This window comes from Panthera leo, chromosome A3 (assembly GCF_018350215.1).
Source record: "Panthera leo isolate Ple1 chromosome A3, P.leo_Ple1_pat1.1, whole genome shotgun sequence".
Lineage (NCBI taxonomy): Eukaryota > Metazoa > Chordata > Mammalia > Carnivora > Felidae > Panthera > Panthera leo.
The window spans coordinates 137,353,176-137,636,841 of NC_056681.1; the positions used below are offsets into that span (position 1 = coordinate 137,353,176).

A 283,666-nucleotide genomic window follows, 5' to 3' on the forward strand; every position below is an offset into this window, starting at 1 on the left:
CATGGATTTTGTTTTTCGAAATCAAGTTCTGAAACTGGCCCTCCGTGTCATTGAATTATGGAGCATAAACTGTATTTGACCGGATCTGGTCTAGGCGGTCTAGCTGTCGTGTCTGGAGAGCACTGGGGATTGAACAGGAGAACTGGCATTTCAGTATTTTGTGTAAAGGAATGTTTTTGTCTTGGGCTCTCTCGCTAGGTCTCCAGGGTCTCACGGTCTGCTGAGTATGATGCACACATTGCGGACACACTGGCTGGCACGGGCCTCCTGCCTCACATCCCGGAGCCTGGGTACCGCACCAAGGGGTGGAGGGACCCCGTGGTTAAGAGTATGTGTGTGGGCACCAAGACGGTCTAGATGCCCCCAGCTTCATTCAGCCCCTGCATGCCTTTGGGGAACTTCCTAATCGCTCCCAGTCTCATGGCTAAAAATCATGCCCGTCTCAGAGAGCAGAGAGGACACAGCCAAATGCATTCCAGGAGTACCAGCTCCCAGAGTCAGGCCTCCTGTGTGCTCAGCGAGTGACTGTGGGCACCTGTGGAAGTCACGGCTTGGGGCCCCATCAGACCATAGAGGAGGGTGAAGCATGGACCTAACCCATCCACCTCTAGTGGGTTCTAATTCAGTCTCTGGTGAGAAGCAGGAAATCTCATCTCTTTCTTCCAGAGGTTTTCTTATTTGAAGAATTCAGGGTTGCCACAGAGGAGAAGCTAACAAAATCCGGAATGGTATTCCCAAGCCTCATGGGTTATTCACGCCACTGTAATGCACACGACCGTGTGCATTCATACCTATCATTGTTTGCTAATAAAAAAGTAAAGCATCGTGTAATAAACTCAGTATAATAAACAGATGCCTGTTTTTGCCAGAAGTTCATCATGAACAGGTGTGTAACTATCGGTCTGATGTTCACCTGCAAAGGACCAGGTGTTGCATGACCTCTTTTTGCACAGAGCTTTGCTGTTAATCTTCTGGAGACATGTAGATATTTTCTTTGAATCAATTATATTATTTAAACCTACGCTAAGAAATATTAAGTGTCATGCATTGTGATATATAACAGCACGATGACTGAAATCTTGGATCTCGGAGGCAGACAGACATCATTTCCAGTTTAGACTCCACCGCTGACCAGCACCAGCTTCATTCACCAGCCTTCAGTTTCACTGTCTGTGAACTTGGAATTTCTACCCCGTGGGACAGAGTTATACACACAGCCCTTCACACGGGCCCTGGCAGACAGGAAGCACACACTAAATGGCGGCTACCAGTGTTACTCCGTCAGAAGTTAAATAATTAAAGTCAATATAAATGGAGAGGCAGCACTGGAAGGAGGTTACACACTCCCAGTACGACTTTCCAGTACATTTGAGGACATGTTTTTAACCAGAAAAAACATGGGGGAGATTTACAGAAAAGAAACAGAATGATAAAAGGCAATATATAACTTCTCACGTAAGTCAAACCGCCGTAGTTAACCAAAACAATTGCTAAACAATAGTGCATTAGGAAACAAAAGCAGGACAGACCCACCGTGGTGGCACTTAGCTACTAATTCAACCAAACGCCCATGTGGGTAAACCGTGCTGTGCTGCCCATGACCTTCCTTAGTGCCTGCCTTTTGCTTTCTGCTTTTCCAGAAGGAAACCTGAAAGAGAAAGTGTTTGCCTTGACTCTTTCACTCCAGTATGTTTTCTCTGGGAGAAAAAACCTCTAATTTCATTAACTTGTGGTCATTCAAACCCGCTTGGATGCACTCGGCGCGCTGTGGCGAGACTCCAAGGTAAAAGCGTGTGCTGTGTCCCGGGGTTCTAAAGGCCCAGCTGTCTTCACTCTAAGTGTCACCCACTAAACCATTCACCCCTTCACTCCACCAACCAACCAGTATTTATTTGCAACAACTGTGGCCAAGCATCGGGGGAAATCACAAGGGACGAGATGGTAAGGGCTCAGGTAAGGCACTGGGCACCGCTCCCCTCTAGAGAAGTGACAACACACTGCTTCCTACCTTTCCTGGGAGAGCCCAACGTGGGCACTTCTGTATCCACACTCCTCCCACTGAATCTCGAAATACTTTAACAAATCATATGCACCTGGTAAAGGAAGGAAGGATGGAGGGAGGAGGGGAGAGAAGGAGGGAGGAAGGGAAGGGAAGGGAAGGGAAGGGAAGGGAAGGGAAGGGAAGGGAAGGGAAGGGAAGGGAAGGGAGGAAAGAAGGAAGAAGGAAGGAGGAAGGAAGAAGGAAGGAAGGAAGGAAGGAGGGAAGGAGGGAGGGAGGGGGAGAGAAGGAGAGAGGGAGGGAGGGAGGGGGAGAGAAGGAGAGAGGGAGGGAGGGAGGGAGGAAGGGAAGGAAGGAAGGAAGGAAGGAAGGAAGGAAGGAAGGAAGAAAGGAAGGAGGAAGGAAGGAAGAAGGAAGGAAGAAGGAAGGAAGGATGGAGGGAGGGGGGAGAGAACGAGGGAGGGAGGGAGGGAAGGGAAGGGAAGGGAGGGAAGGGAAGGGAGGGAAGGGAGGGAAGGGAAGGGAGGGAAGGGAGGGAGGGAGGGAGGGAGGGAGGGAGGGAGGAAAGGAAGGAAGGAGGGAGGAAGGAAGGAGGGAGGGAGGGAGGGAGGGGGAGAGAAGGAGGGAGGGAGGGGGGAGACAGATAGGGAGGGAAGGAGAGAAGGAAGGAAGGAAGGGAGGTAGGAGGAAGAAGGAAGGAAGGTTGAAGGGAGGGGGAGGGAGGGAGGGAGAAAGGACACATTTCCTTTGAATTTCTTTAACATACATGGGGCAACCTCAGGAATATTCTGCTAAACCTGAAATGAAACTAGCCTTTCAAATAGAGTCTTGACTGCTGGGACAAGACAGTAATACACGTGTTTGCCTTCCAGTTCCCCAAAGAAAACTGCTAAATAATCTGTTAAAAATTGCACACATCATACACACGGCGTTGTATTGGTGCTCAACTTTATAGAGTAAACGGCATGTGTAAAATTATAGCAAACAGGAAATTCCTGGTCCTGGCTGTTCCCTCACAGAAAGGAGCCTGCAGAGGCTGGTGAGGACCAGAGGCCATTGGAAAGTCCCTGTTCTGGAGACACTTGGGAGGACAGAGGATGGAGAAGCCCATGAACGTGGGTGCATGGGTAAAGGCAGCACTGTTTTTTGACGAGGCTGATCCAGGGGAGGGGAGACGAGACAGCTTCCAGAACTGCGGCAAGTGTGATGAAGAAAACTAGCCAAATCTTTAGCCAACGTGAACCAGCTAGAGAAAGCTTCAAGGATCAAAAAACTGGTGATATGGGGGGATTGCCGCACAACAAAATGCCAAGTCACAATGCCTCGTGTTCGTTTAATTCCTGTAACTCTGTGGGCAGCTCTTTGTCCCATGTTTCTGTTTTCCCAGACGGCTGGGGATGCGGGATGGGCCGGCCAGTGCTAGCTCATGAAACTAACTGACCATGGAGCGGCCAAGGTCTCTCCCTAAAGCGTTCTGCAGCCACAAACAGGAAGCCGTGTGAAGCAGGAGGGAGGCTCTGCAGTAAAAAAGAGGGATGGTCTGAGCCTTGCCCCGGAGTTTCTGTGTGGCCTCAGGCATCTCACTGACCTAGCTGGGCTTCTGTTTCCTGTCCATCCCTACGAGGAGGTGGCTATAAAGACCCTCACTGCAATTACTTGAGTAGAGAATGTTAGTCCTGGCCTCGCATCTCAGGTATAAGAGATCTCTCTCATGATTTTCTTTAAATCATCTACATTCTGACTTTTACCGCCGCCCCAGTGAGGGAGCCAATGTTTAACCTGTTGTCATCAGATGATCCTCCTTTCGATCTTGTCCCCAGGGTCCTCCGTAGTGCCCAGGCATCCCAGCCAGCCCCGGTTACCATCGAGATAGATGCTTGTGTCCCAAGCAGTGTGGACTCCCGGGTTGGTCTCTGACTCTGTGCCGTGCTTTAGTACAGGGAATTGGACAAGTCAAAGAGTTCTATTCCCAGGGTCTTCCCTTTTCAGTTGCCCCAAGCAGTAGTGCCCATTGAGGCTGCCACCATCCCAGGTGACAGCACCGAAAGGCCTGGAGAGAAAGGTCTCTCTCCAAGTCCCAATCTAAGTCCACCACTATCCCTGTCCGGCCTGGACAAAGAGCCTCTCTCCCTCCAGGACCCACATATGCCCTTGTGGAGGGTAAGTTTAGATTGTCACAAATAACAGGCGATAAAGTGTTTTGTGGACAGAGTGCACTGGGGCCCCAGGGCGGACATGAGCAGAGGCAGGTGGTCACAGGTGGCCACTTCCTTCAGAGAGGAACAGGGACAGTACTCAGGAAGGACAAAGGCAAGCTGTGTGTCAACAAATGAGTCCCCCGCACCTAAACTCCTCAAGCACAGACCAGTTCGTTAATTCCAGAAATACACCAAGAAAGGAGACAAGTCACATGTCAGGGAATAACCCTGACATCACAGTCCAACGGAAACCACCCACGAGGTGCACGGTCCAGCCACCAATACCCACAAAGTGAATGTACTGTTCCTCCCATCTTTGCTAAGAAACTAACTGTGCCCTGTTTCATGAAAGGATCAGGAGCTTGAAAGGGATTCTTTTAAACAGCCTATAACGGAGGGCAAAAACTGGGAAGGCATTAAAAAATTCAGCTATACAATCACTATTTTGCTGTGAGGTTTCCCCGATGAAGACAAGTCCAAGGATGTATAAAATTATATAAATGTAGTATCTTCTGCAGTTTCGAATGTGACCATCGGCAAGAAACATCAATGTGCTAAACCGTTTCCTAGCACATACACACACATGTTGCTGTGCTTGTAGAAGTTGTGTTGCTGTTGCTGTGTGACAAAGCCCTCTGAAAACTTAGTGGCCTCAAACAATGATGGTTTTACCTTCCTCAGTCCTGTGGGTTGGCTGCATCCCCAGCAACAGGCTCTTCTCTTTCATTCGGCATCAGCAACGGCCCGGCGACCGCCCCGGGTCTAGGATGTCTGAAATGGCCCAGCCGTCCACCTGGAGCCTGGGCAGGCCCGGCCAAAAGAGGACACCCTCCCTCTCTTCCCACAGAATCCCACAGCCCTCCTCTCTGTGGGGCCTTCCTACAGCTCTTAAATGGCGACTCGGGGCTTCCAACAGCTCAGAAGCAGAAACTGCCCAGACTCCTTCGGGCTCCCGTCCTGACACCTGTGCAGAGGTGCACAGGTGCCACACCTAGGGCATCTTCTGTTTGCTAAAGCAAGACCCTGCTTCAATATGGAAGAGCAGTACAGAGGGATGTGGAGGCCAGGGTCACCAGGGACATCTCTGGAGACCAGCTACCAGGAGTACAACGGGAAATGACATGATTTTCCTGATCAGCCCTCAAGGGCAACATTACTAAAGAACTGAATTATCAGCACCTATTAAAGAAAAACCCTACCAGGCCACCAAGGAAAGACACAGAAACATGGCTCCCACTTCTGGTCGCATTCTACTTAGCACAGAAGCCGCATCTCGTGAGAGAAAATAAGCTGTATTTTAAGGAACTATCCCATCCTGATAAGAGTGCAGCTCTGATAAACGCACAAGGCTCACTCGGGACAGAGGAAGGAACATCCTATCTAGCACCTCAGGAGTGTTCTTGGTTTTTAATGAGAATGCACTCAGCAAGCCTTCGGTGGTGTTAAACGTACCTCACCTTGTTACCTACTAAGTAAAAAGGCACCGTGTGGGATTTAGCAGCGTTTTTCTCAGCGAACCAGGGATGCTGGCGCCACACCAACCACACCGTTGGCTGCAATTGTGCTGTCCTTCTCACCGGCTATTTCCCACGCCCCCTTCCACCCTGCTCCACCCCGCCGAGGGCCAGGTACTGAAGCCAACGCATAAAACATAGTAGCGAAATCTGTATGTGAACAGTGTGTCTTAATCGCTGGAATAATTTTGCCAAACAGCGATATTCAAAAATCCTACCGGGAAATTAAGGAAGTTTTGGAGCACAAAGCTCTACACTATGGACAGACACCCTTTTCTCTCTCCTTGATACACACAGCTTCACGTCTTAAATGGGCTCTTCTGTCAGATGCTGAGAGCACTGTGGGGTCTCCTGGTCACGGTGGGGAGAAGAAGGGAGCGCAGCCTGGAAGCACCTGTCTCTCCCTCCTGTGTCCACGGCACACCTCCTCCAAGCGCCGTCCCACTCGGTCCATCCCCGGACCTACAGCCCCAGTGCCCATCCTTGCACGCCTGCTAATCATGCCACACACACACGCACCTCCACCCAAAGCTCGCTGTCCTGCGACCCATGCAGGTCTCTCCAGATGTGCCATCCAGCTGTGTGACACGGCCACGGCCACCTCTCAGGTCACCTGGAGGCCAGCATCTCCCGCCAGACTCATGTTCTTCCCAGCTTTCCTCCTTCCCTGTCTTTCCAACCTCACCCCATGGCAACAGCGTCTGTCCACACCCGCTAGGAACTCACTGATGGGAAAGCCGGTTCTATTCTTTGCTAAATGAGTCATTTGTGGGAAGGTGCAGCGTTTACCTCTTAGAGTCTGAGAAGTGGAAATAACACGCAAGATCCCAGCACAGGGCTTGGCTCAGGGTAAGGACACAAGAAAGATTAGCCATTACGTAAACTTGCCAGTTAGTCCTTATTCTAAAATTGTTTTAATGTTTATTCATTTTGGAGAGACAGAGAGAGACCGAGCACAAGGGGGCAAGGAGCAGAGAGAGAGGAAGACACAGAATCCAAAGCAGGCTCCGGGCCCCAAGCTGTCAGCACAGAACCTGACGCGGGGCTTGAACTCACCAACCACGAGATCATGACCTGAGCCGAAATCAGATGCTCAACTGACTGAGCCACTTAGGCACTGCAACTAGTCGTTATTCTAAATACCCCATTCTCGAGTCTACCTTACCATTAAATGTCTACTAAGCTAAACAGCATTGAAAGGAAAATGTGGAAAATTTTCAAAATTAAATTAAAAAGCAACCATAAGAAGACAACTTTCACACACACACACACACACACACACACCGTATATATGTGTATATATATAAATGCTCAATAATATATATGTTAGCCAGTTAAAGGAACCAGATGGACAATTTACAGAGGATATTTTTAACTATATGCAGAAATGACAGTGTGAGGGGGCTATGTCCTCTCCAACATTTTCCAAAACAGGAAAAGCTGTCAACAAAATGAGAAGGGGAAATAAAGAAAATACAATATTATTGTGGAAATGGTCAGTTTATGGTTCCTTGGCTTTTCATGTAAGTTTGGAGAAATTACCAGCATGTTGGCGAAAATGTGTAACAGCAGGGAACAAACCTGAGCCATGCTGCTTGTGTACTTCTGACAACATAATATTTCAGGGGGCAAAGGGGACATTTCAGCCACTTTGGGGAAAATGCAATTACCGTGACAGTCTTCAGTCCCCCTCTGCAATCACCGTGCTCGTGTCTTTCAGCCATGACCATGAGCGGGCGCGGGGTGGGAGGGGGGGGGGCACCTGGTCGTGCCCCTAAAGGACAACACATTTCCTTGCAAAACTTAAAGAAATACTAGCAGCTTTAAGTCTAAATCATCGGATCAGTTACCAAAGAATTTACATTTTTAAAATAACAAGTTGGGAACTCTGCAGATCAACTGACCCACAGCCTCGAAATGTCTGTCATGAGAGACAAGGAGCTGAGGCGCTGTTCTAGATTAACAGAGAGCAGAGACATGAGGGCTGGTGCAGGGCATGTACTCGATGGGATCATTTGGGGATCAGCCTGAAGGACATTATTGGATCGACTGGGGAAATACATTAAACAGTTGCATTACAGCAGTGCTAAGTCTCCCAAGTATAATGGAATAATATTCTCCCCAAAAGACGTTCAAATGCTAACCCTCAGAACCTGTGAATGTGCTGGATTGCACAGCCAGGGGGAACGAAGGCTACAGATGCCATCTCAACTGACGTGAACGTGGGCTGCTTTCCTGGACCAGCCAAGTGGAGCCAGTGTAGTCCCGGGAGACTCGGTGCCAGAGTGATGTGCTTCGGGAAGGACTCCATCAGCCATTGATGGCTTTGAAGATGGCAGGGCCCACGAGCCGAGGGGTGCAGGCTCGCTCCAGAAGCTAGAAAAGCAAAGACGTGGATTCCCTCCTGGAGCCTCTAGGCAGAGCGCAGCTCAAATGACAGCGTGATTTGAGTCCAGTGAGACCCATTTCAGACTTCTGATATCCAGATCTGCAAGGTAATACGTTTGTGTTGCTTTAAACCACCTACCATGTGGCTAGTTGTTACACAGCAGCAGAAGAAACCAATACAGCAGGCATAAGAATTCGGCTGAAATTATGGAGAAGAATGTTCTTGTCTTGGGAAGTATATACGGAAGTATCTAGGACTAAGATGTCACGCTGTCTACAACCATCTCACAAGTATCTCAGCAAAAACAAAAAAGGAGGGGCGTGGGGGGTCAGACACTAATATGATGATACGAGCAATCTCCTCCTCAATCTCCTGATCAATCTCCATGAAGAATGTGCGTGTTCATTATACCAACAACTTTCCCAAGAGGGTTTACGATTTTTTCGGAATTCAAGTTCTCGGAATGAAAAGAGAAGAAAGAAAAGGGAAGGTTGTGAGATCGTGTCAAAGTTCAGAGTCAGAGTTGGACGAAGGGGTCTAATCCATTAGCAAAGTCTACCATCGGCAACTCCCACTGTGTATTGGGACATCCCAGATAGTCCACGGCAGGGAGGTGAGGAGACAACCCCAGGTCCCCTCCAACCGCCCCTGCTCCCCAGCAGAAATCAGCAGTTTTATTGTCCGGAGTGTGTGGGTGGGGGGGGCCAGGTCAACTGAAGGTAGATACACCATTCAGACAACAGGGGTCAAGTGAAAGCTTGCTTCTGCACGTCTGGTCAGTCTCCACTTCCCCACGGGGCCCCTGGAACCCCGGCAGCTGACTCACACGCTCTGGGTGGGAGACTGGCCGAGTCTGCTCTGGGGAGTCTCGGCAGCCGCGAGGGAAGACGTCACTGCACTGCTGGTGGGGTCCCCCCCAAACTGGCCGTGGAGACCACCCTGCAGGAAAGACCACCCAGGAGCCCACAGCTTTCAGTCATGGTCTTAGTGCAGCACTCTGCGGTATGAGTCATCGTCTGACATTTGAGAAGTATTTTAATATGAAAGACACAGTCCAAAATAATACACTTTGTTTTGCAAACATTCAAAACATCCCCTAGGATTTTATTAACAGTGTCAGAGAACGGGAAAGGGTAGCACATCCATACAACAAACTATTAAAGAAATTTTAAAAAGGGGGGGAAGGATATGTGGAGAACAAAATATTTGGAGAACAAAAATGTTTTGAAAACAAAAACAACTTTTGGAAACTGATATTATGAGAGCAGAAAATTTTTAAATTCAGTGACATAGTTGCGAGACGGAGTGAAGAAAACTTTACAACAGAGGAGTCCCCGGGGCTTCCCGGTTTCCTGTTTCCATGGTGACCAGTCACCTTCTTGGCCTATTTCAACGTGACCACAGTCTAAACGCTCTGCCCCGGGGGCTGACCAGGGTCACTGGCTGGGGAATCCGTGTTCCAGAAACGCTGTCCCAGCTTCAGCCAGTGCAAGATGCATGAGGCCACATAGGGGCCAAGCTCAAGGGGACAGAAGAAGTGTGAAACCAGACCCAGAGTCTGGCAGGAGGAGAAAGCTGATACCAAAGGAGGGGCTCTGGGGAGGCAGGTGCAAAGCCGAGGTGGGTGGCACCAGCTGACCCTGGGGCAGAGTGGGGACAGCTTACTCGGTGTCTCTCCCATGTCTTTGTCTGTCTCTGACCTGATCCATTCCATTTTGGTTTTTAGGTATAACCACCAAAAGTCAACCTGATTCAGCCACGTTCATCCCAACACCATAGGACATTTTTAAAATAAATTCTCTGAAAGCAGAGAATCGTAAATGTTTTGATGAACAAACATGTCTTCATTCCAGCTTCACTGCAAGAAAAGTTGGCTCTCTGGGACCCTTCGTACGGGACCCAGTTTCCCTTTCCACTGATACCTGCTCAAAAATACACACGCTGCTTCAGTTCACAGCGAGCGTTTCTACTGGGCCCTTGGAAGTCTAGTCGCTGCAGCCAGAAGTGAAGTGGCCAGCCACGATCCTCGCCTGCGGGATGCATTCCACCGTCCATCCACTCGTGGTAACTAACATTGCATTTCATAGGGACCTATCACTAATAAGCGTCGTATTCCCATTCCATAATTATTTTCCAATTAAAAACCATTTTTTAATTCATCAAATTTGCAAGGAATCACAACGTTCACATCAAGTACATGCCCGTAGCAATTTTCCTAATTGCAGAAGTCATCACAGCCTCAAAGCTAAAATTTCCATTACTTTACAACCAATGTTTAAATTTCATTTATTTGCTGACGTTTCCTACACAGTCTCTGGTCATAGGCACCGATGCCCAAGAGGGGCTCTGCTAGCAGGCGACGTTTTGAAAATCCCTCTCTGACCGTCAGCCTGCCCGTGAACCACAAGGGCTGAACAAGGGGTCATTGGCGTTCCACTCCAATTCTGGTGCCCAGCCTTTCTCCTGCTTCCCCTTCCCCAAGTTTTCCAAGTGTTCCCAAGTTTCTCTGATGTTAGGGCACAGAATGCTCGAGTGTGAGAAGTAATGTCTCACAGGAGTCTGATTTGCTATAGAAAAGCCTCCCACATGGAAGAGACAGAGAGAGCAGGTGCCCACGCGGGGCGGCCCCCGTGCTCACCCCTGTCCCGGGTTGCCAGAGCACAAACAGAAGTACGGGGCATCTCTTGGGGGACGGGCTAAAAATTACTCACTGTCGGTCGGTCTGACATTTAAACTTAACTGGGTGCCTACGTTTCACCCAGACCAAAATCCTGGCCGTTAAAATCAGTGCGGGCACACCAGCTTCCGGCCACGAGAGGGTAACAGCGTCCAGACCTACACTTGGCCGTAGACAGCCAGAACCCTGGGCAAAAGTGAAGGTGCGGTTCCTGACATTGGATGAACGCAGGACGGCGTTCCCTGCGGGGGAGCAATCCACGGGAAGGGCACCCCGGGAAGGCCCAGCAGCCAGGCGGGAGGACAGGCGAAGAGATCGCAAGCCAAGCCAAGCCAATCCGAGTGGTGGGGCCGAGGGTCCGGGCCGAGCTGTGGCCAGCCCTGATTCCTGCTGTCACGGTACTTGCCGGGGCCCCTCGACCCAGCTCCCTGACAGCTCCTCCTACTGTCAGTGCCGGCCCACAGAGTCCCCACCGCTGCACGCCTAGGGAGCCTGGTGGCCTCTCAGCCGGCCACCTATGGCCTCGGTGCCTGGCGTGGCCTCGGGGCCCTCCCGGGGGATGTGATCTTAGGTGAGCTACCAAATCACATTCCTCCCGTGACACCCGCTCCTAAGTCTGCTCAGCCCGCCCTCCCACAAGGGGGTTCTCGAACACGGAGTTTCCTCCCGGGTCCCGCCCAGCCTCCTTGCGTCTAGTGCGTCCTCCGTGCCGTATGCATCACAATCCTAGACGGGTGAGGTCCCCCTGCTTCTCGCAAGCTTTGACACATCACTGTGTTCGCGTCCCCCCGGGGAGAATCAGTCACTCAGCTCAGCCGGTTATGCTGTGTGCTGAGACACGCAGTCGGGCCTGGCAGGCCAGATGCTCAGGACATCGCTGCTCGCTAGAGAAGGGAGAACACGAATGTGGCGGGCAGCCAGCCGCCACGGCTCTGCATTCTTGAAACCCCTCACCCCTGTCCCTGATTTTGCACCTTGCACTGGGTTCTGGATTTTACTTCCTAAATAGCTCTTGAATTGGTCACCTCTTCTCCTCCAGCACCAACTCTTACCTGTGCTATTAGAACAGTCTCTCCTCCTCTCTTTGTATTCTCTTCAGGCTGCAGCTAGAGGATCTTTCTAGAACACAAAATGGGCTTATCCTCTCCTGCTTCTCATCACCCTCTGGGTAGAGACCAAACTCAAACCTACACAGCATGGCCCCTCTCTGACCTCAGCATCACCCCGTCCCCACCACACGTGGCCTTCTTTCACCCCTCATCCCCGTGCGCCACCCCCGCCCGGGCTCCACACCCTTCCTTCCCTCTGGGATGACCTTCACGGCTGACTCTCCTTCATCCTTCAGATCCCGAGCCCAAGCCAAGCCTCGCGGACCTCTCCTCCCAGGTAAATCTGCTCTTACACACTCCGGTAGCCCCACGAAGCTCTCCCCACGCCATTCGCACTCCTGCATTTCTTTGTTTAATGGCTTGATGAATGTCTGTCTAGAGTATGAACTTGAATAAGGGCAGGAGTCCCTTTATTTTTGCAGCGACTGTCACAGTGAAAGTTTCATGGGTATTTGGGGAAGAAACAGAAGAGACAGTGAGAAGAGAAGGCAGAAGCGAGTGGTGGAGAGAGAGCAGGATGAAAGGAAGGAGGGGAGCAAGGAAGGGGAAGAAGGGGGAAGGACAGACTTCCCAGAAAGACTCACACACGAGCCCGACAGTCACTTCTCGCACCTCTTAGGTGAGGACGGTGCACGTGGGAGGGCGAATGGGAAACTGAGGAACAGGCCGCCCGACTCTTCCGGGGAAGAAGCTGTCAGAGGAGAACACTGGAAATGACCCAGGCCATACAGTCACAATGTGGTGCAGATGTGTCACCTTCCGGGGCCACCGGTGTTTAGTTGGGAGCTGGCAGGAGCAAAAGTCAGCAGGGAACAAGGACATCCTGGCAGGAGTCAGGAGCCGGCACCTGCTCATCTCCACCAAGAGTCTCTTACGGGTCAGGCACGCTCCTGAGTACTCAGGTGAGTACTTGGGATCCGTGAGTTTTTAAAAAGCAGAGCAGAGTTTTTCTGTGGTGAGTTCACATTCCAGTAGAAGTGGGCCTAGCGCTTTCTCCTCGAACAGATGGGAATTAGTCACTTTCGCAGGTCACTGGACAGACTGGGCTTACGGGTGGCCAGCAGACCCCAGTCTCAGGGTTGGGACTGTGTCCTCCTTCCACAAACAGGCTTGAGCATCTGACTTCAGCTCAGGCCATGATCTCACAGCCCATGAGTTCGAGCCCCACATCAGGCTCTGTGCTGACAGCTCAGAGCCTGGAGCCTGCTTTGGATTCTGTGTCTCTGTGTCTCTCTCTCCCTCTCTCTCTCTCCCCCCTCCCTCTCTCCCTCTCCCCCTCCCCCTCCCTCTCTCCCTCTCCCTCTCTCAAAAATAAAAATTAAAACAAAATTTAAAGAATGCTGAATGACAAAATGGTATTAGCAAATAAGTCATCAAACCACAGCTACACGAGCAAAACTGAGGAGGTGAAAACAGTTTTACGTGTGGGGTCTACTCTTCCAAGGGAAGCCCGCTCACCCTGCTGGGCTAACCTGCCCCCATTCTAGTAAGTTCTCAGAGAGCCCAGCCAAGCCTTGTCATCCCTATGTCCATAGCACCTGATGCACTGCCTGGTCCCAGGTGTTGGACCCAGAGAGTAAAGAAACTGGATAATCGCAAACACACCCGTGCTATTGATTCTGGAAAGCTGACTCTTTCCTGTCCACACTCATGATTATGGAAGCCCTGGAGATAATCTGACTTTGCTTCGTTAAAAACACCAGTACTGAAGAAGAAACTAGTGGGTGCTACAAATGGAGAAGCATTACCAGAATTGATTTATGGAGGAATGTTCGTAGTGGCAGATACTGCCAGAGTGCCTGCGTTCAGAGGTTCATGGTCATTTCCATTACAAGCGGAGGTCCCTAAGTGCCTAAGATGGTAAGAGTTATGTAAAGGAAAAAAGTCCTATCTTCTTCTCAGAATCATGCCATTTGGGTCTAGAGGAAGAGAGAACCTGTTCAGGAATGCATAAATATGAAACTACGTGTATGCATCACGCCGACATAAACAAATTGCAGAACAGAATTGCTACGGTAAGATAATGCGTCTTCTGGAAGGAGCCAAGATGGCGGAACAGCATGGATGATTTCTGTGTGTCTCGCGTCCACGGAATACAGCCAGACCAACACTGAACCACCCTGATTGGAGGATGAACACTACCATCTGCACAACCTGAACCACAGAATTCAGCAGGTACGCAGCACAGACGAGTGAACTTGGGGAGCGGGAAGCCGCGGGAAGAGAGGTGCTTTTACCGGCGTAGAGAGGACGGAGACTGGGGGGAGGGGGCGGGGAGAATACAAAAAGCACCCCTCCCCCTCCCCAAAAGGAGAGAAAGTGGAAAATGGGAACCGGCCGCAGGGACTAAAGGAGAAAGGAGAGGGTTTAAATCCCATTAAGACCGTAAACGAGGGGAGCGCAAGGCTGCACCTCCGCAGCTCCCTACCTGGCGGTGCTCCGGTGGGAAGGGCGAATCCCCAGGAACAGAGTGGGGTCCGGGAGGCGCTCGGGCCACACGGGGCAAGGCGGTTCCGCTGCCGGAAGGACATTTGGCGGAGACTGTTGAAGCCACCTGGTCCCGGCAGACCCCGGAAGGCGGCCACGTTCGCTGGTGCTGGAACCAGGTCGTTGAGGGTGAGGCCTGGGGCCAGACGTGTGTTGCGATTTTCCACCAACCCTGAGACGCTGATGCTACGCTGTCTCGCGAACTTTTTCTGGGGCGGGCTGGCCTCGGGCCGCAGTCTCGGGGCACCGGCAGCAGCAGCAGGCAACAGCAGCAGGGTCCAGCGGGCGTTCCTGGCTGCAGCCGACATTCGGCCGTTGCTCATTCGGCCAGCGCTCAGGGAGACCCTCCCGCGGAGGGGCGGAGCGGGTCGAGGCCGCAGTCCTTTGGGAGTAAGGGGCCGGGGAAAACAGCCGCGTCTGAGGCAAAACTCGGGAGAGAGGTACGGCCTGGGGCCTGGTCACGCAGAGTGGAAAAGCGGGGAGCGGACGAGAGCTGAAGACGGAGGACCGGTGCGCCATTGCTGATCCGGGAGAACAGACCGGGTAGCTGCGTGACGCCATTTTGACCGCTCCCGCGCAGGCGCAGACGCACCTTCCACCGCTGTAACACTCCACCCCAGGAGGCCAGCAGCGCCATCTAGTGGAGAGCGGAGCCGTTACACTGAGCCACGGCCAACTGGGCCAACCTCGCTCTTCAAGAACACAAGTCTCCCCGCCGGCTTACTTTATGGACTATCAGGCGCTACATAGACTGACTTCTAGAGAAAACGAAGTGATTTCAGTCCTACTTCAATCTGTTAGCGGGTCCATCTATTCAATTTTCTTTCTTTTTCTCTTTTACACTTCTTTCCTTTTTCTTGAATGAAGAAAAAAATTCATTTTTATTTTCAATTTTTATTAAAAATATTTTTCTTTCATTTTGTACTGTATTTTTTGCTTTTATGTAAATTTTTTCAAATTCTATTTTACTTCCATCGTTTTATTTTATTCTACTACAGTGTATTCACCTTTTCAAATTTTCAAATGATTTCCTTTTTTTTCTTTTTCTTTTTTCTTTTTCATTTCTTTTTCTTGAATCCAGAAAGAGAAAAACTTGGTTTTTACTTTCAATTTCTACTAACAATATTTTTATTTAATTTTTACTACATTTTTTGCTTTTATGTAAATTTTTTAAAATTCCATTTTACTTCCATCATTTTATTTTAGTCTACTTCAGTGTATTCATTTTTCCAAATACTCGAAGGATTTCCTTTTTTTTTCTTTTTTTTCTTTCTTTTTCTTTCTTTCTCTTTTTCATTTCTTTTCTTTTTCTTGAATGCAGAAAGAGAAAAACTTCATTTTTACTTTCACTTAATATTAAAAATATTTTTATTTAATTTTTTACTGTATTTTTTGCTTTTATGTAAATTTTTATCAAATTCTATTTAACTTCCATCATTTTATTTTAGTCTACTACAGTGTATTCACTTTTTCAAATTTTCAAATGATTTCCTTTTTTTCTTTATCTTTTTTCCCTTTTTGGTTTCTTTTCTTCTTGAATACAGAAAAAGAAACAATTCATGTTTATTTTTAATTTTTATTAAAAATATTTTTCTTTAATTTTTTTCCACTATATTCTTTACTTTTGTGTATATTTTTTCAAATTCTATTTTACCCCCATCACCTCATTTTAGTCTACATCAGTGTATTCATTTTTTCAAATTCTCAAAGGATTTCCTTTTTTTTTCTCCCCCCCTTTTTTTCCTCTAATCTGTCAAACCACTTTCAACACCCAGACCAAAACACACCTAGGATCTAGCATCATCTATTCGATTTGTGTGTGTGTGTTTAATTTTTAATTTTAATATATTTTTAATTTTAATTTTTTAATTTCAATTTTTCTACCTCATTAATTCATTTTCTCCCTTCAAAATTACAAAACAAAGGAATTCACCCCAAAAGAAAAAGCACGAAGAAACGACAGCCAGGGATTTAACCAACACAGATACAAGCAAGATGTCTGAACCAGAATTTAGAATCACAACAATAAGAATACTAGCTGGAGTCGAAAATAGATTAGAATCCCTTTCTGCAGAGATAAAAGAAGTAAAAAATAGCCAGAATGAAATTAAAAATGCTATAACTGAGCTGCAATCATGGATGGATGCCGCGGTGGCAAGGATGGATGAGGCAGAAGAGAGAATCAGCAATATAGAGGACAAACTTATAGAGAATAATGAAGCAGGAAAAAAGAGGGAGATTAAGGAAAAAGAGCACGATTTAAGAGTTAGACAAATCAGTGACTCATTAAAAAGGAAAAACATCAGAATCATAGGGGTCCCAGAAGAGGAGGAGAGAGAAATAAGGGTAGAAGGGCTATGTGAGCAAATCACAGTAGAAAACTTTACTAACCTGGGGAAAGACTCAGACATCAAAATTCAGGAAGCACAGAGGACTCCCATTAGAATCAAAAAAAAAAAAAAAAAGGCATATCATACTCAAATTCAGAAAATACTCAGGCAAGGAGAGAATCATGAAAGCAGCAAGGGGAAAAAAAAGTCCCTAAACTACAAGGGAAGACAGATCAGTTTTCCAGCAGACCTATCCACAGAAACTTGGCAGGCCAGAAAGGAGTGGCAGAATATATTCAGTGTGCTGAATCAGAAGAATATGCAGCCAAGAATTCTTTATCCAGCAAGGCTGTCATTCAAAATGGAAGGAGAGATAAAGTTTCCCAGACAAACAAAAATTAAAGGAATTTGTGGCCACTAAAGCAGCCCTGCAAGAAATTTTAAGGGGGACTCTATAAAGGGAGAAAAGATGAAAATATATATATATAAATAAATAAATACCAAAAGCAACAAAAGATTAGAAAGGACCAGAGAACACCACCAGAAACTCCAACTCTACAAGCATCATAATGGCAATAAATTCGTATCTTTCAGTACTCACTCTAAACGTCAATGGACTCAATGCTCCTAACAAAAGACAGGGTAACAGAATGGATAGAAAACAAGATCCATCTCTATGCTGTTTACAAGAGACCCACTTTAGACCTAAAGACACCTTCAGATTGAAAATAAGGGGATGGAGAACCATCTATCATGCTAATGGTCAACAAAAGAAAGCCGGAGTAGCCATACTTATATCAGACAATCTAGACTTTAAAATAAAGACTGTATCAAGAGATGCAGAAGGCCATTATATCATAATCAAGGGGTCTATGGACCAAGAAGACCTAATAATTGTAAACATTTATGCACCAAATGTGAGAGCACCCAAATATATAAATTAATCATAAACATAAACTCATCAATAAGAATACCATAATAGGTGGAGACTTCAACACCCCACTGACAGCAATGAACAGATCATCAAATCAAAAAATCAACAAGGAAACAATGGCTTTGAATGACACACTGGACCAGATAGACTTAACAGATATATACAGAACATTTCATCCTAAAGTAGCGGAATATACATGCTTCTCCAGTGCACATGGAACATTCTCCAGAATAGATCACATACTGGGACACAAACCAGCCCTAAGTAAGTACAAAAAGATCAAGATCATACCATGCATATTTTCAGACCACAACACTATGAAACTCAAAATCAACCACAAGAAAAAATTTGGAAACGAACAAATACTTGGAGACTAAAGAACATCCTACTAAAGAATGAATGGGCTAACCAAGAGGTTAAAGAGGAAATTAAAAAGTATATGGAAGTCAATGAAAATGATAACACCACAACCCAAAACCTCTGGGACGCAGCAAAGGCGGTCATAAGAGGAAAGTATGTAGCAATCCAGGCCTTCCTAAAGAAGGAAGAAAGATTTCAGATACACAACCTAGCCTTATGGCTTAAGGAGCTGAAAAAAGAACAGCAAATAAAACCCAAAACCAACAGAAGACAGGAAATAATAAAGATTAGAGCAGAAATTAATGCTATCGAAACCAAAAAATCAGTAGAACAGATCAATGAAACCAGAAGCTGGTTCTTTGAAAGAATTAACAAAATTAATAAACCACTAGCCAGTTTGATCAAAAAGAAACAGGGAAGGACCCAAATAAATAAAATCAAGAATGAAAGAGGAGAGATCACAACCAACACAGCAGAGATAAAAACAATAATAAAAGAATATTATGAGCAATTATATGCCAATAAAATGGGCAATCTGGAAGAAATGGACAAATTCCTAGAAACATACACTACGAACACTGAAATAGGATGAAATAAAAAATTTGAACAGACCCATAACCAGTAAGGAAATCGAATTAGTAATCAAAAATCTGCAAAAAAACAAGAGTCCAGGGCCAGATGGCTTTCCAGGGGAATTCTACCAAACATTTAAGGAAGAGTTAACACCTATTCTCTTGAAGCTGTTCCAAAAAATAGAAATGGAAAGAAAACTTCCAAACTCTTTCTATGAAGCCAGCATTACCTTGATTCCAAAGCCAGACAGAGACCCCACTAAAAAGGAGAACTACAGACCAATTTCCCTGATGAACATGGATGCAAAAATCCTCAACAAGATATTAGTCAACCGGCTCTAACAATACATTAAAAACATTATTCACCAGGACCAAGTGGGATTTACACCTGGGATGCAGGGCTGGTTCAATATCCGCAAAACAATTAACTTGATTCATCACATCAATAAAAGAAAGGACAAGAACCATATGATCCTTTCAATAGATACAGAGAAAGCATTTGACAAAATACAGCATCCTTTCTTGATAAAAACCCTCAAGAAAGTAGGGATAGAAAGAGCATACCTCCAGCTCATAAAAGCCATATATGAACGACCCAACACTAATATCATCCTCAATGGGGAAAAACTGAGAGCTTTCCCCCTAAGGTCAGGAACAACACAGGGATGTCCACTCTCACCACTGTTATTCAACCTAGTATTGGAAGCCTTAGCCTCTGCAGTCAGACAGCACAAAGAAATAAACAGCATCCAAATCGGCCAGGAGGAGGTCAAACTTTCACTCTTCACAGATGACATGATACTCTATATGGAAAACCCAAAAGATTCCACCAAAAAACTGCCAGAATTGATTCCTGAATTCAGCAAAGTTGCAGGGTATAAAATCAACGCACAGAAATCAGTTGCATTCCTATACACCAACAATGAAGCGACAGAAAGAGAAATCAAGGAATCAATCCCATTTACAGTTGCACAAAAAATGAAATACCTCGGAATAAATGTAACCAAAGAGGTGAAAAATCTATATGCTGAAAACTGTAGAAAGCATATGAAAGAACTTGAAGAAGACACAAAAAAAAATGGGAAAAGATTCCATGCTCCTGGATAGGAAGAACAAATATTGTTAATGTCTGTACTACCCAAAGCAGTCTACATATTCAATGCAATCCCTATCAAAGTAACACCAGCATTCTTCACAGAGCTAGAACAAATAATCCTAAAATTTGTATGGAACCAGAAAAGACCCCGAATAGCCAAAGCGATCTTGAAAAAGAAAACCAAAGCAGGAGGCATCACAATCCCAGACTTCAAGCTATACTACAAAGCTGTAATCATCAAGACAGTATGTTACTGGCACAAGAACAGACACTCAGATCAATGGAACAGAATAGAGAACCCAGAAATGGACCCACTAACATATGGCCAACCAATCTTTGACAAAGTAGGAAAGAATATCCAGTGGAATAAAGACAGTCTCTTCAGCAAGTGGTGCTGGGAAAACTGGACAGCGACATGCAGAAGAATGAACCTGGACCACTTTCTTACACCATCCACAAAAAGAAACTCAAAATGGATGAAAGACCTAAACGTAAGACAGGAAGCCATCAAAATCCTCAAGGAGAGAGCAGGAAAAAACCTCTTTGACCTTGGCCACAGCAACTTCTTACTCAACACGTCTCTGGAGGCAAGGGAAACAAAAACAAAAATGAACTACGGGACCTCATCAAAATAAAAAGCTTCTGCACAGTGAAGGAAACAATCAGCAAAACTAAAAGGCAACTGACACAATGGGAGAAGATGTTTGCAATGGGAGAAGATGTTTGAAACGACATATCAGATAAAGGGTTAGTATCCAAAATCTATGAAGAACTTATCAAACTCAACACCCAAAAAACAAATAATCCAGTGAAGAAATGGGCAAAAGACATGAATAGACACTTCTCCAAGGAAGACATCCAGATGGTCAACCGACACATGAAAAAATGCTCCACATCACTCATCATCAGGGAAACACAAATGAAAATCACAGTGAGATACCACCTCACACCTGTCAGACTGGCTAACGTTAACGACTCAGGCAACAACAGATGTTGGCCAGGATGTGGAGAAAGAGGATCTCTTTTGCATTGTTGATGGGAACGCAAGCTGGTGCAGCCACTCTGGAAAACAGTATGGAGGTTCCTCAAAAAACTAAAAATAGAACTACCCTATGACCCAGCAATTGCACTACTAGGCATTTATCCACGGGATACAGGTGTGCTGTTTCAAAGGGACACACACCCCCATGATCATAGCAGCCGTATCAACAGTAGCCAAAGTATGGAAAGAGCCCAAATGTCCATCGATGGACGAACGGATAAAGAAGATGTGGTCTATATATACAATGGAGTATTACTGGGCAGTCAAAAAGAATGAAATCTTGCCATTTGCAACTGCGTGGATGGAACCAGAGGGTATAATGATAAGTGAAATTAGTCAGTTAGAGAAAGACAAAAATCATATGGCTTCACTCATATAAGGACCTTAAGAGACAAAACAGATGATCATAAGGGAAGGGAAACAAAAATAATATAAAAACAGGGAGGGGGACAAAACAGAAGAGACTCATAAATATGGAGAACAAATTGAGGGTTACTGGAGGGGTTGTGGGAGGGGCAATGGGCTCAATGGGTCAGGGGCACTAAGGAATCTACTCCTGAAATCATTGATGCACTATATGCTAACTAATTTGGATGTAAATTTTAAAAATTTTAAATTTAAATTAAAAAAAAGATAATTTGTCTTCTTTAAAAGTTCTTTAATTGCCTCGGTAATTATGCTCATCTGACAATAAGGCACTAATGTAGTATCACATTTTTTAAATGTTTATTTATTTTTGAGGGACAGAGAGCACGAGTGGGGAGGGTCAGGGAGACGGGGGGACGGAGGATGCGAAGCACGTTCCATGTTGACAGCAGAGAGTCCAATGCGGGGCTCGAACTCACGAACCGTGAGATCATGACCTGAGCCAAAGTCAGACACTTAACTGACGGACCGCCCCCAGGAGCCCCGAGAATCACATGTTTGTTTCCCATGGACAAAATATGAAGGAAGTGGCTGAGACTGAGGGAAGTGGGTGGAGTATCGGGTGCCACATACACATCTCTGCGCGTCGACCTCCAGTCTCTGCCCACAGACCTATTTTCTTTTCACACCATTAGAAACAAGAAATAAAAGTTAATAACATGCTCTTCACCTGATTTTTCAGACTGGCGTTTTTTTTTCCTTAATCATAAATGCTTGACTATTAAGTGGCTCATTTCACGGGCACATCTTCTCCCCGCCTTTCCAGTAACTGTAATGATTGAATATGAAATAATTCCGTGTGTTAAATTGCTTCTCCTTTCCTCAACATCATGCTGTCCGGGAAGCTCCCGCCCTTCGGCTTCCGGCCAAGACCCCCGATGACAGTGCACGATTTGGTCCCGACAGAGGCGAAAACGTTGTCACTGAAGGTGCCAGGTTTCAATTTGACTAAAGCAGAGACGTTAAAGGAAACTGCCCTGCACACGTCCGTCTGCAGAGAGCACAGAGCCACCCTGCTCACCAGGCTACATTTGCACACGATTAACTTTCCGAGCCCCGGTTTATCATCTGGAGGGGTAATAAATTGAGCCCCTTGGTTTTTGGCATGCCTTGTCATGTGTATTTGCTGTTGTGTCTTTTTCAAGTGTCGTTGCCTTTGAGTGCACATAAATTCAGTCTTTCTGGAGGTCAGACCCTCATTAATTCACTTGACCGGGCTGGGAAACTGCTCTTTAGAAAGAGTAGGGGCGGGGGGAGAAAATAAAAACATTCTCCCCCAGGCTCGCCAGCAAGAAATCAGTGATATTAAATACCAGGAAAACCAGACCAAAGAAAAACATGATTCAGCACTGACCGTACAACCAACACCCAGGTCCTACCACAATTCCAATGTGATTGGCAAAAAGGAAGTTAAAACACCTTTTAAATGGAAGTTTTACTTTTAGCGGCAATTAGAAATGCTAATAAAATCATAAGCTTGGCATCCACCGTCCCAATGGATCTTTAGACTCGGACAGACTCCAGGTCATGAAAGTAAATTATGATGCTGAATTTCAAAGTGCTTGAGTAACGTGATGTATTCTCTAGGAAGACCCCAAAGAAATAAATATTCCAAGCTTCTGGCCAAGGTCGCCCTATTGATTCAGCAGGAAAGGGCATTCTAAAAGGCAAGTCATTTTTAAAAATTAACACTATACAGATGCACCTTAATGCTTTTTTCAGAAATGTCTGAAACATCGGATGGAATGTCAGTTTAAAGAGTTAAGAAAAAACTCCGCTCACAAAGGAGAAAGCGATATTTAGAAAGCACGGCATACCTCACTGCCCCATGATCCTGCCTCAGAGGAAAGCCAGCAAGAAGAGCAGACAGAAGGAACCAAGCTTTCTTTAGGGATTACAGGATCGCTCTGCGTCAATGGGCACTGAATTCCCACAGCGTTCTTAACACTGGAAAGACAGGGAAGGCCAGAGGTCACGGGGTCTGCGGGGGAGGTCATGACCTTTGGAAGCATCAGCTCCATTTGTAAATAGCCATGGTTTTGAGGGAGAAGAATAGAAACTCATTGATAAGTTGGAAAACGTAACTGGGCCCATGCACCATGAGCAGGGGGGGTCCGGACGGCCCAGAGGGGCAGGTCACAGCGCGACGGGGCTGGGTCACCACACCCCGAGTGGACTGTCCACCTGCAGGGCCGCTGGGGAAGGGACACAGGGACTTTCCAAGTTCTGTGAAAGGCTCACATTAACACACCGTTCAAGGTGCTGCTTCTTCAAGGCAGACAGGCTCAAAGGTGGAATCCGTCCCCCAGACTTGCCTCCCGCTTCGGGATTTAGGTTTCTACCTCAAAGAGCGAATCTCTGGTGCAAGAGACGCCCTGGTTTTCTGTCTTCATCTCATGGTTCACTTGCCCCACTCGATCTTGCTTGCTCCAGGCCTGGGGGGTGCGATGCGATGCGATGCGATGCGGGAGGAGCTGGCTTCTGCTCATCCCCTGCAAAGGGCATTTCCTTCACGTCGAAGTGGTGGGAGAAGTCGCCAAAGCCATCGCCTCAAATGTCTCTTGGGACTCTGCTGGCTTCTGTGCACACGGCCCTTTCAGACCCTGTCCTGGAACCACAAGACGTCACCCTGCCTGGATTTGAAAACTTTAGGCTAAAAGAGACATCCGTGTGTGTTTACTCTAACGAGCTACTCAACAGTAACTATAATTTCACTTACATTGACTTAGCACCTAAACACACACCAGGAACTGTGCTCCACTCTCCCTCCACTCTGGTGAGCAAAACCCTTCCCTCACATCATCGTGTGGTCCATCACCACTCTTGCCCGTCTGTTGGCTACCCCCACGCCACTCTGGCTGCCCACCTGTCCCCACGCCTGTGTCTCATGCCCACGTCTCCACCTCCGCATCCACCTCTGTGACACATGCCGCCTCGGTTGAAACTCCCATTCTGATGATAAAGGAAGTTTTCAGTGTTTCCTGTTTGTGGGCCCTGCTCCTGGGCTCTCAGGGACCCTACACTCCAACGTTTACCAAGGTCCGAATGACTCAGTAAAACCTCAAAGCACGGGCTTTATTTCTGCCCCGGAACACATTGTGCAGCTGCATCATTAAAGAGAAATCACCAAAAAGGAGCATTCTGAACACAAAAGATGAGGAAAAGGAAGAAACTTGCCTGGTTCCCATGAGGTGAAAGCCACACAGCCCTGCAGGTGTTAGAAGCTTAAGATAAGGTGTGCAGCTTTCTGAAATGCCCCTTATCTATTGACTCGTAGCTTTTTACGTAAAACCTGGGCATAACCCTACACCCCAAGTCCCTTTGCGGGAGCACTCTCCTCTTGGCGAGGACCCGGATCCCGGACAGCTGCCCTCCCTGGGGCTGGAATAAAACTGCCCCCCTTTCTCTGGGAAGTTCTGAAAGGTTTGTTCGTTGTGGGGCACTGATACGGATCAGCGCCCGTTCATACGCGTGGACAGACGTGCCTCACAAAGCGAGCTCCATCCGCGACTCCATCGAAACGTGGCCGTGAGTGATGTCACCGGGAGACTGTCTAGAAACAAGGAAGATGTCGCGTCTCCCCTTTTCTGCGTCTAACACCACACAAGGCCCTTGCTGTCGGCACTACTCTGATCAACTAGCCCTGTGATATTACACTCACTCTTTTCTGATACTGTTCAAAAATGATAAAGGCTTCTAGATTAAACTAAGCTTTCCTATTTTACAAAAAATGCATAGAGGTGCCTGGGTGGCTCAGTTGGCTGAGCATTCAACTCTTTTGGCTCAGGTCATGATCTCACGGGTTGTGACATAAAGCCCCACATCAGGCTCTGCACTGACAGTGCCTGCTTGGGATTCTAAATAAGTAAATAAATAAAATTTAAAACTTAAAATTTTTTTGAGAAGGATAAAACCCAAGATGCTTGTGTAAGTTTTCTCCTTTACTGAGTGAGGATCGTCATGCTGAAATGTGTCCTGTTTGTGACTCCATTCTACAGAGTTTAATTTCGCTTCACAGAGACATCCAGTGCGAGGGAGGGATCAGGTCCCACATCACCTCTTTAATAGGACCCATCGTTGTTTTAACCAGGGGAGGAAGGCATCCTCTGGGGACAGTGGACAGTCCTCTGTTCCCACCGTGGGCCCTTCTCACCTCGCCAGGATCCACACCTCTGGGAGTCATAGACCGGATGGCTGCACTTCCTGCTGTGCCGGGCAGGGACCGCATAGGTGGAGGGTGACAGCCGTCACCTAGGGGAGCCACCACCTCGCTGTCGGCCCAGAAGCCGCACCCGAGATATCTTACATTCTTTCTCCCTACTAAGCCTTGGAAATCCGGAGGGGTTTGGCGCTGGCCTGTGGCGCCTCGGGACTCACCATATTTCATGCACTCAGAGGGCAACGCAAGTCTGAACTCAGGTGTCAGTTCGTGACACCCGCTAGGAGTGTTTTCCCGGGGAAGCGTGACATTTTAAATAAAATCCACCCATCGCTTCTAAGCCGGGCCAGATCCTTTTTCTTGAACGAAATCCTTTTTTCTGAACCTGTAATGCTGTTCTCCTTGGACTGGATGCCAGATCTCAGTAGCACAGAGGAATGGTCCGTGTCTCCTTCGTCACCCGTCCGAGGCCCAGAGCCCAGCCCGTACTCGAGCAGTGCTGGGCACACGCACACACCTCACACACACATCAGCCGGCAGATCCCCAGCAGGCCCCCACCCCCGAGCAGCTCACTCGGATGAATCCCTGTGTGCAGGGGAGAGCCGACTGCACGAGAAGGGGCACCCCTCTCTCTTCCCTGTGCTTTTCTCTGCTTTCACGCAATGTCACTGGGTGATTGGAGACGGCTCTCCTGATCTTCCGTCTTCGAGGATTTAACTCGTGGCTGTGTCTCTTTACAGGGCGGTGAGGGATGCGTCTGCTTCTCTGCAGGTGGTGCAGGTGGCTTTGTCTCCTCCTGGGCCTTGTAGTCAGGACAGCGTCCCCATCTCCCGGCCCTGGGCTCACTTGTCCTCCTTCTCCCGTCCGAAACTGTTGTGTGAGTCCACTGTGCTGAAATCCGCGTTGAAATGACAACACTACATCCCAAATTTCAACAGCAATGGACATGATCAAAGGGGCTAAAACTCTGTGAAGATTAACCGAACTTCAGCTGCTGTGGCTGGAGCTCGGAGAAGGCAGCCCGCGGATGTTCTGAGGGACGGCGGGTCTCAAGGCCACCCAGCCGGGAGGAATCTGCAAAGTCTTAACCTCAGTGCCAACGGCGGGGGCTTTGCCTACTTGTCTCTGAAAGGAGCCGGCAGAGAGAAACTACAACATAGAGGGTCCCGGTCAGTCCTCTGATCAGCCCAACACCCTGTGGCCATCCGCGCACCAAGCTGTAAGTCTGATCCATGGGAGACAGTAGGCGCTTTCTTTTTTAATTAGACGATTCCAACCTAGAGAGGAGGAGGGATTCCCTGCAAATGATACCATACAAGTAGCTGCTTTGAGCTGTGTTTAAGCTTGGTATTATATCATTATTAATATCTGGAAGGACTCAAGTAAGAATTTCTGCTATCCCCAACTCACCGACGTAATAAGATAACAATTTCACTTCTGTCCCCGGCCAAGAGTGCGCAGCGGGATTCAGCACACGAGGCCTTTTACGCCGCAGACTTCTCTCACTGATAGTGGGAACTGAGCGGGGCAGGGGGTCTAAAATTTTGTCTCGACCCTTCACTGAGGTCAGCGACTCCTGCCAGGAAAGCAGATCTCGAGAATCCAGAGTCCAAGGGCTGTCAAGGCCAAAGATGATTATATGATCCACACGTTTGTACTTTGCTTATTCACTGTGATAAAATAGCCCATGGTTTCAGGCGGCAGCTCTTAGAGAACACCTTGTGAGCATTTCTCAGAGGGATCAAGTCTGTCGTTCAATGGCATGCTGCCTCATTGCATGGAATATTCGTTTAACAGATCTGTACAAGCCCCACATCCAAGGGGCCGTGTACCCTATAACCGTACCACCTGTAACAGATCTCTGCTCAGAGGCGCCCCCTTCTGGACACTGGACACACTTTACGAGCGTCTGGATTGCCACGGGAACACGTTTCTACCGTGCCTCACTTGTGTCCTTCCTTAGCATTGTATTATCGTAGCATTATCGAACACGCCAAATGTGGCAAGGTAAGGAGGGCGCGAGGAGGCCATGTGTGTGACAAGAAGTAATGTGACGCCAGGGCTGGGCTCCAGGTGGTCGTGCCGTGGACACGCCCTCCCTCACGCCGGACAACCCTCCGCACAGGCGATCCGGGCCATGTGCCAATCTTAGCGTCCTTCCAGCCCTATTTGGAAGAAAGGGAGACAGCCTCCCCTAGCAGACAGCGTCCAGAACAAGCCAGTTCCAGGCACACATCAAGACACAGCAGAACCTGCGTGCAGCAGAGGGAGGGGCCAATAGGAGGACCCCAGAAGGCCTACTCCCAGCATGAAAAATATTGCTCAACCAGAGATGCTCTCTGTGGACGGTGAGAAATGATGGCACGTCATAGAACTTGGGCAATTTAAGCTACATCTGTGATGTTTGATGATTTGCCTTTTTTTGAATGTTTATTTATTTTTGAGAGAGACAGAGACAGAGCGTGAGCGGGGGAGGGACAGAGAGAGAGGGAGACACAGAATCCAAAGCAGGCTCCGGGCTCCGAGCCGTCAGCACAGAGCCCGATGTGGGGCTGGAACTCACAAGCTGTGAGATCATGACCTGAGCCGAAGTCGGATGCTTAACCACGTGACCACCCAGGTGCCCCTGATTTGCCTTTTTTAAAATAAAAACATCCTCCTGATATAGTATGCATAGCTTATCTGCAGTTGAAGAGCCCAAGCTTATAGAATATTCTCAGGATTTCTGGGTAGAGGCTTTTATTAAAGGGCAGATCAATACCAGGCACTCTCAAGCACTTATGCTGGTGTTTGGGGCCCCAAATTATCTCCACCTGGTTCACTTGCACAACCAGCTTTCTCGAACATACAGTCTTTTGGCTCCTGAATGTTCTACAGGCAAGGGCGGCGGGTTGGGGTAGGGGCTCGGCCGCAGGGTGACCCGTGCCGTTTCCGCCCCGGGGGGACGAGGAGGCTCCAGTTGGGCAGGCTGGAGCCTTGCAGGCGGTGAGGGTGGTGTGACTGCGGTGGCTCTCGGGTTTGTGCAGGAAGACAGGGAGTTAGAGCCCGGGCCACAACACCAGCTGCCATGCCAGGGGGGCTCTGACCTCCTCCTAACTGAGGCTCCTTGAATAAAGTCTACGCGCTGTCATCACCGCGCTCCGTCACCCGGGCGAAGGGCTGGCCCGGCGGCAAGGTCTGCGGACCACCGGGGCGCCCCGTCCTTCCCCCACCGGGGTCACGCACCCCACAGCACTCACCTGCGTGTCTCCTCCAGCCTCCCTTTTGTTTTGTTTTTTTAATGGTTATTTATTTTTGAGAGAGAGCAAGCACGAGCGGGGAAGAAGCAGAGGGGGGAGGTGGGGACAGAGGATCCGAACGAGGCTCCAGGCTCCACTCTGACACACAGAGCCCCACGCGGGGCTCGAACTCATGAACCGTGAGATCATGACCTGAGCCCCCCAGGCGCCCCTCTCCTCAAGGGTTCCTGAGCGCCTCTCAGACGGCAAGAGCATGTCACAAAAGGCCCTCCGGTCCTGGGAACCTTGTAACCGCCGAGATAGACCCCCACCACATCCACCTCCCACTGGGCCCGGAGGGCAGGCGGGCCCACGTCGTGTCTCCGCGCAGTGAGGTCCCCAGGGCCGCGGGCGACCACGCGGCACCGATGTGCCTTCCCCGGGCGGCAGGAAGTCGTGAGCCGGGCTGGCCTTGCAGGCATCTCCCGGAGCCGCAGCACGAAGGCAGCAACCCTCCTCTGGCCGGAGTGGAGTCCGGACTGTCTACACCCAGCCGCCCCCTGTAACACCGCCCAGCTGGTCCCCACCCTGGCTTCAGTTTGCAGTGCGGGATTTTAGGCAAGGGTCCTCCCAGAGGGTCTCCCACCAGCCCAAGGCTTGAAAGGTGGTGCGTTTCTAAGGCAGGTTCTCTCTCGCCCCGTGTTTGACGCCCTCTAAGCGGTCCAGCTGGTGGCAGAAATCTGCTACTTTCCACACGACACGGCCATTTCCTCTCTGACTCCACCCTCGGTGCCTGCCAATGTCTCTGTAAGTTCACACCACGCTCTGCCCCCCACGGGATGCCCGGCTTTCTGTACCCCCGATCTCAGTCAATGACAAATTTTCCTGGGCTCAAAAACAGATCCCACACCCACTTTCTTACTTTCAGCAGGAAAAAGAGACGCTCACTTACTATGTGTTATTTCATCCATGTGCAATTTCAATTCCAAAAGTCTATAGAAATTACCAGAAAATTGTAGATTGCAGACTCCAATTGTTCATTTTTCCAAATATGGCATCTCTTTGTACCTTAGGAAAAAAAACCTTCTTCAGACTTTTTTTGCAATTGTATGCAGTTGCCTACAATGCAAATGCACTCCGGAAAACAGGTTATGAGAGCTTCATAATGAGGGAGAAATTCAAGATTTTTTCAAATTTATTAAAGTATACCTCTATGTTCCCACATCTTTATTACTTATATATTTTTCCAAAATAACTGAATCACCACAGAACCTTTTCCAGGTAATCGTCCTCCTTCCGTACGATCGTCACTCATTTAAGGCCATTTAATGAAGAAATATTCTCTCCTTCTGAGATACTCTCCACAATCGGGTTTTTAAAAAATTAACACTCAACATGCTTCAAAAATAACAAGATTCCACAGGCAAAGTCCCGCTGTGAGATGCGGACATGAGTGTAACCTGGCTGAAACAAACACGAGGGCCATCTGTGTCTGTCTCTACCTATGGAACTGAGCGCAGTGGATTTTACTGTCCATGAACTTGCTACAGTGTTGCAGAGTTTACATTCCACCAAATGGGAGCGATTAATCTAAGGCTATCTGGTTGGCTGGCTTGACTATAAAAGAAGCAATTTCTCCTGATTTCTTGCCATTCCTTTATTTATTCCAGGATCATCTTTCATTTAGCCTAGAAACGAAATCTGAAGAGCTCCAGAAATGGAATCAGACACCAACGTGCGGTCACGCGTCCACAGGGACGGATGGCCCTTTCTGTCCTGACGACGTTGGCAGGTAATGAGAAGGGTGGGAAGGGAAGGGAACGTGGGAGTGGACACACCTTAACGGGCACCGGCTTTGGGCAGGGTGCCACTCGGGGTCACTCGAGGAGGGAAAGTCCCGGCCGCAAAGGGCTCACACCTTGGTAGCCTTCTAACCCTGCCTGTAACGAGGCAGGTTACAAATGCGGGAGACAGACACCCTCGGCGACAGACCCTGGGAAAGGCTCCCTGAAGTACCGACAACATTCTCCAGAAAACAGACACCAGCACAGAGGAGGTGAGATCGGTCAGCCTTAAGAGGTGCATGGGTTTTGATCAGCCAAAGAAGGCGGAGAGGATCTTGCCCACAGAGAGAACAGCGTGAGCAACGTTGGGAGCTAGGAAAACACAAGGCATATCCGGGGATCAGCGAGACGTCAGCAATTCACCCCGAGCCTTGGAGAAACCAGTCACATCACACACTCATCCTGAGACGAGACTTGGGTCGGCCCCATTCCTGGCCCATTAATTCCAGGAAGCTCCGCGTCCCGCGTCCTTGTCCTCGTCTCATTAGGAGGACGCGACAGAGGCAGAGTGGTGAGAAAAGCATGGCTCTGGCTCTGGCTGGTGGGGTCACGAGTCCAGCCTCGCCGTCCTTCCTCCCGCGGCTCAACAGTCAGGGTCAACGTCTCCGGCCGTAGTTTCTCGCGGCCCCTGGATGAATTCAGACTCACCGTTTCCCGAACACAGTCGCTCTGACACCGTTTGCTGAACACAGACACTCTAAAAATAGTGAGAGGAGTTATTGCCATGGCCTGGGATCTGCATCCGGGGAGACGGAAATGATGCCTTATTAACTACAATTGTAGTTATTACCCAGTTCAAAGAATGCTCATCTTTGGTGATTATTGTAAGTAAGAAAAGTCAAGTCCAAATAAAGACTTGGAAAGTATTTGTGAGTTAAAGGCCAGAAATAAGGAATGTGGGTGAAGAACACGATTATCCAAAAGATCAGAGTTCAATAGACGAAGGTTTCTCACCGTTGTCAAAATTCTCTTGATACACACGGCTACGAAGGACGGGATGGAGGAAAGGTTAAGAATAATCTGCAATCGAGCCCACTTCCAAAATCACCACGTAGCTTGACATTAGAGCTTTGTGTGAAGTTGCAAAAGAAGATTTTTTCTGATGTTTTTATTTATTTTTGAAAGAGAGAGAGAGTGAGTGGAGGAGGGGCAGAGAGAGAGGGAGACAGAAGATCCGAAGCAGGTTCCGTGCTGACAGCAGAGAGCCCGACGTGGGGCTCAAACTCATGAGCCGAGAGATCGTGACCTGAGCCAAAGTCAGACCCAAAGCTCAACCAACCGAGCCACCCAGGTGCCCTCCAAAAGATTTTTAACAATACACATTAATAATTTCCAGATTATTTATGGATTTCTTGTGTATATGCTTGCACATAAGTCCTTCAAAAATAAAGAATTGAAACCACGTGCCCAGAGCTGCTTAGAAAACCCAGGATAAAGCATCCCACACAGCTTTCCTCAGTTTATCAATTCACAGAATTACCAAGGAGAGAAAAACAGACTTCACTCTGACAGAACGTCTAAAATCCTGCAGGAAAGTCTCATACGCAAACACTCTTGCGTTAGAAAACCTGAGGCATGTGACAGCTAAGGGGGTGGGGACAGTGAATGTTATAAACACTGAGAGTCTGCATGTCAAAAATAATTCCTTACCTAAGGAAAGGTCAATCTTCACCCCTAAAAAAAACAATTCTTCGATTCTCTGCGTCTTCTACCAGACTAAATGATCCCCCTGACAAGGGGTCGCCTCCCAGGGTTCCCACCCCCAGGAACTTCTCCGGGTTCTCCCCGCACCTACGAGGTAGAGCCGATTCTCACACAGGGGACACCTGCAGGCACCACGGCCAGTAAGAGTACCGGAGACTTTGCTGACCATCTTCCGCAAGTCACAGCCTGTGCTTGTAAGTATCACCCGTTTAATCCTCATGAAGCCCTGGGACATGGACTCTTCAATTGTCCCAATTTCAAGATGAGGAAACTGGGGCTATAAGGCTACTTCTGTGGCCCAGAAAGCCACCTCTTTGTAACGCTGACATGGAAAGTGGCCCGTCACCTACCAGCCCCGGTGGGTTTTAAATCCCTGACACTCACGGCAAAGTGAGGTGGCTACAGGCACTGACCGGGTGGCCCAGAGCCACACACACCCGCGAGGAGGGGACCGGGACACGGCCCGGGTCTCAGGCAGGGACCTGTGGCCCAGAGGCCCTGTACACTCCCCTCCAGGTCTCAGGGACATCTTAACGGAGACACGAGAGCAGAAACGGATGAGGACAGCCAGCACTCACGGGACCCCTGGGGGGTGCCAGGCCCGGCTCTAAGCTCGCGAACAGCAGCTGGCTTAGTCACGACAACCTGACGGTGGTGCCCAAAGCCGGGGAAGGGCCAAGCCTGGGCCTTCGTTCTCCCCCAGGGGTCCAGCCATGGCCTCGGGATGAGACAAATTGCAGGAAGGATGCAGGACAGTTCCTTTCTCCTCCATCAGGGCAGGTGACCCCAGGCCACAAGGGATGATGGGACAGACACCCCGGAGCACATACTGTATCCCTGAAGCGTCAGATTGCCCTGCCAGGAAGCAGGCAGACTTACCCCCCGCAAATCCTTGTCTTTCGTGGTTGTCTTTACGAAGCAGAACTTGCGAACAGACTCCCAGAACCCTCCCCTCACCTGCAGGCCCATCCCAAACATCCGTGACTCCCGCTCACATGTCCCTCAAAGCTCCCGGGCCTTCTCACGGGTTCAGTCACCTCCCCAGACTCACTCGTGCTAAGCGAGCACCTCAGAGCGTGACCTCGCGTGGGAATGGGCTCCTTGCGGATGCTCTTGGCCAAGGACAGGTCTCGCCAGCGCAGGACGGGTCCTCACCCAACACGACCAACACGACCGCGTCCTCAGGAAAGGGGGGATTTGGACACACGGGGAACAGCACACCAGCCCGAAGGCGGAGACCTACTAGAAACGCCCACGATGGCCAGGCGGCCATGAGAAGCAGGGGAGGGGGAGCAGGCTGTCCCTCGCAGCCTCAGAAGGAACCGGCCGGGGCCGCCCCGATCTCGGGCCGCCGGCCTCCTGACTGTGGTCTGAGCCACGTCAGTCACGGCCGCCCCCAGGGAAGTCACTCGGCCGCCCTGTCGGCCCCAAGCTCGCCCCGCTCCCACTGGGCCTGGCTGGGCGCACGGCCCGAGCACCGGCGGGACCCCCTGGGTCCCTTCCACCCGCCGTCACCCCTGCACCGCTTGAGCCCACCCTGTCCTGTCCCACGGCCTCGTCTCCTCCAGACCCTCAGCCTCCAGAGCAGCACCACCCCCCGGTCTTGCCTGCCCTCCGGGCCAAGCGCCAGCGCACCGCCAGAAGGATCCCACCTGCCCCGAACACAGAGAAGGCTTCGCCGCCCCCTGCTGCTGTCCAGGTGTGGCCCACAGCCCTTCCCGGGGACTGGTCTGCCGGCCGGGCCGCGGGGTGCCCGAGAGCAGGGCTCAGGTCTGTCCTCTGCGCCACTCACTTGTCCCCCACAAAGCACCTGGACTCCAGCAAACATTTTCTTTTCTTTTTTTTTTAAAGCTTATCTATTTTTGAGTGAGAGAGAGAGAGTGGGGAAGGGGCAGAGAGAGAGAGAGGTGAGGGGGAGGGGCAGAGAGAGAGAGAGAGAGGCGGGGGGGAGGGGCAGAGAGAGAGAGAGAGGCCGGGGAGGGGCAGAGAGAGAGAGAGAGGCGGGGGGGACGGGCAGAGAGAGAGAGAGAGGCGGGGGGGAGGGCAGAGAGAGAGAGAGAGGCGGGGGGAGGGGCAGAGAGAGAGAGAGAGGCGGGGGGAGGGGCAGAGAGAGAGAGAGAGGCGGGGGGAGGGGCAGAGAGAGAGAGAGGCGGGGGGAGGGGCAGAGAGAGAGAGAGAGGCGGGGGGGACGGGCAGAGAGAGAGAGAGAGGCGGGGGGAGGGGCAGAGAGAGAGAGAGAGGCGGGGGGAGGGGCAGAGAGAGAGAGAGAGGCGGGGGGAGGGGCAGAGAGAGAGAGAGGCGGGGGGAGGGGCAGAGAGAGAGAGAGAGGCGGGGGGAGGGGCAGAGAGAGAGACAGAGGTGGGGGGAGGGGCAGAGAGAGAGAGAGAGGCAGGGGAGGGGCAGAGAGAGAGAGACGTGGGGGGAAGGGCAGAAAGAGAGAGAGGCGGGGGGGGCAGAGAGAGAGAGAGAGGCGGGGGGAGGGGCAGAGAGAGAGAGAGAGGCGGGGGGAGGGGCAGAGAGAGAGAGAGAGGCGGGGGGAGGGGCAGAGAGAGAGAGAGAGGCAGGGGAGGGGCAGAGAGAGAGAGAGAGAGGTGGGGGGAGGGGCAGAGAGAGAGAGAGAGGCAGGGGAGGGGCAGAGAGAGAGAGACGTGGGGGGAAGGGCAGAAAGAGAGAGAGAGAGGCGGGGGGAGGGGCAGAGAGAGAGAGAGAGGCAGGGGAGGGGCAGAGAGAGAGAGACGTGGGGGGAAGGGCAGAAAGAGAGAGAGAGAGGGGGGGGGAGGGGCAGAGAGAGAGAGAGAGGTGGGGGGAAGGGCAGAAAGAGAGAGAGAGAGGTGGGGGGAGGGGCAGAGAGAGAGAGAGAGGCAGGGGAGGGGCAGAGAGAGAGAGAGGCAGGGGGAGGGGCAGAGAGAGAGAGAGGCGGGGGGAGGGGCAGAGAGAGAGAGAGAGGGGGGGGAGGGGCAGAGAGAGAGAGAGAGGTGGGGGAGGGGCAGAGAGAGAGAGAGGTGGGGGGAGGGGCAGAGAGAGAGAGAGAGGCAGGGGAGGGGGCAGAGAGAGAGAGACGTGGGGGGAAGGGCAGAAAGAGAGAGAGAGAGGCGGGGGGAGGGGCAGAGAGAGAGAGAGAGGCGGGGGGAGGGGCAGAGAGAGAGAGAGGCAGGGGAAGGGGCAGAGAGAGAGAGAGAGGCGAGGGGAGGGGCAGAGAGAGAGAGAGAGAGGCGGAGGGAAGGGCAGAGAGAGAGAGGACAAGAGGATCCCAAGCAGGGTCCACACTGTCAGCACAGAACCTGATCTGGGGCTCAAACTCACCAACCGTGAGATGATGCCCTGAGTAGAAATCGAGAGTCTGGCACTCAACCAGCTGAGCCACCCAGGCGCTCCCCCTCCCCCCCCAACAAACATTTTCTTAAGTGACTTCTCTTGGGCCTGTGTGTCTCCTTTCCCACACAGAGTTCTGAATTTGCACACTGGTCCCAGTCTCAAAGAACCCGTGATGTGGCTCGAGAGGCGGATCTGGCCCGGGCTCGGCCGATCACACACACTTGCTGGGTGTCCGCAACTGGGACCGAGAATTGCAGCCTCCGGGCGTCTGTAACGGTTTAATGCAAGACCGTAGCCCAGAGCTGCCCGCTGCTCCAGAACCGAGGGGAGAAAAGAGAGGCAGGTACGCAGCAGCTTCTAGAAGTCGAGAGGAAGGAAGATGCGGTCCGTGTTCCCTAGTCTGTAGCTGCCACGCACACGGTAGCCACTAACTTAGACTTGAATTAGTGGCATTTAAATTAAAATTAAATAAAATGGCCGCTCTGGGGTCTTCGCCACATCTCCCGTCTCCGGAACTGGGGAAAGGAAGCGGGGAGGTGGGGACCTACAAGCCTCCGAAGGCATTAGGGCAGGACAGAGGGAGAGCCCCCACCTCCTCCATGAATTAACAGGGCCCGTCATCGCCAAAAGGGAGGGAACAATGAGATCCGTAGGGTCCTTGCGTCTGTGGTTAAATAGCAGGTTTGGGGGCGCCCGGGGGGCTCAGTCGGTGCAGCATCCGACTTTAGCTCACGTCATGATCTCACCGTGCCTGGGTTCAAGCCCCGTGTCTCCCTCTCTCTCTGCCCCTCCCCCCTCATGCTCGCTCTCGCTCTCTCTCTCTCTTAAAAATAAACATTAAAAACATTTTTTCAATAGTGGGTTTGAAATTGTCAGTAAAGAGAGTGGGAGGGAAGCTCGGGCAGGGGGGCTGCGGGATTAGCAGTGACCCCGAGTCCCCGCCACGTGGCTGGGCCCTGCTCCGTGGTTCCCACCACCTCCGCTCAGCCGCCCCGGGGAGGGGGACCCCAGCAGCACAGCCTTGGAAGCCTTGTCTGCAGGTGCACTTGCCGCCCCCACCAGAGACGGGGAGACGCGCACAGGGGTGTGGGGTGAGGCTGGCCCCTCGGAGCCGTTGTCCAAACGAGAATTCCGTGGCACCATCTCAGAGCCCCAGCCCGGGCCCTGGTGGAAGCCTTCCCGCCTCCGACTCCGTTTGGCCTTTGCACCGTGTTCACGGAGAGGATGAAAACCACGGATACGTGACATTGTTAGCAAACCGTGGGCATGGGTCAGGTACTTACCAGTACGTGCTCGCCGGAGGATGAAGAAAGGAGTCTGTAACCTGGAGGCCCCCGATCCGGAGGGAGGCCCCTTAAAGCCCCTTTAAGCCCTGCCTTCGTAGAACCGGACCAGGACGCGCAGAAGAGGGAGCACAGGTGTCGGGGCCCCAGCACACTCCACCCACACCGGCTCGCAGCCTGAAACCACTCGATCCTCTGGAGCCACATTCTCCCGGGCTGGAAACAGGGATCCGAGACGCTCACGAAAAGAGCTACCAGAGGAAAGTGTCGACCGCGTCTCACAAAGAGCGACGCAGAATTCACCTTTACTCCTCATTCTTCTCACCTTTGTGCTCATCAGCCTTTGCGCTCATCATCTAGGCTGTCGGTATCCCAGCCTGCAGAATACGCCGCCTCTAAAGACAGGGATGCTTTCCGGCTCCGGTCTGGTCCCCGAAGCCTGGCCCAAGCCTCGCCCTGCGAGGCGATGTCGCCAGTGTGATTCTGCAAATAAACGGGTGAACCCGTGAAGAGCGCACTCGGTGCCCAACTGGAATTAGTGCCTTTTTAAGATGAAAAGCCCTGTGTCTGATCACCGACGTAAAGCAGGCTGGACTGAATGAAGTGCGCGTCCCCTGATGAAGCTGTGTCCCACCCGGGCTTGCTTTCCAAAGATTCCCGGGTGCAGGGCTCAGGGGCCAGGACCCACACGTAAGCGTCGCCATAATTGGGAGATTGGGGAGATCAAGTTCCAGCTCCATTCTGAGCTTTTGGAGCAACTAGAAAAACAAATGCAACGTATCTGTGAGTGAGTTGAGGCATGTTTTATGTGCTGAGTGCTGGCGTGTAATTGATAGAAACACAGCTCATCGTGTTGAAGCAACTGAGAAAAACACATTGAAAAGAAGTAAAACAATATAAAATATAGCTGGAGCTCGTGAATGATACGCCATTTATTTTCCTTGCACACCATATTGGATCGCAGAGAAGAGTGATGTCATTATTTTATTATTTATCACTACTGGGACTGAGCCATATGAGGCTTGGCTGAGGTATCTGGATTTCAGACCATGCGTTTTCCGCTTTTATCATTAATCATTCCTCCAGCCAAACACCGGAGCGATGGAAATGCGGAGATCCCAAGCCCCCAGCCGTTATGAGTGTGCGAGACTTACGTGCACGTCTCCATGCGCTCCGTTGGGCCGAAGATGCAGGGCTGGTGCTGGGAAGTGTCTCAGGGGTCACCTGGGCCCCTCGCTTCCCAGGCTAAGGGTCGAGGCCTGGGGAGAGGCAGCATCACACCGGAGAGCACCTTCATTCCTAGATGCATGGTTTGGGTGAGTAATGTAAGTGCCCCAACCTATTTTCTTTTTTTAATTTTTTGTAATATTTATTTACTTTTGAGAAAGGCAGAGAGACAGAGTGCAAGCAGGGGAGGGGCAGAGAGAGAGGGAGACACAGAATCCAAAGCAGGCTCCGGGCTCCGAGCCGTCAGCACAGAGCCCGACGCGGGGCTCGAACTCACGGACCGTGAGATCGTGACCCGAGCCGAAGTCAGACGCTTAACCGACTCAGCCACCCCGGCACCCCCAACCTATTTTCTTGTTTGCAAAATCCCCTCCTTGCCCTCCTCCTGCTCCTCCTCATCATGGTCCCCCTCCCAAGAGGGGAACGTTTGTGTCGAATGTTCTAGAAGCAACATGACTCCGTAGAGGTGGGCTCAGGCACTCAGCTCTGGGTCACTGGGGCATCCCTCCATGGACGCCCTAAGACGGCACAAATCACTCGCCTCCGAGGGGCATGACTTCCCGTGGCCCTTCAGCCACCGCACTGCCCAACACGACTGGGCCACCGGCCACACGTCACCGTTGAGTCGTTGAAATGTGGCTACTCCAAATTGAGATGTGCTGTAAATGTAAGACATTTACTGCATTTGAAGGGTGAATACAAAAAGAGTCAATTATCTCCTTCATACTTTCCTAGTAATTACAGGGAAATGGCAACATTTCAGTATAAGAGGTCCAATAAAATATATTACTAAAACTAATGGTACCTGTTTCATTTTTTCTTTTTTTTATTTTTTATTTTGTTTTTTTTTTCAATATATGAAATTTATTGTCAAATTGGTTTCCATACAACACCCAGTGCTCACCCAAAAAGGTGCCCTCCTCAATGCCCATCGCTCACCCTCTCCTCCCTCCCACCCCCCATCAACCCTCCGTTTGTTCTCAGTGTTTCATTTTCTTTTAATGTGGCTACTAGAAAATACGAAATTGCACACGTGGCTCCCATCGGTGGCCCACATTCACTTCCTCTCGGAAGCTGTCCTAACACCCCCGCTTGGCCCAGCCTGGCCGTCACGTGGGATTTCCTCTTCGTTCAGCAGCACCCGCAGTGAGACAGCAGCCCAGCTAAGACGAGGGGGCTTGTCCGAGGCAGCCAAGCCCTTGGCCCCAGTCTGCCTGCTCCTGGAATCTTCACGCAGCAGTAGGAACTCAGTCTACACCCATTCTTGCCTTGAAACCTTCACTGTCATATTTTCAGGCTTTCCCCATGGCATCATTTAAAACAGACACTCCAGAGATACTATAATCCCAGGGCCAATGGCATAGTTGAATGTTCTGGGTTAATTGTGTCCCCAGGTCCTAACCGCCAGTGCCCATGCATATGAACTTACTTGGAAACTGGGTCTTTGCAGAAGCAATTAGCAAGGATCAGGTCCTACTGGACTAGGGTGACCCTAAATCCAGTGGCTGGAGCTCTTATAAGAAGAGGAAATGCCTGCTAAAGACAGACACAGGAGCACGCCGTGGGCAACAGAGGCAGACGGACAGCGCAGTCCTGCGGGCAGGGACGGCAAGGATAGATGGCCGCCACCAGCTGCTGGAAGAGGCAAGGAAGGGTCGTACCCAGAGTCTCAGAGGGGAGCCGGCTCCTGCTGCCATGTCATTTGTGGTACTTGGTGACAGCAGCCCTGGGAAATTAATATGCTGTCAGGGAGGGACCTTGCTGCAAAGGCCGCGTACTCTCCATGATGAAAAGACTTTATTTTGCAGGTTCATAACTAAATAGCTGTCTTTTTGGAAAAAATGCGTATTTTTTTAATTGTTTTTAATGTTTTATTTTTGAAACAGAGAGAGAGAGAGAGACAGAGAGAGAGAGACAGAGCATGAGCAGGGGGAGGGGCGGAGAGAGAGAGAGACACAGAATCGGAAGCGGGCTCCAGGCTCCAAGCCGTCAGCACAGAGCCCGACGCGGGGCTCGAACCCACAGACCGCGAGATCGTGACCTGAGCCGAAGTCGGATGCCTAACCAACTGAGCCACCTAGGTGCCCCTGGAAAAAATACATATTTTATTAGTAATCATAAGACATAGCATCTAAAACAAAGCATGAAGAGTACATAATGCACAGTTCCATTTGTCAAAACACAGTTTGGTGACAGAGAGTTGACCAATAGTTACCTGGAACTAGGCGTGCAGGAAGAAACAGGCCACCGAGGGGCACGAGGGAACTTTTGGGGGTGATGGAAATGTTTTGAATTTTGAATCAGTGGCGGGTTCATGGGTCTATACGTTCTTCAAAACTCTTCAAAATGCACAGTTCAAATGACGCAGGTCCTTGTATCTTTCAATTAAGTTGATAAAAAACTAAGCAGGGCATCGTAATAAACGGAGATGTTATTTGATAAATGCTAGCAGAGTCATTTCCATCCTGACTTGGCGTTAGCAAGGTCTCTGCTACCCTGCACCACCTCTACTGTTTTAGCTTCTCAAACAAGCTTCTGGGCTGCAAAGTCAGGACTGAACTTCTGGTTGTAGGTGTCCGTGGCATAGATTTTATTATTTTTCATTGAAGGAAAGATTTTTGGTTTTTTTGTTTTTTTTTTTAATTTTTTTTTTTTAACATTCATTTATTTTTGAGACAGGGAGAGACAGAGCATGAACAGGGGAGGGTCAGAGAGAGGGAGACACAGAATCTGAAATAGGCTCCAGGCTCTGAGCGGTCAGCACAGAGCCCGACGCGGGGCTCGAACTCACGGACCGCTAGATCGTGACCTGAGCCGAAGTCGGCCCCTTAACCGACTGAGCCACCCAGGCGCCCCTGAAGGAAAGATTTTTGTACTGCTGACACAGTGAAAGGAAGTGAAAGTCGAATGTTAACAGAAAACAAACACGCTTTTAAAAATCACATTCAGGTCAGAGTTTTTATACTAACATTTTTAGCACACGTATAGCCGTAATTTTTTTCACCTTTTAAATATTTCACACAATGCCTCGTGTGGTCCCATTGGGTCTCTTAGCCTTTCCTTTACACTTTCTGAGCGTATTTTTTCACAAGTGATTTTCATCCATTTGAAAGAACAGGTGGAAATAAGACTGCAAACAAACGGTCAAACGTAGGAGTCTTTAAAATCTTGTCTAGGTGGGTCACATCTGCTTGACACGCTATGAAAAACGATTAATCACAAACTCCTCACCTAAAGAAACTGCTAATGCTCAGGCTAATCACAATGTTCTCGTCATATCAATAGAGTAAGCAAATGATGCAAATAGTATTTTAAATATCAGTGAATCTTGATGACATTTTAGCTACACGAGAGTTTTTTTAATGTGAGACACACACGCCCCAGTTTTCTTCCAGCCTTAAGCGATGGCATCATCCACCATTAACATACAATCAAAAAAAATTTTCTGCATCCTTTCCACCAAAAAGCGACCACATAGACAAAAGAGCTATCCCGTGCCACGGCACTTTGTGTTTACAAAGGCGCTCTGACGGCTTTCAGTCAAAGGCGGGGAGCTGGGACCTGGCTGGACATCGATACAAGTTCCATGCACACTCAGGAACTCCAGTGAGCACAGAGTTAGAAATACTTTAAAGGTATTCTTGGAAAAAACCAGAAAATATCTGGATGAAAAGGGGTGAATATGACCACCACAATGACCCACAACGATGTTCATTTACATGCCTTGCCCTGTTTTTCTTCCACACCACACAATTTCATCACATACCTGCTTAACCAGTTAGAGATTCGGAGGCGGGGGGACTAATTATTACTTGGCCATTGGTAGAGCGATTGTCGGCCCCGTAAGTCATCAGAAGCGTAGATAATGCGCTCCAACACTGATAGGATTTTACCTATTTTCGTGTTCACCCGCGCCCAATACTAAATAAAATGTACGTGCCAGCATGATACCACTGTAGGCAGATTTTTCAGAGACTTCAGACAAAGTTGAGTTCTTTCAAATAAAATTATTTGTTAGGTATATCCTATTGGATCCTTAAATGCATTGATTTTTTCGGTGATCAATGGAGCCTCTTATTAACAGACAGGTTCCCCCCTTTACTCTGTGAACCACACGGAGTTTTATTCAAGTCAGTGAGAGCATTGGCCCACAGTGGTACCTCTTCTGGCATTTATTTCACAGGACTTGTGAGAATGGCTGTAGCTGCCCACCCATCATCTCAAAAGATTTCTAAGGAAGGGGCGTCTGGGGGGCTCTGTCGGTTAAGTGTCACCCTTGATTTCGGCTCAGGTCATGATCTCGGGGTTCGTGAAATTGAGCCCTGCGTCGGGCTCTGCACGGACAGCACGGAGCCTGCTTCGGATTCTCTCTCTCCCTCTCTCTCTCTGCCCCTCCCCCACTCATCCTCTTTCTCTCCCAAATAAATAAATAACATTGTAAAAAATCTTAAAAGAGAAATTCTAAGGACAGAACGCCCACACCGAGCTGCAGTTCTTTCGCATCTAAACTAAAAGAAAATCTCGGGCTGAACAGAGCTTATCTTTACCTTCAAGGTCAACAGCAGGACGGTCCTCAGTCAGGCTGACAGCCTGGTTCCTGGGCATCCCCAGGACTGCACCGGGCGCTGGGCTGTCCCGACTCTCAGACTCTGCGTCGCTTTGCTTGGGGACGCCTCTCATGTCTTTGGAAATAAAAGACAAGCAAGATTCCAGCTGAAGTGGCGACAAAGAGATCATTGTTCCAGGGTTTGGCAGAGAGTAAAGGAGGCTCGGTGTCGTCGCGGCCAACTGCTATCACATGCAGCGTTTTCTTTCCAGCCTTAGCTCACGACGCGGCCCAGAAATAAAGGTGAACCATCGCTTGTCAGACACGGGTCGGAATGAAATGTAATTAGGAAGAAATATGTGTCCTGACTGTCTAGAAAGACCGAGCTCCCTGAAAATCCAGGCAGCGCGAGCCCGGGGAGACTACTTGTGGGAGCAGCGCGCCAGCCCCTCGCCCTCCTCATGACCCGAGGTCACCGGCGACCAGGGCCCGTCCGTCACAGGTAGGCCGTTAGCCTGCGTCTTGTCCTGTAGGAAAGCGGATGCAGCGACGTGCCCTCGAGCGAACGCAGCTCTGTTGTTTTACACGCTCAAAACACGTGCGATTTCAAGGACTTCGAAATGCACGGTTTTGTTTATCAAGTACGCACGCCTGGGTTGTCCCACGTACAAATCACTCGTTTCTGAGGATGGTGAACAAGCAAGACAACAGTCAAACAAGTGCACCGAGGCTCACAGACTCCAGCTGGGTGATGGGGGCCACACAGCAGGTATGCAGGGGCCCGCATCCCTGTCTCCTGACTCCAAGTCATGCTCCACACTCTCCCGCTGTGTGTCTGACCCAAGCACAGGTTGTCTGGGCCCCTTCACCACGATCCTGTGGGTCAGCCGCGGGGAAGGACGCCCGACTTCAGAAAGGCCAGCCGGAGAGGCTCTACCCTACCTGAACCAGGAACAAAGGGCTGGTGGATATCGACCAGCAACGGTTGATTTTTTTTAAATTTTTTTAAATGTTTATTTATTCTTGAGAGAGAGAGAGAGACAGAGACAGAGCTCGAGGGATGGAGGAGGAGAGAGAGAGGGGGAGACACAGGATCGGAAGCAGGCTCCAGGCCCTGAGCTGTCAGCACAGAGCCCACCACAGGGCTCAAACTCACAAACTGAGGGATCATGACCTGAGCTGAAGTCGAATGCTTAACCAACTAAGCCACCTAGGTGCCCCTGGAATTGATATTCTTGGATCATCTGCTACATTCTGTTGAATGTGGCCTCTGCCCGTGGGACTCCCGCCTTCTGAACATCAGCACACAAGCAAAATGGCGGCACTCTGGACTCATCTCAGCAGACTAGGTTTGGTTTGTGGTTGAGCTCAAGTGCTCTGCTTCAGCATCAGACATGAGCAGCACAACAGAGCCCCTCACTGAATGTTAGAGATACAGAAAACAGTCGAAGAGAGGCGAGGTGAGGCGAGGCGAGGCGAGGCGAGGCGAGGCAGGGCCCGGCAAGGCAAGGCAAGGCAAGGCAAGGCTGGCAGGGCAGGGCAAGGCAAGGCAGAAATAGAAATAGACACAAATGAGTTACTTCAAATCTCTACTGGCATTCCTCGGGGTGTCAATTATTTCCAACTCCTTTCATTACGAGAACTGGAAATGTACCCAGAGCAGCCCATGGCCTGGATTGACATGCAGACTTCTAACTTTGTCTTTGTGATCTGACATTTCTAAAGGTCTAGAATGGAGAACGGTTTGTATTTTGTGGTGATGTTTTAGAAGATGAACAACAACACAAAGCTGGTTGGCCATGGCCAAGGAAACCCCGTTGGCTTCGTGCTTGCTGCAGCGACGGTGTCTGTGGAAATTCCATCTGGGGCTACGGTAACTCCGTATCGGACCTATCGGGACCCCCGTAAGCCCGGGCGGCCGTGATTCCAAATTCCATGTAGGAGATCACCGGGAGCTGTTTGGGTAAGTTATTTCCTGTAGAAAATAGTTACTTATTTCCTAGTTATTTCCTCTAGAGCCACCCACAATTACTGTGGAAAAGGTTAAACTGGAACAGAGGGGTTTCCTAGCCCTGTCCAACCTCGGTGCAGATCTACACAGCAAGCGGTTGTGAGAAATTTCCCCAGAGACGCCAGCCAACCAGAGGCCGGCTCTCGTCCTGCCCCTCAGTGTATTGTTATGTATTGACAACCCACACCACTGGTTGTCGAATGGCAGATTAAACATCAGAATTAACTGAGATGCTAAACCAGATAGAATAAAAACAGAATCACAATGAGAATTAACGCACACTCTCGTGAGGAGTGGGGTGCGTAGGTCCAGGCCAAACACAAATACATAGAAAGTCAGCGGCTGAGGGTGTGTGGAGGTGGGGCCCGGCAGGGTGGTCCTCAGGGCTGCAGCCTGTCACCGTTCTGCCCTGTGTCCCCAAGCACGGTGGCACACGTGAGTGCCATGAAGGCTTGTGCGGGGCACTGGAGTGACACTCCAGAGCGGGAAGCATCTAGGTCATGGAGTGGCCGCCCCCCTTGCTCTCAGAGAGCATGAGGCTAACGGTCCTGGACCAGGGTGCCACGCCAGAGGCCCTTCCCTAGCTGTGTCCGGCTTCCTAATTCGTGCTGCCAGTGAGTTAGCACTTCATCAGCAACAACTATGCAGCGGGCTGAGGAATGTTTTGGAATATAAACGATTCCTAGGACCACTGAATTGTGCAGATGTGGGTCTAGATTCATCATGAGCAAAGCATAATACGGATTCTAGACATGGCGTTCATGAAGTACGATCGTGATTCTTTACAACCAAAACTGGGGGCGGGGGGGCCTGTCATTAGCATCCGACTTCGGCTCAGGTCATGCTCTCGAGGTTTGTGGGTTCGAGCCCCACGTGGAGCTCGCCACTCTCAGCACGGAGCCTGCTTGAGATTCTCTCTCTCCCTCTCTCTCTGCCCCTCCCCCACATGAGCTCTCTTTCTCTCTCTCTCTCTCTCTCTCTCTCAAAAATAAATAAACATTTAAAAAAATAAATTTTAAAAAACTAGGTAGATACTGAACACAAGTGTTATGGAATACATTTTTATAAAAGTATTTAATTAAATTTTGCAAAAAGTACATTTCGACTATCAACTTTATTAAAATAATTTTATTAGTTTTTTTATATTCACTAATTATTGTTTCCATTTTGCCTTGTAAGAATTCTGAATATTTTACCAAGAAAGCGCTCTCAAAAAACATCATGAAAAACCCACCTAATTTAACTTTTATTTACCTAGCTTTATAATGTATTGGTAAAATGCTTACATTTTATATTTTGCAACTGTATTTTCCTTCCTTTTTTTTAATGTTTTTAAACATTTATTTTTATTTTTGAGGGACAGAGAGACGGAGCATGAGCATGGGAGGAGCAGAGAGAGAGGAAGACACAGAAGCTGAAGCAGGCTCCCGGCTCTGAGCTGTCAGCCCAGAGCCCAACGCGGGGCTCGATCCCACAAACTGTAAGATCATGACCTGAGCCAAAATCAAGAGTCCGAAGCTCTACCAACTGAGCCACCCAGGCGCCCTTTCATTTCTAATCTTTTAGGTCAGGGGTGGTGGATTTTTTTCTATAAAAGGCCTGTGTTATGTCATTAAGAATGATTGGAGGTGGTATTTTCCTACAAATAGAAAACCTGAAAATGGAGCCTAAAGGCAGAGAAGAAATAGTAACAGAAAACATTCGCAGAGGCAGCCTGTCAAAATTTTAATAACAATAAAGATGAGCACACTTTTGTCAAATACGACCCACGTAAAATTTATGAAGGGGGCATCACAAGTTTATTTTGTGAAAATTTAAGTATGACAGCAAATACGAGCAAGAAAATTATTCTAAATCAAATCCACAACTTGAGCAATTTGCTATTTTTGCCAATTTCAGTCATAAAAAAATGTAACTTCCCATATATTTTGATTTTGTTTCTATGAACAAATATTGATTATGAACAAGTACGAAGGATTTTTGTTAGAACTGTTTACAGCTTGTTTGTAATTTTTAAATGCGAAACAAAAAAAACATAGTGTGTGGGTCTCCATTAGTCACAGGCTCCGCGAATGTCGGGACGGGCCCAGATGAAAGCACAGGAGGGGCTGCTTTCTGGGCAAACAGGAGAAAAGCCTACACACTGAGAGATACGCATCAGGTGTCTCCCTGAAAGACTGTTTTTGGTCACGGAAATCCCAAATGAGAAGGTGCAGATCCCCATCCCCAAGTTGCCTCCGGCCCCCGTTCCTCAGGCCGACGGGCGATGATGCCCACGGCGTCTCCAGAATCTACTGTTCCTCCCTCACTTCCCAGCACAAGTCACCCAAAACGTCCACTCTGGTGCACCAGCCACCCTCACCTGCTGCCCGGCCATGGAGACCCAGGCTCGCCTGGTATGGCCCCACCGGCCCGCCACGCCCGTCTCGACACTCGGTTCACGTCTGCCTCCTTGATGAAGCTTTTCCCTGACTACACATGACTGTGTCTCTTCTGTCACCTTGGACGGTACGTGTTCTCTGCACCCCAGGAGGAAGGTGCTCTGAAGTTATGTTGCCAATGAGCGATGCGTCACTCCCCAACAGGTTTGTGGTTCTGGTAAGACCCGGAATTTGCTGAGGCACCACCACACTGGGTCCTGTCAGGAATTTGCCGTCCGCTCTCAAGGTGGTAGCAGTCATCCAATGCTATGTATCAACTGTATCTCAATAAAGCTGGAAACATTTTTTCCAAAAAAAAAGAATTCGTAAACAAAAACAAAAGGGATGTAAAAGGAATTATCATGGGAAAGTTTTTACAAAGATAATGAGGGCTCAGCGACGGGGGGGTTAACAAGGGAGGTAGCCAATATTGGTATTTACAAAGCTGGTCTCTCCCACTTCTCATCTCCTTATATTTTCTACCAGCCTCTATTAAAGCTTTAACAGTAGCATAAAAAGTATATAAGTGATTTTGGCTTTAAGGTTTTTCAAAAGAAATGAAAACATGCCAAAAATCAGTGTTTCTTGGGAAGCTCAAAGTTTTTGTTGGACAGATTTTTTTTTTAATAGAAATAAAAGAAGAAGTTATGGTATCTCTGTTGGTGGGAATGCAGACTGGTGCAGTCACTCTGGAAAAGTGTGGAAAGTCCTCAAAAAATTAGAAATTGAACTACCCCGGGGCACCTGGGTGGCTCAGTTGGTTAAGCGTCTGACTTCAGCTCAGGTCATGATCTCACGGCTCATGAGTTCGAGCCCCACATGGGGCTCTGTGCTGACAGCTCAGAGCCTGGAGCCTGCTTCAGATTCTGTCTCCCTCTCTCTGCCCCTTCCCCACTCGCTGTCTGTTTCTCTCTCAAATATAAATAAAACAAATGTTTAAATAAAAATAGAACTACCCTATGACCCAGCCATCGTACTATGAATTTATCCAAAGGATACAGGAGTGCTGATTCGAAAAGGCACATGCACCCCAATGTTTACAGCAATTCTGTCAACAATAGCCAAAGTGTGGAAAGAGCCCAAATGTCCATCAACTGATGAATGGTTAAAGAAGATGTGGTTTATATATACAGTGGAGTACTACTTGGTAATGAAAAAGAATGAAATCTTGCCATTTGCAACAATGTGAATGGAACTGGAGGGTATTATGCTAAGTGAAATAAGTCAATCAGAGAAAGATAGATATCATACGATTTCACTCATATGTGAAATTTGAGAAATTTAACAGACCATAGGGGAAGAAAAGGAAAAATAAATTACAAACAGAGAGGGAGGCAAACCGTAAGAGACTCTTGTACACAGAGAACAAACTGAGGGTTGATGGGCCGGTGGGGGAGAGGGGAAAGTGGGTGATGGGCATTGAGGGGGGCACTTGTTGGGATGAGCACTGGGGGTTGTATGTAAGTGATGAATCATGGGAATCTACTCCCGAAGCCAAGAGCACACTGTATGCACCGTATGTTAGCTAACGTGGCAATAAATTGTTAAAAACAAAAGAAGTTAAGACATCTAAGAGCTACAATTTGCCAGCCATCTCACCGGCACCTGCACCCTTAGGAGACAGGTGTTCCCTCACCTTTCTCCCATGGCTATCTGGAATTTCCCCATTATGCAGAATGCCAGAAATAGGTCAAAATAGGTCACTATGAAAATAAGAAAAAAATTTAAACTCGCCAATTCTCAAATGTTTTAAATGTGAATATCCTACGTGTGTTTCCTTCTTCCCCCAAGGAAAGGAGTCAGCTCAGTTAGCATATCAACATGCTTTCCCACCGAACAGTGTGATGCGGAAACTTTATTCGAACTGATGTGTGTTGGTGTTACCGGCGTGCAATACCACAGACACACCACATCTAATGTTACTTTTAAACCTCTCCGAGTGGGCCATCCTAAACCTCCACGTTCACATTCAAATCTCCATTCTAAGTGCTTTATTCCTGCATTTAAAGTGAGCAACAGAAGCTAAGGAGCAAACAGAGCCTCAGATTAGACTATGAGGTGCAGTTGAAGTTGGGCTTTCACTGAATTTTTCATTGTTTAGCTGAGTCACCAAGCACAGATGCTGCTTGAAGCACCCCAAAATCCTGGTGACGGATGGGATTCTCAGGCAAGATGCCTTGTACCCACCTGCTTCTAGATGGATTTCTACATCACTAATATTTCATTAAAAGACAGGGTGCACCTTTGGGGATGCCTGGGTGGCTCAGTCAGTTAAGCATCTGATGTTGGTACAGGTCATGATCTTACGGTCTGTGAGTTCAAGCCCCGCATCGGGCTCTGTGCTGACAGCTCAGAGCCTGGAACCTCCTTCAGATTCTGTGTCTCCCTCTCTCTCTGCCCTTCCCCCACTTGTTCTCTCTCTCTCTCTCTCTCTCTCTCTCTCTCTCTCTCTCTCTCTCTCACACACACACACACACACACACACACACACACAATTAAATAAACATTTTTTTATTAAAAAAAAAAAGACAAGGTGCACCTTTGGACAACCCCAGAGGCGCCTTAGGAAATGACCAGGGAACCAAGTAAACGGGTCTGCCTATTTCAGAATGAACAAGGAGGTATCACTTCTCTGTCCTACATGGACTCATCCAAGATCCACAAAGCAAGCCCAGAAGGCTTGCAGCTGGGACCCGCCTGCACAATTTGTGCTTCAAACTCATGCATTTTCTGCAAATGAGAGCCCCCAACATTCATCCACGGTCTTCCGCATTCTTGATTTGTATGTCCATAGGACACGTTCTGTTATCTTGTTTCCAGGCCACGATAGATTGAAGGTAGTCAGTACGGTGGGGAAAATGAAGTGTATAGACAAGTTCAGTGGGGTAGTAAGAAGAAGAGCTTGCTGACAACAGAGCCAGAAAGAGAAGGACAAAAACAACACGACACCATCACTCGGGACACCATCACTCGGGACACCATCACTCGGGACACCATCACTCGGGACACCATCATGCGGGACACAGGGCTCTTCAGTCCGCACACCATCACACAGCAATCTGTCTTCATAATGCTCATCCTGAGACAATCACGTTGAGTGAGTATGCAAGATGGCCTTGCACACAGATTTACCCTCCCAGGGTGTGCACACAGGAGTGTGAGCATTCTGCAGCCAGAGTTCAGTGAACAACCACACCTGTACCCCAGTCCTTGCAAGGACCAGCTGCCAAAGTTACTAAAATCCTGTTCTGGGCTGGATGGGTGTCTGCTCCTTGAATGGTGCCCCTGGGTCAAGTGGAGGCATATACAACACCCTTCCATACCCCCTTCCTACACCTTCAGAAAAAAAAAAAAAAAAAAAAAAAAAAAAAACTTGTCCACTTGCCCCAGGAAGAATAAGAACCCCATAGTCTACAATCACTCACCATTGATGGGCAAAATCTCTCACCCCACTTCCCAGGTATTTCTCTACCAAAATTATTTACTCTCCCCAAAATCACCTTTCCAAAGGGGCAAAAAGGCAAGAAAATGTTCCATCTCTAATACAGAGAAATTCTGACAAGAGACAAATCCCCTGGAAAGCACAAAACTGAAGGCAAAACCCAGGACATCCATTTCAGGCCAGGATGGGGTCACAGGGGCTGGACACACTCTCTGCTTAAACAACTGGAAAACCAGACAAAATATATGATTTTAAGACACTGGACAGCCAGCATAACTGTGGTCCCCCAAGAAGGGAAATAAACAAGGGGGCCATGATTTCTTGGCTTTCTGCCTGAAGGCGGTTTCCAGGCCACAGAACAGACAAGTCAGGAGAACCCAACCAGACCCGGTGGTCTTGAGAATGGGGGAGGGGGGAATCCGGGAGGTGGAGGCTGCCCAAAGAGCAAGCTCCAAGATACGCAGAGTCCTCTGGTGAAAAACTGATCTGCATATCCAGGAGACAGAACCACCCAAGAAAAGACCCACCGTGAAGAAACAGACAACTCCCAAAGCCCACCTAAGCTGGAAACAGTTGACATCCCTGCCAGCCATGTGGGATGACTTCGTAACACTTGGGATGTCAGATAGACTCTTCCTAATCCTTCCTTCCCCGAGATCTGGAAGGCCAAGCCAAATGTACCCCTGGTATTCCGGGGATCTTCAGCAGGAAGCCACCCTTAGAACCCCCCCACTCTGGACCCAGCCCGCTGAACAAAGGATGTGAGGTGGACCCAGAAGTCTGTCCTGTGGGCTATGGGGTGATGTGACTCGAGTCCAGCCCAGCCGGGGAACCCCAAACCACACAGAAACTGGCCGAGTTATCAGACCTTCTCCCTTTGCATTAGGTCAAGTGACAGTTTCTGCGAATTAATCTGGCACCTTCTGAGCTTTCTTGTTCACATACAAAACGTGAAGCAGTAGCTGTTAATGTGCTGGGTCCAGATGAACATGCAGAGATTTAAGTCATGCCGGTTTCATATCAGTGACACCAAATACTGAAGATAGAAAATCAATTTAACTAATTCCAGGGATGATTCAGTTTTTCATCCAGTTCATGGAACAAAGCAAATGGTTTTGGAATCCCGTTCTGTTGAGGATGAAAGCACCTGACGTTACTGGGAATGTCATTGCGAATTCAGTGAAAAAGCTGAACGGAAAACAAAATTATGGGGTTGTGGGGATCACGTGAGTCCACACTGAAGTGGAACACTGTGTGGTGGTTCAGTGATATCCTTACCACACTGAGGACTGATGGAGTAGAAACGTACTTGGAATGGTCATGTGCTGCATATGCAATATTCTACCCACCGGAACAAAGCTGTCATTGTCAAAGCTGGTATTTTTATATATCAAAGAGCACGCCAACTACAATGCTTTTGTGATAATGTTGTCCAACAAAAAATACCTCCCGCATGCCAAGAGGCCCTTCTCTCTCTGCCTCCTGTCATCAGCCATTGTGGAAACGTTTGCGCTTTGAGGAACCACTCTGTAAATCAAACTAAGGGTTCCCCAGTGTATTAAATATTTCTTAAAGTCTTCTAAACTTTCGTTGTATTTTGTTCAAAATCTGTTGTGAGGTTTGATGAGATTATACAACCCAAAGGACCAAAAGCTACTCTTGAAGTCTGGGCAGCCTGCAATTATTGGGGGAAAGCTTGAAAACAGGAGCTCATTGAAATTTACCCTTACAAAAACAAGGAAAATGTCCAACATTTTGAATGACGAGAGACCAACTGGAGACCACAATTTAATTCTGAAATCCTATAAGTTTGCTTGAAAATATCTCAACCTTTAGGAAGAATTGTTTGATAAGAGAAATATTTTTAACTGTACGAACTTATATGTTGTACCACAGTAAGGTAAAATTCAGAAGCTTCGTGATTTCGCAGTATGTAAGTTTAACAAAACATTTCAGGAATCGTCGACAGAAACAACTTCTTTGATGCGTTTATAAAAATATTTGCCAATGAAAGACGCCCTAAATGGAAGCAACAGAGACGATAACCACAAAAACTATTTTCCTGAAACCTTTACAATTTCAATAGGTTTTAAACGGTATGGAGGTTTTTGACAAGAAGGCAGAGCAGCATGGATGTTCTCTGCTTCTCTCGTCCCTGAAATGCAGCTAGATCGGTGTCAAACCATTTTGCACACCTGGGAAATTGACCTGAGGATTAACTCAACAGTCTGCATAACTTGAGCCACAGAATTGGGCAGGTACGTGGCATGGAGAGGTGAGCTGGAGGCGAGAGAAGCCATGGAGGGTAGGGAGTGGTATTTGTGGAGAGAGGACAGAGATGGGGGGGGGTAGTGCAGGAAAGGCACTCCCTCCGAAAGTAGCAGGAGAGAAAGAGAAAGAGTAGAAGCACCCACAGTTGCCTGAAAAGAAAGGGAGAAGGGAGAAAGGAGAGGGTTTCAACATCATTAAGACTCCATAAACAGGGCAGAGTAGCATTAGAAATTCCACAGCCCAATACCCGGCGGTGCTCAGGTGGGAAGGGCGAATCCCCGGGTGCTGGCAGCGAGGTCCGAGGGATCCGTGGGCCACATGGGGAGAACTGGCTCCCCTGCTACCCTGCTAGGAGGGCATTTGGTAGACACGGGATAGCCTCCCAACAGGCAAAGTTCCCAGCAGACCCCAGAGAACACGATTGCTGGTATTGGAACAAAAACGCCAGGGTGTGGTGAAACCTGACACGGGTTGTGTGTTGTGACTTACCACAATCCCTGAAACACTGCTGCCACGAGATCACATGAACTTATTCTAGGGCAAGCTGACAATCAGTCACAACTTCCGAGCCTCTGCAACAGTGTGATTACAGGAACGTTCCGGAAGCAAGCGGCATCCGGCCATTGCTCGGTGAGATCCTCCCCCAGAGGGTCATAGTGGGTCCAAGCCACAGGGCTCTCGGAAGTGAGGGGTTTGGAAACACAGCCCCATCTGGGAAAAAATTCAGAAGGGAGGTGCTACCTGCCAGGACATGGATAAAGGGGGACCCTCTTACGTTGTTCTTGGGAATGCACGCTGGCACAGCCACTCTGGAAAACAGCACGGAGATTCATCAAAAAGTTAAAAATAGAACTACCCTACAATCCAGCAATTGCACTACTAGGTATTTATCCAAAGGATACACATGTGCTGTTTCAAAGGTGCATGTCCCCCTTTTTGCCCCACAATGTTTATAGCAGCGCTATCGACAATGGCCAAAGTATGGAAAGAGCCCAAATGTCCATCGATGGACGAACGGATAAAGAAGATGTGGTCTATAGACACAATGGAGTATTACTCGGCAACCAAAAAGAATGAAATCTTGTCATTTGCACAGTTGGAGAAAGATAAATATCATATGATTTCACTCATATGAGGAATTTAAGGTATAAAACAAATGAACAGAAGGAAAGGGAAGCAAAAATAATACAAAAACAGGGAGGGGGACAAAACAGAAGAGACTCTTAGAGAACAAACTGAGGGTTGCTGGAGGGGTTTTGAGTGGGGGGATGAGCTAAATGGGCAAGGGGCGTTGAGGAGGACACTTGTCCGGATGAGCACTGGGTGTTACACATGGGGGAGGGGGATGAACCACTGGAATCTACTCCTGAAATCATCATGGCATTATATGCTAACTAACTTGGATGCAAATTAAAAAAAAATGCTTTGGATGAGTAGAAGGTTTAATTTTGCATAGAGTCCAGTTTATCAACAACAACCAAAAAAAACAGTATTGAGAATTTTCCATATTTCGCAAAATTTGCTCTGAGCTCAGCAGGTTCCTCAGCACCTCTGAGAATTTTCTCGGTTAAAATCTGAAAGTGAATAGAAAAGAGTCAAGTGAAGGTGTCAGAATTTCTAAGTTACTAACCACAAAGTATTACTTTGGAGACGACTGCTGGAAATTTTATGAAAAATTAAAATTAAGTAGACTATATTAAAACATGCATTTTTGGGAAAACACCAAGGACATGGTATTAGATACAGATAATTTTAGGATGCAATTAACACATATGAATATGTACCAAGAATAGTTATTTTGCTTTAAGTTCAGATAATCAGTATCAAAAATCTCCATTTGTTTTATTTTAATGCACATAGATATCCGTTTATTTTATTTTAAAAAGTTGTTTTAAAAACAGCTTTTCTAGGGGCACCTGGGTGCTCAGTCGGTTGAGGATCCAACTTCAGCTCGGGTCATGATCTCACGGTCCGTGAGTTCGAGCCCTGCATCGGGGTCTGTGCTGACAATCAGAGCCAGAACCTGCTTCGGATTCTGTGTCTCCCTCTCTCTCTCTGCCCCTAACCCACTCGCATTCTGCCTCTGTGTCTCTCAAAACTAAATAAAAACATTAAAAAAAAAACAAACAGCTTTTCTAATAGAACTATTTTCAGATGTACCAATATGATAAAATTAATTTGGAGTCAATAAATCTCTTTTCCTCTCTCTCTCCCTCTGTCTGTGTATGTGCCTGCGTGTTTCTCTCTTTCTTTGTGTGTGTATCTGTGTATCTATCTCTCTTTGTGTGCATCCCTGTGAGTATGTGTCTTTCTACACATGTGTGTCTCTCCTTCTCCCTCCTCCCTATCCTCCTTCCTCTCTCTCTCTCCCTTCCTCTTTACTCACACATACATATACTACATTATATTGAGTACTTTTTGCTATTAAAAATATCCCAGCTCAGATAATAGATGATATGATCATCCCAATCATCGGCTCAACGGACAATGCTTCCGCTTTTCCTCCCCTCCTTCCCTTCAAGTGGAGGGAGACAAGTGCTTCCTCCCACATCCGCCCAAGGTCAAATGAAGGAGGGTGCCATACCTACCGATCACAAAAATTGAGGGCTTGCAAGACAGACAACCTGACGTGCCATTCCCCAGCTGGGAGCCCATGTGGGCAGCTGGCTCGCTGATGTGCGTCTCTGTACTGACACGAACCAAGGGAGAACAGAATTAAGAAAATACAGCAGGTGCAGAAGTGGGGGAACCTGCAGTCCTGGTACTCGCATGTCAAGAATGCATGGGAGAAGCACTTCCGAGATGGCGGAGTGAGGGCCATCCAAAGACCACCCCTCTATACAAGCAAGGAAAACACTACCAAACAGTGTCCAAATTGACTTTTCCGGAACTGATGAAATTAACCAAAATGTCGCAGCTATCAGGGAGCATGGAGTCAAGACAGAGAACTGAATCTCAGTGAGAACAGCAAACCTACTTCAGTCTCCCTCTTCCCAGCTTAACAACAGCCATGAAAACGAACAGCCTCCTAACCGCAGAAGCTGTGAAAAGTTGCAGGTTAGCGGCCACTGGAGAAGGCAGAATGGTTTTAAGCCTCACCAGAGGTTCACACCCAGGTATCTGCTGTCTGGCAGCAATGTGAAAATCTCCATTCTCAGGGCTTCTCTCTCTCTCTCTTTTTTTTAATGTTTATTTATTTTTGAGAGAGAGAGACAGAACGTGAGCAGGGGAGGGGCAGAGAGAGAGGGAGACACAGAATCCGAAGCAGGCTCCAGGCTCCGAGCTGTCAGTGCAGAATGGGGCTCGAACGCACAGACTGTGAGATCATGATCTGAGCCAAAGGCGGACACTTAACCGACTGAGCCACCCAGGCGCCCCTGGGGCTCCTCTTTTCTTCGACCTGGTGGCTCAGAGCTCTCTCTGTACAAACAGCCCTGTCTCCCTGGGACGCTTCCGAAAAACAATCAGTGGCAACTGTTTAATATCACAGCTGCTTGAAGGGGCACATTGGTTAGGGCTGACCAAACAATTCTAACTTTTTAAGTGTTAGTTTAAAGGAAAAGCTAGGGAATCAGATATCAACAGGGGGCTCTGCGAAGTTCTGATCTATTCCTGAGAATCTACAAGGCCATAGAGCTGTGTGCGTACCCAGGAAAGACCTGAGAAGGCCCTAAGGTCCCACCTTTGGCCGACCCTAAGACATGCAACCTAAGAGGTGCACATCCCATGCTGGATACCGAAGGGTCCCCAACACACACACAGAGCTCTCCAGGAAAGGTTGGAGACTTTCTGGGGCAAGGTGTTTAAGAAACTCTGTCCAATCAGCAGCTGAACACTAAACTCAACAAATTCCGAGTCAGATCAACTCACAGATCTGCAGCCACACACCTCATAATCAAACTACCCGAAGCCAAAGGCAAAGACAGAATCTTAAAAACAGTATTTTTAAAAAAGCGACTCCTCATATACAAGCGACCCACAGTACAACCGATACCTGTACTGCTAAGACCTACAGAGAGAAGCCCAGAGAGAATCACCACTGGGACAGCAGTCACCAGAACAGCCATTACTGGGACAAAAAGAACCCCAGCCCCTCAACAGTGATCCTTGGGACGATGTGTGCCCTTCCCACAACTTTGTCAGGGGAAGCCAGTCACAATCCCAGCCTTGAATAACTTGCCTGGGCTAGCTACCTCCACGGTGGCTAAAATTGTTTCCTTGGCTATTACCTTTTTCTGTAAAGAAGAAATAACCTCTCGTTGTTCCTTTTTCTTCTGGTTTCCACTACCAAGTTCAAGAAGGCTCAGCAGAAGTTTGCAAACTCTCCTCTTCTGCTTATGTTCTCACTTTTCCTTGTTGCCCCATTAGGTTCTGACTCCTGTCACACCAGCAGGATTTCTTTGCACCCTTTTTTTCCCAACCCAGAGATTTGTTTTCTGGCATTCTTCCACAATTTTGGCCTTGAGGGAATTCCCACAGTGAATGGTACAAAATTGGTAAATGTTAATGTTGTCAAAGCATTTATTATTCATACAAGCGTTGTGCCTTCTCAGTTCTCTATGGTATAAAATTCCACCAGAACTATTCGCTCCCGAGTCTACATGTAACCAGATTCAACTTCACCTGCCAGTCCTCTAGAAGCCCCCGTTCTAGAAGGGGCTCTGTACCTGCCCTTATACACCCGACTCTGTAAACTACCCACGCAGTTTAGACCTGGCCCCTGCCCAAAATACTGTAGAATCTGCATTCATGTGATTGTGCTAGAAGTACTCTCTCTTGCCTTCTCAGTCCTGAGTCCTTAGGGGACAGTTGTCCAATCGCACGGATTACTGAATCCCCACCGGCACCTTTAATGGGTTTCCTGTCTCAAGGTTCATGACCCTAGGCTCCCTTTAAGAAAATAATTCCGGGGTGCCTGGGTGGCTCAGTCGGGTGAGCGTCCGACTTCGGCTCAGGTCATGATCTTGCAGTCTGTGGGTTCGAGCCCCGCGTCGGGCTCTGTGCTGACAGCGCAGAGCCTGGAGCCTGCTTCTGATTCTCTGCTCCCCCTCTCTCTCCGCCCCACCCCTTCTGTACTCTGTCTCTCTCTGTCTTTCAAAAATGAATAAACATTTAAAAAAAAAAGAAAGAAAGAAAGAAAGAAAGAAAGAAAGAAAGAAAGAAAGAAAGAAAATAATTCCATTGCACCCTCTTAAACTTCATCTCTCCCTCTCTGTGTTAGATTTCTTTAGGCTCCCACAATTCTTCCTGACATGATAGCAACGAATACTCCTTTTCCTGGTTTTGTCTTTTCTCCCCCCAGGCTTGTCTTTTAAGAGCAGTTTTAGAACCCTCTAGCCTGGCCTCCTGTATCACAGTATCCCTCAAGGTCCGAAAGCATCACACCTTCTCGAAGCTATCTTCTAAGATTACAAACTTTGTCCAAAAAAACCCTCTCATCTTCCAGGTGAAGGAACCTCCCATCCTTACTTTCTCTTCTCTGCCTCTTTTTTAATCTCAAGACCCATCCTTGAACTTGGTACATATCACTGCCCCTTTTCCTAGTAAGTGTATTTTATCCTTTTGCTCTCTCTTACAGTTTCTTTTATCCCCCCTTGAGTCTCCATCACTGACTCCAATGCATATTTCATTAAAACCTATTAAAGCAACCTGAGATTCCCAGCAGCAAACCTACAACTGTGGCCACATCTATATCACTCTCCCACTCCCTCCAGCCAAGTATCCAAATAGCCCTCCCTCCACGTGCTCTTGCCTTCTGTCCCTATGGCTTTCTTAAAATTGGCCCGTCGCACTCTTTCTATGGAATCATCCTAATAATGGCCTGCAACATTTTGAGCATCAATCATATGAAAGAAAGCGGAAGAAAGAAAAGGGGGAAAGGGAGAGGGGGAGGGGGAGGGGAGGGGAGGAGAGGAGAGGAGAAGGAGAGAAGAGAGAGAGAAAGAGAAAGGAAAGAAGAAAAGCAAAGGAACAAGAAGGGAAAGGAAATTAAAAACTTCCCTGGACCCGCCCCCCCCATCTCCCTGCTGCCATTAATAGGATTGCTTCTCCCAAAGTTCCATTTCTTCTTCTCTCACAGGCCCTCTGTCCTCTCCTTCTGAGACTCCAATTTCACTTATATTAAACCTTTTCACGAGATCATGCAGATCTCTTAGAGTCGTTTATGTGTTTTCTATTATTTTCTCTCTGCGTGCCTCAGTGTATTTTCTCTGGATCGGTTTATCAGTTTCCTAATCCTGTTTTCTGCTGTATTTGATAAGTTATCTCCATTCCTGTGTCACGTGGTCTGTTCCAAAATTTCCTTTCGATCCCTTTTTGTAGATTCCACCTCTTTGGTAAAAGTCTCTGTTCTTTTCCTTCTATGTCCCTGAACATGCCGATTATTGTCATTTTAAAGTTCTTCTCTGCCGACACCAGCAGAGTAGTGTGAGATCACTACATCCCCTGTGCTTTTCCTGTTAATTCTCTTGATTCTCAGTGATATAATCCCGTGTCTCTTCACACCTGATCATCTTTTCTTGAATGCAGGGCATTGGGCATTTAGGACCACGTTATTTCCCCAGGGAGGACTTCCCCTTTCTGCTAGACTTTTAGTGGGGGTGGTATTTTAATCCAATTAGGGACTGAGCTAAATCAGGACTGGACTGCAGCGCTCCTATGACTCAACTAACCTCTTTCTCCTACTGGAATAGAAATTCTGTCAGCGTGGGGCTTTGACGGGTCTTGCTCGTCATTTTTCTCTTATGAAACATACAGAACTATTCCACAAGGCATCACAGAGGCTCTTACCAATTAGAACTTTGATGCTCCATATTTTCAAAAAGTGGACATACAGGAAAAATGAACTGCGCATCATTATAAACATAATCACAAGAAACAGGAGTCCATAGATTTCACCAACCTTGTCTAATTAATTTAGTGATCAAACTGATTCTTGAAGATGCAATTACATGTACATAGCTTCCTGGTGGGCGATAACATGGAGGGATAATTCATCAAATCATTACGAAAGAGTCTAATTTTTATCAACATAGCTTTCTGTTTTACTCCATTTCTAGCCACTCCATAGGTAAACCCAATCAAATGTATTTGGCAAACAGATCAAGCAACTTAAAGGAGGAGGGTCACACATTCCAGATATAATCATAACGGGAAATTGGCAATTCGTAGCTTCATTCTGGAGGAAGTCTTTTTGATGGTGGCAGGGGCTCAGCGTGGTAATAAGATCCCCCACGTTTTAAACTGTCCCTCCACGAAAAGAAACACCAATAGAAGAGAAATGATTCAAAGGAAAAAACGTGCAAAATATTCCTAATGCCGAAGCATCAACCCCAAGAGCCGACATGGGTTATGACTCACCAACCGCGGGTCCCATGTGGAGTCTCAACCACTCTGAGGAGATCCGCCAGTGAAATGGTGGTAGTGGGTCTTTTAGGTCGATACATTTTGCAGAGACAGTCGTTAAATTGAAGAAAACAACAGACAAGATGCTTGGGTGGAAGGCGGGGGTGGGGGGTGGGGTGGAAATGTGTGTTAATGTTTCTGTTGGTATTTCTGCAGCTCTGAAGAAAGCTAGTTGCCTGTAGGTTTGGTTGGTCAGTGTTTCTTAGGCAGACTAGAAAAGGAATACAGAAAACAGAGCCCAAATCTGCCCTACTTTCTCTGAACAAACACAGAAACAGATAGTATTACCTAATTAGCAGAGAAGCAAATGGGTTTTAATACATTTTAAATTTGCAGAAACATCCCTGAAAGTCTTCGTATGTTTCCAAGCGCGAGAGACCCTAAGCCCCCTAGGTGTGCTCCGGGGACAGATTTCAACCTGTGGTTTTGAGAATCGACACAGCGACCCCGAGAAACTCCAACAAAGAAAATTACTCTACAGGGGGAAAAAAAAAGTTCGTATTCAACTTTTTATAAAAGACTAGTTTGATTTAGAACGTATGAAAATGGAATTACAAACGATGAGAATTCTTTGAAAATTCTGAAAATGGGCCCGTACAGTACATAAAGTCTGGCTGTTTTCAAAGGGCAGTATGAGTTTTGAACAATCTGATGATGTTCAATCATCAGGTGAACAATTTGATGATGTTCAATGATGTTCAATCATCTGATGAAACAAGTCAAATGATGTTTGAAGTTAAATAAAAATAAACTTGAGGGGCGCCTGGGTGGCTCGGTCGGTTAAGCGTCCGACTTCCGCTCAGGTCACGATCCCGCGATCCGTGAGTTCGAGCCCCGCGTCGGGCTCTGTGCCAACGGCTCAGAGCCTGGAGCCTGTTTCGGATTCTGTGTCTCCCTCTCTCTCTGCCCCTCCCCTGTTCATGCTCTGTCGCTCTCTGTCTCAAAAATAAATAAACGTTAAAAAATAAATAAATAAAAAAACTTGAATGCAGACCAATTTCCGAAACATTTTGAAGCATTGGTAAAAATATAATAAGATGAAACTATTGAGTCTATTGTCGATGGTCGTCATAGTTTAACCATAGTTGTAACAGTAAATACCTTTCAGGTTTGAACGTGACAGTGTTCCGTGCCCGCCAAATGACACTGAAGTCTCTCCTGTGAAAATTTCGCCTTGTAAATAGCACATTATTTCTTTTTTTTTTTTTTCACCCAGATGTAAAGGCAAACAGCCTACAGCTTCTTCAACTAGGACTAGAATGCAAACGGAAGAGAGATAAGTGCTCTTTGCTAACATTAAAATCTTTGCTGAAGAAAACTCAAATCTTTGCACTTAGTTGTATGACTATCGCTTTTGTCTTTGTGAAAATACGTAAGTAAACTAGGAAAATCCTTTTCCCAGCTAACCTTGGACATGTTTTCCTTTTGAACTGATCATTCAGAGGGTAAAATATTTTCATACTTAGAACTTCATATAGCAGAGGTTCTAGATCCCTCTTGGGGAGAACAACACCTTCCAATAATGAACCAGTATCTTCCAAAACACATTCCAAGGAAAACAAACAAGGGGCTATGCGCACGGGTGATTCCAAATTCCTCCGATTTTCCAAATGATCTTTGTGAGGCTTAATTACGAAGAACTACATGTCATTCTTTCAAATGTTTACTAAAAAGAAATGCCACCAAGAAAAGGACTTAGAACACTATGGGATCCTTTGGAAAACCCTCATCTTTAGCTTTTGAGAAGACACCGTGCATGGGTTTGTTTCCCCCAGACATGGTGTTCTCACTGTTAAAATGTCCATATGCAAGATGGAAACACTATGATTGAAGGAATATTGATGTCAGGTAGATAGAAAAGTGATTTTTTTTTAATTTATTGGTTTCTACTCCCAGGCCATCTGAAAGACATAAAAAAAAAAAAAAAAAAAGATTATGGGGCACCTGGGTGGCTCAGTCAGTTAAGTGTCCAACTTCAGCTCAGGTCACAATCTGATGGTTCGTGGGTTTGAGCCCCCTGTTGGGCTCTGTGCTGACAACTCAGAGCCTGGAGCCTGCTTCGAATTCTGTGTCTCCCTCTCTCTCTGCTCCTCCCCTCCTCTCACTCTGTCTCTCTCACTCTCTCAAAAATAAAGATTAAAAAAAATAAAATGAAAAACAGATTAAAAGAGAACTTCCCAAAACTGTTATCATTTTACTGCATGTTCTGGGTGCTTTTCTAGATGGCAGCCTGTGGCATGTTGAGAATCTACAGTATTGCATGAAAATATCCCAGAGACACTCTTGCACTGTTGGTGGGAATGCAAACTGGTGCAGCTGCTCTGGAAAACAGTGTGCAGGTTCTTCAAAAAATTAAAAATAGACCTACCCTATGACCCAGCAGTAGCACTGCTAGGAATTTACCCAAGGGATACAGGAGTGCCGATGCAGAGGGGCACTTGCACCCCAATGTTTATAGCAGCACTTTCAACCATAGCCAAAGTATGGAAAGAGCCTAAATGTCCATCAACTGATGAATGGATAAAGAAATTGTGGTTTATATACACAATGGAGTACTATGTGGCAATGAGAAAGAATGAAATATGGCCCTTTGTAGCAACGTGGATGGAACTGGACAGTGTTATGCTAAGTGAAATGAGCCATACAGACAAAGACAGATACCATATGGTTTCACTCTTATGTGGATCCTGAGAAACTTAACAGAAACCCATGGGGGGAGAGAAGGGAAAAAAAAAAAAGAGGTTCTAGTGGGAGAGAGCCAAATGATAAGAAACTCTTAAAAAATGAGAACAAACTGAGGGCTGATGGGGGGTGGGAGGGGGGTGGTGGGTGATGGGTATCGAAGAGGGCATCTTTTGGGATGAGCACTGGGTGTCGTATGGAAACCAATCTGACAATAAATTTCATATATTAAAAAAAAGAAAAGAAAAGAAAATATCCCAGAGCATCCAGACAGCAGTTTGCTCCCAGGCAGGTACGGCTACAGAAACAGCCTTGAAAATTTATTTTGAAATTATTTCACTGGTCATCTCATATCTCATTAGTCCAGCTGTTGATGTAAAGCAGCCCTCTCCTGAAAGGCAAATCAAAACTGCAATGAGATATCACCTCACTGAGGCCTGTCAGAATGACCGGAATCAACAACACAAGAAACAACAGACGCTGGCGAGGGTGTGGAGGAACAGGAACGCTCATGCACTGTTGGTGGGAATGCAGACTGGTGCAGCCCCTGTGGAAAACAGTATGGAGGCTCCTCAAAAAGTTAAAAGTGAGCTACCTATGATCCAACAATGGCACTACTGGGTATTTCCCAAAGAATGCAAGAACACTAATTTGAAGGGATACACATACCCTGATGTTCATAGCAGCATGATTTACAACAGCCAAGATATGGAAACAGTCTAAGTGTCCATTGACTGATGGATGGATAAAGAAGAAGTTACTCAACCATACGAAGGAGATCTTGGGGCAGCTGGGGGGCTCAGTTGGTTGAGCATCCGACTCTTGATTTCAACTCAAGTCATGATCTCACAATCGTGAGATCAAGCCTCGCATCAGGCTCTGCCTGGACATGGGGTCTGCTTGAGATTCTCTTTCTCTCTCCCTCTGCCCCTCTCCCACACTCACACTCTCTCTCTCTAAAGTAAAAAAAAAAAAAAAAAAGGGGGGGGGCGCACCTGGGTGGCTCAGTTGGTTAGGCGACCGACTTTGGCTCAGGTCATGATCTCACAGTTTGTGAGTTCGAACCCCACATCGGGCTCTGTGCTGACAGCTCGGAGTCTGGAGCCTGCTTCAGATTCTGTGTCTTCTCCTCTCTCTACCCCTCCTCTGCTCACACTCTGTGTCTCTCTGTCTCTCAATAATAAATATTTTTTTAAAAATAAAATTAAATAAAGTAAAAAATAAATACACAAATAAATACATAAAATGAAATTTTGCCATCTGCAACAACATGGGTAAATCTAGAGGGTATAATGCTAAGTGAAATAAGCCAGTCAGAAAAAGACACATATCACATGATTTCACTCATAAGTGGAATTTAAGAAACAAAATAAATGAACAAAAAGGGGGAAGAAAGAAACAAACCAAGACACAGACTCTGAACTCTAGAGAACACACCCATGGTCACCGGTGGGGCAGGGGGTTGGGGAAACAAGTGACGGGGAGGAAGAGAACGCATCTCAGGATGAGCACTGAGTAAGGCACGGAAGTGTTGAATCACTATTTCGTACCCCTGAAACTAATACAGCACTGTATGTTGACTGCACTGGAATTAAAATTAAAAATAAAATAAATAAAATACTATAAAATAAAATAACCCTTCATCCATCATCTCCCATTCCAGCCTCGGCCCCACGTCTTCACATGTACTAAGACACCATGGTATTGTTTGGGTCTGCATTCTCGTTCGATTTTAATACTGAACAACTCTCCGAAGGACCCCCCTGGGGGAGGTCCTCCCCTAAAACTAGGCCCAAAATATGAACATCATTGGATGAAGCAGTATCCACGTATCCGCGAAAATAAAACGAATCCATATTATGCCAGGATAGTACTAGGAATTTCAGAGAGCCTCGTTTCATGTGCTTCACACACTTACTCAATAAGGTTGAGTATTACAGTGGATTTAGAACTAAATTTGGGGGGGGAAGAAAGGAAAGAAGCACGTGAGTCTGAGCCCTGCCCCTGCCACCGAAACGTACAGTCACACGGGACCCTGGCGGCCTCCGACCCCCATGGTGACCCACGACGTCTGCTGTGCCCTCCACCACCTCTGGGGGTGCCCGCAGCTCCAACATTCTCAGTTCACCGAAAACAGCTCATGCTTGGAAATGACACGTAAATGTTCAAGAGCATACGGTCAACGCAGGTGGCACCTAGACCAGACCGGCGGTTCTCAACCACTGCACCCTCTTCACGCGACGACACACACCAGGACAGCGGACAGAGACCCCAGGCAAAAAGGAGCAGAGAATGCTGTTGTAACGTTCTTTCTCAAGCACCAAAACGGGGACGACGCATGGAGCGACATCAACACCCACGGCTCTCCACCAGAAACTCATTAGCCAAAAAAAGCTAAAGATGAGACGGAGATGGTTTCCATTTGACCCCAATTCCCTCCTTAAGGAGTCGTAAATGCTACAGTCAAGTCCAACAACAAACCAAAAAATCCATAATGATGGCGACACAATGGCTTTCCTTTCTCCTTCCACACGTCAGCACTCTGTGACTAACCAGCGGTGCAGCACAGGTTTGATTTCTACCTGGACCCTGACAGTCTGAAAATCCTTGCTTCCATGTTGGTTCTGGCAGGTAAGAAGCTCAAATACAATAATGATCTTAGCAGAGAACCTGAGCGGAATGATCTGCTTGTCTTCTCTCACTTAATAACAAACAGAGGGGCGCCTGGATGGCTTGTTCGGTTGAGCGTCCAACTTCGGCTCGGGTCATGATCTCACAGTTCGTGGGTTTGAGCCCCGCATCAGGCTCTGTGCTGATGGCTCAGAGCCTGGAGCTGTTTTGGATTCTGTGTCTCCCTCTCTCTCTGCCCCTCCCCCACTCACACTCTGTCTCCCTCTGTCTCAAAAATAAACGTTAAGGAAATAAAATAACAAACAGAAAAACAACCAAAATGAAATAACAGTAATAACATATTTTAGTGTGTCCAGCATTGTTCTAAGTACCTTAGAATAAGTATTATTGCTTTAGGGGCACCTGGGTGGCTCAGTCAATTGGGCGTCTAACTCTTGATTTTGGCTCAGGTCATGATCTCACAGTTCGTGGGATCGAGCCCCACATCAGGCTCCGAGCTAATAGCGTGGAGCCTGCTTGGGCTTCTCTCTCTCCCCTTCTCCCTGCCCCTCCCCTGCTTGCGTGCACTCTCTCCCCCTCTCTGCCCCTACCCCCCCCAAAATAAATAAACCTTAAAAATAAGTGTTATTGCTTTAAAATATCCCAAAAACTTATGAATTCGGTATTATAATTAGCCTCAATTTATGGAGGAGTAAACTGAGGCACAGACATAGTTCACACACTTAATGAGTGGAGAGGCCAAACTTGTATTATCTGACTTGAGAACCCATTCTCTTAATCACCAAAAATTTACCATTCCATGGGTTCTACTATCAATTTCTGCCATATAAAGCATTTGTGTGTGTGTGATGTATATGTTTGTGCGTGTATATATATGTGCAATTATTATACGATACCCTAATTCACTGTTAAACAGAAAAAAATTAACCATAGATAACTGTGTAAATAAATATGTGTCATTTTCAGGGCAACTGAGTCACCCGGAACACTAGATATGGACCGATGCTCTAAGAAATGAAGGTGTGAGCCAGGTGGTGATACACATTACGTCTCACTAATCACTTCCCTCCCCTCCCAGTTTTACTAAAATTCAGGGAACAGGGGAAGGAACTCCAGATGAATTTAGTCTTCATCGTTTTTTTAAACTTTGACCACCAAAATATGAAATGCACAATTTTAATATTGTACTAGCATACCTCTTTAGCATACCGTGAAATAAATGTCTAATTTTCTTTTCATTTGCCATACGATCCTTTCTAGCTTCTGACTGTTATTCTTTACAACATGGCTGATAAGTTGTTTTCATGGCATTTGTTCAGTTTTTCCTCCGTGCGTCATCTATTTTTGCCCCAACGATGGCTGTTCAGGTACGATGCTTCTCGTTTGTCGGGTATCTGTTCTTGGGATGATTGTGTCAAGGATGACTGTTCAGATGGTTCTCGTGTGTCGGGTGTCTGTTCTTGGGATGGCTGCCCCCAGGATGGCTGTTCGAGCAATTCTTGTTCTTCAGGCTTTTCTTCTGATTGTCCTGATGATGATTCTTCTCGTGATCGCTGTCCCGTTGGTGGTTGTTTTTGGTCTTCTATTTTCACTGGGGTTTCTCGTAGTACAGGTGTGTTTTTTCCCTCTAGAAGGTCATATGGTTCTTTTTCTCCAGTAAACAAAAATAAAACAAAATCACCAATAAACGTAGTAGCCATCTAAATCAAGTGAAATAAATCATAAAATAACAAACATAGCTACTATATCATCAATTTCATATCGATAGTGATAATATTAATAAAAATAATTCTCACATGGGCTATTACACGTCCAAGGTGCTTTACGTACATTATCACTTTTATTCTCACTTGGAAATAGAATCTTAAATAAGCATAAAATAGGTAGGATGTGCTAGAATCGGAGGTCAAGAGAAGCCAGTATAAATGATGTGCTAATATTAATTAACTAGATGTAATCCACCAGTTGTTTAAAAATTGATAAACCACGGAAAGACTCTTGTGTTTTCACTAACATAAAAAAGGCACTTTTAGTAAAATCAGAAAGGACGAATCAGAGTGCAGGAGAATCCAAAACCACTGTCTTTCTCCAGAAGAGGCACCAACACATGAAAACAACCTATGGAAGCAGGAAGATTATGAGGTACTTGGGAATCTGTCACTTGCCAAACCACATTCGTCGGTGATGGTACCATCTGTTCCTACGGCGAAACGTGCCATTGGGCAAAGGGAATCAACGCTGCTCCTGCACACTGCAAACACCACTGCTGTACCTGCGGAATGGCGTCTTCAGCGAGAGGCCTCCCGGAACCTCCGAGAAGGCAGGTGTGTCAGCGGACGTGCTTACCTGTTGCCTTCCCCCAAAACCTGTTCTTTCTCTCCTTCACGGAAGCAAGACCCAGGCCCCAGCCCAGAACCTCCAACTTCACCCTTGCCCCTCATATCCAACCTGTGGCCAAGTTTGGTCAATATGGTCAAATTCACAAATCTTCCTGCAAAGTCCCTTCCCTACGGCCCAGTCCCGTCGGGGCCCCTGTCACCTCCCAGGACGCTGTCCGTTCCCTGCGGCCCAGTTCCGTCCAGGCCTCCATCACCTCCCGGGACGCTGTCCCTTCTCTGCGGTCCAGCCCCCCATCACCTCCCGGGACGCTGTCCCTTCTCTGCGGCCCAGTCCCGTCCAGGCCCCCGTCACCTCCCGGGATGCTGTCCCTTCCCTGTGGCCCAGTCCCGTCCAGGCCTCTGTCACCTCCCGGGATGCTGTCCCTTCTCTGCGGCCCAGTCCTGTCCGGGCCCCCGTCACCTCCCGGGACGCTGTCCCTTCCCTGCGGCCCAGTACCGTCCGGGCCTCCATCACCTCCTGGGACACTGTCCCTTCCCTGCGGCCCAGTCCCGTCCGGGCCTCCGTCACCTCCCGGGACACTGTCCCTTCTCTGCGGCCCAGTCCCGTCCGGGCCCCCGTCACCTCCCGGGACGCTGTCCCTTCCCTGCGGCCCAGGTCCATCCAGGCCTCCGTCACCTCCCGGGACGCTGTCCCTTCTCTGCGGTCCAGGCCCCCGTCACCTCCTGGGACACTGTCCCTTCCCTGCGGCCCAGTCCCGTCCGGGCCCCCGTCACCTCCCGGGATGCTGTCCCTTCCCTGCGGCCCAATTCCATCCAGGCCTCCGTCACCTCCCGGGACGCTGTCCCTTCTCTGCGGCCCAGTCCCGTCCGGGCCCCCATCACCTCCCGGGACGCTGTCCCTTCCCTGTGGCCCAGTCCCGTCCGGGCCTCTGTCACCTCCCGGGATGCTGTCCCTTCTCTGCGGCCCAGTCCTGTCCGGGCCCCCGTCACCTCCCGGGACGCTGTCCTTTCCCTGCGGCCCAGTACCGTCCGGGCCTCCATCACCTCCCGGGATGCTGTCCCTTCCCTGCGGCCCAGTCCCGTCCGGGCCTCCGTCACCTCCCGGGACACTGTCCCTTCTCTGTGGCCCAGTCCCGTCCGGGCCCCCGTCACCTCCCGGGACGCTGTCCCTTCCCTGCGGCCCAGTTCCATCCAGGCCTCCATCACCTCCCGGGACGCTGTCCCTTCTCTGCGGTCCGGGCCCCTGTCACCTCCCGGGACGCTGTCCCTTCCCTGCGGCCCAGTCCCGTCCGGGCCCCCGTCACCTCCCGGGACGCTGTCCCTTCCCTGCGGCCCAGGTCCATCCAGGCCTCCGTCACCTCCCGGGACGCTGTCCCTTCTCTGCGGTCCAGGCCCCCGTCACCTCCCGGGACGCTGTCCCTTCCCTGCGGCCCAGTTCCATCCAGGCCTCCGTCACCTCCCGGGACGCTGTCCCTTCTCTGCGGTCCAGGCCCCCGTCACCTCCCGGGACGCTGTCCCTTCCCTGCGGCCCAGTCCTGTCCGGGCCCCCGTCACCTCCCGGAATGCTGTCCCTTCCCTGCGGCCCAGTCCCGTCCGGGCCCCCGTCACCTCCCGGGATGCTGTCCCTTCCCTGCGGCCCAGTTCCATCCAGGCCTCGTCACCTCCCGGGACGCTGTCCCTTCCCTGCGGCCCAGTCCCCTCCAGGCCTCCGTCACCTCCCGGGACGCTGTCCCTTCCCTGCGGCCCAGTCCCGTCCGGGCCTCCACCACAGAATATTGTGAATGAAGGTAACACTGTCACCTTGCCCTTCTCCCCTGATGGCCACATCATTATCTTAAACATCAATGCGATGATGTCACCCACCTGCTCTGGCACACGAAGCCCCAGACCCTCAGAATGACACATCAGGCTGTGGCGGTGATGCCAGGGGCCGCCAGGCCGGCTCCCCTCCCCCATCCCTGGGGCGGAGCCACCAAAGACCCCTCCAGACCGCAGCCTCCACGCGGGGCCAGACGCCCATTCTGACCAAAGGGCCGTGAGACGAGATGCCCGCCGCTCTGGGCTGAGGAGGCGACGGCCTGAGGCAGCCTCCTCCCCGCCTCCTCCCCGCGCAAACCCCACCGTCACCTGTGGGGGACGGTGACGCGCCCAAACCGAGGCCCCCGCGTCACCGCTGGGGGGAGACACCCAGGGGAGCCTCCAGGCCTCGCTACACTTCGCGCGATCCAGAGAGAATCTCTGTGTAAAGTCCCCGACACTCCGCCCTCACGGGTCCCAGCCTACCCGGTAGGACCTAAAACCGACCTGAAATGGACACGCGCCTCCCGCCCCCACCGGTGCCGCGCACGCGCCTGTGGGGACCGCAGACCCCCGCACCTGCCGCGTGCGGCCACCGCTGCGCCCGTGGCACCTGCGGGCCCTTCTCCGCGGCGCCCGCTTGGCGGCTCCCCACGGACCGTCCACACCCCACCCGAGCCGCCCTCTCTCCTTCACGGCACCACCTGGAAGTCCCTGCAGCCCCTCCCCGGCCCAGACAGGCCCGTGTTCTCCTTCAGGGGCCTCCCACGGCACCCACACAACCTCCGCTTATGCATCCGCCCCCAAGCCCGGTATCAGTGAGCTTCTCGGGCACAGCAAGTCCGAGCCTCACTCGCATGCACCCTCGGCGCCCAGCAAGTACCCAGCGCAGAACCGGCAGCTCCTCTGGGAGCCCTGCCCCGCAGCCCCCACCCCCCCACCCCCGACCTCAACAGTAATACTGGACGAGTCGCCTTCCCCTTTCTGGGTTTCAGTTCTTCCCTTCTTGAAAAATTGGGGTAAAAGTCTGAATCTTAAAAATGTAGGATTATGGAGACCAGCGAATGGAAGCAGACAGGGAGCTGTTAAAATCGACGGATACGTGATACGATAGTCACCGTGATCACACGCACGTTTAAACAGCAAAGGCGGGGTGGGGGACTAAGACGCACACGACTGTGTGTCGAAGGAAAGGCAGAGGCGGCGAGGGCCGGCGCCGGGCCGGCCGCGCTTTGCAAACCCCGGGAGCCATGCAGGCTCAGAAGCTCGGCGTCCTCCCGCGGGCGCCCTCCTGCGGGTGGGTGCGATCCCCGCTCACAGTCCGCCGCCCCCACTGGTCGCCAAGAGGCTGCCTCCCCCTCTTTGTTCTCCGGCACCCAGCTCAACCCCACAGGCCGAAGGTACTCAGAAAATGTTCGATAAATGAAAGAGGGCAATAAAGAACGAATGCACCAGCCATCCCCTAGCCCTGCACACAAGGCAATCCTAAAAGCAGAGAAAATTAGAACGTGCAAGGTTAAAAATAGAACGAAGATATCAAAGCATGTTTACGGGTAATGTATTACCATAAAATGTAATATAAAATTACATTAAATATTAATGTAACATAAAATACTATATGCATTATGTTAATATATAATAAAACGTGATTTCAAAACGCCCTGAGCTCTCCTTGCCTCTCAAGTGCAATCGCCGGTGGGATATTGCTAGTGTCACATACGCGTGCTGTATTTTCCTTCAGGACTGAACCCCCGATCCAAGAGACCTCTAATAACGGCTACAAATGGGTCACTCAGGGGCACGTATTCACTTATTGGTCTGAAGTCTCCTGTCTGAAACCCGTACTTCGTGTTACAAGTTTCAGGAGCTTTATTTTTTCTCTTCCCTACTTTTTTTTTTTTTTTTCTTACCAACTATCACGAGGGTACGCAGTGAAATATTAAAGCAATTCCACGAACTGTGAGCCGACAGACAGCGCCACCCTATGGTGACGTCCAAACCTCCACTTGTCAAGTCACCTCGAAACCGAGCCATGTAAAATGCAGCTTAGAGGGGTCCCTGCTTAGTCAGGAAGGAGTAAGTCGTTTGTTCACAGCCACGTAATCCAAGCGGAAGGCTGCCTGTAAACAGATGGCCGTGGACGGCCAGGTCAGGCCGGGGCAACGCATAAAGCGACCTGCTTCGGACATTTTCAAAAGGGAAAACTCACAAATGGACAAAGTGAGCCCAGAGCAGCCATCCGCACGGGTCATACACACCCCGTAAGCGATCATCGATAATTCACTCTCTTACCAGGAAACGGAACCACTTTTTTATTCTCACTGAGGGTCCTGAGAGATGATAAAAAGAGAGAAACATCCAGATATTAATCAACGGACCAACGGGTTTACATATTACGAGATTTAGATGTAAGAGCTAAAAGAATTGCTGGAATATTCCCATGGTGACTGGCTTTGAGAGAATTTAGAGCCAATTTCAGTAAAAGGATAATCGTGCGTTATTAGGCAGGAAGTCATGCCAACATTACATAAATTGTAGTTTCTGAGATTGCAGGGCAACTGGCAAAATTGTGATCTTATTTTTCTTCCTCTGAGGAAAAAAGGCCTTTAGTGACGGCGTTCTTTTCTCTTCAACTGTTTCCTCATATGGTTTCATCGAGGGCAGTCGGGGGCATAGGTGGTGTTTCCCTGGCTCCACACGAGATTTAGGAGGTAACAGAGTCTCTCCCGTTACACCAAGTAAACCGTAAAATGCAGGCGTTGGGTGCACCCTCCGAACAACCAGAAAATGTAAACCAGCTCGACTTACACAGCAGCTGTTTTTCAAAAACCCCAGGAGTAAATAGCAATAAAAATAGAACACTCGGTCTAAAATGAAAAACGCTAAAAGTAGACACGTATGACTTATGTCAACGCTTGCAAGGTATAACATGCTAATCCACGCGGTACGACGTCAATGAAGGCAATCCAGCTTCTGCGGATCTGCCCCATTTAACATCTTATCTGGCAATTTTGCGTTGGCTTCGGGGATTGGGAGGTTTGTGCCGTCTCTGCCGATTCACGCACGTAGCATGAAAATATCTGTTCCATTATAGATGCGTGCTTCTAAGTGTAGCTCTGTGTCAAGGTTTCCACTGGCGTGAGTAACACAGAAATACCTTTGCTAATAAGCGCTTCAGTCAGCTTGAACTCCGGGGCCAGACAGCTAGACTGAAGGCCTGACATCTTGGCGAGCAGGATGAAAAAGATATACAAGAGCAGCTGGGGTTGCTGACAGCCACTGGAGGAAGAAATTCGAGAAGCTGTTACAAGATTTGATTGGAGAGATTAAACTGCCAACAGCAGCAGCTGGGGAGTCTGAAAATCGGGGCAGAGGAGAGTGAACGAGAACCAGGACTTTCAGGAGAAGGCTGGTTGCGACGACATCGCAGGCGGTCAGAGACCACCGGGAACCAGACGCGCCACGACAGCTGGATGAGTTCACAAAGACCCCCACCTTCGTCCACAAAGAACTCCATCACTCGTCTGCTTTACTGCATAATGTGACTTGAGTGTGCCGTGCGTAGAGTCGTCAGCGCTTGCCTTGAAGACTCCTGTCCGCTTGCACTTAGCCTAGTGACTGCCGGAATACACGGCAGCTGCTGGTTGTGAATTAAGATGTCAGGCTCAAATTGGTGAAAATAAATCCAGCGTTTGGGTTTAAGGTATAATTCACTCGCGACAAGTTAGAAGCCCAGAGTCAGGTAGCATTTAACTTTCATATTCTGTAACGATTACCTAGCCGTCTGATTTCTCTGTGGGCTGGAATGTTTTCGAATAAAGTAGCAAAGGCATTTTCCAAGTCCTTAGAGGGAATTACAAGTTAAATCAAAAAATAGTTTGAATTCACGGCGTCTCCGATAGTGGCTTGAAGGACGCGTCTCCCCCTGGCGACCCGGAATAACAAACAGGTTAGCCTAATGAGCCCGCCTGCAGCCAATATAGACATTTTTACTCTTAAAATAATTTTAATTTTCAGTATTCAAATGTGCTTATGATAGAAAATTGGGAAAGCAGAGCAAAGCCCCCCAAAATGGAAATAAATTGAAGTCACAGACCCGCCACCCTCTGTTAGAAGTTGTAATCCACGCCAAGGGTGGCAATGGGGAATAAGAAATTGTCTGATTTTGTAGCCTTGGGATAAACTTCCAGAGGCGGATTTTGCTGGCTCAGAGGTACAGAAGCTTCAAAGTGCCCCGCAGAAGAGATTACCCAAGTCATACCCTCCTGAGGACACAGTCTCCCCCGCAGTGTCCCCAGGTGGTGGCGGCTGTCTCTCCCGCATGCTTGGAGGAGGGGACGGGTCCTCCTCGCTCCTCACTGCCATTTCTAGACCTTCAGCCCTTCCTCCTCCCTCTTCATAGCCCATGTCATCAGACTCTTCCTCCCACCCATGTTCCTTGGAGTGGCCATGGCCCTCCCTTCCTGACCCCCCCGGCCCGCAGCCCTTCTCTCCCCCTAACAGAGCCCCCGTCACTGTCCTTGGGGATCTCAGCGGCCACTCGAGACACACCTTCCAGTGTTGGCCTCTCAGCTCTATAGCCCCATCCCATCCAGCGACCCTGTTTTCTATCCTTCTCCTGAGACCACACCTTGGGCCTCGTCTTTCCCACGCAGGGTAACGACCCGTGTCAACTTCACTCTCCAATCCTGACAGAGCTCCAATCCTCTCTTCACCCAGCTTCACCTGGTGTTAACATCTTACACAACCAACGTACGTTTATAAAAACTAAAATCAACAGTAAGACAACGCTGCTTCACTACAGACTTGATTTGGAATTCACCAGTGTTTCCATTCATATCCCTTTGCTGTCCCGGGATCCAGTTCTCAATAGCACCTTGCAGTCAGTCCCCACGTCTCCTAGTCTCCTCCAAACTGTCACAGCTTCTCGGTCCTTCCTTATTTTCCATGACCGTGACACTTTTCTTGAAGAGCACCGGTTGGGTATTCTGTAGAATGTCCCTCAGTTTGGTGTAGCTGATGTTTTATCAGGAATAGACTGGAGTCATGGCTTTGGAGGAACACTACTATTCTACTACACTGCTAGAGAGAAGCAGAGCCCTTCTCACCGCCTCATAGCAAGACATCTAGTACATTATTTATCACTGGTGGTATTAACCTTGACCCCTCAGGCCGGTGCTGCCTGCCAGATGTCTCCACTCTAAAATTTTCCCATGTTTTCTTTCAAAGATTGAAAACCAAGGACTTCGTCCTTACCTTTTATTTCACAGCTAAAAAAGAAGACCCGGGTGGTGACGGGAGTGGAACCTCCTCAGAAGAGAAATTGCAGGGGAAATGGGGAGACTGGATCTTTCGGGTCCCTTCCTAGACTAAATTCCAGCCATGTTGTAAGCTACTTATTCTTTTCTTCCTACCGATGAATACGTGTCACCATCTCGTTTGAAAGAAACCACGACACATATGCCACAGGCCTTATTCCTGTGAAATTTGCCAAGAAATTCAAGCAAAGTATACGGTGCAGGCAGGGGAGATGCGTTCCTGGACCGCGCAGGGATATTAAGGGTTTCATCCCGAGCATCCGCTTGGTGCACAGAGACCGGAAGATGCCACCCGAAGGACCAGTCGAAATCAGGTGTGCGGAGACGGCTGGCAACCAAGTCAAGATCCCGATGACGGTGAGTCGCAGCAGGAAGGGGCCCCTCGGCCAGGCCGGGAGACGCAGGTGCCTCCACACAACACATGCATGCAGAGCTACAGAGCTCGGGGAAGCTCCCAGGGATGAGAGCGCACAATGAAGAATTGCCCTACGTCTGTTTACAGTTTAGAGTTTTCGATACACCTTCACGTCACTTTTCTCATTGAATATCACAACAGGGCCGCGTGCCCTCGATTCCGTAGATGAGCAAAATAACGTTCAAAGAGTCTGAGTTACTCGCTCGGATGCCGCGGGTACCAGGGGCAGGGCGGGCGCCCGACCCCAGCGTGCTCCGTCCGGCACGCCTCCCCCTGCGCCCATGGCCGACGAAGCGATTAAGGTTCATCTGAATGCTCACTTCCTCTGGTTAACACTTTGCTTCTCCTTATCAATTCCCAAATATTTTAAAAATAATTTTTAGGTCGTTACATATTAATGTTCTCTTATCAGTTTCAATCTATGCCATGACCGCTTCTCCAAGATCATCTTGGAGAAGCGATGTCAACAAACAGAAGGAAGGACACCCTGTTTTCGTGGCCCTCAGGAAGACAGGGAAATGGCCCCTCTCCCTGCACCCCTGTGTATAAGGCACAGTCTCCCATCGCTAATGGAGAAAGGCGCCATACAAATTCAACTTGTTTTATGAACACCAAGACATCTCTATGAACTTGGAAGATCATTTAATCCGCTAAGGTTACGTATCCTACAAAACCGGAGAGGGGCTTCCTATTCAGGCATGCCTCGTGTCACTGTTGCAACTTTCCTTTATTGCACTTTGCAGACGCTGGGGTGTTGTTCGTTTGTCTGTTTTCAAATTGAGGGTTTGTGGCTACTCTGAGTCAAGCATGTCTGGTGACATCACTGTTCCAACAGCACTGGCTCACTCCATGTCTCCGCATCACATCTGGGTAATTCTTTCAATATTTCAGACTTTTTCGTTACTGTCACATGTGTGATGGTGATCTGTGGTTATGACTCACTGAAAGCTCAGAGGATAGCATTTTTAGCAATAAAGTATTTCTTGAAGTATCTACACTGGTTTTTTTTTTAGACATAACGCCACGGCACGCTTAAGAGGCCCCAGTGTGGTGTAGACGTAACTTTTACACACAGTAGGAAACCAAAACCTTCATCTGACTTGCTGTATTGCAGAATTCACTTTAGTGGAGTATTTGCTTTATTGCAGTGGTCTGGACCCAAACCACAGTATCTCCTAAGAATGACTGTCGACCAAATACCAGACAGGAATCGAGTTCTGCTAGCCCAAGAAGGAGGGGTCTTAGATTCTCAGAATCAACTTAGGTTTAGCAGTAAGGAAAGCATCTAAGGAAAAAAAGTATAGTGAACACTTTTCTCTAGGATTACTTGGACCTAGTCCTGTCTGAAGGCAAAGACTGGGTTCAAAACTCAAGCAACCCCCGGTGAATGAACGTCAGTCCCGCCGCACAGCCCAAGGGACCACTGAGCTCTCGTCCCCCATGGCAGCTGTCCCCACGGCCACCCTCCCGGGCCCTCCAGGCAGCCTCAGCACAGGCAGCACCATGGAGGGACGGGGCGGCTTCTCTGCACACGCTCGTCAGCCGAGAAGAGCCGTCAGAAGGAGCCGAACCACACTCCGATTTCACAGTTCAGCCCGACTCAAACCCAACCGAAAGGGAGCACCTCCTCTTAACCAATTCCACCCGCCTCTTTCTGGGGCCCCTGGGGCCAATCTGAGTTGACACAGCAGGTCCGGAGTTACCTCCGAATGCCTGGTGCTCAGTCCCCTGTGCACCATGTTGTGGAACTAAGCGTCATTTCATACTTGCGTAAAAGATCACAGGACATCACTAAATGAATGTGCCAAAAAATGAAACCTCTCAAGCAACAGCACTCATAACGTACAGAATGGAAAGACATGGCACTCGTGGAGTTGCTGCCTACCAAACATCTCAGACCGCACAGAAGCACGTAGACGCGCCGACAGGTAAACGGGGAAGCCCAAATCAGGGGCCAAACACCAAGCCAACCGCTTGCTTCTCTCTCAGTCTTCCTTATCCTTGGTCAAATAAGATGTGTATTCAGTGGAATCATTTTCTGCTTGGTTAGCATCCTCCCCTACAGACCAGGGCTGGCCTCACAGGCCTGCTCGGCCTTACCGTCAGAGCCCCGTCACTTCCTTCCCACCCCCTTCCCAAGAGTCAGCTCGTTCTAAGATGGCCTCCAAGCACAAAGGAAGCTGGGCGCCACTGAACTTCACACTATGGGGTAGATAACTGGCAACAGCTCCTGGAGCAGAGGGCTTCTCCGCTGGCCACCCACAGGAAGAGAGAAAAGCGGGGAAGGACCCACTGAGGGGTGGGGAGATGGGAAGGGCTGTGAGGGCTGCGCGGTGTCGCTCTGATCAAAGTCATAAAACAGCAGCCTGGTTCAGGCAAGTCAGTCCCCTGGCTTTACCCAAGGATAGTGAAATGAAACTTTAAAAATAAGTCATCGTGATTCATTTTTCCAGGGCAGGGTAGGGTACCATCACAAGTCAAAGGAGGCTGTGAAATTAGGCCACGTTTAAGAAAAGCCCAGAAAGTCACAGTGTACTTTTGAACCAAAAATGTGTCGATCCAAAAGGCAAGCCGGTCCCAGGGTACGTGCTCTCTGCGGTTTGGGAGGCCCTTCCCGCCTGCTGGTCCCACCGTCCCCACCAACCGCCAGTGGCTCTTTGAATGACAATCCATAAGTTACGACTGTATCTTAAATGATTCCTAAGTTTCCAGACTGACTAAAATCATAGGAAGAAAAAAAAAAGACACGCAAGGAAGCCTCCGGAGAGCGTGAGAGTCTGGCCTGGCCACGCGTCGCCCGGTGGCTGCCGAACTTCGGCACACGGGGGAGCGCCCGGCAAGGGGCCCCGTCTCACCGAGGCTGCGAGAGCAGGTGTCTGAGCCAGGCACCCGGGCGCTGAGCGGTGCTGTGCTCATTCCCTGACTGCCCCTGGAGCTGTGAGCACTTTGAAGCAAAGTAACAAGGCTGAAAAACCACAGTGGAAAGACACCGGTCTTTTTTTTCGGATTCTTTTGTTCCTTCACTTTGAATATCCCTCTACTTCCCAATTCTCAAAACAAGCAAAGATAACAGCAACAGAACACAGCCCAAAATGACTCCCAGTGAGATAAAACAAATGAGATTATTATCGCCTTGAATTAAACTCAGGGACTTCAGACGGCCTCATTCCCCCAGAAAAACGAAACGTGCAAACTCTGACAAAATGCAGGCAGGCACTGCGCTGTTCTGGGAGCAAGGGTTAGAACCAGCCAGAAGTCCAAGACTTCGTGCACCTGCTTGCACGGGAGTCGATAGGACGGACGGCCACTAACAGCCACAAGCACTCAGTGGGGAAGGTGACATTTTTTCAGTGAGGTATGAAATGGGCTCATTGCCTTCTCCCAAATAAGTCACAATTTCTGGTGGCCTCAGATTGGCTGATTAACTCCAACAGCCCTGTGTAACGTACTCGGGTGAAAAACCGCCCAGAGACCTTAAAGCTGTTGTTGAACCACACATCTATTGAGTGGAGCCCAAAGGTAACCTCGTCACTTGGAAACAAACTGGAGGGGTCATAAAATCACTCAAAGCCACCTCATCAGGTGACCCGGGGCTGGCATCAGGGGTAAACCCACCGCAGACCAGAGCCAGTCCCCTGGGGGAGCTGGCCCACCCAGCACGGTGCCTCATCGGCTATGGGTGGGGGGGAGGGGGGAGGTAGAGGGAGGAGAAATGGGTTTGCTTGAATTTCTGCTGTTTCTTCTGTCACCTGTGTCACCGAGGACAAGACAGCTAGTCATTCTGTTCTCTGTGAAATGAGGATTGTCACCTGGCAAGGGGATTGAAATGAAAATAAAAAGGAAAAGGAAATGTCTATGAAGGTATTTTGGAATCTGTGCATAATTTTAAAGCGCCGTTAAAGCAGATGGTTCAATATACATTTCATATACTTAAGGCTCAATAAACGCCTGCAGCACTTAATAGGGTTTTTTTTTTAAAGTACTCAAGACCTTGACCGCAGGGGAAGGGCACAGGAGGGGCTGGCAGCGGGAGACAGGTTAGGTGTTGCTCACTGAGACTTCTCCCTGTCATGAACTGTCACCTGAAGAGCATCCTTCAAATAAACAGCAAATAACAAGGGTGCCTGGGCGGCTCAGGCAGTTGAGTGTCCGATTTCGGTCCGATTTCGATCTCACGATTCATGGGTTCAAGCCCGGCGTCGGACTCCGTGCTGACAGCTCAGAGCCTGGAGCCTGCTTCAGATTCTGTGTCTCCCTCTCTCTCTGCTCCCCCACTCATCCTCTTTCTCCCTCCCTCTCTCTCTCTCTCTCTCAAAAATAAACATTAAAAAAATTTTTTAATTCAAATAACAAAAAGAGACACAGTGGCTCAGACCCATATTCCACACCCGAAGGGACGCTTGGGCCTGACTTACGAGGGGCGCCCCGGGGGTTCCCTTCTGGTCACCAGGTGGCGATCTGGGGCCCTCGTGGATGCTACACCTTCCAGTTTTAGCATCTGGGAGATAACCATTTTCTCTTCCAAACAAAACAAAACAAAATTCCCCCATTATCTTGTTGGCACTTATCATACTCAATATGATTTTTCTCTTAAGTTATCAAAAACCATAGAAACTCAAATGGTAGCCATTCCTGAACATTCAGGGGAGTTTCTGTTTTCCCGACATCCAATAGGAATTGTTGTTGAGAGATTTCAATCGTGGAAATACAAACAATTATAATGAAAATGTATTAATCTTTATTTTTTAGGTTTATTTGTTTATTTTGAGAGAGAGGGCCCACACACAAGCAGGGGAGCGGCAGAGAGAGAGGGAGAGAGAGAATCCAAATCAGGCTCCACACTGTCAGCACGGAGCCCCACGTGGGGCTGGAACCCACGAACCGTGAGGTCATGATCTGAGCCGAAATCAGGAGTCAGTTGCCTAACTGACCGAGCCCCCCAGGCGGCCCTATAATGAAAATTTTAAATTGAACTCCCAAACAGAATAAGGTAGAATGGGTTCCAAGCCAGCCTGTGTCCCTCACTGATTTTGCTCCCAGCCTACAGACGGGAAGTCGTATAGAAAGTCAGCTGACACGAAGAACCTCACTACCGTCATGGAGCCTGAAAACCACCGACGCTCCTACGGTCCAGCCTTGCTGGTCCCCAGACACCGCCCCCTCTGTTCCATAGTGGCTCTACCGAACACGAGCCCGGTGCTCTCCACCTCCACACCTTGAACCTTCAAGGCTCTCGTGAGAGCTAGTTTATGTTAAAAATGGGTAATGCTAAGAGAAGTCAGCCAGTGAGATGGGATGGTGACAGCCGGCCCACCGGACCAGGGAGTTTGGGCTTCCCTACTCCCTACGAGCCAGCAGAGCTCCCTCCGGCCTCCCCTGCAGTCGACATCCCTCTGTCTCCCTGCAGGGGGAGCGATGCTTGGGTCCTTCCACGTGGGTCCACGGAAGGAACAGGGGAAACAGACAATGCTAGGTAATCCCTACTGCGAGGTACCCTCAGAAGGCGTTCCTGTCTCAGGAACTGGGATCGCCACACTTTAAAGGAACAAAGGGCTGCAGGTGGTTTGTTTTGGGGACTAAATTACACCCAGAGAGCACAGTAGTTACTGATAAAGATCCGAGGCACAATTCGTGGCTGTGGAATGAACTGCCCACAGATCCGAGACCTTCAGATCCCAGAAGGCACACCGTCGGAGTCCTGCTACATCACAATTCAGAAACGGGAAATGACACGTGACCTTTTGGAAAGGACTATTACCCACTCTATGCCTCGGTTTCCTCATCCGGAAAATACCCAGTTTACATGACGAAAAGACAAGTAGTTAATACGTCCGTAGGATTTTTACACTTTGCAAAGCATTTCCCAAGCATTATGTCATTTCATACAGTAATATATCATTTCCCACTCTCCATGGCTAGCATGTTACATCAGGAAGTCATATACATCAAACTACTTTCAAAAACACAAATCTAAAAAATTATGATTATAAATAAACAGCTATGAAAAAAATTAGGAAACAATTTAAAATTTGGTGATGTTATTGGGTTTTGGGGGGGGCAGAAGGAAATGGTGGGCAAGAAGTAAGACCTATCGAATATCTTCTGCATATTTTAAGTATATTTCAAGAGACAAATTTGACTAGCCGTTTACAACAGGATCATACAAGTACCCGCACCCATGGCCGAATTTCTACAGAATACACACATTGCGATTTCTTCCACATCTACGTGACATACCTTTTTCCTTTGTGCTGTGTCTTAAGGAAAACCTTTTCTTAAAAGACATTCGTGAATTGTCTTCCTGAAATAGAAACAAACCATCAGTGTTAGCTGAAACTTTTCTCTCTGAGCTATAAACAGAGGTCCTCAGGAGCAGAACACTCAGCTACAACCAAACCCTGGGAACTGAAGTTTGCAACAAAGGTTAGTCCCCTGGAGATATCAGCGCACTCGACAATGATTTGCCAAAACATGGCAGCCCGTGCTGGAAGGCCAGCTACCTTTCCACGAAATGGCAGGTGCACCTTTACTCTGGCCTTGCCTGCAAGTCCAGACGGAGACAAATGAAGCCCACGGATCACCACAGATGAGAAAATCTCCCCCCGTCTGACCTCAGGGTCCAGCCCCAGTCTGTTGGATTCTTCACTAAACAGTAGTTCAGGGACCAAGCTGGACACCGGGACCCACAGACCCAGCTCATACACGGATTCCTGTGGGTCACTAAGGTTTTCACCACCAATCACGTCCTCCCCAACACGTCCCATATCAAAAATGAGCCAGCTGTTCTCTGGAATGTGAAGAACTGGAAAGAGAGTCTCTCCTATCCCAACAACAAGACAAAGTGAGATAATGTATGAAATTACAATTTTCTAGAAGTCGTCAGAGAGTTGGGATCACGGGGAAACCAACTAGCCCAGAACTGAAGGACAGACAGATTCCGCCAAGGAGAGACGGGGCCTGAGTGCTGGCTTCCCTGGGGCAGAGCGTGGGAGGAAGACAGGGGTAAGAAGGTTTCAGGCTTGGATCAGAGTGGGTGCGGCAGGCCTGAGGGCACACAGCCAAGGCTCCCTGGACACTTGACTGGTTCCACAGCAAGGGCAGGGAAAACAAGAGGGGCCTGGAGGCACTCGCAGTAACAGAAAAAAAGGAAGCTCTTAAACAGAACACGTCAAAGCAACGTGTCAAAGGGAGCTGGGAGCCGGGCTGAAGGAATTACGGTCCAAAACAGGAACAATGAGAACGACAAATAATGCCACACTGGATTACAGCCCGAAGCAGAAAATAAATAGACAGGAATCCATCACAGTATGAATAAATGCTTGGATAAATAAATAACCAAATCGGAGATAAGAAGCAAATTTTCCTTGTGGGAGAACTCCGAAGAACAGATTCATAGACTAAGCTTTGCCTCCTGGAGGTGGTGGTGAATTCACTTTACTTCCTTTGGAGGTGAGACTTAGCAATTCACTTCCAACACCACAGAGTAGGAAAGGGATGAATGGTAAGTTGACAGAGGAGAATCTGACAAACACTAGGTCACTAAGGAATGAAGGTTGCCATTATTGGGGGCATCACACGAATGTCCCCAGTATGATACCAGGAGGCCACTTCACCTCTATGGCATTCTTTCTAAAACCCCAGCCTGATCGTGAGAAGGCACCACCAGGGGACACATTATGGGGCCTGCCTTAGCCTGATATCAAACCAAACAAAGCCTTCTCGAGAAAACTGCAGACTAATAACCTCGAAAACAGACACAAGGATCTTTCACACATATGACACATCCAATCTAACTATACATAAATAAAGATCTAAAATACATAAAGAAAACAATGTATCAGGAACAGGCGGGAGGCCAACATGGCGCAGCTGCTTAGGGAAAGTGTGTCGGTCTTTATTTAGCAAAGTTAAATATGCTCTTACCCTAAGACCCGGCAATCTCACTCCCGGGGATTTACCCAACCTGTGCGTCAACGTCCAGAGCAGCTCTTTTTAAAACTGCAAAAATCTGGGAACAACCCAATGTCCTTGATCTGGTGAATGGACGAACGCACAACGCTGCATCTGTAGGATGGAATACCACTGAACGAAGAGGGACCGCTGGTTGGTACCTGCAAGACAGGTGAGCCCCGCAGAGGCCGCTTTCAGGCAGCAGACTTGAGCCGTGGAGACCTGAGTAAAGTAGAAGGGCCCACGGTGACGGCCAGGCCGAAAGCCAACACGCTCAGCACGCGACCCAGTTCGAAACAGCCATAGGTCCCAGCCGACCAATGGGCTACATACAACCAGGCCCGGGTACTAGGAAAGGAGAATTCCATACGTCCCCAAGCCTCCTCACTTTCCCCCCTTCACCAGAGCCCCCGCTCCCGACCACCGCCTCCTGGCAGACAGCCTCCCCTTTGCAGTCCCAATGCTGCTCCCTGATAGCACGTTTCAACAAACTTCTATCTCCCTTGTTCTGCCTCAGGTGAGTCCCCTCACAGCCCAGACCGCCGGCCACCGCCCGATCGGTTCACCCCACAAATCCCACACACATCACCGTAAGTGGAAAACACACTCCCAAGAGAACAAACCGCACACTTCTGTTCTGTGACTCTGTGCAAAAGGCAGGACCTCAGGACAGAAAACCCACGGGTGGTGGCCAAGTCATGTGGGAGGGGAGAAAGGACAGGTGGTCGACGACGAGGGACCGAGGGACAAGCGGGAGTGGGGGTGCTGATGTCCCCCACACTGGACTACGTTGCCAGTTACATGACTGCGTGTGTCCCCAACTCCTAGAACACCCCACTGGAAAGGCGAGGGTCACTGTACATAAATTACACCTCAGTCTCTACAAAGGAGAGAAAATGAGCCCAACAAAGGAAGAACGGTATGACGTAGAGACTCGGGTGATTCTTCCCGCCGATCGGAATCATAAAACCAAAGAAATCACTATGTCATTAAAAGCAGCTCTGAGTCCTTGGAAGAGCCAGGGCAGGACAGACGGAAGACGACTCTCTGTCCACGGGGGGGCGGCGGTCCCCTGCGTCTGCCGCTTCTGGCTGCAGAAAATCACAGCTTTTCTGCCCGGGTTGGCAGAAGTTGGCCACTCGGAGCGGCCGAACACCTGGAAATTTAAGGACGCAATTCTGGAAGCGGGGAAGTTGAGGAAGGATGGAGATCCTTCGTCTGGGTGGAAAGCCTGCCGCGCTCTCTTGCTCGCCGCTAACTGTGTCCGTTTGTCAAAACCCCCGGATCGCCGTGGGTGTAAACTATACCTCAACAACACCGCTAAAAACAGATTCACTCTCGGAGGAAACGAACCTCAGGACAATACCTCTGGTGCTGGTGAGCCGAGCCTGCGAGAAGGGGTCCGCACAGCCACCTTTACAACGGCAGAAGGAGCAGAGGACACGGGAATCCGGGGGCTCAGAGCACGCCCCCCGTGACCTGAGATCTAGAATGCCCAAAACAGCGCTTGACGTCATATGACGTCACAAGGCCACGTGTGCAAGTTCACGTGCTCTGCCCGCGGGAAAGTGTGTCCCCCCTGGGAGTCCACTGGTGCAATTCCAGCAAGTTTCCCTCTGCCTCTTGCCCACGAGCTGGTCGGGAGCGAGCAAACAGACAACAGGAGGAACTTCTATTGCCACAGAGAGAGAAGGCAGGGAAAACCATACAAAGTTCACAGGAGACCCCAGAAAGCACAGCGGGAGCCGCTTTGCGAACAGACAGAAGCCTGGGGGCTCGCTCCTCTCTGGAAACACCAAACGACACAGCAAAGGGATTTGCCGTGTGCAAAATGAAGGCTGGTTCATCAGGAGACAGGATTTTCAAAATGAAGAAATTGTGGCTTAACTACAGAGGCATCGCATAGAGGGAAAATCGCTTTTGCAAAACTCAGCATGGCTTAAAAATGAGAGATAAGTGAGATATTTCTAGATTTGCATTTGATCACTGTTCTCACTAAAACTGTTCAGTGCAGCCCGCAGCATCCCTGAAAGCGTGTGGTAAGCAATTCGTAAGTCCTCATACCGTCTCTAAGATTCAACACAAAAACTTATTTGCAAAAACCTAGTCACTTCCTTTAAAAATATCATAAATACATAAAATACAGAAACACATAAAACATTTCACAGAAGCACGGGGCTAGAAACACAAACCCAAAAGGACACATTCACTCTTCGCCACTCGTCAGGGTCTCTAGGAGCACACGCGTCACACCGCTCCGCGGCCCCTGCGTTACTCTGACCCGGTGCGTGCCTTTTCTGGCTTAACCCACCTGTAACTTCCACTCTCTCCTGCCCAAAATGCCTTCTGGAGACTAAGCAGAAAGAATAAAGGATACATCGCTAATCATCAGCTCTGCCTGTGACTTTGTGGGGTTGGAGTAGGGACATCTCACGTAGGCGAGGTGACTTGCCTTGATTGTCATCCATAGTATTGACAAGGAAAAAAATGTTAACTCGACACATGTCAGTGATTGCTTTGATCCCCACTTCAGTTCCTATTTCCAAGTTTTGAATAACAATCCAGTCTTCTTCAAATAGTCCCAGAAAGAAAACGTCACGAATAATTCAATAAAATTCCCTAAGAGACCAGAAGTGGGGGTAAATAACACCATGAAAATCTCACCAGAAAGGGCTCTTCAGCTGCAATTTCAGCCCAGGTAGAAAAGCACTCTGAAATTAGGCTGTTTTTTAAATGTCCGTCGTAACAATGAATCGCCCTCGCACATCGTGTGCATTCCTCCTCTTCTCTGGGATGAAGGAAAGGAGAGTTTTTAAACCAAATACTTACATTTGATACCAAAATTATTTCCTGGGAACACGGCAGGATTTTGGTAAATAGTGATGATAAGGTATTAACGATGGCCTCTTGGAAAAATCGAGTGCGAGCAAGATAAGAAAAAACGCAAGGCCGCAGGACACACAAATCAATGTACAGAAGTCCACTGCATTTCTACACGCTAACAATGAAGCAGCAGAATGAGAAATTAAGAAAACAATCCCACTTACAACGGCACCAAAAAAATAATAAAACACCTAGGAATAAACCTAACTAAAGAGGTGAAAGGCCTGTACCCTGACAACTATAAAACACTGATGAGAGGTGTTGACGATGACACAGATGGAAAGATATTCCACACTCAGGGGTTAGAAGAACAAATATTATTAGAATGTCTATACTACCCAAAGCAATCTATAGATTTAATGTATGGCACTGGAACAAAAATAGACACATAGATGCGCAGAACAGATCGTATATGTGAGTTAGATAGAGAGCTCAGAAACAATCCCACAATTATATAGTTAATTAAATTTCAACGATAGGACACAGGACTATACAATGGGAAAAAGACAGTCTCTTCAACAAATGGTGCTGGGAAAGCTGCACGGCAACATGCAAAAGAATGAAACTGGACCACTTTCTTTCACCTACATGAAAATACACTCAAAATGGGTTAAAGACCAAAATGTGAGTCCTGAAACCATAAAAATCCTAGAAGAGAGCACAGGTAGTAATCTCTCTGCCCTCGGCCGCAGCAGCTTTTTTCTAGGTATGTCTCCTGAGGCAAGGGAAACTAAAGCAAAAATAAACTCCTGGGACTACATCAAAATAAAATCTTTTGCAAAGTGAAGGAAACAATCAACAAAACTAAATGACAACCTACTGAATGGGAGAAGATATTTGCAGATGGCATATCTGATAAAGGGTTAGTATCCAAAATATATAAAAAAAAACTGATACAACTCAACACTCAAAAAACAAATAATCCAATTAAAAATGGGCAGAAGACACGAACAGACATTCCTCCAAAGAAGACTTATAAATGGCCAACAGACACATGAAAAGATGTTCAACATCACTGATCGTCGGGGAAATACAAATCAAAACCACACTGAGATGCCACCTCACACCTGTCAGAATGGCTGAAGTCAGCAACACAAGAAACAACAAATATTGTGAAGATGTGGGGGAAAAAGGAACCTTCGTGCACTGTTGGTGGGAATGCAAACTGGAGTAGCCACTCTGGAAAACAGTATGGCGGCTCCTCAAAAAGTTAAAAATAGAACTACCCTACGACCCAGCAATTGTACTACTGGACATTTATCCCCAAAATACAAAAACACATTCAAAGGGATACCTGCACCTCTATGTGTACTGCAGCATTATCTACAATAGCCAAATTATGGAAACAGCCCGAGTGTCCATTGATTGATGAATAAAGAAGTGGTATAATATATACAGTGGAATATTATTCAACCATAAAAAAGAACGAAATCTTGAAACAACATGGATGGAGGTAGAGAATATATCGCTAAGTGAAATAGGCCAGTCAGAGAAAGACAGATACCGTATGATTTCACTCACATGCGGAATTTAAGAAGCAAAACAAATGAACAAAGGGGGAAAAGAGAGACAAACCAAAAAACAGACTCTTAAGTATGGAGAACAGACAGATGGTTACCAGAGGGGAGGTGGGGGGGAGGGGGAACGGGTGAAATTTTTAAAAACATTATTCACTGGGGAAATGGCAGGATTTCAGTAAATGTTAATGATAACAAAATCACTACGATCTCTTAGAAGAATCAAGAACAGGCAAGATAAGAAAATGTTTCCACAAAATGCACCTGCTCCTGCTGAGTCCCTCCCTCGCAGATTCGCTGTCATCCTCAAGGTGGAGTTTTTAAAACCAGAAGCCAGGAAACAAAATAGGGGATAACACACGCAAGAGACTAGACGGGGATCCTCAGTAAGTCAGGCGTGATGGAGGAAAAGGGGGCAGATGGCTCCTCTCGAAAGATGGGTAGAGATTTCAGCTGAAGAGACAGAAAATAAATGTCGATCCTCATTTCAAGGGTCTATTTCCCGAAAATGTGAAATGTTAGCCAACCACCAGTTACCTTTTGAGCACCTACTATGTGCCCTGGGTTCCGCCAGTCACTGCCGAGGGCTAGGGGGAAGGCAGGGTGTGCTCTTCACGGTCCTCCTGAGGGACTAATGAACAAATAGGAAGTGCGTGCCCAGTGAGACAGCAAATAATGAAGGTATAATGTTAATAACCACATATACTAACCTTGTTCATACGGAGTAAGCCATACAGGATTTCAAAAACTACCAAAGGTTGGAGGGGTCAAAGGTGGTTTCACAAAAGTGGTCAGACTTGGGTAAGGACGATAACGGTTTTGGAAAGAGCAGTGACATAGTTAAACCAGAAGACATGGGCAGAGGCAAACAGAGTCAGGGGAACTGTGTGAAGCCAGGAGTTGACCCACGTCGACCAGCACTGAGGCAGCAGAGCCAGAGGGAAGACTCGGGGAACAGGGCATCGGAAAGGAGCACTGGCCAAGTGGTGCCCCTTCAAGGAAGAACAGAGGTGCCATTGACGGAGACACGAAGGAACTGAGCGGCATTCAGGACGTGTCTTATTTGAGGGGACATCTACGTGGAAATGAAGAGGCTCGCGAAAAATCACAACATTCTATGTGATCTGAGGGCCTAGAAGAATTGAGGTCATCCAAGGTTCCATTAAGGACAAGGGACCAAAATGGCATTTGGAAACAGCAGGGGGACGGGGTGGGGGAGGTCAGCACAACTGAAATGATCTCGGCCATCAGGGTAAACTCCCTGCGAGGGGAGCAGCAGAGAGAAGGGCCACAGCGACAGAACATGAGGTCTCTCTCGAGGGTGGGCCAAGACGGAGAAGCCAACAGGCTGCTAAGGACGGGAGAGTGTCAGGCCATGCAATGGAACGGAGGCTTTTGATGACCGAGGGGTTGATGGGCAGGGTCAAAATCAAAATCGAAGGATAGAGCAGGTGAGAAAGGATCGTCGAATCCACCCATCGCAGATGGGCAGCTATGGGGGACTGGGGTGGTGGCCGTGCCTCAAGGGGCCGCCAAGGAACCAGAGGGAGAAAGCGGAAGGATTTCGTGTGGACCGTTGGTGTGGCACGCCCAACACGGAAGCAGCCGCAGCAGACTTCACACGGAGCGATCCACATCGGTCTGTGCCCGACGGCCAGGACGACCTCTCAAAGCAGACACCTCTGCTGACTGGAGAGCAGGACAGACACGCACGCACGAGGGAGAGATCAATGACACAGGCAAGGCAGACAGAAATTGTAGTGCGGCGGCCCTCGCAAGTGGAGGGATTGGGGAGAAGGATGGGGGATGGGTTCATTTAGGAAAGAAGGGGACGTCTCTTCCTGTGAGGCTTGAAGCAGCGGTCTGACCTACAGGCGACGTGGAGATACTGACCAAGAGGCGGTCCTAGACGTGTCTCCAGGCCCCAACGGCCACCCCTACCTTGCTCGCATCCAGAGGAGCCACACCTGACCCCCATCCCAGAATTCCGAAAATTACCAGAAGCCGCTGAGGGGTCCCCTTCTAGAAACACACGGGTTGCCTGAGATAGATGCTGCTGCCATGACAGCAGTCCGCTTGGAAAGGAGGAGAAAACTCAGTCCTCGGACGTACGGATGAAGCTCTCGACTAGATCCCTGTCACCCAGAAGACGCAAGTGGGCCCCCTGATCCTTCGAGGGCTTGAGGAAGAGCAAGCAAAACTGTGTGGACCACAAAGCAAGCTTCGTCTCCACAGCCTGCAGCCTTCCTGCAGGACGCAGGAGAGCAGCCATTCGTGTCGGATGACAAAGTCTCGTCCCACTGTGTCTGAACTTGGCAAAGAGCCTTGTGCAACTCAACGGGCTCTGAATGCAGAGCCCGACCTCCCGGGATATCTGGAATCGGCTTTAGACACGCGTACTGCAAGGGGGGAAATCAGCACGAATCACAGCATTGACAGAAGCAGAGATGTTTCCACTTACTCCCCAGTAACATGAAAGGACTGGGAAAGAATCTTTGCCAGGGGTGCTTTCTGCTCGGACGTTAGGATCCCAGAGACCCGGCATGTTCCAGGGACGGACCGCCCGGGCACGGAGCCAGCTGCTGGCCTGACGCAGCCCTACCGGTCAGGTGCAGGTGCTTGGGCTTCAGGACACACGTTGGGTCGGTGGCAACACAGAATGTTGAGGGAATTTCACACGGGCTTCTGATTCAGAGGGTGGAACCGAAGGACCTTTAGGAGCGTTTCACTCTGCCCCAAATAGACACATGGTTTGTTCAAACTCATGTGCATTCCGTGCCCGCGATATTTACCAATCTGTGAAACTTACGGCATTTCGACGTGAGGTACAACTTTCCTTTTTTGATTTATCGCAAGTTCCAAAAAGAGGCCTGCCTTTCCCCCACTCATTCTGTTTACAAGCAGAAAATGTGAATTTTATCTGTAGAACTTTTTTTTTGCATTGCCACAGATTCTCCTCCCTCAGTACCAGTGTAGACAAGCCACGATGATGAACAAATCCAGAGCTCGCCTTGACCTGACCGACTCAGCATCGCACGGCCTCACGGACGGCGTCTCCGTGTGACCTCAAGAGCAGCCCTCGGCTCTGAGTTACAGGCACCTACTATTTCTCATCCCAGCTCTCTCTAGGGGAAAAGCTGCCGGGTTCACAGGACACGTGTGGAATCAAGAGACAAGGCCCCCGAACAACGTCACTGTCGATTCAAAGTGCCCGTGGGCTTTCCGGCTCCTTTCCTCTTCCTGCTTCTGATTTTCTTTTCTCCAACATACTCATGGGAGGAGATATTTTTTCCTCCAAAAGACGGCTGTCAATTTTGGGTAACTAAGTAACACATTCACCTAAAAGTACCTTCCTGGGGTGCGGTAGAGGCAGTCAGTTAAGGTTTCTCATTAAGCTTTCGCAGAAACGAGAATTTTAAATGCTCTTTCTGTGTCTGAACATTATATCTATGTCACGTCTGTGTTTCACAAGCCTAACCTCCAGGTTGCTTGGTACCATCCCACACACTGTAAGTTGACCACTTAAGTTCTCATAATGAGACATAATTTATACACGTTAAAAGTTAGAGACGGCATCTCTATAACTCATGTGGAAAACCAAGTAAATATGAACAAAAAGCTTTCCTTTTGCGACTGCAGTGGCTTGTGCACATTTTGATAAAAAGCCGTCCTCCCGAGGCCAGCAGGAGAGAGGGGAGAAACTGGCCGCGATGCCCTCACTCCAGGTCTGGGCTCACAGCCGAGGGGACCACCTCGCTTAACGCAGGAAAACCCTCTCCCCGGCCCATTTCTTCTACGTAAGCATTACAAGTTGGGCACAAAGTTCTGTTAAATTCCTTGCTCTCACCCCACAGGAGGTACCTCTGCTGATTAAGAGTTTGTCCCAAGCAAAGTCCTGGTGCTGTTCTCGTCTATGTCCCAGGAGATGTCCCAGGAGATGTCTCCAAGTAAAAGGTCTGTCCATCTGCTGAAAATCAATTTTCTGTAACAGCTCGCATTGCCAGCGACTGGTGGATGAGAAAACACGCTAATAAGCGAACAGCCGAGAACCGGCTGCTGAGAAACAGGACACATACCTGAGCATCTCCTTGAACTTGACCTCCCTTCCCTGCATGGTGACAAGGGTGACGGACACATACCCTGGGACCCACCGAGAGCCAGAGGGAGCTGGGGACACAGTCAGACCCATGCCTGGGGCGGTCCTGCCAGAGACAGCAGCTGGGGGAAGTCGCCCTGTCCCTACCTTCCTGGGAGGGGGGGCCCACCGCTCACACGGGGCTGGGAGAGGCGCAAGGACAGGCAGGCCCCGAGGGGATCAGGAGGGTCCTCAGCCCAGGAGCCGAGCGTGGACGTTTCCGAGATGAAAGGCATCATGGAAGATACTGGCCTGCACCTGCTGGTGTCCTTTCCCAGCCTCGCGGAGGTGTGACGGACAAGTAACAATTGTGGACATTTAGGTAGGACAACGCCATGGTTTTTCAGGAGTACCACTGTGCAATGGTGACCACGGTCAAGTTACTGAGCACATCACCTCGCAGAGACACCTGCTTTGAGCGTGTGGCGAGAACACGTAAGATCTCCTCTCGGGTGAACGAGACCGCGTCGCTGGCCACAGTCTCTGAGCTACGCGTTAGATCCCTGGGGCTTTACGCCTCTTCTAACCCGCTCGTCCTCCTCCACTTTCTCCTTCTCTAGACAGGAAGGAAGCCATTTCAACTTCTCCTCCAGGTCCCTAACCACAGTGTCTAAAATTGTCATCAATTCAACAAGAGCGTCTCAGTGAAGAATACATGAAAACACATCTTCAATACCTTCTGTCTTATTAATGAAGAGCGTTATATACATAGAGTTGAACATAAAGCATCTTCTCTATCTCAAAGGAAAAATTCCCCTTTGTGCTCGAATCCAAATGATTCTCCTACGTATAGAGGAACCCAAGCCTTATTTTTGTAGAACTAAGTCATTCTCTAAAAATGTCATTACTTAATATTTAATTCGCCATATCCCACTTAGCATTATCGATGACTCACACTTAGCTTTCGAGACTCTAGCGCTGATCAATATGAACCTTGTCTCTCAGAGAAGCAATAAAGGACTTCGCTGTAGTGACAAAACGGTATGAAGATAATAAAGAGAAAAAAAACGGTAAAGATACTGGGCAAGCAATGAATTTCAAAAATCAATTAAAGAATCAATGCTGGCTTTCATTTTGTCACAAAAACCTGAGTCAGAGACAATGTGAGATCAAAAATGCCCTGGTTTTATTGGCATTTCTGGCAACGTTAATTAAATGAAAACCCTCTACGGACTGACTGATAACGCACACAACGAGAACAAAGCGCTGTCGCGGGTTTGCGAATCCACTGGCTGTGGCAAGATCCTCACCCGGCGATTCCAGCAGGAGCTGCAAGCGACGGAAAATGCGTCACGCCCTGTGCCTGGCATTTTTAAGTATGTTAAGTCATTTAAATATGATTTGTGTCAGTTGATATAAACCATCACTATAATTACTTTTCAAACGGGCTCCCTGTTTGTCACTCATTTGATAGCTAGAAACGTGTCAACTACTCACTTTTCTTATCTGACCTTGTCTGGCATGAAGGCCACTGTTTCCCAAACTCGGGAACCACGTAGGGCAGCGAGCTTGTAAGGGGAAGTGGCCAAGTTCCCTGGACACTTGATCCTCAATGAATGTTCGAAGCACAACATGAGATGGGGTGGAGTCATAATGACAAGAAAACCGGAAAACAAAATAGAACATGCATCTTTTCCTTTTCTTTTTAAGAAAATAAGCACACATTTATCGATGATACATAACTCCTATTCTGTAACTATGGGATGAAAATCACCCACTCTTTATTTTGTTTTTCCATTTTCTTATGACTCCACCCAAATTCGTACCATGTTCTGAAACTTCCAATTTTTCAACAACATGAACACTGAAGACGGGAAGTGACAAGAGGGCCAAGTCTCTCCCTGTCTGTCTCTCAGGCCAAATTCTAGTCCTACAATGCCCAGGCTCATTGAGTTAAGAATTTTTTGAACATGGGCGCCTGGGTGGCTCTGTTGGTTAAGTGGCCAACTTCAGCTCAGGTCATGATCTCACGGTTTGTGAGTTCGAGCCTCACGTCGGGCTCTGTGCTGATAGCTCAGAGCCTGGAGCCGGTTTCAGACTCTGTGTCTCCCTCTCTCTCTGCCCCTCCCCTGCTCACGCTCTGTCTGTCTCTCAATAATAAATAGATGTTAAAAAAAAAATGGTTCAATAGCCAGCATACAGCACACCTGGGTAGCTCAGTTGGTTGAGCGTCCAACTCTTGGTCTCTGCTGAGGTCATGATCTCACAGTTTGTGAGTTCGAGCCCCACATCGGGTTTCGCACCAACAGTGGGGAGCCTGCTTGGGATGCTTTCTCTCTGCCCCTCCCCCACTCTCTCTCTCTCTCAAAATAAACAGCTAAACAAATAAATAAAATAGCCAGCATAGTTGCCGAAAACAGAAAACACTAAGAAATGACCAGATTGGGCGATTCCAACGCATCTTGGGAGAGGTGACTGGTGAACGGGTCGAAGACGCGGCATTGGAAAAAAACGACAACAGGCCAGCAACGTAAGCTCAGAAGTATGAGAAGTGACACCACATGCTCCGGGAGAAGCAGGGGCCAGCCCCCAGCCACAGGGCAAGAGTGGGGCTCAGGCTGGAAAACGCACTGGCACCCCACAAAGTCGCTCACACCTGCACAGCCAGGCATCACCTGACCACCCACCACTTCCTTCACCAGTGCCCTGTTTCTTCCACTGCCAGCATCATCCTCACCACGAACCTGCCGGAACACGTTAGCACCTCGTTGTGCGGAAGACACGAGCCTTGCCACTTAGAGACGTGCTCTAATCCCAGCCAAGGGCAAGGACCCTACAGGTTATTTGTCTCCAGACAAAATGATTCTGAGCGCTTCATCCCCAGATCGGAGCCGGGATAGCAGATTCTCAGTGGACCCTCATCGACAGGATGTTTCCGTTTATAGGCGTTAAGATTTTATCAGAAGAGGTGACACTCAGATATACATATTTTATATACAGTTTAATATATAATAACAGATATCAAAGTTTGCATATATCTCAAGGAAAAGAGTTAGTAACTAACAGACACAAGTTCTATTCAGATGTTGTTTGATATCATTTTTTTTCTTGCTTTTCCAAAGGGCTACAACATAAATGCTCCACAGGCAGACAGAGCCTGCTGTTTTCCCATCACATTTAACACAGAATGCTCAACAATTTCGCGGTGTGGACCATGCATTTGAAAGGACTCTGCCCCTCATCTCGTCGTACACAACATTGTCATAAAACACACACAATGGGGACGCCTGGGTGGTTCAGTCTGCTAAGCGCCTGACTCTTGATCTCAGCTCAGGTCATGATCTCACGGTCATGAGTTCAAGCCCCACATTAGGCTCTGTGCTGACAGCCTGGAGCCCGCTTGGGATTCTCTGTCTTCCTCTCTCTCTCTGCCCCTCCCCCACTCGTGCTCTTTCTCTCTCAAAATAAATAAATAAACTTTAAACACACACACACACACACACACACACACACACACACACACACACACAGAGAACATATCTCTAAAGGGCCATAGACCATTTTATAAACTGATGAGTGCATATGCCAAAAAGTAGCAAATTTAAGGCACTTTTTTTTACTGATAGCATAGCACACTTATCAATCACTTTATGCTTGATATTTGAAGCCTTTGAGAAAAAAATGTCACAATTATCATTTCATCCCCTTACACACTCTGCACCTGGAACTTGTCACTATGGCAACCTGTCCTGATGCCTCTAAATCAGAAGCGATCTGTGTGTTCATATTATCTCCTAAAATGCAAAACCGAAACAAAACCACCAAATGCACCGCCAGAGCATTCCAAATGTTCTTTGGTACATTTCAGAGAGTTATTACCTGTCTGACAGAGGATGGCATAATTCAACATCTGGATTCATGGCTTCAATTTTAGTTTGCATTTTTTAATGTATCACTGGGTAAATTATTCCTTCTGTTTTCTTAAGCCTCTCAAGTTTTCACCACCATAACGAAATAGACCTAATGAGAAGTCAAATGGAAAACTTATTCCGGTAAAAGAGAAATACAATTTTTTTTTGATCGTGGCATGCGACCAAAGGGTCAAAACAGATGCTACCCAAGGCACAACCTGTACCATTGCTCTGGGGGAGCCCCGATTAAGCACAACTCGCATGCTGTTTGGTTGGCTGGCTGGTTGGGGTTTTTCTTAACGCGAACGGAATCTCTGATCAAAAATATTTAAATCCAGGGGGCGCCCGGGTGGCTCAGTCGGTTAGGTGTCTAACTCTTTTTTTTTTATCTTTTTTTTAACATTTATTTACTTTTGAGAGACAGAGTGAGACAGAGCGTGAGTGGGGGAGGGGGAGAAAGAGGTGGGGGGCGGACACAGAATCCGAAGCAGGCTCCAGGCTCTGAGCCGTCAGCACAGAGCCCGACGCGGGGCTCGAACTCACAGACCACGAGATCACGACCTGAGCCAAAGTCGGACGCTTAACCGACTGAGCCACCCAGGCGCCCCAAGTGTCCAACTCCTGATTTTGGCTCACGTCATGATCTCACGGTTCATGAGATCAAGCCCTGAGACAGGCTCTGTGCTGTCAGGGAGGAGTCTGCTCGGGATTCTCTCTCCGTCTCTCCTCTCTCTCTCTCTCTCTCTCGTTCTCTCTCTCTCTGCCTCTCCCCTGCTTGTGCTTGCTTTCTCTCTCAAAATAAATAAACTTTTTAAAAATGTTTAAATCTATTTCTAATAAATAAAATCAACATTCTCAAGTACACTGAGAAAAAAACTTTAAAACACTGAAAGTGTCCTAACTATTGATTCATGGTATTAATTAAAATAATTTTTTATCATCAGCAAAGTCATGATCTCTTTAATACACTATGTAAAAAAGTTCATGGAAAATCACCCTTAAGAATACACACAAAAGTGAAAACAGATGCTAACCGGAGGAATTCGATGTTTTTTCTAGTTTTTATCTGTGTGTGTTAATAATTCTATAATAAATATGAACGTTTTATAATTTGATAAAGTATTCTTAATCTTAAAACATGGGGTATCGTAGAAGAAAATTCAGTTTCAAAATATAATTAACGCCAACTGTGAATAAGGCACTGTGTGTGTCTGGCACTAAGAAAAATGAAAATATAAATCAAATGAAACTCCTGCTTCTAAGGACTTCAGGCTCTGGTGGGGATCCTGGTTAGAAAGGAGGAGAGCAGTAGCCATAACTCACTCCATGCCCACCGGAGAAGGTACTCCAGGCATAGTTCTAATTGTATATGGGCTGCGCAGCTTGGAACAGAAGGAAACTGAGGCTAAGGGAAAGAGACCGCACTCCAGACATAGTTTATGCATGAGACACGGTTGACACATGTCCAGGGTTTGCCCTTGCCTGCCATCCCATTCGCTAGAACATTCAGACTCAAAGAGCAAGGAACACAGAGACCAAACAAACGATATACCTTCCAAACAACCGCCTGACACGACAACCTAAAGGACGTTATCTGAGCTCACAGGGATGTCACCAGGGACACCCGTTACCGTTTTCCCAGCAAAGTGTGGACAGGCTGGTTGCTGAGATAACGGAATTGGGGACGGAACTGGAGATAACGAAATTGATTCCGCTGATTTTAACAAGAGAGTTGCGATCGGGAGCAGGAAAGTGTCTAATTTCCAACTGAAAAACAGTTTCTTTAAAACAATACAAACATCGGGGGTGCCTGGGTGCCTCAGCAGGTTAGATGTCTGACTCTTAATCTCTGTTCAGGTCATGGTCTCACAATTCGTGAGTTTAAGCCCCGCATCAGGCTCTGTGCTGACAGCGTGGAGCCTGCTTGAGATTCTCTCTGCCTCCGCCCCTCCCCCAGCTCACACTGTTTATAAATAAGTAAATAAATAAATAAACAAATAAATAAATAAAACATCGTCTTAAAAAAAATAAAAATAGGGGCGCCTGGGTGGCGCAGTCGGTTAAGCGTCCGACTTCAGCCAGGTCACGATCTCGCGGTCCGTGAGTTTGAGCCCCGCGTCAGGCTCTGGGCTGATGGCTCGGAGCCTGGAGCCTGTTTCCGATTCTGTGTCTCCCTCTCTCTCTGCCCCTCCCCCGTTCATGCTCTGTCTCTCTCTGTCCCAAAAATAAAAAATTAAAAAAAACGTTGAAAAAAAAAAAAAAAAATTTAAAAAAAATAAAAATAAATAAAACATCGTTTTAAAACATAGCTATGTTACACTTTTCAAGAACTTTCAAATCCATGGTCTCAATGGATTCTTTTGAGGTGACTAAACCTATAAACAGGTAAAATGACTGTTGATTGAATTAATGAAGTGCAGAGAGGTAAACTTTCTGAACAAGGGGCACCTCGAAAGTTTATGGAAGAGCTCGGACGAGAACGCAGCGCTTTCCCACGGCTGTGTGCACATTTGCACGCTAGGGATGCATTCGTAGACGGGACTGTAGCTCGCGTGGGCCTCTCCCCACGTGCTGTCAGGATTCTCTTACAATTCAGTTATCTCTGAGAACATAAATAAAACTCATAACATCGAGCATATTTCATATATACTGTCTCTAATCCTGGAGGTCGATTTTGCTATAAATAAACCATCATATAAACTTCCAAGGAGGAAACCGAGGCTCTGGGATTCCACAGGGTTTTCCCAAGGCTCACATACGGGTGAGTGATGGACGGAGCGTTCAACCGTAGGTGGATCTCATGTCAAATCCCAAGTGGTTTTCACATGCCGGTTTTGATCGGGTAATTCCCAAATGTGAGTATTTATGGCCCAGGTTCTCTAAGGAGTGATGAGGAGTCTAAGTGAACCAAGGTATAAGTAAATACAATCTTGCGTACTCAGACAAAAACCATTACGGTCACTCAGTCATTTATAAGTAACAGTGAGACCTTGATTGTGCGAAGGCCGGAGCCACGGCAGGGAGGGCAGGACGTTAGACATGGATGTGTCCCTGCCTGCCGCGTGGGGCCAGCTGTCCAGGCAGGCGGCTCTAAATCTCATGGCTACGGGGAGCCCGTCCTCCTGTGCCCTCACGTGTTGACACATTTGTCCTTGGCCTCGTGGCCAGGTCATGGCCTGAAGGTGCAGGTTTTAGAGCTCCCCAGAAAGCCCAGGTGAGGGTCAGCAGGTGCCTGCTCGCGGCTGACTTACGAGGGTATCGAGGGTGTTCCCTAATGCATGATTCTTTTTTCCCCTTCCACGAAGGAGTCTTCACTCTCCAGTCTCCCATCTGCCATCAGGGCGGCTCTGTCCCACTCTCTGAAATACCTTAATGACCTCTCGTTTCCTGAGTTTGCTCTCTGTCTGTGGAAACAGAGCTACGGTGTAGGACAGCGGCATAGAAGTTCTATTCCTTAAAAAGCACCCGGCAACATTTGGGAATCTACTGATTATCTTGTTAGGTCTGTCCTCGGAATACAAAACACAAAAAGTACTGAATTTGTGGATACAAACCTTTCTTCCATTATCTTCATAAGACCCTTCATCTTCTTTTTCCTATTATTAAAAAAATATAGTAATCAACTTCGGGGCACCTGGGTGGCTCAGTCAGCTAAGTGTCTGACTTCACTCAGGTCATGATCCCACGGTCTGTGGGTTTGAGCTCCACGTCGGGCTCTGTGCTGACAGCTCGGAGCCTGGAGCCCGCTTCGGATTCTGTGTCTCCCTCTCTCTCTGCCCCTCCCCTGCTCACGCTCTGTCTCTCTCTCTCTCTCTCAAAAATAAAAAAACTTTAAAAAAATTTTAAAAAAAAGAAAGACACTTTGATTCACTCTAAGAAATTAAATCTACTGACTGATGTCAAGTTACTAATGCACACGAAACACTCCCAGAGGCCAAAGGAGATCTACATAACGAGTCAATAAGGTGTGGTTAACCAAGGTCAGTGGCTGGTCCACACAGGCGTTCAAGTTCTAGCACAAACTCAGTGTCGCCGCGATGCCTGTGTCCTCTTTCTATTAACATATGGCATTCGGTTATTCCATAACTGAAACATTAGCACCGCTCTCCACTACTGCCCCAGTGCAAGCAGGTGATCCGCGTGACCCTTCACCTAACGCTCGGGGACAGACATTGTGCCCACTCTCAGACAGTCTTACACTCTTGTCACCAAAGCAATGAAATATTCTCTTTCCTCCTCATTCAGTCTTCCTGATTCATCTAGACACAGACTACACACTTTCACTGAAAACCGCCTCCAAATCAAAAATATTTAAGAACGTAAGGAAGAAAAAGTGAATTGCTTGAAAGAGTGTTCCCTTTGGCTGTCTGTTTTAGATCATAAATTCCACTGATGTTGAAAACCCCAGACTTCCTTTTCCACGAATGCCCTTTCCAGGCAAGAGCCAGGAGACAACTCCCAGTAGCTGCAGCCCCCTCCCAGTGGCCCCCAGGGTCACTTCCCCCTGTCCTTAAACGTGGGAGCCAGGAGGCCGCCGGGCACATTTAAGAGTGGAAAGGGATGGCTCACCAGGCCGTTGCATCCTCAAGTTTATTTACAGTTCTGGAAGCTTCGGCAGCAGAACAGACTCAGACTTGACACCCCAGACTTATTATGCAACCTCCTGCCTGGGGCCAAAAACTTTAAAACAAGAAACCAGCTTGAAAAAAAAAAAAAATCTAGAGATAGAATTTTGACAACAAATTCCCAAAAATATATTTCTTACCTACATGAATTGTGTATTTAAAGTAAATTTTGCCTTACATGTTCTCACCACGAAAGAAAAAGAGAGAGAGAGAGAGAAAGAAAGAAAGAAAGAGAAGGAGGGAGGAAGGGAGGAAGGAAGGAAATGGTAACTCTCTGTGGTGGTGGGTGTGTTAATTAGCTTTACCTGCCATATATTCTTCAATTAAAAAATTAAGATAAAAGGAAATTTTGTTTGCCCGACACACGTTTCCTGTAGACGAGTCACATAATCTCACAGACGAGTCACCACGGGAACGTGCTTCCCGCATCGATGGTACCCCTCCAGCAGCTGGTGGAGGAAAGAGCAGACACGGAAGCCACGCAGCCAGAATTTTCCTGGGCAAGCTCATGCTGCCACCTATGGAGTGTAAGCTGCCCGCGCCCCTGCTTCCCCAACAAGACGAGCTATTTACGCAACACCAACGACTCACAAAGCACAATGTCCGTGTTGTCCACCGACACCTACACACCCACACACCTGCTGCTATCCACCTCCTGATTCCGCCCTCTAAATATGTATCTTGAAATTTGTTGGGAAAACAGTTTTTCAGTCTGCGACCCGAAGCACAGTAAAGGTAACCAGGGCGAGCAGAAAAGCCATTAAAATTACTCACGTAATTTCTGGCCCCCAAGAGACCTGATCGAAGGTACAGCCCGGCTGGAAAACATGCTATGTGTCTAACTCCACGCCGATTTGTATCCTGGAACCAACTGGGCTCTACGGTTCTTTCTGCACCAAACGTGAGCTCTGCCCAGCACGTTAAAAGGAGAAGGGGGTCCGTGGACCCAGGCCATTCCATGCAAAATAAAAATAGAATCAGCTCACCTCGATGCTTTCGAAATCAGAGGGGTTATCGTGTATCTCGTCGTCTTCCGTGACTATCTCAGCCGGCGTCTGGAGGGAAAACAGAGCCCATGTCAAGTTCAGTGGCGGTCAGCCTCCGTCAAGCCCCGTGAAAGGAGCAAAGGGCAGTGAAACAGAGCAACTCTGTGAACCACTTCTGTGGACAGAGCTGAAAATGCGGCCGGTTTTTCCACAGTGGTTACTTCAAACCCCACTCTGTGTCTGCCCTGTATTTTTTACCTGTTGCTCCAATCTCTGAGGAGAAACACCTGAAACCCTCTTGTGTGAAAAGGAGCGGAACGCGGGCACCTGGGCGGCTCAATCGGTTGAGTGTCCGACTTCAGCTCAGGTCGTGATCTCGTGGTTCGTGGGTTCGAGCCCTGCGTTGGGCTCTGTGCTGACAGCTCGGAACCTGGAGCCTGCTTCGGATTCTGGGTCTCCCTCCCTCTCTGCCCCTCCCTCTCTGCCCCTCCCCTGCTTGCTCGCTCTCTCTCTCGCAACTAAATAAATATTAAAATAATAATAAAAGGAGTGGATTACCCTCCTGATGCCACTGGTCAGCAGGTAGTAAATGCCTGTGTGAGCCTCTGTGTGCCCTTGGGGACCACAACCGCCGCCCTCGTTCCCTGTGTTCAAGACACCGCCACAACTCCTCACCCAGCGGTATGTGCTCACACCCTTGTGTATTACTTCCCAGTTTTTGTGACTTGTTTGCAAGAGGCAGTGAGCTGTCTTTAACTGGCACCCTGGAACCTCTCGACTCGGGGAAAACCATGTGGTTCTGTGGCACAGAAAGAAAGGGCCCCCCAGGGGCTACTTCCGTTATATGCCTATACCAGTCGGAGTAGGCGGGTGAGACTGTAGCGACCATCACGCCAAGTGCACGCGCCTCATGTCCACTGCGGGCTGGCCAGGGGGTCTGCTGCTCATCACGGTCACCCAGGATGCCCGACCGACGGGGACACCTACTCCTCACGTTTCCATGATTACAGAGGAAGACGGGCGGTGTGGAGTTTACACATTACGTCTCTGCCAGGAAGTGTGGCTCGTTAAGTCCGCTCACCCGTCTGCAGTGAAGGCAGGTCGCAAAGCCACACCTGAGTTAAATAAGGTGGGTGGAGAAGTAGCCTCTCACCAGGTGACCACAGCTGGTGGTCATGATGAGCCCTAAGGACCCACCAGCCCCCGCCAGCGGATCCTCGAAGGAGCAAGACCGGAGTCCGTGGCTGTGTAGACGTGTGGGCGGCTGCCCCACGGCCGTTGCCGCTAGCCCGACCTCCGTTATCCAAACGTTCTGAAAACTCAAACACTGTATGAGGGCTCTCTTCCTACAGTCCACATGGGAAAGTAATCACAATGAATAAGATTCTGCGGGGACTGCTCCAATCACACGAAAAATAAACATGAAAAGCACATTCTTTCAAAGCATCAGTGATGTCAACCATTGCTTCATTTACTCAGCAGTACACACGGAATGCCTGGGTCCCACGATGCTGAGATACAATAGGGACAGCGAATGCAAACCAGTGTGGCCCCCGAGAAGCTTCGTCATGGGGGGAAGCAAATGTTAATCGAGTCACACAATTAAGTACAAAACCACAACAGTGATACACTCTGTAAGAGAGACACATGGAGTTAAATAGGACACGACGCGGGTTAACATACATGGGAGACCGCCGAATGCTCCCTCGGTACAACCTGAACTATGAGAGATGAGACACGTTCATATATGAAGGCAAAGGAAGACTATCCCAGGCAAAGGGAACCGTGCTGTGATCACAGTAGTGCAGCCAGGGGACGGCAGTAGTTGAGGCCAGCCGGACGGTGGTGTAGACGGACAGAGTGGGTCGCTTCCGGACATGTTATTAGGAGGTAAAGCTTGCAGCCATTGAGATGGTCTGGATATGGAAGAGTGGGAAAAGGTGGCTCTTGGAAATATCTCTGAGTTTCTTTCTGTCCACTGGATGAACAGGTGTCATATGTCCATGGCCTCCGTGGTTTGGGGACGTGTGGAAGAACACGTATGTTCGGCATCTCAGAACATCTAATGCATGATGTCAACTCATAGTGTGTGTGTGTCTGGATGTGTGTGTGTGTACAGACACATGTTTGTATGTGTGGATGTATATTTGTGTGTGTATGTATGTCTGGATGTGTGTATGTGGAGATGTGTGTGCATGTGTGTATGTGGAGGCGTGGAGGTATATTGGCGTGTGTGTGTCTGGACGTGTGTGTAAATGCGGAGGTATGTGTGTACATGTACGTGTATGTGTGTGCATGTGTGTGTGTGCACATATCTGAGTGTCTGAGTGTGTGTCATATGTAGGTGTGTGTGCGCACATGTGTGTGCGTGTGTCTGGGTGTGCAAGTGAGTAGATGTGTGTGTCTCTGGATGTGTGTGCGTCTGTAGATGTGAGTGTGTGTCTGCAGCCCAGGAGAGAGCTGGCGTCCCGGTGGTGGAGAGCTCTGTCTGGGGAAAAGTCTGGAGGGAGAAGAAGAGCTGCCCGACCTGACCCATGCTGACCTTTGACCTTAAGCGCCAGGCTGAGAACACAGAGTCTGCAAAGAAGACTAAGGCGCCTCGCAGGCTCATCAGAGGAGCGTGCGACTCTTGACCTCGGGGTCGTGAGCTCGAGCCCCACACTGGGCAAAGAGATTGCTTAAAAATAAAGTCTTACAAAAAAGAGGGAGGCCACGGGAGGGAGCGTTCTGCTCAGGCCCGGCTGGCTTCCGGCCCGCGAACCGTCCAGCCAGGAGGACCCACGAGAGCGGAGAGGGGGATTCGATAACTGACGCCACGAGAGTCTCGAGGGGCTCTGAGGAGACAGGAGCGAGCCCAGGAGAAAGCGGGAGGACAGCCACGTCCACCGCGAAGACCACAGATTCGCGTGGACCCCGGGGCCACCTGCCCCCAGCCACCCCTCATCTCGTCCCCTTTGCTAAAAGGAGAGCCCAGTCCCGGGCAGCAACCCTACCATCCAGAAGAGCCTGGGCCCTCCCCAGACTCCAGAACCAGATTAGTCCCCACCACCCAAGCCCCCTCGCCTGCCCCCAGCTGCTGACGGGGACTTGGCAGACAGACACAGGCGGCGCGTTTCCAGAGGGGAAGGGCACAGGGAAGGAAACGGCCTCTCCATCCTTCTGCTCCACGTGTCTCAGTGCGTGTCCACGCGTCTCAGCGCGGCGCCCAGGCTGGAGGCGAACGTCCGGAGTCTGTGGGGAAACAAAGCCGAGGCCAACACTCAACGTGCAGAGGGAGGCTGGGCACAGCGGTGCCCAGAACCAGCCCGCCAGTGACACCACTGGGCCTCTGAGCCGCCAGCTTCGGCCGGCCCGTCACACGGGAGGCCTCCAGGCTTCTGTCACATGGGCCCGTCACACGGGAGGCCTCCAGGCTAAGTCACGTGGGCCCATAAGTGCTCCTCGGGTTTAAGCCACTTCTCTGCAGGTTCGCTGCTCTTTACAGCTAGAAGCCTCCAACAGAGCACTAACGACGCTTTTCAACTCATTCGTTAACGCGCGCACCCGAACGCCCTTCGTGAGCATAGTCCGAGTTCCTCCCCACACCTAGAGGTGCCAACGCCTTAAAGCTCCACTGTTTTTTCTAACTAAACAATCTGCAGATTCCACAGACAGACTGGCCTCCTCCTCGTGACTCCAAATTGTTTTGGTTTTACCTTCTTTAGTGTCTCGTTCTTAGCGCTTTCTGGGGAGTGGAATGAATTAAAGTTCGGCGGCCTTGCTCTGCTTGCACGGGAATCTGAGCCAGGACACGCTCCTCTTGTACTGAGCCTGGGGACTCTGAAGGAACCGCATCTCAGCAGCCGTGGGACCCGGCCCCAGGCCTCTGTGATCTCAGGAGGCCCGCCCTTCCGAGCACCGACCGGACGTGCCTAGCACCTGCCGGGGTCTCTGCACCAGAGGAGAGTTGGTCAGAAACGCTGAATTATCCCCCCTTCGACCCCGCAAACAATCATATAAACAGAGCCTGCAACTCTAGGCACTTTTCCGTCTTTTTTAAGTGTTTATAAAAAGAAACGTCACCTTAAATCTGGCAGAAGACATCGCTTTTGTGAAACACATGTACCTTTAATCAGAACTGCAACATCGTTAAATCATCAGTGTCTTAATATCTGGATGCCATTTTTGCACAGATTGTAAGAGCCAAAAACTGCAGCGAGGACCCCGCCCAGGGGACCTGCCAAACCACTTCCTGCTTCCCCGCTCCACAAGACCACCTTCCTCCCTCCCCAGGGCAGGAAAAAGTCCTCGGATACCGCACACTGGCAGGGCCTGTGCCATGTCTCCTGGGGACCCTAGAAGGAAAGCCATTCCTGGGGAAGGAGATTGGAGTTAACTAAAAGCTTACACAGGATCTTAAGTTTAGGGCCTCTCTGAAGCACCGGATGTGGGTCCCCCGGGGTGGGATGGGAAGGGCGGTGCTTCCCAAACCTACTGACCACAGGGACCTTGTTTTCAAAGACGCAGAGCTCAGCTGGGGACCCGGTCTGCCTAGTGAAGCCGCTTCACTCCAACCTGCGGTGCCCCTCACCCACTGTGCCATCGCTTGGGATTTTCTCGTATCTCTTCAATGGGACTTATAAGCACCTGCTGGGTGTGAGGAAATGGGCGGTGAGAAGGCCCCCCCACCTCAAGCAGCCCCTCCAGGCCCTCCCCTCTGGCCCCACCGGTCCACACACCACACAGGCACTACTGACGTGGCCCCCACTCCCCCATCTTTATGCCCATCGATGCCGCCAGAGCTGGGAGTCCCCTGTCCCCTTGTCCCTCAAAGGCACAGAAGTTGCTTTAATATCATCTCCTGACAGCTAGGGAGCCCCGGTCCACGGAGGCATCGGCCCTCCCTGGTGTGGAGAGGCAAGTTAGAAAGCAACACATATGGGGGCGCCTGGCTGGCTCAGTCGGCCGAGCATCTGACTCTTGGTATCAGCTCAGGTCAGGATCTCACAGCCCTGGGACTGAGACCCACCTCGGGCTCCGCGCTAGGCGTGGAGCCTGCCTGAGAGCCTCTCTCTGCCCCTCCCCTGGTTGCACGCGTGTGCTCTCTCTCTCTCTCTCTCTCAAAATGAGTAAACATTTAAAAGAGAAAGAGAGCAGTACAACAGCCATCCTCTCTGACCGCCCTGGGCTCCCCCGCCGTGGCGCCAGCCTCCTCTCTCCGAGCGCCTCCCTCACCCCCGCCACTCCCCTCCACGGACAAGCACCTGCGGTCTGCCTGTCTCTCCTCCCCCTACACACACCCCTCTGGGGAACCCAAGTCACCACACGGCCACGGATACAGCGGAAATCAAATACGGTACCAGCAACGGGAACTCAGCAGTGCGTGTATCGATCACGGTGATGCACATAGTATTCGTGACACCAGGGGTTCGCTTGTGTTCAAAACTTGCATCAGACGCTGAGTCCACAGCCCAGAACAGTAACTTACCGAGGAAAATAATCAACGTTGGAAGGGGGTGGGGGGGTGCTAATTCTGGTATGAAAGGGACTGCCTAAAATGTCTTAATTTATTTACTACAGAAATTCCTTAAAGGTGCAGTAGAAATACTTAGCCTGCTAGTCGGGATTTTATGAGAAAACGAAATCTTTTGGTCACTGTTTGTCACGTCGAAGAAAGGAATAAAGAACATTACTCGCGATTTAGAAACTACAACGGGACACGTGGGGAACGTGCTCAATGGGGTGGAAACAGTAGCTGACTGGAGAGGGCACAGAACATTCCAGAGGAAGTGCTAGAGACTTGACGCGGCCTGTAAAGTTTGTGAACCTGTCACCGGAAAGAAAAATATCAGAGGTTAATAATAAAGGGAGACAATTAAGAGTGACTGATTTTCAAAAGAGGAGCCAGGAGGTCACTGTCGCCCCGGCCGGGTCCTCTGTGACCGTAAGCACAGGGCTGGGGCCGCGTCCGTTCCAGAAGGACAAAGATGGCCCTCGGATGCGGACACGGACCTTCTGCGGAAGATACGCTGTTTTCTCAAAGACTGAGGATGAGAAATGTGCTTACGTGCTCTCAGGCAGATACTGCGGACAAAGCTGTGCATTTTAGAGCCCACCCGGCCCGCCCGCCCTGGGCGGGAGCAGGGCTTGGGGCCACAGACCCGTGCAGACGTGACGTGCACTCCCAGGGGGCGTGGGGCCGAGCTGGGCGGGAAGCAGGGGGGACCAGGCCGCCGCGCGTTTGCTCCTGTGCAGGCCGAGGCTCACTCCCCACACCTTCCCCACTTCCCTCCCCCCCCCCGGGCCTTCCTCACTCTCTGTGTCACGCCTCCGTGAGCCCCAAGGAAGGAAGCAGAGAGAGGGGCCCAGCGTGCATCAGGCCCTGTACCAGGCACTCACACGTCCCCCCCCCCCCCCCCGCCGCCTCCACGTGGATAAGGAGTCGGGGGTCTGAGGTCAGAAAGCTAGAAAGTCGATGACCTGTGATTCCCAATCACACGACCCCGTACGCCTCTCGTTCCATCACCCTGTCATCCCCCAGTGGTTATCAAGGGCCCCCTCCCCACGAGAAACTGTGCCCGTGAGCACAGCAGGCCGTCCCCTGCCTCATCCAGTAACAACAAAGCTAACTCTGCGGTCACAAACTGTGACAAGCGCTCAGAAGGGTCCCCATAGCAGAAGAACCCTCCAGGGAGAGGCGCGGGCAGGAAAACACATGATGTAGGATAAACAGTAGCTGACTGGAGAGGGCACAGAACATTCCAGAGGCCAGGCGAGCCGGGGGGAGGGGAGGAGGAGGAGACCGCAGTCGGCAGGGGCTGACGGAGCTGAATCGAAGGCGGGGGGCACGGTCTCGTGATGCAGCTACGCACCTGGTCCCCCGGCACCTCCACCTGCAGACTGCTGTCTTCTTTGACTTCTGGCGCCTCCTGGGTATCCGTGCTTGGAGTCTGGGCTCTAAACACGTCACCTTCTGGAGGAAAAAAAACACACGTGGGGTTCTTGGGCCAATGGCCACCGCACAGCTTCTGTCCCAAACCGACGTCACAGCTTGGCGTCCTCTGAGCCTGCCGTGCCGTGGTCACGTGGGGCGGCCCGCCCGGGGGCCCCGGGTCCACACCCCTGTCTCCACGAAGCTCCTAGACCCTGAAGTCACGGTCATCGCTGTGTCCTACCCACCACGGGACTCAGTCCCGCGGATGAAACACGGTGATCGCTCGACCAGCGCGTGTCCAGTTAGCTCAGTGAGAAATAAACACAAAGCAACCCCCGGGCAGCAGAATCATATTCTGAGCACATGTACCTTTGTTACCTCAAAATTACGTCAAGAACTTATTTGGAAGTAATGAGCGAAAGGAGTCTGGGTTTGGAGGAAATGAGTTCTAACAAACGAGGTGTTAAAATTGTGCCCTGCGAGGTAGTCAGCTAAGCCGACAGACAAGAATCAGCCCATCGGCATTACGATGGGGTGGATTACTGCTTACAAAGTCCCGAGGTTGTCGAAAACTTTATCCTCACCCCAGCAAAAGTGACAGCAAAAAGAAAAGGAGGCAGCCGCTTCCTTCACCTAGAGGGTGTAACCGTGGCCGTGATGGGCTCAGTGACCCAACACGGGATGGGCCACAGCTCATTCCACTTCTTCCTGTCCTTCCCCCCTCCCCTTCCTGGCCCTCACCCCCAGGAGGACCGTCCCCCAGTCCTGGGCTGTGGGGGGCCCTGCTCCCAGAGAAGGGATGAGGAGAAGGCAGAGGGTGGCATCCACGGGGACCTCACGTGTTCCAGGCCCTCTTCTGTCCGCTGGACAACTGGCACTCATGCAAGCCCCCCACAAAACTACCGTGCCCATTGGTAGATCAGGAATTTGCCCAGGGCCCCAGACTTGGGAGGGCCACGGCCGGAACCTGGGCCCCAGCACAGCACACGGCTTCCCGGAGGGAAGGTCTGATACAAGCCATGTGGGACAGGCTTTGCCAAGAAAGACATTTTACGTGTGCTGATTAAATTCTCTATTACTGTTGATATGTTATAGCATCCCGGAGCATAACCTCCAGTGCTCTGCGGTATAATCTACAGTACTCTAGTATAACCTACAGTACTATAGGCTCAGTAGGCTCTGGTGTTAGGCCCAACCTGGGCATGGTCGGGTTGTATCAGAACACGGCGCGGGCCGTGCCCACCGGCCAGGAACAGTGGCTAGAGAGGGACGTCTGAGCGCCCCACGTGCAGACCCGAGCCTGGCACACAGCAGGACGACGCCTTCAGCTGGGATGGGAAGGTCCGAAGGGGGAGGGCGGGGAGCAGGAGAGAGGCGGCAGGAAGACCTTGGAGTCTGTAGCCTGGAAACAAGCAGAGGGTTCCCGGGAAGCCAAGATACAATCAGAGCAGAGAATGGAGGAAACCGAAGGGAGCACCAAGGGAGGGAGGGGCTCTAAGAAAAATGACTTCCAAAAGTTGTCAAATGCTGCCGAGAAGCAAAGGGGAGCCCTCCTTTCCAGGATCCTATCCTCTGCGTAACCAGCCACCGTCAAAACACCTGTGACACATGCTGATGGAACACGGGGCTGGCTCCCAGCCAGGGCTCAGCCCCTCCCAGCCGGGACTCAGGCCCCTCCCAGCCAGTCAAGCCCCGCCCAGCCAGTCAGGCCCCTCCCAGCCAAGGCTCAAGCCCCTCCCAGCTAGTCAGGCCCCTCCCAGCCAAGGCTCAGGCCCCTCCCAGCCAGTCAAGCCCCTCCCAGCCAGTCAGGCCCCTCCCAGCCAAGGCTCAGGCCCCTCCCAGACAAGGCTCAGGCCCCCTCCCAGCCAGTCAAGCCCCTCCCAGCCAGTCAGGCCCCTCCCAGCCAAGGCTCAGGCCCACCCCCAGACAAGGCTCAGGCCCCTCCCAGCCAGTCAAGCCCCTCCCAGCCAGTCAGGCCCCTCCCAGCCAAGGCTCAGGCCCCTCCCAGACAAGGCTCAGGCCCCCTCCCAGCCAGTCAAGCCCCTCCCAGCCAGTCAGGCCCCTCCCAGCCAAGGCTCAGGCCCACCCCCAGACAAGGCTCAGGCCCCTCCCAGCCAGTCAAGCCCCTCCCAGCCAGTCAGGCCCCTCCAAACCAGGAGTCAGGCCCCTCCCAGCCAGGTCTCCGCAGAGTAGAAGCAGGAGCTGAGCAATTATTTCATTTTAAAATCAGCTCCAAAGTTTAATCTTTTAAATGTCCCGCCGACTCAAAAGATAAGCCTAAACCATTCAGACGGATTTTAGTTTCACGTCTCCCTCCAAAGGCTAACTTGTCTGTGGGTTGTTTACCGCCTGCCTGGTCCTCAGGGAGAGCACGTCCCACCCTGACGTACACAGAGGCACAGAATTACCGTACTGATCTGGCAGGGCCTCCTGGTCCGAGAGCCCCACTGCCTTCCTCGGGATTTTGTTTTTCTCCTCTCACCACCACGGTCCCTCGAGGTGAATGTCTCATTAATAAACCAGATAGTCACCCATCGAGTGTTAAAACCAGATAGTCACAAGTCATATCTTTGCGGTGAAACTGGCCCCGAAAGCATTTTTTTAATGCCGGCAGCCAAACGAAATTCACGTTACCTGAACCGCTTTGGAATGAGGGTTCCACCAGCGTCGTCTTCTTCCCCGCTCTGGCGTAAAAAACAGAATCCCGTTCCTTACGGGGAATGCTGTCATACTTATGCGTTTCTTTTCCTTTGGAATCCTCCTAAGGTACAAATCAAGAATCAAAGTGTGGTGGGAACAGCAGAGCACCGAGTCTTACCAGTCACCGTGAGAACCGTCAGAGCAAGCACACGGCTCCTTGACTGCCTCGCTCAGCAACCCGGAAGAGGCGTCCCTTCTGGCACCATCTGGACGGCTCCGCCTCGGGCACTTCTCTTCGTCTCTCTCACCAGGAAAGGGAGGCGCTGTCCTACTAACCCAAGGTGCCCACGTACCTGACAAAATGAGGGAAAGCTCTGGAAGGGAACGGGAGAGTCTGAGCGGGTCCGTGTGGTTCTCGACACGCCTAACAGCCTAATAAAAATCACTGTTTCAACAACTACGAAACTATTCCCACTGGAGCTTCTGGGCAAGGCGGAGCATCTTGGATAAAAATAAACAAATAAACATGTGGCAGGTTCATTTTGGGTTAAGATAAAGGGAAACTCGGACGTCTTTAAAGATCTACAGACAGTAGTGACCAAGCACGGGGGGATCGCAGCGTACGATGAACTAACCCCACACACCATCCCGGCTCCGTCCCACGAACCATCTTCACGACACAAACCATCCCGAGGTTTTCCTTAGCCCTACCTTTGCCGAGGTATTCGGAGCGAATGCAGGCAGGACTGTGCAGAGGTTCCTCCCGAGCTCCCTAAGGCACCTGAGAAAACGTCAAACTAAAACACCTACCTTGCACCATTGGTACATTCACGGCGCAAACCGCCCGTGTTTTCTTCCCGCAGAAATTCAAGTGTGAAAATCACCCCACGACCGAATACAAGACCCAAGCAAACTCTTTCTACCTGTTCCAAGGGGCTTTCCTAAAACTCGAAGTCCTGCTCCAGTAAGTAAGTATAGGAAGCGAGGTCTCGGTAGAACCGGTCTTTGAGACAGAGCACGGTCCCAGGTGCGGGTCTGCTGGAAGCAGCTGGGGGTGCGATTCTGCAAACCTGCTTCACTCTCCGAGCATCACCGACACCTCCTTCTTGTGATCATTTGCCATATCGTCAGCCTCTCAGACAAAGACACCAGGTACTTAGTGTGTCACCCCTGAAGTCAGACTCAAGGGACAGGACACAGAATCGTCCCGGCCTCCTCACGGGGACACAAAGCAGCACTCGGCACAGAGCAAAACGCACGGCGAAGGCCAAGAAGAGCCGCGGCCCGGCCACCGGCCCCGTCACCCCAGGCTCCGGCCACGAGATGAAAATTAGCTGGTCGACGGCGCCCTGGAAGGTCACCTGAGACACACAGAACTTCAGGCCAGCACCACAGCAGGTGAAGAGAGGGCACGATGTCAATAAGTCGATTTTACTGTTTACTCTCATACCTAAGTACCTGAAGGAAACTCGAGTTTTTAAGAGCACCTTATCTCCACAGCGTCCAGTGAAACCTAGAGCCGCCCTGGTTTGGCTTCTTGCCAAGTCTTAGCCCAAACCCTGGCTTGTCCCCTGTCCGCGAGGACACCCTGCCGCACTCACCCGCACGCCCAGTCTCCTTCCTCCCCCTCGCCCGGCGCTGGACGCAATCTTCCTTCGTCTCTGGGTGGCTTGTTCAGGGTGTTTTTCGTTCACCGGTCACCACCCGAAGGCTGGAGGGCACAGGACCGGGGACGTTTGCTTGTCTGACCATGAATTCCCGAGCCGGCACATAGCGGGCACGCGGTAAATGCCCGGCGAGTGAGCGAGGTGCGAGCGTGATCTGATCTCCTTCTGCCTTTCAAACGGGCGGGAGTTCTTGCAACCTCAGGGTGCTGTTCACGTGCCTCAGCTTGGAGCTGGGACCCTCAAGCCCAAGCCCACCCGCCTTCCTGGCCCCGCACACCCACCCCTCCCTGCCCCCTTGCCCTTCCAGCTCCCCTCCCCCCTCGCTTCAAATCCCAGCACAAGCCAACCTCGAGGGCCCTGTGCCGTGTCCCCTGTAATGCTGCACGTGGTCGCCAGAGCACGGCCGAGCCCTCTGCATCCCCGGTGCCCGGCAAACACAGTCCGTGCTCGGTGAAGGGATCCCGACAGCTGCTCTGCATCTCTGCTGGTTTCATGAACCGAGTAGAGGATGCGGGACAAGCAGGGGCACAGGAAGGGAGCAAAGACAGGGCAGGGCCCGACCAGGCTCACATTACACACACACACACACACACACGCACACACACACACACACACACACACGCACACACACACACACACACACACACACACACACTGGCCTGCACCGCCGGCCCAGCCTGCCTTCCCGTGCCCACGGGGGGCCCCCCACGCGCCCCCAACCTGCCACGCTCCCCGAGAGCCGCCACGCCCTCCGGTGCGGCCTGCAGCCTCGCCTACGGGTCCTGCTCCGACGTGGCCACGTTCCAGGCAGAGGACCCCTGGTCCGCGCCCCACCCGGCGGCCTACACGGCCCCACGGCCACGCGCCTGCAGCTTCTGGCGCCCCTCGGGCCAGAGCTCCCCCAGGACCCGGCGGGGCTGCCGTCAGCTTGACACGCGCCTCCGGCCACAGTGGACACTCTGCGTGTCGCCTGTCAGAGCAACGCGCATTTACAGCAGTTCTGGGAATGGACGGGTTGAGCAGGAAAACAGGGAACCCGCTGCTCCCGCCCCCGTGGGGAGACTTTCAGACGTCACCCTCTGCTCCCCACTCCTCCCTGCCCCGAGTCCGGAGTGGAAATCAGGGCAGGCACCTTACAGAGGCGACAGGTGCTGCTTTTTCAATTTCATGTTTCTTTTTCCTACTACAGACATTTCCAGAAAACACGCCAGAGGCATCCTGTGCTTGCTTCTCTGTAGTGCTCTGGGAACTGTCACTTTTCTGCGGAGCCCATCTCATTCACTCTATGCTTTCCTGCTGCTGTCACAGTCTTGCTCAGGCACAGGGAAGAGCCTCCCAAGGTACCGTGGCTGAATTAGCTCGTCTGCTTGGGGAACAGGGACCACCTGATTGAGTCAGGTTCAGAGTCAAGCCACTCTGGGGGGCAAAGCCAGCGCTGAGTGCTGAGGGAGTGTCCCGTTTCCAGGCAGGTGAGGTTTCGCATCGGTGAGCCAGCCCCGACTCCAAGCATTATTAAAGTGAAAGATTGCTAACATTTGGACCTGACTGTCGCACCTTCCGGCCACTAGAGGCACGCACAGACGCAGCCGTGGATGCTGTGTGATACTGCTATGGTCTTGATGTTATTAGCCTGCAAATGGCATTTCCAAAGCCCTTACTCCGCACTGCACTTTACAGTTTAGACGGTCACTAAAGTGTGTGTGTCCCGTTGTATGCGTCTCTATGACTGTTTCACACACACACACACACACACACACACACACACGGCTTTAACTTGTCAATGTTTTTCTCTCCGTTTCTGTTCACAGACAACGTTTTTTGTGTTCTGTGCCCAAAAGAGAAGTAGGTAACATGAATGGTCTGGTTGTGGATGTGATATAATAACAATGCTTATTAATTAGCCACTGATATCTTACGGAGGCTTGTACATTCAAATACTCATTTTAATATAGGAATGCAGCTTTAAACATTTATTAAATTAGCCTCGCTTCTTTGGAAAGCAATGGATACAAAATCACAGTAAATGCAGCTGCTGTCAAACTGAATCTGCTATAACAAAATTAGAATATGTCTGTTCAGTGGTGCCTGAGTGACTCAGTCGGGTACATGTCTGACTCAGTTTTGGCTCAGGTCATGATCTCACGGTTTGTGGGTTCAAGACCCTCGTCGGGGCCTGTGCTGACAGTGCAGACAGAGTCTGCTTGGGATTCTCTCTCTCCCTCCCTCCCTCTCTCTACCTCTCTTTCTCTCAAAGTAAATAAATAAACATTAAAAAAAAAACAAAGAGTAGATTCATTCGTTATTTTCAGAGGACTGAAACAGTCACAGCTCAACTTAACTGAGCCCTGGGCCACCCTGACCTCTCCCGCTCTCTCATCCACAACCACCCAGACATGCCAGTGCCCCTGCCCGGTATTTTTCTTCTCGTTTCATGGGACCAAATGCCATGAGGCACGTGGTTATCTTACGTGTTGCTAAGAAACGAAGCAAGCTACCAACTAAACTATGTCACACTGCTCCCCTGTAACCCGGGGGTCTGTTTTCTGCTTACTGGAAAATCCCTTGGAGAACTTTCAGACAGAGATGTTTATCACATCCCGTACCTGTGCATAAAGCAAGAGGACAATGTAACAGACATAAATTGCTCGAATCTTCTTGAGATTTTACATCCAGAGTCGGGCTCTCCTGAGCCATTTCTTTCTTTCTTTTTTTTTAACGTTTATTTATTTTTGAGAGAGAGACAGAGAAAGAGCGTGAGCGGGCGAGGGGCAGAGAGAGGGAGACACAGAATCCGAAGCGGGCTCCAGGCTCTGAGCTGTCAGCACAGAGCCCGACGCGGGACTCGAACTCACGAACCACGAGATCATGACCTGAGCTGAAGTCGGACGCTTCACCGACTGAGCCACCCAGGCGCCCCATAAATAGAACAAATATTTACTAAAAGGAAGAGAAAATTCTATGCCTACCTCTAAGGACCCGACAACATAATGAGATGAGGGCATGACTAAAACGAGTAAGGGCTACCCCCCAAACTACTGCTTCAGGCCTCTGCTCAGAAGCTTCCAAAACCACGAAAGTAGGGGATTCTGAGGTTGTAGCATTTACGCCAAGTATCAGCTTCAAACCCAGTGCCCACACCACCCGCGAGCTGCTTAAGGCAACCTGAGGAAAACTCCATGAGGCTGGAATGCTGTGCACACCCACGTGGGCTCTTTGTCCCCCGAAACAGCGGCCCCCTTCTCTGACCCCTCGAGGACCTGCACTGGGTTTGCCGATCTCCACGTGTCGCCTACTCCCTGTCCCGCGAGCCATCACCCTGTGCACGTGACTCATTTACACGCCCCTTCTATGATGAGACAGGCCATGTGTCATGTATCCTAACCAGATGAAATGCACCCTTAGGGCAGAATCACATCTATCGTTTTCGTGCTCTCAATGAATGATTCTCGTTCTTTCCTTCATTCAACAAACACTTAATGCTAAACTCAGCCCGTAGAGAAAGAAAATCGAAAATAAGCTACCGAAACAAAAACAGTCGATTCAGGAAAACCTTGATGCCAAAAGCCAGGCAAGAACAACACGATAAAGAAGTATTCCAGGCTCATCTCCTCTATGAACAGACATGCAAAAAACCCTAACAAAATTTACCAAACCCCTTTCGAAAAGCATTTGTGAGCAGTGAGGCTTTTCAGTGAAGGCAGGTGGGAAAGGAATGATCTCAGCGAGAAGAGTCAGGTCAGTCGTGTTATCGTCGCCAGCAACACCGAGCTCCTTCGGCGCAAGTGAGGACAGGCAAGGTTCTGGGCCCGTCCACGGCTGGACTCTCGCCAGGCAGATGCCACGGGGGCTCGTGGGTGTCGGGAAGCCCAAGCATTTCCAAGAGCGTGGGTAAGATAGTGGTTATGAAATCCAAGCTGCACCAGGAGAAAAGCCACTCCAAGGGCCGGCCACTAGATACCGGAAAACAGAGGTCGATACGTGGGGAGACGGGTCTCAAGGCTGGGAGGTCTCAGTACGGAGGGTCCCTGAGCACAAGGGCTGGGCAGCCAGGAACAGGCAAACAGTAGATGCTCAACAGCTTTACTGAGCAAATCCTAAGGTCAGTAGAGCCACTGAAATGCAGTTTTTATAAGACGGTGGGGATATGTGGTCATTGTATACACAGGTGACAAAGACCCATATGGCCCCCAAGACCTGGCTTCTACCTGCCCATCCAGGCTCTTATCCTGACACCTGCTGGCCACGCTTCTCGTGCTTTATGTGCAACACACACACACACACACACACACACACACACAGTGAGCTGTGCCCCAGCCCTGAGACGCCCCCTCCCAGCTGTCCTCAGGCTCAGGGCAGCCACACCAGGCTTGACGCCCTCCCTCCTGTCTGTCCCACACCACACATCTTCCTCCTCACATTCACTGTGTGTACGTCACAGACATCTCCGTGTACCTCCCGGTTCTACACCCACAGCTCCAACGCCTCATTCCCCACACGCACAGGGGGCAAGCCCAGCACCCAACACTGTGCCCAGGAGTCTGGGTCCCCACCGCGGGGCCTCTCCAGGGAGGCGTCCTTATCAAGGTCAAGGACACCACGGCCATCCACAGCTTCTGCTTCACTGTGTGAAAAGTACTTACTTTTTTCTTTTCTCTTGAGTATTGCTCGATGTCCACGTACTTTCTGAAAGACAAACGATAGTCAGCTAGAAATTGGTAAAGATCAGCCAAAAAGCCTCTTTCCGAGAACGTAGACTACAGCCGTGGCCTTCCGGAAGATGAGGCCACAGGGAGGCCTGTCCAGCGTCCTGACGGCCCGGGCTCACGTCCACAGCTGTTCCCCGGTCTCAGGAGCAGAAACGGCCCCAACGAGGTTTGCTCAGTTTCCTTCCCGAAGACCTTGGAAAATCTCCACTCACCAGTGTGGTAAACCAGCCCACGGGCAGCGTGCTTATGGGCACCTCTGTCCAAAAGCTTTCATACAGTCGCGGGGGGAAACCTAACATTTTCGAGGTTTTCTTTTTATTTTCTGAGAGAGAGCGTGCACGCAAGTGGGGGAGGGGCAGCGAGAGAGGGAGAGAGGCTCCCAAGTGGACTCCCCGATGTGGGGCTCGAACCCACGGACCGTGAGATCATGACCCGAGCCAAAACCAACAGCTGGTCGCTTAACACACTGAGCCGCCTGGGCACCCACATGTTTGAGGTTTTTGACAAACGACAGTCACTCCCACAAACACGATTTCTCGCAGTGACCTGTGGCACATGTGTCACGTCCTCCCTGGGCTGGAGAGGACGCACGGCTCGGAGACGTGAGGGTTTGGTCAGAGCCGCGCTGCTGATCAGGAGAAGAACAGAGACCCCAAGCCCGTCCAGAACCCAGCCCAGCCTCCTTCCACCGCGTGACAGACCCCTTGTCTAACCGCCACCGTGGTGCAGAGGCACACCCCCCGCTCCGGATCCCCGTGCAGGGACGCTGACCTCCACCGCTGGTACGCGCGGGAGGGACACTTCTGGCACCGGCTCCCTGGCTGACGGGCACCCTGGCCCACGGCGTGTACGGGAATGGACTTCAGTCTCCTAGCAGCTCTGCCGATGCTCTTCCTCCCGAGCCCCAACCTCTTCGGCGAGGAGAAAGATATTTAAGCGACCGACCGATGCAGTTCAGGGTTCAGCACGTGAATGACAAAACCCGTTGAGAGACGGGGGCTCGGGTGGGGAGCAGGGGACACAGAGAGAACCACTCGACTCATTTCAACAGCCCCTAAGGTGTTTCGACCCACCACGCAGTTAGGACGGTCACCAAAGAATCAGCATGTCAATAAACTCGGGACATGGCCGAGCTGCCAGGCACGTGGGCAGGACCCTAACCTGCCCACCTGCCGCGGGGTCATCGTCTGTGGACAGGACGAAAGAGGCCACTCTCTGCCTCCGAGTCGAAACCCTAACGGCACAGGAGCGCACACGGGCACAAGGTCGCCACAGACACCGTCCCTGGCGGTGTCTCGGGGGCCCAGGCTCCGGGCGGGGAACGTACGGGGCGGGTGGGGGTGAACCCATCTGCCTGTCCCAGCACGAGACGAGCTCTGACAGCTCCTTCTCCTTCCCCGAGACAATGACCGTAGGAACCATGCTGAGGAAGCAGCCCCAGGGAAGGGCCCTGGCAGGTCCTCAAACAGTTGTGCTGCGGCTGCGTGTGGCTCAAACACACCCCGGGACGAGGCTACAAAATCCCACCACCAGCTGGAAACCGCTCCTCCCAGCCAGACCTGGGAATCGGGAACTTTCCGGGTGCAGAAACGGGCACGGGCGCCAAGTTAAACACTGCCTCTGACGGACTCCCAGGCGGAGGGCTCCATGTGCCCTGGAGGGGGGCACCTGACCCCCGGGCACCAGAGCCCTGCCTTCCAGGACAGGCGACAAAGGCTGTGGCTGGCCTGTCCCCCTGCAGCTCAAGGGCATATCGGTGAGGCGGCCTGTCTGTCATCCCACGCCCCGCCCTCTCTTCTTCCAGGGCCCAAAGGCAACGAACTCAGCCTTAGCCCTAATGCCGGGGCTTTAATTTGGAACAAAAAATTGAGGATCTGGATCAGTACATACCTCTGAACTCCAGTGTTTCAGGTCACGTCCTTCCTGACCCACCACTGAGCCTGGACCCCCCCACTCCCGTATGAACACACACTAGCTCACCAGGAGCTGTAGCCGCTGAGAGCCCCAGACTAACAACCAGGTTCCCGTCCCTGCCAACACAACGTCAGAAAAGTCAGGAAGTGTTCTGGACTGTTGGCGGTCCCACGGCATTTGGAGCAGGGAATACCGAGGCTCGAGCACACATACAACCGAGAAGCAAGGTGGGTGGAGCACTGAAGTCTCTCTAAGGAAGCGGCAAAGGTTACGGCACCCTGAAGATGTAAGTCACACACCTTATCAGGTGACTTCAAGGTCCACGAACCGTGAGAACTGCAGGCAGACAGGGACTCCACGCCCGTCCCCGTGAGCATCAGTGCGGGCCTCTGGGCAAGCAGGTCCAGGGTGAAGCCGCTGGGCGTCCCTCGGGCACGAGCCTACAGGACAACGTTGTCCACTAACTCCTGGAGCTTGGCTGGCCTGTTCCAGACGGCGACGGCGGAGAGAGCAAAATGCACCGAGAGGGGACAGCCAGCCCTCTCCTCTCCGGGGACGGGACGGGAGCTCCCGCCAACACCTTCACCTTCCCTGCAGACGTTCCCGCACGTCCAGAAGCACACGCCCTGGTGCACCTGCTAGCCCGGGGCGGGATCCACCATAAAAGTCACCACTGTGATTTCACAGACCAGTGAAAGATGTCGGACTCTCGATTTCAGACCAGGAGAAACTGACCAAACGAACAGGGTGCCGGAGGGAGCGCTGGGCTCTCACGCCTGTGCCTCGGGGCCAGGGCTGCGACTGGTTTGCGCACTGAGACTCCTCCCTCTAAGACCCCCCAGCGTCCCCAGAGAAAAGACAGCGCATTCAACGCGAGGGCTTACTGTCCCCGTGAATATATCAAACCACAGGAGTCCCCCCACGCCTAATTTTGAAAATCCAAAACCGTGCCACTTATAAAACGACAATACCGAGTTTCACTACAGGAAAACAGCCAATAGCTGAACCGGCCTTACACGGGGACAATCCTGGGGGAAAAGGCAGATTTTACCCACTCAGGAGGTAAAGGGGTGAAGTGTGCTCACCGTTGGACCTCGCTGGGCACCTTAGAGGATTTCCAGTAAGGGAAATATTTGAAGGTCTCCGGTCCTGCCGCCACGTAAAAGTGGTTGTCTTGCAGATCCTTTGAGTTGTCCAGAAGATGTCCATTCATGGTAAATAATCTGTGAATAAAGAAAGAAGAAATGGGCCAGACACTTTCGAGCACCGATCTCGGGACTGGGGGCGTTTGCAGACAGGACAACCGGGACGTGGGCTACCGGCGGGCGAGCTGGTGAAATCTAAGCAAGCAGAGTCCAGACAAGCTAATTAAAGCCTGTGGGAGCTGCCCTTCCAGGGTCAGGCTTGCCTTCCATTTTTAGCCTTTTTAATTAAAGTGTATTTTTAATTACGTACAAGTGCTCAGGGGCCCTTGAGAACATTGTAAGCTCTTGGTTGGTGTTCAATTAATTTTAACTAATAACAGCAAAAATTAATACAAATTGGCTTATTTTGTTGTAACAATTCTTGGAAAACAAACCAGTATTTATTAGCCAATAATACGCCTTTTTATGAGCACCAAAAGACTAATATTTGTCTACTTTTTATCCTATAGTCTTCTTTTGGCAAGTATTCATTCACTAATTCAGTCACTTAAGAAATTATTTAAGGGGCGCCTGGGTGGCTCAGTCGGTTAAGCGTCCGACTTCTGATTTCAGCTCAAATCATGATCTCACAGTTCGTGGGATCGAGCCCACATTACGCTCTGTGCTGACCGTGCGGAACCTGCTGGGGATTCTCTCCCTCTCTCTCTCTCTCTCTGCCCCTCCCCAGCTTGTGTATGCACTCGCTCTATCTCTCTCTTCCTCTCTCTCTCAAAGTAAATAAATAAACATCTTTTAAAAAAGAAATTATTCAATTCACTCAATGCTGAGCATCTATCACACACTAGACAATGAGGGAGGCACTGTCTGGGATAAAAATATGGGTAAGGAAGTCACTGCTTCCCCAAAACCAAGGCTTGTACACAAACCTAGGAACAGAAATGTGACCAAAGAAGGGCAAAGATCCATCCTTCCAAGAGGAGGACCCACCTGGAATCAACTGTAGGCCTCACAAAAGTGGGGGCACCAGTGGGGTGAGGATGTGGTAAGATTTCTTCACGTGCAGATGCGTAAAGCATTTGGGGTCGCAGGAGGGGCCGGGGCCAAAAGCCAGAACACGGGGGTTGATGGTCACTGAAGTGTGAAACGCACACACAGAATTTGTGCATCAAAGTCTGGAGCCTGGAACTCTGAGGCGAGGAATTTATCATGGACTTTGCCGCAGCGAGTGGACGTCGCTGTGGACGAGCGGACAGGAGCTGAGTGTGAGCAATGGTCAGCTGGCCGTTGGGGATGCGGACGGAGGAAAGGAGCCTGTCCCGTGAGAGGAGGCTCAGGTTGCCACAGCAGGCGTGCGAGGCGATCGTGAACCAGAGCCGCGAGCGCCAGAGTGGGAAGGGGAGAAGGGCAGGCCGAGCGGGTGGAAACCACAGAACCACGCTTGCCCTCCACCCATCTCCCCCAGACCTTAGCATCAGAACCACCTGGATGGCTTGCCACCGTGTAGACAGCCAGGCCCCACGCCCAGAGCCTCTGACTCCTGAGTCTAGGATGAGGCCGGAACACACATTCCTAACAGTGCCGGCCAATGCCCATGCTGCTCTGGGGGCCAGGGGAGCTGCAGCCTTAGACCAGCCCCAGGGGAACAGGACCTTCCGGACAGGAGACAACCATGAGCAGCCACGGGGAGCTGTGTGGGCAGCAGGTGGCCTCGACCAGGAGCACAAGGTTTCCACGTGAAAAGCAATGCCTGGAATTCTGTTCTTCTCCTGCCATTTTGCCCTGGGACAGCCAGTGCCTGGGCTCACTGGAGGACCGCACAGCTGGTGACGTCCCCAGGAGTAAGTCAGGGAAGCACTGAGTGGGCAGGAGGCGAAGGGAGGCGGGCAGACTGAGCGGTGGCAGTGCCCGGGCCCCTGCCCGCAGACCCTGTTCCGACCCGCCCACCGTGTCTGGTGGATTCCACCAGAAGCGGAAGCGTTGGATCAGATGGACCGGGAATTTGACATAAACACGAAAAACATTATAGACGAAATAAGGGCAGATGCTACCAATACGAAACAACAAGGAAGTGTGGCAAAGAAACAACTAGAAAAACAGATACAAAGAGTACATCCCAGAGGACGGGGAGACGCGGAGCAGGTGGGGAGCGGACGAGGTCCAAGCCGCTGTGGGGACTCCGAATCGAGGGCGTCTCCCAGAGGGAAGCAGGGGGAGAGAGAGAACGTGTCTGAGAGAAAAGCTGAGACGTATGGATGAGTAGGAATGCCAACATCCAGAAAGTAAGAATCTTGAAAGATAAAGTGGAAAGGAAGAAAAATGTACAGAAATAACAAAGATGAACTTCACAGAAGTAGAGAGAGAGGGAGGACCTCAAACTGAAAGTCAACAGACATCAAAGACAGAGAGGTCACAGAAAAACTCCCACGTAGGCACGTCAGGGGGACTTCTAAGGACGAAGGCCGGCATACGAAGGGCTCCCCCCCACGCAAGAGCCCACTGACACACCACGCACGCACCACCGGATTTTTCAACAGCAGTCGCGAAGGCCCAAGACAACGAAGTGACATCTTCTCAAAATCTGAGAAGAAACAAGTTCGAAGCGAGCCAAACCCTCAGTTAAACGGGAGGCCCGATTAAAGTACCGTCACCTTGACAAGGCCTTGGAAGATGGGCCACAGGGACTCACAGTAAGAACGTTTCTACGGGAAGGGGTTAAATAAAAAGGAAAGAGCGACTGCAGAGACGCTGGGAGGGATCTGTGAAGCGGGGCGACCACGCGCCTTGGCGCGATCCCTGTTGTCATTAAATGAAGTTCGATCAGAGAGAACATGTTCACGATAACCCAGAATTCAGCACCGGGGCCGGGGTTGTTGAGGGGGAGACTGAGGAGCAGGAAAACAGGCTTACGTTCTTGTCGGGGAGGGGGGAGATAGAGCAATCAGTTCAGAACTGACACCAGAGGAGATAGAGTCCAGATGTGACTCTGGGACCACGGCGGGAACCCGGCCGGCTGGGGGGAGGGGCGGTGCAGGAAAGGAGCTGTCCCCAGCGGTGGGGCTGCAGGAAAGCCGGGCCCTGAGGAAGCCCCGCTCAGATGTCCCAGATGCACCAGGAGCTGCAGGCCAGCCCTCAAGCGAGGGGAGCCCCCCAGGGACGAGACCAGTGCCTGTGTGTTCATCCCCACGGACGTCCTCACCCGGAGAGAGCTAAGGGGACAAAGACTAAGTAGGCTTATTAATCTAACGTGCTCTTTTCCCTCCAAATATCGTGTTTCCTTGCCTCGCCTCTGCCACATCCCGTGTGACACGTGGGATTGCTGACCCTGACTCCTTCCGGAAGCACGCACAAGTGTCTCCTCCACGCAGCTGTCTCTCTTTCTTTCAGAATAAAACGCTGGTATTTATAACCGCATTCTGGAATCATCTGGTCTGTAGGTGACAGCTAACTCCCCCGGCACGTGCAGGGTCACCTGGGACTCACCACCCTCCCTAGGTTAACGACGCTCCCAACAACAGTTTAGGTCCTGCTCCCAACAGACCCTCAGTGTTCATCGCTGGCGTCACAGCTCTTGATGGTAAATCAGTCGCTTACATTGCAATGTGCCCCCGAGAGAGACCATTGACAGAAAGTGAATTAGGAGTAAATGTTTTGGCTCTTCCGACCCAAGGCCACCTGGAGACCATCGCTGTCCATAAAGTGGTCCTTCCAACACTCAGGACCACTCCGCACCCCTTACTTTTCAGTTTCGAAGGCTTGTGTCTTCCCTGCGCTTTGTCAGCTCCTTCCCACAGTGGGGCCTCCTTATCCCAGCAGCGTTCCCAACACTGAGGCTTTAACCTTTCCCTCTGCAACCTGCTAGCCTTGCTGCTCCCCTGCTCTCTCCTGGTCCACTCTGACCCTCTGATCCACACCAGGCCCTTGGTCTAAGTGCACCAAACTGTCCCCGGATTCACCCCCATAACAGCCACGGCCACCCTGCCTCTCCCTGGCCCCAAGGCCACCGTACCTCTGTCATCCCTGCTCTGTCCACCCACCACTGTCCACGCCACCTCTGTCCCTCTCACCTCTGTCCACACCACCTCTGTCCATCCCACTTCTGTTTACCCCCATGGTCACTTCACCTCTGTCCCCACTCTGTCCACCCACCACTGTCCATCCCACCTCTGTCCATCCCCATGGCCTCATTCACCCCATTCACCACACCTAGCACATAGTAGATGTTCAATAAACTTTGTTCCGTGAAAAATGAAAGAAACTGGCCAAAAATAAGTATGTAAAGGGACAAGAAATAATGTCTGCCCCCCAAGAATTAAAATCAGAGTTAATGAGAGAGCATTGTAGCCCTTGCTGGTCCCGGCAGGACATCCCCACACTGTGACCGGGTCTCCCCCAGGTGACAGAGCCTTACTTTTGAACGCCTCCTAGAGGGAAGACTTTTTCCCCAATCATGGCCAGCACTCTATTCCATTCCGTCAGACTGAATTTGGGTATGATAATTTTTACGGGTGGGATAAATAGTCTTCCATTTGTGAAAACACTGTAAGAATAAAAAAAAAAAAAGCATTCATTAGTACCTTACACTTGAGGGGGAAACATTGGAAATTCAAAGATCTAGAACGACAGAGCCATAAGCAGCACGCAATGCGCCAGGCAGCCCTCACACACACCGCCTGCATCCGCAGAGGGACCGTCACCAAGCGCCCGATGCTGGAAGTCCGGTGACGCTGCAACGACGCCCGGAAACTTCTCTTCATGGAATAAAATACACCCAGATGAACAGGACGGAACTCCGCTTTTTAAATAATATGCCTCCACCATGGCGGGTAAAGCGAAGAAAATGGTGCCCGTTTGGCAAACAAAAGGCGGGTTTTGCCATTAAAAGTGTAGTCACTTTCTCTTTCCACAGGCCAAGACAGTGTCCCCGAGGAAATAATGTGCGATCCTCCAAAAAGATAGTAGAAACAATTGGTTTCACCCGTGCAGTCTGGAGACAGCTTTGCTGGAATCCCAGCGGGTTTATTTTATTTTCCATACGTGTCCGGGGCGGGGGGGAGTGGGGGGGGGGGTACTCGATGCAAAGTTCTCCTGCTAATGAGGCCAGGCCGCCCCCACCCCCCCCACCCCCCCACCCCCCGTCCAAGCCACTTGGCAACAGTTACATGCTGTTGTAACTCATACTAAAATCATGTAAACTATGAGCCTTGTTTCTTTAAGTCTAAAAGTGATGAATAGTGTTTAACACGAAGGTGCTCAATGTTACAATTCTAGTTTTCAGTTTTTTACATAATTATTTGTGGTTGCTGTTGCTTCATTGTTACCGTTTTTCTGTAATGCAAATAATTTAAAACTGGATGAACGCATCGCCTTTTCAGATCAAATATAAACTTTAATCTGTGCAAAAAATACAGAGAGTCCACTTTCTTTGCTAATGCGCTGTACCAAGGGGCTTCCAATCAATGCAGAAACCCCCTTCTCCCATATTTAAAATATTGCCCCAAAATAACCCTAGAAAAGAATGTTCCGCGCAAGTTATATTACAATGCATTTATGTGATATTACGCCCACAATAGATTTGCTACAATGTTTCCATCTATTGGTTTTCCTTATGCCAAAAGAATTCTTTCCAAACATGGGTCACTAATAATAATTCAGGAAATAAATGTTTAAACAGGGTCATGTTGTGCTTTTGCTTAAATCTTTAAAGATATTTAACGTACACTCTTTACCTGAGTGTGGGGAAATAGGAACTCTTATGAACTGAATTGTGTCTGCCTCCCCCCCAAATTTTGGCATCTCTTGCAGACCTAAGACACACACACATACACTGTGGCTGAAGCTAGAAGCGTGCACAGTCTTCCTCGGGGGCGAGTCAGTAGCACAGACTGATGAGACGTCTGTGATCAATAACTATTGACCCATTCTTCCCACTTTGTGAAATCCAGCCCATGGAAACGAAACAGATTTACATGCAAAGATGTTTCCCATAGGATTATGTATGGAATCGAAAATATAAAACCAACCTGCATGTCCAGGTACCCAGGAATGTTACGTAAATCGTCGCACGGCCATACGATAATAAATTGTGCAGCAGTTTAAAATTGTTTATGCAGGATTTGCATTTACGGGGGAAATGGTCAACTATAACGGATGCTGTAAAAAACACGACAGAAGGCACAAAGAGAACACTGAGGGTAAGCGTTCTTCAGGCCAGTGGCGGTTGTCTGAGGAGTGAGATAAGGGATGTTTATTTTATTCTTCACACTCTTGTAAGTTCCCACGTTTATTTATAATAAGAATGTAATTTTTAAAGATAAGGAAAGGAAGTAAGTGTTATTTCCAACTTAAAGATTAGGAAATTACAAGTTCAGAGGGCATGCGGGATGGAACACATCTCCCAAACTGAAGAATGAACTAGACCCCTTGCTTTGCCCGGTTTCACGGATCAGACGGTCCATCCGCCACCCGACAGATGACCGACCCCACCTAAGTGCCCAAGAACGGTTTCTGGGGAGAGTCCGCGATGGAGAGGTGATGGACAGGCAGGAGCCCCTGAGCACTGGGCAAAAGCCAGGCGTGGTTAGATGAGGGAATGTCTGAAATTTGGAATGCTGTGTAGCCATTGTTTTAAAGCACAGCTTATCCACATGGGCTCCTATGGAACCACCTCCAAGATGCATCATGTGGGGAGAAAAAGGAGGATACACAGAGGTATTTGTAGGATACATATGCTTGCCGAAGCCTGGATCTCCCAGCCTGTCTTACAAGGATACAAGGCCAGGGCGGGGCACTCACTTTGAACATAGAACTTTTAGAGCTATATAAGGCCATGGGCACAGATTTTTCGGGCCACAAAAAGATAGTTACATTTTTTTAAAAACTTTGAAATAAGAGAAGAAGTTAAAGGTATAAACCTACTACTCAACACACCTTATAATGTGCTCATTGGTGTGTAATAGGAAATATTTTTAATTTTTTTGATGTTTACTTATGTTTGATAAAGAGAGAGAGAGGGACAGAGTGTGAGTGGGGGAGGGGCAGGGAGAGAGGGAGACACAGAATCCGAAACAAGTTCCAGGCCCCAAGCTGTCAGCACAGAGCCAACACGGGGCTCGAACCCACGAACCGCGAGATCATGACCTAAGCCAAAGTCGGACGCTTAACCGACGGAGCCACCCAGGAGTCCCTAATAGGAAATATTTTAAATATTTCAAGTAGGACATAATTTAAATTCTTTAAGATTTTTTTTTTTTTTTTTGAGAGAGAGAGAGAGCAAGTGGGGGCAGGGCAAAGAGAGAGGGAGAGAGAGAATCCCAAGCAGGGCTTGCACTGACAGTGTGGAGCCCGATGCGGGGCTCGAACTCACAAAGCACAAGATCATGACCTGAGCTGAGATCAAGAATCAGACGCTTAACCGACTGAGCCCCCCAGGCGCCCCTCGAGTTTTTAAAATAGGAAATATTTTCAATTTTGTTTAAACAGGAAATAGCACATAGATCTAGGAGCAGATCTCAGGTGACGATGATCCGCCGTCACAACACCTGTCACGTCACAGCTGGCTTAGCGGCAGAAGCAGGACATAAATCCACGCCTCAGCCTCCGCACTTCAAACCCACGTGGCCTCACCAACTCCGTTCTGCGGAGACCCAGGCAGGCAGGGGAGCGCCGGGCTCCGGGTCCAAACTCAGCCGTGACCCCCCAGCACCCCGGCCCCCCCCCCATCTGTGAGGAAGGGAGAAACCACTTTCTCCCTTCAACATCGAAGCCTCCGGAACCCATCGCAACTGTTTTGTTTGCCTGTTTTTGCAGTTACAAGGTCTCCAAGCAAACATGATCAGGTCTTTGTAGAAAAGACACTGCGTTTGAATGGATATTTGGGTCCATCTAGTGGAATTTCTAGCACACCAATGTGAAGGACGAGGCACAAGCTGCCGGGGGTAATGATCTGTAACAGACAAAACTTGTCCATCAAAATAAGTGAGAATCACTGATGTCTTGGCTCATGCAAAAAAACAAACAAACAAACAAACACGTAGGTTCTTTGCCTGGAAGGACCGTGAGATTTGTATACATTCTTCAGAAAGAGATGCCCTTCACAAAATTTGGAAATGCTGTGCCTCCCGTCACGTCCAAGCAGCTCTCAGATTTGTAGAAGGTGCAGGGAAAGACCCCACCACTGAAGGCTGCACCTTGCAGACACGTAAGGGGACGTATTTTACAGACATGGTCGTGGAGGTTCTGAGGGGACGGGGAGGGGCCACGTTTGGCCAATAAACAGGGTGTGTTTCCTGCATCCTTCTGCTTCCCAGGCTGGGCTCTGACGAGTCTAACAGGGGGTTTGCGCCGAGGGGCCCTAGCCCTTCGCTGGGGGGCACGAGCGTGAAGGGCACCTGGTCAGGAGTGCGGGGGACGCCCGCTAGTGACCCTCAGACACGGTGAGCCCACGCCTCTGCGGAAGCCCACTGACATTCTGTCCACCGGGAGCAGAACGTGGTGAGAGGAGGGCGCGACCTCGCTCACGTCAGAGATTTCAACCTGTAAAGTATTAAAACCTCCCAATATAAGAAGGATTTGGAGAGTCTCTGCTCCGTGACCAGCCTTGGACGGGTGTCGTGGAGGTGTCACCGGGGGACTCTCACCACCCCTGGAGGTGTCACCGGGGAGCCCCCACCTCTCCTGGAGGTGTCACGGGGGGGCCCTCACCACCCCTGGGGGGGAGGGTAATGTCAGGAAGCCAGTTCAGAAAGATGAGGTACGTGACCTCCACAAAGACGATGAGATGAAAAGCCGGATTTGAACCCACGATGGTTTGAATCCAGCGTGTTCTTTCTACAGCCCCAGAACGTAAGGCAGACTGGCCCACAAAGCCGTCTCCATCAGCCCGGACGTACTGCCCCGGGCACCTCTACAGCTATAGCACCGGCTGTGGCTCCCAGGGCCACACTCCAGTCCTGCACCAACGCTTGAGCGGGAAGTGTGGTAACCCTACAGGTCTTTGCTCGTGGTGGGAAAATAACTTGTGAGTGTCCTTTCCACGTCCAGCAGCTACAACTGCTAGATGTTTTTTAAAAGGTGAAGAGCCTAAGACTAAATTCTGTGTGTGAGGCCCTCGCCCTTCCAGCCCCAAGTAAACTGTTCAACAGCCTGGCAACTGGATTGATTTCCAAAATCAAGGTTCAAAGAGAAGAAAGGATACACGGCACCTGAAAGGCTGAATCACACAGGTGTCCCTGTGGGAGAGAGAGAAGGAGAAGGGAGGAGAGGAGCACAGGAGGAAGGGAGGGAGGGAGGAAGGGAGGAGGAGGGGAGAGGGAAGGAGAGAGGAAGAGGCGGGGAGGGGAGAAGGGGAAGAGGAGGGGAGGAGGAGGAGGAGGAGGAGAAAAGAGAGGAGGGGGAGGAGGGGGAGGAAGGGAGGAGGGAGGAGAGGAGGGGAGAGGGGGTGACGGTGAGTCTAACTGGAACTTTATCTTTAAGGAGCCACAGCAAGCAGTGATCTCTCGCCCGCGAGGCCTTACTCACTTGACGTGCCGGGACGTTGGCTGGAAAGTTTGCCACCTGGAAGGCACGTGCAGGTCACAATGCACCACCGGTTTGATCTGCAAAAAGAAAAGGCAAGCCTCGGGACTCGGTTCAGACAACCACTTGCTAAATATGGTTTGCCCAGCACCGCCCCCAAAACAGCAGTGCAGGGGGGAGGGAGGCCCTGCTAAGGGAGCACAGGGGGGGACCCAGGAAGGACTCCGGGGGAGCAGACTCCCTGCTGGGAGGGGCCGGGACTCCCAGACGCAGGGCAGGTGACCTCATGGGGACGGGGCGAGAGGGCTGTGAGTTCCGAGGCCGGAAGGTCGGGTGCGAGGGCGCGGAGCGCGGCGGCCGGGAGGTCACAGAAGTCCAGAGACACAGACCGGGCCGTTGTGCTGAGGACAGGCCAGCAGCTCGACCAGCAAGCTCCCGTGATGTGCTCCCCAGGCACCCGGCTGGGCCAGACTGCGGCCCCAAGAACGGGCGTGTGGCCCCTAAGTCAGCCCGTGGGGTTCCAGCTAGGACGTCCTGTGGCAGGGGACAACACCACCCCCCCTGCTCCCCGGACCTTTCTCTTTCCTGTGACTCCAACCTGGGGGCTGAGCCCCCCCCCCCACCCCGGGGCCTGGTCAGCTTCAACCTCACACCCCCTGGGGCCCCCACAGCGGGGAGGAGAAGGATGTCTGGGCCCTGCCACGGGCAGGCAAAATCCCTCTGCTGGGGGTCCTACTGTCGTCATTGACAGCCTGGGTGGGGCGAGACCAAGGCCACGGCCCCACACAGTCTCGAGGCCCCTCCATCACAGTGACCTCCTCTGAAAGTCGCTCCCCCGCTACCTTGTCTGTCCCACCTCTAGAGGCTCCGCCCCTGAGACACCAGCCCCTCCCACCTCTAGAGGCTCCGTCCCTGAGACACCAGCCCCTCCCACCTCTAGAGGCTCCGTCCCTGAGACACCAGCCCCTCCTACCTCTAGAGGCTCCGCCCCTGAGACACCAGCCCCTACCACGTCTAGAGGCTCTGCCCCTCAGACACCAGCACCTCCCCACCTGTAAAGGCTCCGCCCCCAAGACACCAGCCCCTCCTACCTCTAGAGGCTCCGCCCAGAGACACCAGCCCCTCCCACCTCTACAGGCTCCGCCCATGAGACACCAGCCCCTCCCACCTCTAGAGCCTCCGCCCCTGAGACACCAGCCCCTCCTACCTCTAGAAGCTCCGCCCCGAGACACCAGCCCCTCCCACCTCTAGAGGCTCCGCCCCTGAGACACCAGCCCCTCCCACCTCTACAGACCCCGCCCCTGAGACACCAGCCCCTCCCACCTCTAGAGGCTCTGTCCGTGAGACACCAGCCCCTCCCACCTCTACAGGCTCCGCCCCTGAGACACCAGCCCCTCCCACCTCTAGAGGCTCTGCCCCTGAGACACCAGCCCCTCCCACCTCTACAGGCTCCGCCCCTGAGACACCAGCCCCTCCCACCTCTAGAGGCTCCGCCGCTGAGTGAGACTCGGCATTCAGGGCCTACCTAGACTCTCGTCACACCTGCTCCAGCACAGCGGGCACAGCGGTAGAGGGTGTCCCCCAGGGCCCCCGGTGGGGCCTCCCGGCCTGACCTGTCTGGATGTCCGGTCCCCCTCCACTCGCTGCCCCTGCCGTGGTGCCCAGCTCATTTACACACAGAGACTGCCCAACCTGTGAGGTTAGTGCAGCTCTACTGAATCACCCCACTGAGTGAAAGTATCTATAAAGTTCCTTCGCCAAGAATAACACCGACCCGCGTCCCCGGGGTTCACCCTGGGGTATAAGAGTGAGCTGCACGTACCCTTAACACGGGTGACAAGGTTTGGGCATCTCACGGTCTCTCCAGCACTACTTTTTAGACGAGGAGAGGAAAATGTGCTGTTCCGGGTCCTCTGAAGGAGACGAGGAGGCAGCGTCCACGTGGGGCAGGTGGAGAAGGGTCAGGAGGACTGGGACTGAGCGGTGGAGAGCCCCTTCGGCGTCCTGCTGAGGGCCTGAGGCACCATTACACGCAGGGGACAACTGGCCGAGAGGCACCGGGACAGCAGAGCGAAGCCGGGAGGCGGCCCGGTGGCTTTGGACTCGGACAGACCAGGGCTCGCCTCCCAGCGCTCACTGTCCGTGACTTTGCCGGGACTATCTCACCTCTGAGCTGCCATCTATGAACGCCTGCAGCGGGGACCATACACCTCGCAGGGTTTGGGGGAGAGAACGTTTAATAAAAGGCACAATGCCGTACCTGCCACACAGGGATAAATGTTCAATCCAATAAACATGAGTCTCCCAACACAGAGACGCAGAGACGCAGAGACACGGAGGTGGGGAGAGAATGGAGAGGGACAGACCACAGACCATCTGGCATCTCAGTCTCATCACGGCCCGGATAGAATCGCCGATTGTTCCCACAGCCCACTGACCGTCCCCAGACTTCCCGGTCTCAGGAACCGGTGCCAGCACAGACCCATGTGTTTAACCACAAAATCTGGGGACACCACTGTGTCGTCTCCTCCCTTACACCCCGCATCTCTCAATTCTGCCTCAAAACCGTATCCCTGGACGCGTTCAGTTCTTGCCGCCCCCACCGCTGCCACACTGGCCCCGTGGCCCCATGTCTCTGCAGCTCGCCCCCTGCCCCCCACAGTCCCTTCCCCACAAGGAGCCGCGGTCCTGGTAATCACCCGTCGCGATGGGCTGCCCCCTGGCTTAGAACCAGGAAACAGTGGAGGAAACAGCGGCAGACACACGACAACCCCACCCCTCCCTTCCTCCCCACGCCACAGCCCGCGTTTGCCTTCTTCCAAACATCAAGCTTGTTCCTGCACTAGACCTGGGGCCTGGAATGTTCTCCCGGGTCTTAGCACAGCTTACCCTTTCTTGCATTAAGAAGTCAACTCAGAAGCAGTTCCTCAGCGACCCTCCCGGACCAATATGGCCATCGTAGCATGTAACACCGTCTAATAGTTTTGTGTTTATTTATTTACTTATTATTGGTTCCTCCTCATAGAATCAAAGCCTCCTGAGAGCAGGGACCTCGGTCGTCATGTTCCACCAAGGACCCCACTGCCTGAACAATGAGCTGCCCACCGCGGGAGTTTGAGAAGTATGCCGTGAATATGAATGAATGAATGACGGATGAATAAATGATAAATGCTTCGGTGGCAGGTGATAAACAGCTCTGATACTCCAGGAGGAGTCCTGGAAAAAGTGAGGTCACTGGAGATTGTGGTAATGCACACGTCCGTCCACTGTCACCCTCTTGTCACGTTATATACAAAATTACTTTCTATGTAGGAAATTATACACACCTGCATACCGTTAGCCAAAAAACCAAAGCCGTATCAGCAATACCACGAATTTACTGACCTGGTTTATAACAGAACAACAGAAATTATTCCCTGCAAAATTCTATTAAGGTACAACTACCCTAAGAAACAGCTTTCTGGCTGATGGCATAAAATTATGGAAACAGCGAGCTAATAGCTTTTTTTTACGTGTTAATGAGTCATTAACCCTGCTATCACCAGCCTAATTAAATAACCCCAGCAATTAAATACGTGATTCTGGATTTTTTTTTCCTGCATTTCACGTGATCTCCTACGAAAGCACACGTGGCTTTCTGTCACTGCCCGACGGGGACGACAGGTTCCGACATGGTGTCTCACTCACCTGCCGAGAGGCTGAGGGGCTCAGTGGGCTTTCGGGCTCCGTAACCAACAGTCCGAGGTAATTAAACCAAATCCGCAGCAATGCCGGAAGACGCCCGAGGTAACCACAGGTGTGTTTCCCCGAGTGGCAGCTGTGGGTTACTGAACGCCTGCTCTGCGTCCCAGTACATTTGTGCCCAGTCCTCAAAACAACCGGGCAAAATACCCACATGGTGACCAACCAAAGCCACTATGTAATCTCCACAAGGACACACTGTCACTAAGTGTCCTGGCCATGACAGGCCATCAAAAATACCTTATGGTAGATTTTAGCCCATTGGGAATTGGAACCTATACCGGCGTGGCACTTGGGAGCCTGCGTCCGCGTCGTCCGCGACCCCAGCCCTGGTTCCACCACCTTCTCCTCACACCACCGTGAAGACGTTCCTGTGCCCATATCCTCGTGTGTGAATGCGGATCTGCTTCCGGGAGGGACAGCGCCAGAGGAGATGACGCGTCGCGAGGCGCTGAGCAAAACGCCAGAAATGAGTGAAGAGCTTTTGGCGGTTGTCATTGTTGTTGGCCTCCAAAGTCCTCGGTCTTTGCGCCCCATCGAGCCTCTCCAGCTACCCTCGGTGAACATCCTCCCAGCCTTTTCCATGCAAAACTTCAAACCAGAAAGACTCAAGGGAGTCTGGCAACGAGAAAAGACCTCGTCATGGAACCGTAAAGGGAGGATCTCATAATTAGCGAACGGCGCTCGTCGGGGGTCTGGAACGTGCAAGCTGAATTAACAGAGATGGCCCCTACGCCACTCGACAGTAGACGCTAAACACACACACAGTCGCCACAGATCACAGAAACCCTACGGAAGGTGCAGTGGGCTCCGTATGGTTCGTGTAATTCATTAAGGAAAAGGTCATCCTGGACCACCTCTGAAGTCACTTCATTTCCCATTCTGTGATCCTCTGAGTCAAAAAAATAAAAATAAAAAATCAGCGTCACTCCTTCCCCAAAACGGCCAAGAATCTCCCTAGGTTAGGCATTCTGGAGCAGTGTGCAAGGGACGGGAGGGAGAGTCAGGCCGACGGGAAGTCGCCCTTCATCCACCCCGGCACCGTTACCTGTAGAAATGGGGCAAATCTGGGCAAACCCTCAGCACCTTTGCAGCCCTCCCCCTGCGTTACACTGCATTGTACTCTCGAGGGGGACGTCAGGCACGTGTGTCCAACACATGGTTGGGGAGATGGGTTTTGAGCCTTCCTGGTCGTGATGATGATGAATTTTTATTTCCCGTTTTTTGGAAAATGTTGAGATATTTTTACATTAAAGAAGAAGAAGAAGAAGAACCATGACTGGGGTTTTGTAATTGACTCAGCTGATATCATGCATCCATGAAGCTCTCTCAGGGTCTAAATGTTAAGATGTCACCCCCTCTGGGAAGCTGGGAAGGACGCAGGGGCGCCTGCCCAGGCCTCACTGAGGGTTTCCCGACTGAGACGCCGTGGGCGGGGCCGGTTCCCCGTCTGGCATCCTGCGTGTCCTCTACGACAGCGACAGAGGCTGAACTGAGCCATGGGGAGCCGTGAGTGGAAGGGCTGAGGATCACCCCGGCGCCTTCCCCGGGACGCTTGCGGGGCTTGAGGACCAGACATTGTGTGGAGTCAGCAAGGCAGTAGTCAGAGAAGAAGCCAAGAGCTCTTGACCTCTGACAACAGCGGGGACTTTGGAGCCTAGCAACGACAGACATAAGAGCGACTAGGATCAACGGAGGTCTTAACTCCCTCCTGGCATTTTGCTGAGCAGCGGGGAATGCGTCACCTCGTATCATATTACTTGTACCAAGAGCAGTGGTGTTTCCCACGTAATTACTCCTCCCGAATGCCATTCAAGGTTTTGTATTTCAGATCCTATTGGATTAGTGATTTCTTTTGTTCTATTGAAAGATTCTTTATCTTCCCCAAACTAGTTGGCATTGCCAACGGCCCCTCGTACACCAGTATCTCTCCCTCACCCCCCTGATCACCATCTCAGCAAACCTCAGGCCTCTTTCTCAAACGGAGGGGGGAACAACACGCAAAGCGAGTAATCAACCAACGAGTGTCCTTGGAGTGAGCCTGACATTCAGAGGACATCCTTCAATCATTCCTTTCGTAAAAATAAAATAGTAACCAATGAGAACAACCCCTCCTACTGGCCTGGTGTTGACCACCTACATTACCTGCAAAGCCTCAAACGATGGCAGATGAATACAAGAACTGAAAGGGAAGAAAGAAGGGTGAAACTATGAGGGTGGAGAATTAGGGAAAGTGCAAACAGAAGCTGGGAAAATAAGAACGGAAGTAGGGACACCTGGGGGGCTCAGTCGGCTGAGTGTCTGACTCTTGGTTTCAGCTCAGGCCTTGCTCTCACCGTTCGTGAGTTCAAGCCCCACATGGGGCTCCATCCGACAGTGCAGAGCCTGCTTTGGATCCTCTCTCTTTCTCTGCCCCTCCCCTGCTCATGCTGTCTCTGTCTCTCTCTCAAAATAAATAAACTTGGGGAGCCTGGGTGGCTCAGTCGGTTAAGCGCCTGACTTCGGCTCGGGTCATGATCTCACAGTTTGTGGGTTCGAGCCCCGCGTCGGGCTCTGTGCTGCCAGCTCGGAGCCTGGAGCTGCTTCGGATTCTGTGTCTCCCCGTCTCTCTGCCCCTCCTCTGCTAGTACTCTGTCTCTCTCTGTCTCAAAAATAAATAAACGTTAATAAAGAAAGAATAAACTTAAAAAGATTTTTTTAATAAAATAAATTTTAAAAAAGAACGGAAGCAGGGTGAGGGTGAGTGCTCCCGAGCACGTGTGCACTTTGTCAGTATCCGTGTGGTCAGAAGGGACTAACTCTGCCTGTATGTTGAAACTGTGCAGTTAAAAGAAATAGGGAAGCTGCTGATAAACGCTATCGGACGGAAGGGGAGGAGTTACCCCCGTCAGCCTCCACGATGAGCCTAGGGAAAGCGGGTCCACCGAGCAAGGTCGGCAGAGAGGGGGTGAAGGAAGCAGGCGAACACGCCAGCATGGCACCGGGGCTGTGGCGTGTGCCCGAGCCAGCCGCGCCCCATCGGCCTGACGCCAGGACTGGAGTCTCCATCGTTGGGCCAACGTGTTGTCCCCAGAGTGTCTCTGACAAAAATGCAAATGTGTCACATGGCGGAGAAAAGAAGTCAGCTCCCTCCTGCCACAACACAGCAGAAACCACCCATGAAGGACGGTGCCCTGGGAGGGAAAGGCGCTCGGGAGCACACAGGAGAAGGATGTCCCAAAGAGAAAGGGCAGAAAGCAAGGGTGCAGAGACAGTCACCCCAAATAGAAGCCTGTCTCCCTACACATCAGAAGACGATACAGTTCCAAGCAGAATCAAGGAGGGGCGCCCGGGTGGCTCAGTGGGTTAAGCGTCTGACTCTTGATTTTGGGTCAGGTCGTGATCTCACTGGTTCATGAGATCGAGCCCTGAGTCAGGCTCTGTGCTGACAGCGTGGAGCCTGCTTGGGATTCTCTCTCTGGCCCTCTCCCGCTCTCTCTCCCTCACTCTCTCTTTAAATAAATAAATAAACTTTTTTAAAAAAACAGAATCTAGGGGCGCCTGGGTGGCTCAGTTGGTTAAGCGGCCGACTTCGGCCCAGGTCATTATCTCGCGGTCCGTGAGTTCGAGCCCCGCGTCGGGCTCTGTGCTGACCGCTCAGAGCCTGGAGCCTGTTTCAGATTCTGTGTCTCCCTCTCTCTGACCCTCCCCCGTTCATGCTTTGTCTCTGTCTCAAAAATAAATAAACATTAAAAAAATTTTTTTTAAAAAGCAGAATCCATGAAATAGAAAACAGAACAAAGAAATGGAGAAACACAATGAAACCAGAAGTTGGTTCTTTGAGAAGATTGATCAAATTGATAAAACCGAACAGACTTGGCAAGAAAATACAGAGGAGACACAAATGACCAGGAATGGCAGGAATGAGGGAGGTCACGTCACCAGAGGCCACAGATATTAGTTGGATAAGAGAACAACTTCATGCCAGTGGACAAATTAAATGGACAATTCAAAGACACAGGCTAGCAAAGTTTACTCAAGAAATAGACAATCTGAGGAGCCCTCTATCACCTCAGGCAGTTGGATTTGTAGTTAAAAACCTTCCCACAAAGACAACTCCTGGCCCAGCTGGCTCCACTGGTAAATTCTACCAAACACTTAAGGAAGAAACAATACAAAACCAGAGAAAAACATTGCAAGGATTTAAAAAACTACAGACCAACATCCCTCCACGAACATAGTTGCAGATATTCCAAACAAAATTTTAGCAAATAAAATCCAACAATAAAGAAAAAGGACAAAATTTCATGAGTGAGATTTGTCCCAGGAATGCAAGGTTGAGTTAATATTTGAAAATCCATCAGGGTGCCTGGGTGGCTCCGTCGGTTAAGTGTCCGACTTTGGATCAGGTCATGATCTGACCATGAGTTTGAGCCTCACATCGGGCTCTGGGCTGACAGCTCGGAGCCTGGAGCTGCTTCGGATTCTGTGTCTCCCTCTCTCTCTGCCCCTCCCCTGCTCACAATCTGTCTCTCTCTCTCTCTCTCTGTGTGTGTCTCAAAAATAAATAAACATTAAAAATATATAAAATAAAATATAAAATAAAATAAAATAAAACAAAATAAAATAAAATAAAATAATGACAAAGCAGAATGACTCAAAGATCTGCCGATAGCAGTAGCTTAAATAATTATGATAGATTCACACGATGAAATTATTAAAACATGTTGCAGAAGACCATTTACTGAATGAGATAATGGTCACAAAATATAGTAAATAAAAAGCAGATTAGAAAATAGTGAGCATTGATGGATCCTAATTCTGCAGACATATATACACATATGTACGCATGTACTGTGTATGTGTGTGCTTCTGTGTATACCTACTTGCTACGGGTGCGTAAAAAAGCACCTGGAAACAGACATGACAAAGTCAGAGCGCTGACCTTTGAGGGGTATTGTGGATGACCCCCGTTCTCTTCATGGAGTTATCTGCACAGCTTCTTGGCACTTTTTCTCAGTAAGGACTCCTTTCATAATCAGATTTTTTTTTATGAAAAAGTGTATACTCCTAAAGAAAAATTACAGAACTCTTTGGGGCGACTACAGTCCCATTGGTGTGAGGACACAGAGGTCCCCACTCCAGAGCACTTGCTATCAGGCACCTCGCCTAACATTTCTGATCAAAGCCTCCTCAGCTGGAAAGCAAGGGGGGCTGACAACATAACCCAGAAGCTGCCTTCCTGTCCTCCAGGGCTAACTGCTCGTTCTAATCACAGCGCCGAAATGCACTCAGGGTACGCGTAGACTGAACTTGAGGGGAACTTTTCAGAATTGTTGCTTACGCCCCGTGCCTGCCCCACCTGGAGATGGGAAAGCAAGTGCCTGGGTGTTAAGAATAATCATACACCATGCCCACTCTGTTTATTAAGGTGGCCCTGACATTCAGTCACTGCTGGAATTGTTTCTTTTTTTTTTTTTTAACTTTATTCATTTTTGAGAGACAGAGCATGAGCGGGGAAGGGACAAAGAGAGAGGGAGACACAGAATCGGAAGCAGGCTCCAGGCTCTGAGCTGTCAGCACAGAGCCCGATGCGGGGCTCGAACCCACGAACTGCAAGATCATGACCTGAGCCGAAGTCGGACACTCAACCGACTGAGCCAGCCAGGCGCCCCTGGAGTTGTTTCTTATTGGAGACTTGCCCGCCTGCCCTTGGCAAGTTACAGTAGAAGGTGGGGACATACGACCTGACTCATCGCACTGCCCTGAAATGCAGACTCTGAGGAGACAGCTAAATGCTCTGCAGGCTGGTGCTGGAGCTCCAGGGCTGTCCTTTACCAGAACTCGGCTGCAGATTCAAGGGCACACTGAAACCCTGCTTCTCTAAACTGTGGAGGAAGAGGGCCAGCACTGATCTCTTTCTGGAACATTATGCATATTTCACCATTCGGTCCTCACACAGGTTCAAGGAGGAGAAAACAAGAATACCAAACCCGGAGGCACCAGGGTGGCTCAGGACGAAGTGCCCAACTCTCGATCTCATCTCAGGTCACGATCTCACGGTGCGTGGGATCGAGCCCTGCATCAGGCTCTGTGCTGGCAACACGGAGCGTGCTTGGGATTCTCTCTCTCCCTCTCTCTCTGCCCCTCCCCTGCTCTCTCTCTCTCTCTCTCAAAAATAAGCATTAAAAAAAAAAAGAATACCAAAAGCACCACTTAGAGAATAATCTCAAAAATCTCCTCTTTGAAATACCCAACAAAATGACAAGTCGATTTTTTAAGAAAATTTTATATATTATATTATTAAATATATGATTCATATTTATACCATATATGATATATAAGAAATATAATATTATGTATATTATATAGTAATAATATATAGTAAATATATTATTATATTTACATATTATATTATATAACATTCTAAATCATATTATAGTCTAAATATCAGCAGGATATCTTGCTTAAAACTTAGCAATTTTTGTGGCTTATTTTAAAAGGTGGAACTCTTATTTTTTTTATTTTTTTAACATTTATTCGTTTTTGAGAGATGAGAGAGACAGAGCACGAGCAGGGGAGGGGCAGAGAGAGAGGGAGATACAGAATCCGAAGCCGGCTCCAGACTCTGAGCTGTCAGCCCAGCACAGAGCTCGACACGGGGCTCGAACCCGTGAACCACGAGATCATGACCTGAGCTCAGGTCCGACACTTAACGGACTGAGCCAGCCAAGTGCCCCAAAAGCTGGATCTCTTTTATACATATTAAATGGAGTTTTTGTTTTTGTTTTTGTTTTTGGCTAAGAACCAGGTGATGTGAACAGAGCGAGAGAAGTTTCCACACTACAGAGCTTTCAAATGTGTATCAAGCACAAAAATGTTGAGAACTTGGGGCAAATCTTTAAATTGAGCATTATAATTAGCTTCAACGTTATGTAAATTAAAATAGCTTTTCCTGACACCCATCTTTCCAAGTCCCCCGTAACAAAAGAAAAGTGAAAAGTTTCAGTAAATAATTGCACAGTGTGTCACAGACGACTATCTTTCTAACCGTGGTCTTAGGGTATTTTTACTGACTTCCGTCACGTTAGTTACTTAGGGGCTTCGACAGGTATGACAACCCCGCACAGTGGATTCGGGTTTCCAGAGCAACGGGCCTTTAGAGGCATTCCCTACAAAATGCTAGTCTTCTAAAAGTGACATTATTCAACAGTGACATTCGGAGTTTTCCCGGACCATCCAATTTATCCCACCGTTAGTCATTAGCACCGAACACTTACTTCCTTCAACTTGCTCATCTTTCCAGGTTTCCTGGGAACTATATGAATATAACTGCAAAAGAAGAAAGAAAAACCTAATTAGAAAGTAAATAATTTAGGGGGGAAATGTGAGCCTCTTCAGAGAGGACTCCTTCTCAGCACTCGGACCTGCAAATCCACAGCAACTTGAAACTAAAGTCAAGAGTGCCACAGTCTTCCGTCGACATAGAACAGCAGTGTCACGGTGGGACATTATGGACGGTGTCCCACTGGCTGCCATCGGCATGGCCCATGGGACACTGTCACCTAAATGGCACTCTCCTATAACGTTATTAATCAAAAAGGGACCCGAGCCATCATTTATTCCACTTTCTTTTCTACCAGGTCATGGAAGGGCCCAGAAATGAGCTCATCAGAGTCCCACAGATTGGCCAGAGTCAGAGCGGAGTCCCCCCCGCCCTTGCAGCTCATCACCACCTGCACTGTCCCCTCCTGTCACACAGAATTACATCCCTGTCCCCATTCTGCCCAACAGTGAACACTGGAAAAAGCCACCAGAAGAGCACGGGTGAGAGTCCGGCTAATACAATTCCTGGCACTTGGGGACTTTTGGAGAGGCCTCTATATGCCTCAAAAATAGAACAGATGTTTTTTCATGATAATAAATAACTTAATTTTGTATCTTTCAAGGTTTCTTCCTGATTAAAAAAAAATTACATTTGAGTTTGCTGCTGTTTTTGACAGTTTTACAAGATTCAGAGAAGTGTTGCCTACATTGGCAGCTGGAAGGAAAAAGGAAGTAAGAAATACTCAGTAGAGCCCAGAGTCACAAGCCAGGTGCCCACAGAGGCCAGACGGGCAGTGAGGACGCTTGCCCAGGGCAGCATCCGGGGGGAGGGGGGCGCTGCAGGGCGCAAGGACCCCTCCCGTCCAGGGTGAACACCTCCCACAGCCCCAGGGCACAGTTTCCACACGACAATGCGGACAACTAAAAACTTAGTCCTTCCGAACAGTCAAATCCTCCATTTTTTTCCAATTAAACTAAAACTCTATACTATTCCATGAACTCCCTCATTACAAAATGTCCAGCCAATTCACATCTTTGAAAACTGTGATCCAAACTAAACAAGGCAGCGCTCGCCCCAACCCCCACCACCTCCGCCGGCCCTTCCGTGAGTTCTTCCGGTTTTAAGACCCCACATTCCGTGTTTGATTGTGAACATCAATCCCCAAACGAGACAACTTATTGCATCAGTAAATGGAAACAAAAAGCAAAAATAAATGCGGAGACACTAAGGCGTCAAAAGATCCAGCAAAGAACGTAAAATGCTGTTTGTTTCCATGCTGCATCCCAAAGGACGCACAAATAGAACAGAAAGAGGGGCTAAGTACTTCCTCAGAGACCCAGTGGACCGGAGCCTCCAGGCCGGGCGCTTGGAGAAGGCGTTGGTCGGGTGTGGGTTCCCCCTCTGCCCCGGGGTGGGCAGCAGGGGGCAGGCACCTGGCGTAGAGACTGGACGTTCGCGTGCAGCACCCTCCTTGCTGCTTCCAGAGAATAAAGGGAAGGAGGAAGCCGGCCACGAGAGTCAGGCCAGGCATCTGCAGGTGCTGCGTCCATAACATTCTCGCAGCACCACTCGGGATGCGACGCCACGCCGGATGTGAGCTAAGCCCATTTCAGCGGTGAGGACACCATCCCCAGCAAGCTTATTCCATGTGCGCAATGCTACTGAGATAAGGAAAGGCCAGGATGCACTTCGACCCGGTTCAACCTTCTTCTGTCCCTGAGACCACGTTCCTGCTCCTCTGTCCTGTTCCTGCCGCCTGCTATCCCCAGCGTCCAAATGGGTGGCAAGGAGACACGAGGAAAGTTGGGGTGCAGGCAAACTACGATAGCGTTATCAAAAGGGCCTTTGCCTCGTACCTCAACTGCAAACTCATAAGGCAAAGAGAGACCATTCCTGGGGCAATCCAAATCCTTCGGGGTCTCCCCCAAACTTGTGCACACACCCATGCACACGCACAATGCCCTGGTTTACAGTTTGTGTGTGTGTGAAGACGGCTTTCTCCTCAAAAAGAATCATGAGTTCTAAGCTTTACAGGACGTCTTTAATGTTTAGCCTATAATATTTTGTTCTATGGAAGAAAAAATCGTGTTCTTCATCTCAGATTCATTCACTCCAGAAAATGTGAGAGATGCTTGAGTAATGATTGGATTTTATATCCACCTAGATCTGATGGGGTTTGTCTCTTCAGAGTAGCGTTCTGCAGCCGTTGTTTCTAGAAGAGCCCCAGGATGGCTGATACGTCATCAGGTCTCACCGCAAAGTTCACTTGCCCGTGACACAGTCAGAAGATTATTTGCTGGAGAAAATTAATTTTAATTGCTCACTGGCTCAGTAATTACAGGATATAAACTCCAACCAGCGCCAGCCTACCAATACCAGCAGAAATCAAGCCAAAATATTTCCCAGAGCTGCATTCACCCGCGTCTGGGTGCTGATTTCATGATTCCTTGAGCTAAATGGTGGTGGAGACGGTGAAGTCTAAACGTCACTCCGTGATCATCGTCACATGCAAATGGCACCCATCCACGCGCAGCCCCGAAGCCACACGGATGACGCCAGACAGCCGAGGCTTTGGCCACATGACAGCCCCCGTCCGTCCTCTGCTCTCCCATCACTGGACCGGACCACGCTGCCTCCTTCCCGGAAAACAACAACAAACACTAAGTGATCGGGGAAGAGAAACGCCTCAACGTCTCCATATTTTGGCCACGTGTCCGAAGAATTTCAGACGCATCATGCAAGTTTCCCTACCGAAGCAGGGGTCTAACAAGGTCTCTTAGAAAACGTCTGGCCCCACAAGACAGAACAGAGAGGAGCACGCGCTGAACAAGTTCCGGGCATGTTCACCTGTGCTGCCCCTGCCCCAGCGTCCTTCCTCTTCAGCTTACAGGAAAGACACGTGATTTTCGCCAGGAATTGTTTGGGCGGGAACGTTAAGTGCTTTTCATTATACGTGCATTGAAAAGGACTCTAAAGTCAATTTTAGTAGGAATATGTTCTTCTCTTGTTGGAAAGCAACACTGAATAAGGATTCTGGTAGGAAATCGGAATTCAGCACATGCAGTGTCTAAGCCTGTTTGGGCTGTGGTAGCAGAGATACCCCAGACCCAGTGGCTTAAACAACAAACATTTATTCCTCACGGTTCTGGAGGCTGGGAGGCTGGGATCAGGTACCAGTGTGAGTGGGTTCCAGTAGGGACCCTCTTCCTACTCCATAAATGGCTGCCTTCTTGCTGGGTCCTCACGTGGTGGAAAGGGTAAGGCGCTCTCTGGGGTCCCTTTCGTAAGGACATGAATCCCCTTCGTGACCGTTTCACTGCCATGACCTACTCAGCTCCCAAAGGCCCTACCTCCGAATAACCACACAGGGGATTAGGTTTCAACGTATAAATTTCAGGAAGACACAATAATTCCATTTACGGCCCAGTTAGAGTTATATATAACCTCATATGTAACTAACCCTGAAAAACATCATCACAAAATCAAACATCTACAAAGGGCTATCTGTGTTCTTGTCAGCGAGTCCTCCCACACAACAGGATTATCACCGTAATAAATTCAAATCTAAAACGTCGTGGCATTAATCCAATACCTCTCGGCAATTCGGGTGTCTGTGGATTAAGATTTTCCTTCAAAAACAAGAGGAGGTTAAATTTGCATCTTTGCAATGCCGTTAAGAATTCGGATCACAGGTCAGCTTCCTCATAAAATTACACTATCTGGGCGGTCCCCCCAAACTCCCATGACTGGCTGAATTTGGGGTGTCTCTGGGCAGAGAGCACTGTCGGCACGTGGAGAAGGAGCACGGGAGCCCTCTCCGGAGAATCTCACCTTCACCTCAGCCCTCCAGGAGGTTCCTCAAACAAAATCCACGTAAAAGGAGTCACTTGCAGTCCGAAAGTAAACGAACAAGGAGGTTACTATCTCAGCTGAGAGAAACCAGCTGAAATAACAGAAAACAGAAACAGGTTTCCAAGACCAGCATCACGGACGCAGAAAGACAGTATTTCAAGAACAGCCAAGCCTGACGGTACATGCAGGACCAAGGACACTGAAGAATGACACAGATTATTGAAAAAGAACCAGACAGAAGTTTATTTATTTATCTATCTATCTATTTATTTACTTTTAAAGTTTATTTTTATTTATTCTGAAAGAGAGATAGAGAGCAAGCAGGGGAGGGGCAGAGAGAGGAAGACAGAATCCCAAGCAGGCGCTGAGCCATCAGCACGGAGCCCAGTGTGGGGCTCGATCCCATGACCCGTGAGATCATGACCCGAGCCGAAATCAAGAGTCAGACGCTTAACTGACCCAACCACCCAGGTGCCCCAGATAGAATTTTTAGGAATAAAAAAAGTAAACAATTTAAGTTGAAAACCCAGTGAACAGGTTGACAGCATTTTATACCCAGCAGAAAAATTAGCCAAAAGATCTGTGTGATCTGTGTGAGGTACCTAAGTGCAGCACAAAAGGTAAAAGGGAGAAATTCAGGACCGAGTGGAGGACTCTTGGAGGTTACTGTCAATCAGAAAGGCCAACCCACATGGACCCTGACACAGAAAACACAGAGAGCATAAGACAGAGGCATCCTCTGAAGACAAAATGGCTGATGAAAGTTACCACACCAGACTCATGAGAATTCAATCAATCTGCACTGGGACGTACCATTTAAACACAATACACTGAGGTCAAAGAAAATGAATTTTAAGCAGCCAGAAAAGATAAAATATTACTTTCAAATACACAAATAATGATAGCAGACTTCTCATCAGCAAACTCGAAGTCAGAAGACAATAGAAAACCACCTTCCGTGGCCTGAAGGACACTGCTATCCACAGGAACACAGGATCATACGTCCAATAAAAATACACATGAAGAACAAGGGCCAGAAGGCTCCCCCCCCCCGCCCCCCGGGAACCATGGGCTAAGCAACTCTGATCAACCTGTCCACTAAAAACTAATAAAATGAAAACATCTTCTTGAAACATAAGACATCTAACAGGATAACATCTGAGGAATCACCAGGCCAAGATCCAGGAAATAAAGGGAATCCAAAGACGTGAGCTTGATCCCTGGGGCCACTTTAGCCCAGGGGTTACTGTTGACCATGGACAGAGATGTTGAACCACATCCTGGACAGGCTGTGTGGCCAACAGGCAGAAGTACATGCTCAGGACACAGCAGAGGCCGTGGCTGCTTCTGAACTACCCCTCTTTGTGAACCGGGACCCCAATGGGGTCCATCCTGTCTCCCAGCCACGTGGGCGGCCCAAAGCATCTCACATTCTGAAGCTGTATGAAGGTACTCCCAAACCTTCCCGAGCAGGTATCTGGCCAAAGCCCACAACAATCAGCTTTGGCCAAAGAGAAAATCACCCTAGACTTCAAATTATTTCTGCAAATGAGTTTTGAAAGTCACGTCCAGCACAGACAGACAAATAGGCAGACAGAGAGAGAAGACAGCATAACAGAGAACCAGCAGTAACAACATACTTTGGAGCTTCAGCCTGGCTCCCTCCTGGATCACTCCTGCTGGGAAGACCGGGCGGTAAGTCACCTATGGAGAGGCTCCCACAAGGATGAAGCTTCCTGCCTCAGCACCAGGAAGCACCCGCCCCAGTCAGGCCTTCAGATGACGGCAGTCAGCATGCTGATTGCAACCCCACGAGCGCCTCTGAGCCAGAACCACTCAGATAAGCTGCTCTTGAATCCCCGATCACAGGGACTGCACGATAATAAAGCTGTTTTAAGCCAATAGGCTTGGAGTGATTGGTTATGCAGCAACAGATAGCTAATGCACCCTCCTAGAGAGAATCTTACCTGTACGCACCGGAAGACATGGAAAAGAATGTTTACAACAGTGTTGTTTATTTTAGCATAAAATTAAGAGCAACCCAAATTATCCATCAATAGATCGGACAAGTAAGGATGTTTTAGTCGATGCAAAGAACATGGCAGTAAAAGTGATTGCCCTACAGCTACACTACTGACGTGAATGAGTCTCACGGCACATTATCGTGTGAAAAAGCACCAACAGAAAAGTATGTACAATGTAATTGCATTTATATAAAGTACACAACCATAAAATGTTGAAAAATCTGTCCTTTGGGAATGAATTTTTGTAAAAGGATGATTATTACAAAATAGTGATTACCAGTGGAAAAAAGGCTGGAGGTGACAGGTTTTAAAATACTGGCCATGCTCTTTCTTAATCCACACTGTGGTTTACACAGAGTTTTACTTAAACTGTACACAGAATTGTATCCACTCCTGTATGAACTGTGCACAGAAGTGTATACATTCCTGTATCTACAGTACCTTTCACAGTACAAGGAATGGGGTCAGCAGCAGTGTAAATAAAGACAATATATCTCTGAAAGGCAGACACAGGAAAGAGGTCAGGAGCTCACAGAGGAGGAGAAACAACTTTCCCCACTTGCATTTTGTAAAGGAAGCCTTTTCGGAGGTCCTGAGCCTAAAACAGAATCTGTCACAGTGGTGACCCCTTTCTCTTCTTCTGTGCCGACTTGTTTCTTATGTCCCCCAAAACAGACATTGCAAAAGCTCTCACAGCCTGTGCAGCCCCCGACACTACGCCGTGGCAAGAAGAGAACAGGAGCTTGACTCTCACGTTGCAAAGACATTTGTATGATGACAGGTAGAAAGAAAGTTTAGAGAAACTGCTGAGGGGACTGGAGTACCCTCGAGAAGAAAACAGAACTGTGCTGTATCACCCTGGATGCAATAAGATCTCAGAGATTGTGACGGGAGTCAGGGGCTCCACAAAAACGAATCAAACGGACGTCTTGGGCAGACACCATCCAGTGCAACTAACAAGCTGAATATGGCCAATTTCCTGCGTGTGCCCACAGGCACATCTCCCCAGGACAATTTATGCCCCTCCCAGCCCCCGTCCCGATCTCAGCAGACACTGGGGAGGGGATTTCTTTGCTGCCCACGGACTTTCACTGAGTCTGTACACAGTGTGTGCCGGGATTCCGGAGGTCACGGGCACAACGCGTGTCCTCTGCAGGGTCACAGTCTAGCAAGAGACACCGCCAGGAGACGCATGGATTACACGGCTTAGCAAGAGCCTTCCTAGGAGAGTGAGTGAGCCTCCGGGCAGGCAGAACACCAGGCTGGGGCAAGACATGCAGGGGCTGACTGAGGGCTGGTTCCTGCCTCCCAACCTGCTTCCCCCGACTTCCTGGGCGTGGCTAACTCCCTTTATTCTTCCAGATCCTTGGGCCAAGGTGGCCTTTCCAGAGAGGCCTGCCCTCTTGGCCACAGCCGGCCCAATCCTCGTCCCCACGTCCCTTCTGACTCTAACGGAAGACGTGCTGACAGGAGGTGAACGCCAGCCCTTCCCGTGGCCAGCGGGGTAGAGCGGGCTGTGAGCACAGGTGGGCTGAAGGCACAGGTGGGCTATGGGCACAGGTGGGCTGTGGGCACAGGGGGGCTGAGGGCACAGGTGGGCTGTGGGCACAGGTGGGCTGAGGGCACAGGTGGGCTGTGGGCACAGGTGGGCTGAGGGCACAGGTGGGCTGAGGGCACAGGTGGGTTGAGGGCACAGGTGGACTGTGAGCACAGGTGGGTTGAGGGCACAGGTGGGCTGTGGGCACAGGTGGGCTGTGGGCACAGGTGGGTTGAGGGCACAGGTGGGCTATGGGCACAGGTGGGCTGTGGGCACAGGTGGGTTGAGGGCACAGGTGGGTTGAGGGCACAGGTGGGCTATGGGCACAGGTGGGCTGTGGGCACAGGGGGGCTGAGGGCACAGGTGGGCTATGGGCACAGGTGGGCTGAGGGCACAGGTGGGCTGAGGGCACAGGGGGGCTGTGGGCACAGGTGGGCTGAGGGCACAGGTGGGCTGAGGGCACAGGTGGGCTATGGGCACAGGTGGGCTGAGGGCACAGGTGGGCTATGGGCACAGGTGGGCTGAGGGCACAGGTGGGCTGAGGGCACAGGTGGGCTGTGGGCACAGGTGGGTTGAGGGCACAGGTGGGCTGTGGGCACAGGTGGGCTATGGGCACAGGTGGGCTGAGGGCACAGGTGGGCTGTGGGCACAGGTGGGCTGTGGGCACAGGTGGGTTGAGGGCACAGGTGGGCTGTGGGCACAGGTGGGCTGTGGGCACAGGTGGGCTGAGGGCACAGGTGGGCTATGGGCACAGGTGGGCTGAGGGCACAGGTGGGCTGTGGGCACAGGTGGGCTGTGGGCACAGGGGGGCTGAGGGCACAGGTGGGCTGTGGGCACAGGTGGGCTGAGGGCACAGGTGGGCTGTGGGCACAGGTGGGCTGAGGGCACAGGTGGGCTGTGGGCACAGGTGGGTTGAGGGCACAGGTGGGCTGTGGGCACAGGTGGGCTGAGGGCACAGGTGGGCTGTGGGCACAGGTGGGCTGAGGGCACAGGTTGGCTGTGGGCACAGGTGGGCTGTGGGCACAGGTGGGCTGAGGGCACAGGTGGGCTGTGGGCACAGGTGGGTTGAGGGCACAGGTGGACTGTGAGCACAGGTGGGCTGTGGGCACAGGTGGGCTGAGGGCACAGGTGGGCTATGGGCACAGGTGGGTTGAGGGCACAGGTGGGCTGTGGGCACAGGTGGGCTGAGGGCACAGGTGGGCTATGGGCACAGGTGGGCTGAGGGCACAGGTGGGCTGAGGGCACAGGTGGGCTGTGGGCACAGGTGGGTTGAGGGCACAGGTGGGCTATGGGCACAGGTGGGCTGTAGGCACAGGTGGGCTGAGGGCACAGGTGGGCTGAGGGCACAGGTGGGCTGTGGGCACAGGTGGGTTGAGGGCACATGTGGGTTGAGGGCACAGGTGGGCTGTGGGCACAGGTGGGCTGAGGGCACAGGTGGGCTATGGGCACAGGTGGGCTGTGGGCACAGGTGGGCTGAGGGCACAGGTGGGCTGTGGGCACAAGTGGGTTGAGGGCACAGGTGGGCTGTGGGCACAGGTGGGTTGAGGGCACAGGTGGGCTGTGGGCACAGGTGGGTTAAGGCACAGGTGGGCTGTGAGCACAGGTGTGTTGAGGGCACAGGTGGGCTGTGGGCACAGGTGGGCTGAGGGCACAGGTGGGCTTAGCGCCCATTGGGCCATGGGCACAGGTGGGCTGAGGGCACAGGTGGGCTGTGGGCACAGGTGGGCTATGGGCACAGGTGGGCTGTGGGCACAGGTGGGCTGAGGGCACAGGTGGGCTGTGGGCACAGGTGGGTTGAGGGCACAGGTGGGCTGTGGGCACAGGTGGGCTGAGGGCACAGGTAGGCTGTGGGCACAGGTGGCTGAGGGCACAGGTTGGCTGTGGGCACAGGTGGGCTGTGGGCACAGGTGGGCTGAGGGCACAGGTGGGCTGTGGGCACAGGTGGGTTGAGGGCACAGGTGGACTGTGAGCACAGGTGGGCTGTGGGCACAGGTGGGCTGAGGGCACAGGTGGGCTATGGGCACAGGTGGGTTGAGGGCACAGGTGGTCTGTGAGCATAGGTGGGTTGAGGGCACAGGTGGGCTGTGGGCACAGGTGGGCTGAGGGCACAGGTGGGCTTAGCGCCCAGGTGGGCCATGGGCACAGGTGGGCTGAGGGCACAGGTGGGCTGTGGGCACAGGTGGGTTGAGGGCACAGGTGGGCTGTGGGCACCGGTGGGCTGAGGGCACAGGTGGGCTGTGGGCACAGGTGGGTTGAGGGCACAGGTGGGCTGTGGGCACAGGTGGGCTGAGGGCACAGGTGGGCTGTGGGCACAGGTGGGTTGAGGGCACAGGTGGACTGTGAGCACAGGTGGGTTGAGGGCACAGGTGGGCTGAGGGCACAGGTGGGCTTAGCGCCCAGGTAGGCTGAGGGCACAGGTGGGCTGTGGGCACAGGGGGGCTGAGGGCACAGGTGGGCTGTGGGCACAGGTGGGTTGAGGGCACAGGTGGGCTGAGGGCACAGGTGGGCTGAGGGTACAGGTGGGCTATGGGCACAGGTGGGCTGAGGGCACAGGTGGGTTGAGGGCACAGGTGGGCTGAGGGCACAGGTGGGCTGAGGGTACAGGTGGGCTATGGGCACAGGTGGGCTGTGGGCACAGGTGGGTTGAGGGCACAGGTGGGCTGTGGGCACAGGTGGGCTATGGGCACAGGTGGGCTGAGGGCACAGGTGGGCTGAGCGCCCAGGTGGGCTGAGGGCACAGGTGGGCTGAGGGCACAGGTGGGCTGTGGGCACAGGTGGGTTGAGGGCACAGGTGGGTTGAGGGCACAGGTGGGCTGTGGGCACAGGTGGGCTGAGGGCACAGGTGGGCTATGGGCACAGGTGGGCTGAGGGCACAGGTGGGCTGAGGGCACAGGTGGGTTGAGGGCACAGGTGGGCTGAGGGCACAGGTGGGCTATGGGCACAGGTGGGTTGAGGGCACAGGTGGGCTGTGGGCACAGGTGGGCTGAGGGCACAGGTGGGCTGAGGGCACAGGTGGGCTGTGGGCACAGATGCGCGGGGAGCACCGACGAACTCGCCGGGTCACCGCGCGGGGATGGCGACAGGTGCACCGCGGCTGTCGGCGGGCCACCGCGCGGAGGGCAGCCAGCCGCGCAGGGAAGGGGCGCCGCACTCACTCGAGCTTCTTGAAGGGCTCGCGGCCGGCCGCCACATACTTGCCGCCCGCCTGCAGCGCCTGCAGCTCGCGCACCGGGCGCCCGCGTGTGGGCGTGAAGAGGCGCCGCACGCCGAACGGCACGTCCACCTGCTCAGTCAGCTGCTCCAGCAGCGCCTCGAAGGTGGGCACGCGGCGCCGCGGCACCACCAACCTCCGGCCCACGGAGAACGCGTCCCCGTTGCGGTACACCAGAATTGTCTTGGCCGGCGTCGTGTCCACCAGCACGTGCGACCTGCGCGTGCCCATGGCCCCGCCGTCGAAGGGCCACCGGCCACCGCCCGCTGCGCTCCAGCCGCGGGGCACCCAGGGCGTGGGCGCGGGGACCGCGGGGCGGCTCCCCGCCGGTGCTGACGCGACCCGGCGATTGTGACCTCCTGCCTGCCACCTGCTGTCGGGAGGGAAGCCGGCGGGGGGGGGGAGGGGCGGGGGGGGGGCAGGGGGAGGAGGGAAATGTGAGGGGGCATCGGAGAGGTGGGGGGATGGGGGGCAGGGAGTAGGAACAGTGAGGGGGCATCCGAGAAGTGGGGGGTGGGGGTGTAGGGGGGCAGGGAGTGGGAACAGGTGAGGGGGCATCCAAGAGGTGGGGGGGTGGGGGAGGCAGGGAGTGGGAACAGGTGAGGGGGCATCCGAGAGGTGGGGGGGGGTGGGGGAGGCAGGGAGTGGGAACAGGTGAGGGGGCATCCGAGAGGTGGGGGGGGTGGGGAGCAGGGAGTGGGAACAGGTGAGGGGGCATCCGAGAGGCGGGGGGTGGGAGGGGTAGAGGGGCAGGGAGTGAGAACAGGTGAGGGGGCATCCGAGAGGTGGGGGGGGGTGGGGGAGGCAGGGAGTGGGAACAGGTGAGGGGGCGTCCGAGAGGTGGGGGGGTGGGGGGGCAGGAAGTGGGAACCGGTGAGGGGGCATCCGAGAGGTGGGGGGGGTGGGGAGCAGGGAGTGGGAACAGGTGAGGGGGCATCCAAGAGGTGGGGGGGGTGGGGGAGGCAGGGAGTGGGAACAGGTGAGGAGGCATCCGAGAGGTGGGGGGGGGGTGGGGGAGGCAGGGAGTGGGAACAGGTGAGGGGGCATCCGAGAGGTGGGGGGGGTGGGGAGCAGGGAGTGGGAACAGGTGAGGGGGCATCCGAGAGGCGGGGGGTGGGAGGGGTAGAGGGGCAGGGAGTGAGAACAGGTGAGGGGGCATCCGAGAGGTGGGGGGGGGGTGGGGGAGGCAGGGAGTGGGAACAGGTGAGGGGGCGTCCGAGAGGTGGGGGGGTGGGGGGGCAGGAAGTGGGAACCGGTGAGGGGGCATCCGAGAGCCTAGACAGGTGGAGATGACAGAGCTCTGGTGAGGGGAAGGAGGCAGCCTCTGTGATCTACCTCTGCAAAGGTGGCAAGAATGGGAGGCCGGGGACATTCACAGCGACCTTCCCACCGCACTAGCCAACCTCCTATGCAGAAGAGGTTGGGGGATGGGCCGGGAGCGGGGGCCATCAGGACCATCTTAACAATCAAAACCGTGTCCAGGAGGAATTGTGTGGACCCATTCAGGGCATGTGAGAAGCCGGATTACGAGCACGGCTAGCATACGGTGTCCCGAAGGTTTAGCATCCGGAACGCACCTTCACCGGGGAAGAACAATTCAAGGGGGTGTGTGTCCTTGTGAACGTCATTCCTTATTCTGGGTAACAACGGGCCCATCCTCTTGAGCTGAGAAGATGAATGGTTCCAGAAATATGTTTTTCCAGTGGTTTTGATGGGCTTAAACTTTTAAAGACAAAAAGCTACAAGTATCACTTGCCGAATCTACATGCAGAATGTACAGGATTCAATTCTGTAAATATCAATATCTTGTAGTGTTTTTTTAAAAAAGTGATCTTTAAGACACCACCTATCTTTCACGACCACAGACAATTTTCACACGACCAAACGCTCCACAGCGACGGTAGATACACGCACCGATGTGTGAGCGTGACCACTTTATTAAATCACCAGGAATTACGTTGATCTTAAAAAGATCAATTGCCAGAAACCTCTTAAGTTTCAGATGTTAAACACCCTTCAAGAGAAGAGTGCGACGGGGCCACCGCACGGCCGCGCGGAGTCACAGGTTGGCCCGGAAGCCTGCCTTCACGGAGAACCTCATCATGGGCTTCTCCCGGGGGCGCAGGAGGCAGAGGGAGCTGGGGAAGCCGTTGAGGCGCAGGCGGCTCACGCCCCCGTCCGGGGCGATGGTGAATCTCACGTGCGTGATGACGTCCTGGAGCTCCAGGGTCAGGCTGTCGAACAAGTGACTTTTGTCGGCGGACAGCTGAAAGAGAGGCGGCGAGCGGTCCTTGTGATAACGCGGAGTGAGGCCCAGACCGGCCGGCGTGGACTCAGGGCCCGTGACCCAGGCCAGTCACTCACTGATAACAGGCCGGCTTACCACAGAGGAAGGCTAGCAGGGGTCAAAAGCCCAGGTAATGCTAACATGAACACTCGGGTCCATGATGTTCGTGGTTCTCAGTGGTTAATTAAGTGGATACACCGATAAGAAAAAGAAAGTGAGAAGTGGGCATACTGGTGCCTCCCAGAGGCCATCACTCATTACCATGTGGGAGCACCCCTCACCCCCCACTCTGACCCACAAAGGACTGTCCTTCTACTGGAACATCTCCGCGTCCGTCTCACAAGAGGACACGTTGTTATAGCTTTAGCTTTAAATATATTAGTCACCCCTTCTAGAAAGTCAATACACTGCAGAAACATTTTCCACACATACATGTCCTTTGTACATGATGGTTTAAAACAAAACTTGGTTGTTAGAAATGCACACGAATGAAAGACTAGAGCCTGTCTTTCTATTACATAAATGCACAGATACGGTTTTTAGAAGCCGGTGCGTCTTACTATTTAGTCTGAGCAGAAGGTTTGGAAAGCAAATCTGAGCAAAGCGGCCCCGACGGCGGGTCCGGCCTTCCCGGGTCCCCGTGGGCGCCATACCTTCGTGACGGGAAGCAGCGGTTTCCACTTATGGCCCGGAAGCTCCCACTTCTGCTTGATCATGTCTTCCTCCTCCTGAGTCGTCAGGATGCAGCCGTCCAGCTTACAGCTGTCGGGCGAATTGCCTGTCGGGACAAATTCAGGGTCACTTCCTCCACTCTGCTTGCCCTCGGCAGTTTGGCTGACTTTTTAATCAACTCAAAGACCCAGCAAAGGACAAATCGTTCTCTCTGAAGAAAAGCAAAGGCAGGACGCATGTGAGAGAAGGAACGTACCCATCTGTGACGGAGGTGGATTGCCTGACGCAATATGCGGGAGTTCATTTTTCAGAGGAATCAAAATCCGCTCGATGCGCGTTAATGGGCCGGCACCTTTGAATTTGCGTGTACGGCATTTTACTTGGGAAGTGGAAGGTACCTGATGAGCATCCCTGATTGAGCGTTAATTACTTGCACGCTGCTATGTGGCTCATCCCAGACTATCGGGAGGCTGGAAGACACTTTCCTTACGGCACCGCATTGCGTCACGAGAAACAAAAAGAAAGACCGAGCCAAGTTAACCAGCCAGGGCTTGGCCTCGACCCCACGTGCCGTCTTCCAGGCGTGCTCCGCGTTCGCCTGATAACACACGTGGTCCTGAGTCTCTCTCCTCTCTGGAATGTCCTCAGAATCGTGCCCAGTGGGGTTAGAAGACCTCAGGGGAAGGGTCCACACTCTTCGCGGGGAGAACTGCTGTAGGGGTGCCTAAGACTTTAAGATCAACAGAGGAGGGGGTTCTGATCACAGGAAAAAAATACTCAGTGCTCCCATGCCCCCCGCGGCGCATCTCTTAAGACGCTGACCTGCAAGGTGCAAGCACGCTGCTGAGGGCACATGGAAACCCGAAAGATGTGGGAGGAGGACACGAAAGCCGCTATTTCTGTTTCTGTTTCTTCAGTATCTACACACATACATGCATATCTGTTAGGTTTCGTGTCCGTGAGATCACAGCTGGGGTCGGCACGCCCCTCGGGCCGCGACTGTGCTCGTGCTGTGATGGACAGAACCGAGAGGGCCGACGGCAAACTCAGGACGGCGCAGCCTGGGCTCCCTGGTTACGTGCATGTACTGGCCGTCCCCGGGCTCTAACTAAACTATCGCTCACAAAATTAGCAAGCGATTTACATCATCCATGCAGAGACCCACGGACTGAAGATACCGCCGGAAACACAAGCACCCAGGAACCACAAGAAAATAGCAGGGCTGCATTCCCCTGACCCAAGATGAGCTGTTCGTCGGCTGTGTGGAAAAGTGAAAGCAGTGACCTGCTAATCAGATCTGAAATAGTCTTCCAGGGGCGCCCGGGGGGCTCAGTCGGTTCAGCATCCGACTTCGGCTCAGATCACGATCTCACGGTTCATGAGTTCGTGCCCCGCATTAGGCTCTGTGCTCACAGCTCAGAGTCTGGAGCCTGCTTCGGATTCTGTGTCTCCCTCTCTCTCTGCTCCTCCCCTGCTCACACAGGGTCTCTCTCTCTCTCTCTCAAAAATAAATAAAGATTTTTTTAAAAAATTTTTTTACGTAAATAAATAAAATAGTCTTCCAAAATTAGGTCACAATCATCCATACTGTGTCTTAAAATAATTAACTTAAATCCACTACCACTGAAGAAGAACCTTGCCTTAAACATATACTGCGCCTTGGTGTAGTCGTCAGTAATCGCGTGAGGCCACGATGATTCGCAAGACATTTCAACATCAGGCATCCGAGGGATGAATATAAACTGCCACCGCTTACTGAGACAAGTAAGCAGTCAGGAAACATCCAGTCCAGCGCTTATCGAAATTTCACCCGACAATTATAAAGGTTTAATAACCCCTCTTGAACTGTGTCCATATAATGACACAGGTATATATTTCAGAAGAAAGTAGGTTTCAAATGCCAGCGGCACTTGTCCGAATATGTTTTTACTGATAGTACACTTTTGCAAACGTGTAGCTCCCTGCCTTACAAGCCCAGCCTGGAGAGGAAATGCCCCCCCAACCAATCTCCCTAGTCCCCCCGCCATGAGAATACACCCCCATCCAGTTCTTCTGGATGGGACTAACCAGGAACGACTGCACAGGCTCTTTCCAAATGAGATTCGGGACCCCTATAGTGAAGAGTCTTAGAGCATCACAGAATCTCGGATGACGCCGGGGGGTGACCCAGCTCAACTCTGACATTTTATAAAGGGGGAAGTGGGCCCGCAGAGCTAAAGGAAGTTGCTCAAAACTGCACACCGGAGAGTGCAAAAGCCAAGTGCCGAGCCCACCGTCCTGAGCCCCACGCCCACAGACCACATCATCTTTGTTACCAGCACGCAGGTCCTGTGCGCTGCCTGATGGTTCTACATTCACCTTTAAAATATGTCGTATCGATTTCAATTTGAGTGATCACGCCAGGATGTGCCAGCCGGAAGACTGCCCATTCACAACCCGGAACAAGGAGACTACCGTTCTCGTCATTCTGGGATTCAAAAGGAAAAAGAATAAAAAGAAGCCAGCTTGAGGCCACTCAGGAAACGAATTCTGAAAACAGCGAGTGAAAAATGTCGACATGTGCTGATGACATTTCTTTTATTTCTTACTATGGAAGAGCGTCTCCTATGCCCCGGTATGTAAATTACTTTCTGTGTTAATTGCCCCCCTTGTCTATTATTCCTTAAACGCCTCATGTGGACTCAGGAGCTTATTGGGTAATTGCTACATTTTTATAAATTTCTGATGTGATTTTCTATGTCGACTGTAAATCTGTGTAGAAGGAGACACACAGAAGGGTCTGTATCCAACCCAGCCCCTAGGTACTCTAATCAATTCATTTTGACCTTTCAAAGTAGATACGTTCTTGGTCAAATCTATACCACTGTGTAATCTGCCTCCAAACTTAGTTTCTGGCAACGGGAGTCGTCCGCTTCCCATTGGAAGCGTTGGCTGACACGGAGGCTAACCCAAGAGAGGGGTGTTGTCCGGGGAAGTTTTCAGTGGGGTTAACAAATTGCAAGGTGTTTTGTTTTGCTTTTGTTTTGACTTTCTTATCTCACATTAGTTACTAGGCAAACTGAACAGCTGAGCCCCCTGTCTGTCACACACTCATATACATAGGTGGTCTCATCCAGGGACACGTAGGTACCGAAAACCATGACACTGGTGGGGTTTTTTGCCTCCAGGTCAACCAGTGAATTTATCCCCGGGTTTTATATCATTAAATTGTAGACCCTTTATTACAGAACCGGCGACATTTCAACCATTCGTTGGAGTAGCAGGCGCGGCCAGCGTGTGCGCCTTCTGGGTCCTGCCCTGATGTTACCGTGAAGCAGTAGGCAATCCGGAAAACGACGAGAAGTACTTCCGGAATGCTGCCTACGAGGTTCCGGAAGGAAGCGCTTCCTTGATGTAAACTTAAAACAAGACAGAGGAGACTCTGAATCGTGGCCGTTTTGAACTTCTTACCTCTAACACCGGTGGCCTGTCCGGCCTCCTTGCGGTCTCCCAGCCATCAGCCATAGACCTAGCCTTGCCGACTCCTGCCAGAAATGACATTATTTAATGGGAGTGTCACAGGATTTTATCTTAAATGTGAGAATGAATGCATGGGAGTAAGGAAACCACAGATCCCTTGTGCCTGAACGTTGCTACATAAATTATTGCCATTCAACTTAATGTTTTGATAAATTCACATGCAGCCATAGGGTAAGTTTTACTCTTCCCTTTCAGCCAAAATTAGGAAGGAAAATTAGGAAGGAAAACTGATTTACTTCACATCATAAGGCATCCAGTCCTGTGTGTGGATGGTTGATCTCATCCACCCCCGTGCTTCAAGATGACACCTCCTAAGTCGCTCATATCCTATTGGGGTGCTTAGTGCGGGTTCATACCATATTGGGGTGCTTAGTGCGGGTGCCCAGATGCCCCAAATGCAGGCCAGCTCCCACAGCAGCATCTCACCTATCATATTGTTTGGATGCCCAAAGTGTGCGTTGCTGAATCCTACACAGGCGCCCCCGTGAGCGATGGCTACGAGGTCAAACGGTTCCTTGGGATCAGTTGCGGTCCAGTCCTTCTGTCCACAACCATACACTCTAAGACGTGCAATCCCACCGTCTGAGAAGGAAAGAGGCCGTGGTCATTTCTCACTTGGAGAGGGGGCTGTTTGTGGGTCATAAACGACAAAGCTCTCCACACCTGCCTGCTCTGTTTCTCAAATACACCAACCCTACTGCTCCAGGGCCTTTGCACCCACCATTCCCTTGTACTGGAACTACTTTCCCAGCTCTGCAAAAGGCCATTTGTTGTTCTTAGGTGTCACCTTATGTGTCATGGTGTCAGAGATGCTCTTCCTGTCACCGTCTAGTTATCTCCCTCCAGCTCTGCCCAGCCCCGCCTGATTCTCCAGGTTGGGTGAGTCATCATCGCCTCCTGTGAATTTTTGCCAGAGCTCAAATCACAGCCTGAAATGATCTTGTCATGTATTTGTTTAAGCCCCTGCTGGTATCAGTATCTCAGAACCAGAATATAAAATCTTCGAAAGCCCGAATAGTGATCTATCTCGTTTGCTTCTCTATTGTCTCTATCTAGTACTGGTCCTGGCACACAGCAGGTGCTGACATTTCTTACTGGATTAATAACTCCAGGAAGGTCAAAGAGCTGTTGGAAGAGCCACCAGAGATATAATGTTTGGGGCCACAAATTAGCGTTGCTAAATACCACACAGACTCCTACAAGAGCCTTACGTTTCTATTTTTGTAAAAACACTGATTGAGAAGAGGGAAGACAATGTTCACAAAACCAAATCGCTCTGAGAACCACAGCAGCCTAGAGTAGGTCTGCAGAGCACACAGTAGCCGCCAACATCAACTCACATTCTCGGATTCTGAGAAAACGAATATTTTATGTGTCTGAATAGTACTTCCTGGAAGATGGGAGGAAGCTTTGTATAAACAGCTTTCCCCGTTATTCTACTGAAACCAAGCCCTTATATTGTTCCACGAAAACCTTGATGAAAGTGAGTGATCAGAAAAGAATTCAGTAGAACGGTCTTGATATTTGCAATAAATAAAACCAGACTGTGTTGCCATAAAACCCTAAAAATTATACCAGAGGGGGTCATTCAGCAGAAACTAACTTAGGGGAACCTCCCCTCTGGTTCACCAAACATCGGGATTCACTCTGACGGCACAGAACACACTTGGCTGTTGAGTGTAAAGCTGATTTTAGGTCTTTAAAAAATAAGATTCTTCTTTACAGACTTCATACCCAGCCTCGCTTTTAATCAAAACTATCAGGGACATCAGGCATGCCACTCCACGCTCTGACAGTGACTCATCTAAAGCAACCTGTTGCCACTCCAGGACAAAACACTGCTTCCTTCCCCTTTATACTTGAACCCCGGGGAAAATATTTGTAAATCTGATAAAGGATTTGTATCTAGGAAATACAAAGAGCTCTTACAATTCAACAATAAAAGACAAAAAACCAACTTAAGAATGGGCAAAAGATCTGAAAAGATATCTTTCCGAAAAAACGTGTAGGTATGTGTGTGTGTGTGTGTGTGCGTGTGTGTGTGTGTGTGTGTGTATGTATATGATCTGTACATAAACACATACAAATGGCCAAGTACAGAACTGAAATATGCTCGTCCTCATTGGTCCTAGAGAAATGCAAGTCAAAACCACAAGGAGACCCCACTGCACCTCCTCTAAGATGGCTCCAATCAAACAGGCAGATGACAGTACGTGTTGGTGAGGATGTGGAGAAACGGGAACCCGCCCACGCTGTTGGTGGCAACGTAAGATAGTGCCACCGTGGTGGAAAACAACGGGAGAGGTCCTCCAACAATTAAAAATGTAGCTATCAGGGCGTCTGGGTGGCTCATTAAGCATCCGGCTCTTGATTTCGGCTCAGGTCATGATCTCGCTGTTCATGGGACGGAGCCCCACGTCAGGCTCTGTGCTGGCAGTGTGGCGCCTGCTCGGGATTCTCTCTCTCCCTCTTTCTCTCTGCCCCTCCCTCACTCACACGTGCATGTGCTCTCTCAAACTTTATTTAAAAAACATAAATAGAAACATAGTTATCATATGACCCAGCGAGTCCAATCCTACGTGTATACCCAAATGAAAACATATATCCACACAAAACCCATAAGGGAATATTTATAGCAGCGTTTTTATAGCCAACGGGTGGAAACAACCCAAATGTCCATCAGTAGATGAATATATAAACAGTACGGTTTATCCATACAATGGAGTATCGTTCCTCCATGGAAAGACGTAAAGTACCCCCGATAACGAGCCTTGAAAACATGGTAAGCGAAAGAGGCGAGTCACGAAAGACCATTTATGTGAAATGTCCAGCATGGTCAACTCTGTCCAGACAGAAAGCAGACTGGTGGCTGCTGAGGGCCGAGGGAGGTGAGGGTTGATAGCAAGGTACAGGATTTCCTTTTGAGGTGAGAGTAGTGTTCTCAAATTGAGCGTGGTGATGGTTGCACCTATGCGGTGTTTTTCCGCAGACTTGAAACCATATACCCGGCTAAACCGTAAACCGCTGAACGGTGCACTGCGAGTCGGTGAATTAATTACATTACAACAAAGTTGTTAAGTGAGAGAAAATGAGGGACTTTTGCACACACCGCCTCATCTGCTGGTGCACCTGGCGAAATAGAATGTGTTAGGAGACATTTAACCTGATACAACTCCCTCCCATCACCTCCTAATTGACCTGGTGCTTTTTCAATTACTACCAAAGGATGGCTGGGCTGCGACGAGAATTTCCTAGGGCACAAAAAGGGGCCGCCTGTAACCCGAAAATGCTAGAGAGATAAGTGCCTTCACCCTGAAACATGCCCACACCAAGTCAAGAGGCCACAAGACGGCAGATGGGGCCACATCATACTTACCCGGGAAAATGTTGAGTCTTACGTGAGTCCACCTCTGCTGGGAGTCGACAAGAAAATAATTGTGGCTGGAAGCAGGCTTTCCTGGTTTAAGCTCTGTCATGGGAACCAAGTAATTCCAGTCGTTGGACCCCAGCTAGCAATAAATAGAAAGTGTTAGCAGCGGCCCCAAGGACAGTAAATTCTCTCACCCTGGTGCTCGTGTGGGGCCTACAGGATAGAGATACTTTGGAACAAAACCTGATGATGGCTGCCTAGTAAAATACTTCAATAAAAATACTAATAAAGATCAAGTCCCAGGTTTAATAAGCAGACTAAAGCCCTGAGGGCTTTTCATCCAGATCGAAATAGGCACCGGGCGATGGCAGCAGGGGAACGGGCAGGGAGGGTTGGGAAGAAGGGACAAGATCTGGGACTCCCTCTGAGGATTCTAGAAGAAACCACAATTGTTGACGTGAACATCAGTGCACACCAGGCTGCTCCCTTGGACCCTGAGACCTGGGGTGAACGGGTTGACCTGAACGTCGTGACCAGCATTCCTCAGACTGAAGGGTCTGTGTGTTGTTCCTCTCACTGTTTATTTCCCAGTCTGTTATGGATCAACACTTTCGTAAAACACAATATAAATTAACGACTGGACAAGCTTTAAAAGACAGGAATGTACAAAAAAGCACAAGTCCACGTGGTTCCTTTACCAGACTCAGCAGGCGTAAAAGGTACGTAAAGTCGTACTCCCGATTTCTGTATTTATCTTATCGGGGTAGCACCTGGCAGGTAGCAGGGCTGGGCAGACCCCCTGGGACACATCGCTAGACCTCACTCGGGCTGTAGAAACCACTTGTGACGCTGGACAAGTAGATGAGGAGAGGCGTGAGTGGGTGGGGTGTCCCTAAGAAGCACCCTCGTGGCCAGGCCTGTGCCCTGGCCACCGCGACAAGCCGCCGACCCTGTTAGCAGACGCACCTTAGCAACAGCCTCAAACTCCGCCGGGGTGGCCGCGGCCCCTGTCCTGACTCCTCTCTGTGGCATTTCTGGTGCTTTATCTGGAGGCAGAGGGACCAACGCGGTTACGGTTCGCGTTCGGAATCAAAGACAATATACTCCTAGTGGGCGGTCTGCTCATTTTTATTCCGCCAAATCACCCCAGAGAGAAGCTTCCTTAAGTCAAAGTATCAGATGACCAAAGTAATAGATTTGCTGAAGTTCCTCGACATTTGAAATACTGAGTAATTCCAGAAGGTGCTGCAGTACATTTGGTAGTACTTTTGCTCGTCAAAATACAACACCATCTCCAGGGTGAGTCTAGCTGCAGCAAATCTATCACACGACTCGAGTTTTCAGGAGTCGGATCAATGGAGGTTCTGGAAAATTGCAACGTCAAGGCCAGAAGAAGACCGTCGTCCCCCACGGCATCCTTGGAATTGACACTTGGGCGATCCGAATCGGAGGAATCCTCCTTTTTGGCATCAGGCATTTCCTGCCTCTGCAGCAGCACCTGTCCTGTCCTCACCTACGTTCTCAGGTGCCCCCAGTGTCAGGAGCAGGGCCCGTCCCCTTCCGTAGAGCCTCATACTGGGCTGTGGACACAGTGCTTTCAGCGTAAATCTGCCAACCGGCGTGATTTATCTTCCCCAAACACGTGTACGTACACACACATCATGGTCCTTGCTTCTAAAAACAGTAATGCTGGGACCAACATCAGACGGTACCGTCGAAGGAGCGAAAGCAGGGGTCTGACTTATGCTTTGTCCCACGAGCCACAAAGAACCCCTTCCTGACAACTCCATGGCTGCCGCACTCTTGTGCCCACAGGGACGGCCACCACCCCACAGCCGGCCCACGCCTGGCTCCACACTGTCCAGCAGCCCACATGCTGCCCTCCCCTGCACCCTGCTCGCCCCGGTGAGGCCCCAAGAGCGTGGGAACAATGAAGTCTACACGTGGCCAAGCTAAAACTCAGAAACCACAGAACACTGTACTGGGAACCCAAGTTCTAAAGCCTGTGGCACTAATGTGGCCTGAGACACGTTGCTGAACCTGTCTGGGCGGAAACTGCACGGGGCGGGGGTGCTGCGGGAGGGGGGGCAGGCCAGGGGAACGGTTCCCAAGGCACCTCCTTCCAAGTTTGCTGCTTGGATTGATATCCGAGGAGCGTAATCTCCCATGAAGTAGGAAATGTCCACATCGAAGCCCCGGATAATCCCTTGTATCCCCAGCTTGATGATGCACCAGTCGTGACCTACGGGAGGGAAGCGAGGGCATCCCCGTCAGGCGTAACTCGGCAGACAGGACCGAGATGAAGAAAAGACTCAGCGACACCCCCTCCCATCCCAGAAAAGGGCACGCAGGGTCACTCTCGGCTGGGACGTGAAGATGCCCTCGGCGCGGCCACGCACGCCCCGTGCCCCCGCGACAGCCCTCCGCCCCAGCCACGGGCCTTGGATCCAGGGAGACCCGATTCTGGCTCCAAAGTGAAAACCGGCCCCTGCGAGCCTCGCTTCTTCGACTGCGAATCAGGGACGAGATCAGCTTCCAAAACTCAAATGTGACTGCGTCCGGGGTAGAGAACAGCCCGCCCCGCTCGGCAGGTGCTTGACGCACGGCTAGGCCTCCGGCAAACCGCTTGCTCGCCGTCGCCTCAGGCTCTACAGGGCCCAGCTGCCCCCTCCCTGTGGCTGCTAAAGCGCGAGAAGTCTACAAGCCACAGGTCACCCAGTACTTCCTGGCTACTTGTGGTCACGTGTAGACACGGCCTGGAAATGCCCAGATTCATCAGCAGCTGCTAATGTACCTGGGAAATATCCAGAACCTCTGTAGCAGTGGACTCAGCTGAAGAACCCAGTTTTGAGCTGGATAAGAACCCGGTTACAATGCCGGATTTAGTTTGCTCTCACAGGCGCGTCTGCAGCTTTAACAGGTGTATTTTCATTGAGCCTGGTGAGGAGCAACGAATAAAAGCCGGCCCTTCTCACTGGTGACGGGACGGGGGCTGCGTGGGCGAGCCCGTCTACACAGCAGTCAAGGAGGGACCAGAGCGCCCTCTTCAGAGAGCCGTGTAGACGCAACGCACCCACGCACGCCACCCTGTGACGTTGCCACCCCGCTCGGGAGGTGCGCCCCGCCCCCCGCAGCCTCACCAACACCCCCGCTGTCCCAGCAGCACATCCTCCTTTTCACCTGATGGCGCACAGACGACCCCTTCCTAAACCCTCCGAGCCTGATGTTCGGAAGGGTCACGTGAGGTCCGGGGACCCGGGACGGAGCTGCCAGAACGCACCCCGGCTTCCCAACACCCGCGTTTAAGCTTCGCCGCGTTAAGGAGCGGTCTCAGTACCTGGAATCCTTTTCCTTCTGGTCTCCCATCCATCCATCCACTTCCCGAACTCCGTGTATTCGTCTTCTCTGAAGCTTGGGCTTTTACTCTAAAGCAGAGACGGAGACAAGGTGGTGGTTGCCATCCCTGCGAGGGCCTGGCCCGTTTTGTCCGCCCAAGGGACAGGAGACCCACGCCAACGGGGACTCGGAGGGAATCCCCGGCAGGCGTGGGGGTGCCTGCCGCGACCCTCGCACTCGGGTAACCCGTTCCAGATCAGGAGAGGCCGCCCCATTTTGCGACACCTCCAGAGAAAGAAATCCTGCTTCTCTGCGGCCCTCGATGCATAGAATTAACTGGCGGTAGCGACAGCTGAAACCCCGTCGCAGTGAATTCCGTGGCCCCACAAACGGCGCAGCCCCCCCAAGGCAGCCTACGGCATCCTGAAAGAGCGAGCCAGAAAGGGTACGTCTCCCAGGCAACCCAGAAAAGACTGCTTAACAAGGAATCCGGCCCAAGCGCGTGAGGCGTAGGCGGGATGCTGAGGCCCAGCTGTACCCTTGGACCCCCGCCCTCGGAGCTGCTCCGTGTGTAGACAGCTAGCCTATTCCTTTTAGTAGCTACACAGTGTCCCAGATATGGAAGTTCATATATGGGTCCCATCAATGGACGGTTGGATTGGCTCTTTCCCCTCCAAACAACACTGGGATGAATATTTTCTACACATCTTTGCCTACTTTTGCAAATAATATAAACCCGTGGAATAACTAGGTCAAAGTGTGTAGGCACTTAAGTTTTCTATAGACAGACATATGGTAAAATGAAAAGAGCTTTGACATCTATCAGCTGTGTGACCTAGAACAAGTAAATCAACATCTCTGTTCCTCATTCTATTGTCATTTTCTCTGAGGAGTAAGTTAATGTATGTAAGATGTCCTTGGAATGCCATACTTTAACATGCTCTAGACCTGGCCGGGTCCTGCCTGGAAAGAGGGGCCCTGTCACCAGGGTGACGACATGGCCGGTAACCACGGTGGAGGACAGCATGCTGCCCACTCACGAGAACTCACACCCCACGGCTGGCGTAGCAAGGTAGCAGGATTCCAGCCGAGGTTCCTCTCTTCCCTATATTTTCAGGTTTGTTTTTTCTTTTGTTTTGTTCATAAGCACGTCCTACACTTTTATAATTAGGCAGGTAAGACACTTCCCCAAAATTCAACGTGTGTGCCAGATTTCTTCCTGGCCCAGATTATGAGCTCTGCGTGAGACAGAGGACAGTATGCAAGGATCTCAGTGATTTTCCCATAAAGCCATGCGGCCCCCCCCACACCCCTGTGTCCGATGCCCGTCTGTCTCCAATGTGTCTCAGCACAAGCTGGTGCGGATCTCTACATGTTTCTACTGTTCCAACGTGCCCGTTACTGGTCCACACTCCAGGACTCCCATCTCAAACATCCGGGCAGATTCTAATGGCCGTGTCGGCACAGATGGCTCTACCCCAACACTTCATGGTGCGGGATGCCCACTCACAATACCTTTATGGTGCGGGATGCCCACTCACAATACCTTTATGAGGTTTTCCGCAGGAGCAAAAAAATCATCCGTTGCAAATAAAATCTAGACAAAGAAAGAAAGAAGATAAAAGAGGCATAAGTTAAAAACGATTTTATTTCATTTTGCAAGACGCGGTAGAAAGAAACGTGGAATTGCCAGGGGGAAAGAACGCTATGCAATTAAGCCGCTATGCTTTTGACACGTCTAGACTTCGTGGCCTGCCTCAGCTCGTTCCAGCCTGTACTCGGCACCCCTTGGCCATCTGGATGGGGACGTGCTGACTTCTTACAGTCAGGAAGAAACTACACCAACCCGCCTTTTCACGAATGGAGGACACTGGGCTTTGTGACTCGCTCGCACACAGAGCGATGGCCCAAAAACACCACCCTGGGCCAGGCCTGTGGTTCGGCTGTCTCACCGTCGGACGCCCTGCAGGAGGGGGGGCCTGGTGATTCATCAACCAAAGCAGGACGTTTGTGAGAGGGAGGGGGTTGCTACTCATCACCCCAAGAAAACAGGTGTAAATGGACTTTTCTGGACAAAACGGGCCGCGGCCCCACCGACCGAAGCCAGACCCTCGTGACAGCCGCCGTCGGGAGGGGACCCCGGGCACTGGTGTCGGGAATTAGCCGGTGACGTTTGCAAGGCCACTCGTCTGTGGCTGAAGTGAGGTGTGTTCATCAGGGGGCATTTGTCTACGTGGAGGAAGCCGTGTCAGGACGCTGTCACCGGCACCTGTCGCGAGGGCTCGGCAGCTCGAGCATTGACGGGCACAGCGGCTTCGCGGAAGGGACACTGAAACTCCCACTACCGGGACTCTGTGGGGTCTACGCGGAGGGTCCGCTCTGGGCAAGGCTCCACTTTGCTGATGGGAGTAGCTCCCCGGAGATCTCGACACACCGCGGCTGCCGGGGCCGAGCTCCTCGGACGGCACTGGTTGACCCGGGCCACGGTCTCGGCAGAAGGGACCCCTGCCCCTGCCCTGCCGAGGCCGCTCCTCGTGGGTGGCGGTGCGAGCCGCGTGACAGCCCCGCGGTGCCAGCCATCAGAGCAGCCGCCCTGCCTGCGTGCCCCGGGGCCGCCTCCAGCAGCCACGAGGGCCCCGGGCCGGCAGCCGGCCCCCAGCTCTGGGCTGGAAGGACTGACTCTACGGAGAACCAGCTTGTAGAGGACACCTCGCCTAGCCCTACACTTCATTGATCTCCTCTCCCCGTTGCCTGGACCACGAGTGTAGTTAGTGTCTCGGGTTTGGGCGTGTTGTCTAGAAATCGTTATCGTGCAGGCTGTTAGTTGCTGAACTATCGTTGGCAAAGTCAGTCCCAGCCTCCGAGCATAATTCGCCTCTAAGGACCCTACCGTCCTCGGACCCCAGCCCAGAACCTACAGGTCAGGGGAGACCTCGCTGTTCTGCTGCGGATGACTGTCGCGGAGGCAGAGTGTAGGGGATCGCGGCTGTGTCGGGGCCGACCCGCCCGCTGAGAGTCTGCAAGGGCCAAGCCCGGGTGAGCGGAGCAGACACGCGGGAACGCGTCCAGGCCCGTCGCTGGCGCCTCGGCAGAGACCCTCACGGGGCACCCGGGGCCTCTCCGACCTCCCCGGGCCCATGCCCCCCAGCAAGTCCCTGATGACTTCCAGAAACACTCAACCAGCTGGGGCACGCCTCGCTGCCTCCCCCGGCGTCCTGACCGAAGCGGCCCCTCGCCCCTTTTCCTCGCCGGCTCCCTCTCCCGCTTGAAGACCCCCTGTGCAGACAGGGGCCGCACAGCCTTTCCCGGCACCTCCCGCCCCACTCGCGGCCCCCGGCTCCCGCAGCACCTGTCTCCCTGGGGGAGCAGGAGCCTCTGGAGGGCAGGACGCCCCCCTCGGCCCCGTCTGTACCAGACGACGCACCTGCGAGGTGCTGGCGCTCAGTGCCTCTGCACTCTACCGGTATCGCAGTGCCCTGTGCTTGTCAACACCGGTTCCAGGTAATCCCCACACTGACATTTGAGGACCACTGATCGACACCGTGAGAACACACAGAGGGACGGAGGACTGGTCACAGGTGCAGGATGTCTTTTTGTTCTAAGCTTAAAGCAATACTGCCTTTGCTAGAATCGTCCCCAGTTTCTTAAAAATTCTTCGGAAGCCTTTTGCAGTAACGGGCTGGACCTTCGGCCCGATTCTGGCCACTCTAACTAGGTTCCTGCAGTGTTCTCCTTGCCGTGAGACCCCCACTTACCTCTCCTCCTACGGACTCAGAGGCCATGTCAACCAGCCGGGTGAAGTCCAGAGACCTGGCCGGTTTTCCCTCCCTGGGAGAGTCGGCCATGCTTCCTAGCAACGAGAAGGGAGGCTCGGTCAGCCTCGGGCGTAGAGGGTAGCAGAACCCGCGTGAGCAAGCGAGGCCCTCACCCGGGTCCCCCACACCAAGGTCTGAGACACTCAAACAACACACATATTGTCCAGTGGACGTGGCGGGTGCCCACGCGCTCCAGGGTCCCCAACTGCAGGTTGTGACTTTGCACAAACACTGAACCGGGACCGAATGAGAGCACACTCCCTCTGAACTACGTAAGAACAAAGTTCCACCAAATACACGAATCCCACTGCCTCAGACTGCAATTTTATTTCATTTTTTAAACTTTTTTCCTAACGTTTAGTTATTTTTGAAAGATAGAGACAGAGGACAAGCGGGGGAGGGGCAGAGAGAGAGGGAGACACAGAATCGGAAGCAGGTTCCAGGCTCCGAGCCGTCAGCACAGAGCCCGACGCGGGGCTCGAACCCACGGACCGCGAGATCGTGACCTGAGCCGAAGTCAGACGCTCAACCGACTGAGCCACCCAGGCGCCCCTTTTTTATTTTTTAAAGGGGAAAATTTTTCTAGTTTAGAAAGGAATAATTTGCTTTTAATAGTGTTTAGATCCATTCAAAAAACACTTCTTGAGCAACCAGCTGGCAGGCCCTGGCTAGAAATGGGGTACACAGGAGAATGCATGCCCTGCCCACACGGACTCCCCCATGGGGGAGACGGATGCCCCAGACACCCATGCAGAGCAATGCTCTGGAACCACCCGAGACCACAGCACGGAGACGGCTCCATCCAGGAGCATCCAGGACCGTTTGTGGTATCACCAGTGGGGCTGGCGTAACTTAACCCAGCCCCCCACGCCCCGCCGCACCCTTATTTTGAAGTTGAGAAAGCAGAGATTTGGAGAAGGGGGGGAGGCATGGAAGGAGGCCGGGGGACTCGGGGCCGGCCTAGAGGTCGCCCCACTCCTAAGCCAACAGATGACCTTCGTTCCTACCTTTTTTCCTACCCCTCGTGGTGAAAAGAGAAAACTACACAAAAAACATCTCATTAAGAATTATTCACACAAATCAAAACCACAATGAGACACCACCTCACACCTGTCAGAATGGCCCACATTAACAACTCAGGCACAACAGAGGTTGGCCAGGATGCAGAGAAAGAGGATCTCTTTTGCATTGTTGATGGGAACGCAAGCTGGTGCAGCCACTCGGGAAAACGGTACGGAGGTTCCTCAAAAAACTAAAAATAGAACCACCCTATGACCCAGCAATTGCACTACTAGGCATTTATCCACGGGATACAGGTGTGCTGTTTCGAAGGGACACACGCACCCCCGTGATTATAGCAGCCGTATCAACAGTAGCCAAAGTATGGAAAGAGCCCAAATGTCCATCGATGGATGAACGGATAAAGAAGATGTGGTCTATAGATACAATGGAGCATTACTCGGCAATCAAAAAGAAGGAAATTCTTGCCATTTGCAACTACGTGGATGGAACTGGAGGGTATTGTGCTAAGTGAAATTAGTTGGAGAAAGATAAGTATACGATTTCACTCATATGAGGAATTTAAGATACAAAACAAATGAACAGAAGGGAAGGGAAGCAAAAATAATACAAAAACAGGGAGGGGGACAAAACAGAAGACACTCATAAATATGGAGAACAAACTGAAGGTTGCAGGAGGGGTTGTGGGGCGGGGGGTGGGCTAAACGGGGGAGGGGCACTAAGGAATCTACTCCTGAAATCATTGTTGCACTAGATGCTAACTTGGATGTAAATTTTAAAAAATAAAAAATAAAACAAGATAATAAAAAAAAAGAATTATTCACAATAAGGGGGCACCTGGGTGGCTCAGTCGGTTGAGCATCTGACTTCGGCTCAGGTCACGATCTCACAGTCTGTGAGTTTAAACCCCACGACAGGCTCGCTGGTGTCTGCTCAGAGCCTGGATCCTGCTTCAGATTCTGTGCCCCCCTTTCTCTCTCGGCCCCTCCCCTGCTGGTTCTCTCTCTCAAAAATAAACAAACATTTAAAGAAAGAATTATTCACAATGGAAGAAACACAAATGGTCAATGCACATGAGAAGTCAGCTCTCCTTGAAATCACAAGAACGTGATTCCTCATAATATGACATTTTTCCTCATGAAATGGACACTTTTTTGTAACAAACAGACACCCACCATCTGCTGTCAGGAATGTGAATTGGAACACTGTCTGTGATGATCTTGTAATAACTCAAAGAACAGGCAGTTCCCCCCCAAGCTCTTCATGCTGGAGGGTCCCTGTCTCTGCTGTGTCCTCTCACCCCGGTGGCCCCACACGGTCCCCGGGCCCCTAACGTCACCCGCATGCTGGTTGTCCCCAAATACACATCGCCTTCCTGGATTTCCACCTGCCAACCCCAGCTGTCCCCCGGGATGCGTGCCCCACGTGCAAGGTCCTCCCCGACTCGGGCTCCCCTCCCCCGCCGGACTCACGTCGTCCTCAAGCCGCCCAAACAGCCTCAGGGTCACCTTTCATTTGTCTCCTCTTCCCCTTACACCTCAAATCCAGTCTGAAGTTGGATTCAGAACCCTGAAATGATATGACGTATGGGATTTCCTTCCAAATTATCCGAGAAGGAGAGGAAGTACTTCAACACGTGGATGAAACAGTCTGCCCAGGACTCGATAACCGTGTCAGTGGTGACGGGTACGTGAGGGGTCCAAAGATCAACTGCTTCTGTACACGATGAAATCGTTCACGGTAAAATTATACGTCTTACACGCACTGTCCACACGCACGAAGAGAGACAAAGTGGGGGGAGGCATCGTCGTCTCTCTCCTGCGTCATGAAAACACCCCCAGGGGCCCTCCCTGTGTCCGTCCTTCCCTCTCTGCAGCCGTCTGTCCTCAGCGAGACACCAGACCAACCTTTTGCTAAGCACAGTCAAAAGTTAAGACCCTGTGTGGTTTCCCTGTCACTCAGAGGAGGAGCTGGTGTCCCTCCGAGGTCCACGGGGCCCTCCCCCACCAGCCCATCCAGGGCCCCCTACGCCTCCCCGACCCCCCCCCCACCAGTGCCACGGGCATGTCCCACCTCCGTGGCTCTGCTGGGAGGCTCTTCCCCCCTTCTGTGTGGCACACGCCCTCCCCTCCCTTCAAGCCCGTGCTCCGCCATCACCTGCTCAGGAAGGCCCGCTCTGACCCCCAGTACAGTGACAGGCGGACACACGGTGTGACCTGCTGGTTTATTATCATCTGTCTTTCCCAACTAGACGTGTGCTCCACGAGGACAATAATCTGTTGGGTCCACTGGTGTTTCCCCAGGGCTTGGAACCCTGCCTGCTACACACAGGCTGCACAGTAATTATTTGTCCATTAAACGGGTGGGTGAATAATGTTTTCTAACTCATTTTCTGTTTGAGAACACTAGTTCCCATGGGGCACTTGGGTGGCTCAGTCGGTTGAGCGTCCGACTTCGGCTCAGGTCATGATCTCACAGTTTGTGGGTTCGAGCCCCGCGTCGGGCTCTGTGCTGCCAGCTCGGAGCCTGGAGCTTCGGATTCTGTGTCTCCCCCTCTCTCCGCCCCTCCCCTGCTCATGCTCGCTCTCTCTCTCTCTCTCTCTCTCTCTCAAAAATGAATAAACATTTAAAAAAAACTTAGAGAAGTTTAGGGGCGCCTGGGTGGCTCAGTCGGTTGAGCGTCCGACTTCAGCTCAGGTCATGATCTTGCGGTTCACGAGTTCGAGCCCCGAGTCGGGCTCTGTGCTGACAGCTCGGAGCCTGGAGCTTTGGATTCTGTGTCTCCCCCTCTCTCCGCCCCTCCCCTGCTCATGCTCATGCTCATGCTCTGTCTCTGTCTCTCTCTTTCTCAAAAATGAATAAACATTAAAAAAACGTAGAGAAGTTTAGGGGCACCTGGGTGGCTCAGTCAGTTAAGCCTCCGACTTCGGCTCAGGTCATGATCTCACAGTTTGTGGGTTCGAGCCCCGCGTCGGGCTCTGTGCTGCCAGCTCAGAGCCTGGAGCTTTGGATTCTGTGTCTCCCCCTCTCTCCGCCCCTCCCCTGCTCATGCTCTGTCTCTCTCTCTCTCTCTCTCTCTCTCTCTCAAAAATGAATAAACATTTAAAAAAACTTAGAGAAGTTTAGGGGCGCCTGGGTGGCTCAGTCGGTTGAGCATCCAACTTCAGCTCAGGTCATGATCTCGCGGTTCATGAGTTCGAGCCCCGAGTCGGGCTCTGTGCTGACAGCTCAGAGCCTGGAGCCCGCTTCTGATCCTGTGTCTCCCTCTCTCTCTCTGCTCTTCCCCCACTCACGTATGCACTCACTCTCTCTCAAAAAAAAAACATATATAATAGATAAAATACTGGTTCCCTCACTGAACTAAAATCTTCCTGAGGATGAAAAGGTGCAGAGGAAAACTGCTAACGCTGATCGTGAGTTTGCAATAACGTCACGCACAGTCCACATATTTTATCTGTTTGATCCACAACAACTCCGCGATTTTATATTATTCACATCTTACAAACGAAGGGAATGCACCTTTGGGAGCTCAAGTAGCCTGTATAAACCACGCAGCCGGAACGCGAACCACATTTCCGACCCGGATCCGCCCAGACGAGACTGACACGCGAGAGCCCCGGGCGCACGCGCGTGGCATGCGGGTCGACCGGTCTGTGACGGCACCGGGCCGCGGCGGGCTCCCGCGGAGGGCAGGTCACAGACACGGCCGGCGGTGGTGATCCAGGTGGCAGTGGTGGACTTGTAGCGCGACCTCCGGGGCTCCGGAGCTCCCTGCCGGAGCGGACGCCTGAGTTGGGACTTGAGGAGAAGAAGAGACGAGGGAGACAGCACGTGCCAGGCGTGCGGGCGGGACGGGCCACGGGGGCCACGGAAGTAGAGGTCGGCATTCGTCTGCACCTACGCTGTCCAACCAAGAAGCCACAGGCCATGCGTGGCTATTTAACACGTGGAAGTTTAATCGAAATTAAATAAAATTAAGAATGTAGTTTTCCCTGCCACTAGCCACATGTCGGTGCTCAGGAACCACACGTGGCTTCCGTGTTGGACAGAGGACACGCAGCACCTTCCGTCCCAGGGAGTTTTATTCACCTGTGCGGGGAAAGCACTGAGCAACGAGGGCGCAAGGGCCCAGCCCTCCACCGCCGTGTAGCCTAACACTACCACGGACACTGCACCACAGGACAGACACGCGCCCTCTGCGCAGGCTTCTCACAGGGCTTCTGCGCAGAGCTCTCCTGCCAGGTCAACCCATCAAGGCCGAGACACTGGCGGTCTGCCGTGTCCCAGCTCGGGCTCCGCGGCCTCTCCAGCAGGCAGCACGTGGGCTCAGGAACTCAGGGCCAGCCCGACAGGTGCCAAGACGGGGGCCTGGCCAAGCCTGCGGGTCGCTGCAGGCTTTCCCCCCACAGCAACAGCTTAGTGACCGACCTGTATCCTGGACAAGGTGACCCAGGGCCAGGCCAGTCACGGGCACACCGCAAAGCCTTGCTGGATATTTCATCGTCTTAATCACAAAACATTTGATTTACCCGGTCGTTCTTTTGGAAAGGCCCGATTTTTTTCCCGGGCGGTTGCAGTGAGCTCCCTATGCGCCAGTTTGCCAAAGCCACCGATTTAACGCCCCTTCTCCCAGCTACCGGGTTTGGTGGAAAAAGCAAGGTGTCACGGCAACGTGGGGCGGGGTCCTGTGGTCCGGCCTCCCCGCTGGCCGGAGAGCAGTGGGAGGGGGAAGCTCTGGCCACCCTCGCCGTCTTTCATCTTTCTCTTCCGTGCGCCCCCCATCACCTCCACCAGGCAGTGCGTGCTGCAGGTGCACGGGAGGGAGAACAAGCCAGGGAGGCGTCTGACACGCTTCTCCCAGGGACCAGTCTCAAGCCATCCGGTTTTTAGGCTCCACCCTCCATCAGACAACAAGCCACTTCTGCTCTTCCTTTTAAAAAAAGAATGCTCTAGCAACGTGGATGGAACCGGAGAGTGTTGTGCTAAGTGAAATAAGTCAGTCAGAGAAGGAAGACACCGTATGTTTTCACTCTTATGTGCATCCTGAGAAACTTAACAGAAGACCATGGGGGAGGGGAAGGGAAAAAAAAAAAGGTTAGAGAGGGAGGGAGGGAGCCAAAACATAAGAGACTCTTATTAAAAACTGAGAACAAACTGAGGGTTGGGGGGGGGGGGGCAGGAGGGGGGGGGTGAGGGGCATTAAGGAGGGCACCTGTTCGGATGAGCACTGGGTGTTGTATGGAAACCTATTTGACAATAAATTTCACATTTAAAAAAATAATGATAATAAATAAAAATTTTAAAAAGACTGCTCCCTTCTGGAAGTGAATGTTTCCATTTAGCAAATCAATAAATGGGAAGCTCGTCTTCAGAAAACGTCAGTCAGGGTCGCGGTGCCCTCTGGGGCTGACGCTGTAAAGCAGGCGGGACGTTTCCTGCCCCGGCCTCCGCGGTGCAGGTGGCAGTCGGGGTGACATAACCCAGCCCGTTCCTCAAACCGGATGAACACGCTTTCCCCAAGCTCCTTGAAACGCGCGTGTATTCCCTGAAAAGCACCGCGAAGCCAGGCCTCGAGGCCGATGTTCGTCTTTCCAAATGAAACCTAGTGCTTGGACACATCTGTTGGAATTGGCAGAAGTGAATCGCTTTGGGGCAGAGATTTCTCCGCGAGCTTCGTCCTCAGCCCCCCGCCCCTGGCCGACCCCTAGCCTGTGAGCCCCACGGGAGACGGGGCGCCGTGAAGGGACCCTCACGGCGGCTCCCGGGACACAGTCACTTCATCATTCTCCTGCTAAGGCTCCATCTTGGCCAAGCCCCTGCCACTGCAGCGGGTCAGAAGGTGCTTCACCGCGATAAAAGAGAAACAAACAGACCTTGTAAAATACCAGAGGCGTCACCAGAGACAAATCCGAGAGGAGCATGACTCTCCCGGTGCAATTTAACGGAAACAGCCGGGGGTGGGGGGGACGCAGGTAAAATTCAGCCCCAATTCCTCTGCTGCCACTCCCACCCCTTTCCACCACTTTCCACAAAGAAGTCAGGTCTGCAAAGAGCAGAGACTCTCCGTGAGGTACTGAGCGCCCAAAGGGCGTGACGGTGGCCGAGCCCGAAGATGCTAGCACTTGCCACATGGGTATGTAAGTTGAATCCGATGCAATAGAAAAGTGGGTTTCGTGGTCACACTCGCCGTATTTTAGGCGCTCGGAAGCCAGGTGGGCCTGGTAGCACAGGAGAGAGACTTCTATTGCTGGGGCAGGATCTGGCCATCAGTGCACGTTGCAGGAGGGCACCACCGTGTCCGTTCTCGTTAATGACCTTAGTTAAGCATAAGGCCAATGTTCAGGAATGATCTTAGAACTCTCTAGCAACCTCTCAGCAATGCCAGGAAAGCGCCAGCAACAGTGCAAAACCAAGCTTTGCCGGCCCCTGCGACCGTGGGCCCCTCGGGTCCCGGGGGCCAGAGGCTGTGGCCACATCGCCGGTGCCCGTTATAAGGGACTCGCGGGGGCGCACACAGGACGTTCGCTGGCACCGCTGGGGACCCCAGGCTGGCCTGTGTGTCTGGGGGCGCCCGGCCCTCAGCCCCCCAGATGCCCTGCTGACCGCGCTCAGGCTGTGCCGGCCTCTCGGCGGGTCCAGCCAGGTCGGCTTCAACTAACGTAGCCCAGTGCAAGCTGGGGCCTCCGGGGAAAGTCTGGGTCTGGCTCTGGGCGGCTTCCCGCCACGCTTTCCATCAAGTAAGCGTCACCACGTGAGACGGGCACAAGGAAGAGAAAGGAGGTCTGCAAGCCTCAGCCCTGAATCTCCACTCCTGTCCTCGTGCCTTCCTGACGCCAGCCGGAGAGTGACACACGATTGTACCCGCCGCAGAGAAGCCCCGAGAGGCAGGGTCACACGGTCACGCAAGGGAGGGGACGCGTTTCCAGGGAGGCCGCCCCTGCCCCTGTGTCAGAGCACAGCCCCACCCGTCCATTACCCATCAAGAAAACAGTGAAGTCTTCACTGTCTCCCCCGGAGCCGCACGACTGGTGTCTGTTCCCCCCACAGTCTCGGAGCCCATGGCGTGAAAAGTCTCCCACCACAGACAAGAATGCCGCCCCACGAGGCGGCAATCACGCTACCGGGAATTTGCCCAGGGGTACAGAAGCACTTAATTCAAAGGGGCACGGGCACCCCGATGTTCATAGCGGCGTTATTTTCAACAGCCAAGATAGGGAAACAGCCCAGGTGTCCATGGACTGATGCACACACACACACACACACACACACACCTATACACACACAGTGGAATATCACTCGGCCGTGAGAAAGAACGAAATCTCCCCACTTGCAACAACACGGATGGAGCCAGAGTGTAATGCTAAGTGAAGACAGTCGGAGAAAGTTAAAAACCATATGACTTCACTTATACGTGGAATTTAAGAAACAAATGAGTAAAGGCAAAGAGAGAGAGAGGGAGAGGAACCACAAGACAGACTCTTACCTACGGAGGACAAACTGATGGTTACCAGAAGGGAGCTGGGCGGGGGGTGGGCTAGGCGGGAGATGGCCATTGAGGAGGGCACTTGTGATGAGCCCTGGGTGTCGTCTGCAGGTGACGAATCACGATATCGTACACCCGAAACTAATATTACACTGTATGTTGACTACACTGGACTTAAAATAAATAAATAAAATTTGTTTAAGTTTATTTATTTATTTTGAGAGAGAAAGAGAGAGAGGAGGAGGGGAGGGGCAGAGAGAGAAAGAGACAGAGAAAATCCCAAGCAGGCTCTGCCCGGTCAGCACAGAGCCTGACACAGGGCTCAAACCCATGAACCATGAGATCTTGACTTGAGCCTAGATCGAGAGTCAGATGCTTAACTGGCTGACCTCCCCCACCAGGAGCCCCAATAAAATTTTTTTAAATGTGAGGTGGGGAGAGGACGAACAGCAGGGGAGCAGGGTCCAGCCTGGCACCTCACTGGAAACACCACCTGGTGTCTGGCCAGCCCCACGCCCGGCCCCGGGTCCACAGGGTTTGGGGACCCGCCCCCGCCCTTACTTCCAGCTGGCAGATGCCCATGGTGCCATTCGTCCCCCGAACCGTGGCAAGGACAGCGTTAAAATGGGAAGTTATGTACAAAGGGGACCCTACCCTCACCTCGGAATCCGAGGTCCAGTGTTTAGGGCTGGATTTCTTGCTCCCCACAAGCCAGCCCAGGTCCCGTGGTGGTCTGGTGCCCGCAGGAGAGAATTATAGGGCCCTCACCTAGCAAGACGGAACTTTCTGGAGGTTGGCCGAGCTTGTGTGATGTCACAAGGGCAACGGGGGGAGGCGGCTGGGAGGTGGAGCAGTCTTCCTGGAGAAGCCAAGGAGTCTCACGGAGCCTTGCTGGAGACCCACATCCCGGTCCCTCCCACAAACACCCACCCCCACCGAGCCTAGTGAGTGGCCTCCCGCTCCTGGCCTGGCCAGCTATCACTCAGTCTTGTCTCTAGAAGGTTCCTGCAAATGCATGTACTCTGCACACCCGGCAATGCTTCTGGAGATGACAGCCTTTGGGGGCTTCGTCAGAGGGGAAGGTCTCTCGGCCCCAGGAAAATGCAGGCGCCCCCGGAGTTTTCATGTGACCTCGTGGACCTTGATAAGCGGTGCTGCCCCTGGTGGCCGGCGGCAGACTCAGGTCCCTGCCCTGGAGCCCATGGTCTGGAGGAAGAGGTCTCCATGAGGCGGGAACAGCACAGGTACATGGCGGCTGGCCCTCGTGGCCACGCCACCCTGGACAGCAGGCGGGTCCTGCCTCACAGGTGCGGAAACTGAGCTCCTGAGGAAGAAGATCTATCCAAGGCCACCTGAGTCCTGAGCCAGGGAACGGGAGCAGGAGCAGCTCAGAGCGTCCGGGGAGGGGGGTCCCAATCAGGTGGCCTGGGAGGCCCGGGGGGGCGGGTAGTGCGGTGTGGGAGTCTGTCACGGTCCTTGGTTTTCTTCACCAGGCTTGGCCTGCCCTTCTGCCCTCCTGCCCCCCAGCTCTCCCTGATGGAACCTCCGGGAAGCTCCCGGCCTCTCCCCGGTGCCCACGTCCTCAGGTCCATGCTGACACGTCTGTCTACCCTTCTAGAGGCGATTCTTAAGAACACGGGCCACATCCTGTCCCTCTGTACGTAGCAGATGGTGCATCAAATTCACAGATGTGACCCTGGGACCCTGTCCGGATAATCCCTTTACCCATGACCGGAGTCTAGGCCCCGGCACAGAGAACAGCCAAGAGGGATGCTCAGGGGCTGGCCAAGGCCGCCCGACCCGCCCGTCCACGCCTGGAGCCCGGCTCCCCAAGTCTGCTGTGCGTCCGGGCCACTGGGGAGTCTGCTCAAAGGCGAGTTTTGACTGCAGATTCGAGAGGCGCCGGGACCTTGACGCACAGCAGGCGACGCTTGGAGGGCAGGTGGGCGACCACACCTGGAGGGCGAGGGTCTACAGGCCGCAGCTCCAGCCGCCGGTTACTTAAAATCATACCTAAAATTTAAACTCACGGGGCGCCTGGGTGGCTCGGTCAGTTGAGCATCGGACTCTTGACTTCCGCTCAGGTCATGATTTCCCGGTCTGTGAGTTCGAGCCCCGGGCTGGCGGTGTGGAGCCTGCTTGGGACTCTCTCTCTCCCTCTCTGTCCCTCCCCCGCTGGCTCTGGCCCATACACGCACGCTCTCTCTCTCGTTCTCAAAAATAAACAAACTTTGGAAAAACATTTAAATGTTTTTAATAGAAGTTCGATGAAATTTTAAATTTACATCCTGTCTCACTAGCTAAATTCCACGTGCTCGGTGGCCACGTGTGGCAGCCCAGAGCCTCGTCCACCACGGCACATGCGATTGCAGTCGGCTCTGCTGGGGGGGTGAGGACAGCAAGAGCAGGCAGAGCTGTGAGGCCGGACCAGCCCCGAGCCAGCGACGAGCCCGGCAGGGGCCCCGGATGCGGGCAACCGAGGGTCCTTCCCCCAGAGGCGCGAGGGCCACCCAGGAGGAGCCCTGGCCAGAACCACTGCTCTCAGCTGCCCCCACGCTCCTGGGCCACAGAAACTGTGCGAGACCACACACACGAGCTGCTGAAGCGTAGGGTGATTTGTCACACGGTGATGGAGGGCTGATCCCGGCAGGGGAGCCTCCCAGGGGCGACGGGTGAGACAGGTTTGGGATCAGGGCGACCGGCCCAGAGGCGGTGCGAACGGGGACTGAAGAAACGGCACCCCGGCCTCGGGCGCTGCTTCAGTGCCGTCTGTCGAGGAGGCGAGGGGCCCCTCGGGGCCACCAGGGCTTGGCGCACCACGGCCTGATGGGGTGGGGAGGGGGGGGCAGGACACTGTCACCAGGAGCAGCCCGCTGTGCCTGAGCCCCGGGCAATGCTAGAAACTTCTGCCTTGAGACCCGCCTCGTGCCCCCACCTCCTCCCAGGCCCCGAAGAGGCTTCTGAGCACAGGCCCTGCCCCAGTGCCTGCTGGACCTTCAGAGAAAGGGACAAAGGAACAGACCCAGCGTCCAGCTTGCTGGTCTCCTCCCGTGCTGTCCCTTCTGCCCACACGGGCCGGATCCCACGCTGACCCCCTGCCATGCCCTTCCTTCTCCCCCCTCCCCCGCCACCATGGACCTCGGCCCTTATTTTGGGCCACATCTGGCCGCTTTCCTGCCGGCGGCAGATGGCAGACGCAGCCACAATCCTCTACACCCGTTCGCAGCTCCTCCGGTCGACCCTCCCCTTGAATCCGGACTCACCTCCCGACTTACTTGGCCTTAGACAGCGACAGCCATGTTGTTCCGGCTCGCCGGTTAGGCCTCAGGAAAGCTTGTGGGCCCACTCTCGCTTTTTGGAACGGCCACCTTGGGAACACGCTCAGGCTGGTCCCTCGGGGATGAGAACCGGTTGCAGAGCGAGCAAGCCCGCCGGCCAAGGCGTCCTAGACCAGCCACCCCAGCCGCTGCGGCAGCTGCCGGGAGACGTGTGAGCCCAGCCATGACCAGAAGACCCATCCAGCTGGTCTCAGCCCAAACTGCTGACCCCTAGAATCACAGTTAATGGGGAAAGACTTGGTCACTGCTTAGAGGCACTAAGCTTTGGGGTGGGCCGCCGCACAAGCAGAAGCTAACTGATGCGTGTGTTTGGTACATGCTCATCCTTGGAAAGCAGTATGGCTCCCGCCAGAGACCCTGAGAGCCTTGCAGCTTCCCGGCCCCCTTCATAGCTTCATAGCACAGACATATGCCAGCCACCATGTTCCATGAATGGTGCCTCTGGATTTGTGCAGTGCACAACCTGTGCAGACACACAAACTGGCCCCAGAACACTAGGTACCCGAGCAGACCTGCCCCTCCAGACTCTGGATGGGGAGCTAGTGAGGTACCAACTCAGTGGCTACAGCCTGCTTGCACGGCGCCCACGGCGGCAGCTGCCAGCCACGGACGGACCCAGCAGGCCCATCTGTAGCATGATCTGTGGGCTCCGTTCCCTTCCACGCAGCCCCCAGGATGGTTCTCCAGTCTTTCCAAAATTCCCGCGAACTCCCAAAAACCTTTCAACAAATCCCCTCTCTGCTTAAATTAGAGAGACTCACATGGTCTTGCTTATGGCTAAGAAACACCTCGCACCCTCGCTTTGGATTTCCTGGATTAAACTGGGTTGTGCCTGGTGACCAACCTTGGTCCTCACCTGCCACCCAGTCCCCCCAGGAAGCAAGGTGGGCCCGCCATCCAAACAGTCTCCAGGGGTAGCCACCCGCGTGGGCGGAGAGCGAGAGCGGCCGTTCAGGCATGAGAGAGGCAGGAACGTGACACGGGGCTGCCCGGGGAGAGGGACCGTGGACAGGAACCCCAGCTGCCGCGCAGAAACACCCCGGTCACCCTCCCGTTGGGCCTGGACCAAGCTCTGTGCAGGTGCTTCCGGGACCTGGAGACCAGAGATTAACCGCATCCCAGGCCTAGAGCTTATCCTCCTCCAACACTCAGAACCATCCATTCTTCTGACTGGGCTTTTGTCTGGCGGCTCTAGATGGCGGCCACCGCCCTGGGGACCTGGGGACGCCGGCGGAGGAGGAGTCACGTGGACGAATCACGTGGTGGAGGATTTTCTGAAGGGCACAGCACCTCTGGGGACCGCAGCCCCTCCTTCCCCCCCCTGCCTGCCAGCCTTTGTTCCGCAGCATCTCCACCCCCCACCCCCGCCTCTCACTGCTCACCCCTCCCCTCCTCTCCCTTCCCCTCCGTCCCCTCCCCCTTCCCTCCCCTCTCCTCTCTTCCCCCGCCCTCCCTCCTCTCCCCTCCCTTCCCCTCCCCTCCTTCCGCTTCCCTCCCCTCCCTGATACACACGCACACGCATGCACACGCATGTACACGCACACACGCGCTCACCATCCTAAAGAGCTCCTGCCTGCGCTGCTTGCGAAGGACGCTGGATGGCAGTGTGGACACGCGGATCCGGGCCGCGCTCTGCTCCCCCCGCCCCGTCTCCGCCCAGCCTCTCGCAGGGCCCCGAGGAGACTGCGCCGCAGCTCCGCGGTCACGCCTCAGTGCGGCACCTCATCAATCCCGGCTCTGTCCTCAACCACACCGCCCCCCCGCCCCACCCCACACTTTGCAAATCAGACTCTGCAGTCTGCACAAGAGGCCCCTTCTTGAAAAGTCGGGGCATTCAATTAGGGGCAGTGGTTCTGACTTCACGCCCGGGGGTTGACATCCTATCAGACGTGCTCTGCACCGATCGTAATCCCGCAGGAGCAGGTACGCAGGCCGAAGGCCGGTGTGCCTTCCCCGGCTGTCTGAGCACAGCTGAGTGCGGGAGGTGACAGGAGGGCTGGACCTGCTGAGCTCCCCCTAACTTCGGGAGACTTGGAGGCGACGTGAGAGCACAGAGGTGTTGACCCCCGCCCTCCTCACCTCCAAGTGAGGAAACGGAGGCCCCGAGGGGTGCCGGGGCTCAGCATGGACTACGCAGGGGCCAGAAGAGCCCATGGAAGGAAGGCAGGTGCACGCGTCTCACCCACCGTCGGGCTGACAGAACAGGGGCTCCTTGCAGGGACGGAAAACAGTCTTGGGGCAGAGACAATGGCCGTGAGGCTGTGCACCTCAAGGCTTGGGGCCCCTGCAGGGTCCTGCCCAGCCACAGCCACAGGACCCCAAGGACTGGATCTGCCCCCGGCACAAGGCAGGGTCTGCGCACTGAGATGCCCCACATCTTCCCGACCCTGTGGATGGCAGGGGGCCTCCAGCAGGGGTCTGCTGCTTTGCCTCCCCCCCACCCAGACCTACAGTTAAGCAGCAGCCAGTGTTGGCATGGGTCTGAGTCCCAAGCTCCAGTCCCCACAGAGCAAGTGACGAGGCCCAGGTAACACCTGTGTGTGCAGCAGGTGGTTCCAGGATAGGACCTGTGAATTTAGAGAACCCAAGCCCTCTTGAGTGGGCAGGAAGCTGCCACCCCTCCCTCTGGAGGGGGACATCACCTCTGTCCTGCTGGCTTGTAACCGTGCCTGCCCATTGCTCTGGAAGGCTCTAGGCAAACATCCTCAAAAACATGGTCCAGGGGCGCCTGGGGGGCTCAGTCTGCTGGGCATCCCACGTCGGCTCAGGTCATGATCTCAAGGCTCATGGGTTCAAGCCGCATGTCAGGCTCTCTGCTGTCAGCACAGAGCACACTTCAGATCTTCTGTTTCTTCTCTCTCTCTCTCTCTCTCTCTCTCTCTCTCTCTCTGCCCCTGCCCCACTTGCTCACGCTCTCTCTCTCCCTCTCTCTCTTAAAACTAAATAAACATTAAAGAATTAATTAATTAACTTGGAGCGCCTAGGTGGCTCAGGCTAAGCATCTGACTTCAGCTCAGGTCATGAGCTAGAGCCCCGCACTGGGCTCTGTGCTGACAGCTCAGAGCCTGGAGCCGGCTACAGATTCTGTGTCTTCCTCTCTCTGCCCCTTCCCCGCTCATACTCTGTCTCTCTCTGTCTCAAAAATAAATATTAAAAGATAATACTTAATTTAAAAAACAAAAACATGGTCCAGAACACTGGCCGGCCTCACTCACAAGACACAAGGAACACTGGAGGCCCCTGGAGAACTGCTCCCCCAACCTCAGCTGGGTCTTCTGTATGTGCTCACGTGGTGTATTCTTGAAACAGGAAGAGGTTTACTTTTTACTAGGGATTCTGACGCACAGAGCGGAGAAGCAGCACAGGTGATCATAGCAGACAGTTCTGGAATGGCTCCCAGTGGACCTTGCCTCCCCATCCTGTGAAATCCCCTCCCTGAGCTGGACTAGACATGGTGGTTCACTCCTTGTGAACAGAATGTAGTGGTGGGACGGCACATCACTTCCCAGACCAGGTCACAAAGGACCATCACGGTCCTGCTCTGGCCCTTCCTCGCGACTCTGACACAGCCAGCCATTGTGTTGAGAGCTGCGCAGCAGAGGGGCCCAAGGGACAATGAGCCGGATCCCGCCCATAGGCACGAGGGTCTGGCTAACCCCAAAAAAGTCCTCATCCACGGGAAACGTGAGACACTTAATATTTGTTTTCGCAAGACACTAGGTTTGGGGTAAGTTTGGGCAGTAACACCTGAAGCTCCTGGAGAAACCAAGGCAACACAATAACACCAGGCGCTCACCTGTCAGGTCTAGAGGACTTTTCCTTTCCCCGAAACCTGCGTTTGCAGCAAGCAAAATTGTCCCTGCTTGGACAGTAGTGGAAAGGAACATAGATTTTATTGCCATTTACAGGACTATTGGCTAGAGTCACGTGGGTTCTTTTCCAGACAGAAATTCAAAGGAAGACAGTAATTCAAGAGCCCACTACCATTGTTGGTACTTGACGATTATCATGTTTAAGCTTTTATTTTATAGTTGGGACAAAGGCAAGAGCAATTCTGAGTAATGATTCCATAATGAGACTTGGCTACAATATAAGTGATAAAACCTCACTTGAGAAACAACCCCCGGAAACCTCTTTCCTCCCGGGCGCTCGCTCATCTGCGGTTCAGAGGCCGCCGTCGCCCCGCCCCCCAGTGGGGCCCCGCCCCGCCCCGCCCCGCCCCGAGCAGGCGGCAGGTGCGTCCGGGCCCACGCGCGAGCGCGCACTGCTCCGCTGGGGACACGTGCGCGGCGCGCTCACACGTGCTCCTTGTCGAACTCGCACAGGAAGTGCATGGTGACGTGGCAGGCCACGTCGTTCCAGCCGCCCGAGGCCACCATCTCCACGCAGTCCTCCTCGTCGTACGCGTTGTTGGGCTCGCCGCTGCGCCACTTGTTGAAGGTCTGCATGGGCGAGCGGTCCGAGTACACGAACGTGCCCTCCCTCTCCAGGTCGTTGATGCCGATGAAGACGCGGGCCAGGCCGGCCTGCGCGATGTAGGCGGCCATCAGCCCGTTGGCCGCCTCGTCCTTGGGCATGCCCAGCGTGCCCCCGCGGCCCTGGCACGACAGCTGCGCGTCCACGTAGCGCTTCTCCTCCTTCACCAGCAGGTAGATCTTGCTTTCGGTCTCGCGCACGCCGGCGACAGCTGCGGGGGGGGGCAGTGCTGGAAAGTGAGCGCTCGCGTTCTGTAAGCACACTCGGGGCGCCGCACGCGCACACCCGCGGGACGCGGACGTGGGGACACGGCCGCCCGAGTCCCTCCGTACTCCCTCCGCCCCGCCCCCCTGGGCTGGGGTTGCGCGTACCATTTTTTATGAATTTCAGCTCCGCCGTCAGCTGGCTGACCTGGTTGTCCGTCTCCCCGATGGCCTTCCTCAGCTGGCTGCACTCACACGGGATGCCTGCGGACGCCGGCCCCTGTGTTAGTGAGACCGGACGGCACCGTGCCCGGGGTAGCACCCCCCCCCCCCCCCCCCCCCCGCCCAGATACAAAGTGCATTCGGCGAGGAGCAGGCGGGGCCTTGGAGGCCGGGACACCCAGATAGCGGGCTTCGTCCCCAAGGCGAGGGGAGGGGTGCGGGAACTTCAGCAGGACAGGACCAAGCCCGACCTGTTTTATTTTATTTGTACCTTAAAGTTTATTTATTAAGATAGCGCATAAGTGGGGGAGGGGCGGAGGACGACAGAGAGAGAGAAAGAGAGAATCCCAAGCAGGCTCCCTGCTGTCTGTGTGGAGCCCACACTCACGTACGGTGAGACTATGACCTGAGCCGGAACCAAGAGTCAGAGGCATAACCGACAGAGCCACCCAGGTGCCCCAGAGACCCACCTGTTTTAAAATCGGGCTCTGTTTTCCTGGGAAGGAAGAGGGGAGGTGCAGGGGAGGTGGGTGGAGGGTGGCCTTGTGGCAGCAACTCAGACTGTGGGGTTGGGGACGGCGACTGTTCGGAAGCAGAGAAGCCAGAACATCCGAGGAAATGAGGGCCCAGGAGCACGCCTGCTTGGGATTCCCTGTCTCTCCCTCTCTCCCTGCCCCTCCCTTGTCCATGGATGGACCTGAAGGCATTCTTGCCGCGTGAGGTGAGCCAGGCAGAGAAGACAAATCCTGCAGAACCTCACTTACATGTGTGGTGGGGGAGGGGAGCTGGAGGCAGGGGGTCAAACGGTGCAGACGCCCCACCCCCACCCCGGCTAAGATAAATGCCCACCAGGGATCCGATACACAAAGTTAACACTGCTCTGTAGCACACGGGACGGCTGCCGAGAGACCCGGTCCCCAGAGCTCTCCTGGCAAGTCCTGCTTTCTTCCGTCTTTTCTTTTTATTGTGTCTACGCGAGAAGACGGATGTTAGTGGAACCTATTGTGGCCGCTTTGCGGTATCTGTGGATCAAACCATCGTGCTGTACGTCTTCACCTTCTCCAGGGAGGTATGTCATTATTTTTCAATGAGATTGGGAGAAAGTGCAAGTTTTAATACATTTTTTTACAAACCCTTGGGCCCCCTGCGCCATACCTGGTTCTCCATTAGGGCCGGGGGGCCCTATGTCACCAGAATCTCCTTTTTCACCTGAAAAAGGCAAGCGAAGTCAAAATCACCAAGTGGAGCTGGGACACGTCACTCAAGTTCAGAATTATCAGGGTTAACAACGTTCCGTGTGTCGTGTCCTAGGATCTTCCCCTGGATAACCATGTTGTTTCTTCCATGTGTAACGTCCTAGGAGTTTCCCCTGGACCCTCTTTTTGCTGTGAATACAGAGAGTTGTATTCTATAGATCTCTAATTCTTCAGGCTCTCTCGATGTGACATGGGACACAGGCCTATCACTAGATTTTAGAGACTGCCAGACGATCCTTCTTTAAATCGACTCCAAAAACCCCAGATGTCTCATAGAACAATGTGTAGGTTCATGTCATGAACCTTTAACCCCCTGGGTCAGTAACAACTAACCCTGACTCCTACCTGTGCCCTCATGATGGCAGGGAAACTCAGGGAGAACATGTCATGTGGGCACTGGGGTGGACCTGGGGACAGTCTCACCCCAATGGAGTAGAGAGTCCTTCCTGAGCCCTCTCCAAGGGCACCAGGGACCCCACCTGGCCTGTCATGCTGCCTCCTGGAGACAGGATGTGCCATGCAGCCCTCCTGCCCAACCTTGCCCCGCAGCTTATAAAGGAAAGGCGGTGGGGGGGGGGGGGGGGGGGGGCGCCTGGGTGGCTCAGTCGGTTAGGTGTCCGACTTCAGCTTAGGTTATGATCTCACAGTGTGTGAGTTCAAGCCCCGCGTCGGGCTCTGTGCCGACAGCTCAGAGCCTGGAGCCTGCTTCGGATTCTGTGTCCCCCCTCTCTCTCTCTGCCCCTGCTCCACTCGTGCTCTGTCTTGCTCTCTCAAAAATAAATGTTAAAAAAAAATTTTTTTTTAAAAAGGAAAGGGGTTAGGGGCGCCTGGGTGGCGCAGTCGGTTAAGCGTCCGACTTCAGCCAGGTCACGATCTCGCGGTCCGTGAGTTCGAGCCCCGCGTCAGGCTCTGGGCTGATGGCTCGGAGCCTGGAGCCTGTTTCCGATTCTGTGTCTCCCTCTCTCTCTGCCCCTCCCCCGTTCATGCTCTGTCTCTCTCTGTCCCAAAAAAAATAAATAAAAAACGTTGAAAAAAAAAATTTTTTTTTTAAAAATAAAATAAAAAATAAAAAGGAAAGGGGTTGGACACCACCATGGCCACCAAGCTTCCTGGCTGCCCTAAAATGAATAAACTTTAAAAAAAAAAAAAAGACTTAAAAAAAATAAAATAGATAAAATAAATATAAAACAATAAAATACACAACGAATGTACAAAGGCGCATGAGCACTCCTACAGCGCTTTCTCCTCCCTGAGAGCCTAAACATCAGGCTGACACGGGCGGTGGAGGACCAGTGTCCCCTCCCTCTCTGCAGTCTCAGCACATTCTGTCGGGGGAGGGGGGGGGGGGGAGCGCGCCAGGTCCGTCCAGATGACCCCTGTGACTCTCACCAGCATCAGGGCTCAGGAATGACAGACAGGGCAGCCTGACGAGCACGTGAACTAAGCTGCATGAGGGGCTTGCTGGCAAGCTGTCCCGCGGTGAGACACAGACATGTATTCAGAGCACACGCTGTACGTGAAAAGCACACACACCCCTACTCGTATGTCAACATCCATGGCGCTCTGCGCAGCACCTAACCAGGACCTAACGGGTGGAAACAGCCCAAATCTCTGCCGACAGACACGTATGAATAAGTAAGATGCGGTGTGGCCATGATTCAGCCTTTTAAAAAGGAAGGAAATGCTGACCTAGCTACAACGTAGAGGAGCCTAGAACACGTTACACTCTGTGACAGAAGTCAGACACAGATGACAAATCTGATAGGGTTCCATTCACGTGAATGACCTAGAACCTGGAGCACAAAGTCATGGGCCCTAAGAGTAGTGGTGAGCACGGCTGAGGGAGGGGACCGGGGGACGCTGCCTCACGATGACCGAGTTTCTCTCCGGGGCCATGAGAACATTTTGCAAACGGTGGTGAAGGTGGCACAACAAAGGTACTTCATGCCACCGACTTGTACGCCTGAAAATAGCTAACGTAGCAGATCTTATATGAGGGATGCTTTACCGCGGTTTTTCAAAGCCTTTGCAAAGCACACGTCTCTCCCGGTGCCACGCGGATCTATCTATGTGCTCTTTACTTAAGGAGTGGGCCATCCCGAACAGGGGCTCCCCGGAGCACCTGAGCTCCGCTGAGCTGGCCGCAGCACCCGTCACACTCCTGGCCGAGAACCTGCCGGGGACGGGCTGAGGCCGGGGGAGGTGCGTGACCACCGATCAGAACAAACCACCCGAACCCACTCGCAGCCCAAACCCCCGAGGCAGGTTACTGAGGCAGAAGAAACCCGGCACCAGAGTTGGGCAGGCCACGCGGAACCCGCCCCCTGCGCCGCACCCTCACGTTGCCAAGCCCTGGTCGTCCCCAGCCTCGGCCTCCTCATTAGCACCCTTGGGGGGGGTGGGGCACCCCCGTGGCCTCGCTTACTGAGAGCACAGGGCACACCAGGGGCCCAGGGAGGGTTTGCTGAGTGGGCGGCGAGAGAGACAGAGGGGCTGTGTGGCTCGAGGCCACATCCCGACCTGCCTGGGCCCCAGTTCCCTGACCTGCCCGCCCCTGCAGGGCCGTACGGTCAGAGGAGGTCTCGACGCGGACCCAGGCAAGTGCAGGCGTCTCGTCACGAAAGGGCTGCCCTCACTGGCTGTTGCCGTCCTGGGCCCCGTTCGCACTCAGAGACACCCCACAGTTCAAAAAGTCACCAGAGCTGGAGGTGGACAGACAGCGTTTCCGGAACACCATCCTTCCATTAGTCAAACGGGGCTCCGGCGTCTCGTTAAACTGGTTACGGAAGTGGTAGTGACCGTCCTGCCAAGCACACCAGCCCCGGATCCCCCTCCTGGGTGCCCTGTGCACCCTCCAGGACAGGAGCCCTCGCCCCGCCCTGGTGGGCGCACAGCCAGCAGGTGAGTCTGACCACCACTGCCCGGTGCAAACCCTGAGACCACAGCATCACGTACAAAGCACACAGAAGCACAGCCGCCAGGCGGGACTGGCCAGTCTGCAACCATCCCCTGAGCCTGGGAAGGGATAGGGCAAGAAGTGCGTCGCAAATACCTTTAGAACCAATGGGACCAATTTTTCCATGGCGACCCACACTGCCCTTCTGTCCTTTGTCACCCATGTCTCCTGTAGAAAACAACAAGATCAAAGTTGGTTGGTGCGTAGGTAACCCGGCATGCCTCCTGTTCAACATCACACACGCACACGCACACACGCACGAGAGGAGACGGAAAATGTACGTCTGTCCTCTTAGTCTCTTCAAGGTCACATATGTGACGGACCCTGGAAGGTTCTTCACAGGTCGCTGTTGATACGTTTTCCAGAGGAAGACACACCTCGCCTAAAAGTCATACACACTATGGAACGAAGCGGGCCCGCGGTGCATCCCTAATCCTGAACTCCGTCGAGGCCCCTCCGGTTACGTCCATGGACAAGGTTGTCTGTCCTCTGTCCCAGCCCGTCTTCCTGCGCCTGGCCCCAGACCAAGTGAGCAGACCACACTCCTGCAAAGGGGCACACGGGTCACCCTCCACCGCCCGCTGGTGGGGGAGAAGGAAGGGAAGGAGGAGGGCGAGGAGGATCCTGGGAATGCTCGTAGGGTCACTAGTCTTCCAGCGAGGCCGGCTTACACACCACCTGCAGTCCCATCACCGCAGCTTGGGGGGTCACCAGCCCTGTGCTGCCCCTCACCTCTCCATACTTCCCATCACCGTAGGCTGGCCCGGTGACTGGTCCTCACGCCATGACCCCAGTGACGTCCTTGTAACAGTCCCCATGCGACTGTCCTTGCTGACCAGCTCACTAAGACCAAGAACGGCCCTCCTCACCCAGTCACGGAACCAATCACGTCAGTGGGGGGATTTTCTCAACACTCAGACTTTCTCCCACAAAGTGTCCTGAAACTGTCAGCATCCATACCTGCCTGTCCGCTGGTGATCGCCACAGACCACAAGCCAAGCTGGCCAGCGTCAAACAAACACGCAGAACATTCGGTAGAAGAAACACAAGATCGGCTTTAATTTAATAATCTGAAACTACGTGAAACTCAGCATAAGCAGCTCGGCAGGAGAGACGTGGTCGGAAGGACCGTGTGTGACGGAGATGAGGCTTTGTCCTGCTGTCCTGACGCCCACCCTCTCCTTAACCCTGAGGACTTCCCAGCCAAGAGCTCTTAGTTTTGTGATATTCCCTAAGTTCGGGACAGAGACGAGAGGCTTCGGATGAGCTGCAGCTCAAACGGAAACACGCCCATCACACACAGAGCTGGCTGAGGCTCACACAGGAAGCACACTCATGCCCATTCTCTTACACGAGTGACTCACGGCACAGAGGAGACGCAGAGGACTTGAGTGGCTTGTCCGGGTCAAGTGCCCGGGGTACGGCAGGGCCAGGACCGAGCTGTGACCGCAGATCTGAGACCCCACGGGAGGCGGGGGACGCCACAGAAACCGAGGCCAGGCTGGCCCAGCCACCACAGAGGCGACTCAGGCCACAGGTCCTGCAGACTGCGTGCTGTGCCTGGTGCCAGGGACACGGGCGACAGGACTGAGACCTGCGGGGAAGATCTGGGGGCAATCAGACACCTGTAACGGGTGTAATAACCAGAGAGGGTGTGAGTAAGCCCTGGGAGGGGCCTGAACCCATGGACCGGGGTGGAGGAAGGATGGAGGGGGGTGGGAGTCAGGGAGGAGAGTGACAGGATGCCATTGGTGCTTGGCCCGCAAAGGGGCTGGAAGGGGGGGCAGACACAGGGTCAGGGGAGGAGGCCCCGGCAGGACGGTGTGGGAGCAGCAGTACCAAACGTCATGGACGGCCCATGTGAGGGGTGACGGCGGCAGCAGGGGACCCCCCTCCCCGGGCACGCGGAGGTGGGGGAGGGCAGGGAAAGGGCGCGGTCCCCTGGACCGCGCAGCTGGGGTGTGGGGCAAGGCTGGCCGTGACTCAGTGTGCCTTGAGGGCCCCCGGCCGGTGCGTCCGCGGTTACTGGCAACAGGCAGCCTGGTGATGTCGCCCCGAGGGGACGGGCCCCGGGGACCCCACTGCAGGAGGGGGCGCCCGCAGGGTCAGAGCCCAGTGAGACAGGTGGGACGGGGCGAGAGCATGAGGCCCGGGGTGGGTGGGGTGGGGGGTCCCAGTGGGGCAGCAAGGAAGGGCGGGTGCGGAGACGGCGCCCCCTAGTGCGGGGCAGCCCCCACTGCGCCAGCCTGGGGCACAGCGGTCCCTGTGCCGCTGAGCGCTATCTGCGCTGCTCTGTCCCCATCCTCGCCAGCCCTGCCTCCCGTCCTCAGCCAGACGACCCTGAGTCGCCCGGCCACACTCCAGTCACCAGGCCGGCGCATCCTGCCGACGGGGTCCACGGGACAGGCTCGCCTTCATCAACCCCAACCGCGAGCCGCCAGGGCAGCAAAGGAAGACGGCCAAGAACAGGTCTCAGGCCAGCAGTCAGCCCCGCACGTGCCTGCCCGCGGTGAAACACGCCTGACATTCGTCTTCCCCCAGGCCGCGCCCCTGACATTTCCGTTCTCGCTGGAACGGCTGCCTCAGGCCGTTCTTTGTTCATCTAGCGATGACACCTCCCCCCCAGGCAGAGTGTCCCAGCACGGCCGACCATCACCTCCGCAGGGAACTGAAGTGCGCCCCACCCCACCCAGTGTCCGCTGCTGAAGCCCTAACCCCTAACCGGGGGCTGCAGGTGGGCCTTGGGAGGTGACCGGGCTTAGATGAGGGCACGAGGGTGGGGCCCTGGTAGGAAGGAGAGACGCAGGTGGGGGAAAGAACGCCGTCCCCCGCCGGGGACGAGGTCCTCACCAGAGGCAGCCGGATCTGGACGTCCAGCCTCCAGCACCGGGAGGAATTGATTCCTGGTGACTGTGGCGTGTCCACTCAGCCTCTTGCAAAGAGCATTCTGCGGAAACATCAACGTTCCCTGGGAGGCGACAGTGTTAGTGCTGCGCACGGCCTGTGCGCCCCCTGCCGGCCTCATTCCCCAGGCCTCCCTTCGAAAGGCTAACCTAGCTGTCCCCCACCTCTCCACTGGGCCCCCTTCCTGGGGACCCGGGAGGGATCTCGAGTGCCGGAGAAGCTGGGCTGGGCCGCAGGACAGGTGTCAGGATGACCTCAGCATGTGTGCCTCTGTAACTGTCGCGAGTCCCCCACACCTGAGGTCGTTTTGCTTTTTTTCACTCAGCGGTCAGCCGTGACGGCAGTCTGCTGGGACATTCGGTGTCTCGTCCTCACGGAGAAGGTCAGGCCCACTAAATACCACACAAGCTCCGAACGGCGCTCCCACGAAGGCAGCGTCCAGAGCAGGACGTCTCGGTGGAGACCGCCCGACCGGACCCTGTCTCCAGATGGGAAGGCAGAGGCCCAGAGAGACCGGGAGGGTTGCACCCGCGCTAACCGGCTGGGCCCCCGCTGAATCCCCTGACACAGGGGCAGGGCCGCCAGATCCGGGAGGATGATGGAGTGCGCCTTCCTGTCCAAAAGCCCGGACACGACAGAGGAGACTGGGAGCCACAGTAGAGCACAGACTGGACGTGAGGGCGGCCTCATCACGTGACTGAAGAGCCTGCTGGCCGCTGGGAAGATCCCACCCGGAAATGTGGGAGGGGATTCTCCCTGAGCCCTACCCCCGCCCCCCCTGCCCCGCACAGAGAAACTGAAAACAACACCTGGCCCTCTGCCCCCATCCAGACGGCTCGCCTCCCTCCCGCACAGGGAAGGGGTGGGGAGAGCCAGAGGAGAGTGCCTGCCTGCAGGTGCGTGGCTGCTAAGTGTTTTCCCCACCTCCACAGAACGATTAATTACTGATTGATTTCATCAGCGGAAAATGCGCCCTGAGGGTCCCGCACACATCCTGCCTTCTGAGTAACCTGAAACCCGGGAGTAACTTGAGAGCATTTGGCTCTTGGCCCAGCTCGAATGGCACGGCCAACGTTAACGCTGATTCAAGGTCGCTGCTGTCACGTGCCCTCCGGCCCCTGCCCTTGGAGAAGTGTGGGACGGTGCCTTGGGGGCTCCGGGGAAAATGGGTGCCAGGAGGGACATCACACAGCTCACGGAGCAGGGTGACAGAGGTGGTCATGGGGCCCTCGGCACGCTGGCACCCGGGTCTCAGACATCAGCCTCCGGAGCCGAGAGAGAATAAACAGCTGTTGTTTACGCCGCCGGGCCCGTGGTATTTGTCGCGGCAGCGCTAACAGTCCAGTACGCTTTCTCTGCCCCCAGCGAAACTGGGATTCAGAGAGGCAAAGCCACCCACCTCGAGTCACACAGCGAGCTGGGCAGGCCTGTTGTTCAGTGGCCTGGAGCACGGACCCAGCACATGAGACCCCGATCGCAGTCCTTTGCCCATGCAAGCTGGGACAAGTTACGGTCCTCTCTGTAAAGGGGACCCTGGGTCGCTGAGCACATGGTAACGTACGTTCCGTTCAGACTGAGGTCTCCTTCTCCAGCCCACACCTCGGCTGAGGAGCAGGGGCCGGTCTTCCAGCACCAGAGAGGCTCCCCGTGGAGCCAGTCACACCCGGAAGGCTACACTGCCACGAGCGGGGCTGAAAGTATGCTACGGACTTATGGGAAGACAAACACCACCCCCCGCCCCGGGCTGCCTCGGCCGAGGCTGAGGACACCTGGCCATGGGGACCCGGGACAGCTGCCAGTTGGCCCCGCCTTACCTATCGCCAGACTGTCCCTTTTGCCCTCAACAATGTCCTCTTCCACCGGCCCCCCCTCCACAGGCCCTGAGACGTGGCAAAACCCGATCATGCCACACACCGCAACAACCTTACAGGAGGGCCGGTGTGGGGAAGGGCCGGCCCTGGGGACCTCGAGGCCTGGGTGCAGGTCAGAGACTCCACACCTCCATGCACGGCTCCCACCCGCTGCAGACCTGCTTTCACTGAGCAGAATGAGCAGAGCCATCCTTTGCCGGTGCTGGGCGATGCACACACGAACATACGCACACACGTGCATATACACAAGTGTGCGAGTATGTGTGCACACGCGTGTGCACATATATACATACGACACACTCATGCAAGCACACACCCATACGTGCCAACATAAATGCATGTGTAAATGCGTGTCCTTGTGTGCACACACATACGTGCCAACATGCACGCGCCTATTCCAACATACGTACACACGTAGAAGCATATGCACACCCCATACACCCGTGTGTGTGCACAAGTGTGTGCACGAACACAAATGTATCTTTTATCCGCACACCTCTCGAGGTTGTGAAGCTGGTAAGCACCGGCTGGGCTTGAACCCAGACCAACAGGGCACCCAGGAGGCCCCCCCACACACTCGCCCCCTGCCACAGCCCCTGTGCACTGACCTATCCCTGGGGTGGCTACCGTTCCCAGTAGGAACGTTCTGTCTCTTGGGTGTGTTGGAGACGCAAAGGTAAGAACCATTAAACTCCCCCGAGATGGTCAGCACATTCTCCATAGTGATCCCGGGCGGTTTGTGTAGCTGACTTGTTTTGACTCGCAGACGTTTCTTGGGCAGAGAAATAGTGTGGTAATAAGCCCGGAGGCTCTCACGGGAGCACCGATGAGAACGAGAGCTCTTGGCCTTTTTGCCTGCTTCCGGGAAGGTTTTCTTGCCCTCCAAACGACAAGAAGCTTTTTGCAAAGAGCAAACAAATTTCCCTGCCTCGGATGTAGGAGGTGATTGGAAATGCACCAGACGCACTTAGATCCCGTCCCCGTAAGTTTGAAGAGCTGGTGGAGGCTCCCCAGGGAGCCGGGAGCTGACGTGATGTCCCTCCCTCGTCCCGTCCCACTAATGAGAAGCGTACAAGAGCGTGTCTGTCCTCTAGACACACAGGAGGAACGAAGGAGCGGGAGCAGAGCACAGCAGGCACGTGATTCTGATTAATTTTAATGAAGATCTCACACAGTCCTTTGAAGTGGAGACGGGGGAGAGAGGGCACTCGGAATTCACTTCCTCAGCGATTTTTAACGAAGGGTAATGTGCACGTTGCAGAGCCCAGAAAGCCTGTCACCGACACAGGGTCACCCTCCACCTTGGCGCGCCAGGAGGGCCCTGGCTTCCAAGGGGAGCGGCCCGGGGGCCCCCCTAATCTTGTCCTCCTAGCAGGGCGCCTTGAAAACGTGGATGACACACTTAGCAGGCCGTGTCAGCAGAGCCAGCCCTGTACGGTTTCCACCTCACTGTGCAGGCTAGAAATGTGCAAATTACGCTTATTTCAGTAAAGGACAAAGGACAGCAGGAGGTTTCTGAAGCCCCTTCTGCCGGACTCTGTTATTTCAGAAAAGGCATCCATCGGCTGGCGGGCACTTTCTCCTGTTTGAGTCCCCCTGGCAGGGGGGCCGCTCCGTGTGCCCACCCGAGCCCCTCCCCCCGCCCCAGCACACAGCAAATCCGCCAGAGGCCCCACGGGACGCGGTTGCACTTTACGGGATCCGAGATGAGAAGGGCACCCAGGTGAGGGCGAGCAGATGTTCACGACCGACCTGCAGCGCAGACGCTGGAACGCTGTTCCACGCGGGAACAGCACCGCCTGGGCGCCTGCCGACGGGTGCCCGCGTCTCAGCCGCCTCCGGAACGGAAGCTGCGCTGTAACGAGGGCCCGGCCGGTTCCCTTGTGCACCACGGTTTGAGAAGCAGCAGCGGAGCAGAGCCAGTGAGAAGAACCCAGCTCTGCGTGGCCCGATCCTTGGCCACAGACCCACAGACCCACGTCTGCACCCCTGGGGCCCTCGGCGCAGCAGACAGGGTCACCGCAGATTTCAAAGATGTTTGAAGAGGCTGAATTTCAAACTATTTTTCAGTTGATCGAGGTCTTTCCAAGCGCCGGGTCTCGCGTGAGACCAAGATCAAAGCGGGTGGGTCACGCCCACCACGCACGGTGCGGACTTGCCATTAAAGGCCAGTCACCCGCGGGGCCACTTCCGAAGGACCCCAGGAGAAATGCCCCTCAGGCCTCGATGCCAGAGACAGTTTGCAAGCGTAAGCAGCGCACGTGTTTTGCCAGATGGAGTGCGAGTCCCATTGTCTTCGGGACCTGCAAAGCCCTAAGAGTAGGCGGCAGCCTGGGGGGGGGCAGGAGGGCCCACGACGTCCCGGAGCCCGCAGGACCCCCTCTGCCTGCAGGTGCTCGTGCTGTGGACACTCGCGCTGCTTCACAAAGAGAGGAAGTTTGAGAGTCGCTGACCTAAGTGGCTGTGTCATCCTTCTGGCACTGATGTGAGAACTTTGGAGCCGTCTTGGCGGGTCACCTGACCGAATGCAGAGGACCTCACTGCGTGAATTTCATCCAGATAACCTCATCCGGGGGCTCCTGGGTGATCCAGTCGGTTGAGCGTCCCACTCTTGACTTTGGCTCAGGTTACGAGCTCCCAGTTCGTGGGTTCGAGCCCCGCGTCGGGCTCTGCTCTGACAGCACGGAGCCTGCTTGGCATCCTCTGACCCCCTCTCTCTCTGCCCCCCTTTTCTCTGCAGATGCGTGCACTCTCTCTAAAATAAAAAAAATTTTTATGTAACAATCTCATGTTATCCATACGTATTTTGTGGTGTCCAAAATTTTCTACCTTAGCTGAAACGTAATATGTTGTATTTTAAACATGCCATGAAACAAAACAGAATGGGGAGAAGGGGAGGGAGAGAGATTAGCGGATTAGCCGTGGAGGCAAAGGGCGATCTAAGGGTCCCTCCCACACTTCCAGCAGCAGCCCCGAGGGTGAGGGGCACTCTCTCCACTGTGGGGAGCAGCAGGCCCCCATCAGCGGCTCCTAGAGATCTGCCCGAGATGTGAAGGAGGGGCTGAGCCCCAAAGGCAGCGTTGGGACCACAGATCCATCCAGTCCCGGGGCTTCCCCAAAGGGAGGAAGCCCTGCTCTGGCGCACTTGTGGAAAATGACTCGTCGGGGAAGGGACCCACCCTGCAGTGGTGAACAGAGAGGAGGGGAGGGACTCGCCCAGACACTGAGCCAGAAGGACAGGAGGCTCAGGGTGTCGTCAGCACTCAACGAGACCCAAGGCTGTGGAGCCTCAGATGAGAAAGTGGGTTGGAAAGTTGAGGGCAAGACTCTGCACGTGAACCTCCTGGCAGCGGTTGGACCAGGTGCTGGAGAGAGGCTCTGGGGACCCTCAGCAGCCACCGTGAGGCAGGTGGACGATGCCGTGTGCAAGCGGGAGCACCCTGAGAAGGGCGGAGGACCCCACCCCTGAGGCCCGGATGGCGCCCCACCTGGCACAGCCAGATCACAGCTGAGGAAGCTGCAGGGCGGTGCTGTGGGCAGGAAGCCGGCGTCAGGGCAACCGGGTGAAAGCTCAGAACGGCAGCATCGGTCACCAGTAAAATGTGATAGAGATTTAAAAACCAATAAACTTTTGATACTTCTCAAGGAGTCCAGTAATATTTATATGGAAAAAAATGATTCCGAGAAGTGAAAAAAGGCGGTGGTCCCTTTGCCCACGCCCAGGTGGTGCCCAGACTGCTAAGAGCAGACACGTCCTGGACCCCCGGTTCCTGCAATGCTCGCTGCTGTCCGCGTGCATCTCCGCGGGAGAGAAGAGCCTTCTGCTGGAAGCTAGAGGTGTTGGAGACCGGACACCAGGAAGAGTGTGGCCGAGTGGTGGCTGTGAGCCACCAAAACCCTCCCGGACAGGAGGGGAGGGTGGGAAAGAGGGTGGGAGGACCCTCAGGCCCTGAGCAGCTGCCACCCCGTGCTGCACAGAGGCCGGGCGGAGGGGGTCTGTGGAGGCCCCGGGAGCTGAGCTCATCCTTCCTGGGAGCTTTGCTACAGGGGAGCCGGGCCTGGCACTTCCGAGGTCGCCCACAGCTCTCTCCACGTCCAGCGCAGACCGTGAGCGCACCGTCAGCACGCAGGGTATCTGTAGGAGGCCAGAGACTACAAACCCTCACCCCAGGGACACCTGCTGTAGGTCCAGCCACCTTTATAAAATGCGCCAACATCAAAAATCAGCTCGTGGTCTTTGCCAAAAATACGGAAGGAACGAGGAAGGGGCGCCTGGGTGGCTCAGTCGGTTAAGCATCTGACTTCAGCTCAGGTCATGATCTCGCGGTTTGTGGTTTCGAGCCTCGCGTCGAGCTCTGTGCTGACAGTATGGAGCCTGCTTGGATTCTCTCTCTCCCTCTCTGTCAGCTCCTCTGTAGCTCTCTCTCTCTCTCTCTCTCTGCCCCTGTCCCACTCACTCTCTCTCTCAAGATAAAGAAAAGAAACAGCATGCAAATTTATGTGAACAACGTAATCACAACAAAGCAAAAAAAGGCACGAGAAAAGGAAACATACTGAAAATAAGTAGCAGTCTCTGGGTGATTTCAGTATGGCTGACTTTCTCACTTCCGGTATGCATAAACCTTCTATCAGAGCACCTGTTACTGCTGTGCGTTGGAGAAAGCTGAAACAAGGCAGTCACTTAACGAAGGCAGGACTTCACTGCCACTTGCCTGTTGAGCTCAAACACGGTGACTTGGAAGACACATCAGTGAAACGGGATCGTGAGATGAATTTGTGAGCATCTAGGATTGGGGAGCTAGCCCACTTCCCGGCTGCACAATATAGAATCGTCCCCACAAAGAAGTGGAGAAACATCCTCTTACCACTGTGTAAATTCCATAATTAGTTCCGTAATAAAACAAGAGGTACATGTACAGCACTTTCCACTTTCCGGAGAAGTACGGTAATAAACTGAAAACAGCAAGCGCTGTAGTTCTGAGATACTGTTATCACAACCCAAGCACTTTGCGAAGCACAAGCTGACCACGGAGCCCGCCCCGCCGGCCCCCCGGGGTCGGCTCTCCTCCCGGTCAGCTGGGCCAGCTTGCTGCAGGGGCCCCAGGAGAGGGGCTCCTGCCTCCCTCACTCCTGCGTTCGCTCGGCACACGGATGGAGTGCTCCAGAAAACAGGGGAAGAGTGCATAAGGAGGTACGCACAGATAGCCTTTTTGAAGTATTCTCAGGAAACGTATTCTAAGGAGATATTCAGAGGTAGGAAAAGTATCTTACGTATCAAGAAGAAAAAGAACCCAAAAGCATTTTTTTAAAGGCTGAAAAAGACACAATAGAAGAACCAAAAGAAAAGAAATACAAATGGCTTTTAAATACACGAAAAGTGACTCTGCTTCATTCATAATAAGAGAAGCAAAGTGAAGCCTCCTAAGGCGGCATTTTCCTACGGTCAGACTGGCAGCTTTCCCACGTCTGCGAGGGCATCGGGCGACGGTTCTTTGTGTTGACCGTGAGAGAGTGCATTGCCTCCATCCTTTGGGAGGGCAAGATCGACCAAAATGTCAAATGCTTGAACACGCTGACCTGGCGGTCACTCTGTTAGAAATTCACCTTCAAGCCGTACTCATACACGCTTAAAAAGGACACATACTGGATCATTCTCTGCAGCAAACCCCCCTCCAGGAATGGAGCCCAGTTGAAGCAGGATGAGTCCACACGCGGAATCCCACGTCACCACGGGGGAGGAGGCGGGAAACATGTCCGTGCCCACATAGAATGATCTCAGGGACATATTGTTAAGTGAAAGAGGGAAATGCAGATCAATACGTGTACAGTGTAACCGTCTGCACAAAAGGAGGGAGGAATAGAGCGTACACGTGCTTGCCGATTCGATTCGCGGACTATCTCTGAAAAGAGAAATCAACCCAGTGAGGGGGAGGGTGCCAGGGAGCATGGAGTTTCTTTGAACTTTGAGAAGGAGTAGGCTTTGAACTCTGAACTATGAGAATAGTTCATTTATTTTTTTAACTAATTTGTTAGGAGTGAAGGAGAAAACAAGAAATAAAAATCATCAGGGATGATGGAGGCATCGTGACCAAAATACTGAGTCTTGAACGTGACCAGGGGCTTCCCAGGTGTGTGCAGCTGTCCGACTCATGACTCGTGCATCAAAAGGAGCATGTCCAGAAATCATACCTCAAAAAAGTGAAAAAGTAGTGCATATGCTTGAACACACAGTAAAGCCTTGCTTTGTGAGCATAATTTGTCCGAGAATCATGCTTGTAATCCAAAGCACTCGTATATCAAAGCGAGTTTCAAGAACCATTGGCTCGGATGTGATCACGTGACATCCAGTGTCACGTACGGCCCGTATTGCAAGACATCGCTCGTTTATCAAGTTAAAATTTATTGGAAATGCTTGCTCGTCTTGTGGAACACTCACAGAACAAGTTACTCGCGATCCAAGGTTTTACTGTATATGCTCAATGGCCTTTATCTGCGTTGTTGTAATAACTTTTTGAAAACTGGAAACCACCTAGCTCTCCAGTGTTACGGGATCGACTGGGGGACCAGCTGGACGGACGGCAGCGTAATTCCCAGAGCACAGTGGGTATACGCTGGCACGCGCCTCTACCCCGTCTACTGGGCAGCGACTTCGCGGGTACGATCTATTTCCTGTAGGACTCAGCACGGCCCCCGGGGGATAGGGACAATGACACTGCTGTACTAAGAAGGAAGCAGAGTCAGCAATTAGGGTCTTTTGGCCAAGGTGGGGGAGCCACTGTGTAGCCCCACACACACCAGCCAAGTCTGTCCACTTGGTCCTTTGCACACCCCCATCACTGCTCGCACGCCTCCTTATCTGCTCACACACCTTCTTATCTGGTTAAATGTTCCCATCACTGCTCGCACGCCTCCGTCACTGCTCGCACGCCTGCTTACCTGCCCGCACGCCTCCACAAAACTGCTTGAAATCCTCCATAACTTTTGGCACACCTCCGTCACTGCGTGCACTTCTCCATAACCGTTGCACAGTCTCACAATTGCACTTATATATGTAATGTTCACAAATGATCCCCATTTTGCAGAGGACGCTGGTGAGGGGCTAGGCCAGGACTGAGTTTCCATGCACGTAACCACCCTATTATGTGGGAAGGGGCACGCTGCACCCTGGTTCACTCCAAGGTGTCAAATTCCTTTCGAATCCCCGCCCCCCCACCCCCCACCCCCCACCCCGTGGCTCCTGCGGGAGCCAGAGCACCAGCTGTGCCCTCTCGGGCAGATCTCTGAGGGGGCAGATCTCTGAGGGGCCGAGAAGGGCCAGACCTGGGGGAGGGAGGGGGGAAGGAGCGGGTACCTTTCTCTCCCGTGGGGCCGACTCTTCCGGGCCGTCCGGGTGCACCTTTGTCCCCCTTCTGTCCGGCATCCCCTGTGGAAGAAGTCACCGCATTTAGGACCTCGTTCTGGGCTCACGCTGCAGTGTGACATAGGGAGGACTGACAGCAGACGCTTGTCACCGTATCTGAGCGACCAGCCAGGCCCCGTGGCCTCCTCTCCCCCACCCCAGCCCCCAGGAGATTTCATCTCTCATTCCCACCATCTCCCACCCCCGCAGGCCTTCACCCCTCCTCCCAGCCCCCATCACGACATCTCAAGTTGCCCCGCCCCAAATCTGTGTGGGCTCTGCCTCCACCCCCCCCCCGCCTTCCCTCCGGGGATGTTGTGTGTCCCTCTCTCCAGTCATGCCTCCGGGCCAGCTCGCCCTCTGGTGCACAGCCCTCCCTGAGACCCTCTCTGACTGCCCGGCTGCCCCTCCGCCCCCACGGCCACTCGAGGGGCCCAGGGGTCTCTCGGATCCCCCATGGCCAGGTGTCCTTCTGGCCACGCACCCTGCGTCTGGCTGATGCACCCGGGAAGAATAATCAGGTGCCCACGTCAGCACCGCCTGGTCCCTTCAGCACGAGCCCCCCACCCCCACCCCGCCACCTCCACCCCCACAGCACGTGCTCCTGCTTGGGGGCCGGGCACCTGTGACCAGGTGGGCACATCCGCCTGATTCAGTTCGTTATCAAGGTGGGCCCTGCTCTCAGTCACTCTGCGCGTCCCCAGATGTGTCCTGCTCTCCGCCCACACTACATGCCCCCGCCTTTATCACGGGTCCGGGCACGTTTTGGTGGCAGTCACCCGCTGTTCTTTTATCCGTTGCTGATTTCATTCAGAACTGAAACAGGGAGATGGGCTGTTAAGTCTCCTGAGACCCCACACTGGCCACAAATGGACCTGATGGTTTTTCCCCAGGGATGAGTCTGTCCTACAACTTTCCTAGTTCCGGTGGCCACACTGATGCTCCCAGACTGCAAGCCCGGGCCCAGCTGTCACCTCGGCTTTTCTGTGTCCCTCATCAGCTAAGTGCAACCCCCGCCCGGGTCTGTGAGGTCTAACTGGCCCACTCCCTGTCCTGTCCGTGTTCTGTCCCTGTCGGACTGGCCCTGGTGACTGCCCTCAGGCTGCCCATGCAGGACAGACGGGCACAGGACGCGGAGGCACCCGGAAGGAGTGGTGCAGGTGTGGCTGGAGCAGAGGACAGGGTCCCAATATTGGGGGGACATCAAGGTCCCCCCAGTCCTCCCCCACCCCCCCAACGCACACCTAAAACACAGATCCGATGATGTTATTTCCCTTCCCAAAACCAACAACAAGCTGAATGTGGTTACAAATAACGTCCCGTTTCTAAAGCCGTCGTCCTCAGTAGGTCTGTGGCCCCCGCGTTGACGGCCACCCTCTCACCTGCCTCTCCAGTTTGCACCCCCAGTTCCCTCACCAGCCGCCTCTTCTCTCCGGAGGCTGGGACCTCGTGCCACATCCCAGCCATTTTTATATGGCTCGTCCGCCTAATCAGGGCGGCGTTCCTCCTATGAGAGCACATGGGTGCCGCCTGCGGCCGGGGCACCTGCCCGGGTGTGCGCCGTGCCCGCCAGCGTCTGCGTCACTCTGGTCCTCTGCGACTCTCCCAGGCACTCACACGTGGGGAGAGGCTTAACTGGGTTACAGATTCCCCAGCGGGATTCCCAAAACTGATCATCTGGCTGGAAGGAGGGGACATTCCATTTAAATTTAAGTGAACGAAGAGAGGGCACCTGGGTGGCCCAGTCGGTTAAGCGTTGGACTCTTGATTTGGGCTCAGGTCATGATCTCACGGTTCGTGGGTTCGAGCCCCACGTTGGGCTCTGCGCTGACTGCAGAGCCTGCTGGGATTCTCTCTCTCCTCTCTCTGCCCCTCCCCTGCTTGCTTGTGCTCTCTCTCTCTCAAAATAAATAAATAAGCCAAAATATTTTTAAAATTTAAGTAAACAAAGAGAAAAGCAAAGTGAGTGCCAACAGAAACTAGAAGACGGAGCTGGCATGTCACCGTCACCTCCGTGCCACAGCCAGGAAGGCTCTGGCCAGCCCCCGGTGAAGGGTGTGCTGACATAAGCCTAGCCCACATGCGTGGCCCTTAAATCTCTGAGTAGTTTGTCTTTCTTCAGAGAGGGAATTATTACAACAGCAATTCTTGGAGACACATTGAGAGACCAGTGGGAAATACCAACTAACAGGATGAACTCGCCACCAAGAATGTGCAGACATCTGGGGACACCAACGTCAGGAAAGAGAAACAGCAGAGGAACAGAACTCTTGGGGCAGTCAGAGCCTGCTCTCAAATCACACACTGAACATCTTCATCAAGATAAGACATGGGGCACCTGGGGGGCTCAGTCGGTGGAGCGTCCGACTTCGGCTCAGGTCATGATCTTGCAGTTCATGAGTTCGAACCCCTGTAGCTCAGAGCCTGGATCCTGCTTCTGATTCTGTGTCTCCCTCTCTCTCTGCCTCTCCCCCACGCACACTCTGTCTATCTCTCAAAATAAATAAATAAACGGTTTTAAAAATAAAAAAAGATGAGAGAATAACTATCTATGAGCAAAATGAAAAAGCACTGAAAAAGAACCAACTAGATCTTGTACACGAAATTAATTTTTGAACGGAATCGCACTACAGAAAGGCTGAGAAGCAGAACGGCCCATGATACAAGCTAGCTCCTGAAACAAGAAATGAGGCTGAAGAAGTTTTTTTTTTCCACAATGCAACACGAAGAGATAAAGAACTGGAAAGCTTTGTTTGGACTTAAAAAATAAAAATAAAAATAAAAATAAAGCTATCAAGTTAAGAGTGAAGAAAAGCCCCACCAGTTCCACCATCCACCTTAAAGGAATTCCAGAAAAGGGGGAACAGACGTTGGAGCCGTGAGAGTGTGCAGATTTAACAGCTGGGACCTCCCGGCACCAGGGGAAGGTGTAAAAGAGCACGTGGCAAGCGCCCACGGAGAACCACGCAGGAGAGACGAGCAGAAACAACCTGGACGTGTCGGAGTGACGCACGGAACATTGAAATGAAGAGGAAGTTGCAGCGGCTACCCAAGAGGAGCAGGAGTTTGTAAAGGCTTCCTGCGCGTGAATGAGAGTCAGGTTGACATGAGAATCGTCATTTGCAACGCGGGATGCAAGATAAAGTGAGATAAAATGAGGCAACGATTTCAACCTGAAAAAGCCATGATTCAGTTGAGCGATCGGAAAAGGCCCCTCTGATGAAGGGACTTCTAACCGAGACGGGCTGTTGCCAGGCAAGGAACAGGGAAAAGGGTGCCTGAGACGGGGGGTGGGGGGCAGCGCCTGCACAGGTGAGGGGCCAGGAGACCGGGAGAGACTGGTCCACAGGAGCCCACGAGGGCGGGGAGAAGCCAGCGCTCAGACCTCAGGCTTGAGGGCCACATGAAGCCACCAGGGCCGTTACAGGGTCCACCGGCCGTGTCGGGGGAGAACAGCGAGTGTGCTACTGCAAGGGTCCCCGCGGGGGCGAGCGTCCATCGCTGCACGTGCAGCAGCAGCAATCTGCTGTCACGCGCCACGTCCTTGGCCTGAAACTCCTTGATGGCACAACTGCGGCCCGCTCTCCAGCGGCTTCACGCGCCTGCGTCTAACCTGATCGGACCGGCGTGCGCAGCAAGTATCTGAGGCACCGACACACCCTCACAGCCCCGAACGGCCCCTCGTGTCCCACAAACCCCTCTTCCTAAAGCAGGAAAGGTGACTAATACGCATCATTAAACATGAGTCTTCCTAATAACATGGGTTTTCTTGGCCGCTCTCAGATACTTAGAAAGTCCCTCAAACTTCGTTCTCCCCACGATTCTGCTTCCTTGACAACCGACCGTATTAGCCAACGTGTTGCGGCCCCTACTGGTGGCAGGTGCCCTGAACTCCTCTGTGGTCCCTGTGGCTCCGTCCAGAGCCCAGAGTCCGAGACCCCCCCGCCACCTGTGCCGCGTGGACTCTCCAGCTCCGGGGACGGGACGCGCTGCGTCCTGGAAAACACCAGCCGCGTGGGTGTTGCTATGAGAAGCCGCGTCCCGCCCCTCGCCGTTCTCGCCCAAACTTGGGAGCGGCAGCGCCGGGGGCCACAGAAACCGTCGGCAGTGGGACTGCCTCCTGGTGACCTTGGCCTCCTCCTTGGAGCCGAGCCCTTGATGTGCTTCTCAAGAACAAAGCTGCTTTCGCGGCACTGGTCACGGTCGGCAGGGTCCGAAGGGCCTGCTGTCTGCTGGTCTCAGGAGGTGGGGTGGCTGGGAACTTCTCCCCTCAAAACTTACACGAGTTCTGGGGCGCCTGGGGGGCTCGGTTGGTTGAGCGTCCAACTTCGGCTCAGGTCATGATCTCACAGTCGGTGAGTTCGAGCCCCACGTCAGGCTTTGTGCTGACAGCTCAGAGCCTGGAGCCTGCTTCAGATTCTGTGTCTCCCTCTCTCTCTGCCCTCCCCTGTTCATGCCCTCTCTCTCTCTCTGTCTGTCTCAAAAATAAATACACATTTAAAAAAAACCTTTTTTTAAGTGACTTATTATTTTTTCAACATTTTTTATTTTATTTTTGGGACAGAGAGAGACAGAGCATGAACGGGGGAGGGGCAGAGAGAGAGGGAGACACAGAATCGGAAACAGGCTCCAGGCTCCGAGCCATCAGCCCAGAGCCTGACGCGGGGCTCGAACTCACGGACCGCGAGATCGTGACCTGGCTGAAGTCGGACGCTTAACCGACTGCGCCACCCAGGCGCCCCTAAAAAAAAAACCTTTTTTTAAACGAGTCGTCTCTCTCTCCAAATGCACAGCGAACATGCTATTGTTAGGTCTGAATAGCAGATACATTTCATCCCAAGTGCCAACACCAGTTGGTGCAGAAGGGCCGGCAGGAGTCGGGTCGGGAAAGGTTCTGAAGCCCAGTCTGGATCCGGCAACGGACAGGGGAGGCCTGTGTTCGTGTCCCCGTAGCGGCCCTCCCTCCGGGCCTGGCCCGTGGGGTCTCAGGGACGTGTGGAGAACGAAAGAAGAGATCGTTTACGTGCGCGTTTCGTGTTCAGAGCGGGGCCTGTATCGCGCCCGTATTCTCACCTCCGCTGACGGACGCCCGGACACCCGCGCACCAAGCTGGCTCTCGTGGCCGTGCAGGCCGAGCGTGGCCGTCCCAGAGAGGGCAGCAGGCCGGGTCGCCCGTCACCGGGGCCACTCACAGGCAGGCGTTGAAGCCACCACGCCCCCGAGCCCACCGAGAGTCGTCGGGACGAGCCCCCGCGCGTCTGCGCTCGTTCCGCGCTCTCTGCCGCCGGGGGCGTCGTGTGGGGGCGGCGTCACGAACTCTCTGCCAGGTCAGACCAGGGGCTGCGTCCAGCGGCCAGGACGGCTGAGCACCCGGCCCCGTGAGGCCGCGCGCAGGGGGGCTGACCGAGCGGGCCGGCCGCTGCAGACGGCAGAGGGAGGGGCTCCTGTTGCAGGGGACAAAAGTCTGCCGCATCCTGAGCTTGCGTTGCTTAGGAGCCCCGAATCATTTGGTCTTTTTTGGCACAGATTTCTCTCGTCTCCCCTCCCCCTGCTGCCCAAGCTAAACAGCAGAACGGTAAAATCCGGACGCCGAGTAAGGGCTCTCTGCATCGGGTCGGCCAGCTCACGGCCGTGTCGCCCCCTTGGTCCTGGGTCACCACGAGACCCCCAGGCCTCGCCCCACCCACCCACCCCCACACACAGCAGGGGGACGGTGGGAGGTGTCGGCGGGCCAACGAATGTGGCTGTGACGTCACCTCACGAGGTTTCCGTGTGTTCAGTCGTCCCCTTGAACACATACAACCTGCCAGTTATACCTCAATGAGGCTGGACATAAAAGCGGGACGTCCAGGTCGTAAGGACTTCGCTGAGTGTGAGAAGGCGTTCTCTATGGAATTGTCCCTTTGGGGTGGCCAGGCCGGTCACTCTGGGGCAGGGCTGCGCTTGACCAGCACGTCTGGAAGACACGCTCCGCGGCCCCGAAACATCCCGCACGGCTCCACACGACCTGGAAACGTGTCTTGTTACCCGCTAGAGGACAGGCCCTTGGGAGCACGGCATCCGGGTCCTGCAAGGAGCCCCACCCTGTCCTGCTCCCCGGGGACTCCTGCCTGGTCCACGCCGAGCTGGGGCCTACCGCCTCGCCTCCCACAGGTCTCAGGAGGCACCTGGCTCTGACTTTGGTGGCAGCCATTCTCGTCACGGGTCCACAGCCCCTAAATGTGAGTCTACGTCCTCCAACGATCTCCGCGGGGAGAGCCGCAGGCATTCCCGCAAAAGTCCCATCCGGCAGAGACCAGGCTTTGGGGCCCGGGGTGCGCACCGTCCGAGTGGGAAGGGGGCAGAATGGAATTCGGGGGCACGCGAGGCAATCAGTGCAAGTCGTGGGCCGGCCCCTCCCGCCCTTGCCTCTTGCTCCTGGAGCGGGAGGCCCAAGCTCGCCCACCCCGCGTGGGGCATGTGCCCTGGCCCTGATTTGAAGTCTTTTTATAACTCTGAACAAGAAGCCCACATTTGCATCTTGCACTGGGGCCCTCGAATGGTGGATCCCACTTGGGAATCACAAGGTTGTGGAATCTCTTGCCCGAGCTACGGAGAAACCAGGGACCTTTTCTGAATGAAGATGCCAGTCTGAGGGCCCTGACTCTTTCCCCTGTGCTGGTGCCCGCCCCCCACCGGCTCGGCCGGGCAAGGTCCACCGGGAGCAAATTATATGCAAACCAACAAGAGAAAAGTTTTGGGGGGTTTTGCTTGTTTGTTTTTTAAAGTAGGAATTTAGAGCTCTCAGGAACTGGCGTAGGAGCACTGGCTTCGTAGCCTGAGTGACCCAGTTTGTTTGGCAAATTGCTAAATGTCCCTGGGCCTTGAATGTCCTTATCTGCAAAATGGACCAGAGGCTGGGATGCCTGGGCGCCTCAGTCGGTTGAGCGTCCGACTTTGGCTCATGTCATGATCTCGTGGTTCGTGGGTTCAAGCTCCCCGTCGGGCTCTGGGATGACAGCTCGGAGCCTGGAGCTGCTTCGGATTCTGTGTCTCCCTCGCTCTCTGCCCCTCCCCCGCTCACGTTCTGTCTCTCTCTCTGTCTCAAAAATAAGTAAACATAAAAAAACGGGCCAGATGAGATCTCACTCTGCAAGTCATTTGCGATAACATGTGTGGTGCGTGGACCACACGTCAGCAGTGGCTTGTAGCTTCAGAATCACAGGATCTCTTGGCCAAAGAAAGTGTGCACATTATGTAGTCCAACCCTTAATTTTGCAGATGGGGAAACTGAGGCGCACGGAGGTCAGACCCTGAGCTGGCACTCTGCCGCGCACGGAAGGCCCCGGTCAGGGTTACCTTTGAGGCCCGGGACGAGGATGTGCAGGGAACAGGCATCTTCCGCCGTCTGCTGAGGACGCCCAGACGGGAGCAGCCACAGGAAGGCCAGGCCGAGGAAAGCCAGGCCCCTCCTCATCACGAGCGCGTGCGGGACGCTGACTCCTGCAGGAGGGAAGGAGACACAGTGACGGGAACTCAGAACCCGGGGCCAGGGCGCAGGTAGCTGTCGGGCCTGTCCCGGCGTTTGGGGCCCTCCCTCGTGGGCCCGCCCGTGCCTCCCCTGCCAGCCCCGCCCGGACCTCCATCCCGACGGCGGCCGCCGGATTCTCGAGTCTGCTTCCCTGTGGCGGATACTTGGTACACACGGAGGCAGGGGCGCGGTCGTGTGGAAAGTACCACACTTCTCCCAGCACAGTGGCCCCGCAGTCCCCGGGCCCAGGACCACCCCAAGCCCCTGAGGAGCCTGGCTCTGGGGCCATGAACGTGCGTCTCCTGCGGTTTCCTAACTGGCATTACCGTAGGCCCCTGCATTCTTAAACAATATGTTGTGCGGTTTGCTCGGTTTGGGACTTTATAAGGCACCATAGTCTTCTGAGCCTCGACTGTTTTACTCAACCTTCTGCCCCCGGCTCGCCCACGTTGCCACGTGCAGCTACAGCTCATCGATTATCTAAGTCTATCACCTATACCACCGAGATCAGTCCCTGGGGTGAGGGGGGGGCAGGACGGGGACAGACCCTGGAAGGCGCAGGGGCACACAGCTGGCCGTGCGTCCCTCCCCCAAGTGCCGGTGGGGAAGGCTTGGTGGCGACACCCAGACACCCCCCACTCCGAGACTTTTACGTTCACATGGCACAGCGTTTGGGCACAGCCGCGCGCCCGGCTTCGGGCCAGCACCGGGACCAGTGCCCGGGCCGCATCACGGCTCCGCTGTCAGCCTGCGCTCACCTTAAAGGGGAGGCTGGAGCCCCCGAGGTCCCCCTGAGGAGGAGCCATGGAGCACGAGAGGTCTGCAAGGGGCTGGGGCCATGCGCGGCAAGCACTTGCTGAAGACAGCATGATGCTGCCGTCACCACGCGGCGTGAGGGCCCCGTGGCCCGCGACGGCTCCAGACAGGGGAAGCCAGAGTCTCTGAGCTGAGACGTCGGTGCCCTCCTTAGCGTGCCCACGCTGTGCCGCTTTCTCCATGAAAAGGACGCAGGCAGAAACCGCCTGCGCTCCGTGACACCTGCATGGAGGCCCCAGCTCCCGTCTGCGTGACCACGGGGTGGACTGTAGAGGGTAGGGGTGAGGCTGATTGCCCCTCAATGGGGGAGAAGAGAAGGCCCACGGAGGTCAGCACACTGCTCCCGTCCCACCGGCCAGGGGACCACAGATGGGGGACGAAATCAGCTGCCCAGAGTTACCCCTCATCGGTGGGGACGGTGGGGTCAGGACCTGGGGCCTCCTGACGCACCTGACCTGCCCCCTCTGCTCCCATCAGCCACCAAGCACCAGAGTGGGCCCACCTGCCCCCTTACATCACGATCCCGTGGCTTTTATTGTGTGTTGGTTTATGTTTGGTAGAGAGAAAAGGAGCCACCATTTATTACCTAACCCAGACACGTTGATCTTATTTAGTTCCCAAGACCACCTGAGGACCTCGCTTCTCGCCGTGAGGGTGGCGAGGCCCAGGCCACGGGAAGCTGAACGGCCAGCGTCGCACCACAACTGGACCAGGAGGCTGGCGCTCGGCCTGTGGCGCTCACACAAGTGACCGACTGCAGGAGGGAGAAGACGTGCGAGGTCGCCCACAGCCCACAGGGCTGACCTTTGCCCTTTCCCTTCTCCTCTGCCGGCTGGGCCGGGGGTCCCCGAGCCCGCAACGTGGTCGGGAAGTAGGTCACGCCCGCAGCTGGCAAAGCGCTCAGGGCACCCTGGCCGAGTGAAGGAAAGAATCCGTGAGTAAATGAATGAACGAACGAACGAATGCACAGAAGTTCAGAAGCACAACACACAGAATTTGATGCTCTTTTCCTGCTACTGACTGTCCAGCTTCCCAAGGGTTTTCCATGCCTGACGTCCACACGTGATTCCCAGGGCCAGCCCCTCAGACACACGGCCGCTGCAGAGCCAGGGGCCCGCGTGGACACGGCCTCGCAGTCCGTCTGCCACACGGCCGTCAGGATCCCGGAATCCCTAACAGTTTCTGAACAAAGACAGCCCGGCCTGGTCACTGCGGTGTGTCCTTCACTGCAAGGATCTTAGCTGCTGTAGAAAGCAAAGGTTTTGGCTCTTTCCAGGATGTAGCTCTGAGCAGTGTTTGATAACGTAATGTTGTATGTCAATAATCTCTCAATTTTAAAAAAGTCACGGTGCGCCTGGGTGTCTCAGTCGGTTAAGCGACTGACTTCGGCTCAGGTCATGATCTCGCGGTTTGTGGGTTCAAGCCCCGCGTCGGGCTCTGTGCTGACAGCTCAGAGCCTGGAGCCTGCTTCGGATTCTGTGCCTGCCTCTCTCTGCCCATCCCCCACTTGCCCTCTGTCTCTCAAAAATAAATAACCATTAAAAAAAATTTTTTTTAATTTTTTTTTTAAACATTTATTTATTTTTGAGACAGAGAGAGACGGGGCATGAACGGGGAAGGGTCAGAGAGAGAGGGAGACACAGAATCTGAAACAGGCTCCAGGCTCCGAGCCGTCAGCACAGAGCCCGATGCGGGGCTTGAACTCACAAACCACGAGATCATGACCCGAGCTGAAGTCGGCCGCTTAACCGACTGAGCCACCCAGGTGCCCCCCAAAAAATTTTTTAAGTCACGATACGAGCTTCTGGGCAGATCAGTCGGTTGAGTGTCCAGCTCTTGATTTAGGGCTCAGGTCAGGATCCCAGGGTCGTGGGATCGAGCCCCAAATTGAACTCTGTGCTGAGTGTGGAGCCTGCTTGGGATTCTCTCTCACGCTCCCCCTGCCCCTCCCCTACTTGCACATGGGCTCTCTCTCTCTCTTTCTCTCTCTCTCAAAAAAAAAAAAGTCATGACAAACATCTGTTCCACACCTACTTTCGTGCGGAAGCCGATGGGCATTTGCTGGTATGTGGGGAGGCAAACAGGGTTTAGGTTTTGGGGTGTCAACAGCTGACCTGGAAACTTCCCCTCCGGATAGAAGGGGTGTGTCAAGAGACCGCCACGCTGCTCAGCACGACCCACCGCCCTCACACGAGGCGGCTTGCTTGCTACCTCCCCAGCAAGGCGGTGCCCAGGGAGGGGAGAGCCCAGAACCAGCGGAAGCCAGAACGCCTCCCTGAGGCCCTCGCTGCTCGCGCATCAGCAGGGCAGAGAGCAGGGCGGCCCTGGGTGGGAGCCCCTTCCCCAGGGTTCTGGCTCCCCCGCCCGGGAGGAGAGGAATTCTGTTTGTAAACGCAGAAGCTCCTGGCCTCCTTTAAGAATAACATCCTTATCTCCCGGCCAGAGACCAGGAGGTTCCCACCCTCCCTTCAGTGAAGGAAGCCAGGGTTTCAGAGGGGAGATACAATTTGGAATTCTCAGTCCCAGTTCCTTATAAGAACGAAGGAAACGATGAAAACAATGTGGCTTAATCTGCCAAACGTGCAGTGGTACGTTTTCATTAAATATCCACATTAGGGCCCAGCATTTATATAGACGGAGAACCACATCCAGGAGCACCGGGGCGCTGGGGCCCCACCCCCACGACGGGGTTGCTTCCTATGGTGACGGTCACGCTGATGAGGGGTCCTTCCCCAGAGCCCACCCGAGAGGCACGCGCAAAGTAAGAGGCTTTTCCCGTCGTGTTCTCCGACCTCTGTCTCCGCTCCTCACTCACAGACCTCTCAAGCTTGTGGATGAACCAGAATAGCAGTGAGAGGTCGGGGCGCGGCTCTGGCCCCCAGGAAAGTCCTGTTACACATCAGAAGTCCTGTTACGCACACACGGCGGCTTTCCAACTTTGCCTTTTAAATTCATAAGCACCTCCTAACTTCGGCCTCCAAGTTGTCACAGCCAGCAGGCCAGGAAGGGCCCCTGTCACACCATGTCTCATCCAGTTTGGGAGACGAGAAACCCCCACTCCGTACCAGGCGACCCTCTCTGCGCTTGAAAGTGACCTTCTCCGGTCCTATCTTTGCCCACATCTGGCATTCCCATTACCGAACCCCAAAACAGAGCTACCGGCCACGGGTACAGGTTACTGCTGTTGTCCGTGCGGCCCCACGCTGCGACTGGCGATTCGGAAACTCGCTGCCCCACCTCTCTGAACGTGTGCAGAGCTGAGAAGGCCTCCCCCAACCGTCTGGTAGCCGGCAGCCCTAGGTCGTCGTCAGTTATCCCCGGGAAGTTTCCACCATGAACTGGTGAATTAACAAAACGGTGGAATTCTAGTGCCTGGTTCACGTGACACCCCCATCCTTTGTGGGGACCTAAGAACAGATTCCCGTCTGTTCTCCCACCTCTGGCCGTACCCGGAACCTCGCCTCGACCAGGCGACCCCTGTCCTGCCCTCCAAGACAGCCAGGTCACCCGGCAGAGTGTCCCTACCTGCAGCGCACGCTAGGCGAAGGGGGCGTCCTGACCGTCGGGGACCCACGAGGACACTGCACCCGGGAGCCTCATGGCTGCTATTTACAGAGGCCGCTGAGCCCCACAGGCCAGGCGAGCGGGGCCCCGGCTGTCAGGCTGCCCAGCAAATCAGGCTGCAGCCTTATCTGCAAAGAGCTTCCTGTTTGAAATACATCAGCTGCCCCGCGGGAGGGCGGCGAGGAGGGTGTGGGAACGTTGCAAACTCCCGGAGGTCAGGGCTCCCGGCAGACCACGGACCCGCCCCGAGAGGTCCTTCCAGCTCTTCACCCCCGACGCCACCCCGACTGTCCTGGCCTCTCTTCCGGGAGGACGGTGGGGATGCAGGAAAGCATTGCGTGGTCCTTATCGCCTGGTGTCACATCAGACAGAAACACACGCAGCTGACACGCTTCCTCTCCCGTTCTCCGAGTGGGCTTTCACTTCACAGCATTAACCTCGTCTACTGGTCGAGACCGAACCCGCGGCAAGACCCCAGACTCACCGCGCTCGCCGAAGCTTCGTGTGTGCCCCAGACTCTCTCTGTGCGGCGGGCTGGGCGGGTCCAGCTTCTGCGCAGCCTGACTCTTTGGGGGGGGTGGTGCTTCTTTAAGAAAGAGATACACACATAAAATTAGGATCATAAAAAGCTACATTCAGGGGCACCTGGATGGTGGTTGAGCGTCTGACTTCGGCTCAGGTCATGATCTCACAGTTCGTGGGTTTGAGCCCCGTGTCGGGCTCTGTGCTGACAGCTCGGAGCCTGGAGCCTGTTTCGGATTCTGTGTCTCTCTCTCTGCTCCTCCCCGGCTCGTGCTGTGTTAGTCTCTCTCTCTCAAAAATAAACATTAAAAACATTTTTTTAAATGCCACATTCAATGGTGCATTTGTATTTATACCAAAAAGAGAAATCTTAAGAGATTACAAATTTTGTAAAACCTGTCAAATTCCATGCACATCACAAAATCCATGAAAAAGAATGGATCCTTTATTAAAACCACCTAATAGCATAAATAAATCTCACAACCTGGACCAAATGGGCCACTTTCAGGGAAACACAGGATCTACCACAATGGACCCAACATGAAATAGACGACTTAGCAGCCCCATAACAATGAAGGGAACTGAATTTGTAACTTAAAAACTCCCAAAAAGGAAACTCCAGGCAGGCCAGGTGATTTCATACGAGAATTGTACCAAACTTTAATTTTTTTTTAATTTTTTTTAACATGTATTTATTTTTGAGACAGAGCATGAACGGGGGAGGGTCAGAGAAAGGAGACACAGAATCCAAAGCAGGCTCCAGACTCCAAGCTGTCAGCACAGAGTCCCACGTTGGGGCTCGAACCCACAGACTGCGAGATCATGACCTGAGCCAAAGTCGGACGCTCAACCGACTGAGCCACCCAGGCGCCCCTTTACCAAACTTTTAAAGAAGAGTTAACACCAAGTTTACATACCTCTTCCAGAAAACAGAAGAGGGAGGAGCGTTCACCAATTCATTTTATGAAGTTGGCATGACCCTGATACCCAAACCAGACAAAGACAGTACAAAAAAAAAGAAAGAAAGAAAACTGTAGACCGATAACCCTCACGAATACAGATGCAAAAGTCTTTAACGAAATGCTGGCAAACAGGATTCAGCAATACATAAGAAAGATTTATAAACTGTCACCAAGTGGAGTGTTTCAGGGATGTAAGCCTGGGTCAATATTCAAAAGTCCAGCAGTATCATCAACCGTAGTAAAAGCTAACAAGGAAAAATTGCATGATCACATCAACAGGTACAAGAAAAAGCATTTGACAAAATTCAACACCTCTTCGTGAAAAAAAAAAAACCTCTCCGAAGGGGGTGCTTTCTCAACTTGATAAAGCAGCATCAACATTTAAATAAACCTATGATAACACCATACTCAGGAAAGACTGAACATCTCCCTCCTAAGATCTGGACATGGCAGGACATCCACTCTGACCACTGCAACGCAGTGCTGGAGTCCCAGCCAGAGCAAAAGACACGGCAAGGAAAGAAAAGGCACGCGGGTCAGAAAAGAAAAACCGAACAGCCCCTTGTGCAGACGACAGAAGTGTCTGCTTGGAGAATCCCAGAGAGTCTACAGAAATTCCTAAAACCAGTAAGGGGGCTCAGCAGGGCTGCGAGTACAACATGAACACACGGAAACCCGGGGCACTTCCGCGAGCGAGCAGTGAACACGTAGACCCCGAAATTAAAAATCATTTACAATCGCTCAAAGGAACGAAATGAACACAGAGACTCCGAAATTAAAAATCATTTACAATCGCTCAAAGGAACGAAATGAACACAGAGACTCCGAAATTAAAAATCATTTGCAGTCGCTCCAAGGAATGAAATGCCTGGATGGAAACCTCACAAAACACGTGCAGGACCTAAGTGCTGAAACAACGCGCCGACCGGGAAAATCGCAGCAGGTTTAAGAAACCGCGAGGCGCGTCGAGCTCCGGGACGGGAAGGCTCCGCGCGAAACAGAGGCCGGATTCCCCCCAAAGTGATCTACAGGCTTAACGCGATTCCTATTGAAATCCCAGCAGGAAGCTTTGTAGACAGAGACAGGATTCTTCCAGAACTAGAAGACAAAGGAAGCAGAAGAGCTAAAACAATTTGGAAACGAAGAATGAAGTAGGGGGAATCAGTCTGCCCAACGTCAAGATTCATTATATGGAGAAGCAGAGCAGAGAACCCACACAAATATACCCAACTGATTTTTTAAAGTTTTCTCGTCGTTGTGATAAAATACACACGACGTACGATTCACCGTCTTAATCACTCTTCAGTATACAGTTCGGTGGTATTAAATACATTCAGATGTCACGTGACACATCCCATCCACCTCCGTGATTCCTTCCATCTTGTGAAACCGGACCTCCGTGCCCGTTAACGCCACGGTCCCGTCACACCCCCACCTCAGCCCCCTGGCCACCACTGCTGGACTTTCTATGATGTTGACTATTCTAAGACTCTCACATAATGGGAAGCAAGCAGTATTTGTCTTTTTGTGACTGGCTTATTTCACGGAGCGTAATGTCCCCAAGGTTCATCCGTGTGGTGACAGGTGTCAGAACAATTTAACCAACTGAAATCCAAACTAACACAGCCCAACTTGACTTCACCCCTGCCCGGGGACGTTTGGCAGCATTCTGGAGATACCGTCACGCCGTGCGGTTGGGGGCGCGGTGCTGGCTTCTGGGGGGAAGGGGCCGGGATGCTGCTGAGAGTCCCATGGTGTTCTGGACACTCCCCACCACGAGGAAGAGCCACGCTCCAAAGACGCCCCTGGTGCCACGAGCGTCACCGGACAGGAGGCCTGAGACCGCAGTCCTGGGTGACAGCATACCGTGTCCCGAGGGTGCATCCCCTCGCCCACGCTCAACGCCAGCTGAGGGGAAGGCGCGGCATCCAGGTGCCAGCAAGGACCCCTGAGTCAGCCCCTATTCAGTCCTCAGCACTTGCCCTCCCACGAGGCGCTGGCACTCTGGCTAGAGCGCAGGAGACAGGGAGGAGAGTGAGAGCCCTTGCCCAGCTCATGCTTTGCAGACCGCGTGGAACGAGCAGACAGCGAGCCTGTCCCACGCCCCCCCGCCCCCTGCCCCTGCAACCCTCCTCCTGTCTCACCACTGACCTGGGACACTTACCTTTTGTTTTGTGTCCCAAATTGTTAAGGGCTCTTTCAAAAAGTGCCAAAACCTGAGAATCACTCTTGGTTACAGAAGAGGTGGTAATATTATACTAACGTACCTGCTTCAAGTAGCTTGTAAATTAGAACCGAATTTCAATTGGGAATCGTGTTTACACCTGCCTGGCCAACAAGTACCAAAAAGTCATGAGGAATCACTAGGCACGTCTCCCTCCGGACCTTCTCTGTCTTCCGTCCCGCCCTCAGTTTTCTTCTCGAAAGCGCGCAAGTCACGGCCCTGGGCTCAGGCTTCTCCCGGTGAACCCCGACCCCTCCAGCAGCCTGGCCCCGCGCAGTGGGTCACAGTGAGAATCTGGCACGGCTCCCCAGAATTATTTACATCTCCCACAGATAGCGGAGCCATCCGCACACAAGAGCCGGACCAGGCCTGTCTGTCTCTGGACAGGAATTTTCCCTGGAGTCACCCGGCCGTGCAGCTGTGGCCGTGGACGCTGTCCGTGAGGCCGTTCACCGTGCTCCCCCCGTCCCAGGCCCGAAGGCTCTGTTTCCCCAGAGTCCCCTGAAAGCCTCCCTCCGCTTGCGTATCCCACCCCTCAGCCACACTGGTCACCGGTGGGCACAGACCCCAGACGGTCAGGGAACACTCGCGCCCACCGGGCCGGGACATCCAGCTCTGACTTCACAGTGTCGCTCGCCAGCACGAGGGCTGTTAGCCACACTCAGGGATGCTACGACTCACCACAACCTCTGACCACACCACAGCATCCGAGGTCATGAGAGCACCCGAGATCGCGGGGTCTCAAACGTGAGCGTGCACCGGAACCATCCAGAAGGCCTCTGAAAATGCAGACAGGGCCCCACCCCAGACCTTCTGAGTCAGTGGGCTGGTGCGGAGACCCGGGAACTTTCATTTCTCACCAGTTCCCAAGCCGGGCTGGGGCTGCCGGTCCCGGGACTGGGCTCGGCGAAGCCCCGCCTCCCTCACAGGGTCGCTGCGAGGCATCGAGTTAATGAGGCACCGGACACGCGGGGACGCTCACGCGTCAAGTGGTAGCCGTCGTGCAAATTCTCACTTCCCGCCTTCCCTCCTTGGTTGCCCCACGAGACCGCACGCTCCTGCCCTGGCACAGGGACGGACGCCAACAAACCCGTCCCTGCTCCTTGCGGGAGGAGGGAAAGACCTGATGGATGTGGTCCCCGCCTCCCGCAGCAGCCCCCCCAGGAGCGGCGAGGGACGGCCACAGAACCGCACCATCAGGCCCATCGACGGGCCCGGTGAGGGGGAGGCCGCCTCAAGCGGCTGGGAACAGCCTCAACTTGAACTGCACGGGGCAGCTGTCAAAGCTGCTAACCCCACACGGGGACTCCTGGGCCGGGGTCCTCAGTCTTTCCGTGGTTCCTCCAGGCCGTCCCTGTGCACCTCGTCCTGGGTCAACAGAAGCCAAAGGAACGGACTCCGCGAGCCACCAGGAAGGCAAACCTTCTTACCTACAGCGCGTCAGTAACTGGGAAGTCAAGGCCGCCTGGGTTCACGACCGTCAGACGTGTCTGCCTCGGGCCCTGCGCACTGACGACCTTCTGGGCAGAGGCTGTAACTTACCTCGTTTTTCCGTGCCCTGGGTCTACCGGAGGATCCGCGTGTCGCCGGCCTCAAAAGCAGGGGCCTCTGCACAGCCTGGGAGGCCTGGGTGGCTCAGTCCGTTAAGTGTCCGACTTCGGCTCAGGTCATGATCTAGCTGTTCATCAGTTCGAGCCCCGCGTCAGGCTCTGTGTTGACAGCTTGGAGCCTGGAGCCTGCTTCAGCTTCTGTGTCTCCCTCTCTCTCTGCCCCTCCTCCACTCATTCTCTCTCTCTCTCTCTCTCTCTCTCTCTCTCTCTCTCTCCCCCTCTCAAAAATAAATACACTTTTTTAAAAAATTAGAAAAAAAAAAGAATAAAATGTAGAACTTCTCCTTTGTTCCGCTCACAGATTGAAGGGTTGCAGACTGGGCTCTTAGCCACCTCACTTCCCAGTACCTGCGAGATAACAAACCCTTCTTGTTCAGGAGACTGATTTCACGCATTCTCACTCCTTTCAAAAGTAACATCACCGATTTGTTTTCAAGGACAAGACGGCTCACGTATTCTTTTTTTTTTTTTTTTTTAATTTTCTTTTTTTCATGTATCCTTTCAACAAACATTGGGTCTGCGTGTCACTCTCCAAAGGACATACAGCTCCTCGGCGGGGACTGACAGGTCGTGTGCTCTGACAGCGACCCTTACGATCAGAGGAACCAGGAGACTCGGCCAGGCCGGGCCCCGTCCTCCGCTCTACACACGAGAACTCAAGTCGGAGAAGCGAGGCAGCTCCCCGAAGGCCCCAGCTCCCGCCCGGCGACGTCCCTAACGGACCTGTGCCGAAGGATTAAAAGGGGCCCAGTGGTCAGCACTGCCATCGGGCCCTCACTGCACCGTGTCCGCAGTCCAGGCTTGCAACGTGCCAAACGGGAACGGTTGTGAATGAAATTAGCAGAGTGACAAGGCCATGGCTGTGGGCCATAGCGGGCTCAGTCGCGCGGTGATTACAGACCGAACAGGGTTTTGCCCCACTTCAGGGAGGTGGGAAGGCTGTTTTGGGAGCAGAGGGTAGCGTGCCGGATACAACAGACCCCTCATGTAAATACATCACTACAGACCATGAACTTGATTTTCTCTGTATAGAATTCTGAGTAAAAATGTAACTGCCAGAGGAAGAGGCATTCAGACTAAACTTCCTTATAATCAGTCACCCATTGTTGCTGCTGTTTTGATTACAGTGAGAACATTCCGACTGAGCTGAAGGCACTAACTGCTTCTCCAGCAATGGGAGCGATCTTTGTGACCAGAACCATCTCTGATAATTGAAGTGTCTCTATTTTCATTAGATGTGGTTTTATTGTACTGTCACAAACTTTTGTAAGTATCAAGTGTAGTGTTAAGAGATCTAAACTTATGTATCTCAGTGCCTCAAGAAGTTGAAAATGTTCCACTAAGGAACTTTGCGGCTTCAAATACCTTTATCGGTTCTTTTACCATATTGTAGGAATTAGGGACTAAAGGCTGGACTAATACATAAGCTGAAGGGAAAAGGAAGATTCAGAAAGTTACATCTGGGGCACCTGGGTGGCTCAGTCGGTTGGGGCGCCTGGGTGGCTCAGTCGGTTGAGCGGCCGACTTCAGCTCAGGTCATGATCTCGTGGTTCATGAGTTCCAGCCCCGAGTTGGGCTCTGTGCTGACAGCTCAGGGCCTGGGGCCTGCTTTGGATTCTGTCTCCCTCTCTCTCTGCCCCTCCCCTGCTCACCCTCTGTCTCTCTCCCAAAAATAAACATTAAAAGATAAAAATTAAAAAAAAATACCCCAGCAAAAATAAAAGGGGATGGGAGTAGATTAAATAAGACCGTTAAAACATCCAACTGCTGAAGCTGGGTGACGGCTGACATTCCATTATACTTTTGCATGTGGATAAAGGCTTTTCCAAAGAGAGACGTGAACAGAAACACATCACTGGCTATGCCTCGTCAGTTGGGCAACTACATTTGCCAACACCCAAATTTCCCACCTTTCTTGGTATTGGGGTAATCTTTGTTCTTATAAAGCAATTGGAAATGATTTGATATTTAAGTTTCTAACAAATGAATGCTAAGTCAACTGAGTCTTTGGAAGTTTTTAAAAGTGTTAGAATATTCTTTTCCGAGTTGTTACCGTACGCAGATTTTACAGGTGACACGTTATCTACAATGAAAGCGCTTCTCAGCGGCCACCTCAAAATATACTTGTTCCTTGGCGCACGCTAGTCTCGAAAGCAATTGTTTTCTCACAAAGTGCTAAAATGTATTTTTTTGGGGCATGGATTTTGTTTTAATGTCACTTGTCATCAGAAAAACCAACAGATTCAGAATTGTTTAAAAGAAAAATTTCTGGGAGCTTTCTGGAAAGTTTACCAATCTTGTTTCCCACAGAATGAGACTGAACGTAGCAAGCTTCATGACCACTCGGTATCTGATTTAAAGACTCAACCACTTAATGTAACCCACAAAACCCCCATCACTAGGAACTTGTAACTGCAGTATTCTCCCAGGTTACGGGGCTGTGGCCATCGACCCCAAAGGCCTGACACGTGCAGTTTAATGAAGTGCACACTTAAAATCCTGGGCACTGGTCACTTTTTTTTTTTTTTTTTTTTTTTATTTATTTTTGGGACAGAGAGAGACAGAGCATGAACAGGGGAGGGGCAGAGAGAGGGAGACACAGAATCGGAAACAGGCTCCAGGCTCCGAGCCATCGGCCCAGAGCCTGACACGGGGCTCGAACTCACGGACCGCGAGATCATGACCTGGCTGAAGTCGGATGCTTAGCCGACTGCGCCACCCAGGTGCCCCTTAATTTTTTTTTAACGTTTATTTATTTTTGAGACAGAGAGAGACACAGCATGAACGGGGGAGGGGCAGAGAGAGAGGGAGACACAGAATCGGAAGCAGGCTCCAGGCTCTGAGCTGTCAGCCCAGAGCCCGACGCGGGGCTCGAACTCGCGGACCGCGAGATGGTGACCTGAGCTGAAGTCGGACGCTTAACCGACTGAGCCACCCAGGCGCCCCTCTTTTTTTTTTTTTTTTTAAGATTTTTTTAGATGTTTATTTTTTGAGAGAGCCGTCAGCAGAGCCCCACGTGGGGCTCGAAATCGCGAACTGTGAGATGGTGACCTGGGGTAAAGTTGGTTGGGCACTTAACCGACTGAGCCACCCAGGTTCCCCTCAGCTGGTATTTTCTGAAGACCAAAGTATATGCTAAACGTTGTCGAAGACAATTAGGCAGGGGCCCTAGAGCAGCACAAAAAAACGCAGAGCCCGGGAAACCAAGATGGCTTCGCGCCAGGGAAGGGCGAGGGAAGGGCGAGGCGGGCTTGCGGCACATCATCCGGGGCCTGAGAAAACCAAACTTGACCCCAAACTGGGAGCCACTGAGCTTACCACGGTGGGGACGGTAGAGTGAGGAAACGGCAAATGGGGTCCTCGGAGAAGAGCCGAGTTCCGGGCGACTGCCTCCCCTCGGGGAGGCCTTCCTCCCTCAACCACCGAGCAAAGCTTGAGCCGCCAAGCTGGGGCAGCACCAAGGGGAGCCCTCCCTAAAACAGCCCAAACAGCCCGTCTGGGATGGCCTCGACCCTCACGGGCCCGACCCTCACCTTGCAAAATGGGGAACTACCACCAGCTCGCCTCCCGGTGTAGCTGGGATCGAATCTCCTTGCAGGGCTAATTTGGTGCAAAAGGTCACTTGGGGCTGCCTCCAAGGATGTTTCTTCCCCCCAGTGAAGAGGGGCGGCTCTGAGAGGCAGTTTTGAGGCTTAGCAGTCGTGTGTCCCAGAACTCGACACCTACCCCTCCCCCAGCCACCTGAGAGAGAGCTGGCACAGCTGGGGCCCCTGCTGCTTTGCCCCCCCCAAAACTTCTCATCATAGGGACACCGGACCGTCGCGCGGAACACGGATGGCGAATCTGTGCGTGACAATTGATTCCACAGGAAGGGGAGCAGGGGGCCGCTCAACGGGCCGTCTCAGTTCTCACAGGATCCCACGTTCACAGCAGTGTATGCACCTGAGACCACTGAACTGTACCCTCACAAAGGATAAAATGGTAAACTTGCATGTGTGGTTTTCTTTAAATGTTTATTTTTGAGAAAGAAAGAGAGAGAGAATAAACCCCAAGCAGACTCCACACTGTCAGTGCAGAGCCCAATGTGGGGCTTGATCCCACAACCGTGAGATCACGACCCGAACCAAAATCAAGAGTCAGACACTTCACTGACTGGGCCCACCCCACCCCCGCCGGGGGGCCCCTGAAGTTCAACTTTGAGGTGGACTTTCCAGGAGACACGGTACCCGAGTAGAGCACCTCGGCGGGACTAGGATGTACCGTCACCCCGATTACTCGCGCTCCAGTTCCCGTGGATCTTTGGGATGAACTTGTCAAAGTGCCAATACTTGGCCATTTGGGGGGATCTCACGTGGTCCCGCCCCCTCCAACATCACCGACTCCAGGTACACCCCTCGCGTGCACCCCGTTTCCCCGAACGGCCCACAGACACCCTCTCTGTTCAGAAGCTTCCAGCCTGTGCAGGAAGCTACCGGTAATGCATCCCCATCTCCGAAATTCTGAGAACCACGCCCAGAGCAGAATACTGTGAATGTTTTATTTCATCATTTTGTCTACAACTGAAACTCTGGGAACTCAAAGTTAACATCCTTGCCCGTGAGCTTCTTATAGACGCCCGAGAAGGTTTCCACCTACGAGCAAAGAAAGAATTCGTCACAAAACTCTTAAATATGCACATTCATCTGAAAGCCTAACGATTATGTGAAACCGGGCCCTGCATGGCGTCCCCCGCCTCAGCAGCCGGGCGCACAGGGCACGAGGGGTACACAGGGCGTGCCCGCCTGCCAACGCTGGGGACGAGCTCATCTCTGGTGCTGAGGGACACGGCTCTACGGTCTGTGCCCGAGTGAGGTGATCTGAGCCCGTGAGGGAGCCCGGGGACCGTCCACCTCAGTCACGCTTTCCCGGGAATGAAGGGAAGGGACAGCTCTCCCAGATTCTGACACCACCACATCTCACCCCCAGAAGGATCCACAGCCTTGCTGAGGGGAATTACCTTACTTCCAATGTTCCTAGTAACTTAAAAGGTAGAGAGTTTTGACTTTCAAAACATCCCCCACTGTGAAACCCGACACGGAATCCGAAGGGAAGCGCGCAGAGGTTCCGATGGAGCAAAGCTGGCCCTGGGTTTACGCTCGCTGGCTCTGCTGACGCCGGAGACAGGTCACGCCCTTTGCCCTCCCGCAACACGGTCACCCCATTACCTTGTGTTCCACGTTGTTCTGCTGGGCTTTATCCAAGTGAACCTTTATGAGCCGGCTGCCGTCCAGTTTCACACGGATTCTCTTGCCCACAATCTCGCTCGGGAAAACCAAGTCCTCCAGGATCGCGTCGTGCACGGCGGTCAAAGTGCGGCTGAAAGAGCCCAACGACGGAAGTGAGAAGCCCGGAATCTACGACGCCTGCCCTCCTGTGAGCCCCTTCCAAGTCAACAACGCAAAAGGCCAATCCCAGGCCCCTAAACCAAGTTACCACTGGGCTTCCCAGTCCCAGTGGACGACTTACATCTAATCCGTCGCCAGGGCCGGTGCCAAACTAGACAGGGCGACCAACACCTACTTTCCTTCAAAGCTTAGGGGGAGTTCGACGCGACGCCTTATAAACCACACACGCCGCTCCCGGTGATCATCTCCAGGGAGCGGGAAGGCAGGGAGGGCTTTCACTTTTACACACAGCTGTAGGTGTTATTTTCGGGCACGCTTTCAACCGAACACCTCCGTAACCTCCTAACCACTCGCTCTTCTGCAAAGCCATCCTTCTCCAAAGTTGTCAAATTATCTACAAATTCCTGTGACCACGTAACTTCCTAACACAAGATCCTTCAAGAGCTCGCCACGACCTCCGAAGCTCCTCCTGGTTCCCTGGGACGGGATGGGGCACCTCGGTCCCCAGCTCCTACGCCCCCACTCTCATCCCGCCACGCACGCCTCCGCGATTGTCCCACTCGCGTCCCTGACACCGCGTCACGTCCACGACCCACGTGGCCGCTTGACGAGGAGGTTCAACTGATTCCGAACCCCGAGCGCTAGCGGGATGCTGGGATGAGACAAGAAGGGGCGGCCCTCAGGTTTAGAGGCACCTGTGTCACGGAGCCCATCAGGTCCGCTCGCCCCCAGCAGGTCCGAGACCGCATTCCCCTCATCTGTGCTTCAGAGCTGCCAGTTCCTACGCACACGTCACACCTTCTAGGGGCTCCCGGATGCCTCCCGAGGGCTTCCTGTTCCACGGCCACGGACGGCAGGCTCAAGGGAAAGCCACTTCCCAAATCCCGCATCACCTCTCAGAAAGCAAATGACAAGGACGCCGCCCCAGTTAAGCTTTTCCCCACAGTACGAGGAAGAACACAAACACGGACATGTGTCTACCCTCCCCCTTAAAGCGTAAATCAGAATGGAATCACAGCGGCCGCGCATCTTCTGACTCCAACACGGTCTATTACAACGGGAGGGACGGGGATGCAACCTTGACCATCCCGAGCCCCAGGAACGGAACAGGCTCAGAGCAGTAACGGAAACCCTGCTATAGATTAGAAACAAGAACAAAAACAAAAAGAAGTGAGTCTCAGGACCTCACATGTACGGGAGAAAGCCGAGTACTGAAGGAGAAGAACCATGGAGGCAGGAGGTCAGGCTGGGAAGCGGTGAAGGGCCGCGGCCGGCCGTCTAGGGCTTCGCGCAGGAGCACAGAAGGCCCCACGTGTGGGGGGCAGGTCACCAGGGACGTGGTGAAGTCGTGTCCCCAGAGCCGAGGTGGAAACACACGTCTGGGAGGGGGGGACGGCCAGAGCTGTGGGTGGGGGTCAGTCCTGCAGCAGCTGCCCTCAGAGCGAAGGCTTCGTTCTCACACTCCCAGTACCGACGCTGGCTCTCACGGCCCACGAGCTCTCCACCACCCCGTGTGTCTGATCTCGGGGTCACAAACTACCCGGAACACCAAAAATTCCCTGAATCCTTATGTTACTCCAACTGCCCAGGATCAGGCTCAAAGTACTGAAGCCCAAGATGCAAGTTCCAGAAAGTGTGGCCCCTGCCCTTCCCTCCCCCACTCCTCTCCCACAGGAGCAAGTATCTGCCTGTAAGACTCGAGTCCCACCCCTTGTTCAAGTGGTTTTACAAACAAGATGAAGTTAAAAACAGCCCAGCATTACTGGTCTGGCTGAAAAGAGCAACTCTCCAAGCCTCGGGTCCGTTCTCCTCATCCCTTTAGAAGTAACGATACGAGGCACAGTACCGACTTCACCTGGAGGTTACACAGGTACCAGAGGAGTTTCCCAAATGGTCCCCAAGGCAGGGCCTGCAGGGCTTCAATAATCCAACTCTGTGAAACGAGACTTCAACAACACACCAAAAGGCCCAGATCAAGGAGCCAGCAACTCTCAATCTGAGTTTAGGCCAGAAAACCCTAAGCCGATCAAGTTTAAAGAACACCGTTCGTGAGCATCTATAACCGCAGCAACACTTCTAATCTGATGTCAGCAACAGAAAAATATGCTTAATTTCTTAGCCTTAATTCACTGCAAAAATAAAACGTAAAGACCCATCTCAGCCCCCTCCGCTACATCCAGTGTGCTTGATCCCACAGCTCTGCACTGAGGACCCCCTCACTGTTCCTGTCCTTTACCCAAAGAACTGGAGAAAACCCTCTCTTCTGAAAGCAACGACCTATTCATTCTACCTATGTAAACATATAATTCTTACTCTAGAATTCATTTTAAAACATTTATACATCGGGCGCCTGGGTGGCTCAGTTGGTCAGGCGACCGACTTTGGCTCAGGTCATGATCTTGCAGTTTGTGAGTTCGAGCCCCGCATCAGGCTCTGTGCTGACAGCTCAGAGCCTAGAGCCTGCGTCGGATTCTGTGTCTGTCTCTCTCTCTCTCTCTGCCCCCTCCCCTGCTCACGCTGTGTCTCTCTCCCTCAGTAGTAAATAAACGTCTAAAAAATTTTTAAATCAATAAAATAAAATAAAAACTAAAATAAAAAAGCAACCTACCAAAATCTTAGTACAAACAACCGAGCAGATAAGGAGTTGTTCATAAGGGGTTTACAGCACACTTTTTCGACGCTGATAAAATACTCACCTTCTGGGACGCTTTTGCTTGTTTTTTGTACGGCTTTTTCGAGTTGGCTTAGGCAGAATTCTCCTCTGTGAAGATTACCGTGGAAAAAGAAAAACCTCACGTTAGCAGAAAGCTGGCAACTGTCAAAGTGCTTTAAAAGCCAAAGGGCAGTAACAATAAATTCAAAGTTTGCGAAAGTCAAACCACCCAGACCAAACAAGCTACTGAGAATTCCCCGATTTCTCATTAATTCATTCAGAATCCAGAGAATATATTCAAACAGCGCCAGAAAAAAAAATCCCTCGCTCCTGATTTGAGCCCCAAATACTGCACACCTGCCACAATGCCAGGCCCGCCACGGTAGGAACACGCCTGCGGAGCCACAGGCTAGTTAAATTTGTCACTCTGGCATTTCTCCCCCACACATCTGTTTGCACCAAGGCCAGATCTGAACTTTAAAAAAAAAAAAAACACAACCACCTTTCTTGACTACGGGCCCCTTTCCAGGAACTATTCCTCACCATCTGCTTTCCTCCCAAAGCATACAGCCGCCCGCTTCAATTCTGTCCTGCAGACAAACCACGGCTCAGACCCACCACACGTCCCTAATTCCCTCGTAAACGCACTACATTCACGCCCTTGTAAACGTGGAGAGCCGTTTTCACGTTAACAGCAGAAACGTACTTATCTCTTTAATCTACCGCAAACACAAAGTGAAACACAAGTGATTTTAACAAAATTCCCAAAAACAAAACATTCACCAGGACAACACACACCTGAGCAATAAAGACCACGTGCTTCCCGCTGAACTTTTTCTCCAGCTCACGCACGAGCCGGACTTGGATTTTCTGGAAAGACTTCAGTTGAGGAACGGGAACGAAGATGATGATAGCTTTCCGACCACCGCCAACTTCGATCTCCTGAAGGAAGAACACAGACCACCAGCGTGACCTTGAGTTCACACGCCCATCTTTCCCACCCGAGCCCAGCGCTGAGCGCGAACACTCGGCTTGAACGTGGTCAAATACTCTAGCACACCAAAATTTTAAAGAAACCCTCCTCCCGCGCTTTCCCACCGCCAGGGCCAGCCCTCCGTCTCCCCTCCCTCACAAACCCCACGCAACGATGCGTGGGCAACGCTGTGCTCCAGGAGGTAAAGTGCACAACCCGAACTGAGGCTGCTTGTCCCGTGGGCAACCTCTAACCCCGTCCACACGCGCTGCAGCTCCTAAACTAAAGACGGGAATTTGAAAAAGTGAATTTCCCCCGACACGGAGTCCAGACCGGCAGCCTGGAAAGTAGACCCGTAAAGGCTGCAGCAGAGAAGCCCCGGGAACAAGCGGGAAGGAAGCGCGTTGTTCTCGCTGCCAACATGCCCCGGTTAAGAAGGCCAAGCCTCAGACTTTCTCTGCAAGATGCTCCTTCCAGGACCAGGGAGCGGGGACGGCCGGCTCGGCCAGGTCTCTGACCCACAGTGCGCCTCCCCGCACACTGTGCCACCTTTAAGACGACCCGGGGCAGTCCCCCCACCCGCATGGCCGCACCTGCACGGGGCGTGCGGGAAGGGGCCAGGCGGCAGATCCCGCCACCGCGCCCCGCGGACGGTCCGCCTACGACCACCCCCACCCCCGGCATAACCCCCCCCCCCCCCCCCGTTACCTTGGCCGCCGTGATGTTCAGCTCCCTCAGCTGGGCTTTGAGGTCGGAGTTCATCTCCAGCTCCAGGAGGGCCTGGAGAGAGAAGCGGCCGGAGCCGACCCTCAGCGGGGCGCCCGCACCGCCCACGTGCACACACTCGGGGCCTCCTCCCGGACGCGTCCCCACCTCCACCCGGGGTGACACGCGCCGTGGGGGGGGGGGGGGCTGGTGCCGGGGCGCGGGCGGCACTTGCTGCCGGAGAATGACGGACACTTGTTGGGGAGGGGAACGCGCGCGTGGGGACGGGGGGAACACGCGCCGGGGCTCCGGCCCTGCCCTCCCCTCACCTGGGAGATGCCAGACTCGAACTCGTCCGGCTTCTCGCCATTGGGCTTCACGATCTTCGCGCTCGAACTGAACATGGCCTTCTCCTGCAAGTACAGGGCGCCCTAGCTCAGGTGTCCGCGGCCCCAAGCCACAGACCCCCGCCGGTCCCGGCCCCGCTCCACCCCGCAGAAGCCATCGGGGGGCACGGCCCGGGTAATCGGCCGCATCCCCGCCGGGTGAGCCGGGCCCGCCGATGCAGGGAGGACTCCGACACGTGTAGTCCTCAGAGTCGGCGGAAAAGTCCGCGGGAGAGAAGGCCGCCAACATACCTCGGTGAGAGCGCCGGTCTAGGAAGAGGCCTAAGTCTCGCGAGAGCGCCTCAAGTCCCGGCGGCGCAAGGGAAGAGGCGGGAACAGTGCGCGAGAGAAACCGGAAGAACCACCGAGAAAAGGTCGAAGCCGAGAGAGTCCCAGGAAGAGGCTCGTGGGGTCGGGCGCGTTGGGAACGCTCCTCCGGCGGCGCCGTGTCCTACGAGGCGGGGGCCGGGCGGCCGGGCCGGGGTCTGGGCGGGAGACGGGGGCCGAGAAGAGCAACCCCACCCCGAAGAGCGGATGTTCAAAAAAGTCTCATTTAACCCGAAGAAACTCACTTCCCCACCGAAGCCATGAAAAGGAATCAGAGGCTTGGATGCCAGTTCAGCCCGGAGAGAACCCGATGAGATGACGTTCGTTAGAGCTCTTTGGAAACGAAGTGCTTTACGAGTAAACGTGGTTTTCCGGCCCTAAACAATTTAGCCCTCGTCCCCACTGCTTGGTGCGGCGGACACTTGGGGACGTCCGCGGACACCTCTCGTGCGGGCCGGAGCGCAAAGAGCCGGGGGAGGGGTGGGGGGTGGGGGGCGGAGCCTGGGGCCCGGGGCGCCGAAGCGAGCGGGGCAGAGGGCTCGGGGTGGGGTGGGGGACCGTGGGCAGAGCCAGGCCGGAGCTGGACAGCCGGGGTCAGCCGGCCCTGACCTCAGAGCCGGCAGAGATCGCGTATGAGGAAAGATTGGGGGATGACACATCACTACTGGGTTCGACAAAGAAGTATTTATTAGAAAAGTGCCTCCCGTTGTGCCATGCTGTCACTTCCCTCCTGCCCTAGAGAGGAACGAAAAAACATAATGCAGAAATACTCTATGATGTCTATACTCTGTGCTAATGCTGCACTAGGTGCTAGCGATTTAGTAGAACCCGCTGAATCCTTGCCCTCGCGAAGATTACCTTTTGGTGAGGAAGAGGGAACATAAAGTGGCAAGACCAAGTATGTAATGACAGATGATAGTAACAAACAGTAAAACGAGCCAAGGGGAGAAGAAGGATTCATGCTCTAAGAAGTCAGGGAAGTTTTTGAAGAAAGATGTGGAAGAAGTAGGAGCTGTTCGCCAGGAAGAACATTCCAGACAGGGAACAACTTGTGCTAAATTGTCTGGCCGTGGTCACATAATTTAATCTCTAGAGGTCCAGTTTCCTTGACTGTCATATTTAATGGGCCAAGCACTGTGAAAACTGCCGACACCTGTACACCAGCTGATCTCTAAGATTTCCCACCACCTTTACTAAGCTAAAATTGAGTTCATCTTAGAGTTTTAAAGCTAGGTACGTTTTTCTAATAATGCTTTTTAAAAAGAGGCCACTATCTCCTTGGAAAGTTAAGAGTCAACTTGTTCAAGAAAGAAAGAAAAGTTTAGGGGCGCCTGGGTGGCGCAGTCGGCTAAGCATCCGACTTCAGCCAGGTCACGATCTCGCGGTCCGTGAGTTCGAGCCCCGCGTCAGGCTCTGGGCTGATGGCTCGGAGCCTGGAGCCTGTTTCCGATTCTGTGTCTCCCTCTCTCTCTGCCCCTCCCCCGTTCATGCTCTGTCTCTCTCTGTCCCAAAAATTAAAAAAAACAAAACAAAACAAAAAAAACGTTGAAAGAAAGAAAAGTTTAGCTGCACCTCTAATCTTATCGGGGCAGTCATTCCAAACACTGGATGAACTATTTCCATTTCCTTAACTCTGCACGCCTTTCCAGCCTGGTTCTGATCTCTGCGGCCCTACCAGAGTAGCACAGGAAGTGTATTCAGTGAAGTTCTTCCTGGTTTCCCCTGCTCTGTTGAGTATTAGTAGTGCGAGAGGCCATGCTTGTCTTGTTCCCCATCTGGGGGAAAGCATTGTCTCATCAGAAGTATAATTTAGCATTAGGGTTTCTTTTTTGTGGATGTTCTTTATCAGGTTGAGGAAGAACCCCTTTATCCCTGTTTTCCTTAGAGTTTTTATCTTGAGTGAGATTGTGTCACATTCTTTTCATGCAACAATTATTAGCATCTTTTGAGTTTTTCTTAGCCTGTTAATATGGTGGGTTACATTTACTGATTTCCAAACACTGAAGCTGCCTTGAATCTCTGTTACAAAAGCCCACTTGTTCGTGGAATATCATTCTTTTTAATATCGCTGGGTTCCACTTACTAATATTTTGTTGAGGGCTTTTTGTGTGTCTATGTTCACAAGGACCATTGATCCCTAGTGTTCTTTTTTGTACTGTTATTGTCTGGTTTTGTATTAGGTTAATCCTAGCATCATAAAATGAGAAGTAAGGGGAAGTATTCCCTCATCTTCTGTTTCCCAGAAAAGTCTGTGAAGAATCAGTGTTCATTCTTCAAGCACTTGGTTGAATTCTGTCGTGAAATCATCAGGGCCTGGAGACTTCTTTCTTTCTTTCTTTCTTTCTTTCTTTCTTTCTTTCGAGTATTTAATATTACAAATTGAATTTAGTGGTTGCAAAGGTATTCAAATTATCTATTTCATATGGGACTGGATTTGGTACTTTGTGCTTTTAGAGGAATCTGTCCATTTCATGTAAATAGTTAAATTCATGGAGGCGCCTGAGTGGCTCAGTCGGTTAGGCTTCTGACTCTTGGTTTTGGCTCAGGTCATGACCTCACAGTTCATGAGACTGAGCCCCTTGCTGGGCTCTGTGCTGACAGTGCAGAGCCTGCTTGGGATTCTCCCTCTCTCTCTGCCCCTGCCCCATTCGTTTGCTCGCTCTCAAAATAAATAAACTCTAAAAAAACAAATTGTTGAATTTTTGTGGGTAGAGTGGTTCATAGTATTCTCTTATTATCCTTTTAATATCCCTAGTTTTTTCTTAGGTATATTTTTAAGTAGGTTTCGCAGGGAACCTTCAAGTCAACACATTATTATAACCCTGATGGATGGAATATGCTGAATTTTTAAACCTTGGAACCTGATAGAGTGTCGCATGTGTACATTTAATAGGTATTTTTAGGCTCACGTTCAAAACTTAGAGGTCACTTTACTAATATTTATGTTGGGGAACTAACTGGTATTTGTGCATTTACTAGTTTCTTTAACTGGAAATGAGTCAGTAACATCAACAGGACTGATTAACAAATAACAGAAATGTAATCTCTCCTGTTCACTTTTATTTTGTCAACCACTTTTGTGTGCATCATTATGGGCTCGTGACTGCTCATCAGCCAACCTCTACCAGTATTCTGCTTTGATGTTCAAGTTGTCTCACTCGGTTTTGGCCAGCAAAACTGTAAACGACTTGAAACATTAGCCCCTCTTATGGGGGCGCCTGGGTGGCTCAGTCGGTCCTTGATTTTGCCTCAGGTCATGAGCTCACGGTTCATGGGATCAAGCCCCTAGTCAGGCTCTGCACTGACAGTGCGGAGCCTGCTTGGGATTCTCTCTCTTCCTCTCTCTCTGCCCCTCCCCCACTTGCCGTGTGTGTGTGTGTGTGTGTGTGTGTGTGTGTGTGTGTGTGTTTCTCTTTTCAAATAAGTAAACATTTAAAAAATGATAATAAAACATTAGCCCCTTTTTAGATGACTTTCTGTGTCGCATCATCTCTATTAAACTTTGAGCACTGTGCTTTGGCCCACGGAGCTATCCCAGGCTCGTTTCGTCCTGTTCTGTCTCAGACATGGGGTTAACCTTTTCTCCAGAAAGCCTTGATTCCTTTTACTGGAAGAATGGTATTGGAAACCAGAATCTTGACACAAGGGTGCATCATGGGGGGCCTCCTGAGGCCGCCTTGATCTTCATAACTAGCATGATCTTTAATAGGTGTTCTTAAGGTCATACGATTTACTAATCCTCCTTGTGTGTCTAAATTTTAGTCCTTTTGAGGAGACGGACAGGAAGCCCCCACATGTCACAGAACAGGCATTGGACCTCTCACGGCCCTCAAGCACTGAAAGCTAATGGCAGGCACCACTGAATCACAGGGGCAGGAAATGTGGCCATTGCCCCCACTCGGTCATCGGAGACCCCTGTCCCTTTAAAACCCTCTTGGCTAGGCAGAAACCACAGAGTTGGCTTTTGGACCAGAGGCCACCTTCTTCCCAGGTGGTTGGCCTCCTGTGTAAAGCTCACATTCCTTTCAATCAACACCCATGTCTTGAGTATTAGCCTTTTTAGATGGGCAACCAAACGTGAGATTTAGTGACACTCTTAAACCATGTCAATGGACAGAAGTAGAAAAGATGCCCATCGTAAATCACTTTTTCATGTACAGATACAAGTTCATAGTGCTATTTCCAGCCCAGTTCTTTTTTTTTTTAATTTTTTTAATGTTTATTTCTGAGACAGAGAGAGAGCATGAATCAGGGAGGGGCGGAGAGAAAGGGAGACACAGAATCAGAAGCAGGCTCCAGGCTCTGAGCTGTCAGCACAGAGCCTGATGCGGGGGCTCGAACTCACAGACTGCGAGATCATGACCTGAGCTGAAGTCGGACGCTCAACCGACTGAGCCACCCAGGCGCCCCTCCAGCCCAGTTCTAATAGGACAGCATTCCTTCTGAAACCCTTGATTCTATAGTTAGATCTCCTTTTCTCATAATAAGCATCCGGATCCCTCAGCACATAAATACGATCACTTACTTGCTTTATTTGGCAATATGGGAAAACAAATCCAAAAGAACAGTTCAATATGGATATAAAACCTACAATTAATACAATTCACAATTTTTCTAGTAGGACTTGCCGTTAGTTTGCTACATTCCACAGTTGACTCATGTCCCACTCTGGCATCTTTTGAAGTTTCTCCAATGAAAGTTTGGGTCCGCAGTTTGAGCTTATTTTCACTTTGCGGGTTTTGACATCCTAACAGCTGATACTTCCGAATACACAAAACAAGGTGGCTCTCAGCTACTAGGAGAGAGATGGTCTACTCTACATCGAGACAATGGGAAGAACTTCAACTCACTCTCCAAAATTCTCTAAGTTGTTTTTTTTTATGTTTATTTATTTTTGAGAGAGAAAGAGAGAGCATGAGTGGGGAAGGGGCAGAGAGAGAGAGAGGGAGGCACAGAATCTAAACCAGCTTCAGGCTCTGAGCTGTCAGCACAAGAGCCCGACACGGGGCTCAAACTCAGAAATGTCGAGATCATGACCTGAGCTGAAGTCGGTCGCTTAACCGACTGAGCCATCCAGGTGCCCCTAAAATTCTCTAAGTTTTTTAATGTTTTATTCAGTTTTGAGAGAGAGAGAGAGAGAGAGAGCATGAGCAGGGGAGGAGCAGAGAGAGGGCGAGACACAGAATCCGAAGCAAGCTCCAGGCTCCGAGCCATCAGCACAGAGCCCGACACAGGGCTCGAACTCATGAACCGGGAGATCATGACCTGAGCCGAAGTGAGACGCATAACCGGCTGAGCCCTCCGGGCGGCCCAGTCTCCAAAATTCTTTACGTGGATTCACTTAGCTGCCTTCTGAGTTATCCACCCACAAAGATATGCAGCAGTACCAAATTCATAGAAACGGGCGCCTGGGTGGCTCAGTTACGCGTCTGACTCGGTTTCAGTTCAGGTCACGATTCCACAGCTCGTGAGATCAAGCTCTGTGTTGGGCTCTGTGCTGACAGCATAGAGCCTGATAGGGATTCTCTCTCTTTCTGCCCCTTCCCCACTCATGTTCACTCCTTCTCATACTCTCAAAATAAATAAATTAAAAACCAAAATTCATAGAAATAAGTGCTAGCTGAACAGCTAACTTCCCCTTATTTTTAAATTTCAATACCAGAACTCAAGTATTGCACATATTCAGAAAAAAGTTTTAGATATCTAATTCTTGTTTTGATCACTCATGCTTTATAAGTTTCTTTTTTTAAGCTATAAGTTTCTTTTCATTTTACGATCTATAATATCCCCTTCTGACCTAACATATTGTTATACCAAAGTCTGCAGTATGTAATCCACGAAGGGTTCTCCTGACGGTATTTTGTTGGTCCATGTCAATGCTTAAGCCAGAGATCACCACGAAACTCCTATAATTGAACAAGGTGGCTTATCACACTCTGCTGCAAGGGAGACACACATCCTGAGCAGCTGTGAGACACTTCATAAGATGTGAGGAAAGACTTATTAGAGGATTGGGGTTGTGTTAGGGGATTTGGGAGAAAGCTTAAGGAGAGGGGCATTTGTACCAGGGCAGAGGCCGTCAGGATGCAGGGTAATTTATTTATTTTTTATTTTTTTATTATGAAGTTTATTGTCAAATTGGTTTCCATACAACACCCAGTGCTCATCCCAACAGGTGCCCTCCTCAATACCGATCCCCCCCTCCCACCCCTCCCTCCCACCCCCCATAAACCCTCAGTTTGTTCTCAGTTTTTAGGAGTCTCTTATGTTTTGGCTCCCTCCCTCTCTAACCATTTTTTTTCCTTCCCCTCCCCCATGGTCTTCTGTTAAGTTTCTCAGGATCCACATAGGAGTGAAAACATGGAATCTGTCCTTCTCTGTATGACTTATTTCACTTAGCATCACACTCTCCAGTTCCATCCACGTTGCTACAAAGGGCCATATTTCATTCTTTCTCATTGCCAAGTAGTATTCCATTGTGTATATAAACCACAATTTCTTTGTCCATTCGTCAGTTGATGGACATTTAGGCTCTTTCCATAATTTAGCTATTGTTGAGCGTGCTGCTATAAACGTTGGGGTAAAAGTGCCCTTATAGGATGCAGGGTAATTTAATAAACCTCATGTACAGGGGCACCTGAGTAGCCCAGTCGGTTGAGCATCTGACTTTGGCTCAGGTCACGATCTCGCGGTCTGTGAGTTTGAGCCCTGCGTCGGGCTCTGTGCTGACAGCTAGGAGCCTGGAGCCTGCTTCAGATTCTGTGTCCCCCTCTCTCTCTGCCCCTCCCCCGCTCATGCTCTTTCTCTCTCTGTTAAAAATAAATATTAAAAAAAAAAAACCCTCATGTACGAGTGCAGACTAGAGCAAGGCTATAGCTACAACGGAGAGAGGCAACAGTCACTCCTCTGAGTCCAGAGAAAGGGTTTTTTGGTATTTTGTAGCTTGGACAATGTTTACGTTCAGTGTGTGTTCAGATTTTGTAGGGGCCTTATTCTTGTCTTCACCAGTCATGGTCACAAAGTGGCCTTCTCTGCTGTCCGTGTTCAGTGGGAAAGCTCCAGGGACCTTGCTGTGGGCTCCCTACCGACTCCTGGAGGTCAGGCTCCTACTTTTTCTCACCCAGTACCAGCCTACCTTCCGCTTTCCTGAGGGGCTCTAGGAGTGACCAGTGACATTAGAATTTCACGTGATTGGCAAAGGACAACATATGAATACATTTTTTTTTAATTTTTGAGACAGAAAGAGAGACAGAGAGTGGGGGGGGGGGGGTGGGGCAGAGACAGGGAGGGAGACACAGAATCCGACAAAGACTCCAGGCTCTGAGCTGTCAGCACAGAGCCCGATGCCAGGCTCCAACTCGTGAACCGCACACAGATCATGACCTGAACTGAAGTAGGACACTCAACCGACTGAGCCACCCAGGTGCCCCTTTATGAATACAATTCTTGAGTCGCCTAAAAATCCTAACGGGGTACAAATCAGATTTTATGTATTTACTAGTATCCATATATTTTAAAGTTTATTTATCTTGGGGGGGAGGGGCAAAGAGAGAGGGAGAGGAAGAATCCCAAGCAGACTCTGTCTGGTCAGCCCAACTGGGGGCTTGATCTCAGGAACTGAGATCATGACCTGAGCCCAAACCAAGAGTTGGACGCTTAACTGAGCCACCCAGGCACACCCAGTGTCCATATTTTTACTAAAGAAGTCATAAATGTAGAATTTCAATTTCTCCGAAGACTTGGGATAAACATAAGTATTTATACTTTAATGCTCACCCAGTTGAAACTTCCTAACACCAATTAGGGATGTTATAAAGTATAATCAGAGTATATAAAAATAAATACAATTAAAATTTTTAAATAACTGGGAAATCTGTCAGATATTATACTTTTAAATCATATCCAAAATTTCAAGTGGAAATTTTTCCATATGTTTATGTTACTTTCAAATTATCTGGATCTTGCTAGAACTGGTTCATAAAAGACACCAATATACATAATTATAACAAAATGTAATTGCAATACATTATAATATAAATCCTGTTTTACATCACAATTACATAAATCTTCAGCTATGTAATTTCAAAAAAAAAATTGTAATGTTTATTTTTGAGAGAGAGCAGGGGAAGCCCAGTGAGAGAGAGAGAGAGAGAGAGAGAGAGAGAGAGAATCCCAAGCAGGCTCTGTGTTGTCAGCACAGAGCCTGATGTGGGGCTCGATCTCATGTTGAAATCCTGACCTGAGCAGAAACTAAGAGTCGGTTGCTTAACTGACTGAGCCACCCAGGCAACCCTTCAGCCATTTAATTTTAAAGAAGAAAGCACACGCTTCCCTGAAACCAAGCACATCATGTCCTGAGTTCCCCAACTACGCATTCTTCATTTATCACTGAAAGACAAAATTATATTCTTTAAATTTATGTTAAGTGATAAAGTCTCCGATTTTGTTGTATATATGGATTTCTTCCCCCTCCTTTTGAGATGTGAATCTCATGAATTAAAGTAAATGATCTAGGTTTAAAAATTGGTGTTTTGGGGTGCCTGGGTGGCTCACTTGATTGAACATCTCTTTATCAGCTCAGATCATGATCCCAGGGTTGTGGGATTAAGCTCCAGGTTGGGCTCTGCCCTGAGTGTGGAGCCTGCTTAAGATTCCTTCTCCTCCCTCCGCCCCTCTCCTGCTCACGTGTGCGCTCGCGCTCTCTCCCTCTCTCTCAAAAAAAAAAAAAAAAAAGAATCAGTGTTTCTACAAAGTTCTGAAGATGGAATAAACATAAACATAAAAAGAAATCATCTTGAAAATACAGATTCTGATTCAGAAATTGGGGGCTGGGGCTCAATATCTTATATTTCTAACGTTCGCAGGTGAGGCCCATGAGACTGGCCCAGGGACCACACTTCGAGTAACAAAGGACCCGATATAGAGAGGAATTGGAAGAGACATAGTGACCAGGAACTGAGAAAGATTCCTTGCAGCATGAAGGAAATGAATCACAGTATGGACGTTTTCCTCCTGGAGGGACCAAGAGACCCTGCCTGGGTAGTTCTGGTCATGGACAGAGCACTGTAGGGGTGGGGATGCTGTTAAACAGCTAAGCTCTGTTGTCCTTTAAGAAAAAAAAAAAAACTAGTTCTATGTTGCATAAAGTGCCCCATTAAAAATGACCCAGCAGCGGGAATGTATGATGTCAGCACTGGAGGCAGAAAGCCTAGAGGTCAGGCAGATGAGCGAGCCCAGACTGCAAGGCTGTTCCCTCCACACCGCTGTGCCCAGCGTTCATAATAAAGTGACAGGAGGAGAGTTACAGTGGAGTCCTTGCACGTGAAATGAATTTATGGACCTGTCTGGCTGAGCAAAAATTAATGGATTGAATTTAGCAAAAGGTTTTGTCTATCTCCTCCCCTTACGGCAGCCAGGGTTTTTATCATTATTTCCTGTTGGCCAGGGGGGAGCATGGGACTGAATGAAGGTGCAAACCAGTGATGAACGTGAAAATCAAATGCATACAAGGAAGCAAGGTCACCGGCTGCTTCTGGAAAGTTTCAAAGTCACTCTTCCTATGTAACAATATATCATCTGTGACATCCGTGACCTATCAGGGGGATGAAAGGTAACTGCTCAAATATTAATATCTAAAATACAGAAATACACTTGATTCTTATCATAAGCTGATAATTTGCTCATCTTCAATATATTTCATCAAAAGCAGCACCAGTGTTCCCATTAATCTTCACGGAACATGGACAGGATGAAAGGAACTAATGTGACATTGGGAACGCGCTTGGTGTTTCGCACCAGGTCAGAGGCTGCACACTGTCTGTATTCACGGCCACCGCGCACAGCGTCATTATCTCCGTGTTTCAGAGGAGAGAACAGACTTTCAGCAACTCACCAAGTTTATACAGCTGGTAAACTGTAGAGCTGAGATTTGCAGTCAGTGTGTGTGAACCACCTAGGTCGGGGGCAGGGGAGGACAGGTGCACACACACGCTGCATTGCTACCCTCGCCCCCCCCCACCCCCGCGGTGTGCTCATACCACATGCCCCACAGAAGTCCACACCACTCCACGGTGCCAGCACACCAGTAACCTCACCCCCGTTAGCTGAGGTCCTCCTGAGGTTGGGAAAGTTGATTGACAAAGCCCTGCTGACCTGACCATCCTCAGGTATTACACTTTGCTAAGAGGTCACCTTTAGGTAAATAACAAAAAAAGTACACTGTCTCTGGAAGGTTGCAGTTAACATGTCCTTAGCTCTGTAATCATGTTCCTTAGGCTACATGGGGGCATTTTCTACAGCTATTCCGGCTGAAGGGGCAGATTTGGAAAACCACCCCCAACTACTAGAAACCTGCGGGCGTGCACATGTAAGGGGCAAGTCGGGGGTGCAGGGATATCCCAAGCCTGTGTGATGCCCAGCGTTTACTTTGTAAACATCCTTCTCCAGTCAGTAAAAATATTTTCAGTTAGAGGTGGCTGGGTGGCTCAGTAAGTTAAGCCACTGACTTCTGCTCAGGTCATAATCTCAAAGTTGGTGAGTTCAAGTCCCCCATTGGGCTCTCTGCTGATGTGAGGTTTTGCTGCGGAATGTAGCAATGTAGTTTTGCTGATTGTTTCCTTCGTTGTGCAGAAGCTTTTTATTTTGATGAGGTCCCAGTAGTTCATTTTTGCTTCTGTTTCCCTTGCCTCTGGAGACGTGTTGAGTAAGAAGTTGCTGTGGCCAAGATCAAAGAGCTTTTTGCCTGCTTTCTCCTGGAGGATTTTGATGGCTTCCTGTCTTACATGGAGGTCTTTCATCCATTTTGAGTTTATTTTTGTGGATGGTGTAAGAAAGTGGTCCAGGTTCATTCTTCTGCATGTCGCTGTCCAGTTTTCCCAGCACCACTTGCTGAAGAGACTGTCTTTATTCCACTGGATATTCGTTCCTGCTTTGTCAAAGATTAGTTGGCCATACGTTTGTGGGTCCATTTCTGGGTTGTCTATTCTGTTCCGTTGATCTGAGTGTTTGTTCTTGTGCCAGCCAAGTTAAATTTAAATTAGGGAAGTTGAGATTTTTAAAGTGGATGTTCCCTGAGTTCACACGCAAGAACACCCTTGACCATAGCAAGCTCTATCTCCCCTTTGCTGTTCCTTCTTCCTTCGCTGTGCCTGATGCAAGTGCATGGACAGTGTTGGCTTCCCGCCCCGCCCCCCCACCCCCCCGGGCGGGGTTGGGGGGGGCTGGGTACAGTCAGACTCTCAGGTGTCTGGCACGCACTTCTCAAACAGGTGGCTGGGGGTCACGTGCCCATCTCCGCGGTTCCTGGGTGCTCAGCTTGCCTTACTCTAGCTTGTATACTCAGGGCTTGGGCAGCGCGCGCTAGCTGTTCCTAAGATTTCCCGAACTGAACACCGAAGGAAAATTAAAGTCATTTAAAATTAATTAGAAAAGCAAGGCTTGCCAGTGGACTGGACTTTTCAAAGAAGTTGATTTGCTTACCAAAGTCAGACATCGGGCAGAATTCTAACGAACTGCCTTTTCAGCTAAATTTGCTCCCTGGGTCCCCGCGCATTACGAGTAGGACTCCTGCGGGTCACACACCCACGTGGGTGGGGTGGAGGCGGCCCACCCCCTTTCCCAGGGGCGCTCCTGAGGGAAGGCGCTGCCCTGCCTCCGGCCTCGGCTTTTTCATCGCGCAGTGCCAGTGTTTCGAGCCACTGAAGCAGTAGAGCGCAAGCCACCTCTTTGTTTGGGTAGTGCTGACAACACACCAAGGGAGCAGAGATCGTCCGCCACAGCAATGTGGAGGGGCCTCTGGTGGCCCACGCCGTCCACCTGGCCCTGACCCCGCCCTTCACTCAGCCCCGCTCCGCCCTCCCGGCTCAGACCCCGCCTTTCACTCAGCCCCCCCCCCCCCCGGCCGGCCCCGCCCCTCATCGGTTACGGCCCCAGACTCCGCCCTTCGCTCACCACCGCCCCGCCCACCCCGCCCAGACCCTCCTCCCCTTGCGCGGCCCCGCCCCTCAGGAGGTACAGCTCTGCTCACACCGCCTAGACCCCGCCCGTACGCGGTACCGCAATGCACACACCGCCCAGACTCAGCTTCTTACTCGGTACCGCCCTAGACCCCGCCCCTCACGCCGTACTGCAGCGCACACACAGCCCAGACCCCGCCCCTCACGCGGTACCGCCCTAGACTCCGCCCCCCAGTCGGCACGGCCCACACGCCCAGGCGCTGCCGGGCTCCTCACATTGTACTCCCACCCCACACAGCCCTAGTCCCCATCCACCTCCGTAGGCCCCGCCCCTCCCGGACCGCCCACGTCCGACTTTCTGAGGCCAGAAAGTTGATCCGGAAAAGCCCAGGCGCTAGGCCCCTAGGCCCCGCCCCTCGTCTGCGGCTCCGCGGGGACGCGCGTCATCTCCCCGCGCCGCCGCCGGAAGCTGGGTGTGTGTGACGACAGCGCCAGGCGCGGAGCTAACAAGTTCGGCGATGGCTGGCAGTGAGTGATGACCCGGTTACTGTCCGTTGCGCGCAGAGTCGTTTTGGCCGCCGTGCGCTGCAGCGCCCGCGGCTGCAGCGGTCTCGGCATGTTCTATGCCGTGAAGAGGGGCCGCAAGGCCGGGGTCTTCCTGACCTGGTGAGTGGGCGGCCCCGAGTCGCGCCCCCGGCAACCGCGCGGCTGGGAGGCGGGCTGTCACCCGGAGCTCGCGGCCCTCGGCCTGGGGTGCAGCGCGCGGGGGCCCGTCTCCGCCGGCGTCGGCTCGCAGGTCCCGGCCGGAGGCTCCGACTTGCGTTCCATGTCTGTTGGCATTGTCAGAGATGCCACGTGTAGTGTAAGGTGACCAGGGCTCTCCGCTTATTCCTTCCTTTTTGTTTCAGTGAAACAATTTCCAAGTGGTTACACGTAGCGGAACTCTGAAGGTACCTAATCGAATCTTCCCCGTGTCTTTATTTTTTCCAACATTTTTTTTTTTTTTTTTTATTTTTGGGACAGAGAGAGACAGAGCATGAACGGGGGAGGGGCAGAGAGAGAGGGAGACACAGAATCGGAAACAGGCTCCAGGCTCCGAGCCATCAGCCCAGAGCCTGACGCGGGGCTCGAACTCACGGACCGCGAGATCGTGACCTGGCTGAAGTCGGACGCTTAACCGACTGCGCCACCCAGGCGCCCCTTCCCCGTGTCTTTAAAAAGAGCAATTCTTATAAACTGATATTTAGGTCCCTGTAACAACCCTTTAGGTGGGTGAGTTTATTATTTTCAGGTGTCGTTCCCGTGGTCAGGAAACTCATGGGGCTAATAAGTGATGCGGTAGGACTTGCATGCAGGTGTTCGGATTCCAGGCCAGGACTCGCCCCGCCGTAGGATACCAAGGTTTATTATCCGTGTGTGTGCGTGCCCGCAGTTGTTTACCTGTGCAGCGGTGCTACTGAGGTAGAAGCAGCTCAGAGGCTCACCTTTTTGCTGTAATGAAATGTTAGCAGGGTTTTCTTTTTCGAACACCCCAAAATTCTAATGCGTTTTGAGATTGAGGAAACTGTTCCTGACTGGTGTGCCGTCTGGCTGGGACGCAGCACTACAGGGTGAGGTGTTGGACGGGAAAGAAAACCACACACGGTTTGCCCCCACGGAGCTGACGGACTTTTGTCACGCTATTCCTAACCTCAGAATCCTTAGAAAGAGGATGAGTAAGGGAGGAAGGAGGTAACATTGCACTCTGTTCCAGGAGCGAATGTAGAGCCCAGGTGGACCGGTTTCCTGCTGCCAGATTTAAGAAGTTTGCCACCGAGGAGGAGGCCTGGGCCTTTGTCCGAAAGCCTGCAAGCCCGGATGGACCAGAAGGTAGTCAGCCGCTCTCATCGTGGTGGCGGTTTATCAAAGCCTTGCACGGCCCAGCGTCACTTGATCTGTGTAGCTGCCGTCATAGCGGAGCAGATAGGATCGTTTGTTTCCATTTTACAGACAAGGAGACAGGCGGAAAGCAGTTTACCTTAGGGAGTTCGTTAGTACCTGAGTTAGAAACAGGCCAGGACACCAGTCTCCTGCTCCATTCAGTGTCCTCACTGTACTTAATTTTATCTTTAAAAAAATGCTTGTTCTGTTATCGAATTGAATGGGCTACAGTTTTGAAGTGGTGAGCGTAGGTTGTCTCAGTGCGTGCACCTGTATGGTGTGTCCTTTTTGTGTAGGACAGTCACGTGATCGGAATTTCCCCCAGTTTCACGTAGTGCAGAAAGTACCGTTAATTGAAGCGTAATTCCCAGTATAAGGAACATCAGGTGTGCAGGACTAAGGGTGACTGCCTTAGAGCACAAAATTTTAAGAATATAGTTAACCCTTGAGCAACACGTGTTTGAACCACGTGGGTCAGCTTATGTGAGGTCTTGGTTGTATTTATTACATAGGTTTACTTGTTATATTTTCGTTAATAACATTTTCTCTTGTCTAGCTTATTCTGTTTTAAGAATACGATATATAAGACATATACAAAATATGTGTGAATTGATTATTTACATTACCAGTAAGACTTCCGGCTAACAGCAGGCTATCAATAGTAGTTAAGTGTTTGGGGAGTCGACGGTTATACTCAGATTCTCGACTCCGCAGGGTGTTAAACCCCCCCAGGTTGTTCAGGGGTAAACTGTATACCTTAACCGACTTTGAAAAAGTGGTGTTTCATTAGCTTTACTCAACAGACTTTTTTTTTTTTTAAGTTTATTTATTTATCTATTTTTGGGGGGGAGAGAGAGAGAGACGGAGAGAGGGAGAATCCCAAGTGCGCTCCGCACTGTCGGCGCAGAGGCTGACGCACGGCTTGAACTCATGAACTGTGAGATCATGACCTGAGCTGAAACCAGGAGTCGGACGCTGAACCGACTGAGCCGCCAGGCGCCCCTAGTGTTAGGTGTTGTGATCACTGTTATAATCCCACTGGCAGCCCAGATGCAGATTGTGTCCTAGTCCAAGTTCAGGAGTATGGCTCTTGTCTTAGTTGGGTTCTTAACACCTCCTTTTCACGGCTTTTTTGTTTTAACCAATTAGCAATTTATTCAGACTTCAGTTTTCCAATATGTTTCTGTTTATTAAATACTCTAAGTCCTAGGGAAAGGTATTTCTTTATATCTATGAGTCACCTTTCTTAGATGTTTACAGAGACTTCCTAGTTAGTGACTGATGTATGTAAATTGAGATTTAACATTTTTGGTGTTCAAAAATTATAGCAAAGCAAAAGTGTTAGCCTCTTTCCCAGTTTTTCCCTTAGTGTGACCTATATTTTTATTTTGGGATTTTTGAGCTATTTGCCAGTTACTGCGATTTCTGTAAGATGATTTGGGGTTAACTTACTCAAAAAACACAGTTTTGTGAAGGAAAAAATTATCTGACGTGGCCTCTTTTTCCTTCAGTCTTATCTATCCTTTAAAAACTTTCATGCCAGGGGCACCTGGGTGCCTCAGTCAGCAGAGTGTCTGGCTCTTTACTTCGGCTCAGGTCATGATCTCATGGTTTGTGTGTTCAAGCCCCACATCAGGCTCCGTGCTGATAATGGGGAACCTGCTTGGGATTCTCTCTCTCTCCCCCCTCTCCCCCTCCCTCTCCCCCTCCCTCTCCCCCTCCCTCTCCCCCTCCCTCTCCCCCTCCCCCTCCCCCTCCCCCTCCCCCTCCCTCTCCCCCTCTTGTGCTCTCTCTCTCAAAATAAATAAACCTTTAAAAAAAAAAACCTGAAAAAGTAAAAACTTTCATGTCAATATAACCCTCTTTTACTATAAATAAAATCGATATTTAGAGCAGTATTAAAATTCTGCAAGATTACCCTTTGACCTATACTTGTGTTTTGGGTTTACGTGTATAAAGTACCTAGAGGTATATTTTTAAGGTAAATACAGGGTTACACAAATGTAGCAGAGTGGAAATACCAAACGTTACTCTATATGGTGACTTCACTCAGATTTTGCCTAGATAACCTTAGCGGTCTTCTGACGGGTGTGGGTTGAGAAGCTACTCCAGGCAGGACATCCTGGCTTGGATGTTAGCAGGGTTTTCTTTTTTGAACACCCCAAAATTCTAATGTGTTTTGAAGTTGAGGAAACTGTTCCTGACTGGTGTACCTATGTGGTAGGTGTTCAGTCAACATTTGAGCTCCATTTCTCCATCCCATTAGGGGTTTAGAGCTTAAAGTGAACTCTGTAGTGTTGGGCTTAGTTGTTGTTTTGGAGATAGAATCAGCTGCTCCTTCTGTGCCCCTATTCCCACTCCGTAAAATGATAATGTAGGAGAAGCTGCTCCCACAAAACGTGAGAGAGTATGAGAATCCCTTCGGGGTTAATCCCGACTTCACCTTCCCCTGAAAGAAAATTGTGCGGCTACTGCCCTGAAGGAATTCAGTCCCTTCTGCTGTTTGTTTCTGTTCCCTTTCTTAGCGTGTCCCGTTATCTGTGTACGTAAGGTTTGGTTACCCATGCCCGCCTAACTTTCTTGGAGGCCTTGACGGAGTCAGAGTGTCTACAGTAGGGGGTAAGGTGTTGAACCATGGGCGCCACTGATCTTACATACAAAAGTTGAGTCCTTGTTTTCTTTGTCTGGGGAGAGAGCCCCTCAGACTTTGACACTGCCTGCCATCCCCGTAGGATGCAGAACCTTTGGTATATTACACTAGAAATGTTGCTCCTGCCTTCAAATCGCCCTTACCAAGCTTTTCGTGGAAAATTCAGAGTCATTTCACAGGCCATCAAAATCTGAGATGGTGTGGACTGCCTGAAGTCAGTTCCTCTTTATAGGGCTACGTACAGAGGGTATTCAAGTCTGATTCGGTGATAATACAGAACTTACTGAATTTCTGGATTCTTAAGCATTTTATGTTGTGTTCCCTTTTTCCTGGTTTTTGAGTAGACTCTATCTTTCAGGAGAGAAAAAGGAACATGTACAAGAATCACAAGTGAAAACAAACAAGCGAGTCCGTGAGCCATTGGACGGAGATGAAAATGCAGAACCGTGTGCGAAGCATGTGAAACAGAACACAGAATCGGTGCCTTCAGTTAGCAAAGACACTTTTTCTTACATGGGTATATTTTTCTTGGATTTGTAAATATTCTATGTAATAATCATGAAAATAGGTGTAAAAACTTCCCACTTAATGGAGGAAATTTGAGCTAATGTTTACCATCTTTATTCTTTAAAGAAAGGGTTTTTTTTAATGTTTATTCTTGAAAGAGAGGGAGAGAGAGAGAGAGAGAGAGACAGAACATGAGTGGGGGAGGGGCAGAGCGAGAGAGGGACATAGAATCTGAAGCAGGCTCCAGGCTCTGAGCCGTCAGCACAGAGCCTGACGCGGGGCTTGAACTCAAAGACTGTGGGATCACGACCTGAGCCGAAGTCGGAAGCTCAACCGCCTGAGCCCCCCAGGCGCCACCACCTTCGTTCTTATCTGAAAAGATTATCTAAAAATCTAAGGTTACTCTTTTGTAGTTGATCAAACTGCAGAATTCTTAAGACTTTGGACTTTCATTAGAAAAGCGTTATGTGGCCTACAAATGAAAAACATCATAATCTTTTGAAATATCAGTATTCTCTGTGCACACAGGATTTCAGGTCACACGAGAAAGTGCAAAGGCTTCAGCTTCTTCACATAAGAAAGGGCCTGCACAGAGCTCTCTTTCAGCACCAGTACCTTCACCGTGGACGTTTAGCCTTTGCAAAACATGAATGATCTCACCTTGTCCTCTACCTCTAACTCCAGGGACCAGTTTATATTTAGTGACTTATGGTATACAAAGCACCTTTTTGTGTTTTAGACGTATGAACAGAAAATTGGAATAAGTAGCGTTTTTATATAAACCACTGTATTTGTGGTTCCACGTTTTCTCCAAGAATAAGCCATGTCATAATTTAATTCGAGGAAAACCAGTAGAAAATGTTGTGTTAAGCCGTATCACAAATGTATAAACCGGAGCGGCTGGCTGGCTCAGTCGGTAGAGCATGTGGTTCTTGACCTAGGGGTGTGAGTTCAAGCATCACGTTGGGTATGGAGCCTACCTTGAGAAAAACAAAACCGTGTAAATCAAGTTTGCAGTTAGGTAAAAAGACCAAACGTTCTTGATTGGGTTGTTTGCCAGCCGTAGTCAGAGTGTGTATCTGTGGGGTGATTGAGGGATGGCCATTTCTAAGGTACTGACGGTGGCTTAAGGTACGGTGGCACCTGGCGCAGTGCCTGATGGGTACTCTCATTTGAAACAGTTCGGTGACCAGGAAGGTAGTCATGTTGAGAGCGCCAAATTCAGTTGAGCCAGGGATCCTCGCCCGGCACCCACGCTCCTCCCACACTCCCAGCCCCGGGGATCCTCACCCAGCACCCATGCTCCCCCCACACTCCCAGCCCCGGGGATCCTCACCCAGCACCCATGTTCCCCCACACTCCCAGCCCCGGGGATCCTCTCCCGACACCCATGCTCCCCCCACACTCCCAGCCCCAGGGATCCTCGCCCAGCACCCATGTTCCCCCACACTCCCAGCCCCGGGGATCCTCACCCAGCACCCATGCTCCCCCCACACTCCCAGCCCCGGGGATCCTCACCCAGCACCCATGTTCCCCCCACACTCCCAGCCCCGGGGATCCTCGCCCGGCACCCATGCTCCCCCCACACTCCCAGCCCCGGGATCCTCACCCGGCACCCATGTTCCCCCCACACTCCCAGCCCCGGGGATCCTCGCCCGGCACCCATGCTCCCCCCACACTCCCAGCCCCGGGGATCCTCTCCCGACACCCACGCTCCCCCCACACTCCCAGCCCCGGGGATCCTCGCCCGGCACCCACGCTCCCCCCATACTCCCAGCCCCGGGGATCCTCGCCCGGCACCCACGCTCCCCCACACTCCTGGCCCTGCTCTGGTCGGGAGCGTGCTGTTCTGTCACTTAACACCTTCCCTCCTCTTCCCTCCCTCTGTGCCTTGTCCGGCCTGCAGTCCTTTTGACAAACAGCTCATAGAGCCAGGCCTCTGTTTGCTCCCATGGCCCTGCTTTTTAGACCTGCCAACTCAACCCCTCCTACCGCCCTGCTGAGCGTGTTCTGGTCACATCTGGGGCCCTAGAGTGGCCTCACGTCAGTCGTTTTCTGCCGTCTTCCTTACAGCACTGGTATGTTGATCAGACCCTCTGTCCTGATGGAAAGAATAAAGACCATAGTTTCCTTGAGGCAAATATACTAAGAAAAAAAATTAGACCAACGTTTATCAGAGGACTAGACCTTCTAGCGGCCAGGTCAGGAACTGATCATGTTTTCCTGGACAGAAAGTACTGACCGCATCGAACAGTACCCTCGCAGTTTGGCCCGTGGACGCTAGCTCAGTGAGTTTGTGAAATAGATCCTCACTTTTAGTGCTCTTGATCCAGTGGCACTCACTGAATTCCCTCTTCCAGGAGACTTTGTCGTTGTCTACACTGACGGCTGCTGCTCCAGTAACGGGCGCAGGAGGGCACGTGCGGGAATTGGTGTTTACTGGGGACCGGGCCATCCTTTGTGAGTAAACAAAAAAGCCTTCAAATCTGAGTGAATCTTGGCCCAACACTTGTGAGGGAACAGCCCGGGGCATGACCGCCTGGCGCGCGGCTTTGGCGGAGGTGACAGAACAACGAGCTTGGGCTGGTGCTGACACTGACAGCTTTGTTGCTCAGGACAGAGGCCTCAGCCTTCCTTTCTTGGCTCTGAGTCCTGACGTGTCTCTGTGTCTCGCTGACAACCTCTTATACCCAGATGACCTCCCTGCCCCCACTAGGCGAGTCACAGGTCTCCTGCGGGGTGGTTTTGGCAAGGATGTCCCAGGGGCAGGTCGCCAGACTTGGAACCCAGCGCGTCCCCATGACTCTTCCGAAGACCTGGGGGATCAGAGGTGACCTCCCGTTTTCCACAAGGTGCAGAGTCGGGATGATGCCAGGTGTGGTCATTCACAGGTACCCGCAGCAGTGTTAGGCGTAATGTAAGATAAACTGTTCGGTGATCATAAGGCTTGACATTTCTCTTGATCTGTGGTCTACTGAGTTCTTTCCCCTTAGTATCCCACTTTAGCTTTGAACCCTGTAAGAGGTGGCGAACTTGGGTTGCACTGAGTGTCTGGGCTTAGTGTTCATCTGAGACCATGCACTAATGTATTTTAGGGCCAGAAATAAAACTTTGCTTTTGACTTCTGGCCCAGGATTCTTTATTAGACCATCCCATGATGCTTTTCCATAAAATGTTAGTACTGCCGGTGTGTTTTGTTTGATGCTTTGATATGTCAAAAAAATATATACAAGCCTATCCTCCATTGAGAGGCTTATGGAATCACTTTGAGAATTAACTTCATCTTCCTTTGTATCGTTTTGAAACCAGGAACTTAGGCATTAGGCTTCCCGGGCGGCAGACGAACCAAAGAGCAGAAATTCATGTAAGTCGTCAGACACATTTCCCACCAAGTGTTAAATCCATCGTGGCGGTGAGCTGCATACACACTGTGTGTGTAAGATACTCAGAGTCCAGAAGAAACTTAGTTTGTGGTTACTAACAACTGCAATGGATAGGGATTTCCCAGAAAAATCCTGGAAGTGCTTTCACAAAAACGTGCAAATAGCTGTATGTGTAGCATTATTTCATAGAAAGAGTATACCCCTTACACTTAGCACAGAAAGAGAAAGACTGTTTAAGTGGCGGAGTGATTTTGAGCATTAGTGAAGTTGAGCGTTGAACAGTTTCTGTAGTATGCTGACTGACTGGTTTCTTCAAGGCAGCCTGCAAAGCCATCGAGCAGGCGAAGGCTCAGAACATCCAGAAGCTGGTTCTGTATACGGACAGTATGTTTACTATAAATGGTAAGTTTCTACCTTTCGCTGCTTCTGGTGTTGTCCTAGTAAGCACAAAGGGAAATGGTATTCCCTTCTCCAGTAGGAGGGATTGCATCGGGGCAAGAACGCAGACGGCAGGTGGGGACCACGTTTGGTTTGTCAGAGATCAAGAAAAGGCTGAGGTTCTGGAGCCCAGTTCTGCTGCTCCGCTGTGTGCCCCACAGTCAAGGTGTTTGTCAGGCACCGAGCACAGGGCAGTGGGGTCGGTGTGCCCCTGTTCTCGTGGTCCTTAGAGTGTAAACAGCATAAGTACCTTTCAGGGGGCCGGGCTGACAGCTCCTTCGGGAAATTCCGTGTTCAGGACGCGGGGTGGGGGGCTGGGGAGGCGGAGAAGGTGGCCTCTTTGGCTGGGAGCTGTGGGTCAGCACAAGTCTGAGCGCAGGGCTGAGCAGGGGAGCGTGCCAGGCCTGTGTCCCGGGCCAGAGGACAGCCCGTGCGGGCAAGTAGCAGTTGCACACTCTGGGCGTCTTGCATCCACACGACTCCTGAAACAGAATGCTAAGGGCACCAGTGACAGTCACAACAAAGTTTATTGCAATGAGAGTTAAGGCCGACCGATCGGGACCAACACTCTTGATCAGCGTGTGGCCTCGAACAGCCGGGGTACAGAGTTTTTATAGCCGATCAGATCATTTTATCATCACCTGGGAACAGAACAGAGAAACAGTTCCCAGATGAGTTAGAAACACCCCAGATGAGGTGATTATTTTAGACTTTCTGCCATTAAGTCACAACCAGTGGATCCTCCTGACCCTGCCTCTGATGCTCTTTTCTTTGAACTTTTGTTTCCTTAATTGGTGAAGCCTAATTTACAAGAGTATGAAGCGTAATTTACAAGAGTAAAGCAAGGCTGTTATCTCTTAACCTTCAGTGTCAGAACAAAGCTGTTATTTCTCAAGCTACACGTTAGCCCTACACTAGTTTAACCGTTACAGGCGGAAGAGTGGGCGGGTGAAGGAGGGAAGTCTGGGGGAGGAGCAGGGACATTGGAGCTCGCGGAGCTTACTTGACCAGAGCGTGTACTTCTTCCAGGGATCACTAACTGGGTTCAAGGTTGGAAGAAGAACGGGTGGAAAACGAGCACGGGGAAAGACGTGATCAACAAGGAGGACTTTGTGGTGCTGGAGCAGCTGACCCGCGGCATGGACATCCAGTGGGTGAGTGTGTTCCGAGCCGGTGCTGTCACCTGGCCGTCAGGACCGAATGTTCTAAGTTAACGGAGAGATCAGTGGTTTCTGCAAGTGATTTAACGACTTGAGAGGTAAAATAACTGTTTGCACGAAATTAACATCATAGCGCGTATTCGAAGTTGGAACACACTTGACTCTCGATCATCGCAGAAGTAACACTGCTCATTATTGGTATGATCGTGTGTAGACCACACTCTTCAGGCAGCGTTGTAGACGGATGTTCCGTCTTCTTTCTGTTGTCTTCGCGGTGCTTACTAGTGCCTGGCCTGGGCTCCCTCTCCTCCCCTCCCACTGTTAAAGTGACTTGTGACAGTCACTGTTGGTTTCTTGGGAATCAGCCATAATGTCAAGATAAAACTAATTTATGAGGAATTTTTAAAAAGTAAAGTGTGATAAGACTTTAGTAACATGACTTCTTTTCCAACATTGAAATGTTTTTCTTTATTTTTAATTTTTTTTTTTTTTTTTTTTTTTTTTTTTTTTAATATTTACTTACTATCGAGAGACAGACACAGAGCATGAGCAGGGACGGGGCAGATAGAGGGGGAGACACAGAATCTGAAGCAGGCTCCAGGCTCTGAGCTGTCAGCACAGAGCCCGGTGCGGGGCTTGAACTCACAAGCTGCGATTTCATGACCTGAGCTGAAGTCAGACGCTTAACCGACTGAGCCACCCAGGCGCCCCTGGAAATGTTTTTCTTATAATAAATAGTTTTTAGGGGCACCTGGGTGGCTCGGTTGGTTGGTTGAGTGTCCGACTTCGGCTCAGGTCGCCATCTCACAGCGTGTGAGTTCGAGCCTCACGAGCCCCGCGTCGGGCTCTATGCTGACAGCTCAGAGCCCAGAGCCTGCTTCATTTTCTGGGTCTCTCTCCCTCTCTGCCCCTCTCCCGCTCATGCTGTCTCTCTCTGTCTCTCAAAAATAAAAAATAAAAATAAAAATAAAAAAATAAACATTATAATAAATAGTTTTTATTAAAACTACCTGTTCAAGCAATACAGAGCACGTTGAACGACAAGCATTGTCTGAACCCTACCCTGTCATCCCTCCCTAGGACTACTGGGAGCAGTTTGGTGAACTAGGGTTTAAATTTGCCTTTCGGCCATTTAGATATGAACAGTGGTTATATACATACATCCCTTCTTTTGGACAGCATTTAAAGACAATAAAGTACGTGCATTGGATACATATTTGTGTGTCTGTACATACATGTGTTTTGCCGGGAAAGCCCTCCCAGTTCCATCTTTCAGTGGGGAAAGAAGGCAATACAAACAGGAAAATCAAGTTTGTGGAGAATGAGAATGGGATTGTTGCAAATGCCTGCATTGCACAGGTGCCCTGGGCAGGCAGGCTGTGCTGTCGAACTGTGTCGGGGGGTGGGGAGGCGAGTCCTGTCCCACTCTGGCCACTGGGAACAGTTGTGTTTTTTACAGTAAGGGTGTAGTCGTGTATTGCTTATGTAAAAAACCAGTGAAGATAAAAGAAACAAAATTTATTTAACAGATGCATGTTCCTGGTCATTCGGGATTTATAGGCAATGAAGAAGCTGACAGATTAGCAAGAGAAGGAGCTAAGCAATCTGAAGACTGAACGAAGTAATTTTAATTCTTGGAAAAGCTTCCGTGAGTGACTCTTTTCTTACCTTTCCTTACTGGTGTGAAAAATAAATCAGAAAGTACATCAGAAGGTCATTCTGTGATTCCCTGTGGTTACATGTATAATACATTGAACAAATTTGAGATCTGAGCATTATTTGAGATTTCAGCATTATGCTTTATTGGGTTGGACACTGTTCTCATTAGTTTTATGACCATCTGGACAGAAATTTTAGGACTTGATTTAATAAGGCATGAATACAGCAGTGGTTTTAAAATGCAGACCGGAAGTCTGGAAGTATTCTAAAAGTGTTTATTTACCTTACAGTTGGCAGGATTCAGTCTCAGAATATTCTGGTTGACTTGTATCTCTCTGTGGAGTAGAGCAAGTCAGGGCTGGGCCCACACCTCGGTGCAGAGAGAGCGGACTGGGTCTTACCTGCCCGGGCACCTGTGCGCAAGGCAGGCCTGCACGTCCGTAGTCCTGGCTGCTTGACCACTGATAGGAGCAGTTACTTACATAGCAAAATGCATAAATAAACCTTTTAAAATTTCTTTGGCTGTTTTTTGTTTTGTTTTAATTTTTTTAACGTTCGTTTATTTTTGAGAGACAGACTGTGAGCTGGGGAAGGGGCAGAGAGAGGGAGACACAGAATCCGAAGGAGGCTCCAGGCTCTGAGCTGTCAGCACAGAGCCCGATGCGGGGCTCGAACCCACAAGCCGTGAGATCATGACCTGAGGCGAAGTTGGATGCTTAACCGACTGAGCCACCCAGGCGCCCCACTTTGGCTGTTTTTCTTAAAAGCACTGTGCAAGTTAAAGTTTGATATAATTGTTTACTTTTACCTTTATTTGTTTACTACTTTGTTTTATCATAAAAACACACAGAAAATGATACAAATGTATAGCTTCTTGAATTATTTCTGTAAGGTTAATTCCCAGGCGAGAACTAGAACTTGGCTGGACACCCCAGAAAGGCTCTCCACGTTCTCCAATCACAGCCCCTCCCTCCCTCCAAAATTAATCCTGACTTTTATAGAAATGACTTGCTTGTGTTTCTTTATGGTAATTCGGCCTTGTGTACTTTTTTTTTTAACTTGAGATTTCTTAAGTTTCTTTAATTTACAGGTTCCCCTGCCATTTATTGGGATCCTCACAAGGTTTACCCGTTGAGGAACCTGGGCCACTTGTCCTGTCGTTTCCCACGGTCTAGGTTTCTCCATATACACTCTCCCGGCACAGTCTGGCATTTTCTTTTGTCTTCTGAATTTCCTGCAAGTTGGCAGCGGGACCCAGAGGCTTGATCAGGATCGGGTTCCACGTGTTCAGCAAACGATAGATGGTCGCGTGCGGTCACTTGCAGCTGCAGGCTGTGGTCGTCGTCTTGGCGTTGGCAGCTGCCGGTGCTCAGTGCCCGGACCCACTCGTCGTTCAGGCTCCAAAGTGGTGACACTCTGGGACGTTGCCCATAGTTATCGGCTGGAGTGGTTTCAGAAGATGCTTCCTGTCGCCTGTCTGGTTGTGCCGTGGTGGCGTTCATTTAGGGAAGTCAGCAGACACGCAAAGATGATTGGTCTGTCGTCTTTAGAGGGCGACCGATCAAGGTTTTTTATTTATATATTTTCATAACGTGTGTTGTGAGCTTGTGTACTTATGCCTGCTTGACAGGTTTCAGGTCATTGCGGTTTTTATCTTTATTGAAACCACATGGTAGCTTCTTTGGCCTGTAGGAGGGAGGTTCTTCCGGTTGGCTCTTGATTTCTTTGGATATTCATGTGGACACACATGTGCACTGACCACACCCATTTACACGTGTAGACCACGGGCACACTCGTGCGCAGTCCACGTGCCCTGGCATGCTCACACACAGACCACGCATGTATGTGCCCCCAGTCATCTGCTCCATTGCCGTCTGCTGTGTGGGGACTCAAGACCCATCTGTACATTTCCTCCTCCAGATCTGGAATTGGCTGTTCCTCTAAGAATCTCCCCTCCCTCCCCACTCCTCCCCTCCCCTCTCTTTCTTTCCCTCCCTTCCTCTCTCTCTCTCTCCCTCCCTCCCTCCCTCCCTTTTTGTTTCTCTCCTTCTTTCCCTCCCTTCCTCTCTTTCTTTTTTTCTTTCCTTCTCTCTTTCCCTCCCTCCTTTCTTTCTCCCTCTCTCCCTCCCTCCCTTCCTTTCTTTCAAGGTAAGGAATGTCCACACCCAATATGGGGCTTGAACTCATGACCCCAAGATCAAGAGTTGCCTGCTTTGCTGACTGAGACAGCTGGGTGCCCCTGGCAAAAAAGGTATTTCAGGTGCTCATTGCTGTGGGGTTGGTCTTTGCCTCTAGGCCTTTTCAGGGAACAGAATTCTAAAACATGCACGTACACATATTTTAAAGATGAAATATTCGAGTTCGTGTTGATATTCTCAATAGAAACTCAGGATTTCAGAGTACTTAACTCTTCTATATTATGTCTGTGTCTCCTTCTACACTGAGGATCCTGGGATAGATATTCCTTAATTACCAGCTTGCTTTTTTCCACTTGAACATGCAGTGTGTGGATACGAACACTAACGCGTATTCTAGTGAAAACAGTGCTGGGTGTACGTTGCCGGCCATTACTTGATAAGATCTCCCCCTCTTGCCCTCCTCTGGTTTTCCTCCTGTGCATTTCATGGCCACACAGCCAGTGTTCGGTCAGTGTCCTCTTGGAAACCAAATTCCCTGAGCTCCCCACGTTGAACTTTGTTTGTTTGCTTTATGCTTGAAAGCAGTAGGATAGAAATCCTTGGCTCACATTTTCTTTCCTTGAGCATCTAAACTACCGATTTTGTTTTCTTCCAGCATGAAAAGTCTAACGAGTCTTACGTTCCTTCTTATAAGTCATGTGCTCTTTAGCTAGATGTCCAAGGCGTGGGTTTCTTGTTCTTGTCTCTCCAGTCCTTACTGTGTCAGATTGTGTCCCTGTGTCCCGCGTCGGTTGCCCGCGGTCAGAATTTGCAGGAATATGGTGAGCTCTTGGCGCGTACATTTCCAAATCTGCTACTTCAGGAAGCTTGCCTTGAATTGTGGCTTAGAGTTCTGTTTTTCTTGGTTTTCTTTGGGGTTGAGGGACCTTGTTCTGTGTATGGGAACATCTGGGTTAGCCATCCTTGGTCTTTTCCTCTTTTTCTTGAATCTCATTTATGTTTTAAGTTTCCTTTGTTTTTTAAAAGTTGTCCTCCTGGTGACATCCTGTCTCTGAAGGCATTACTTACTGCCTTCATTTGCTCTCGATTCTCATTTCTGAAAGTAGTTGTCTTTCTAGTTTTCTTGAGCTCTGTCACCTTATTTCTGGTGTTTTCTAGCACTAATTTGCCGCCCTCCCATCTTGGATCTCGTTGTTTGAGGCTTTGAAGCCGCACATTTGGACCTGTGTGGTGTCTGTCTGGAGTGCTCTCGCTGTCAGCAGGCTTTTATTTTCCTTTTCTTTTTTCTGAGAATAGCTCTGCGTGGGATCGACACTTTCCTGTCGCTCATTTTCCTAAACATTTAGTTCAGGTCGTTTTTCTCCACAGAGCTCTCTGCTCTTTTGAATTTTGAATAATGCTAAAAATGTGGCGGCTGGCTCCCAGCACTCTCCCGGCTCTGGCCCTGCCCCGCTTGCATTGGGTCCCTCTCCTTCCTGTCTGTCGTCCCTGTGCTGTGCTGCTGGCTGTGTCCCCACAACACGGGTCCCTGCCGGCTCGGCTGCGGTGGATCTCGGGCTCCACGGCTCCAGCCCTCAGACCTTCTTGAAGCGGGTCCCTTGCATCCGTCACCACCGGGGGAGGACAGCCGCCCTGCTCCAGCCACCGGCCTCAGGCCGGCCCACCATGCTTTGCAGTGGATACCCCCTGTTTCCTTTGGGGTTGTCTTTTCAGGGGCCCGTCAGGACCCAGTGGCCCCGCTGTGCCTTTCCCCGTGGGTGTGCGGGCTGTGCTGGGCGGGCCGTGCCCTTCACTGCCGCACGTTGGCTTTGTGGAGTGCCCACACCACTGTGCTTTTTAGCGGCTTTGTGGCGGTGTGATCGACAGGCAGCAAATGGCGTGAAGGTAAAGTGGGCCGTGGACTCACCTGGGAACCTCTCGCCAGGACTGCCTGTCACCCCCCCCACCCCCCCGCCCCTCTGAGATCCTTCCCTCTTTGACCCCATCCCCCGGAAGACCTTCCGTTTGCTTTCCGTCGCTGTAGACTAATTTGTGTTCTTTGGGATTTTGTATAAATAGAGTCATGCAACATAAACTGTCTGTGGCCAGAGTTTCTTTTCGTCGGTGTAATTATTTTGCCCCCCCCCCCCCCCCCCCCCGCGCCCACATGGGTATCAGTAGTTGGCTTCCCTTCACTGCTAGGTGGTGCCCCTTGTAGGCATGTCTCAGTCTGCGCCCATCCTCCCGTTCGAGGCTGTCCCCTCCGTTTGGGCTGTTGTGGAGAGAGCTGCCTGAGCACCGACGGGCCAGTCCTTCTGCGAGCACGTGCTCTGATTTCTCTAAGTGGAACAGCTGGGCCACAGGGCAGTGGGTGCTCGACTTCAAGGAACGCCAGCTGATCCCTCTGGCCATTGGACTTTCCCACCAGCACGGCAGGAGAGTTCCGGTTCGCTCCGCGTCCCCGCCGGTTCTTCTGGTCACCTCGTTCCATCACGTCCGCGGTTCTGTTTCAGGTGAAGACTCGGGAAGATCCCACAGCGCCCTCGCTGCTGCCACTGCTCTGCTCCCTCCCCCCCCCCCCCGCCCCCGCTGAACGTCTGATTTTGCTTTAATGGGGCGGCGCCTCTTCATGGGCCCAGGATTGGAAGTACAGAGGCGAGAGATCGTGCCTCCCAGACCTTCCAGGCTGCTGGGCAGTTTGCACGAGTGCACGTACCATCCGTGCGGAACCGAGAGTGCGTGGAGCTCTAGGTAGGAGGAGGCCCGGCCGCTTTTCGTGAGAAGGGGAACAGGACGCCTTCAGGAAGCACATTCCTTCTTAGGGTTGCCTAACGTGCAGCTGCCTCATTACAGCTCCAGAGTCGTGGTTCTGTCTGCTTTGTCAGCTCCCGGAGACATTTGAGGGCTGCCGCGTAGACCAGGCGGGGCGCTGTGCCGTGAGGGACCGCCGCGTAGACCAGGCGGGGCGCTGTGTCGTGGAAGATACCAGCTTTTCAAAAGCTGCTGCTGCTCTCAAAATGTGTTCCTGGTGCTTTGCAGACGGAGGCTGTTGGAGCGTCCCCGTGTCTTCTACGCCAGAGCGACGAGGCGGCTCCATTGCTGGGGGTCGAGAAAGCCGAGAGGATCTCTGCCTTCTTTCAGGACAGGCTCATGGGATGTGGGCGAAACGAAACAAATCCGGAGAGCCGGTCCCGGGTGGGCAGCCTGCGTGGTGGTGAACCGGCGCCGTGAAGCCACACGTCGGTCCCAGTGCGATCAGTCCCGACGGGCGAGCTTGGGGCCTTAGGTCACGTGTCTTAGAAAGACCTTGGTCTCCATTTCCAGAGGTCTCTTAATGCTCACATCCTGGTAGTTCCGGAACGGGACGGGAGAGCTGCTCGGGAACAGCCCCTTCTCTGTGACGGGTCGGTCGGACTCTCGCTGCTCCGCCACAGCAGGTGTCCGAACTAGGCATCCAGCACCTCCGCAGAGTGTCTCTTTGGCGTACAAATCCTGCTTTAACCTAATTTTAAAACCCAGAGGCCACCTTACCTGAGTCATAGCTGCGATGGACCGTGTCCCCCAAGTTCATATGTTGAAGCCCTGACCCCCAGTGTGGCCGGTATTGTTATGCCCAGAATTCGTGATCCCCAAAGACCACCAGGGAGCCGAGTCCGATGCAAAAGCAAAGAGCCTTTATTCGAGCTGGCTCGAGCTCAATCCCCTACCTGCACCGACGCAGCGGTGAGATGACACAGCGGTGAGATACCGGAGAGAGAGCGAGTTTCAAAAGGACAAAGGTTTTATTGGGGCCTAGGGGCAGTTGGTGAGGTAATGGCTGTGGCCTCAGCCGATTGGCTGGGGAAGGGTCGGAGTCCTGTTACGCAGGTCAGGTCGCTGGGCGTGTTTTGATCGGGAGGTTTGAACGGGTGAGTGTGAGCGGGAGGTTACTCAAGGGGAGGAGGCTTGGTCAAGGTGAAGGACACAGAACAAGATGGAGTCGGCCGGCATAGGCCCACCCTTTCAGTATATACAGATGGGGCCTGTGTGGAAGTAATTCAGGTTAACGAGCTCACTTCCTGCCTGCCCTTGCCACTGAGGAAAGAGGAAAGGCGGCTTGAGGACACAGCAAAGCCAGGAAGAGAGCCCTCTCCGGAAGGCAGATCACTGACACCTTGATCTTGGACGTGGCCTCTGGGATCGTGAGAAGTCCACGGTCGAGCCCCCAGCCGGCGGCGTTCTGTCCGGCCGCCTGAGCGGGGTCCCTGCCACGGAGGTCTGCTGAAGGCCAGTCTCCTCTCCTGGGGAGGAAAGGAGCGTGAGGTCCAGTCCTCTACCCCTCGGTGGCTACCTCTCCTCTGCTTACCGTGCGGACAGCAGGACTGCGCCACGTGAGCCAGGGCGCGTGATTCTTCGCAGATTCTCCGCTCGGTGGATGTCAGTGAGGCAGCCCTGCTCTGTTCGGTGACGGGTTCTCCCGAATGTAATTGTAAGTTGGTAGCGACCACGTTGTTTTGCTGAAGCCTAGGAAACCAAAAATAAAAGTCGAGAAATAGGACTGTGGAGAGAGGAGATGATTACTCCCATATTTGGTCTGTGATTTTTTTTAAAACCAGAAGAATGTCTAGTTATTTAGATTTAGGAATCTCGACGCTGGCTGGGACTTCCTTCTCTGTGACAGGCCCTAGCGAATCGATGGGTCCGCTTAAAGGTATTCAGACAGACTCTCTGAAAACTGCGAGAAGAGACCCGTGAGATCTGTGTTTTCCAGCAAGCGCTTGTTCTGCGTTTTCAAAGCCAGCGGGTGATAAGCAGCGAGGCCTGCTCTGGTGTCTGGACCTCTGCTGGTGACCTTCGTTTCTTTTGTTGTTATTTTATGTTTTGTTTATTTTTGAAAGAGACAGCATGAGCCGGGAAGGGACAGAGAGAGAAAGGGACGGAAGATCTGGAACGGGCTTTGTGCGTGGGGCTCGAGCTCATGAACCAGACCGGGAGCTCATGGCCTCAGCCGACTGGGCCGCCCAGGCGCCCCATTTTTTGCTTTGAACGCCCGAGCAACACGAGAAACCCCTGTCTTGAGGCAGACGGAAGCGACCGTGGTCAGGCCTGGAGGACCGGGCCTGGGGACCCGCTGGCTGTGAGCCGGACCAACGTTAAGCGGCGCCCGGGACCTGTCCCCACTGCATTGTGTCAGCAGAGGCCTTCGAGGCACATGTCGGGTCAGTGCACAGCTCCCTTCTCCCTCTGAGCCCTCTGTAGGCACGTGCGCTCCTAACACGTATGACCTCACTGCAGTCCCCTCATGACCAGCGCACCGTCCAGCGGCTCCAGGCTCGGTCCCGAGGGCATCGTGCTGCTGAGAGGGCCACCCGTGCCCTCGGCACTTCAGGACGCTCCTGGGGACCCCCTCTGCCTTGTCTGGTGCGCCTGTCTCCACGGCCTGCTTCCCACCATCTCTGGGTGGAGCGGCTCGAGGCCCGACGCAGCCTCCGTGTCAGCCGGAACCTAACACGGCGTCTGCTGGTGCGGGTGACGGCACCGCCAGCCAGGCCCTGAGCACGTGGGACAGAGTGTCGCGACCTGTCTCGGCGGTGGTGTGTTCTAGAACTGTAAATGATCTTCAGTTTTTAATTAAAAAACAAATTCTCGGTGCTTTCCTTTTTTCTTTTCTTTTTTCTTTTTTTTTTTGACGTTTATTTATTGTTGAGACAGAGAAAGAGCATGAACACGGGACGGTCAGAGAGAGAGGGAGACACAGAATCTGGAACAGGCTCCAGGCTCTGAGCTGTCAGCACAGAGCCCGATGTGGGGCTTGAACTCAAGAGCCATGAGATCACGACCTGATCCGAAGTCAGACCCTCAACCGACTGAGCCACCAGGAGCCCCTCCTTTCTTCTTTTTAAATGTTTTGTTATTGAGAGAGAGAGAGAGAGAGAGAGAGAGAGATACAGAGATACACGGTGAGCGGGGGTGGGGCAGAGAAAGAGGGAGACGGGGAAGCCCAAACAGGCTCCCTGCTGTCAGCACAGAGCCCAACGCTAACGAGCTGTGAGACATTGGCCTGGGCGGAAATGCAGAGCCAGCCAGGTGCCCCTTGGGGGCTTTCTTAAAGTTTTACATGTGCTAATTCGTCTCTAATCACTCCCTCGTTATTGTTGAATAGTTCTTTTCTTTCCCAAAGAAGCTCACTTGACCTGGAAAAAAGTTACAGAAGATGGTAGGGCTCTGTAAGGACCGAAGACTGCTCGAGGAGTTTCACTTGTTAGGAAGGGAATTCTCCCGCGGAAACTGCCCGACCCTGCAGGCCTGCCCTCCCCCTCGGAGCAGAGGGCTCCCCTGGTCTCCCCATGTTTGTCACATCCCGCAGTGAGAGCGGTTCCTTTTGTTTTTGGGTGTTTGTTAAAGTGTGATGCGCAAGTCCTGCCTTGAGGTTATTGGGTGTTAAGAGAATGAAGCGTAAAAAGAGAAATTGAAACTAAAACAGAATTTTCAAGGTTATATGGCTCTTCCTCCCGTATTACCCCCAAGAAGCACATCCTTTATGGTTTTTTGATAAAGGCTCTGAAAACGATTCTTGGGTCATTCGATTATAACTCTTGGCCACCACATTGTCACGATTCAGCATGACCCGTGTCTTTCCCTAGGGCTGTGTTGGTGACCCACCCTCAGAAGGGCATCTGTGTGGGGCTCGCTGTTCGTCACAGTGAATTTGCTGGGCCTCACCCAGGGCCTTGCGGTGAATGACTCTTTATCCTTGTCTGCAATGAGGGCAGGAGAACAGTTCCTCTGGAAAATTGTCGTGACGGGGCCCGTCGTAATCTCGTCTACTGTATGGGTTGACCGAGAGGTTGGGAAGGCACCCTACTTGTTCTGTGATCCCCAGAGAGAGGAGGCCACTCTGGGTCAAATGTACGTGTGTGTGTGTGTGTGTGTGTGTGTGTGTGTGTGTGTGTGTGTATCCATACTGCTTTTCAGAAGCCTTTGCATTTTTCATAAAAAGTATCCGTAAGTCTGTACCCGCACTAATATTAAGTTTCCCCATACCTTTTCTGTAGATACTTTTTCACCTTTGCCAAGGCCCTTTACCAGACTCCTTGCACTAACTTACATTTGAGATTTCTGGGGAGGTTGGAAATCTTTTTATAAATCTAGATGGTTTCCCATCTAAAGAAAGTAAATACTACACCTTTATTCAAGCCTTTTTAAAGGTACTTCAGAAGAAGAAACAGGTATGGCATGTGACTGTAGTTGATAATATTGTACGGTATACTTGAAGTTTGCTAAGAGTAAATCCTTTTTTTAATTTTGAGAGAGAAAACGCATGATTGGGGAGGGGCAGAGAGAGGGAGAAAGAGACCATCCCATACAGGCTCTGCACTTACCAGCACGGAGCCTGATGTGGGGCTCGAATTCATGAACCGTGAGATCATGACCTGAGCCAAAGTCAGAAGCTTAACTGACTTGAGCCACCCAGGCACCTCTGCTAAGAGTAGATCTTAAGCATTGTTCATGCACACGTACAAATAAAAGTTTACCTGTGAGGTGATGGATGTGTTACTTAACTTGATGGTAATAATCATTTTACAGTGTGCGTATAAATCAGCACATTGGCCAAAAGGAGACCCACACAAGTATAGTCACCTTGTCTTTGACGAAAGGGCAAAGACAACTCAATGGAGCGAAGATAGTCTTTTCAACAAACGTTGCTAGAAAACTGCATCCACACGCAAAAGAATGAATCTAGACCCAGACCTGACACTCTTCACAAAAATTAACTCAGAATTGGGGCGCCTGGGTGGCTCAGTCGGTGAAGCGTCCAACTTTGGCTCGGGTCATGATCTCACAGTTTGTGGGTTCGAGCCCCGCGTCGGGCTCTGTGCTAACAGCTCGGAGCCTGGAGCCTGCTTCGGATTCTGTGTCTCCCTCTCTCTCTTCCCCTCTCCCGCTCGTGCTCTGTCTTAAAAATAAACATTAAAAAAAAAAAGATTTTTTTAATTAACTCAGAATGGATACTAGATCTAAATGTAAAACACAAAACCATAAAACTTCTAGAAGATATCATAGCAGAAAAGCAAGGTGCCCTTGGGTGTGGCGGTACCTTCTTAGATCCAACACCAAAGACACAAGTCATGAACGAACTAATACTCTGTACTTGTTAAGATGAAAACCTCCTGTTCTTGAAGGACACTGTCGAGAGAATGAGAAGACAAGCCACAGACTTGGGGAAAATATCTACAAGAGGCACCTCTGAGAAAGGACTTCTCCAGAACATACAAAGAACTCAAAACTCCAGAATTAGCAAACCAACCCGCCCAGAAAATGGATCGGTGGCCTTGACAGAGACCTCACCGAAGAAGACACACAGGTGGCAGGCAAGCCCCTGAAGAGCCGGTCCACGGCACAAACCGTCAGGGACAAGCGGTTTACAGCCGTCACGCCGCTGCGCACGTACCAGAGTGGCCCAAACCCGAACTCCGACGGCACCGGATGCTGGTGAGGACGCGAGGCCTCGCGAGTGCTCACTGCTTGCTGCCGGGGACGCAGGGTCACGCAGCCACTTGGGAAGACGGTTTGGCGGGTTCTTACAAAACGAAACCTACTCTCACCACGCGACCCGGCAGTCACGCCCTTGGTACTCACCCAAAGGGGTTGAAAACTTACGTCCACCCAGAACCTGCACACGGATGTTTGTAGCTCTATGTGTAATGGCCAAGCCCTGGAAGCAACCGGGTGACTGGACAAACGCCCTGGAACATCCATATTCGCTAAACCGTAACCAACTATCAAGTCACGAAAAGACGCAGAGGGACCGTAAATACACGTTACTGAGTGAAAATCAAATCTGAAAAGGCTATGTGCTGAATGATCACAACTCTAGGACATTCTGGAAGAGGCAAACCTGTGGACACAGTTAAAAGGTCAGGGGTGGCCAGGGGTTGGGGTGGGAGCAGAGGGAGGGATGGGTGGGTGGGGCCCACGGGAGTTTTGGGGCCGCGAGAGTGCTCTTCGTGATACCGCAGTGCTGGGTGCGCTTCGTTACCATTTGTGGAGACCCCCAGAACGTGTGAGACCACGAGTGAGTCCTACGCAAATTCGACGCCGGGCGATGATGCCTCAGTTTACCTTCGTCAGTTGTAACGCATCGACCTTGGGGGGGCGGGGCTGGGACGCGGGGCTCTAGGGGCCATCTACCTTCCTCCTAACTTGGCTGTGAACCTAAAACTCTAAAAGAATAAAGTCTTTTAAACATCATGTTGTACATTTACATATAATTTTGTCAACTCTGCCTCAATAAAGCTGGGGGAGGGGCGCCCGGGCGGCTCAGTCGGTTAAGCGCCCGCCTTCGGCTCAGGTCATGATCTCGCGGTGCGTGGCTTCAAGCCCCATGTTGTTCATGTTGTTCTCTGTGCTGACAGCTCGGAGCCTGGAACCTGCTTCGGATTCTGTGTCTCCCTCTCTCTCCTCCCCTGCTCGCGCTCTGTGTCTCTCAAAAATAAACATTAAAAGCAATTAAAAAAAAAAAAAAAAAGGAACAACAGTGGATGTGGAGTTCCTGGGTTTATGTCCCGGCTCCTCCTTTAGTTTGGCGCCACTCAGATAGGCAGGGACTCGGGCCGGACCTGGGTGCGGTGCTCGGGTTGCCAGGGGGGAGCCCCGGAGCCGGCGAAGAACAAACCGCAGGGCCCAGGGCCCAGGCGAGGCTGGAGGGACAGGAAGCCAGACACCTGCAGGACAGAGTCCTGTGACTCCCCCGGGCCACAGCAGGGACGTGGTGCCGGCTCGGAGCCCGGACCCTCCCGCCCGCACGCCTCCGGGGGGGGCTCGGGGGTTCACCTGCTCCCGCTCCTGCGAGACGCGGACCAACGGTCAGCAGTGCGTCCGGAGTGGGCTCTAGCCAGATTCCGGCCCGATGTTTCTTCAGCGTCTCCCCTCGGACCTCTGACGGACGTCGCAGACACAGCCTGTGCGACCCAGACTCCGCTCTGCCCCCCATCCCAGATCCGCACAGCCCCTAGTCCGCGGTCTCCTCCATCTCCACCCGCCAGGGCTCCGTCCTCCCAGGCTCTCAGGCTGCAGCCCCAGAACACCCCTGACCGCCCCGCGCCTGTGCCTCACGTCCCTGCATCGTCAGCTCTGGTTGGCCTTCGTGCAAAACCGATCCGGAAGCTGACCGTCCCCACCACGCACATACTAGGTCCTGACCCAAGCCCCGACCTCTGTCACTCGGGAGATTGCAGTAGCCTCCCCGGTTTCCTTGCTTCCGTCTAGCTTGCCCTGCAGGTGGTTCTCCGTCTAGAAGCCCGACTCCCGTCACACCAGGTGGCCGTGAGCGTCCCCACGCTCTGGCCCTGCCGCCCTCCGGGCCTCCTCCTGCTGCCCCAGCTGATGCACCGCAGGCCCCGAGGTCCAGGACCCAGTGCCCCAGGCCGTGTGCTGACAGTCCTCTCTGCTTCCAGGTGTTTGGGCTCCCCCCTCCCCCGACTCCTTCCACTGGCTGCTCATGGAGACTCATACCCTGCAGGCTTCCCTGCCCCTTCCCACCTCCCCACCTCCCCACCTCCCTCTGGGTCCCTCTCCCCCTCTGACGCCGTCCTCCCCTCCCCGACCCAAGGCTGTCACGTGTTACTCCTGTTTCCCTGCGTTGCGTTCCCCCTCCCTGTCTTAACGGGGCTCACGTGTGCCGACATCCTGGGATCCTCGCTGCCAGATATTTGGCCCGTGAGAATCTATCATGCCGGCCAAAGTTGATCTTCCACGAGAGTGAGATTTGCTCTCTGAAAAACTATTTCCCGAATGTCAGTATCTGTTACTTATGCGTCCTTGTGGTTTTTATTACTAAGACTGAGTCCCAGTGCTTACTGTCGTTGTTGGGTGTTCTCGTGTTTCTGCTTCCCTGCCCCCCAACATTGGTGGGTGTTAGAATCAAAAGCAAAAAACCTGCCTTGAAAATCCCCTGAGCAGACAAAACCAGTTTGGTTATACAAACAGAGATTAATGTTTATTTTGCAAGACTAGCCCGACCTGGGCCGCTTCTCGCTTAGGCCCCTGGAAATCGCGAACAAAACTTTCCTTTCCCAAACGTTTCCCAAAAGTTGCTATGAGCTAACCACTCACCAATTCTGTGTCGTTAAAGAAAGTTTTAATGTTGTGACGACTCACTGTGAATCTCGAAGTCCCTGCCTCCTCACCTCCTGCGCGGCTGTCTGGAAATGCGCCCCTGAGCCCGTCTATGCTCTGGTTAAGTGCTCCCAGCTTGGAAACGGTCTTTTGGCGAACGCGCGGTCCGTCTTTACTAATTGCTACTTCAGTCACTCGCTGCACTTTTCTCAGTGTTCACCAGAGAATGTCGTGCGGGACGTTTTTGGAACGACTACGTGCCGCCCTCCAAGAGGAGGGGTTTTATCACCCTTACGCGGCGTCTTCCTGACGAGCCTCACCACTTTCCAGAAGAGAGTTAGCATAGGAGGCCCCCTCAAAGTTTTTGACCTCATTGTATGAAAGTCTCTTTCAGCGAACTGGCCAGGTTGCGGGATAGGGGACGGCCCCGCGGCTTTTCCTCCCGCAAGTCCTGAGTCAGCCCTACGTTCCATTTCTAGACGAGCCCTTGTGTTTCACGGCCAACCTTTATTTTCGGCCCTTTCTTTTCAACGATAATTTTTATCCCAAAATTATCCCGGTGCACCCGTTGCTTCCAACATTGGCACCTCTGCTGTTATTTATGACGCCTGCACTCCCTTCACACTTCCTCTCTTTTCCAGAAAGCCCTCAGGCTTTCCGTGTAGAAGACATGAGCTGAGCTCTGGCCCTGACGGGAAAGTCGCCCGGACACAGGCTGCTCTGTGGGTCTGGGCTGGTCGTGCGTCAACAGTGAGGGGCCGCGGGGCACAGGGCCCGAGGACAGGGACAGGGACGGGTGGCACCGACTTGACAGCAGTTGCCAGGCCCTCTGCTCTCCTCAGAGAGACACCCACCGAGTAGGAGGGCCTTGGCAGCCCAGTGTTCCAGAGCGTCTGCCCGGTTGTCTGTCCGGCCCTCCTCCTCCGGGTCCTCGGGGGTCCCGGCTTTGTCCCGAGGGGCTGCCAGGCCCGGCCTCGCCGGATGGCCGACCTCGGGCTTCGGCAGAGATCCAAGGGGGTGGACGCGTGGTTCTGCCTGGCCCATCTGGAACCTTCCGTGAGACTGGCTCTCCAGCCACCACCTAAAAGAGCTCCTTTCTCATGAATTACAAGCATGGCTGCAGAGCTACTGGGGGCTGGGTTTCCTGTACCGACAGGAAGCTCATTACGGGAGGTGAGAATTGAGCCAGCTCTCGGGGAGGAGAGCCGAGGCAGGCCGAGGCCGGGAAGGAGGGAGCCCTTAGCACCCTCTGAGCCCCAGTGCAGTCTTGCTTGAGGCAAGGCCCCCCAGCCCGCGGTAGAGCCAACCTATCTTTGTTCTGTTTTGTTTGCTTTGCACGTTGCGCTCCTGTCCCCGGAACCACGAAGCTGGGCCGTGGTTCCTAAAGCACGAGGGGCTGCGGTGTGGAAACACATCCCCGGGAGCCAAGACGCGGCGGGCCCTCCCTGTGCCGAGCAGCGCGGTGAGGGGGCAAAGGCCGCGCCGGGGCAGCTGCTGGCGCTCATGCGACACTCCTGTGCCACCTGCCGTCGTGGCTGCTCGGACACACGTGCAGGAAAGCCGGCCAGACGTGAGGCCCCGCATCTCTCGAGAGATGAAGAAAGATGAGAAAGCCGTAAACAATTAGGAAATGTCGACGTCTGCGTCGACGCGTTAATGTTCTCTGTGACGCACAGAAAGCATCTCTGCTATCAACCCAAGTGTGACCGTTGCCAGGAGAGAGGCCCCTACGGTTGGCCTGCAGGCCGAACTCGCCCCCAGATCCCCATCGCTGTTCCAGCCAGGGCGCCCGGCAGACGCTGTCTCAAAATTGAGCCGAGCGAGCCTGCCTCCGCAGTCTGACTTGACTCAGCGCGCGGTGGTCGCCGGGGGCGGGGCGCTGCTGGAACCGAGAGGGGAACAGTAAACACGCGGCCCTTACTGAGGCCGCGGTTACGATGGCTGTGCCGTCCAGAACCCTCTCTGCCAGAAAAAAAATTGTGATCATCTCCTAAGGCTTACCCAGCTGTCGTATACTCTGGATCTGGAGTTCCCTCTTGTCCAGCAACAGGGCAGACGCGGGATTAAAATAGGAGAGGCTAATGTCCGGGAGGAGACAGGAGCCCCAAGTAAGGGTCCTTGCTCCGTTTTTATTAGGGTCAGAAGGCTTAGAAGCGTGATGGGCGTGTACCAAGAGACAATGAAACCGTGAACATGAACTCATGGGCAGGAGGGAAAGGGGGTGTTGAAGACATGCGCTGTTAGGGGTTTGGGTCAATACAAAACAGACTCCTGATACTGGGTGGAAGGTTGTTTACAGCAGACTGTTTACCTAAGCTGGCCTAGGGGATGAGAAAGGCCAAGCAAGCTACATCAGGGTCAACAAGGCACCTTTCTTTTGCTAATTAGCTCCTCTCTGGGCAACTACGCCCCACCGAGGTCTCATAGCGCTGTTGACCTGTTCACCTAATTTGGTCCTTCCTTCCTGTGAAAGCAGCTTTCTGCTGTTGTACTAAGTTGGGGGGCATTTCCCCCCTGAACACCTAATCTCGTTTACTATTTTTGGATGCTTTCATCCTGCGATTTCCTATTCCTATACTATTCCTATACTTTTGTCCTATTCTGGGGGCCTTTGCCCCATTTACCTGAACTTTTTTACCCAAACTTGGGTGTGTTCATCCTGTGGCTATTTCTTTAGGCCTTGTTAACCCATCCGTGCAGGCTCAGGGAATTCCTAAGCTTATTCCCCACGCCTAGCAACTTGAGGAAGTGTCATGCTTGAGTCAAGGTTATTCTCCTGGCCTCTGTAGAGGCTTTTTTTTTTTTTTTTTTTTTTTTTTTTTTTTTTACTGTATCTTAAAAAGTTTTCTAGTTACCATCAATTTAAGAATCCTAAATCCAATGAAACCGTGACATTGATAACTGTGCTTATACCTAAAACATGGACAGCTGGTAAGTAAGTAAAAGTGGGCAGGGCCATTGTTTGTTTTTTTTTTAAATATTGACCTATTTTGGGGGAGAGTGCAAGCTGGGGAGGGGCAGAGAGAGGGGGCAGAGGGTCCATAGTGTAGCGGGCTCTGCGTTAACAAACAGGCTGACAGCAGCGAGCTCAATATGGGGCTCGAACTCACGAACCCGGAGATCATGACCTGAGCCAAAGTCGGACGCTCAACCAACTGAGCCACCCAAGCACCCCTGTTGCCACCCGTTCTTAACCATTTTCAGTCTCTGCTCAGTCACTGTGACAGTGAGTTGGGACAATACAGAGACTTATGGATATGGTAAGCGGCATTTTGAGATCCCCCCCCCCCCCCCCGCGGTGGACAAGCCCTGTATCAGACCCTTGAGTGTGGGTGGAGCTGTGAGTCTGGCTGCTGGTGAAATTACTGAGCCTTACTGCAGGAGTAACTAAAGCCCCAAACCACTGGACTCGGAGTTCATCAAAATGGAGATTATCTTTGGTGAGCCTGAACTAATCGGGCGAGATCTTCTTGGAAGGAGAGATTCAAAGGGATAAAGCCTTTCCTGTTGGCTTAGAGAAGTAGGCATCTATGTTATGGGCAAAGGACTGAGGGCATCTTCTGGGCATAGAGAGCAGCCCCTGGTCACCAGCCAGTAAGAACAGAGGGGTCTCGGGTTTACTGAGTGAGTTCTGCCAACAAGCACGCTCCAGCAAGGAGGCAGCCGCAGCGACCTTGACTGCAGCTTGTGACGCTGAGCAGAGGGTGACCCTCGCCGCGCCCACACTTCTCACCTTCAGGACCGCGAGCACTCTGTCACATTTCCAAGACTCTGTCCAATAAATGCACATAGAGCGGGTCCCAGTTCTCCATGGGCCTCTGACATTTCTGCACACACACCAATGGGATCCTAACTACCCTTGCAGGGATCTTTGTTTAGCCCAATGGTCTTGGAAGACCGATGTGGTTGGTGTGTCCCTGGAGGAGGGGCAGGCGTGCTTCCTGCCCGGTATAATGGACATCTAGGTTCCTAAGCTCAGTGCAACCCGCTGAGCACACGGGTGTCTTCTAGGCTCTTCGTGTCCCCTGGGAGGAGCCGGTGCAGAGACACTGACACCAGCCACTGCCGTTGAGTCGGGCGCTGGGCCTTGCCTCTGACCCAGGAGACTCGGGTCTTCCGCCCGCATGCACAAGCTTATGGCAAGCTCCCTCCTTGGCTTGTTAGTAGCGTGAAATCTGAGACTCTGACAAAGTGCTCCCCACAGGCCAGGGAAATAAAATTTTAATATTATTATTGGGATACAGTGGGGTCAGCAGATTCCAGCCTGATGCCTGTTTTTGTATGTTCTGTGAGCTAAGAATGGCTTTTACATTTTTTTAAAAGTTTATTTTGAGAGAGAGAACAGGGGGGAGGGGTACAGAGAGGGGGAGACAGAGAATCCCAAGCAGGCTCCCCGCTGTCAGCACGGAGCCTGACGCAGGGCGCGAACCCACAAACCGTGAGATTGCGGCCTGAGCTGAAATCAAAAGTCGGACCCTTAACCAGCTGAGCCACCCAGGCGCCTGTTTTTCACATTTCAAAACGGTTGCTACTGAAGGACCCATCTCCTCTGCTTGATTTTGCCTCTTGGCCCACGAAGCCCGAAAGACCCTCGCAGAGGAAGCACGTCGCTGGCACGGGCGCACACCCATGGATGGGTGGGTGGCGGGCGTGCGGGCCGGGCCGCAGGGAGGGCGACCATCTGTCTTTCAAAGCATCTACAGATCCTTCCCGAGCTGCCCACTTCGGGGTGATAAACTCCGGTTGCATAATGTATTTTTTGGCTGTTGCTAGCTATTCTGCTGGAAGAAGCAGTTCAATTTCAAGAGACTTCTTCCCTTCTAAGGAGGATTCCCGGAGGGCAGCACTGGTCACGGGAAAGCGATTCGATGCGTGCTGTTCATGTCTGCTTCTGCCTGCTCGGACCCGCTCTGCCAGCAAGTGCCAGGTTCCGCAGCTGCTTGTCCTGCTTTTCCACAGTATGGTTGTTTATACAGACATAAAACAGCTCCCTCTCTCCTCCCCAATAGCGAAAAATAAATAAACGAGGCTCCTGCTTAACGTGGAGGCCAACGAACGGTGACACACGACTGTGCTGTGCTGCCCTATGGTGGCGGGGGCGGGGGGTGGGGTGGGGTGGGGTGGGGTGGGGGCGACCCTGCAGGCGCTTAGTTCCAGGAAGCAGTCATTCCCCCCAACCACCGCACGCTTTGCGGGGAGCTCAGATCCCAGCCTTGCTCCTTCCTGGCCATGTGACCTTGAGCCAGTTATGAGCCCTGCTTGCCTCAGTTGTCGTTAAAGCGTGGGTAGTAAGGGGGGCCTGGGTGGCTCAGTCGGTTAAGCGTCGGACTTCAGCTCAAGTAGCGATCTCACAGTTCATGGGTTCGAGCCCTACATTGGGCTCTGTGCTGACAGCGCAGAGCCTGCTTTGGATCCTCTGTCTCTACCCCTCTCTGCCCCTCCCCTGCTGACACCCTCTTTCAAAAATAAACAAACATTAAAGAAACGTGAGGGCAGGTGAGACCACGTGTGGGAAGCCCACAGAAGATTACCCAGTGCACAGCATTATTTTCTAGGGAAGGAGATTTGATTTGACTTAGGAGGGCAGTTGTAGTGATGTGGAAACTCTGGAGTGCTTCTCATCACGTCCTTTCCGTTTTCATTCAGCAGACTTCTTTTTGTCGCCTGTGACATACCAGGCACTGGTCTCTGGAAGACACACCCTGACCCCAAGACACAAGTTGTCACTGGCAACACAAACGTATTCATTCAGCAAGTACCAAAAACATGGGGCCGGCAGTCCTAAGGTGGAGGCTGACATTAGCCAAATACATCATTACAGACAAGCACCAGGAGCCTGTGAAACAGGGAGACCTCCCAGCCGTGCGGGGTGCGGTCAGAAGGCCTCTCCAGGGAGGGGTCCTAAGCGGAGAAGGGAAGCGCGCAGGGGAGAACGGTGTCTGCAGGATGGAGGGAGGGAAAACGCACTGGCAAAGGCCCCGAGGTAGGGAGGACGTCAGACTCAGACGCTGAGAGACCCGCGTGTGTGGAGGGCAGAGAACAGGCGGGAGGCAGAGGCTGGAGAGGTGGTCGGCAGCCGGGCGGTTGGGAAAGGAGGGCCAAGCAGTCAGGTGACACAATCCCGTTTGTGTTTTTTAATACACGCTCTGCACGGAAGTGTGGAGCCACAGAAACGGAAGCAGGGGGTCAATTTCAGTAAGTCCATTTCAAGTAAGTCTAAGGCAAGAAAAGAGGGCAGAAGGACCCGGGATGGGGTAAGTGAGCGGATGTGTGGTGTGCTTTGGAGGTCAAAGCGACAGGATTTGCTGCTAGACTTGGCTGGATGCTGAGGGGAGGGGAGAGGAAACACAAAATCCCTAGACGTTTGGATTAAGGCACTGGGTGGCTGGCGCTGCTGTTCGCTGGGTCAGGAAAGGCTGGGGGGACACGGCTGGGTGTGCAGGCGCTCGACTCCGTTTCGGCTGAGTTAGGTCTAGACACCGACCATGCGTGTGGTGATGCCAAGTTAGACATGGAGCCTGGTCTCAGAAGAGGTCCTGGCTGGAGACAGATGGTGGGGGTCAGTCATCGATGCGTACTGCACCACACGAGCACACCTACAGCGTGTGCGGATAGAGGACAGCACACGGAGAGCCCTGGGCACCCCACCACATTGTGGCCACGCCACGGAGAACCAGGAGGGAGCGGAAGAGAAATGACAAGAAATGTCTCGGGAAGGGAGTAGGCAACTGTGACGAACTGACTGACGAGAACAGAAGCACGGACTGGACCTGGCAACAGGGGGGCTGGTGGAGGGGGTCGGCAGGGACTGGCGAGCTCTGCAGCTCTACAGGGTGGGCAAGGGGAGGGCATGGGGTGAGACCACCGTCAACCACCACGTTCCACAGCTTTGTCACGAAGCGCAGAACAAAACCGGCAGTGATGTCCAAGGTGGAATCCTGGAGGACGAGCTGTCGCTGGTCGAGCTGGAGAGGCGGGCTCTCCACCAGGACGCGGTACAGTCTGGGCAGTCACTGCAGCAGCAGAACGGACACGAAGTAAATGTGTGCCTTGTGTACAACTTGGGGAAGTTCTAGAGTGGACTAGAGCGCAGTCTAGTTTAAATCCCATACCTTTCCCAGTTACTTGATTCCCTGCTAGAGACCGTGGTGAATGGCTGAGAATCCCATCTTTTCTGGTTCATTGCTTTGAAAGAAATGAACCTTTCTTTTCTTTTCTAATCTGCTAAACGGATTATCAATTCAAAGACTGGTAAAGGGAAGCTTGTTTATTTCTCCTAGGACGTAAATCCTAACCCTGGGAAGGGGGATGGGCGGCTTAAAAACACAGGGTCGTACTGTAGACCTGTTGCTGTTACAAAGAAGGGGGGAGGGGTTGGAGAAGGCACAGTCTCCTGAGTGACACCTGTCCTGCGTGGTGACTTGACCTGACCTCGAGCCGCGCTGGGTCCCGCATCAGCTGCGTGGGTTGTGATAAAACCACTTTTTTTTGGATGGCATTTAGTTTCCTTCCTGTAAAATACTGTTTGTTTCACAAGATTCTTCTGGCTGTCCAGAGATCGTCGCACCCGGCGCCACTTGCAGAGGGCTGGAGGACGCTGAATTTTACCTGCGCCCCGTGCACCCGGAGAGCAGGGCAGTAGGGAAGACTCGGGACGCCCCGTTTACCTAGGACGAGGCCAGACTCGGTGCGAATTCCGTCTGTCTCACCCACGCGGTCCCCGCTGAGCGGCAGCAAGTTGACCCTTGGCCCTGGGGCAGGCTCTTCCTCCTGGTCACCAGCCCCGCCCCCCCGGTGCACCCCCTCCCCGCCCGCCCCGCTCCCCGCAGTCCCCCTTGTCTCCCCCACGCCCCGCCCCCTCCGACGGGCGCGCCGGCCCCGCCCCGCCCGGCCTTCCCGGGGCAAGGGCCTTCCCCGCGCGGCGCTCCCGTTCTTCCTCCGCCGCGTCCCCGGCCCGGCCATGGTGCAGGCCTGGTACATGGACGAGTCGGCCGACGACCCGAGGCTGCCCCACCGCGGCGACCCCTGCAGCCCGGTCGGCCTGGAGCAGCTGCGCCGGCTCGGGGTTTTTTACTGGAAGGTACGCGGCGCGGGGGCGGGCGGGGGCGGGCGGGGGCGGTGTTCCTACCCCCGCCCCCCACCCCGGTCCCCCGCGCTCCCCGCACACCCGAAGCTTCGGCGAGTGGGGACCGCGGCCAGGACAGGGCCGGGGGAAGAGCTGCGCAAGCTCCTACGGGGGGTCAGGGGTCGGGCGGTCGGCGGCGCCCGGGCACGCAACGCGCGCTGGGTAGCGGGGCTGGAGTCTAGGCGCCCCGGGAGCGGTGCGCATGCTCACGATCCGGCCGAGCGGCGGCGTGCGGGGCGCTCAGCGCTTGTGCGCCTCTGGGGCCTGGGCGTCCTGCGCATGCTCGGCGTCCCCGCTGGGTGGTGGGCGGCGTGGGCGTGCTGCGCTTGCTCGCAGAGGGGCTGTGGGGGGAGTCGGGTTCCCCGCGAGGTGTCGGGGCCGGGGTTTGGGGTCTGTGGTCTGACTCGGAGGGTGGGTTCGCGGCGTTAGCGGACTGCAGCGGGCGAGAGCGGGGAAGGAGACCTTGCGCCACCCAGGGTCCTTGTGCGGTGCGCCGGCGGCAGGTGTGCCCTCCTGGCGAGGTGCACGCTGGGGTGCGGGGTCTGGGGGAGGGGGGGTCTCGGCAGGACCGCTCTCCCCCTCTCCCCCACCGCGGGCTGCAGGGGCCCGGCTGTCGGAGTCTGCTGTGACGTCCGCTCCCGCGCGCGTGCTCCATCTGGGACCAGAATGGAATAAAGTCTGATTTGTTTTGTAGCGACGCTTTACCCCCGGGGGACAGACTCGTAGAATGTTCCAGCCTAACAGCACTTTAGACCTCATCTGGTCTCTCTTAGATAAAGGAGAAGCAGGTCTTCTTGGTACCTCTGGTTGGCAGTGTTAACGTTCGTTTGTTCTTTCTTTTCTTTTTCTTTCTTTCTTTCTCTTTCTTTCTCTTTCTTTTCTTCCTTCCTTTCTTTTCCTTCCTTCCTTCCTTCTCTCTCTTTTCTTTTTTTTCTTTTCTTTATTTTCTTTAACTGTTTAAGTAGTCTCTACACCAGACATGGGGGCTCAGACTCACAACCCGGAGATCAGGAGTCGCATGTTCTAAGGACTGAGCCAGCCAGGCGCCCCTAGTAGTGTTGACTTTCAAAACAGAACTGCCCCGTTATTTTAGCAGTGAAAATGAGTTTATTTAGGAATAGAGAATTGTAGTCCAACCTAAGCAAACCACAGCAAAACCGTGGTCAAGTCCCCTAATAAATGAGAGGAACAGTCTTTTATTAAAAAGGTGGAGGAGGAGTTGGGAATGCTGTGGTAAACAAAAGCCACTCTGGAGTAAACTGGGAGCTGGAGCGGTGGCTCCGCGGGGCTGTTGCTGGGGTGGGAGGAAACCTGCAGGTGTAGTGAAGTAGCAGCCACCTGCCAGGCGAGGCTTCTCCTGGTGGGTCTGCCCTTGACGGGGAGCGCGGGGCGTCGGAGCGCCCCCTGCCGGCCTCCCCCTCCCTGCTAAACAAGGCTCCTCTGATTCATTTTCACACGAGCCAGTGTAGAAGCAGGCTGGCCTTCTCGCCATTAAAAGGGCTTCCTCTCTGCTAAACGGTTTGCTTTTGTGCCTGTGTTAATGTTTACGGAGTATTTGTCTTTTCCCAGGCTAAGGTTAAAACACTTAACCTACTGGAAGGTACCATTTTTGAAACAATCAAGTGGTATACAGTGTCTGTTACAGAGGGAAATTTTGTTTTATCGTAAAATCAATTATCTGCAATGTAAACAATCAGAAAGGTCAAGTTACTGTGCTTTGGGGGTTTCATTCTGCTTTTTACAGCTTAGAGCAAGAATGAGATATTGGTCAACTTGTGAAAGTATCCAAGTGATAAAATACGACATTTTATTTAAAAAAAATTTTTTTTAATATTTACTAATTTTTGACAGAGAGAGAGACAGAGCATGAGCGGGGAGGGGCAGAGAGAGAGGGAGACACAGAATCCGAAGCGGGCTCCTGGCTCTGAGCTGTCAGTGCAGAGCCTGATGCGGGGCTCGAACTCAGATTGCAAGATCGTGACCTGAGCCGAAGTCGGACGCTCAACCGACTGAGCTGCCCAGGCGCCCCTGAAATACTACATTTTAAAAGGCATCTTTTAGTAATTCCATGGGTCAAACCCAGTTCCTCCTGCCTTCTGCTTCTGCTGTGGATAAGTCAAAGGGCTGTAAAAATTAAATTATGTTTACTCTGTGGTTTTTGTGTCCTGTGTATTCTTTTTTTTTTTTTTTAAGTTCATTTTATTTATTTTGAGAGGGAGAGAGAGAATCCCAAGCAGGCTCCACACGCCCATCAGCACAGAGCCCGATGTGGGGCGCGAACCTGCGGACCGTGAGATCATGACCTGAGCCGAAATCAGGAGCCGGAGCCTAACCGACTGAGCCCCCCAGTGCCCGTGTCCTGCGTATTCTTACGTACTGTCTTCGTAGTAACCATTCTTTTTTTTTTTTTTTTTTTTTTAAATTTTTTTTTTCAACGTTTTTTATTTATTTTTGGGACAGAGAGAGACAGAGCATGAACGGGGGAGGGGCAGAGAGAGAGGGAGACACAGAATTGGAAACAGGCTCCAGGCTCCGAGCCATCAGCCCAGAGCCTGACGCGGGGCTCGAACTCACGGACCGCGAGATCGTGACCTGGCTGAAGTCGGACGCTTAACCGACTGCGCCACCCAGGCGCCCCCGTAGTAACCATTCTTGATTATCGGGAACCGACGGACCATTTTTCTTGTCTGCTGTGAGCGACACAGCAGAGTGATACAAAGCTCTGACACACACCATTTGAAGTAGATCGGTGCTGTGCACATCCAGGGGTGGACTGGATAACTTGGGGAGTCAGCTGTGCAGAAATTAATGTATCGATGACCAGTACTTGAAGATATTCTGGAGTTGGGGGCGCCTGGAGGGCTCAGCCGTTACGCAGCTGACTTCGGCTCAGGTCATGATGTCACGGTTCGTGAGTTGGGAGTTCCGCATCTGGTGAGCTCGGGCCCCGCTTTGGGTGAGCCCCACTTCTCTCTCTCTCTTTCTCCCCCTCCTGGGATTCTCTCTCTCTCTCTGCCCTTCACTCACTTGTGCCCTTTCTTCCTCTCTCTCTCTCTCTCTCTCTCTCTCTCTCTCAAAAAAAGGTATTCTGGAGTTTGTTGTTTAGTAGTTGTGATGAAATGTGCATTCTATCGCAGTATAGGGCCAAGGATACTAAATTCATTTCCGATAGTTTGAAGTAGGAGTGCAGACTAATTCTGCCTAGAGTCCTAGGGGAGGGCTTCATGACCAACGTGTTGTTAGAATTGGGCCTTGAAGAATAGATAGGACTGTGATAAAATGGTGAAGGAACTTTCTAGGTGGAGGAAGCCATCAGGAGCAAGGATGTGGGGATGTGAACCATCAGGTGTCTTTTGGAGAAGCAGATACTCTTATTCGTTGGTTTGGGATGTAGATTAAACAACAACAGGGAATGAGGGGCACCTCGGTGGCTTAGTCGGTTAAGCACCGACTTCTGCTGAGGTCATGATCTTGCAGTTTGTGAGTTCGAGCCCCGCACCCGGCTCCATGCTGACAGTGCAGATCCTGCTTGGGATTCTCACTCTCCTCTCTCTTTGCCCCTCCCCATATCATGCCTTCTCTCTCTTTCTCTCTCAATAAATAAACTTAAAAAATAAACAGGGAATATGGACAGAGAAGAAGAGACACCCAGGGCCTCATGATGGAAGGCCTCGCATCCCAGGGCGGTGAACCCGGGTTATATTTGCAGCCCTTCAGAACAGGAGTCATTTCTGCCCAGGGACGTGCTGCCCAGACCAGAGACGTGCTGTAGAGAGATCAGCCAGACCTGCAGAGGGCTGGCGCTGGAGGAATAGGATGGGGGGCGGGGGGATGGTTGGTGCCCTTGGACAGGCTTGGCCACTTTACCCGGGCTCCTGGCTGTGGGACTGGAACGGTGACGTAGAACCCGCAGGAAGGACTGCTGGGGGGAAGGGAGCAGGAGTTTAACACAACTGCGGCCTCTTCAGCTGGTACAGAGAAGATGGGGAAGCCCTTAAGAGAAACAGGGAGGGCGGGGAAGGAAGGTTAGGTTGTGATTGACAAAGGACTCGCTGATACATTTGGAATGTGATCATTTTGGAGATCCAGAAAGAGATCCATGTTTCCTTGCATTAACGTGACCTCTTTTTTTGTTGCCGTTTAAACTCTTACAGCTTGATGCCGACAAATACGAGAATGATCCAGAGTTAGAAAAGATCCGAAAAGAGAGAAACTATTCCTGGATGGACATAATAACCATATGCAAGGATAAACTACCAGATTATGAAGAAAAGGTAATGGAGTTCTACACTGTGTAAGGAGGAATCATTCTATTTACTACTAGTAAACACAAGCTCTTTTTTTTTTTTTTGCTTTTTTTTAATGTTTATTTAGTTATTTTGAGAAAGAGAAAGCAGGGGAGGGGCAGAGAGAGGGGGAGAGAGGATCCCAAGCAGGCTCTGCGCTGTCAGCACAGAGCCTGACGTGGAGCTTGAACTCACAAACCGTGAGATCATGACCTGAGCCGAAACCAAGAGTTAGAGTCTTAACTTATTGACCCACCCAGGCATCCCTTTTTTTCCTTTTAATGTCTTCATTTGAGTTTTGTATCAGAGTAGTGCCGGTCCATAGAGTAAACTGAGAAGTGTTACCTCCGTTTCTGTTTTTTAGAACAGTACGTGTACAGCAGTTTTATTTTTTCCTGAAATGTTTGGCAGATTAACCAGTGAAGCCCTCTGGGCCTGGAGCTTTCTTTTTTAAAGTTTTTTTTTTTTTTTTTTTTTTAAATTAAAAAAAAAAAACGTTTATTTATTTTTGAGACAGAGAGAGACAGAGCATGAATGGGGGAGGGTCAGAGAAAGGGAGACACAGAATCCAAAGCAGGCTCCAGGCTCTGAGCTGTCAGCACAGAGCCCGACGTGGGGCTCGAACTCACGGACTGTGAGATCATGACCTGAGCCGAAGTCGGCGGCATAACCGACTGAGCCACGCAGGCGCCCCCCCCCCCCCTTTTTTTTTTAAGTTTATTTATTTATTTTGAGAGAGAGAGAGAAAGAATGTGAGTGGGGGAGGGGCAGACAGATGGAGATAGAGAATCCGAAGCAGGCTCCATGCTGTCAGCACAGAGCCCGATGTGGGGCTCAAACCCACGAACCCTGACCTGAGGGTCATGACCTGAGCTGAAGTCAGATGCTCAACCGACTGAGCCCCCCAGGCGCCCCCAGAATATTTCTATTTTTATGAAGGGACCCTGTCCACCCCAGTCCTGGTCTTTGAGGGCGGGGTCGGTGGCTGGACCTGTGCTGACTTGGGGACGGGCCCCGAGAGACGTGGCGGTGTCCTTCCTGTCTAGATCAAGATATTCTACAAGGAGCACCTGCACCTGGACGACGAGATCCGCTACATCTTGGACGGCAGCGGCTACTTTGATGTGAGGGACAAAGAGGACAAGTGGATCCGCATCTTCATGGAGAAAGGAGACATGATCACCCTTCCCGCCGGGATCTATCACCGCTTCACGCTGGATGAAAAGGTAGGATCGCTGTGTTGGATTCGCAGGTGTCCGTGCACGGATGTCGGGAGCTCGCGGCACTGCCCTCTCAGCGGCGCCTCTGCCGCTCCGGAGCTCGTGAGCCGGGGTCCCAGGCTCCCCCGGGAGAGGCCGGCGGGAGCCTGGGGGCCACACGCCATCTGCGGGCCGTCAGGAAGCTCCGGCTTTGTCCTTGGCCGGTGGCGGCACATGTGCACACACGACCCGCGGTCCCCGGGAGGCCAGGCAGGTCAGCAGGAAGGGATCCCGCTCCTTTAAGGAGAGAGCACGTGGTTGAGTGTAGGGGTGCAGCTCGGTGGGCGTCTCTAGGTCCCTGCTGCTCTGTCGCTTTCCCGAGCGTTTCCGTTCGGAGCAAAACTGTAGTGCGATACCAGTCCCGGCGTGAGGATCGGCCGTCTGCACGGAAGCGAGGTCGTTCTCTGGTTGGGGTTTGGGCCGAACCCGAGAGGTAAGTACGGTTTCTGAACGGAAACTAAAGGCGTGTGGTGTAAACCCAGAATTCTGGAAGGGCGTCAAGCGGACGGCTTCCTTTCTCCCCCGCTGCCCAGCCCTGTGCGCTCCGGCGAGTCTGAGTGTTGTGTCCTCCCGGCACAGGACGCGGCGGCCCCTACGCGAGGTTCCGCGTTTCCCTCCCCCCGCACCGGGTCCGCTCTCGGATCATTTCCTGGCCGTGGGTGGGGGGCGGGTCCTCCCGTGCAGCCGCCCCGCTCCGTCCTCGGACGAGCCCCAGACCCCCGCCCGCCGGCTTCTTCCACGGTCAGGACGATCCCTCCCGCTGGGCGTGCTGACCGCTCCCCGTTTGCTACGGTGAACCGTGCTGGGACGAATAACCTTACGCGCTCGTCACTTGCACAGGTGTGACTTTGTCACCAGGGTAAATTCCTAGAAGCGAGAACGGGCTTGAACGGCACGTACGTTGGTAATTTGAGGGAGGGCGTCGCGCCGTCCTCACCGGTGTTGAGCGGTGCCGAGGGGAGCGCGCAGGCAGGCGGTCAGCGCGGGTCGCAGGAGTGGGCTCAGCGCTGGACCTCCGCGCCCCGTGCTTTCCTGGGCACGCGAACTCGGGGCCCCGGCGGCCCACACCTCCTTTCGGAGAAGAAACGTGGCCGCGTGGTTAAGACGCAGGAGCAGGAGCAGACGCAGCCAGGGAGGTCACCCTGAGGGCTGGTTTGACAGCTGGGTGTGTTTGTGTGTTTTCTAGAACTACGTGAAAGCCATGCGGCTGTTTGTGGGAGAACCGGTGTGGACGGCGTACAACCGGCCGGCCGACCATTTCGAGGTTCGGGGGCAGTACGTGGAATTCTTGGCGCAGGCGGAGTAGCGGCGCCCTGGGGGCCTCGCTCACCCTTCGCCCTTGGGAATGTCCTGAACGCGAGCCCAGCGGAAGACCTGTCCTTCCCCCTTGCTTTTCTGCTGTAGAGCGGGGGCCACGAGAGCCTTCCTCCGCGAGGTTATTTGATTCGAGGGCATTTAATGAGAGGAGCTTTTTATACGAATGATTTTTACACGTTAGCAGCTCTGGGAATGTGGACAAATCACATTTTACGTAATTCGAGATTGGCGGCCGGCAGCCATGTGTCAGCGCGCACGGTCGATTTTACCGCAAACGAGAGCACCTTCCAGATGTGAGTACTGAGCCGCCCCGCCACACCTGGTGCCCGCACAGTAAGCACATGTCGGTCGATGCCAGGTCTGCCTCGTAAGCGGGTGTCACGGTGGATGACAGACTGGCCAGCTAGAGGACGCTTTTCTCTCAGAACTGGGTGGAGACTGCGGTCGGGGGACACTCGGGGTTCCTTGTGCACTTTCTTGTTGGAAACAAAGTAGCTGCCTTAATTCTGTGCTCTGGGCTTGGAGTCCTTATTCGGTCATTAAAATCACCGTTCAGATACTTTCTGTGGTCGTGGTCATTCATACACGCGTATAAGGAATTTAGATTTCATCTGTGTTAGTGTTTGTTCGCTGAGATTTCCAGGTTGATTTTCCTGTTAACTCTTTTACAAGCAAGGTTTTTTGTTTGTTATTTTTTAACAAGAAAACTAGGACATTATCTTTTTTCTCAACGATTCTGAAATATGATTTTGCCTAATTTGTTACAATAATAGACCCCAAATCAACTTCTTGTTTTGATGGGGAGATTGTTTTAAGTGTTTTTTAAACTGGATTAAAAATCTTCACGTTAAAATTCATCTTTTTTTTTAATGTTTTATTTGAGAGAGAGAGAGAGCATGAGCAGAGGAAGGGCAGAGAGAGGGGGACAGAGGATCCAAAGCAGGCTCCAGGCTCTGAGCTGTCAGCACAGAGCCCGACGCGGGGCTCGAACCCATGAACCATGAGATCATGACCTGAACCAAAGTCCACCGCTCAGCCGACTGAGCCCCCCAGGTGCCCCGCAGTGTGTCCTCTGTTCAAAGCCATGGAGCACGTAGTGGTGGGTGTTCCGTGGCTGGGATATTGATCATCAGAACACAAGCGGGTATCTTTCCACTGGTTTACCCATTGGTGTGATAAAGAAATACCCATTTTTACTTTATTCTTACTTAGGGTAAATGACACTGTGAAAGGCCCCAGCTGGGTCTCGGGCCCTGCATCGGTGTCTCCTATTAAGAGGCAGACAGATAATCCAGGAACTTCCCAACCCCGTACTGGGATCTGGATTAACCACTGAGCCCCAGATACTTTATCCGTTTGGAATCTAGCCTCTAAGAGTCTCACGTGCCTGTGGCTTTCCCTGGTTGCCTTTGTCCACGGTTCCTGAGTGAGCGGGTCCTGTCTCCGGTTTCCACTCTCTTCCGGCCCCCGTCTCTGTCCCTGTCTTTACGCAGAAGGAAGAGCTGGCGAGGGAGGAGGGGCCCCGGTCCCGTCCGAAGCGGCTCGTGCTGGATCATCTGAGCGGCCAGGTGTTTCAGTGACTTGCCGATCAACCACCGGCAGAGCTTTGCGCCTGTTCGTTATTTCTGCCCCTCACGTGAGCTCCCATCTGTCAGCTTGGCATTTCCGACTCCCCACTTTGAAGACCCTACCTGACTCCTTACAGAAGTGAAGGCAGCATGGTGGGCGCGTCGGAGGGGTGCTGGAGTAACCCTCGGGAGAGCCGGCAGCGGCCTCTGGACGAGTGTTCTCCTGACGGGTCTCCTGGCTCCACGCACGGCCGTGTGCGCTACGCTTCGGTTAAGAGACCACGTGCTAGATTTAATTCACGTCAAAATCGTGCTGTAAAATATAGAAATGTCTGATACCGATCTCCCCTGAGTGGATCATGGCTTTACTTCCAAAGCCCACATTAAAAAAATTTCTTTTTAATTTTTGAGGGAGACACAGTGATGAGGGGAGGGCAGGGAGGGGAGACAGAGGATCCTGAGCAGGCCCTGCACCGTCAGCGGTGAGCCTGATGCGGGGCTCGAACCCTCGAACCTGAGCTGAAACCAAGAGTCGGACGCTTAACCAGCCGAGCCACCCAGGTGCCCCTACAGAGCCCACATCCAATCTCACGTTCGGTCTTGTGTGGCTTCTGTGTGGGCTCAGCAGTTTCTTCTGAGGGGTTCACACGGGCTGCTTCTCACCCTTGACATGGCTCCTGACTTCCGTACACCCCTAAACCTGCCCACAGACGTCCCCGCCCTCCTGTCCGCTTCACACGGCTCGAGGCAACCGGACACGAACACCTGCGTGTATCGCGGACGCTCGGGTGGCCAGCTCGGAGCTGGGAGGACACACCTTTTATCAAGGGTTTATCAAGGCTTGATGGGCCCCAGACGGCTTCCAGCCTCCTATACAGCTGGTTATCCTGAGACGAGTGCGGGTTTAGTCTGTGTTTAAGGAGGTAAAACATTTCCCAGTAGAAATGCAAACACGCAGTGATGGAAAAGCACACCAAGTGCCTGCGGATTTGCTGGTTTGCAGGGAGTCAAACCCCGCAGTGCAGCTCAGTTTCTGTGCTCTTACAAATCTGTGCACACGCGTGCACACGCGCTTTTTCCAGCCGCGGCCAGGTCAGTTTCCGGAGCCCTGCCGTGGCTGAGGGGGACCTTGGGGTGGGGGGCCACTGAGCTCCTCGGACCATCGCTGCCTGTGCCTCCCGAGGGGG

At 52.0% G+C, this 283,666-nt stretch overlaps 6 protein-coding genes, 1 long non-coding RNA gene and 1 other non-coding gene across 25 annotated transcripts; 3 read left to right on the forward strand and 5 right to left on the reverse strand.

Moving 5' to 3' along the window:
• Positions 1-39,952: 39,952 nt before the first annotated feature.
• On the reverse strand, positions 39,953-151,612 carry DCDC2C (doublecortin domain containing 2C). 11 transcript variants are annotated; one of them, XM_042933751.1, is made up of 14 exons: positions 151,221-151,609; positions 140,606-140,657; positions 129,609-129,685; positions 124,501-124,629; positions 120,033-120,170; positions 116,968-117,010; positions 110,655-110,781; positions 107,959-108,059; positions 101,108-101,176; positions 99,051-99,092; positions 81,398-81,461; positions 66,488-66,942; positions 55,163-55,263; positions 54,038-54,148 (listed from the first exon to the last, which is right to left on the reverse strand). In XM_042933751.1, exons 1-12 carry the CDS (start codon positions 151,505-151,507, stop codon positions 66,626-66,628), a joined length of 1,446 nt encoding a protein of 481 aa, XP_042789685.1. In that variant the 5' UTR covers positions 151,508-151,609; the 3' UTR covers positions 54,038-54,148; positions 55,163-55,263; positions 66,488-66,625. The 11 variants fall into 11 exon arrangements, with proteins under 11 accessions (XP_042789686.1, XP_042789685.1, XP_042789687.1 ...); XM_042933752.1 differs by lacking the exons at positions 54,038-54,148; positions 55,163-55,263 and adding an exon at positions 39,953-39,971; XM_042933753.1 differs by lacking the exon at positions 55,163-55,263 and having other exon boundaries at positions 66,488-66,936.
• Positions 151,613-153,195: 1,583 nt separating this feature from the next.
• ALLC (allantoicase) lies at positions 153,196-177,548 on the reverse strand. Of its 4 annotated transcripts, XM_042933763.1 has the most exons (13): positions 177,439-177,548; positions 170,768-170,864; positions 168,216-168,310; positions 166,007-166,057; positions 164,462-164,549; positions 163,241-163,366; positions 162,091-162,170; positions 161,131-161,263; positions 158,181-158,336; positions 157,686-157,759; positions 156,594-156,702; positions 154,217-154,341; positions 153,196-153,542 (listed from the first exon to the last, which is right to left on the reverse strand). In XM_042933763.1, the coding sequence occupies exons 3-13, from the start codon at positions 168,303-168,305 to the stop codon at positions 153,336-153,338; spliced, it is 1,239 nt and encodes a 412-aa protein (XP_042789697.1). In that variant the 5' UTR covers positions 168,306-168,310; positions 170,768-170,864; positions 177,439-177,548; the 3' UTR covers positions 153,196-153,335. The 4 variants fall into 4 exon arrangements, with proteins under 4 accessions (XP_042789697.1, XP_042789696.1, XP_042789698.1 ...); XM_042933762.1 differs by lacking the exon at positions 170,768-170,864; XM_042933764.1 differs by lacking the exon at positions 170,768-170,864 and having other exon boundaries at positions 177,433-177,548.
• Positions 168,739-168,823, reverse strand: TRNAR-UCG. Its single transcript has one exon. It is a non-coding gene; the product is annotated as a tRNA-Arg (tRNA).
• Positions 177,549-184,341: 6,793 nt separating the features above from the next.
• COLEC11 (collectin subfamily member 11) lies at positions 184,342-213,403 on the reverse strand. Of its 4 annotated transcripts, none has more exons than XM_042933766.1 (7): positions 213,255-213,402; positions 208,742-208,885; positions 201,356-201,427; positions 189,326-189,397; positions 186,173-186,226; positions 184,964-185,059; positions 184,342-184,821 (listed from the first exon to the last, which is right to left on the reverse strand). In XM_042933766.1, exons 2-7 carry the CDS (start codon positions 208,857-208,859, stop codon positions 184,412-184,414), a joined length of 822 nt encoding a protein of 273 aa, XP_042789700.1. In that variant the 5' UTR covers positions 208,860-208,885; positions 213,255-213,402; the 3' UTR covers positions 184,342-184,411. The 4 variants fall into 4 exon arrangements, with proteins under 4 accessions (XP_042789700.1, XP_042789701.1, XP_042789702.1 ...); XM_042933767.1 differs by having other exon boundaries at positions 184,342-184,803; positions 213,255-213,401; XM_042933768.1 differs by lacking the exon at positions 189,326-189,397 and having other exon boundaries at positions 213,255-213,403.
• Positions 184,633-193,572, forward strand: LOC122216659. The gene is made up of 3 exons (XR_006201024.1): positions 184,633-184,765; positions 191,771-191,963; positions 192,459-193,572. It is a non-coding gene; the product is annotated as an uncharacterized LOC122216659 (long non-coding RNA).
• A 9,731-nt stretch (positions 213,404-223,134) lies between the features above and the next one.
• Positions 223,135-229,072, reverse strand: RPS7 (ribosomal protein S7). Its single transcript, XM_042933770.1, has 7 exons — positions 228,965-229,072; positions 228,656-228,739; positions 228,330-228,401; positions 227,447-227,590; positions 226,692-226,756; positions 223,816-223,966; positions 223,135-223,242 (listed from the first exon to the last, which is right to left on the reverse strand). The coding sequence occupies exons 2-7, from the start codon at positions 228,728-228,730 to the stop codon at positions 223,165-223,167; spliced, it is 585 nt and encodes a 194-aa protein (XP_042789704.1). The 5' UTR covers positions 228,731-228,739; positions 228,965-229,072; the 3' UTR covers positions 223,135-223,164.
• A 12,401-nt stretch (positions 229,073-241,473) lies between these two features.
• Positions 241,474-263,728, forward strand: RNASEH1 (ribonuclease H1). Of its 2 annotated transcripts, none has more exons than XM_042933772.1 (9): positions 241,474-241,659; positions 242,747-242,862; positions 245,922-246,080; positions 248,431-248,530; positions 249,380-249,434; positions 249,771-249,855; positions 250,921-251,045; positions 252,581-252,699; positions 262,990-263,728. In XM_042933772.1, exons 1-8 carry the CDS (start codon positions 241,529-241,531, stop codon positions 252,665-252,667), a joined length of 858 nt encoding a protein of 285 aa, XP_042789706.1. In that variant the 5' UTR covers positions 241,474-241,528; the 3' UTR covers positions 252,668-252,699; positions 262,990-263,728. The 2 variants fall into 2 exon arrangements, with proteins under 2 accessions (XP_042789706.1, XP_042789705.1); XM_042933771.1 differs by lacking the exon at positions 262,990-263,728 and adding an exon at positions 253,001-253,227 and having other exon boundaries at positions 241,475-241,659.
• Positions 263,729-273,800: 10,072 nt separating this feature from the next.
• On the forward strand, positions 273,801-281,643 carry ADI1 (acireductone dioxygenase 1). Its single transcript, XM_042933775.1, has 4 exons — positions 273,801-274,004; positions 278,204-278,323; positions 279,382-279,561; positions 280,781-281,643. Exons 1-4 carry the CDS (start codon positions 273,885-273,887, stop codon positions 280,898-280,900), a joined length of 540 nt encoding a protein of 179 aa, XP_042789709.1. The 5' UTR covers positions 273,801-273,884; the 3' UTR covers positions 280,901-281,643.
• Positions 281,644-283,666: the final 2,023 nt, after the last annotated feature.

Coding starts and splice junctions, on each gene's coding strand:
- DCDC2C (XM_042933752.1), bottom strand. CDS start 151,507: ATGGGCACGCGCAGGTCGCACGTGCTGGTGGACACGACGCCGGCCAAG. Junction 117,011..120,032: donor GTGCCCAGCGAGGTCCAACG/GTGAGCACACTT, acceptor TTTGTCTTTCAG/AAAGTACGTGGACATCGAGC. Junction 101,177..107,958: donor TGGAGGTGCCGGGGGACCAG/GTGCGTAGCTGC, acceptor TTTTCCCTCCAG/ACGCCGGCTGAGATAGTCAC.
- ALLC (XM_042933762.1), bottom strand. CDS start 168,305: ATGGCCGACTCTCCCAGGGAGGGAAAACCGGCCAGGTCTCTGGACTTC. Junction 164,550..166,006: donor CTGCGGAAAACCTCATAAAG/GTATTGTGAGTG, acceptor TCTCTGCTTTAG/AGTAAAAGCCCAAGCTTCAG. Junction 163,367..164,461: donor CAGAAGGAAAAGGATTCCAG/GTACTGAGACCG, acceptor TCCCTCCCGTAG/GTCACGACTGGTGCATCATC.
- COLEC11 (XM_042933766.1), bottom strand. CDS start 208,859: ATGAGGAGGGGCCTGGCTTTCCTCGGCCTGGCCTTCCTGTGGCTGCTC. Junction 201,428..208,741: donor CCTCGTCCCGGGCCTCAAAG/GTAACCCTGACC, acceptor CTTCTTCCACAG/GGGATGCCGGACAGAAGGGG. Junction 186,227..189,325: donor TGGTCCCATTGGTTCTAAAG/GTATTTGCGACG, acceptor TGCCTTTTTCAG/GTGAAAAAGGAGATTCTGGT.
- RPS7 (XM_042933770.1), bottom strand. CDS start 228,730: ATGTTCAGTTCGAGCGCGAAGATCGTGAAGCCCAATGGCGAGAAGCCG. Junction 227,591..228,329: donor TGAACATCACGGCGGCCAAG/GTAACGGGGGGG, acceptor TTCTTCCTTCAG/GAGATCGAAGTTGGCGGTGG. Junction 226,757..227,446: donor ACGTGGTCTTTATTGCTCAG/GTGTGTGTTGTC, acceptor TAATCTTCACAG/AGGAGAATTCTGCCTAAGCC.
- RNASEH1 (XM_042933772.1), top strand. CDS start 241,529: ATGACCCGGTTACTGTCCGTTGCGCGCAGAGTCGTTTTGGCCGCCGTG. Junction 248,531..249,379: donor TGGGGACCGGGCCATCCTTT/GTGAGTAAACAA, acceptor TTTTGAAACCAG/GAACTTAGGCATTAGGCTTC. Junction 249,856..250,920: donor CAGTATGTTTACTATAAATG/GTAAGTTTCTAC, acceptor TACTTCTTCCAG/GGATCACTAACTGGGTTCAA.
- ADI1 (XM_042933775.1), top strand. CDS start 273,885: ATGGTGCAGGCCTGGTACATGGACGAGTCGGCCGACGACCCGAGGCTG. Junction 274,005..278,203: donor TCGGGGTTTTTTACTGGAAG/GTACGCGGCGCG, acceptor AAACTCTTACAG/CTTGATGCCGACAAATACGA. Junction 278,324..279,381: donor TACCAGATTATGAAGAAAAG/GTAATGGAGTTC, acceptor CTTCCTGTCTAG/ATCAAGATATTCTACAAGGA.